A 287069-nucleotide genomic window follows, 5' to 3' on the forward strand; every position below is an offset into this window, starting at 1 on the left:
GACAATGTAGCATTGATGAAAAATTTTTTACAATCGGTTAAGGAGTGTGACGAAAAAAAATGACAGATTTTCATACGCCATTCAAAGAACTCACCCGTAGAGTTTCAGATCTCTACGATCAACGGTTTAGGCTGTGCCGTGATCCGTCAGTCAGTCATTCATTGAGGATAAAACATTTTATATGTATAGATGAGTCTAAAAACAATGGATGTGTATGTTGATGTTGTTGGAACAACAGATTGTTTATCGAAGATGTGAGTAGTTATTCAAAACGCTTGATAGAGTATCTTTTTGCTGTATCGAATGTAGAGATAAGGAACACAATCTCTAAAATAAAATTAATTAAGATGGCATTGGGGTTCTAGAGGACCATACATACATATAAATACAGTTCATACATATACACATACACTTACACTCCGCTACACGATCGCCATTATAGCCCCTTCATTAAATGCTATTTTGTGGACACTTTTTGATTAAAACAGCCACATAAGATTGTGCTACTTCCTTCTACCCTCCATTGTTTGGATATATTTGTTGCTTCATCACGCCAAAACACAGAGAATTCATGAAGAGTGAAATCTAATTACCTCCTCCTCTCCTCTAGGGATGTAACCATTATGGATTATGGAGAGTTTCATTATAGTTATAATCGAAAACCTTGAACGTGCTCAGCTTTCAATATGATGGAAAAAATTGTAATGTTTGAAGCTGAGGTTATATTTTTTCTAAAAAATTAAAACAACTTATTCAGTTTCATATTTATGACCTTTGAAAAGTCTCTCACTTACGCAGGTTCTGAAACACCTTTTACTACATGTAAAAACTAATCCACCCTTAAAGTGTGAATCACACCCGAGCGATGAGCGATAGAAGTAGATAGTGAAAGATTTTACGGATCAAAATAATGGAACTTTGCAATTGTTCCATTATTTTAATTCATATTCATTGAGTTTTCCGATTAATCACTTACACAAACACTTGTCGATTTCCTAGATAAGGCTTTATGAGTTACTAATAAAATAATGTATAAAGCAAAAATCTACTTAAAATAAATCCAAAACTTACCTTTTATGAATAATTCGAAATGATTTCCAGTCACCATTAAAAGAAATAGTGTCAAAGTCACAATTTTATTGTAATAAAATGAACAATGCAGAATAATGCATTCAAATTGTTTTTTTTTTTTTAACTATTTTCAAATAAAAATTTTTTCATCACATTTTGTGTACAATTTTAACAACAGTTAAATCAAATTCTCACAATTAAATTTGTACATTTTTAGAAAACTTTATGCAAAAAATTAATTTGCTCACTATGCAGGCGTCTGCTTTCAGTCGTTTTAAACAAATTCAAATATAAATGAAAAATTATAAGACGGTAGGCCTAAGAAAATATTTTTACGGATCTAATCATGACCATGGAAATTAGAAAAAGAAATGGATGAACTGACAATGCGTTGTATGATTTTTAACAAGATCTGATCTCATTGTGCTTCTTTTACTATTCATTCTAAAATTTTTAAGTCAGTCCTAGTCCTATTGCAAAAGAAGACACCATTTATTTGAAAGAGACGATTTCTTTTAAACTCTCATTTCCATGACCATGACGTATGACCCATTCATGCACTATAACTTTCTGCACATTCTAAATGTTATTTTTTTTTTAATATAATTGTGTGCAGGTCAATTTTTTTAAAGAGCAAATGTTCGTGTTTCGTTAAAATTTATAAAATATTTTATAATAATTATACAAAATATAATTTAATCAGGTACATGTAAACACAAAATATTCCATAATTTATTTAACTTTTGAACACTTACCCATAAAATTTAGCGAATATTTATTTTTTCATTATGATTTGTATTTGCAAAAATTGCAAACATCCTGTGCTTCGTATTTCGTTTACAGAATAGATAATTATTTTAAATGCTTTTTTTTGTGAGAAAATAGATAATTTTTCTCATTAAAAACAAATTGTAAAATTAATAATTTTGACGTAATTTATGAATATTCGATGTTTATAAAATTACTGCCACTTAACTAGTTTGCAGTTAAGTGTAGATTTTGTTAATTATTTTCGATCAATCTTAAAATTGTCAAAACTTTGAAAATTTTACAAAACAAAATAGTAATTTATAGATATTTTCCTAACCAAAAGAAAATTTTGGTTCTTTTTAACAAGAACAAATATATATAAAAACATACATTTTTTTAGTAATTACAAAATAATCTTTATAAGGGCTTTAATCAAAATTATAAAGCATAAAAAAAATATGGGATTGATGAGATAATTTTCGACGTATTTTTTTTTCAAAGTCAACAGCGAAGAAAAAATTATAAATAATGAAAATACATAACACAAAAATATTTCTTTCCATTTACGAAGAAAACACATTAAAAATACAGTGTGGTCGGGGAAAATTCAACGGATAATATAGACCTTATCAAACTTAATAATAAATCTATACGTGAAACGTTTATCGGAGCTTATTAAAATCGAATTTCTATCTTAAATCAAACATACAACAATAATTTTCAAACACAACACACACATTGGTGATATTTAGCAGTTCACACGCACATTAACGTCTAGGTAAGTTTTGTACAGAAGCAGAGAGGTGGATTATAGTCTATACGTCTAGCAAAGTGGCGATAATTATTATTTAAAAAAATGGTAAGTTAGAAAACGTTATTTTTCTCCTCTCCGGGCAGAAAGTGTCAACTTTCCACCTACTGTGCTAAGCGAAGTTACCGCTTTCCGTCGAGCAGGAAAATAGTATACACACCACGAAAGTAAGTAAAGAATATGTCAGGTGAGACATTCTATACTTTTGTTCCCTAGATGTGTAATATTAATATACTATTTAAGAAATTTAAGTTTTTCTTCTGGAACATTATGGAAAGGCATATGGCCCGCTTCTGAAGTGAGCCTTACCCAACACTTAAGCACAAGCGCGTAATTGCGCGAGTGATCTACTAGACAACCACATTATCTTTAAACGCATTACACAATTCAATTCATTCATTCATTAGTAAAATAAATTATAACCTTTTAACCATCACAATAAATACGCTTTTCCCTGATAAATTTTACATTCATTTTCAAGGAAAATTTTCGTTATTTGTAGGGTGTAATATTTCAAAGTTAATGTCTTTGTACACGTGAATATTTTGGTTTTTTATTTTTCTATTTTTCATGACACTTCTTAAGATATTTCTATTGGAGTGAGAGCGAGTAAAGGGGTCTCTAAATAGTTGTATTCGTGCAATCTGTCAACGCTACATACTTTTATATATTGCTCACCTAACTTTGTTGGCACAGTTGCTTTCTGTAGCAAAAACTCGAACTAAAAATGTACAAAAACGTCTTCTAAATAGTACGGATTTCTATCCTTTATATGTTAAATATAAACAACTTTGAAATTTTATAGCAGTTAACAGACACGGTCAATGCTTCTACAATTTTTTTTTGTACAACTGTATGTCGCTGAAAACTATCTCTTAGGAATATTTTGTTAGAAATACCTTAAGACTCAACACACCGATAAAGCAAAATGTCTTTAAACAAAAAAATGTATCGCATTGGAGAACATTTTAACGCACATTGATAAAACAAAACATTTTATCAGACATTGATTAGATATTTTTTAATAAAATAATTCATTTTATATGGAATTTTAAAACTAAGAAAGGCTATCTAGCGACAGAAAACTAAAGAACTATAGGTGTTAGCTAGCATAGACATATAATATTTAACGGAAATGTCATTTACAATCTTGTATATTGCATACCATAATACATTATTAAAAAAATAAAGACTAGAAAAGCAAATATGGCACAGCACATTCAAATATATAATAAAGTATCTTTTCTCTTTTCATTCAATGAAAAAATCAGCTGAGTCTAACAAATACGGTTAACATTTTTTACTCGTAGCGCTAACATCTTAGCCTTAAAATTCCATAACATCTGCTTGGATGCAATCATTTGTTTCATCAGTGTGTTAACAACTAACAAAAACTAACAACGTTCTCGCTTGATTAGTGTGTATTGCCCATTTCTATTTTAACGACAACACAAAATGTCACGTGCAACAAAAGCCGTTGAAGTTACAAATTATAAATTGTTCAAGTTTGATGAGTTCTATCACCAATATATTTATATTTAGGAGTAAGCCCCTAACTTTTTTCTTGTAAATAAGTAAAATATTTCGCTAAAATTTATATTTTTTAAGTTGAAATGTATGCAAATAAGTAAATTCATTTATTTAGAATAATACAAACAAATAGGAACATATAAATAAAAACCCTATTTACGAAGGCAGTGAGTGCTACGATGAGATTAAGGCTGAGGCATAAATGCAAGCGACCAAGCATGGATGCTAACATTAAATTTTAGTTGGCGATATAGAAATGTCCAATAAACTGTAAGAAATTAAGAATTTTTTTCATGCAGTTCATTGAACATTCCTGTATCACACAGTTAAAAAAAAGTAGAATCAATGCTTGATCGCTTGCTTTTAAAGCTTCAATTAAAGACTTAAAAAAAAATAATAATAAAGTCACAACAGTATTTTTTTTAAATGGTAAATATCACAGATTCGTTTCAATTTTTGTTGTTTTTTTTTTTTTCAAATATTCAATTATAAAATTAAATTAAAACATAGAATTATAAAAAATTTATAATAAGAACAGTAGTTGTAGTTTAAAAAAACAAATAAAATTCGGTCGTTTTTTTTTACAATAAAAATAAAAAAATTTAAAAAAACAGGTTGTAAGACATAATTTATATATAAATAAAATACTGAAATGTTGGTTTTTTGCAACTTGGTTTTAATATAATTATTACAATCTTCTTTCATCTTCTTTCTTCTGTCAGATTTCAAGCTGCGGGATTACAAATAAATGTTTTTTTTTCTCTTGTTTATAATATAATAATGCATGACAATTTTTGATTTGTTTAAAGGTGATTCCACAAAATCTAAATTAATCGCACATATATCAAAATAAGTAAAAATTTTTAGTGTCGGCATAATTTTAGGTATGACCTTTGTCAGTTACACCTCTACGATTGTAGATGCTTGAAGTTGTAGGATCATCAAACAACCCTTTCATTTGATATATTTAATAACATAGTTTTTTTAAATCAGAATATTTTATATCTCTCAAAATATTTCAAAACTCTTAATCCGCCTCTACCAGTACATATATCTTGTGGTTACTCTGTGATGACAAACGCTAAAACTATCGTTGGAAGTTAAATTTAGATGATGATAACAATCATTGTCTAAACTATGCCTCTAACGATAGCGAAAAATCATCACAAAATAGTTACACAGTAGGTACTAAGATGAATAGTAAATGGTCTGCGTCGATCTTAAAAACTTGAAAAATGATAAAGATAAGCTTGCTTCGGTTTCCAATATAAATCAGTTTTTCGGTTTTATCAGGTTTTTCCTGGATTTAAAACTTCAATATTACTGAATTAATTTTTCGTAGTTTAATACCATCTTTTTAATAACTCTCGAGAAACATTACATCTGACCGATCCCTTAAATCTTAATACTTTTTTTACTTTTAAAATTGCAATTAAATAATATCAAAATCCAAGCAGGCAAGGCTAGTTTTCTAACATTTCTAAAAGTTCGAACATTAAAGGGTGTGAAGTACGTTTTAAGTTTAGATATCTGTTGAAAAGGCTATTATTCAACATGATCCAAATTTATATTAACTGACTAGGCCCTGGAAATGTTTTCATTTAATCTCTTCTCAAGTATCAGTCCCTACTAAAGCTAGGTGTTAAAAATGAAGATAATAAAATAAAATCAAAATTATGTGTGTTTAAAAAAACAAAAAATATGTCAAGTTAAAAGTTACAGACTAAGCATGCTCTCAGTGTAAACCTAAAGTTTTGCCCTTGACTGGTATCGATAAATTTTATCGACTTTAAAAAACGACCTAATAAAAAAATCTTATTTTGATAAATGCACAAGGGTCTAAATACAAATACAATATATTATTTATATAATACGCATGATCAAATCAGCTAAGTCCTACAAATAAAATTTGTGAAGTATATTTTTCATCGAAGAAAAAATGAAAAACAAATGGAAATGTTTATACATAGTTAAGAATCAAATATATGTATATGAATGAAAATTAGAACACTCAAAAGATAAAACCTATCGAGGGGGGAAAGTATTTTGAAAATTTTCATTTGGAAAAATGAAAACAAATGCAATTATTTTCTATTAATAGAAAATTCATTAACGAATTTTAATGACGGGAACGATGTGTATCCCTCTCTCGATCACGTTCTCTATCACGATCTGATTCTCTTCGTGTGCCAGCATCTCGATCACGTTCTCGTTCGCGTTCCCGATCACCACGTTCACGATAACGTTCTTCGTAATAATTTCGTGATTTTGATGGAGGTGCTTCTGCTGGTACTTCCGGTGTTTCTGGTGGTGATTTGTTTCTTGGGCGTACGGCTCTTTAAAAGAATTGATTTTTAAATTAGATCTTTAAATTATATTAAGCCAAAATTTAGAAGAAAACTTTAAAGTTATTGCTTATAAAAAACCAAACATCTTTCGTTCGAAGCATTCCTTTCGCGAATCAAAAAAACTTCAGCATAAATTCAACGCAAAAATAGAAGAGTTTCGCTATTGATAACTGGGAGGTGCAACTCGCCAACTGGCGATAATAATTCGTACTAATTAAAATCAGAAGAAGACCCGAATCCAGTAGTTACAATTTCGACAACCAAAAATACTTATAAAGAATGGCTTTTTTTCTTAAATTGCAAAATAAGAAAATTTACAAGTATAGTTACCTCTATCCGAGGACACACTATATGTATGGATTTAGTTATGACCACTAAATAAACAGGGTATGAAGTTCACTGGAAGTACATGACTTTCATTTTATTTTGTAAACTAGGGTAATTTTTCAAAATAAAAATGACTTAATAAACCCACAACTACTGGAGGTAATAAAAATATCACAATTTCTGGATGGTTCCTTTAAAAAAAATAAAGACATCTTACCTATCTTCAGGGCTTCTGTCTCTATAATCACGTTCTCTTTCTCGTTCACCACGGCTGCGTGATCTTTCTCTAGGTTCTCGACCTTCTCGATTATAACTTTCACCATAATAACGTTCACGATCACGATCACGTTCTCGTTCACGATCTCTACTACGCTCTCGATACCTCGAAGCAGATCGTTCACGTCGATCACGTCGACGATGTGAGCGATCACGTGACCTGGACCTATCACGTCGCCCAGAACCATAACTTTTCGCTTCCACGCCATGCAATGTATCTTGTAAGGAGCTAATCAATATTTTACAGCGATCGTCGTTAGCTACTTTCGATTGTTTGATTAGTGATATAGCGGTGACAAGTGTTTCTATCGCGCCGGCATAATCTCCCGCAGCGGCATCGGACACTGCACGTGCTATTGCTGAACTGGAAACTGTTCTATTACGTCCCATAATATCCTCGAATTCTTGTTCAGAAACCGTTGTTGTTTCACCACGATGTTCGGGACCAGTGGGTGCTCCGTAAGGAGATTGCTGGAAGTAAGAAATAATGGTTTATTATTTTGATATGAATTGCCAAACAGTTTAAAATTCGGAATTATTAAGGTTGTACTGATATCTGATACATCACAATAATTCCCGGGTAAAAATATATAATTACCCCAGTTGGAGGTCCGTATCCATGTGGAGGTCCGTGTGGTGGTCCATTTGTAGCTCCATGTGGAATTCCAATTGGAGGACCATGAGGTGGTCCCAATGGCGGCCCATGTTGTTGTGGGGCTCCTGGATGTTGCATTCCTTGTTGATGCGGTGGCCCTCCACCTAAAATAAATTATTTCAATAAAAGTTACATTCATTGTCATAAAAATATGTTCCAAATACTGTTCTGTATCCCAAATAGTAACAACTTGTAAACCGGGTGTAACAAATGCTGAAGCAAAAATATTAAAAACAAAATATGGGTTCAGAAAGGGGCATTCTATGATAGCTACTTTGTTAAAATTATTTTCTACAATTTTTGTTAATCCTAGAAATTTCAATTTTATGTACATTTATTGAAAAATACTCGAATATAATTTCAAAATTAGCGAAAGTCTATCTCGGCACAGAATATTTGATCTTAAAAAAATTACCTGGTTGGAAGAATGCTGGATTAACATGCGGTGCTGGAGCAACATGAGGTCCTTGAGGTGGGCCTTGTGGTGGTCCATGAGGTACCGGTGGAGGACCACCCATTGGTGGTCCACGTGGTGGACCTCCCATTGGAGGACCTCGAGGTGGTCCTTGCATATGTGGTGGAGCTTGTCCATGAGGTGGAAATTGATGCATCGGTGGACGATTCCATTCCGGACGCGGTCTTGAATTAAGGTGAATAGTCAAATTTGTTCCCTGAAGATTTCCCTGGAAAGGCTATTAATAACAATTTAATAAAAATAGAATATTAAGGTCGGATATTTTCAGAAGGTTCTTGTAAGGAAATAGCAGGATCTGTAAAATGGAAAATTGAAAATATACGACCTTAAGGAAATCGAAGATTACATACCATTCCTGGACGATGTTGAGGTGGACCTTGTGGTGGACCCTGAGGCGGACCCGGTGGTCTTGGTGGACCATTTGGTCGAGGACCATTAGGATTCCATTGTTGTTGTGGAAATCTTGGAGGTCCTTGATTCGGTGGCATAATTTGTCCTGGAGGAGGTCCTTGCATTGGCGGCCCTTGCATTCTTGGTGGTGGTCCACCCATTCCTCCTGGTGGCATACCAGGTGGTGGAACTGGACCTCGTACATCTTGTGGTGGTCCCATCATCATCCGCTGGGCATTCGGGTTTTGTTGGTGAGGACCTGGAGGAATATTAGGATTTTGGTGAGTTGGAACGGCCCCGGGGTGTGGACCCCTGGGGCCGGGATTAGGGGTAGAAAGTCGAGTTTTAGACTGACTTTCAAATTGATTTAATGCTTGTTTTGTAGGTAAGGTTACAACAGGAATTTGTCCGTGGAGTTCTTTCTTTGGTAAGTGTTCCATACATAATCGCATACTTGGTTCAGATCCCAAAGATATTACACAAAAACCCTTAGACTGACCATTAGCACGATTTTCAAAAAATTTTACCTCCATAAAATCAGTGACACCAATTTCGGCAACGGCGTCTGTTATTTCTTGATCGGTTGTCCACTGAAATTTTAGCATTAATTAAAATGTGTACAATAAAATTTCAAGAACGTCGTAAATTTTTTAATAAACATCTTATCTTACTAAAAAAAATTATTTTAACAAAAAAATTAAATATTTTGGACATACCCACGATAAATTTCCAATGTATAATTGATACCTTCGACCAATCGTATTTGGTTGTATATTGTTACCAAGTTGATGGTATGGTGGAGCGCCATTTGTATCTTCACCACCGGCCGGTGGTGGACCAGAATGTGGATGATTTGCTTCTACACCATCATCTTGACCTCCACTAGGAGTTGCAGCTATCACATCATCGTATAAGTCAACATCTTCGCCAGTGAATTCATCCTAATATACAAAAATAAAAGATAAAATCAATAATATGTACATAGTGAACTTTCATGGCATTACGAGATACTATGTACACAAAATGCCGGTCATGGAATCTAATTGATTTCATATATGCAAATATTTATGAAAATTTAAAACGTATTCCTTGTACAGAATTATTTATTTGTAAATTGTACATACCTGAGCAAAATCTTGTTCAATATCGTCAGCGTATAAGTCAATATCAGGCCCATCCGCCATTTTCATAACTGTTGCTGTTTTAATAATTTTATAACATGGGGCAGCAAAGCGTCAGTTTTTACGAAACCATAGACATATTTATGAATATTTGTTGTAGTCGCCACATAGAGGGCACACGGTAAGAACATTATTAACTAAAGGCTTCCTCACACTAAAAATTTGTATCCACTTAACGTAAGATTCGAATCTAGAACGTGAAATGAAAAAATATTTTTTAGAATGTTTTACATCCAATATTATATCTGAAGTTTTTAAAAATTATGAAACACAAACCAAATTAAAATGATTTCAAAATCGTGTAGATCAAAATTTTGTTCGTAGCATCAATATTTTTAAGCGTTACAAACTTGGGACTAAACTTAATATACTATGTATATTTCATATACATGGTATAAAAAATACCTAATTTACAGAAGTCCAAAAGGAAAATAAATATTCCAAAAGTCTTAAGTTTCTGAAATTTTATTGAACTTAACAGGAATCTTAGCAAGTAGTTCATTTTTTTGTATAGCTGTAGAAGCTTTACTGTCTTGAATGACGAGAAAAACAAAGCTTTCCAGCTTTCGACAACTCACAACTTTAAATTATTTGCTTTAATTATAAAGCATAAATATAAAAGTGTAAAGAAAGTTGGGAAAACTTGTTCAAGTAGTATTCAATTATTGATAAAGTATAATCGGTCAATTAAACTTGAATTATGAGAACGGGCCTTAAGAACTGCGTTTAGTACAGAAACCGATTGATCTTAGTCTATAGAGATATAAACTCTGGATTTGATATAAGTCTGTTAGAATATCTTCCTGCTTATTTCCCGAATTTTCCCAATTCCTTATTCTTTTTTGGATTAGATGATCCTATTAAGCTATCTTTTTCTATGCTATAAACTATGCGATTGTTGACAGAAGTCACGTGTTGTAGTTGACTTTTAATTTCAATATTACGAAAAATTATAAAAAATGTTACGACAATCGCGAATATGGCAACTAAGAAAAAATTTCAGTACACTTTCCGACGAATATATTATGAATGTATTCGATCGGAAAGCAAAATATTTACAGCGTGAAAGAGCTGCTCAAGCTGACAATGTAGAATTGTACGATTATTTAAAAGATGAGGTTGGTTTTCGTTTAGCCGATCGAGTTTCAGATATTAAACGATTGTTTAAAACCGCTGCAGATATTGGTACAATATTCTTAATTTCCGTCATTTTTATAAACTTCTTCAATTAATTAATTTTGATGTTAATTAGGATGTAATCGAGGTTTTATTTCGAAACATTTGTTACCTGATTCTGTTGAGAAATTAATTTTATGTGATATGAGCCATACAAATTTAAAAATTGCTAGCAATTTCAAAGAAAATGTTACGGAAATTAAAGAACAGGTTTTAGATGAAGAATTTATTGAAGTAAGAGAGTTTTTATTTTCGTTTCATTCTTCGGCTTATTAATCAGGTTTAAACAAATTTTTAGTTTGAAGAAAATTCATTAGACTTAGTAATATCAAATCTTAGTTTACATTGGGTTAACAATTTACCACAAGCGTTTCACAATATTTTAAGAGCTTTAAAAAATGATGGTGTTTTCATGGCGGCTGTATTTGGCGGGGACACTTTATTTGAATTACGGTATGAAAAATACGAGATCAGATGATTTCTGAGGCGCTAATATATCAATAATATGGATAATGCTAAAGTGGCGGATTTAAGGAAAAAGACCCAGTGAGCAAAATCTATAAATATTGACGTGTTTTTTTAGCCTTCGTTAATAAACTTGATACCTCCTTTGTAGTCCCCTTTCCTAAAAATTTGTCTCCCCCCTTTTTTTAGTCTTCCTTTATGAACTTCGTGTCCTTTTATACAAATTGTGTGCCCTACTTCGAGAACCCAGTGGACAATCGCTCCTTCGCCACCCCCTAAATTCGCCACTAATAATGCATTAATTTCACTTTTCCATATGAAGTATGATTTCGATGATTTTACGTATTCCATTAAATAAAATCATTTAACGCCTAGAATATCACAATCTTGTAAAAATGAACTATGTAATGTAATAAATTTTAGCTCATCACTACAGTTAGCAGAGCTAGAACGAAAAGGAGGAATATCTGCTCATATTTCGCCGTTCACAGAAATTCGAGATATAGGTCGATTATTACAAAAGGCTGGTTTTACAATGCTCACAATTGATGTAGACGAAATCGTTGTACATTATCCAAGTATTTTTGAGCTGATGTGGGATTTGAAAGGTAACTGAAATTTTATAGAATGTTACGGAAGTGAGCCAAGCATTGAAAAACATAATAAATAATTTTTACTCCACTTTTAACGTTAAGTCGTTACAGCAAATATTTGTTACTAAAAAGCTTGAAAATTTGTTTATAGGTATGGGAGAAAATAATGCAGCTAGAAATCGAACATTACATCTAAGTAGGGATACGCAATTAGCCGCGGCAGCGATTTATCAACAGTTGTATGGTATTAAAAGCCCCGAAACAACGGATATCAAAGTTCCTGCAACATTTCAAGTAATTTTTATTTTTCAATTTTGTTTCAAAAAAATCAGGATTAGATTTTTGAAAACACAATCGATTCTCGCAAACGACGATGAGTCGATTAGTCGATAACACGCGTTAGCCACATGTAACGCACTTCGGAATTTCACACGGGTCGAATTAGTTTCTACTATTATTTTTGTACTAAGTTTGCAATTTTATTTTTGTTTTAGATAATTTATATGTTAGGCTGGAAACCAGACGCATCACAGCCGAAACCTTTAGAACGTGGTACTGGAAAAATTTCATTAAAAGATCTACATCGATTGGATGAAATAATTAAGGAGAAAAAAAATTTAGAAATTGATTTAAACGATAATAAAAAATAAAATATTTATATAAATTTTTTATAGACATAATTTAAAAAATAAAAATATTTTCAAGTTATGATTTCTTTTCATCTTTTTCTTTATATGTGATAACTCCTTTTTCAATTAAATCGGGTATTTCTACTGCTAACCAAGGACCCAGCTGTAATACAAAAAATTTCATTTAATTTATTATTTTTTAAACCGTTGATTACGATAAATATTTACCCCTAAGGCAAGAGCATGTGCAATACCAAATTTGGGAACATTCCTTGCCCATAATGGTTTAAAATGATCTGTTAAACAAATTTTTCCTCCGCGATACATTTTCGCTGTTTTACCATCTAATTCTGGTAATGCTAATTCAGGGGCAGTGACTGGATACATGACTGGAATCTGTCAAACAAAGTAAAGTTATATTACAAGCATGGAAGCTAAAGATAAGGAAAACTATCTCTGTATATGAAAAGTTAAGTATATTCTTACCTCAAATTCGATATCGAATTCGTATTTTAACAATTCATGAATATACCAACATTTACCAAACCATCTCGTACCTTCTTTATTCGATTCCAAACGAAACCAATCATTATCAGCTGCTTTATTACTTTGTACGTACTAAAAATTTTAGGGTCTTGTATAGTTAAGAGTTATCTTAAATACAAAAATTGCATATCTTACTGCTATTAACGATTGATATTCTTCTTTAAGACGTTGTACCCATAAATCTTTATCCCTAGGCCCAGCTTTTGTCTTTAATAATGGAATTTTACTTAATGTAGAACGTGTACTATCGTCAACCATTGCGTCGACTTAAAAATTTAAACTAATTTAATATTTACCATATGGTAGGTTATTTTAAGATTGATTAAGATATTAAGAATTATTTTTAATTGTTTTACCTATTAATTGTCTTAATTACTTATATATTGGAACTTAACTAATTTGTGGTATTTATTTTATTATTATTAAATAAATATAAGAAAATTTGACGTTTTTCCTTACTAATTGCATGTCAAATTCACGGTTTTATAACATATTTTAAGTTGGTACACTTTGTAATTTCGTGGCTACTATACCATAGACTTGTATTAAATACAGACTGATAGAACAAATCATTGCGCTAAAATCATTAAAAAATTGCACATCAATTAGCGTTAACTATCATTGGTTTGGCTTATCTGCCGCCTGTTGTTCCATCCATTTCCTGTTCATATTTTTTTCCACTAAGCTATTAAGGGCAGAAGTGGTCTATTTTGTCGTATCAAGGTGAAATATTTTGCTCTCATTAAATTCTCGAGTGTTTCGCGCATTTGAGAACTAGAGTCGAAGTCGACAAGTCATACTACCCCCTTATTCGAAATTCGGGACAAAATGTTATTTGTGGTCAAGTCTTTCGTATACGATTATTGATAATTTATCGCGTTTTTGACATTATTCGATCACAATAATTACTTCTTGTGTTCGCTATACGTACAAAATCTAAGCAGGCAAACTTACGCTTTAGCCATCTTAACTCACGTAAATGAAGTCCGCACTTATAAATGAAAGGATCGTATTTCACTTTTTAATAAAACAAATTTATTTCAATTTGTAGTATTTACATAAAATATTTTTTTAAACAAAATTGTTGTTTTGTCGTACATAATTGTTTTATACATAATTAAATTGTTTGCACTGCATTATTTTATTCATCATTACAAAATTATAAATAAGCAATGTTTTTTTTTTATTTTTAAATTTTTTTCACGAGATTTACGAAAATCTTTTTTACTGAATCATATCATTTTTTATTTTAATTTTTTTAAATATAAAAACGTATTATAAAATTAAATTAAAAACTAACGTTATTGTTTTTTTTTTGTTTTGTTTTGTAAGAGTTTTTTTTTTTTTGTTTATTACAATCATTTTCAAAAAATCTAAAAAAATATCACTTGAAAAAATAAATATTTTTTGCAAAAATTAAAAAATTTTCTTCAAATTTTCACATCATTTTGTTTTCAATATACAATCATTAAATTAAAAGGGTTATGACTATTAAAGCCATCCACAAAGACTCAATATTTTTGTTCCTGTTCCAGAGAGACTTTCAAGAACAATAGTCAGAAGAGGACCTGCTAGAAAACTGCCTAAATTTGGAAAAAATACAAAATCCTAACGCTACTTCAAAATGTTTTCCCACAATAATTTACGCGATATCACAAAAGCTCTAAGCAAATCGTTAAATGCATTTGATTTTTATAATTTGTAAGTTTATATTTCCTTATTTTTATTTGAAGAAAATTTCAAAAAATCGGGAAACATTTTTTGTCTCTAATTTCGGTAAAACTCAGTACATAAAGTAATTATCATCCATAAAATAAAAAAATCGGGTCCTCTTGACGATCAGATGAGTAGTTTCGGATTTTTTTAAGTAAACATTTTCCAAAAAGATTTCAAAATCCGCGTTTGTGCTTGGTAATTTAAACATTTAACAGGAACAAAAACATTGAATGCTTATGGATCACAAAAAAATAAAAAGGGCATAAAATAAAGCTAAATGGCAGGCACAATACTTATTAAAATATTATCAAACAAATAACTAAATTAATTTTATTGAGCCATTTCTTTTTCCATTTTTATTTAGAAGCGTATGACGACGATAATACATTTAAAAATATAATATGAAAATTTTTGTAACCAAAATTACCCTAGCGACATAAAGTTTCTATGTCCGTAAAATTTTTGAGAAAAATTTTCATAAAATGTACAAATAATATCCCTAATTTAAACATTTACATCACGAACTGTTTTTTTTTTTCTAACGATGCATAAAGATTTCCCACACATATTTGTTAATCAAATCACAATAAAGTTCTTTAATAATGAAAAACTAGCGCCTCATATCTACATCATTTAATGAAAATATAATTTGTATCCATAAACCGGACATCAAGCATTCAACTTTCCATATATTTAAACTGAAAGTGAAATTTACAAAATTTAAAACACCACCGCCCCATCCCCAGATTTCTTGGTAACATAGATCATAGCACTCTGTCAAGGTACCTTTCAACCCAAAAACAAAGAATCAAAATCTTATAAAACATCTCTTTTTGCGTCAAGGGTTGTAGCAGCTGAACCGATTTTGATAAAAACCATCACTAGAAATCCTGCTTTAAAAATAAAAACGCATTTAAAACGGTTCACCCGTTTAAACGGTGCGACAGACAGGAACACAGAGCGGTCAAACTTATAACATTCCTCTGTTGGTCTCGGGGGTTAAAACAGGAAATTATTAACAAACCACACTTATAAAAACAGCGTAGGTATGGCAGCTGATAACAGGCGCCATTGAAATAAAATTATAAAGGGGGAACCGAAACACCGGAGACAATTTTTGTATTATTTTATCTCTGTTTTTGGTTGTTTTCACGATAATTGAGGATTATTGCGGGCACGTGCTTCTCTTGCAAACACACACTTTCCTCCTCCCTGAATAGTTTCGAATTTCATTAGCCAAATGACTCATCACAAGACTTTGTTTAGTTAAGGATGTGATTTTTAAACTTAATTCATCATACGAGCAGACAGTACCAGCATATTTAAATTTCAGACTATATTTTTTTTGTAATATCTGTCGATTAAAACCGGTTCTACCTTTTCTAGAATAAGTTCGTACTTGAGGAAGATGTTATATTTTTGACATTCTATTGGGGCAAAGCGGCTCTGGTTAACACCAATGAAATTTTCAACTTTTCTTACTGCTTGACCGTAAAATATCGGATTCTTTCAATCCTGATTCTTGACTTTCTTAACGAAGTATTAAAAGTAGACAAACAGATATTTCCTTAAACTTATATTACATTATTATCCCTTATTTAACTCATATTCGTTTGAAAGTTTTTTTAATTTCCAAATTTGTATACTTTTTTTTATTAAATCCTTCAAAAATATAACGAAAATTTTATTACCAAATTAACAACAAACATTCACTAATTTTTTTTTAAAAAATAAAACTAAATCGAAAACAGTTTAACAATATTAATATAATATTTTACAAAATTTAATTGGCTATAAGGAACGAAACAAAAGGTTTATTCTTTTTAAGCCACATTTTACGCACCAGTTCGCTTTATAAATTAAAAATGGCGAATTGTTAAAATTAACCTATTTAAAAAATGCATTAATTCTCCATTTTTTTACACAAACAGTTAATTGGTTAGTATTTAAAATAGTGTAGCTAAAAAGAACAAACATAATTTTGATTAACTAAAATTTCTCTTTACATTCTTTGATTCCATATTTAACAAAAAAAAGTCCCTTTCTCTAATTTTCAAGAGTTTGCTCGAGAAGTTAATGTTTAAACTAGGAGGTCGAACAAATTTAAACTAAAACTTCATTACGACTCCAATAAAATTAATACTTCAAGCAATATGGGATCGATATTTAATCGATTCATTAATATCTTAGAATTTTGCAAAGAAGTAATTTTTCTACTATCGCAATGAAGCTTTAGCTTCATCCAAGATTTATTTTATGCAAATTTTGTAAAGTGAGCATTTAATTTTAAAATACGTATTGTAATATTGGCCGCACAAAGCTCAAATTTCTAATCATTGAATAAGAAATATTAAATGTAAAAATAATTTATTCAATTCAGTTAACAAAAATTACAAAATAGAAAAAATTATTTTAAAATAAAAAGTTTTTTTCGAATTTCGAACGTCAATTATTATTTTTATACAAATACAAGGAGTGAAGTCACTAAGCATAAACGACTCTCAAAAAAACGAATGTACTCTAAAATGTAAAATTGAAATGAGAAAAAAGAGTGGAGACATGCGCGCATAGCTTTCTCAAAAAGGATAATATTTTTTTACAAATTTTTTTCTATCTATTGCAAGTCTTTTTTTACAAATAGCTTCTTTCTTACTTAAAAAACAATAATAACAAAACAAAAAAGGATCAAAAAAATAAAGGACAAATCTAAATATACAAAAAAAAAAAAAAATGGTATCAAAACCATTCTGTTGTGGGGCTGTTTTTGAATGTTGTTATTTCTAAGCAGTATGTTTAATACAAAACACGTTTAAAAATATAGAATATTGATCTGGTGCAATAATTCGTGAACGTTTTAAATGTGTTTCCATAACACAATTCTCTAATGGTTGCATTGGCATATCCATTTTGAGTTCAACACTTTGGATGACCTTTGATATTAATGATAAAAAATGATACCATTGATGATACTGTTCCATTGCTTCGTTTACTTGTAATGTGGCAAATAATGTTTCGCTACGTTCTATTAACTTTGTAATACATGATATACCAAACTGTGGAAGTAGAAATTTTACGAATTAATGGTGTTGGTGCATTTTATTTTGAATTATTTTATGTCAATTCATCATTTTAACTTATTATGAAATTTCGAATTAATCTAAGAAAAATATTGATAAGATAATACGCAAAAATCGTATTTAAAATTTAAATCCATTAATGATTTTAAATGACAAAATATAAATACGATAGAGTCAAGATGAAACGATGTTAAAGAGAATGAAGCAGTGGATTCGTTGGCACCAGATTGGTCGTCTCAACCACCCCTTTCACCTGACTCATTCATCCCCAAAGCTACATGCTCCGCAATTTACCGAATCAAGGAATGGCTACGAGAAGTCCATCTTATTACTGGGACTTTGCGTAAGGCATGTGATAGGCCAAACTGTGTATAACCAGTACTAGGCCATTCGACTGTGCTCACCTGAAACTCACTAAAGCACAGTTAAGAAGAGTGGTGGGAGGCACCCATTAGCGGTACCCCTCTTATGTATTATTATAATTATTAAACATGCAAATTTTGCGTTAGTTAAAAAATAATGGATCAATTCACTTGAAACCTTCTACATTCTCTTTTAGGTGTACCGTTTGAAGAACCTTCAGAAAATCTAACCATTATGGGAATTACAACCGTATTGAATTGGTATAGAATAACTCTTTTGTAAAACTTTATTTAATTATTACCTTATTACACAGTACTAAACCAAGTGAACTTTTTTCGGGCGATATAAGACGAGCATTTTCTTCTTTTATTATATCAGTTAAAACTGATGTTAATTTTAATATACTGTCCATATTTAATTGATCTACGAACCTGAAATATAAAATTTATTTTAGACTAATTATGGAAAGGCCGTTTAAGCTAAGAAATAAAGCCGGATAAAGTCTAAAAGGTTGCAATTCTAAAGAAAAATATGATTTTTTTGTGTGTAGAATAAAATCATATACCAAGCACACTTTCTTTTTAGATGTTCGTCCAAGTCAATTCTGCTAAAAAATTATGAAATTTAAGAAAGCGCATTCTCATTTGAGAATAGCAACCTTAAATGCTTTATTCCCTACAGTAGTTTCAATAATGATTGTTCAAATTCTTCGTAGAAGAGACAAATTTATCTTATCTTCTTATTTTCCAGTTAATCGAAAATATAAAGAAAAAATATTTAAGTAAATAATTAGACTTACCTATCAAAAAAATGAAAAAATTGGGGAAGAATATTATCTGTAAGTTGATCTTTTTTACCAGCAACTGGAATTGATGCCAGTAATTTCATCCATATTTCTAAATACTTATCAGCGTAATTCTTGCATAAATGCGGCAAAAGTCGTAATAACAATACCTTAAAAAGAAATTCACATATAATTTTTAAAATTCAATAAAAAAAAAAAAAATACTGGGTAGAGTCCAACGGTTAACATCCATACTAATCTAGGGATGTCTAATAATAATCATGATGTCATACTAATCTGTGATTCTGCACCTCTTGCCAACTAACCTCTTTGGAAAGAAATGCGAACCAGATGCGGCTCTCAGACTAAATCTGGCCTTATACTGAACTGAGACGCATTAAGGTCATGCATTTATCTTACGAAGGTATTCACTTCCAAGATCCGTCGACGTTCTACCCCCTTCTAACTTCGGGAACAAGTTCTCAGTAAAGATAAACACCAGTTAGGAATGGAATGAAAACTTGGTTAAGCCAAAAGTTGTGGTATTTAATACCGACGGATCTAAGTTAGTAATACCGACGGATCTTAAGTCTATTTATGTCCCACCTAGGATAGCCACTCTAATCCAACTTAATAATAGCAAATAACTAATTTTCCCGATCTAGAGTGCATTTAAAGATTGTCATTAACTTACCTTTCCTTTTCTAACACCAACATAACCACTAAATTTATCATCATTTAAAACACCATTAAATATTTTATTTAATAAATCTTCTTTATTATCATTTTTAACTAATGAATCGTCTTGTAATTGTTTTAAAATTTCCTCCTTCTCTTCAACGGTAGCTGTCTCTAATTGTTGTATCTTTTGTTTCTCTTTGATTTCTCTTAGCTTTAATGTATTGGCAATGGCTAATGGATTATTTAAATCTTCTAATCGTAGCACAAGGCCAAATAATGTTTCCAATTCTAGTAATGTTTGTTTGGTTTTTCGTACATCACGTTGCATGCTTAAAGATAATTGATTTGATTCTGTTTCTTTATCGTGTGATACTACATCCATATCGATTATTTTTCTAGGTGCTGTCACCGAGCCACACTGAAAACAAATTTTTTGTTACAGACACTATCAAAGGTTTACCATATTCATGTCCTAAAGGTCAATAATCGGCTTGTGGTGGTTAAAAACGGTGTACTAATTAGGTGGATTTTATGAAAATCTATACCAAAATATAGTGAGTAGTAATTCATATACACAGGGTATAAAAAAAAATGATATAATAAAAATAAACAGGAGAATTTAAAAAGAAAAACATTGTACTTACTTGTAATTTTCCTAATGAATTTTCAAACTGCAGCGGCGTGTATGTTCTGTGTATTTGAGTCGGATTATTATCTCGATCTCGATGGTTTCGATCATCTTTATTATAATCTAAAGGGAAAAAGACATATAATTTAATTACATGTGTTGGGGCAGTTTTCCTAGAATAATAAATAAAAATAATATTTACCATCTTTTCGATGGTTTTGATGTCGATTATGATTTTGATAACGATTATTTTTCGAATGTTGATCTTGTTTTGTTGTAGGTCTGTTTTCTTTTTCTAATTTATTTTGACGATCCACAAATACCTAGAAATTCGAAATAAATTATTTAACTATCCAATCTAATTGGAGATTAACCAAGGTAAATGATGTCTTCTGAATGTGCAGAAGAACATTTGGACAGTCTTGAAGAATCCAAAATATAAAATATGTGAAGTAAGAAAAGTTTTTATGGGCGTTCTTATTTATAAAACAAAGAAGGCATGTGTACTGTGTGTTATGGTTAGGCTACTGTGTATGATTGGCTACTGCGAAGAACTTCAAGTGATGAGTCTGCCTGGCTGGATTCATGTATACAATCTCTCTTTGTTTTATACATAAGGTCCGTAAGAACACTTCTTCCTTCATATACTTCATAAATGGCTAACGATATGGCTTACAAATTGTATATTACTATTATTATTATTATTCAATCCAATAATTAAAATGATACTAACAGTGTAATAGAAATCATCAAAATAAGGTGTGCCCGTATTTAATTGCAATAGCTGTATATTAATCAACCATTGTTTTTCACGATTTGTCATCAAACCAGCATATTCATCTTTATTCTCTGGTTCCCCTCTTTGATTCTGTTGCTGTTGCATTTGTTGTTGATGTGGATTATTATGTTGCGGATAATTATTGTTACGGTTATTTGCATTCAAACCACCAGGACGCTGACCTTGTTGATGGCCTGCATTTTGTTGAAGGAATGCAGCATTGTTTTCTTGATGAAATGGTGGTCGTATATGATTGTATGGTTGAAAACTTTGTGTGTGAAAATCCGGTCGAAAATTTTTAAAATTTGTATTCGGTAACTGCAAAAGATACAAATTTCAAAAATATATTAAGATGATGTATTTTGTAAAAGATATCTTAAAACCAATGCATCTATCGTTAATTACAAACGGTTTTTATTATTATTATTTTCGCAATACTTTTTTATTAATTTTAATTTAAGAAGGGATTGTTTTTCCCGAAATTATAAAAAATAATTATTTTTTCGGCAGTTACAAATATTTGTTCCATCGAAACTAGACTAAAATGAAGTGATTAAATAACTTTCTATTTCATTTATTTTGACTCAAATTCCAGTTTTTTTTTTATCAACAAGAAAAATACACGTTGAAAAATCAAAAGCATAATAATATAAAATTCTAACGTTTTTGTATTTTAATTGTGAAAAGTTCAACATTCCAGCAAAGAATGAAACAATAGAATCGCTAGTGTGGAAGTTGGCTTACATGCGCCTATATTATTAGTCTTCAATTTTAATATATATATATATATATATATAAATGGAAGGTGACTGGTCTTTTTTTGCAATTTCTTTAAATTTAAAAATCGAGAAAATAGCAAAAAAAATTTTTGTTTTGGAATTTGATGAAACTCGGTGGATGGGGTAATTTTGGTCCAAAAAGTATAAAAATCAGGTTAATTTAATGATTGGATGCAGAGTTTTTGAGATATCGTGATATTTAGATCGATTTTAGTCCGTATCTCAAAAATTATTCGACCAATCATCAAATGCACCCGATTTTTGTACTTTTTGGGTCAAAATTACCTTATATACTGAGTTTTATCGAAATTGGAGATAAAAAAATTTCTCGATTTTTTGCAATTTTTTTAAGGGGTACCCATTTGAAAAAATCGAGAAAATCGCAAAAAAATTTTTGTTTTGGAATTTGATGAAACTCGGTGGATGGGGTAATTTTGGCCCGAAAAGTATAAAAATCAAGTTAATTTAATGATTGGATCTTTAGAAAGTTATAATGTCAGCGAGTATCTTGGACAAAACTTCATTTTCAATAAAATCCATAAAATTGTGTACAAAAAGGAGGATAAGTGAGGGCTTTAACGTTATAGTCTTTGTTTTTAAAGCAGGGATTGCCCAGAAATGTGGGCGAGTATCAGCTAGTGTAGGTATATAATTTGATCAGAAAAAGTCTGCGGGTGTCACTCTTACAGAATATTTGATTATAGAAATTTTAGACTCATCCGCCATTGAAAAGATTTGGGCATATTTGTCGCTTATTCGTAACTAGGTATCTTTTAAGGTTTATTCTAGTTTTATGGTCAAGGAAATCATTAAGCTTGAGGATCTCAATTGAACGGATATGATTAAGCTTTAAATTTTTAAAACAATAAGAAATGTAAAAAATAATAAACGTGTGCTCCATGCGCTTCAGCATTTTTTTAATTTTTGAGATAATTTTATATGGTGAAGGCTGTCAAGAGGACATTCAACAAAATTATATATAAAGATTAAATAATAAAATGCGATCAAGTCGTTTCTTGCCAACATCTCAATCAAAACATATTTTTTAACAATTTAGTGTGAAATACTCTGTCTCAACAGTCTCTATCTTATATATTTAAACGAGCAATTCTTGTATATATATATATATCAACGATCTTGGAAATGGCTCCAACGATTTTCATGAAAATGAGTATGTAGGGGTTTTTTGGGGCGATAAGTCGATCTAACAAGGTTTCATTTAAAAAAAACGTCGTTTTATCCGTCTTTTCATGAAAAACTGAAACCGGCAATGCAAATTATAACTCTTCCTGACATCTATTGGTGTATATCGTAGTTAATGAAATAGAATACATTACCGGGACATTCAAATTGGTATTTGTGTGGAGATATTTAAAACGGTCTTCTATTAATGATAAAATTTGTGTCTTTTTAAGAATACCGAGCAAAGCTCGGTCATCCAGATAAAATACATTTAAATAAAAAAAACTTTAAACAAAAAGAAAACCGACTTCAAAAGAAAAATTTTTCCAAAACAAATTAAAATGCACTAAAAAGTAAAAAAATAACGATAATATAAATAAACATCACTGTTTATCCATCAAGCTCAAAAAAGACCTAAGGTATGTTGCCAATTCCTATTGAGGTACCGATGCCTAATTATACCCATGTCAGTTATTTAAAAAGGTCATTTACCTCAAGAAATTATCAATTCGACGATAATAATAATAATAATAATAAAAACTTACAGGAAAATTTCTATTTGGAAGAAGAGTATTTTTTTGATGTATTCCTCCCATATTTGGTCGAATATTAATACTAGGTCTTGGAACACCGGTTGACATATTGTGTGCGGAAGATGATACTCCATGTTGCATTAATAATGGATGTGGAGTTACAAAACGAAATATATTTGGCGAATGTTGTGCTCCTAAACCAGGCGGCGGCATATACGGTGGATTTAATAACATTGAATTTAATCCAGGTGGAAATCGCGGTGGGGGTTGCATTTGATGATTAGGCTACGAAAAATATCATAATTTTTAATCTATTTCCATTTGTTTTTATTTTTATTTATATTAATACCGGCATGAAATTAGGCAGAAATGATGGCTTTGGTGGTACTTCATTATTACGATTTGTCAGCAAACCTCGTTCTAATTCTTCAACTGTACAAACGTTTTTTGGCAAAGTCAGTCCATTTGTTAAACCTCCTAGAATTGAATTTGAAATAAATTAGTAAAAATTTTGGAGCAAATAATAGGAGCAAATATTCATGAAATTTATTCAAGGGTAATTAGTTAAAAATATTATATTTGTAATTAATTTCTATTTAAAAAAAAATACATTTTTTTCTTTAGGGTAAAAGATTTTTCGCTCGGACCAATCTACAACATACGTAGAATTCGTTATCCATTTAAATTTTCCCGCAATTGAGAGTGCGAACAGCCGCAGCCAATCAAAAGCAGGCATATTGCTTGAGGTACAATCTAAATCCATGGATATAGAAATATTAAAATCTAAAACACACGAAATAGTATCGTTCTATTTGAATTTCTCGCAAATGAGAGCCGTAGCCAATCAAAAGTAGGCACATTGCTTTTCCCCCGGGGTGATACACCCCTCTCGTCTAAAGTAGGACTTTATACCACATCCCTACTATAATTACTAGATCCGTGGGTTAACCACATGTAAAACACTAAACTAACGGATAATAATAATACAAAAAAAGGTCTGAAAAAGTATGATTTTCTAAAAACTTATATCACGAAAAAATAAAAACTGATCAATTTCATTTTCCTGAAAATATTATCTAAAATCCAATTATTAATAATTACATAATCTGTCATTTCAATTTTTAACTTAAATAATTTCTTTCTTACATAAAAAAAAAATGAAAACATTTTATTTGCACACTAAAGTTCAAATTAAAAAAGACAAATTTACCATTTTTCTGTTGATTGAAAACCGAATTTATATGATTTTCGGGTAGAGATTTGATTAACATAGACGCACTATTGGACAAGTCTTTATTTCGAGAACTTGTATGTGGTGTGGATGTTTGCGTCACATCTGGAGGTTTTACAATATTTGCCCAAATATCCACATTATTTTGATTCGACGATGCATTTATTAAGTCATCATCAACTAATTTATTTAAGGATTCTTCTAAAAAACAAAAACAAAAAATAGTGTAAACTTGTTTACAATTGGAAATGCTGTCCATGGAAGATGAATTGGTAATTTCCATACCTAGAGTGTGATTTTTTTTCGAACTTTCTGCTATTTCGGCCAATTGTTCATGTTGTGCTTCCCAATCATCCAACGGACCTGCACTAGTTTCATTATCATCACCAAATGTCTCATCATTTAAAGCATCATACTCTTGTTCATCATGATCTAAATCTTCTAGATCACCGGGACATTCTTCATCACGCTATAAATCAGTTTTTTAATTTATAATAAATTGTTTTTGATTTTTTTTAGAACACGTCAGTAAAGTTCATGCAAAGTGTCATTCGTTGGCTATTTATAAAATTTATTTGATTTGATTGATTGAAAAACTTACACTCAAAGAGGTATCAAACCCGAAAAATGAATCTGCCATTTGAAAATTAAAAGTAATGTTTCAAACGAAAAAATGTTCATGTCAATATTTCAGTTTTTTGTTAAATTATAAGGTAGACATATGCAAGTTTACGCATAAAAGTGTGTACCATAGATAAGAATTATTTTTGCTGAGTGTATCGAACCTACATTCACATCATATTTATTATTTAAATTGAACTTGACTTTATGACCTTAGAATACCGAAAATTTTTATTATTTTCTTCTTGTTTTCGGATTAATCATCTAGGCCGTTAGCCAATCAATTAATTTATGAATCATAATTTTCAGATTTAAAACTCTTGATACATCTATTGAAATGAAAATAAAAATTTTTAAAAATTATCCCCACTTATACCCGAAAATGGCTCACTGGCTATACATTACGGTCATTAGACCCATACTATTCTATGGGTCACTAGTTTGGTGGACAGTACTAGAAAAGGGAATCCACCAATAGGTACTAGGTAAAGTCCAACGGTTAGCATGCATGCTATAATCTCGGGATGCCTACGGACAACTCCATCTAAAGCACTGGGGGTAATTCTGCACTTGCTGCCAACGGACTTCTTCGGAGAGAAATGTGCAGCAGGTGCAGCTCTAAGGCTAAATCTGGGGTAAGATCTTTTGTAGTGCAACCAGTTTTGATTTATTGTAGCTCCTTCTCTTCAAAGGTCTCCCTTGCTCACACTTTCCAGTCGCTTGAACACCAGTTTTACTTTCATTCTGCGGACAAAAAGACGACCTTCGACCTCTTGACTCCCAATACATAAGTTTAGAATGAATAATGCTTTAATATATTAAGTATTGTAAGAAAATGTGCTACTATCTTTATATCTACGGTCACCGTTATCGTACAGAGACAAATAGGCCTGTATCATCAAATCATCAATCTATGCAGTTTCATCAAAACCCATCCAATAGTTTTTGCGTCAAAGCGTAAACAATATTCATCTATACATCTTCATAAACTTTCATGTGTAGGATTATATAAATAAGATAATCTCTACCAATGTTTTACCAGGCATTTCAAAATGAAACAATTCACAGGGAATTATTACATTTGTAATAATTCTGTGATCATTGATCGATTAGTTTACTGAATATAATGACAACTTAATTACAATGCAGAGGAGGGCACTTAACCCATATCTTCCCAAGGCAAAAAATTCAGAAATAATTGTTATTTTTATTATGTATATCAAAGAAGTAGATCTTAAATTAGACAAAAATATGAGTTTTATTTTTTTGCGTTTTACTGAAACTGAATTTCAGGACCGCACCTTAAATGGAGCGTTGGGAAAATATGCCCATGGACTATGTGTAGAGAAATAATAGACATGATGTTTCATTGGAGCTCTTTTATTTATGAAATGAAAATACACAAAATTATTTTAACAAAATCAAGAAACAAACAAATGAAAAAAGGAACCAATCAGAGAAAAAAATTATTTGATTGTGTGGAAAGATTGAGAGCAATGTTGATGTAAACCCACCCCACATTTGCTGCAACGAAACTTAGTATTCTTGTGGCATTCACGACACCGAATTTGAGTTTCATTTCGGATTGTATAGTGATTCTTTCCATCGAGCCTTATCGAATCAGGCAGTTTATTCTTGACTGGCATAGATGACTTAGTTCCAATCGATTTTGAAAGAGATGATGATGCTTTGCCAAGAATTAGGTAACTTTGTACGATGTATCTTGTAAATGACAAAAAATCGTGGGAATCTTTAGCTTGACCTGCTGGTGAGAGTCGGTACAATTGGTATGCGTTATTTGCACACACATTTATGGGGAACATCTTCATTTGCCAATACCATCTCTTTAGCCTTATACCAATTCTATATTTACCAACATTTTGGTCAAGTCTGTCGACTCCACCCATGAACTTGTTGTATATTTGGTAACAGTGTGGTTGATCTACGTCAACTCTTTTATTGTTGCACCACCTTTTTACCTTTCCAATTGGCTGATTCAGATGTAGAGTGTTCCTTCTCAGGTTTTGCTGTTATATCCGTCTGCTTCCACTTCCTCTTGAATATAGTCCTAGCTTTCTTTGCAGGATGTTAAACGCCTTGGGATGTGGATGGCTGTTCCTCTTCTCCTTTCTGATTTATATCATCAATATCTTCTACCGTTTCTAGAACTCCTTCTGATGATAGAACCGTACGTCGAACCTCAGCTTCAGCCAACAACTGGCGACGCGATAGATTACTAATCTCCACTACATCCTCGCTTCCACTATCTTCATCACTCAAATCATCATTTCCAGGTGGCGTGATAAAAATGTCAGCAGAAATTGTAAGACTATCGTCTTCCAAGATCGATATAATTTCATGAACATTCAACCTGTAGCAAGCAAACAAGAGCACAATAACTCCAAATGTATAAAAACTACGTTTAAATAAAAATAATGCAACAAACTATCATGGTGCCTCCCATTCCCAACGCACCTCAAATGGGGCGTTCAATTTAACCGAACAAAAGTCACGTATAAAAATAAAATATCACCATGTTCATGATATTACCCGATAGTAGAACTAATAACTTACTAAAATACCGTTACACTAAAATTTTAAATAATAAATATAAAACTTATCACTTACCCTTTCCGGGAACTCATATTGGTTGAAATTCACAAAACTCGATGGCTTATAAAAATTTAATGAATAACCACAATCACTGTCAAACACTATTAAAGTAACTGCGAAGATGTCTAGTATAACATAAAACTATAAAACCTGTCGAACCTTGTTAATATTTTGTTTTGTCACATAAAATGTAAGTGCACCTTAAATGGTACAGTGGGAAGATATGGGTTAAAAAAGGTTTGATATTAAAATAAAATCTTAATACAATTGTAGTTAATTTTTATTAAAGGTTTGATTTTGAGTTACACAGTGAATATTACAAAAAAAGAATGATGTTAACACAATTAGTTGAGGAAAACGTAAACAAAAAAAACTTACTTTCTAAAAAGATAATAATAATATAATTCAAAATATCAATTTTATATGAAAAAATCGTCCTATAAGTTTTACAAATTAAATATATTTTACATTAATTTGATCCAATTAAGATCATTTTTATGTTTTAACTTACATTTAATATTGATTTTACTTCTCTTCCATTTTATTTCAAATATCAAAAATTTATTTTATTTTTTTTTTTTAAGTTTTTGTAATAAATTTAAAATAAAGTTTGGTTTGTGTGTGGCAATAAAAAACTTATATAATTTTTAAGACTTAATATTATATCATTAATATGTAAAATGAAAAAACATTTTCATATTAGGATGAAGTTTAATCACCATTACGGTCAGCCTCAGCATTGTCGGCTGAATGACTTCGGCTTCGACTCCGACTTCGAGATTTACTATGATCTCGACTGCCTGAACGTGATCTTGAATGAGATCTATCACTGTAAACAAAAATTTATGAAATCAATATTTATAATCGCTATAAGCATGCAGTTTTTTTAATGAGAAAAATATAGTGTGTCCCCGGATAGAGGTAACTATACTTGTAAATTTCCTTATTTTGCATTTTAAGAAAGAAAAACTTCTTATAAATAATGACTATACTTGTAAATTTTCTTATTTTGCATTTTAAGAAAAAAAGTCATTATTTATAAGAAGTTTTTCTTTCTTAAAATGCAAAATAAGAAAATTTACAAGTATAGTTATCTCTATCCGGGGACACACTGTATATGAAAAACATTAATTTTATAGAAAACTTAAAAGAAGTTAAATTAATATATTAACTTAATGTTCATGAAAGATTTTTTGAAATTATTATTGAGACGGCCAAACAAGTGGTCGACATCTCCGATTCTGCTTTTCGGATTGAGGTCAACTTAGACTTAAAATTTCCTCCTTCTGAGTCAAGAGATTCAATTTATTTGTCTTTTATTTTCTGAGCGATGGGAAGGTGGTTTAAAATAATATTTTTTTTAGATAGACCTTATGCAGTTTTATTTCTTACTAATATTTATGCTCATTCAAAGTGGGAAGTTCAAAAACTGCCACAGACAGTCGCAAATCTCTTATAAACAATTTAATTAATTTACTTAAACAATTGCAAAATACGTGAGATATAATAACGTATCTAGTACGTACTTTAGTCGGATTTTAATTATTTGTTAATCCTATTTTCACGTCAAAATGACCTCGAATTAACGAGATTTTTGTGCACAGAGTTGAATTAAAACAATATACTTACTTGGATTCTTCTTTAGCTTTTGAAACTGATCGTGACTTGGAACGTTTTGATTCTGAACGAGGGCGGGATCGTGAACGTGACTTACTCTTTGAACGATCACGTGATTTTGAACGACTACGTCGAGAACCGCTACGGCTAGAAGAATGAGGACTAAAAATTATTTCAATACAAAATACAAATTAAAAATGCTAATTTTCAATTTTACTTACCTTCTGGATCGTGAACGACGATGTGAACGCGATCGAGATCTTGATCGACTATCGGAAGAACGTGAACGACGTCCACCAGAGAACTTATCTTCGATTACACGAATTCTACGTCCATTTATTTCGGTGTTGTCCAATTTATCAATTGCTTTTTTCATGTCCGAGTATGTAGCGAATTCAACAAGTCTATAAAAGAAAATAAAAAACAAAATTAACTTTTATTTTTTAAATTTAAAACTTTGCGATTAATATTTGGTTTACTAAAAACACTTATTTGGCCTGGAAATAATAAAGAATCATCACAGTAGCTTTTGAGGGGGATTTCTCAAAATGATCCGTTATTTGGAAATGATTCAATTCAGGTTCTTTTTTTCTAAAGACTAGAGTAACTGAGTAAAATAAAAAAATAAATTCGGATTATTTACCCTTCATTCTTGCGTTTATGCGCATCTGCATATGTAACTTCTCCAGCTTGACGCATGTAGTCCTTAAGATCCTGCACAGAGAATTATATTAGCAGTGGTATCAAGTTACTTTAAAAATAAAAATAATAAAAAATAAAATGAAATAAATGATTTTTTTTAAATATAAACTACATATAAATATAAAAATATCACGCCACACAGAATAAATATTTATATAAGTAATAAGAAATATAATTACTTTGGCGCGAATCAAATAATGAATTCGAGACAACAATAAATAACAAATACAGTAAAAAAAATATATTTTTTTAACATAAAAGGCGATTTATCTCCCTTCGATTCACCTGCTAACCACTAACTTAATTGTTAACATTAGTTTGATTTCATTCATTTGATTATTTTGTATTTTTTATAGAAACATTTTTTTGTATTAAGGTGTTTCGATAAGGAAAAACATTAAGTATACATCTAATGGACATCGTAATAAACACTTAACACAAAATTGGACGTCATAATTATGTATAGCCAACTTGACTACATCTACGCTACGGTTCAGCGTAGCATTAATCATTCATTTCAGAACGACTAGAAATTTGAGAGACTATTGTGAAAATCGTGTTAATTTTTTATCTACGCAAACATGGTGTACCACAAGTTGAATTAATTTTAAATATGCCCTGAAAGATAAGAGCCCGGTCTATTACAGCTAACGTTCCTCATTTTAACATAAAATGGTTCGGTTGTTGTCAGATGAGAAAGGTGACTTTGGTAGACGACGCTCCTTGCAAACATCTAGCACCCCATATTAACTATGACCGCGTTCTAAATGTTTGCAAAGCACGTAGCCCCCAGTTTCAATAAAATTTGAAGCGTATGAAGTAACCAAGGCAAATATTTACGTTAGATTAAAATCCATGACATTATTAAACAATTGTAAAATAGACCCAAGTGCCGACGCTTTTTTTAAAGTCTTAGACAGTTTGCACACGCTAAATAAAACGCATAGTATTACGTAACCCCTTCCAATAACATATATTTTATTGTAAACGCGATCAGGGGCGAACTAGCACGAAACGGACCACCGGGAACTTATACCAAATTCGTCTTGCAAAAAATTAATCGGATACGCACTTTAATCTTTGGCAGACATATGTTATCTCTTTCTTAACTCTGAAATGAGCTTTTATACACAATTCAATGAAATTTGAATTCAATATTGGACTATTTAAATTACTTGGAGTGTAAAACATATTTATAATTGAAAATTTAATATTCGGACATTTTGAACCGACATTTTCTCGTTTTTTGATCATCGGTCTACCGGGAATTTTCTCAAACTCCCACATGGCTAGTCCGCCCCCGAATGTATCACTAATAATGGAAGCCGTTTTTGAATCACATTTGTCCTAAATTTTTAAAGTTAAAAAAAAATCGTGAATCATATGAGTTAACTAAAGGCAAATCTAAAATTTGTAGGAGAGTTATGAACATTGAAATGAAAAAAATATTTAAAAGTTTCGTAAAAGTACTAAGAGGGGGAAGGTATCCCCTATGCAAGACGATACCCTTTAATGTATGGCTTTTCTTTTTCGGATATATATTTTTTAAATATTTTACATTTTCGGTTATGATTTAGTTAGCTCCAATGAATTTCTGGAGATTGTCTCAAGACATTCCATCTAAAATAGATTGTATTCAGGTTAATAATTTAGATTTGCCTTTAAAATGCATCGAATTCCACCTTAATACATATAATAAATACAAGTACGAAACATAATTGTTTAAAGTGGCTAAAAATGTTTAAATAATTTAAATTTTATAATTTTAAAACTTTTGTTTTTAGAAATTGTAAGTTTTTTTTTGTCCGGAAATCACTGTTTTCTAAATTTTTCATTTTCTTTTCAGATAAGTTTAACGTCTATAACAATATACTGCCATTTCTTGATATTGGAATCCTATCTCGTTTAACCCATGAATTTTCTTGATATTGGAGACTTAATTTTAGATAATTTTTTAAATCGAATATAATTTTTTAGGTATTGGAAGCTTCTTTTTTAAATTTATTTCGTAGTTGAATAAGATAATAAAATAGTTATTCACATTTTTTTTTAATTATGTTTCATTCTGAATTAATGATTTACTATTTCATGACTTGCAATTTCTATTCAAAACTTGCGTGACTTTCATTTTTCGTCAAAATTTCCATGATTTTTAATTTTTCTTCAACAATTGCATGACACTGCATCAGCACTTTTTTATATTAGAGGTCAGATTTTTGTCTTCATTTTGGAATATAAATTTTCATACTCGATAGATCTTGTTTTTCTTGCTACAATTTTTTTTATCGTATTAATAAAACAGAATATTTTTCAATGAAACAAATGCTTTTTCTCTTCTTAATTACATTTGTTTTTTTTTTATCAAAATTGACGTCCAGGTGAGATTTATATCTTAGAAAATTTCATTTTTCTCTGAATTTTCAATATTTTTTCTTTGTAAAACGGAAATTTTAATATCTTCTTAATTTATACACATTTCTTGATATCAATATTTTCAAATTATTTTTCTTTACATAATATAAAAAAATTCGACCTTAAATTGATTTACTTTTTGTAAAAAAATTCATGAACATGATTTTTTGAGATTTATAATCTCATATTTATCATTTTGTCTAACTACAATTCGATTGCTATTGTCTTTAACAATTCGGGCTACTATGTTTCATTTTCTCTAATATCAGTACGGCTCATTTTCTTCAATACATGGCAACGGAGGATCTATAAAAGTCTTAATGCAGACTTTCTTTTAATTGCTAAGTTCTTGGATATGTTTTATTCAGAATCAAATCGATAAACTTATTTCGAATACATCAACAGGTAATCACATAAAAAATGATTATCAAAATTTGTAAGTAGGCACTGGCAGCTGTGTAAAATATAAAAGCATCCAAAAAAAACTTTTGGGGCTCAACAAATTTTAGTTTCGAAATATATGTTTTTAAATTTTAGACCTTCCAGCAATAATAAAAACACTTGAATTGTTTTGAAATTTATCGTTATTGTTTAAACAAAGAATATATGCTGATTGCCACCTCTTCAGATTTGACCGGGAGATTCCAGAAATTGTATATTTTCCGACTCCCGATATCAACATAAATCCTCCAGAGTTCAATAAATAAAGAGATTTTTTGTTAATTTTATTATTCATGAAAATTCGAAAGATTTGAGCAGCTTTGATTTTAAATTATTTGAAGGATATTTATTTAAATTTTTAATTGTAATCAGATTAATTTCACCATCTCCCTACTTACTAGAACTTGGGAGGTGGCAGCCTTAAATAGGAATTAATATTTTACTCTTCGAAAAAAATATTCTTGGTTTAAATCGCAGTAAATTAAACAATATTGGCACCAGAAAGGCAAATAATTGGATCATTCTAAGAACAAATGCGATAATCGTAAAGCAGATCGATATATGAGAATATTTCACCAAACTTGATACATCCAGCCCATTTAGATAAGTTGGAAGTTATTCGATTTAAAAACATTAATTTTATTCGTATTGAAATAGTTTACTTCTGTTTTTATTCGAATACAAAAGAGTTTTTGGAGTTTACTCCTAAAGAGCCCATTTTCATTTAGGGCGTTCGATATGAAAAAACAATGAAGAGTAAAATCTAGTGATCCAATGATCATGTTACGTTTTTGGTGCGAAAATAATCGTGCGCACCTTTCACTTTATAGCAATGCGTGTGTATAACTTGTATACTTGTGTGCTATCGATAAAGCATCTATTGTTTGAAACTGACAATAATCTGACGAACACAGCATACTATACAACACTTAAGGAGTAAACTCTAGTCGTGCTTCGGAGCTGATACACACAATTTTTTTTTTCGACGTTTCATATTCTAGTATACTTGGCTAGTGAAGAGAAATCTAGCGAATTCGAATTTGACCGAAAATAATCAAAGCAACAATTTCTACAAATCTTTTTTTTTTAATTCACTTAAATTTGGATTCTTATCTTTCAATTTATCTCTTTGAGAGTAGTCTAAAAAGCCTCCGTGATCTAACCATGGAGACGGGTCCCCGTTTTGCAAGTTATGCATTAATAATCAAATTATTGGCCTTTCTGACAAATGCACATGTGAAAAACTAATGTTATTAATTGAAGCTAATGGTAAATTATTTAGAATAAATTTCGATACCCAGATAGCATGAATATAATTAGCAACAATGCAATTTTAATAAAAATTAGGCAAATGAAGGGAGATAAATTTAAAAAATAGCCGATAGAATTGTTATCACTTAAACATAATTTTTTGTTTTATATATTTTTTGAAAAATAAATACGTGTTTAAAAAAAAATTAAATTAATAAATTAAAAATGCATGCTTAGAAAAAAGTGGGTAGTCTGTGTGCGCTTGGCAATTCCATTTAATTACCTGTCGACGGTAAACTAGTCTGTCTGAAAGGCCGTTGAAAACATCGGCAATGGGAATTTGATACTAGATTCGACTCTGGACCCAACATATAATCGTGTTTGGGATGTGAATACATGTGTTCCAACCACCTTTGACTTTTTGGATTGAATTGTAGAGTAGTAGAGTAGTCTTGTCTCATAATTCCTTCATTTCGAATTCGGATAAACCTCTCATAATTCATCTTTGTGTGCAAATTTGATCAAAACCTCATTTCAATTGGGGTGGAACGTTGATGTGAATCATTTTGTATTGATTTGATTTGATTGATTGATTTGTCGATCGAGTCGATAACGTGGTTGTGAACCTTACTCTCCGAATTGGGACGCACGCGTGTTATTGATTGAACAAGTGACAAGGGTTGATCCGACCTCAGACCAGACCTCGGATATCAATTAGACTACCTTGTAACCTTGGCACTGGGTTGACCATGAAGCGGACCAACCTTTAGCCAATATGGAACTGCATCAATATGGAATTGGATTGGACTGTTATGAAAATTATTTTTTTTAATAATATATTTCATAGGTAATTAAATATATAAATAAAATTTTGAAAAAATAAAATATTAAATAGATTAACAAAAAAAAAGCCCAGAGTTTAATTATGAAAGTGACGTCCATATGTTGCATTTGTTCCCACTGGAATATTCACACGATGTTCCCTTCAACTGTCACATCACCACAAATTCAGCATTCTTTTTAAGTGTTAGAAGCGTTTTTGGATTCGATAAAGCGTTGGTAATAGGTCTTAAATAATTCTTCAAAATTCTTGGGTCTTGAAATTACCACACTTTCAAATTAAACAAGGGCTAGAGCTATTTTCATTAAAATTTTTTGCTTTTTGTTTAATATTTGAAAAATTTTTGTATTTAACGACAGAAATAATCATTCTAAAGAATTTTTACGTTTTAAACGAAATTTGTTAAATTGCTTACCTGCCAACTGACCCTGCTTGATAAATTTTCTACAATCACTCTGTATTCAGTTCGAGTTGGTGGACCATATCTGGAAACATAAATAAATAATAATTTTTTTCAATTATCTTGTTTTATTTTTATAAGGTTCCAAATGCGGAATCCGGATATTGCAGTCAAAATTTTCAACGCGAAAGCCCCGGATTCAACTAAGCACCGTTGATACGAAAAGATCTTTATTTACCTTGAATCCATCCTGAAAAAAAGAAATAATATTTTAGAATAATTGATGGATATAATTTTATTTAAAAATTAAATTATTAAAAAGCTGCATCGAAATTTTTTGTGCACTGGTGGGTATTATTATGTGAAACAGATCTAGAGCTAAGTAAACTTAATAATCTCAAGCATCCTCTATTAAATAGTTTTAAAAAATTTCGAGAATCAATTAAATAAAATTTATCATCTATGTTAATACTTCTGGTTTAAAAAATTGAGGTTCATTGACACATACCTTTCACGACTACGCATTCTTGGTGGTGGATCATATGACCGACCACCACCGCCTCCGCCACCACCCCCACGCCAGCGATCACTACCTCTGGGTGTTCCACGAGCACGTTCAACGGATACTCTAGAAAAAAAAATTTATTTAAAATAAAGCAAATTAAAAAAAAAATCAAATTAAAAAATACTAACCTTTCACCCAATAGTTCACGACCGTTTAATTCATAAACCGCATCTTCAGCATCTCTGTAGTCATCAAACTCCTAAAGAAAATAATAAATTTTATCAAAAAATTGTTAAAACACGTAATTAATCCAAAATTTACATACCACGAAAGCAAAACCATTTTTAATTGCAATCTCCTTTATTCTACCATATTTACGAAAAAACTTTTCTAAGTCTCGTTCTCGAACGCGGTACGTTAAACCGCCGACGAAAACACGAGAGCTCATACTGTAAAGCGACAAAAAAAATCATTAATTTTTTTTTTTTGGGAAAAACACGCCATTGTGAAAAATGCGTAGGTTGGAAAATGCTAACATATTTTTTATGATTTTATTAATTGAAAAGAGTAAATTACATTGATTTTAAGTGATAAATTAAAATTATAACTTACTCCATGATGAACAATTAAAAATTCGACGCTTCAGATGTATAAAATTAAAAACAGCCAAAACACGACGGCACTTTCAAACAGCCTTTTTAATAAACAACCGAAAACTAACTAAAAAATTTTTTTTTAAATTATAGATTTATGTATAACAACTATAAATTAAACACTTTGAGTAAAAAAAATTACCAAATAAACAATCTAATTCGTAAATAAATACAAATTTACTTCGAATGCTTTAATGGCGTCTATACTTATATCAAACACTCTCACAATAAAATGGCACTAGTCATATCATTAGCCACATCCCACGTAAGTAATACAAGGAAGTGTGTACCGCATATAATGCGTCTAATGCCGCTATTCGGATCTAATCGGTCATGTTCGTGAAAAGAATTATGTCGACATGAAGATTTACAGCCACAAAAATGATTTTGAAATGCGAAAGTTGAAATAAGAAATATCGCCTAATATGGAAAACATATCAATTTTTTTTAAATATGTGAAAGTTTTTTAGGCGTTTGAATTCGATCCTTTTTAAACCACCACTTTATTAGTCTAGCTAAAATATAATAATGTTACAACCAAAAAAATATATTTTATTCAAATGTTGAAATCAGAGTCCGTGAGATGTTTTTTAATAAAAACAAGAGATAAAGAAAAATTGACTGAGTTAATTGTTAAAATACCCTGGATAGAAAGTGTTGAATATCAGTTATGGCGCCTTTTCGGCATCCATTTATTTGGTTTTCGAAAATCATTGCATTTATATACTTAACTAGCAGATACCCACTCGCTTTGCTGGCCAAATTCTCCTTTAAAAACAAAGTCTTTCACGTTATAGGTCTCACTTATCCTCCTTTTTGTTCACAATTTTATGAATTTTAATTTAGTTTTAAGTTCACATTTTTATTTATGATATATTCTTTAGGTAATTAGTCGGTCATAGGAATATTAAAGGTATATTCCTTCATCCAAGGGTAATTAGTTAAAATATTATACTTGTAATTAGGGCAAAAGATTTTACTTTAAATAGAAAGATTTTTTGCTCGGACCAATCTACAACACACGCAGAATTCACTACCCATTTAAATTTTCCCGCAATTGAGAGTGTGAACAGCCGCAGCCAATCAAAAGCAGGCATATTGCTTGAGGCAATCTAAAACCATGGATATAGAAATATTAATATCTAAAACACACGAAGTGTTATCATTCTATTTGAATTTCCCGCAAATGAGAGCCGCTGCCAATCAAAACTGGGCACATTGATTCTCCCCCTGAGTGATACACCCCCCCTCGTCCAAAGTAGGACTTTATACTAGATCCCTACTATAATTACTAGATCCGTGATTTGTAGGATTTAGTCAAGACTTTTGTTATACTGACAAACTATTGCATGTGTAGCAGGCTTTATATTTTGAAGGTGCTATTCGTAATGTTTTAAATTTTAATGAAGTTGGTATCATTGAGTTTTGATGTATGTTATGAAAACATTTCAAAAGAAAATCTGTGTTAATTTTCGTTTTTTTGAATATGGCAGCATTATTTTCTCGTAACGGTTGTTCCACATCCAGTGAAAATGATGATTGGGATGATACCGAATTAATAAAAGCATACGACATAGCAATAAGTAGTTCGAAGCAAAAAATAAAAGAACGTTTAAACGCACAAAGTGAAAACAAAAGTGAAAAACAATCTTTGAAAACGATTCCAGCTAGAGTTGGAGCACCATGTAGAGCTATATACGATGCAGACAACATCGAATATGAAGCGACTATTATAAATATTGAAAACGAACATGAAGTTACTGTACAATATATAGGCTACGGTAATACACAAAAAGTGCCTATAAAAAGATTACGACCTTCACATGGATCACAAGCGCGTATCGACCAAGAACAGGCGGCAAACGAATTACAGAATATGGATACGGAGGTTGGTGATAGCATACCACCTAAACGAACATCAGAGGGCCCTAGAAATCCGTCAGCGAATAAAATGTCACGTTTATCTGCGCCACCGCCACTGATTGAAATGAATATGTTTGGTGAAATGTCATTTCCTCCACCTCCTCCATTTCCACCTAGTTTTGCGAAAAATATGAAATCCGAAGAACATGAAGCCTTAAATTCTATGCTTATGTCATGGTATATGAGTGGTTATTATACGGGTTATTATCAGGGACTCAAGGAATCTAAGAAATAAATACATTTAGGGCTGCCATCTCTCAAGATTTGGTCGATTGTATTATGGATTCGGTGGTGTAATTTCATGAATTTCACTCTTTATCGACTTTTACTTGTTTATCTCCCAATTTCCCGGAACTTTGGAGTGGCATCCCTAAATTAATTTTTAAGTGAATTAAATAGTTTAAAACTTGAATATTGACTGTAATAAATAAATATCGATTTTTTGTTTTAATTTAAGGTTGAAGTTTTCTTTCCATTAGATTCAAATTTTGTATACCGGGTGGTTTTTAGCCCGACATTTGCAAAAAAATAAATACAAAAAATTGTTTTAAACAAAAGTATCACCATTTGAAAGTCTCTATCAATTCCAAACGCATGTTTATTTTTATGTTAATATTTCTAGGGCCTAGGCCATCTAGACTAAACGGTGGTCAACTACATTTTTTAACTCCCGAACTAAAAAAAGGGTTATTATAAGTTTGATCGCTATATGTGTGTGTCTCTCTGTGGCATCATAGCACCTAAACGGATGAACCGATTTCGATTTTTTTTTTATTCGTTTGATAGGTAATTTAATGAAAAGTGTTCTTAACTATGTTTCAAGTGCGAGTGTAGGTTTCCATACTCGAAAAAACTAAAAAATTGGCGATGATCTTCAAAATCGGTTCAGTTTGGAAAAGCCTTTAAGGGTAAAGGTTATTTAATGGAGAGTGTTCTTAGATATGTTTCAAATTTAACTTGTTCAAATGAAACCGCATATTTTTTGTAGATGATTCTTATTTTATAGGGGAAAAGATAAAAGATATTTTCATTGCTTTCTTGTGCGAGAACTATTATTTTTTAAGCAAATTCTAAGAATCTAAGAACACAAAATCCTTGAAAATTTTTTCAAATTATTGTCATACATTTTTTTATTTTTGCAAATGTCGAGTTAAAAAAACACCCCGAAAATTGGGTGCGAAATAATGAAGAAATAAAATACACGTATTTATCCATTTTTAATCTATTGCTATATTTGTAGTGTCTTATTAATAAAAGTTTCAGTTATGCTTTGAATAATTATAGACGAAGTCATACGAAACTTGATTCCGCTCAAATGATATACCCTTTTGGAATTAAAACCCAATGAAATTATGTAATAAATCATATTTCTGTTATAAACTTAAATTATGTATTCATAAAAAAAATAAATGACTCCACATTACTTTATTAATATAATTGTATGAATGGACTTATAAGTCTATGGATTGTTTTTATATATATGGTTTTTAATACGATTTTCTGACAAATTTAAATAGGTAATTACCATTAGAGTGATTCAAGAGGAAGGTTTTTATGTTTAATAAATTCATAATATAGTAAACACTTATAATTTTAGAGGTTAATGTAATGTTGACGAAATTGTGAACAAAAGGAGGGTAAGTGACGGCAAATGAAGTGAAGGTTATCTTTGTATTCGAGGCGAAGCGGGTAGTTCAGTAATAAATAAACGAAAAGTTTTGCTTTATATTTATAAAATATATTTTAAAAATTGAACACTATGATATACAAAACAATTATTTGGTAATTATTTAATTAATACTCATAATGATTAAAATATAATAATAATAATAGACAACTGGCAAGCGCATTTGGATGAAATGTCTTTTTACGATATCATACAGCTGAAAATATTCCAAATGTTTGTAATCATTGAAGAAAAAATATTAAATAAAGAAGAATTTACACGGGGTATCAATAAATGAATCATAATTAGAAAATTTATAAATTTTTAACTCCTAGGTAAGGTCATATACCTAGTCTATTACCTAGAAAATTTGCATGCAGCGATAATTAAACCACAGATTATAGTTTTTAATTTAAAACAGATCTGCAACTCCCTGTATTTTTACTATTTTCGTTCTCTGAAGGTGCTTTTCTCCAGGAGGCTCTACACGTTATATTCGTGTAGTTAAATTTCTTCGATCACATTTATTTTCATTTAATGTGATTGTAAATCTTTTGGGATTATATTGCCAGCTTAAAAACCTCTTATATTGTCTATTATTGGCCGTGGTTACCCAATTCGACGCGTTTTTTTAAAGACGACATTTTTCTAGAGAGTTAGCACCTCATATAAATTTTTCCTTTAATAATTACGATGTATGAACTCCGAAATATAAAACAGACGGAGCCGATCGCTAAAAAAGTGGGTCGTATTGGATAACCGTGGTCATTTTTAGTATTAATATATTTTTTTTATAAAAATAAAAAAATTAGGTTAAAATTAATTACAAAATTAAAAATATATGGAAGCGATACTTCCAAAATATATACGCGTAATTTATTGTGGCGTAAAATCAAGAGGTATATTATCTTGTCAATCGAATTTATATGTTCATTTCGTTTTGTATTCAATAGATTAAATTTTTCGGTAATAAATTTTACGCCTGCGTAAAATAAAGCATGATGGGGAGGACCTTTTTTATTTATCGACTTGATATAATTCAACCAATCAAATACTAAAGAAATACGATTGAAAATTGATACTGACAGGAAAGTATGTTTTATATTTCTTTTAAGTACTTCGATTTGATTTATGTATTTATTGGAAGTTCTGATTATTGTTGTAATTGTACATAATTTGCTGGGAATAGTCCATATCTTCCACGGCATAAACCTCGCCACCAACCTTCGTCAATCTAGGGAAAAAATTATTATTGTGATTTACAGTAAACTTAACATAATGTGTTCTTTAAATAGGCGTCGTTAAACATAACGTGGCTTGTAATTGTCGGATTCGAAAAACTACTTACCATTTCAATATGTGTAATGATATCTTCTGGATCAAATGATATTTCATCATCCGCAGCGGATTGATAATCATATAATGCGATTGCTACTAAGCCTGTATCTTCTAATTCAGTAATTTCATCAGCCGCAGCTTCATTTGTTTCTGGATTCGCTTGAATATCTATAGGTTCAATTGGTACCTACATATAAAAAAAAGTTATAAGGAAAATAGCAATTTATTAAGAGATCAATAAAAAAAGTGTCTTGAGCAAGAGGACGGCGAAAGATTTAAAGTATATAAAGCATCATTTTTTATTTGAACAAAGCTCTAATTATAAAAAAAAAACGTAAGAAAGAAAATAGTAATAAATCAATTAACATGTACTATTTGAGAGTGTAATTTTTTGTGGATTAGGCTAGAAAATTAAAAAGAAAATTTATTTTCTCTGATAAACATTCACTAAGAATGGAATTGTCAAAGTTGGAAAGATCTTCTTGATATTTTGTATGGAGTCATAATTGTTAATTTCGAGTAATTTTTTTTAGTAACATTTTGTCAACTTTTAAAAACGAAGGGTAGTTTACCCCAAAAAAAAATAGTGATACCAAATTTTTGGCTACCCTGTACATTATTAAGAAGTTTTAAATATACCTACATACTTTTCAGAATAAGCAAAACTTCTTATAAAGAATGACTTTTTTTCTTAAAATGCAAAATAAGAAAATTTACAAGTATAGTTACCTCTATCGGGGGGACACTGTATATTAAATAAGTAAACACTTTTATAAATTATGAAATAATTACCTCGGGAACTGAACTTGGGTCGTCTTTAACTACCGAATTTGGTGTTTCCTGTAAATTAAAAATTTTAAAATAAGGAAAATGTCCAATAACTGTTTTCAAAAATTTGGTATCTTACGTACATTTACTACAGGTTGCTCGGCTAATTTTTCGTCTGTTTTACTACTTTCAATAATCTTTTCAACATTTTTAGTACTTTCAACAACATTCGATGTAACTTGCTCACTAGTTTTCTCAATAATCGTTTGTTTCTTTATAGTCTCCGTTTTCTCAACGTTCGTTGTAGAGTTTTTATTCAAAAACATACTTGTTTTCGACGCATCTAATTGTTTTACAGCCTTCTTTTCAGGACTTTTTGAATTAGTAGTTTCTGAAGAATCAGAACGGCTCATATTTTCAAATTTTGCACGAAGATCAGACGGCTTTGCCCCACCTATATCAGGTTTTGTTTTTGTATATGTCGTTCCTACTTTGGTTGGTTCGTCCGTAAATGTTGCAGCTGATTTATCCATACGATCTGTTTGTATACCAAATTTACCACCAAAACCTTTTTTGTGATCGACTTGACTCTCGTGTTTGTGTAAGTTTTCATGATGATCCCATCCAACCGCACTTTTATCTTGTCGATCGGATTGTACACCAAATTGACCTCCAAAACCAGTTTTATAATCTTTTTGTGATTCATGTTTACCGACTTGTTCAACGTGATCCCATCCCACTGCGGATTTATCTTGACGATCGGCTTGAACACCGAATTTTCCACCAAAACCGGCACTATAATCTTTTTGAGAGGCATGTTTTTCAATTTTTTCCTTGTAATCCCAATTAACAGCGCTCTATGGAAAAATTAAAAACATACATGCTCAAATTTTGGAAAAAAATTAAAATCTTAAGAAAATTTGTCCTTACTTTATCAATTCTATCGGTTTGTACTCCAAATTTCCCACCAAATCCAGCACTATAATCTTTTTGTGATACATGTTTCTCAACTTTTGCAACATAATCATGTCCTACAGCCGACTGATCCATTCTATCAGCTTCAACACCAAATTTACCACCATAGCCAAAAGAAGGATTTGGTCCTTCTTCCAACTCTTTACGTTTTCGTTCAGCTTCGGCTTGTTCAGTTTCTTGTCGCAATTTTGCCATACTAAAAATTATTTTTATCAATTAGCCAATTAATGAATATTTTTATAAATTAAGTTTACTTACTCAATTGCCCCAACTTGCCGTCCAGATCCTTCGATTGTTTTGGACCCCCATCGTTGTTCTTGTTCGTCAACATCATTTATAAAATCTGGATCAGTTTCCCAATCGTCGTCTTCAGCGGGTTTTATATCCACATTATTCGCTATACTTGCTTTCCACATTTTATTGTATTATCTTTTTAAAATAAAAAATGTTAATAAGTTGATTTTAGAAAGCCGACACCCGTTTGACTCACCTAGATTACCAACGTTAAAAAAATGTTTTTGTTTATAAATAATTAAAATTTATTTCATTAAAATCATATAAAAAAACTTAAAATAATAAATAAAGTATTTAAAATTAGATAAAATAAGTTATTTAAATTAAATTAGTCATTAAAAGTTTTGGGAAAATTCGTCTATTAATGATATGACATTCAGGTTTGACGTTTATCATAATGCAAACATACAACGTTTGTTGGATAGATGGAGACATATTTGTTCCGGGCTTTATAAAATTGTTGCTTTTTGGAATATACAAACTTTTCCCGCTTTGATGCAATTTTCTTAGGATTTTCGTATTCTTTTTGGAAAATTTGAGACATTTACTACATAAATGTTTGTTTGTGAATTTGATTGAACGTGTTAGTAGGGTAATTTTGACCCAAACAATAAAAAAATGCGATTTATTTAAAAATTGTGCGAAAAGCTTTTATTTCAAAGCGATCATGGACATATGAACGATCTTGGAAATTGCCCCAACGATTTCATGAAAATGAGTCTGTAGGATTTTTTGGGGCGAAAAGTCGATCTAGCTAGGTTTCATTTCTAAAAAACGTCGTTTTATCCACCTTTTCATGAAAAACTGAAACATACACTGCAAAATATGACTCTTCCTGACATCTATTGGTATATCGTAGTTAATGAAATAAAGTACATTACCGGGACATTCAAATTGGTTTTTATGTGGAGTTTTAAACTGTTATTATATTAGTGATAAAATATGTGTTTTTTTAACTAAAAAAATACCGAGCAAAGCTCGGTCATCCAGGTACTTTAAATATTATACAGACATAAAAATCTAGTAACTTTACCATTAAACGATGGTACCAGCCGATGATACCTCTCGTTTACGACTTAAGCCAGTATCTCAGGAACTAGAAAATTACTGTGAATCGAACACGAGCCAAGTTTAATAAAACACACAAAAAGCACAAACCAAATAAATATACTTAGTTTAGTTTACATGAATTGAATATAAACAATTTAATAATGGATGAATTCTCAATAATTTATAAAAAGAATTTTTATATAATTTTAAAAATATTTCATAATTTTCAATACCGTTAACGTTTGATATGATTAAGTTTAGTATGCTTTAACTAACTCAACAATCAACAATTAAACATATAAATTCACAAGAATTAATAATTATTATATCTATTAATTAATTGAATTAAAATATGTGATGACTTTGTATGAGAAGATTCATAAATATATAATTCTCTTATCTACAAGGTTGATATAAAATTGTACCTATTTTATATTTTAATCATATTTATATTAAATAGACTGGTCTTTAGCTCTAAAGATGGACCGGGACTCTGATCCTGATGTTACCCACATTAATTGAAAGAATCTCTAATTAAAATATTTATGTAGCCTACTCCGAGAATTCTCATTCACGTTTACGTTCCCAAAAAAATGAGGGTATGAAATATTTGAGATTTACTTTTCAAATTTTCGGGGTGGATTCTGTTAGAACTTGGCAAAATTAGACGAAAAATTAAGAGTAAAATTTTTCGATGTATATCATACGTTTGGAAATATTGATGCCTAAAGATTTAGAGAAAATATCACTTATAGAAGACATATTTATTTTCTTAACACAAATGCCATTAATTTCATCTCGTTCAAAGTATTTTATGGAAAAACGAGTGCCGCTTGTTATAAATTTCTTGCCACTAGATACGCGCCTGCTTTGCCTTACGGATAATTCTCCACTGCCTGATTAGTTTGTGATAATCCATGTGAAAAACAGGTAAACGGGCTATCCATATCTTCTGATCTTCTTGCGAGACTCTACAGGGTTAGGATCTTTACTACTTACTTCTTCAATTTCGAATTTCTGATCTTTTGCTTTATTTAATGAGTTTTGGAAGGAAATTTGATGTGCTAGAAGAAACTTAATAAAGAATTTTTTTTGCAGAACTGTGTTACCCATTAATTTAATATTAATTTATAATCGATCTGTATTACATAATTAATAAGAAATATTCTGTGAGATTTTTAGTTCAAGATGAGAAGGTAGGACGTATAGGAATAGAAGACTGAAATCAATATAACTGTTTTAAAGTAAAGTAAACTAATCACATCAATTATGTTATGATCAATAATTTTAATTATTGTTAATATATAATTAATAATTATCTACCTATACGTTTTCTTACATACTAATATTGTTGGTATACCCGAAGTTGGAGAAAAGAGGAGAGAGAGATAGAAAGTATTTTTCTAGTCTATTTTATTTATTATATATCTAAAATCCCTTAAAAAATTTATAGGATAATTTTGACCTAGACCTAAACAAATACAAAAAAACGGATTTATTTAACGATTAGGTGAACAGTTTTTGAGATATCATCTTAAAATCTTGTACGAAAAACTTTTATTTCGGAGCTATTCTTAGTATGTATATCTCGAAAATTATTAATCTTACCGAAGCACCCGATTTTTGTATTTTTTGGGTCAAAATATAGGTACTTTAGAAAATGTTTTTTATACAGTTGTTACCTGTTGAGGTATTACAGCGTTCATACTAGATATTTTTTAACCCCAACTTAATCCTTGGAATCTAAGAAATCAATAAAAAAATTTCTCAATCAGATATTTAATTTCTTTGAAATGATGATTTTATAATAAAATCAAAATAATAATTAATAAAGTCTCTTAAAAATATCAAACGATTTATTGATTTGATTTTTTGGAAATCATTTAATAAAAATAAATTCATTTTTCTACGAAAACAGTAATAGGTTAGCACAATGTAATATCGATATTAATAATAATATCATATCGATAATAAATCAATAATTGATATTAGGGGTTGTTGTTATTGATGACTATTGTAAATTCACACCTATAATATAGTGGTTGGTGCCTGAATAAAGTTGAATATTGATTCTTAGAAGGTCATTCAAACGTTTATCATTTTATTGAAGAGTGTTACATTAAACATCATAGGTATAAATTAAATTATTTAAATCTGAAGTAAATTGTACATTTAATTAAATTTACCCTAGATAATGAGATCAAACAATAATATAGGAGGTATTAGTGGATAAAAAAGCGAAATATAGAATTTCATAATAGAGAGCCGTTTGGGGGAAATTGTCTAAACTTTGAAATGAGATAAAATTGTGTATCTCAATCAAAATCTTAAGATATCGAGACATTTGGAAAAATTCGATAATTCAAATATATAGGTATTTTCTAAATATATCATTTATGAAACACAATATGTTCCTCGAAGCCCCATATTTAATTACTGTTTCATTCGACTTCTTCACTAATAATTTCTGATTCTGAACTGTAGCAACTTCTGATTATTGTTCATAGATGGCTTTTGATACAAAATTTGAAAAACATCTTATGTTTTTCGATTACTATAAACAATATCTAATTAAAACAAAATTATTCTGATCTTTGCTAATTTACCGCTAAAATGAAAAAAATACTCTTCCGTAAAATAAATTTAGTATCTAAATTTACTACAAATTTTACAATAAATAATTTTATAATAACAATTAATGAAAAAATGTCTTTGAAGTTTTCTGTCAAAGTATGAAGTTTGATAAACGAAAATGCTTTCCTAAAATGAACGGAAATTATTGATAAACAGAAAAAATAAGCACTAGTGTGTAATAGGTACTGATTTGAGTGTTTTATTAGATAAATTATATAAAAAAAATTTATATTTAGAATATTTCTATATTTAATTTTTAAATAATTATAATCGTTTTTAATTCACACGTAATAAATAAAAATATTCTCGGTTAAACATGAAATTATAAAACTACTAGGTTCTGAACTTGTAATACTTGTAATGAGTTTTGATTCTATACAAGTTTTTAACTATCTAAATACTTACTGTCTAATTAATTTTCGAAATTATCGGATTCATAGATTGATATTTAGAAACAATTAGCGATCAGATCCGGCTTCGCACTTAGGTTGTAATAAATAACCGATAGTTGCACATTCAAAAATTAACCATAGCACCTGCTAGAGATTCACCCTGGTGACTCACAGGCAACAGTTTATTGAGATTATCGTATAAAAATATCATCAAAATTTCTGACTCTTTCCGGTGAATTTTCCAAAAATTTTCTCTCATACAAACCTTGTTCATAAAATTACAAGCATAACAAAAAATTAGTCAAGCCGTTCTCAAGAATTGATTGATATGGTGTAAATGTTGGTGTTGGCGCAGGGTAGTTATAAAAATCGAAAGTACCACGAGTTTGCAGTTTCTATAAGAATACACCTTGAATTGTAGAAACGAGTCTAATTTGTGATATTTTGAAATTTCTGTTATACTCAGCAGTCATTTCCATGCTCTAGCAATAGGAATTCATAATTTTTTTTGCTTTAATAAAAGTTAATTCATGTAACAAACAGCAGAAAAAAGTTATTTTTCAATTAACTATAAAAACAATCAAGATAAAAGCCATCAAAGATTTGTCTGCATCTCTTTCTAGCAAAACAGAATTTAGCATAAAGTTCTTATGGCAAACATTGTACATGACGTCAAATAATATGTCCGATCTCTCTGTCTAATATCTGTCAAATATTAGTAGTTTAAAATGCATATATAATTCGTATTTCTTGACCGATTTTAATTTTAATTTCACTTTTTGTCATCTCTTTTACGGTATTTTCATACTTTGTTAAGAAATGCGAAAAAACATTCAGGAATATACTCCATTCTGTTTCATTTGGTCTTAGTATGGTTCAATAATAACAACTTTACTCTTCTAAATGATTGTTTTATTATAAGAATGGTTATTTTATATTTAATTTTTGGTTTTGAGAACTTAAATGATTTAAGGAATTCAAGGAAATGGAAAATGCCACTTTTAATCTTTCAATAAATATGTCATAGGCTCTGTGCAACCTCCGTAAATGGGTAGATCAAGATTTTATCAATCTGTGATACGGAATGCTTAAGAAATAGACCATAATTTAATTTACTTCAAATAATTCGAATGAATGTCAGTGAATAAAAATAATTAGTTAGTGACGAAGAAGACGGTTGAAAGCATCGTCATTAGTATCTAGTTAGTTAAAAGATAAGATATTTTATCATTACATACATATTTTACCTACAAGGAAATTATGTTACTTCTTGTAAAACATACTGCTAATATGTTGTTAAATAATTACAGCTATATGTAATATGTAATATGCAGTAGCTATTTGTTAACGAACAAATTGATCAAAATTATCTGGACTACAGTTATCTTGTTAACTAACATATCATAGATAAAAATATAATCATTGTCAACTATGTGAAATATTTATTTAGTCTACTAGTATGTAAGAGCCTAGAATAACGTCACGAAAAAGTTGATTTCAAGATGACTCGATTTTGGATTTTATTAACATTTATGCGCCTGTAATCTCTTTAGCGGTCGCAATTTAAGTCCGATTTAAATAAAATTTGGTATCAAGAAGGGTTTTGGTATTTGCTATTTGGTAAAGCTCAAGTTAATGAGAAAAATCGACAGATAAACAAGGAGTGGGGGTTTTGCAAAGTACAAAATTTTGAATTTTTTCAAAGTAAAAAATATTTTTGTATTTTTTGATCAGTTTTAAGCTGAAAAGTATTCTTGTGATTTTTTTTCTAAGCATTAGTTTTCGAAATAAAATGGCTTGAAAAATTAAAAATGAAATATTCAATTTTTTTAAGAAAATATGTTTTTTTTCCATCTCTGAGGAAATTTGCTTAGCTAATGCAGCTCCTATTCTACGAATTTTTTTCCTTATAGAAATTAGGTAAAGATGAAATCCGTTTGGTATTTACTAGTGTGTATTTCCGAAAAAAGCTTCGAAAATTACTGATTATTACAAGTTTTTATTTACCTTGCAATGTTTGTATGCATATGTATGTAAGGGTCAAATCTTGACACAGAAAATAGTCGGTTTAATTTTGATTTAAAAAAAAAATCAAATAAAAGAATTAGTTCTGTAGCAGATAGTCCCGTCGGATGTGATTGATAGTTTAAATATGATTATTTCGAATGATTTTATTTATATTCATGGATCGAAAGCATTTAAGAAATAAATTTTGATGACTTTAGAATATGATTATGAGCTTTTAGACCATGTACATACAATATGTATAAAAAGAGAAGCTTTGGATAAATATATTCATCAATTTTAGAAAATAACATTTTTAAGTTATAACTTAATCTTTTGATGCGACGGATCACAAAAAGAACCATACAGAATAGAACATACACTTTTCAGATACTTTTTAATAAAAATTTTAGAAAATTTCAAACTTTTATTAATAGAAATATTTTAAAATATATACAAGAAAAAAATGTATATTTTACTTTATTTTGAGTACACTTTAATGCCATAAATTTCATATAGATACGTCTGTTATTAATAATATTTTATGCTTTTTTTTTTTTGAAATACCGAATACCCTGTATATATGAAATATATAACAAGGTATACTAATTTTAGTCTCAAGTTTGTAACGCGTAGCTAGAAATATTTATGAAATGCTCAAAACTTTAGTATAGGTGTTCATAAAATCACCTAATTAGTTTATTCCCGTTTGTCAATAAGTCTATTCGTCTGGAAACACTCAAAAACGAAAATATATATATCGAGCTGACATTTTTATAGCGTACTCAGAACGTAAAATGCGAGGTTGAGTTCGTAAATGAGCAATATAGATCAATTGGATCTTGTAAACCTTAAGAGATAGAACAAAAATTTAAGTGTAAAAAATATTACTTATATAAAAAAATAAACAACTTTTGACTGATACATTTTTTTCGTATAAATCTTTGTTTATCCAAATTACGGTAGAACTTAAGTTTTCATTATTTCCAAAACTAAACAAGATAAAGATGAAAAATTGTACGTAGCGTCAAATATTTAGTCTATTGATTTTGAAGATTATACCAAACCTGTCGCATATATAAAAAGGGTTCAGATAGAACATTTTTCGAAATTTCGGAATGGCGGCCAAGGTTCTTCAATTTATTTAACATAAATGATTTTGTATTTTTAAAATCTAATTAATAAAACAATATTATCATACAAGATCTGACATTCAACACTGTCCACATCGATATTTCCACAATTAACTCAGTCAATTTTTTATTTTCACTTGTTTTTTTAATGAATTGATTGACTGATAAATATAGACAAAAACCATTAGAAATTCTTATTTTCTAGAAAAAATTGCTTTATAAAAATTGACGATAAGTTCAATTTCAAATTATATGTACGATTTTTGTCACTTTTTAGTTTGATTAAAACGATTTAGTTCTGCTTGAATGTAACTTCATTGTAAATTTAATTGAATATTTAATGCAATTATATTTTTATGTTGGATAAAATATTCAATTTTAAATGTAAATGCTATTTAAGACGGTTATCTATTTTATGTTTAGAAATGTTTATATGTAATAAAGTTTTCAACAAATTGGTAAGAATATATCAAGAAACGGCTTTAAAAATCAAATATGACTATTTTATTTATTCTTAAAATAATTTTATCTATTCTTAAAATCACTTTCCTTAAAAATTTGATGAAAATATAGCCCAATAACAGTGGGCTAACAAATGTTTAGAAAAATTTTGAACTCTTTTTCTCTGATAAAATCAACTATCATCAGTGACAACTATCTTCAAATTTTTGCAAGAAATTAATTAGAAAATGCTTAAAATTAAATTCTAAAAGTGTCTTTCTTGGAAATTTATTCAATTTTATTAGCTTTCAAGAAAAAAGGCACGTTTTCTTAAGATCATCTTTAAATCGTGTAAATGTAAATTGTGTTAAATTATAGATTTGAACTGTTAAAGTTTGCGTTTTTAATATGTAAATCCTATATTGAAGTGTTTTTAAAGGTATATACTTTATTTTAAAGATAGCAAAACTTATTTTCTTAAGATTAATTTGGAAAACTAATATTCATTAGTTCAAAGAATTTGCGTTAAGTATTTTTTCTATTCGTTGTGTGCGTAGCCATGGTAGGGACAATAAAATCGATGCTAGCGCTTCCAGTGAAAAATTTTGGCTATAAAGGAGGCTGTAATGACTAATTTGCAATATTTTACATGTTAATGTTATAGAAAATGTCAAATTAAAATTATTGAAAAACACGAATTAATTAAACTTATTATTAAACAAATATTAGTTTTCAAATGTAAATTATCATAATTATTTATTTAAATTTGTGAGACAATAATATTAAATTTTCAAGGAAAGTCATAAATGCAATCCATACAATTATATATGCATCCATACAATTCTATAATTAAAGTAATGTATCGTTACCATGGAAACGTCTCCAAAAAAACTCACGCACGGTGCGAATAAATGATTTTCTATAAATCTTTAGGCATCAATATTTCAAAAACTATATCGAAAAATTTTACTATTAATTTTCGTCTAATTTTCCCAAGTTGTAAAAATAATCCACCCTCAAAATTTGAAACGTAAGACTCAAATATTTGTATACACTCATTTTATTGGGAACATCGTTAACGAAAATATGATTAAGTTATTTTTGTCTAGGTTTCAAGGATATGCGATTTCAATGGTGGAAGCGCAATGAACACAAAAAGATATGTATATCTATAATGCTAAAATTTAAATTGGTGAATTTTATGCGCTTCCACCATAAAAATGTAAATTTATGATGCAAATGGGTCTGCATTTACATTAGACGCACAAATAAACTACAAAATTTCGTAATAATTTTCTTAAAGAAAATATTAGCTTTCGTGCAGTTAATAATTCAAGTGATTTACATGTATCATCAATTTCAAAACTATAGTTCATCATTTCAATTTGTATAAATAACTTTTTTTATATTTTTTTATAGATATTTAGATACATTTCACCACGTCCATGATATTACTAATAAACTTAAAATTAATTCGATGAAACATGATTATTATGAATCCAGGATTCTGAATATACATTCAGAAAATATACGTTGACTTAATGACTTTAATTTTAATTTGGTATACGAAATTTGTTCATTTCAAATCAAGAATTTAAATACATGTCCGAAAAAAGAAGGAAAATTGATTGGATCAAGGTTTTTTTTAACAAACTAAAACAATTACGATAAATCGAGATCATTATATTGAACGAGACCAAGATCATAATCATCTGGTTCTTGGTCTTCCATTATTATTTTTAGTCTTGGTCTAGCAAAAATAATCTTATAGTTTTGATCTTGATCAATCGAGTCTTGCCTCGATTTAGTCATATTATATTATAATCATAGTCTATCACTCAAACTGTGTTATACAGAAAGTTAGTAGATTAGTTATTGTTTTTTTCGTTATTTCTCTGGTTTTACTTAAAAAATTTTCTCAGGTATAATAAAAAAGCACCTGGCTAAGAGGTTCATTAATTATTTTCAACAATAAGTTTGGTAAAAGTTTTGTAATGAGCCTTGGTACATTGGTCTTGCAGAGTTAGGTCTTGATCATAATTCATGTAAATAGCGTCTTAGTATTGGTCTTGTCAAAGTAGTAGGTACTATATTTGTCTTCGTCTTGAAAAATTTTAAGGCGCGAATAAGACTATCCGCCAGAAATATTGTGATATGGCCAACCTGCGTATAGGTCTGATGCTCATACCCCATTGACTCGTCCGCCATAACTATTGCCAAAGTTACTATTCCCGTATGACGTTCATATCCATACTAACAAAGTGATATCCACAAAAACCAGGCATTGTAACGGAAAGAAACTTGTGGAACCAAGTAAGTTAGATGTTTAGAATGGCCAGACTCGGGATATATATTCTGGATTCCAAAAATTTCCAAAGAATCTCTTATTTTTCGAATTTTATCAGGTTAAAATACACCTCATGACGCATATAAGTCCAGAAATGTTTTAGATAATTCAAATATGTAACGGAACCATAACAAAATATATGATAATATTATATTTCATGTTTCGTGATTAAAAAACAAAATAAAAATAAATAAAAAACTCTTCGATATACAAGAAAATAATTGGTTTTCTGTATACCATAACAGCATGTTAATGATGGCGAACATTTAATAAGCCAATCAGCATATTGTTAACGTTATTTCACAATACAATACACACAAAAAATACAAAAATACAAAAAAGAAAAAGAACAAAGTATTACCCATATAAAAACAATTGGATCGAATTTGATTGGCTGCTGTACGTATCAATAAAGAATATGTACCCTGATCTCTTTTTTATCTCTTTTTTTTTTTTTTAAATTGTTTTTGGATGTTCATGTAATAAAAACTTAAGGTAGAAGATTCTATATGAAACACCTTCTGACGTGTTCAAGTTTCGCTTGCTGTGAAATTATCTAGGTATACTAATTAATAGTAGAAAAACAAAATTCAATTATTTTTTTATACGTAGAATGTTCTGTAATATAAACCTTTCGAACGTGTTCAAGTTTTGTCTGTGTAAAATTATCTTCCGACAGTTTTAACATATATAAAGATTTTTATGAAAAATAATATAAAAATTAGAAAATAGAAAAAAAAAGAAGAAGTTATTTTTGTGATATCATGCAAGTGAATCAATAATTCCGTGAAAAATGTTTTCTCGTTAAATGAAAAGTGTACTTTTAATTGAAAAGTAAGAATATGGTGATTTGATTAAATGTGTGAGATTGTTGAAGTTTAATTTTATTCAGGGAATGTTTTCAGTTTAGGATTTTGAAAAATTATTGTATTTTTAAATTAAAACAACAAATGTTATATTGAATTTTTGTTATTAAAATTAGGTTAGGATGAAGTACGTTTGGCATTCGAGAGCGATTAGGTTGATTCCCTTTACATACTTACAAAATTCGATAAAATTTGGATGTGATAGAGCAACATTAAATTTTTTGGATTCTGATGACGTCATAAAGTTCAAAATTCGATTTTTTTGATAACATAGACAAATTTGATCCGATTTTATTGGAATTTTTCAAATCCACTAATTTTGGGTCATTCTTTTCATCTGTGATACCAGTTTTTTGCTAGCTATCACTAATGTGCTTCATTCCAGGACCAGGCTCCACATTCTTGAAACCCATTAGAGTTAGGTTAATTTTTACCACAAATTTGAAAAGTATGACCCAAATTTAGTTGGATTACATACTTGGTTTATCAAAATTGGATAAAATTTGGATGTGATAGAGCAACATTAAATTTTTTGGATTCTGATGACGTCATAAAGTTCAAAATTCGATTTTTTTGATAACACAGCCAAATTTAATCCGATCTTATTGGAATTTTTTTTGAAACCCACTAACTTTGGGTCATTCTTTTCAGCTGTGATGTCAGGTTTTCGCTAGATATCACTTGGCTGCTTCCTTCCGGGACCAGGACTCCGCATTCTTGAAACCTATTATAGCTAGGTTAATTTTTATGACAAATTTGAAAAGTATGACCCAAATTAAGTAGCATTACATACTTGGTTTACCAATTTTGGATAAAATTTGAATGTGATAGAGCAAAATTAAATTTTTTGGAGTTTAAAATTTCTAATAAAATTATATACTTTAATTTACGAATGTATTTTTTCTCTGTTACAGCTGAAGGTCCGGCGTGTTAAATTGTTTATTTTAGTTTATAATTTAGGCTGTTAATTATTTCATGCATAATATCATATATAAAATTTTCGTGCTAATTTACGATTCATGAAAATTATATTTTAAATAGAATTAATTTATGATTTGATGAAAATTCTTGATGTAATGTTTTCATCGGGTAATAAAGATCTTTTTGTTTATTTGTTAATAATGAAATAATTAATAATAATTACTGGAAAAACACATCTGTCTTATATCAATTGATATAATGAAAAAATTCATTGCTTTAAAAAATGTACTACATATTTCCAAGATCAGAGAAATAGATTTTTCAACAAAAATTAAAATAAATTTTAAAGATTTTATCGGAAATTCCTATAATAGTTTTTTAGTATATTGTGTAACAAGAGCGAGATATTGTCAATTTCAGGATAAGTTTTTGCATTATCTTTTGAGCAATGAGAAAAATAGACAATGAGCCTTTGTCGTAAAATTTTTTTATTGCTTCAAAAGACGTTCATTATCGAACCAAAACTCATTTGAAATTAATTTTTGATAACATCAATAACTAAACGATAATATGACGGATTAAAATGTACAAATAGAAAGATAAGAAAATAACACAATTGGTCATAACCCGCAATTGTCATAGAGACTACATCAAAGTTGTTTTGCAAGAATAAGATAGAAAAAATTATTTAATTTCTTATATCTTTCATGTTTATTAATCGATTTTAATTTTGATTTCAGATCTTGTCATCTATTCCCGCAAATGTTCAAATTTTAACGAAAAATATATTGAAATGGACATCTTGACAAAGTCCTATTGCCCAATCCGGATGGCAAGTAAATTGTGGTACGGAAAACAGTGCGAAGAGATAGGTCTTATTTTGTATTAGATAAATTATTTATTATTTTTCAGAATAATTCAAAACGTATGAGTTTGATTCGAGCTTTAAAGGTCCCGTATGTAAGTGTAGGTTCAGTAAATTTTATATACCAATTTTTGTAAATTTTGACATGATGAATAAATATTTAGTCCATTCATTGCTAAATGAAAGAAACAGCTCGCATAATACTAAAACCTCATGGAATGTGTTTCTTAGGTGTCAAATATCATTAGCAACGCATAAGTTAAATGTTTCTATTTGTTAATAAACAACAAATTTCTAATTCAATGAAACGATCAATGTTAATGTTAACTTAAAAAATTAGTAATTAGGCAACTTGTATGACGTAAATGTTGAGTGTTTGTCAAATAATCGAAAACTATTATACATGTATAACGTATACGTAATGCAAGTAGCCTATTTATTAACTTTGTAAGCCAATTTTAACATTAATCGTTCCACTGAATTAACAATTTATTGTTTATTAACAAATAGAAATATTTGCATCACTAACTCATCGTTACTAATGAAATTTGACACCTAAGAAATACATTCCATGAGGTTTTAGCAAAGTGCGAGCGGTTTCTTATATTTTCCTTTATTTGTAACATCTTAAAATTTTTATAGCATTGCTAATTTAGGTGTTCCTGAAATGATGCAGGTTCTACTTCTTTGTTTTTTGTATATGGTTTGTATGATTTCAAATCAATCCGTGTTATCTGGTATAGTATATTGGTAGGTAAAGTTAAGCGTAATCAATTATTATAAGGAAAAGGAGGAAATGCTTTATTAATTTTTGATTTTTATTATTATTAAAAATCATTGATATTCAACAAAATAAGTTTATTCAGGTTCATAGTTCAGTTAATATTTTATGAATCATTTGGGCATTAAAATAAATGAATAAAAAAATATAGATAACAGATGAATTTATTAAAACTTTTTAGATAAACTATTTTAATTAATTTTATGCAATATTATACTAAAAATTCTATTTTACAGTGTATTCCTTATAAATTGTCAACTTTGTCATATTTATTCCCTTCAATAGCTTCAGATGAAGGTGATTGTTGAGAATGTTGGGAAAATAGGGCGATCGTTGATGATATAATAATTCGTTACTGATTAATATATCTTTTTTGATTTTAGACAGTGTTTTGGAAAACGCTCGCGAAATCGTCAAATCAATATGATTGGTTATTGATTATTCCATACTATTTTTTACATAGAAAATTCAGCTTCTTAAATGTTTCAAAATCATTCACAGAGCTTCTATTAAAAAGCTCTTATGTAAGATATATAATACTTATCTCATCAGCGTCGAACGGTCGAAATTATGAAAGATACAACGGGTGTGCTCATTTACCTTTTGCATTCAGCTTGATAACAGGAATGAATAAAAACCAAGATATGAATATTCCTATAAAATAAACTAGATAAGGTCAAAACTTTATAGCCTTTAAATTACTTGATATTTAATTCGTAGCTATACTAATAGCATGATTTTGGAAAACGGTACACAGGTGAAGTAAAAATTGATAAAAAGAAGGTGTTTAAAATGTTGGTCCTTCGAGCCGGATAGAATGATATAAAAGTTAGAAATTTCAACATTGAACATTTGATAATACATGTACTACGTTTTTAAAATCTATCTGAGTTATAATGTTTTGAAATTTCAACCATACCCATTATAACTTTGGTACGGAATCTTAAATGCTAATAATTAATATGCGTACAATTATTTTTATAATAAAATCAAGTTGGCGGTATCTATGGAATGAGTTGAGTATGAGGCGCCCACAATAATAAATAAATACTATTCACAATATGTCCGTCCCCACCAAATAAAAAAAAAAAAACTTATAAAAATTTTACCGCCGACGACTATACACACACACACACACACACACACAATTATACATTTTTCTGAGTGAGTCTACACAATACTCTCAAAGCACATAATATTTTAATTCATATGTAGAATTGTATTTAGTAATAATTACGGTTTGGTACTGCTAATACACACATAATTGTGCTAATTAAAAAAAAAAAATTTTAAATACGTGCTTTTAAAAATAAATTTTACCATTTGTATATAAAGTTAACGCAAGATTACACAACATTCTGTCGATTGTCAGTACCTAAATATCGCGATTATTAATTTTTTTTTGTATTTAAATATCGCGCTTGTCTCCAATTGTTTCTTATTTTAAAATACGGAGTTCAATTGTTTTTTTTTTTTTTTTCTAAATATTTGACATTTTGTCGTAACCGTTTGTCAATTGTTTTTATTTAATTTGACATTTGGTCGTACGCGTTTGTTAATTGTTTTAGTGCGTTTATTGTGTAAAATTAAATTCCGAGAGTTAAAAACACACATACTTTGTAGGTCAGGGTACCAAGGTATCAAAGGATTATAATACATACTATATCAATTTAAACCATTGACGTTAGAGTTACATAGACTTAGTGTCAATTGATTGTAAGCGTGCCAATATCTGAGGTAATTGCTTAGGTAAAATCCATTGTAGATTCGTAAGAAAAATTGTGATACCGTGATAAGTATTTTTTTTAAGTCAAGAAGCGAAAAAGTTCAGGGAAATCACAATATTTTATGTAAAAACATTTTTGATATGAAAATTTAACATTCAATGTATGTTTTCTTTTGATAATTGTCCCTATTTTGAATGTATACTTTTTTAATAAATGTATTGTTTTGATAAATATCCCTAGCTGACCTAAGCAATTACCTCAGATGTTGGTACGTTTCTCACTGTACGGAAAGATAGGCTATTCTTAGTCTATGTATAACTATAAAGTCAATGATTTAAACTCACAGATTCGATTGTCAATTGTTTCTATTTAAATTGACATTCTGGTCGTAATTTAAAAAAAAAAAAGTTTTTTATGTTTTTTTTTTAATACACCGTGTGAATTCCAAATATAAATTTTATATTTAAAAAAAACTAGTTTTTTAAGTTTAGCTACACTAGAATAGTAGAAAAAAATACCCAACAACTTAGCGTGTGTATATTATATTACCTATACAACCATAATACGCTGTCAGTGTCTAAATATCGCGACTGTCAATTGTTTCTATTACATAAGAAAAACGAAATTCATTTTGTCATTGAGTTTAAAACATTTAGTCGTTAATTATTATTAAAGTGTGTTATTAAAGTATTTTTCGAGATTAATTTTTGTTTAAAAAAACTAGTTTTGTTCTAGAAATAAAAGTTATATTTATTTAGAGAGTTTTTTAAAATTACCTTTTGTATTTGTATAGTTGATACACCTATCAAGGTATTTTATAATATCTGTGTGTTGTTATAAAACGTCATTGTAAAGTGACTCCAATAATACGAAGGTAGATAGATATACCACACGGCACAACATAAGCGGCGATACCATATATTTTTGTTGCGTTCACGGTCATATTTTTTTTATGTATTGTGTATTGTAGCGGAGAAATATTATTAACAGCAGCAACTATATACACGGTGTTAAGGTAAGAATTGATTCTTTTTATCTAATTAGTATTATTGATTTTATTTTATAAGGTTATTTTCGTTGAGTTTGTTAATAAAATACGTATTTTGTATACTGTCTCGACTAGAAAACATCTTTATAACTAACAAAGGTCTAAATCAAGCTAAGAAAAGGAATGTTATAGTTCCTACCGGGTACTATATGTGGTCTTTAAAATATGAGAATATATTTACAGCCGAAATAGCTCAGTTGGGAGAGCGTTAGACTGAAGATCTAAAGGTCCCTGGTTCGATCCCTGGTTTCGGCATATAACTTTTTTTATTATTTATTTTTTCGCTTTAAATGGTAAGAAATGTATTACGTTTACTACATTGCTGGTATAGTATAGAGACGGGTTTTTGACTGAGGTTTTGATAAACAAATATGATTCGATACCAAAGTCTTTGATGGTAAGCCCTAACGATGAATACAAAATCATTTTTGGTGATACCAGATTTTAGTTTTCTACTAACTCTAAAATTTTCCATTTGCTGAAAAATAAGGAAAGAATGCGCAGTAAAACTAAGGAAAAGAGGAAAATTAGTTGTTTGTTCATGCAACATTTCTGGTATGAAAATTTATTATCTTATTTGTCTGAAGCCTCTCATATTATTGACGTCAGTCTAAATGAATAAATTACAAGGTCCTAGTCACCACAATATTTTGGAGGAGGATGACGTAATAATAAAAATCATTTAAATATTAGCTAAAAACCGTTTAAAGAATTAATTAAACCCACACGTTTAAAATTTAAAAATTAGTTTTACCAATGAATTCATCAAAAAATTTATTTTGACTATAATTTAAAAATCCAAGACATTTTTTACGGTCTCTTGTATTCTCTTGTGTTGGATAAATATAAGAAAAATACCTTATATCTAAGAAAATACAAGAAAATTCTTGGAATTTCCTTTTAAACAGGAAATCTTAAAGTTAAGTGTTTGATTAAAAAGTCATTGTATAATATAAATTGATCTTTGAACCCGGCAATGATTTTTGTATTTATTAATGATGCAAAATTATTTGATTAGCATATCGTGCTCAGAACAAACAAAAAATTTATGCATATTTTTAAGAATTTATCAAAAATATTGGTAAGAATGAATCAGGATTCATTACTAACATTACTAAGCGTTTTGATACTTATAAGCATTCTTTTTGTAGGTAAAGTATTTATACGGTTTAAAATGTTCTAGAAAACTTCGAAACTTTATTTTCGATTAGTTGAAACTCCCTATGTAAGATAATCTGATGACCCAAAGAAACGCGAAAATCGTTTAGTAATTAGATTAATTGTTTTCGGGATTTACCCTTTACGTTTACGATTTCATTTCAAAGGTCCCATATTATCAACATATATCGAGAGATCTGATGCCCAAATCATCAAACCAATGCAATTTATGAATTTTTTGGGTTACAAATACGTTGTACAGCGAGTTTTACTCAGATCAATGATTTTTGAAAAATAGCTCATGATTTTTTCGATTTTTTGAAAAAATAATTTTTCTTATCTCCGTGCAGATAGGGTTAACTTTCTGCTCACTATGCAAAACGAAGTGGCCGCTTTCTTTCTACGTCGGGGAGATAAATAGTATAGGTACATATATCACGGGCTCAAGTAAAGAATGTCTGAGATCTTATGTTTGTCAATGACCTTGAACATGAGATAGAAGACTTTCTTTACTTTTGCTCCTTAGGTGTGTAATATACTATTATTCCCGATTATGTTGAAATTCAGTATATGGTAAATTTGACCCAAAAAAATCGTTTTGTGATTAAACAAATTATTTTCGAGATGTATTTTCATCGTGTAGGTACAAGTTGATTTCTAGAGACCCTATGACGACTTTCCTTTGACGAGGCGATATATTCTTACAGAAAATGGTGGATCATCAGGCTACGGCATCATAAAAAGTGATTAATATTTAATTTGTCATACATCATTATTGAGTATATATACATGATTTGGCTAATTTTCAATTATTAGTTCCAAATAGCCGGAGGCTTCTTCTCAAACAAACAAAATCTAAAAAATTTCTTAATCAAACATTAATTACATAAATTTTTCAAGGATCTGTTTGTTTTCATTCCATTAATTTATTTTATACAAATGTAATAATCCAGTATAGATCGGTGCATTTACTTTAAGAAGAAAACAATTTTTTCTTATTAAAACAATAACCAAATTAATCTTTGTATCAGTGAAATAAACTGTAAATATGGCCATAGGTGATATCGAAATTACAGTCAATAAGTATATTTCGAAACACCAATACCGTCTTATACTAGGCTATAACGTTTAAGGTATTTCGATACCAAAAAAATGAAAATGATAAAAAAGAAAGAAAGTGGATTTCAAAAAAAATTAAAATAAAATTCGATCAAATTTGACTGTGTTATCAAAAAAAAAATCAAATTTTTTAACTTTGTGACATCAGAATAAAAAAATTTTAATTTTGCTCTATCATATCCAAATCTTATCAAATTTTGATAAACCAAGTATGTAATCCTACTAAATTTGGGTCGTACTTTTCAAATTTGTGATTTAAATTAACCTAGCTATAATACGTTTCCAGAATGCGGAGTCCTGGTACCGGAATGAAGCACATAAATGATAGCTAGCGAAAAACTGACATCACGGCTGAAAAGAATGACCCAAAATTATTGATTAAAAAACCAACATTTATTACGACTTCTTCATATACCAACATGTACAAAAGGCTGTTTTTAATAATTAATTTATCGTAAACCGTACAGAGAATCGACTTGAGATTTATACAGAAAGCGTTTTGAAATTTCAACATAAAAATTCAATTATAAAATAAACGACACTCATTGGACTAAATTTTGCCAAGTTGCTTCAAATAATTGAGTATACATTCATTTGAATAACTTTTCGCCTTCTTTTGTGCAGTCGGTTAACAAATAAAATTGTTTTAAATTGATTTTTTTATAAAAAATTAAAAAAAAAAACATTAATCTCTGCTTTGTGTGTGTGTGTTTATGTCAACACTTGACATTAATTAACCTTATGTGAAAATATAATTAAAAGTAATTTATATATCTCAAGGACAAATTTATTATTAAATATATTTTTTAATTATTTTAAATAATATGTGCAATTTTTTTGAAATTAATTTAGTTTAATTCATTGAGAAACATGCTTTTTTCTCGAATATAAAGCCTTTAACCATTTTAGTAACTTACTTTTAAAGTACTTACTTTTGAATACATAATTTCATTTACATTCGTTGATTAATTAAATTATGCACTTACTTTGAGTAAACAGGATATTTAAGAAATATAAATAAAAAGAAAATTATTTATCACTACATAATATTTTTTTATTTAATGAATGCACTTAAGTTAAAATATTTAAGTTACCAGAAATTCCAACATTCCATGTCCTGTAAGGTCTGTCGATGTCCTTGTGTTAGATATGTACATTAGTCCTATTAAGAAAGTATATAATATGTTTACCCGCATTTTTATTTTTTACGACCGGTTAAGGTTCCTGGTAAGAGTATTGCCGAAAAAAATTTTTATGTTGATTTATTGTATTACGATCCTGGACCAAAGAAAAAGGGAAAACTTTCCATGTAATCTTACTAAATTTGGGTCATTCTTTTCAAATATGTGATTAAAATTAACCTAACTATAATAGGTTTCAAGAATGTGGAGTCCTGGTCCCGGAATTAAGCACATAAGTAATAGCTAGCAAAAAACTGACACCACGGCTGAAAAAAATGACCCAAAATTAGTGGATTTCAAAAAAAATTCCAATAAGATCGGATTAAATTTGGTTGTGTTATCAAAAAAATCGAATTTTTAAACTTGTTGACGTCATCAGAATCCAAAAAATTTAATTTTGCTCTATCACATCCAAATTTTATCCAATTTTGATAAGCGAAGTATGTAATCCTACTAAATTTGGGCCATACTTTTCAAATTTGTCATCAAAATTAACCTAGCTATAATAGGTTTCAAGAATGTGGAGTCCTGGTACCGGAATGAAGCACATAAATGATAGCTAGCGAAAAACTGACATCACGGCTGAAAAGAATGATCCAAAATTAGTGGATTTCAAAAAAAATTCCAATAAGATCGTATTAAATTTGGCTGTGTTATCAAAAAAATCGAATTTTTAAACTTGATGACGTCATCAGAATCCAAAAAATTTAATTTTGCTATATCACATTCAAATTTTATCCAATTTTGATAAACGAAGTATGTAATCCTACTAAATTTGGGCCATACTTTTCAAATTTGTCATCAAAATTAACTTAGCTATAATAGATTTCAAGAATGTGGAGTCCTGGTTCCTTAATTAAACACATAAGTGATAGATAGTTAAAAATTGACAGCTGAAAAGAAAAACCAAAAAAGCTTTTACAAGCTTTATTGGAACAAGAATAACATTACCATTAACAATGATTGGCTGTTCAATTCTAATTCAATAAAAGGCTCTAATCAATAATTCATAAATAGATAAGGAAATAGTTTATTTTGTTAATTAAATCCCGTTTAAAATTAAACATTTCTAGTAAATTCTTTTTACGCTTTTCTATATACAAAACGATTAATAAGTGTCTTTCATTTATTGAAACAAATAGGTGATAAGCGCTTTAATATGCAAATTTTCCAAAGTAAAATACTGTAGGTATTATCTTAACATTTGTCCTTGTAAAACATATAATATTTATTTAACATATATATGTAATACTTACATTGTAATATTAATTACCGTAATCACTAGAGAATGGATTAAATACGCTTTTATTTTTAATTTTAAGTCGCTATTAAATAAACCGCTGCAAATGATTTTAAACAGTTTTATTTTTTTACATTAAAATTGTTACAAAAGCTTAAAAGATAATAACTTTATTGGCTTGGCTAAAAATAACTTTATTTGTTCTTAACCAATGAAAATTTAATATAAAGTTTTAAGCGAGATCTGTTGTGGACACCCGGTACAAAGAATGTCCTTTTCGCTATAATTTTTATACCATGTATATATGAAATATACATAGTATATTAAGTTTAGTCCCAAGTTTGTAACGCTTAAAAATAATGATGCTAGGAAAAAAATTTTGTCATAGGTGTTCATAAAATCACCTAATTAGTCCATTTCCGGTTGTCCGTCCGTCCGTCCGTCTGTGGACACGATAACTCAAAAACGAAAAAAAATATCGAGCTGAAATTTTTACAGCGTACTCAGGACGTAAAAAGTGAGGTCAAGTTCGTGAATGAGCATCATAGAGATAGAACAAAAGTTTAAATGTAAAAAATGTTCCTTATTTTACAAAAATTTAACAACTTTTGTTTGAAACAATTTTTCGTAAACATCACTGTTTACCCGTGAGGGCTCCAATTAGGCGGAAATTTTATAATATGTACTATACTTGATTATCAGTTATGTATGTGTCACATGTTTGTATGTGTAATGTGATAAAGAAATCAACACTGACTATATCACGCAGCAACACTGACTATGCATGGTATTTCAACAATTAACTCAGTCAATTGTTTGTTTTCATTTGTTTGTTTTCAATTTAAAAAAAATTTTAAAATTGAAGGGAATGGGTTACGGCCTTATGCACGGTGTGAATATAAATTCTTTGATTTTTTTCTCTGAGTTTTAATGACGTCACAAAGGTAAATCAAGAACTCTTGATTAACTCGAACACAAATTTTTCCGACTAGATTTTCATTATTAAATATTACGTAAGAATAGGCATTAAACTTCCCTCCCCCACGAGATAAGGGCGTGTAAAGATTTGTTTGACCCTTTCGCCCTCGGGATCCTTAAAAGGATAGTTAATTACTTAATTAATGGAAAAGGGTACTTAATTAACGAACTTTTTTGAATTTATGTTGGTACTTTGGTTGAATTTTAAATAATAAGTTTGTAAATTGATTACATCGATTAAAATCATCCTCTCAGCAGTATGAATATGAAATCGAGTAATAAAGTAATAGATCTTAAAAAAGTTTTAGAAATTGTCATGTGAGTTATAAGCTAATCATTTTTTTTTAAATAAGTCCACATTCCGCTATATTTTCAAATTCTCAGGGTCAATGACATTACATATTCAGACATGTTCTTAAAGAAATAAATATAATCAATATAGGTATATTTATTACAGTGAATGTCAAACAATTTATAATTTTCAAAGTTTAGATAAGGAAATTTTTGAAAATCTAACGTTGATTGAATTGCGAAGTATTAAAATTCATATATAATTGATATGGGTAAAGTTTGTCTAGACACAATATTTGGTTACTTCGATGGATGACAATGTTGTCTCAAAAGTCACATTCGGTCACGTGTGCGCATTCTTAGATATTCAAGGTCAAAGGACACAAAAATTAGTTTTTTGAGATTATTTCGTTAAATTCGCTTTCAATCGTATTTACGTTTATTATAAAAGTTTTAGAGGATAAAATTATCTAGAAATTTTGTCTGAATATTACACTAGTGGCACTAATTTTATATATGTACTAAAATAGTATAAGTTTTTTTGTCTTAAACTTCATCTAGTTACTTTATAATCACACTATTTATAATACAAGTTTAAAATTAAATAAATACTTCGAATCGAATAAATTAATTTAGTACCTACCTTGAGTTAAAATAGTTAAATAGCTAATAAAGTAAGTTCATTCTGAAAATTTATTAAAATACACTTTTCATAATAAAATAATATTTATAGGTCAAATGTATGCACGCATTGTACTATGTCCGTATACAGGATGGTCGAAGATATAAACAGCAGGACTTCAATCAAATGATAAGATTAAAATAGTGACAATTTCTTAGAGCATTATGATATAACAGCTATTTTATATTTACCAAATTTTTTGTGCCTGGACCATTTTTATCGAATTCATTTGAGTTATAGACCGAGGAACAAGACAGTTTTTTTTTTTAATGATAAATACAAACTTGTAATATTGTGAGTGGCTTCCTTTTGACGAGTCTACCAAACTTTCCTCTACAATTTCTTTCGAAAAGTCTGCGTTTTCAAATGAGCATGATGACGTCAAATTTGAGTTATCAGTCTGAAAAAACGCATTAATAATTATTAAATAATAAAATATTTTGTTCAACAAAAATACTACACTGATGAGCTTGTATACCACCTCGAGCATGCTGTACTTAATTATTTTTTGTTTTTGAGTACGTATATGGTTCACTTTTTCTGCTTGCTCGACTATAAGTGTTTTAAGAAATTATCTTGGATGACCCTGTATACTGAAAATAAATTAGAAGGAATTCTATTACGTGGGTTTGAAATTAATTTTGTGGGTATTTGTAGAGTCGTGATTGAATGAATACACATTTTATTCGGACTTATTCATCTACATTTTACAAGAGTCTGGGGCTATTTTTATTTACAATAATATTCAATGTCTAATAGACCACTAGCCCATGCTGAAACTTTTCAGGTGAAATGACCCATCATTGAACATGTTGAAAAAGTTGCTAAAAGTAAGTTTAAGCATCTTGGAGTCAGCTTTGGGCGATACAGGTAAGTAAAGGTGAGAATATGGATGTCATACCTCTTGGTATCTCACCCCTGCACCAGTATTCGAACCCCTGCATAATTATTCGAAGCGAATAATAATAATGCCGTACAGAAATAAACACGTAACGTTTCGGAAATTGAAGAGAGATCAAATGCTTTTTAATTTCCGCTATCGAAATTACCGGATTTATTTCTGTACGGCATTTATTTAATTCGCTTTAAATATCTATACGTGGTTAGTATCCGCCAATGCCGCACATATTTGCTGGTGCAGGGGTGAAACACCAAGGGGTGTGACATATATATTCTCACCTGTACCGCACAAAACTAACGCCATGTTGGTTAAACATACTTCTACATATAGGAGCATCTTTTTCAACATCATTCCTGGTGGGTTATTTCACCCGAAAAATTTAAACAAGGGCTTTTGGTCTATAAATTGAACGAATAGTATCGATATTTTTAGAGGTATGATTCGACCAGATGTTTTATTTTGTCTGGCGCTAGACTGTTTTATTTGGCTCTGGTATATAAAATTTAAAATTATGATTAATTTTCAATTTTCACCCACCATAAAGTTATTCAATGTGTTAATCATTTAATTGCTTCATACTGGGAAATTTCCAACTAATTATACAGTCAAGTTTACTTTTTAAGATCGGGAAATAAAAATAAAAAATACTACTAAAAAGTAGAAAATAATTTTTACTATGACTCTTATTCATACTTGAGTATTGTTAAAAGCTGAGGGATCCCAATTTAAAATATCAAGAGAGCGCTACAAGCTTTAACAAAATAGTAGCAGTATATTTTTAACAACATTTTGAGAAAGTTTGTCTTGAATAATTTCTAATACGAATATTACTTATATCAAAAACATTGTATAAAACGCAAGTAAGTTTCAATTCATATTTTTAAAATGTTTAAAAAATAAAATAAACTTTAAAAAATCTTGACGAAGTAATTACTGAAACAATTTTTTTTTGTTTACAAAAAAATGATGTTTTTAAATTATTATACAGAATAATATAATTCTTTTTTTCTTTCATTTCTTCAATATTATGTAACTAAACACACATCTCTATATATTATAAATGCGAAAGTATGCATGTTTGTTTGTTTGATTTTTTTAGCTTTTTTTAGCTTTCACGCTAAAACTAGCGAATGATTTTTAATGAAACTGTACAGCAATATAGTTGATATATCAGAATAACACATAAGATATAATTTATAAAGATATATTAATACAAAAACAAGTGAAAACAAACAATTGACTGAGTTAATTGTTGAAATACCATGTATAGTCATTGCAGATTTCTGTAAAAATAGTCAATATAAAATATTTCAAGGCCATCTTCTCTGATATACTCAATGAATAATTACTATTATACATTTAAAAAAATAGAAAACCATACTTATATTTTATCTGTGTAAAACAATCCGTACCATTATTTCGAGTGTTTCGAGAAAGGGGATAAGCGAGAGCAACCTTTCCTTTATACCCAGCGAAGCGGGTGGGTATCACTCTAGTAGCCATCCATATTGATAAACTAAAAAAAAATACATTAATCACTTTTGTTGTGTGCTATAAGACCCTGAAGGGCTCTCTGTTTAAAAAATAATAATACAAATTTAAAAATAATTTGAAAATAATCAGTTTGTATTATATACGTACAAATATTATTTATTAAGTGAGAATAACAATTAAGTTCTTGACTAAATTATTTGAATTATTTAGAGTATGTCTCAGGAAATTAAATCACACGGGTCTATCCCCGTCATTTCTCTTTCATAAAAGGAATAATTAGAAACAAACGATGAGAAACCTTGAATTATAGGCCACCGGTGAAAAATTGAATCTCGCCTATAAAAATTTGCTTAAAAAACTGAAGTAAGAATGCGTACGATTAAGATAGTATCAGAATTAGGTCCGTTAATTTATATTTAATCCCTTTTCGAGTCATTCCTGGCAAAATTTATTACCTCCTTTCCATTTTCCATTCTGCTTTTGATACCCTGTATATATGAAATATTTATCAAGGTACACTGATTTTAGTCCAATGTTTGTAACGCTTGGAAATATCGATGAACAAAATTTCTTTACCGAAGCCAAACTTGGGAAGTTAAAAGTGTGTTTTCGAGCATAATTGTACAATTTATTTGATTCGGATTTATATTTCTGCTAAATATAAGTTATTATAAAGCATAAATAAAAGGTCGAACCGCTTAAACTAAACTATATGCTTTAGGGAAGGTACTTTATTTTTTTCAAGGTTGGACCCGTTTAAATAACTTAAGCATAATTAGTCCATTTTCTTCGCTGTCTGTCCGTGAAGCTATTATTCTCAAAAACGAAAAACAAAATCAAGCTGAAACATTTATAGCGAGCTAAGAAAGTAAAAGGTAAGTTTGAGTTCGTAAATGAGCAACGTAGGTGAGTTGGGTCTTGTAAACCATTAGGGTAATCTGTTTTAAACCGATAAATGTTCCTTACAAAAGAAAAAACTTTTCTTTGATACATTTTTCGTAAACATCATTGCTACCGTGAATGCGCAAATTAGGACAAAAAGCAACTTCAACTACTGTTCTCGTGAAAGATTATATAAACAAAAAATATTCTAGAAAATTCTTTTCGAAAAAATTTTCAATTGAACAGAGACACAACACTTTCTAAACAGAGTATTTCAACAATTAACTCAGTCAATTGTTTGTTTTCACTTGTTTTCAATAGAATAGAACGCGGTTTGTATTCAATCCTTTGGGATCTACCTCTTTTGGACATGTACTTCAACTGTACAGTTTTCCTTGCGGTTTCTATTTCAAAATCTTTCTACAGGCTTTATTCAGCTTTATCATCAGTTCTGAATTATACCGTTTTTCCATTCAAGTGGCAATATATTATCTGCTGTTCACGAAAAAAGAACCTTTTCTCATATTCAAGAAAATAGCCCCACTTTTGTGTTCACTTTGGCAATCCATCACACTCAATGCACAAACTACTATTAAGCTTGTAAATGTTTTGAATTGCTATTAGATTTACTACTATCAATTCGTTTGAATCATCCAGTAAATCATGGTATTCCTCAGACTTGAGTGTATATGAAAAGCTATTAAATAATGAATATGTATTTTTTCAAGTACCACAAAAAACTACACAAAGTTAATTCACTTTTTTTTCTTCATCTTTTTAAATATTTATTTTTAATTTTTTTATATGTTGTTAATCTTCATCTAACAACACATAGCGTCATCATTGATGTATCTGAGAAAAAAATTCTTGTTCACGTATAAAATTTACTAATTTTAAATTAATTAATGGACAATAGATTTCATATTTGAGGAAAAAAAAATTCATTTTTAACTAAAAAAAAAAAGAATTTATTTTTATATGATATAAGTTTGTCTGGGAATTATTTGATATTTAACAAGAATTTCATGTATTTCTCTACGAACAAATCTTTACTTTCTTAGAATTCTTCTAGAGTTCTTTTTTACTATCATTTTTACACTTTTTATAGAAAAATATAAAAAAGTGTTTTATCTCTAAAATTTTAACGAATTAATCTGTTTAGAAATTGAATTAGGTGCAGCGTAATTCTTATGTGTAATTAATTTAAAAAAATGGGTATTTGTAGTTTTGAGCTATTGATTGAATAAATTGCTTAGGGATTCAAAAACTATTCGTTCACTCGTCAAAGATTAATTTAATGATTGGATGCAGAGATATTCGACCCGTCATCAAATGCACCCGATTTTTGAACTGTTTGGGTCAAAATTACCTTATATACCGAGTTTTATCGAAATTGGAGATCATTAAAATTTCTCGATTTTTTGCAATTTTTTTAAGGGTTACCCCTTTAAAATAATCGAGAAAATCGCAAAAATAATTTTTGTTTAGGAATTTGATGAAACTTGGTGGATGGGTTAATTTTGATCCAAAAAGTATAAAAATCAGGTTAATTTGACGATTTGGATCGATTTTAGCCCGTATCACAAAAACTATAATCGTTAAATGAGCTAGATTTTTATATTATTAGGTTCCTAACTGCTCTTAATAATCTAAAGCCACCAAAAATTTATCGAATAAATATTTTTAAATATCTATTTCAAAAAAAAAAAAAAAAATTATTTTTAAAACTCCCCATAAAAATTCATTCGCTCGAAAATATTTTAATTAGAAATTAAAATCATTAAAATTTATTAGAATTGTTGATAGACAACGATGAGTTTATATTTATATATATGTTTCCTACAGTTTTTTGACTGTTTCTATTTTTATAATTTTCAATGTAAGTTATATTGATATATCAAAAATATAACATAAATGCTTGGAATTCGTAGAAAATAGTTAAGTTAAAAATAAAAGTTTTCATGAAAAAGAGCTTGATGTGTTATACTGTTAGACCATAAATAATGAAAATGTTTTATTTAATTTTCAACTGAATCAGTTATTGTAGAGGAAATGTGGAAATTTAAACTGTGAACTATTTTTCTAATACTCTTTTTCTTAAGGTAGTCGCTACGCGATTGAAATTTACAGGGTGGACCATTTTAATCTATTAATCCTAATAATTATTTGTAGTTATTCAATCAAAAAATTACTTAAACACAAGTTGCAGAATTTGATAAGGTATATCATGTTCTGACATTAGATTGAACCTAGTTTTCCAGATTGTATAGTCAATTTAGATCCTAAATGGTAAGAAATAGAATTACACTTTAAATTAGAAACTTGATCTTCATAAAAAAGAAACATCTTTTACCTAAAATATTTATTCGATAATCCTTAGCTTTCGAAGGAAATGCGACTTAAAAATATGTCATTATTAGTAATGTAATTTTTAAACAAAAGTTACTAAGGATAACAAAGGTGATTCGCTTATGTTAATAAACTTTTAAGTCCAGGTAAAGTTTCAAAATCATTTGAAGATCAAAGTCAAATGACCTTGAAACTACAACTTCAGGTCTAAGTCATGGACACAGGCGAATGTCCTCTTTTACCCTAAACAACTTTTGGCACAAGCATTTTTCTGTAGGTGGCATGTTTTCGTTCGATTAAATGCAATGATGACATACATTTAAGTCGCACTTCCTTCGAAAGCTAACGATTTTCTAAAAAATGTTTTAAATAGAGATTGCTGGTGAAGATTGGTTGGGGAATTTCCTTAACGTCATCCAGCTCTCTCTATACTCTATATCTCCTCAAGTTACGAGTTTATTTCGAGTCACATCTTTCAACAAAAACATAGTACAGTTGTTTTTCGATTATCTGAAAATCGTTTACCTACGTTTAAATCCAAGCCCCGGTGATATTTGGAACGTAGATGAAACAGGGCTGACAATGGTGCACGTTCCTAATAGAGTAATAACTCGCCGTGGCATCAAAACCTTGGGAAAGTGATTTCCACTGAACGAGGTTTGCTGGTGAAAGTCGCAGTTGCTATCTCGGCGCTCGACAACATGGTCCCTCCGTTCTTCGTTTTCCCACCCGCCCACTATAAATACCATTTTATAAGGCTCTAATGGTGATGGTAATTCTTCTGAGTGCATGAAGGAGGATAATTTTTTAGTGTTTCTAATCCGATTTAACTTACCCCAGGTACGGGGTAGATTGACTCGTTTTTCCCATTCTATGAAATCGAGCTTGTAAACTATATTGTAATTAGTAGGGAGAAAATTGGCATTTTTTTTTTTCAAAGTTTAATAGTGTCACTATCAATAGAATTGCTATTTATAAAAATAAATACTAAAGCAATAAAAATACAAACGTTTAAACTGAAAATTGGTCAAGCATCCACGGTTTCCCCTACATCATACTAAAATAAACATATTTATCAGTGTGTATAATAGTTTAGTAGTAAAAAGAATAATAAATTATTAACTTAATATCAGATAAAAATTTCTTAGAAACATTATTTTCATATTGCATGTTGCTATATTTTCCGTTCTAAACCTACATACAATGTTTTGAAAAAGGATGAATGAAGAAAGTTAACAATTTTTATATAGAAAATATATTTTATGTATGTATATAAATAGATTACTATATTTATGTTCACAGAACATAACTAATAATATGTGTTTGATTCGTGTTCTAAAGGAATTCTATTTCCTTAAAAATAAACTATAAACTTCATTCGACCATTAGTTGCGGCTAAACAAGCATTACATATCGTTGTCGAAAATCGAAAATTATTGTGTTCTAAAGTTTAACTCCAAAAATTAGTTTTATTTTTTAATGTTTGTTAAATATTTGTTATTGATTTTATTGAAAAAAAAATATAAGTGTTGTTTGTTTTTAAGTTTTTTTAAAAGTGTTAAATTTTAATTTAGAAGCCTTAATATTTACAGGCTTTTTTAATTGATGTTTTAATGAAAATTATCGTTTAGTTTAATTCAAGATTATAGGTAAGTTATTGTTACTTCTTGGTAGTATTTGTATAGCGAAAATTTGACAATAAATTGGGTGAAAATGAATAGTGCTAGTTGCCTAAATCTCTTAGGAATCTGAAGCTTTGTAATGAATATCGATGACCCAAGTATAAAAAGTATCAAACAACGTTTAATTTGGATATATTGTGTAATATGAAGTGTAATCGGATGCGGACTAAGATCACATTCTGTGCTAATAGGGGTGGACTGACCATATGGGAGTTTGGAAGAATTCCCAATTAGTTGACGTTAGAAAAACGAAAAAAGAGCCGGTCGGTCCAAAATATCCGAAATGCATTTGAATTTTAAATTATAAATATGTTTTACACTTTTATAAGATCCAAGTAATTTAAGTACTCGAGTATTGAATTCCCAATTCAAATTTCATTAAATTGCGTATAAAAACTCACTTTCAGAGCCAGTTCAAAAAAAGTGTAATAAATACGGTTGACAAAGATTGAAGTACTTGGCCGCTTAATTCTTTGCTAAAAGAATTTGTTTCCCTTTTTTTGCACTCTGGACTGAATGAATTCCCGATGGGTTGTTTCCTGCCAGTGTGCCCCTCTGAGCTAGGCTCATTTTAGCCCATTCTTTAAATCAAGAATACAATGGTTAAATTTTTTTAAATTTTGATTATCTTTCTGATGGTTTTGAGATAAACTTTTGGTTAAAAATAAAACACGCACTGTTTTAACGGAAATTGTAATTGACCCTAATCATTAATATTTGTGGGTTATTTTTGGAACAATTTAAGAGTAATTCTTTAGGTCAAACTGATCTGGATCGAAATGCGTTGAATCGAGAACAGGTTTTTGATATTGCTGAGTTTGGTATTAACGGTTTCGCAGGTATTTAGCTTATATTTAAATTAATGTTCATTTAATTTGTACAATGTTTCAAAAATTATTGTATCTTTTTCAAATGCTTAGAAAAAACGTTATAGACAATAAGTTTCAAATCTTTACTATTGCCTCTACCAAAGTGGAAATGATAATCGTTGAATGCCATATTTATTGTAGAAAGGGTCTAGCCGTATAAGCATATGAAAACTGCACCAGCGCCTGATGAAGAGTTCTTGCCTTGTTTTTATTGTTTTTCATCTAAAATAGCCATACACTTGATCTCACACTCCTAACCCCCATAGTAAGGGAGTAATAGGGGTAACAACCCTTAACGAAAAAGTTTTTTTTCTCAGTACCTATTGAAGATATCTTCATGAAATTGAAACTGTACATGACTATAGACAAACTAAATATTATATATTTTTTTTAGAATTTTTGCATCATTATAAACTGTAAAAAACGAGAAGTATATTTTTTGGGGGTGGATTTTTATAACAACCCCCAGAGTGACACCTACCAAAAAAATATATTTTATTTGTTAGTTAGTTGGCTATTACATGCTCAAGTTACAAAAGGATCGAATTGGTGGAACATGGTTAAAAAAAATAAAAATTAATTACAGATGCATGCATATATGCACATATTATAAATCAATTTTTACCATAAATATGTAAACGTCTTTGCACTGTTTCAATTTTTTGCATTTGTTTCTTTGCATTTGTTTGGGCGATTTTCGAACAGCGTGTTATAGACTCGTTACAATGTTATATTGAACTATAATTATACATAGTGAAATAGTGAACATGTATTGATTTCTTCATTTTCATGCAAGTTTTGTCAAGCTATAAGAAGTTAACTAGTGAGTCAAAACATAAGTGGCAAGCGACGTATAAGTATATTTAGGCAAAAGAAAATTGTTTTTTGTTAGGTATTTTGCGAGAGTTTTAAATATCAATTGTGTATTAAGTGCGTTTCAGTTTTTCATGATAACAATTGTGAGCAGAAATAATGGAGAAAACAATTGAACTTAATAAAGATGACTAATATGCTAATTGTAAACTAAGCATCAGAAAAGGCAGTCAAAAATTAAAACGTATTATTATAAATGAGGATTTAGATCGATATCAACCTTATTGTAAAAATACTTTACATATTGGATCCGTATTTTGTTGCAAATGTAGGCTGATAATATATAGAGTTGCGAAACCGACTACGTCTACTAACAGTGGTGATCGTGATGAAAATGAAAGTTACGGCAGTGTTTTGGATGATCCAAACTTTCAAGTGTTTTGACGCAGTAGTTCACGTCAAGAAGAATATTCAGAGTTTCAAATCAAAAGAGTTAAAACAACACATATTTACTGTAAAGCAGGATTCGAGGATATATATCAGTGGATATATATCATGATATATATCCGATATATATCAAATGATTATTTATGATATATATCAATACAAACAAGATTTAAAAATCCCCAAATGTAAATGGAGTTCGAGTAGAGTTAAAACATATTCCCTAATATGTTCTAATCCATAAATGGCAACACTTCTGCCGGCATTAATGGCGTCAGTCGTGTAACTTGTAATTATAGAATATAACCGTTTATTCTATAAATGTAAATATCAAACTTTTGATATATATCGGATATATATCATAAATATCCGATATTTTGATATTTATAATAAATATCGGATATTTTCGAACCCTACTGTAAAGTATGTGAATCTAAAAAGAATCTTACTAGTGTGCCTTTAGATGCTCGCCTGCAAGCATTTATTAAACGAAGAATTTTTTTTCCAAAAGGAAACAGATGTTGCCAAAACCATTTGATAAAAAAACGGTTTTTTGACGATGATTTACACTTGTTACGAGTTTATTCTTACCATAATTAATTAGAAAAAGGCGAAGTTTCCCAACTTTTAATATTTTAGCTAATAATGATGGTTTAACACTACTCAATAGAGTTGACGGATTTGGTGTTTCTGAAGAAGAAATATTTACATGCACAGGTCTTGAATGGGGAAATATTATTCGATTAAAGGGAATGCTTCCTAGAATGAGAGATAGTGATGAACGAACGGCATTGCAAGCATTGGTAGTCTTTTTAGTTAAATTCAGAACTGGTACTATATCATATAACTACATATATGTAATTGATTTTTATTTTTTTTAACCATGTTCCACCAATTCGATCCTTTTGTAACTTTAGCATGTAATAGCTAACTAACTAACAAATAAAATATATTTTTTTGGTAGGTGTCACTTTGGGGGTTGTTATAAAAATCCACCCCCAAAAAATATACTTCTCGTTTTTTACAGTTTATAATGACGCAAAAATTCTAAAAAAAATATATAATATTTAGTTTGTCTATAGTCATGTACAGTTTCAATTTCATGAAGATATCTTCAATAGGTACTGAGAAAAAAAACTTTTTCGTTAAGGGTTGTTACCCCTATTACTCCCTTACTATGGGGGTTAGGAGTGTGAGATCAAGTGTATGGCTATTTTAGATGATAAACAATAAAAACAAGACAAGAACTCTTCATCAGGCGCTGGTGCAGTTTTCATATGCTTATACGGCTAGACCCTTTACTTCTGGCTCAGTTTTACCTAAAAAAAGGTGAAAAATTACTTAAAAAATGTTACACTAAATCACCACAGTTTTATTTAAAGTTTCATTTGAAAATTTGTTTTTATTCTCTTAACGTATTCAATTCCAATCAAATTTTCAAGAAAAGTACGTTGATCTTACTCCTTAAGAAGTTCATGATCTTATTTTAATATATATAAATGGCATTTAAGAAATTATGTTACGTCAAACAAAAAATAATATAAAATAAACAAATGTATTTGGCAGGTGTATATCAACGAAAAATTTATTATCGCGTAATTGAGGAAAATGACTTTGACAATATTACAAGAAATACCAATTTTGATAAATGAACTCAATTATATCAACCAGTTTTCTTGACATTTTTTATGTCTCCTTAATAGGGTATTATCGTTAGTCAAAAATAAATCATGAAATTTGAAAAAAGTTAAAATTTATATAAAAATATACTTAATGATTTCGAGTCATAAAAGCACATTTTTCTTTTAAAATATTAAAATTATAAATCGTAATTTTTAAACTTTATATCACGTGATATCTACTGTGATGTCATAGCGGCATGAGTCATAGACCATCAGCTAGTTCAGTGTAGACAGCTGGGTATAATATATACATAGATAATAAGTATTTATATTTATTATAATCAGATGTCAAATTTATTTGTGTTACTTCGTATAATGATACCGATATTACGTCATCAAATTGGATGCTCGCGTTTTTGACAGTTTAAAATTTAATTTAAGTTTTTGGCAAGATAGCGTGTGTATTTTTCCGAAATAAATTTTTGGTGGCTTTTTATTAGTAATTTTTCAAAAATAGTGGAATACCCAATTAAAATTAAAATTTTAATAAAAAGGGAACTTTTGACGAAAATTAAGAGTAAAATTTTTCGATATGTATTACAGTTTTTAAAATATTAATGACTAAACATTTAGAGAAAATCACTTATAGAAGAAATAACGCTCAAATGTATACAGTTTCATCAATTTAAATGTCTTTTATGGAAAAACGAATGCCGCTTGTTATAATTTTCTCTATTGGAAAATATTTTTCATGCTTTTAACCAATGAATATCAGTTTTCCAAATTAATCTTAAGAAAATTAGCCTTGTTGCATAATAAAGCATACATTGAAAAACATTTCAATATAGGATTAATATGTTTCAAAACATTTCAATATAGGATGAATAAGCTCAAATCTAAAAATTTAGCAACGGAAGGGATATTAAAAAATTGATCTGCTTATAAAAGACATTAATGGGAATTTGAGAATAACATATACACGATTTATAAATGGTCCCAAGAAAACGTGAAACGTAATATTTTGGTCCTGTCCATCGAACGTCCTTAGTTTAGGTTAGGTTAGAGTTGCTGTCTTGGAGTGGGACACATTTAGACCATAGGGTCCGTTGTGATACCGAAAAAGGGTTGGCCCATCCCCGGCCACTACTCTATGAACCATTTGGAGCTGTTTAAGAACAGCAGGAGAGCTTTGACGTCGACGGACTTCAGGTTGGGGAGATCGTCAAAGAGAGACTGACTCAAGTAAGTCCATCTCCTCATGACAGGAGCTGAGCAGTGACAGAGAAGATGAGACATTGTCTCCTTCTCCTCACCACTGTGACAGCTCCTGCAGTAGTTGTGATACACTACCAGGCCCTGGCGTTCAGAATGCCTGCCGCCCAACCAGTGTCCTGTAATAGCCGCAACGTCCTTAAAAATATTCTATAATATTTAAGATTATTATGTTTTCCAAATCGCTGTTCTGTACGAATCAAAATCACTATTAACCCTTGAAGATGTGACAATACAGTCGCAATGTATTATTGTTAGTAAATATTCAGTATTTGCATATGCATAAATGTATTTTAACATATAATGTAGGCTTTATATAATTCATCTAAACAATTAGCTAAATTTTATGTCAACTTTGCATTAAATAAGACTTACGTAATGCGAAGATAAGTAACAAGACAGTATGAGGTTTCGTACATCACTTTCTTAACTTTTACTAAATTTCTTGTGGGGAAAATGAAATATTAGAAAAAATGAGCCAAAATTTCCCTACCAGTTTTAATGCCAATATACGTACGTGAATCAATCATTGAAAAATCTGTCAATTCAATCATTGTTACAAATGAAAAGTCACTAATTGTTTGATTTTTGAAATATCTGTGATAACGCTATTAAACTTCTTAATTAGCGGGAGCTTTCTAGACTGATTTTTGTTTCATAATTAGTCTTATTTTAATTGTCCATTTCAGAGATGTTTATACCCCCGATACCCGTCGGAGTACCTATGTCAGGCATGGGCAAACGTGGCTTAGAGAAGTCCCTCAGACTTCTGTATCTAAAATACGAGTAAGACAGTGACAACCTAACCAGTGACAACCAAAAACAAGAGTAAGACAGAGAGACAACATTTTTTTTCTACCTATCTCATTACTATAAGTTACTATAAGAGAAACTGAGATAGGTAAAAGATTCGTATAGCCGTCTCGCTGCCTCCTCTATGAGCAATGCGGACTTGGATAAAGAGACACACAATAAAGTTTATGGCACACAATAAAGTTATAACGATGGTGACTTCGACTTAAAATAACTCGCCCATGCCTGATTTATGTTATCTAAAAGTTAGTAATCTTCTTCCATATCTAGCAATGCTCTTTGGCTTGAATCATTACGAAAGAAATATTCTCGATAGCTTTTATCAAAATGATTTCTCTTAAATAAGCATTATTATTTATAGTAAGCTTATGGTATATTTAATACGGACCATAAATATGCTAGCTAGATCAATAAAAAGATAGACATTCGGCGCCAGAAATATGTTATATGTGTTTTCATATCAGTTATCTGTAAAGGTTTCGCTTCGTAATGTGATTCGTGAAGTTATTCTAATTAAGTGTATCGTTCAAGTTATAAAATTATAATTGGATATAAGTGTTCTAAAAAAGCTTCAAAATTTGTAATTTTGTAAGTGATTTTTTATTAACTTTATAAGTGAAAATTATTGGCTTTTTTTATGTTTTTTTTTTTTGGAATTGAAAATTCAAAATGTGTTGTATTTTGAATTTGAAAATGTTGAAAACTGTGTTAAAAAAACTTTTTGAAATATTGTTAATATCTATTCACACGCTAGCGTGAGATTCTAGCTTTATTAATGAGTGTTGCAGAGTTCTCACAAGTAGCTAAGTTTTTAATAATATTATATCAAAAGTGTTTTGTATTTGAAAATCAGTCCAGGGTAATACATATGATTTTTTGTTGTTGGGAAAATGTGTTTGAATCGATTTTCCAAAATACGTAAAAACGCTTAAGGAATTGAATCTGGCACTACTTTTTCAAGTTGTGATGCCTAAAATAATTGCTTTTTTTAGAATATTCTTTAGTTTGTAGGTGGAGCATTGTTGAAGCTTAGTTTCAATTATTTAATTATTTAATAATTGACTTCAATATTATTGAAGTGAGATTTTCTACAAAACATAATGGGTAGAATTTTTTCTAATGCGTGTGAGAAATGTTTAAAATCCTTGCTAGCGTGTGTTTAGTCCGTTTTAAGAATGTAAATTTATTCATTTTTAATAATAGTATGAGCAAAATAATTGATTAAATGTAAAGTAAGTTGCATAAACACTACAACAACAAAAGGTAATTTGAATTTTTGTTAATGTCTCTTTTCTCTTTAACTTAATTTGAACATTATTTTAATAACTCTCCGTAAATCGATTTTAGAGATGAAATAAAAATTTGTTAAAAAGTTTGTTGTAAACTTTAAAAAGTTAATGATTTATTTAGACATTTAGACGATAAAACAGATTTCGTGAATATATTATAGGCTAATTTGCATATATAGTGAAGAAACGAACAACTGAATTATCATATTATATGTTCAGTGTAGTCATTTACATATAGATGGCAACAGTATATTCAAAATATTGTATTGAATATTTGACCTCGAAAACTGACGGTGGGAAATACTAAATGCTACTCATAATATTATCAGAATTAATAATTTAAAATTAATAACTTCATCACATTTGTTTATTTACATTTCAAAATCTAAACATTTTCTTTTGTGCTAACTTTCCTTCAAAAAATTATAAAATAATATGCTCTGAAAATAATTTAATTACGCTTCCTATTGTGTGTAGTTTTTATCCCTTTTAGAATTTTGAATTTTTTACGGAGCTTTTAGCCATTTCCGGACGTCTACATGAGATCTCAACATTTCGATTATATTTTACGATTTAATAAGTTTGCCTATTAAGAATCGATTTTCATACAAGGAGTAGGATATTAAAAAAATATAAAGAGTGAAATCTAGTGTTCGAATGATTTCGTTACTTTTTTGCTCGAAAGGTTGTGCTCCTTTCACTTTTTATGGGTGTGTTTAGCTTGTATACTTGTGTGCTGTTGACAAAGCATATGGTTTGAAACTGACAATAACCTGACGGGCATAGCTCATGTGCAGTACACTACAGTCGTGAGGAGCTGATACACACAACTTTTTGTTACATACCGTCACATTCCATGATCAATGAGCTATTTGATATTGCACAGAAAATAGTGCAGAAAGAAACATCTAATCCCAGATTTGTAAAGAAAATAATGTGTAGAACCCTCTTGTCCACTCTCACGTTGTTCGTGTTTTCGAATTTAAATCGTGGGTGTAATTAGCTTGTTGTCCAAAATATACTGTCCTCAAACATTGAATCCATTGACCTTTTACTCGTTCACTTACTGGGACTAACTTTTTAGGTCTTTAACCCTATTAAATTTTAACTCGCATTTTCTTTTCGTATTATAGAATCTTGCTAAATTTCATTCATTTATATAAAAAAGACTTGACGCATGTGCAGAACGCGACTAAAGATTACCGAACAGTTGGTGCGAGTGCTAACATGTTAAAGACGGCACTGTTTATAAAAAATAACTTTTACCTGAAGCCGTGCCTGAATCTCTTTTTATTCGTAAATCCAATGAGAGTTACATAACACTTTGTAAGCTGTTCTATTTCTTATTTAATCAGGACATTGTCCGCTTCTTTCAATAAAGAAAATTATTTATCCGTTATCCAGAAAGTAGAAACGTGTTTAAAAGCACGTGTATATACATAAAATAAACAATGACGTACAACTTCACTTACATAGTCTAAGTGCCGACTACATCAATAAATGCACGTTAACCAATTTGGTGTGTTTTTGATTTTCAATTTAATTACTATTTAATATTCTCCGCTTGTTAAGATTAATCATATTTACAACCTATTAACTCACTAATTAAATGTCTTTGCGGTTGTACAACGTTTAAGAGGAGACACATCCTTCTTGATTGACGCAACAAGAGTGCCATCATCAAAACTTAGAATTTGTAATGACAAAATATAAAATTTTTAATAATAAAATGTGAAAGAAATGTGTGATTATAAATAAATAAAAATTTTACAACAGAAGATTCACACACAATGAATGAAATTGAAGAAGAAATAAATTTTTGAATTAAAACAATATGATCAGAATAATTAATTTTTATTTAATAAATTTGTAATAATTAATTAATAATTCAAGTGGTAGTTCCGTTTGATAAATAATCGCACTTCCTTCCAATTCTTACAACTTACAAAATATGTTTTTATGGGTCTGTTTTATCTTTTTGTTTCAAATACTTTTTTGTTTTATTTTAATACTAGCTGTACTCGGCATGCGTTGCAATGCCACATAAAGTGCTTGACTGTATTTCCTATTTGTTGAAAAGCTTTTTGATACATAATATTTTTGGTTTTTCCGCCTTGGCGTACACAAATAATTCAGACATTTATTCTGGAAGTGGTAGAAAGTTTCTAACATTTATGTCGAGGAACACTTAAGGGCTATCTCCTATCACAACTGCGAGTGAGTGGCAGTGGGGAAAAGCCAGAGCCTACAGGAAAACCTCTTAGGAAAGTACCTATAGCAGTGAACGTTGATTTTCACTGATTTTCGATTTAGTATAATGTAAAAACACAAAAATTAAATTTTGTTGAAGCGAAAGGAAAACTGATTATCAGGTCTGTAACTAAGGCGTGGCAAAGGAACCACCCGCCAATGTAATAGGCGCTTATTAATTTACATAAAGTCATAAACCCACTTTTGAGTCATTTTTATCAGCTGTGATGCTTGTTTTTCACTAGCTTTCATTTATGTGCTTAATTTCAGGACCAGGACTCCACATTCTTGAAACCAATTAGAGCTAGGTTAATTTTGAATACAAATTTGAAAAGTGTGACCCAAATTTTGTAGGATTACATACTGGGTTTATTAAGATAGGATAAAATTTAAATGTGATTATTAAATTTGCAAAATTAAATTTTTTGGATTCTGATGACGTCATAAAGTTAAAAATTTCTATTTTTTTGATAACACAGGCAAATTTGATCCGATCTTATTGGAATTTTTTTTTGAAACCCACTAATTTTGTATCATTCTTTTCATCTGTGATGCCAGTTTTTCGCTAGTTATCACTTATGTTCAGAATTCCGGAACCAGGATTCTACATTCGTGAAACCTGTTTGAGCTAGGTTAATTTTGATCACAAATTTGAAAAGTATGACCCAAATTAAGTAGAATTACACACTTGGTTTATCAAAATTGCCAATATGGTACTTTTTGATACTTTTGATAATCCAATTTTGAGAATTTTTAACGATCATGGTATCTGAATTTTTAGTTGAAAGATAAAACAGACCTTTTAAGACTGTAGTATTATTTATTCGTTGATAATTTCATTAACAAATCATCAATATCATTGCTCTATGATTTTAATGTTCAATTCATCAGAGGAACTATAGTATATAATATACCGGATGTCTCATATAAAATATTTTACATATTTTTAAGATAACTTCACGCATAAATACATTTTGCGTGAGGTATTGATTGAATACATTTAGAACTTAGCAAAGAATAATGCGGTTGAGTTTTTATTTCTTTTTAAGACGTCTTTTCAATTTAAAAAGAAAAACGCTATTTTTTCGCTTTTTAACCCTCGAATTAAAAAAAAAGGGTGTTATAAGTTTGACCGCTATGTGTGTGTGTCTGTGTGTTTGTCTGCCTGTGGCATCGTAGCACCTAAACGGATGAATCGATTTTTCAGTTTGGAAAAGGCGTGACGTATAATTTTAACATATAAATAATTAGGTAATTCAAAACAATAATTCAAAAGAACAAACTAAACTCAAATATTTCAATTTCCATAAAAATATTTCCAAAAATTTGTCTCAAAAAATGATAGCTCTCTAAGTATCCTTTTCATCTCATCTGATGTCCTTGACCATCACTTTGATAATGATTTAAGAAGGAGTATTATAAGTTTAAAGTGTTTATCTGTGTGTTTCTCAGTGACATTGTAGCCCCTAAACGGTCGAACCGCCTTGATTGAGAACATTTTATAGCTAAGTTTCCAAAAATAGGTTTACAAGGAATAAATCGAATTTGTCGGGTTTTTTTTTTTATTTTGTAAATTTCATTTGTTTGTATTATTAAATGTGTTTAGACTACACAAATTAAAAAGCAAAATTTGTATTATTTTTGAAGTTTATTAGTACAAAACAAAAATTACCAATTTTGAGTGTGTTTTTTTACTCTCGTAAAAAGATCAGCAACTTACTTAGGAATAGGAAGAAGCATTTGAGGGATTTTTTAGCTTATTATGTGGTCCAGAAATCGCTTAAAAAACTGTAAAACGTAAAACCAGATAACTTTTTGACCTATCGACTTAAATCTTTGTTAAATTGTTCAAAATAACTCCAGCTCTCAAATATTGAAAATCTGCCAAAAAGATAAAACGGCAATCAAAAACAGATTATTATCTTTTTTTAGCAATTATTGACCAAAAAAATCCTTTTTTTTGTTTGTTTCACAAAATCTTTGTATAATTTTTTTCGTTTTTTGCGTCGCTGGCGCAAGAGAGGTGTAGATTGTACTTTTCAGGGAGAATACTAAATATTATCGCTAATTAAAAATAATTAGCCTCATTAATGTGCATCACACTGTAACTCAAAATATTAAAGTAAAAACAAAAAAACCAAAGAAATTAACTTGTCTCGGACTTATCAACATGCGTTTTTATATACCTACCTTTATGCATTTGTGTAATGAATTTAAGAGACTAAGTAAGATAATATGAGATTAAACGCACGTAGAGTCGTTTAATTACTATTGTTTATTTGCTGAATGTAATTATTATTAAGGCTTTTAGCGTTTGTTGTTGGTTAATACCTAAATCAGTACTCAGAGTATGGTGAATGAGTGGTATGATTTCTCTTTAAATCCGGTTCATCAAAATCAGCTTACGATTGCTGGTTAATATTTAAATTCTATGAATATTTTAAAATATTTGTATTACGTACGCATTAAACGAAAAAAAAAAAAATACCGCCAATATACAATTAATAAAATATTTGTTAATATTGCATTTAAATAAGTTAAGTGTTGAAGTGAACTTGAAATACGCAAAGAAATAGGGTTCAGTAGTGATTTTTTATTCATCTAATATATTGATATGATATTAGAACAAGTGAAAACAAACAATTTTTGAAATAGTGATGTTCACGAAAAAATGTTTCAAACAAAATATGTTTATTTTTTTATAAGGAATATTTTTCATATTTAAACTTTTGTTCTATCTCTAACGGCTGACAAGATAGGTCTTACGGACCCAAGACTCAACTGACCGATCTTGCTCATTTACGAACTCGACCTAATTTATTACGTCTAAACACGCTCTAAAATTTTCAGCTTGATATCTCTTTTTGTTTTTGAGTTATCGTGCTTACGGCAGGCAGACGGACGTACAACCGGAAATCGACTAATTTGGTGATTTTATGAATACCTACAGCGGAATTTTAATCGTAGCATCAACATTTTTAAGTGTTAGAAACTTGGGACTAAACTAGCATACCTTGGCATATTTCATACATATACATGGTATAAAAATGCAGATACTTATTTCTAAATAAGTATAACAGAGTACTAACTCGACCAGTGAGGAAATCCGCAGTGTGGTACCCGTGGCTAAAAACAGGCTATGGAAACTGTACTATCAACAGTAATTTACTTTCTTTTTATTTATAGGCAAATTTATAACAGATATGATATATAAAAAACATAATGAACAAAATTAAATGTAAATAGTATTTCTCTAGCTTGTTTTCCAAAGAAGTAAATTTTTAAAACGTGAGAAATTTTTCGTCAGTAGGAAGCTGATAAGCTTGAAAATTAGTAACAGACTAATAACCAGGCATTTTTATACAAAAATTGAGACTATAAAGATTTAAATTTTTTGCTAGGGGTCCCTTAAAAATAATTTTCCGTCTTGTTCCGTTACTTATTTATTCATAATTTAGTTACCTATGTTGTCCACTATTATTAGATAGTTTTGTGTATAAATCAATGATGAAATATCTTTAAAATTGCACGTAATCAATTCGACACACTTATGATAGGTATCTGTAAATTCAAAACTAGTCAGATTGCACGTAACCCACAACAGAACTATTTCCTCGATTCGATTCCTTTTTTATCAAATTTTTTAAATTTTGATAAATAAAACCTTGTTTTTTCAAATATAGCTATAAGTACCGATCGTAAGCTATCTCGTTAGTCATATAAAATATATATGAAGTAAGAAGAATTTTTATGGATGTTCTTATGTATAAAACAAAGAGGGGGTGTGTACTGTGTGTTATTGGTATTGTATGTGTACAACTTCAAGTGATGAGCCTGACCGGCTGGTTTTATATATACACATATACGATCCCTTTTTGTTTTATATATAAGAACTTCCGTAAGGACTCTTTTTAATTCACATAATATATATGGCTAACGATATGATTCACAGGCAGTATATACATCAATGTTTACTTTGTGGAGATTTGCTTTTAGATATTATCGAATCATTCACATCAAATTGCAGCAGGTGTACAAATTGTTGAGATGGCATTTTCTCTTACTATTTATTTCGTCTCAAATATAAGTACGTATTATTTGTTTTTAAGATGATTTAATTACGTTTGCATTTATTTTACTCATAGTAGATTCTATTATTTAAATGTGTAAGAATCTTAAAGCAGGCATAGAAAAAGAAGCGATCCTGTGGGATATGAAACCTTTTCCTTGAAAACCCTAAATACCTACTTACAAGTCTTAAGGAATAAAAAATTATGCTGGCATTACTTCACATTTTCATTTTGTACAAAGTGCAAGCAGTGTAAGTAAAAGGTTTCATATATCAAGTTGAAAAAATGTATCAAGTTGTTATTTTTATAGCGTGCTCAGGACGTAAAAAGTGAGTTCGTAAATGAGCAACATTGGTCAATTGGGTCTTGGGTCCGTAGGACCTATCTTCTAAACCGTTAGAGATAGAACAAAAGTTTAAATGTAAAAAATGTTCCTTATAAAAAAAAAAAAACAACTTTTGTGTGAAACATTTTTTCGTAAACATAACTGTTTACCCGTGAGGGCGCAAATTAGGCGCAAATTGTATATAGTATGTATTATATGGAAATATCAATTATGTATGTGTAATGTGACAGTGTAATAATCAACACTGTCTATACATGGTATTGCACAATTAACTCAGTCAATTGTATGCTTTCACTTGTTTTTATTTACGTTACGTTTAATGCATAAACACAAATTTCAGTCGAAGTATAATAAAACATTAAGTCGATTTTTTTTACTTAAAACTGCTGCAGTTGTACTCACCTTCAATCTAATTACTAATTCATTCAATGTACAATATTATTTACCTGTAATGACTTACTAAAAACATAAGAAAAAAAAAAAAAACAGATTTACATTTGTTATGATTCAGTAAATCTTCTCTTAAATTCAACAATAAAATGGAATTCCCTTACCTGATTGTTAGACCGTATAAACTATTTTAATTAATATGCATTACATCATATGAATTGTTTTTATTATATTTTATTTTTTTTGAGGTTCCGAGTAAAATTTATTTTTCAAGTGCAAGAAATCAATAAATGTATGTATTGACAGTTACAAGTGCGTTTTTATGACTAAAATTTTGAAATATTTTTGACATATTCATGATAATTCAATGCGTTGGTGGTAATTCCATGTCCTTTGAAGATGATTTTATCTTTAACAAATGTCTATTTAATTTTAAGGTACACGGTAATTAATTCATGGCGTTTGCTACAATGCTGGTATGGTATAGGGACGGATAAATTAGTATCTATGTTAGCATAAGTAATATTACAGTATTGAATAAAGCTATCCACCAGAAGTATTGTGGGGTATGGCCAACCAATATGGACTTGACGCCCATACTGTATTGATTCGTCCGCCATAGCTATTGCTAATGTTATTCTCTCAACAGTATGGCGTTCCAAACGAAAAAATATGGCGTTCACACCGATACTGACATAGTTATATCCAAAAAAAATTCTTACCGTGTATTACTATTGGAGTGAGACAGAAAGCGATGTCTTAGAAAGAGAGAAAATTACTTCCCTATAGAGTAGTTGAATTAGTGCAGTAAATCTGGCAACGCTGCAATTTTTTACTATACAGGAATAAATGTAGAATCAACCATAGAACAATATTAAGGTATTACCAGCATGGTATTTGCAGTTTCTATGTTAAAGCAATGGTACAATTTTTTTTTCGACAGAATTTAACGAAAAATTAAATTTAAGAATTTAATAATGCTTACTATTAATTCCCAAAGTTTCAGAAATTTTGACCGTTTAAAATGGGAAATAATTATGCCAACGTCCCAATTTCGATCAATTTACGTCAAAATTAATATCTCGAAAGTGAAAATTAATTTCTAAATTTTTTTTTTAGAATTTTATTGTATAAACATTTTTTTCTACTTTTTCTTCAATATATAATAATATCATAAAAAATAGTTGGAGAGACCGGACATTTTACATGCTTTAAATGGGACATGACCCTCAAAATCGCGAACTTTGTCTTTAAATATCTCGCGATCTAAACGGTCAAAAATTATGAAATTTTAGGAATTCATAAATAAAGCTATTATAAACCCGAGAAAAAAAATTCGGCCAAATCTGTCGAAAAGTGATTTCATGCTGGTACTACCTTAAAACTAAAACCATTGACGCTTTTGAGTCAAATGTAATGTCGGTCTCATATCATCCATTTTCATGGTAAATTACAGCTTACTTAGGCTCAAAGCATGCCTAATTTGTAGAAGCACCCAAATCTGCTACTATCTAAAAATGTGCTATTAAGCCATGACCTTGTCACTGTTTTTTGACTCTACCCAACTTTTTTTTTATATGTAGCGTTCATGAAGCTTTCCTGTATTTATTTAAATTATAACTCCTGACATTTGTTTGAGAAAAAGAAGAAAAATTGTATGTTTTGTGCAAAATTTTGTTGAAATATTCATTGAAGAAAGTAATCATCCAAGAATCATTTCGTAAATTTTCACAATTTCCTGAAAAACATCTCCAGTTAATCAATCCTTAAGTCAAAAATATTTCCAGTCATATTTATTTTACTACAATTTTAAGAAATTAAAAATCTTATAAAACTTCGTCATTTCCGTTTATCAATCTTAATAATAATAACTGGTTAGTTTCAGTTTTAGTAATTACAATCTTAAATGAAATTGTATTTACTACCATTTAATTTATCTGTGAATCAAAGTTTAAAATTAAATTTTATTAAAACAATTAATATAATGATTCTATGTTTTGGTGACTAAATCATTGATTTTAATTGAAACAGGAACTAATTTGGTGCTAGTTAATGCTTGGTACTAAAGTATTCACAAGTGTTCAAAATACTATATCTATGATGAATAATACGCCCACTAAATTGTAAATTAGCATAATAATATCATCTTTTAAAGAAAATTGCTAAAAATTCAATTTATACAGAAAACAATTGTGGGTCATTAGTAGATATACAGTTGTATAAGGCATTAATATCTTTATTATAATAAATAACAAGTGAAAACAAACAGTTGACTGAGTTAATTGTTGAAATACCATGTACCATGCTGTATAATTACGCATTCGTTAGTTTTTTAACGTCATATAAGTAAAAAAATAAAGCCACTGTATATCCATTTACACCTCACTCTGCATTAATATTATTTTGCTAATTGGTCTGTTTGTTGGTCTCATCTATGTGGTTAGATAAGTTTAAAGGTATGTTTCCAATGAGGCAAAAACGAGCATCATTTAGCTGGCTATTTTATCGCAAGTCGAATGACGCCTAAATATCTGTTGTCACACAAACAGAACTTTTACTCTCATATTACGATATCAGTTCAAATTCTACGTCTAACCATGATAAAATGTAAGCTACTATTATCGATTTAGGGAAAAAATTTTAATTTTGGATTTTAGATTTAAAAGCACGTAAATTTTGAAGATTTATGTCCGCTGTACTTTGTTCTGTATACCGAATTATTTGTGGCATGGACTTCTACATGAAAAATAACTCAATTTGGGCGTTTAAATTAGTCTTAGATACTGCTCAATTTTATGGCAACTAAATCCTACATTTTGAAGGAGTATTACTGCAAAAATTAATGGGTCGTAATGGTAAAAACTGTTCATCATATTTGTACCATTCTCAAGATTTCTTTATTTTGTGGTTTTAACAAGTTTGATGATGCAAATAAATTCCCGATTTAGATAAGATCTCACCGCGAATTATATAAACCAAAGGAAATTAAATGACCTTTATTTGATGAGTATCTATGAGCATCCCGGATTTTAAAAATATGAATGAATTACTATGAAAGTAACTTGACTCATGGCTTTTAGGAACTCGAGTTCTATGACCTAAAAAAAACGACATAATACTTATTATATTATTTAACACCGTTATCGAATACCAGTAATTATCGGATACATAATTATATTAATAATTCGATTATCGTGTAAACTGTGGTTTCTGTAAAATCGATGAATAATCAAAAAATGTTCTAATTTAACAGGTTGTTTTAATATTAAATAGACAATAATTTTTTTTTCACTTACTCATACAAAATTGTAACCTTACATGTTATACACTGATTTCTCTATTGAACTTAGATACAACCGCATCATCTATGTATCGCAATAATTGCATCGATTTTAACCCGTATCTCAAAAACTATTTGAACAGTCATCAAATTCATCCGATTTTTGTAATTTTTGGGTCAAAATTATCTTATAAACTGAGTTTCATCAAAATTGGAGATAAAAAAAATTTCTCGATTTCTTGGAAATTCGAGAAAATCGCAAAAAGAATTTTTGTTTTGGAATTTGATGAAACTCGGTTTATTGTCCCTAAAATTATAAAAATCAGGTTAATTTGATGATTGGATGCAGAGTTTCTGAGATATGGCAATATTTGCATCGATTTTAGCCCGTCTCTCAAAAACTATTCGACCAGTCATCAAATGCACCCGATTTTTGTAATTTATGGGTCAAAATTACCTTATAAACTGAGTTTCATCGAAATTGGAGATAAAACAAATTCTTCGATTTTTTGCAATTTTTTTAACCCTTTGAAAAAATCGAGAAAATCGCAAAAAAAATTTTGTGTTGGAATTTGATGAAACTCGGTTTATGGGGTATTTTTGACCCAAAAATTATAAAAATCAGGTTAATTTAACGATTGGACTTATAGAAAGTTACAATATCAGGGAGTATCAAGGTCAAATATTCGTTTTCAAAAAATAGTTCCCCACCAAAAAATTAAAATCCATCAAATTGTGAATAAAAGGAAGGCTAAGTGGCAAAATGCCTTTATATATTGAAGAGAATCGTATCAAAAAGTTTAGATGGGGAATAGTTGTTTCTACTCAAGCGCCGATTCGTACTGTACTAAAAAAGATTTATAAAAATACTTGACTACACAAAGGTTGGACATTTAGTTTTAATATAAACATCTTTGTTATTCTATAACAAACATTAATAAATCCTGTAAAATAATAACATAATTTTAATATAAAACATGTAATTTATATTTTGTAAATGCATATAATTATATGTAAATATCAATTTCATCTTGTAAAGACATACTTAATATTCCTAGGAATCGTGATTAGGACTATTTAGAGGTTATTGAATTCTTAATGATGACTACGATGTGGGGGGTGTGTTTCATGTTTAAATTAATTGGAGGTTTGTGAATAAGACCAAACCTTTTCTTACCAAAAGGCAGGACTTATGAACTATTATCGAAATTTATGACTAATCCATGATTGAATCAAGTTTTTAATCATTAGGGACAATGCATTTTGTTAAAATATATCCCCTTCAGGACTCACAATAAAAATATTCAGCTAGATTACAAAATTATTTTTAATTAGTTAAATTATATGCCGATACCAGGGATCGAACCGGGGACCTTTAGAACTTCAGTTTAACGCTCTCCCAATTGGGCTATTACGGCTGGTTAATAATAATTTTAATAATACTAACATAATAAAGCCCACAGAAATGCCCATCTTAATTTGAATAATTAGGGACAATGTTTAATTGAGTCAAACATTTATTCACTTTTAATAATTTTCAATTTTTAAATAATTCCTATTATCACGAATTTTGAAAGGTTTGTTTTCAAGAAAACAGCCATGAAATAATAGTGAAAATTTTTTTCTAGCTCTAATTTTATCATCTGCTTGTTTATCAATTAAGACAAATCTATTATGAATACCATTTTTGAACCAGACCAGATTATACTAGCCTAAAAGACAGAATAAGGTCGATCTTCACCCATCTGACACATATTTTTTATGAAATTTTGTTGATTATAAACACTCCTATCATAATTTTTCTATCAAAAAATGATCATGGCTATTTTTAATTAAATTAAATTTAATCATTGTTTCCATGAACGATTTTTTGCAGGCAAGCCTATACCAATTTTTTTTTTAAATTAAGTAATCTCTCCTTTGATTCCAATTTCGATTGGTTAACAGATCGGTGTAGTCACCTATATTGGCTTACCTGTTCATATAGTATGAACAGATTTACACAGATCTGTTAACTAATCGAAATTCGTATCAGAAGAAAGATGATTTAATTAAGAAAATAATGATATACTCTTGCCTGCAAAAAACCATAAAATATGGGTCTCATCTGGTTATCAGATGAGTGAAGTTCAACATTATACCTTCTTCTGTACTATACTAGATTGTTTTTTTTAAAATTTTTTTATCAGGAACAATTTTTATTGAAATCAAACTTAAATTCGTTGTTGACTTTAAATCTAAATTAATTATTCATCTGAAGAAGCTTTCGAAGACTTAAATTCAAGCTAAATCAAACTTAAATACAATGTTGACTTCAAATCTAAATTAATTATATATCTAAAGAAGCTTTCAATTAGAATTATTCTATTAATAATCATTTTATCTCTCTTTTTAAATTTTCGGTATAGAACTTCACAAAAGTCTAGATATTTTTGCAATTATAAAAGTTGTAAATAAATACATTGGGCATTCGTATTAATATTGAAATATTTATTTATTCTTTACAGGTAAATCATAATTTTCCCCATTTTTAGAGGAAAAACATCTATTAACTTTTTACAACTAAAAACTAAATTTTGATGAGTTATGAAAGAGTAATTTAACATATCTATTGTGTAATGTTTTGAGACAATACAAATTACCAATTAAAGGAAATATTTCCTGCTATGAACGTCAATGCAAATAAGTTCGGGTATTTTATTTTTCTGAACGAAAGGAAAAAATTTTGCTCTTATTTTCATTTTTTTTACCTTAGTGGAAATTTATGGGATCTGAATCACTTTTCAATAATACAAGTACATTAAAAAACTAAAAATTCAATTTAAATTAGTTTTCTCCATTTTTTAAACTTTCCTCCATCATAACTCGAAAACGAAAACTTTTTTCGTAACGAAAAGAGATCATGACATTTAAATTTTTTTTCAGCAGTTTGCCAAAAATCTAATTTCAACTGATTCTAGTTCATTTCATGAATTTGGACTTCTAGATTAAAATGCCGATTTTTTTCTTGCAAATAAGCTAATCAGTCGAAATCGTGGAAGTAGTTAGCGTCCTACATAATCTTAAAATAATAAGAAATAAATGATAAAAACCTCAAAGTAATATACAGTCAAACCTGGATAAGCGAGAGATCAAGGGAGCACAGTCTCATTCTCGCTAACCCGAGTTTCTTGATAATGCAAGCACATGGGTAGCGTTTCTCTCTTATAGAGGTACGCAGCAATAAAAAGTCACAGCAAGTACGAATGTAGTAAATATGTAATATGATATAATGACTGTCGCTTATTGAGACTCGGCTGTCTCTTATAGAGGTATAGATAAGTAGCAGTCTCACTTACGGAGGTCCACGAGGGAAAAACGACTCTCTTTTACAGAGGTTTCTGTTTCTCGCTAATAGCGGTTTTTTGAGCTTAACATGACGGGTCCTGGCTATTACTCTCATTTATAGAGTTTTCTCATTTATCCAGATCTCACCCAGGTTTGACTGTATTTTCATTTTACGTCAAAAATAGTTCCCAAAAATTCATAAAAATGAGTCGTCACACAAGGGGACCCCCTAAATTTCTTAATATTCGATCAACCTTAAAGCCACAAAAAAATTGCAATTATGAAATACTTGCTAATAAGTCTTAACGTTACTTACTATCCACGATATTGACTCATAAAACAAATATTAAATCCGTTTTTTTGAAAATTTCCCCAATTGTATACATTATGCAGAAAAATCATTCATCTTCTACAGAAACAATAAAATTTATTAAAACAATTGCTCACAAGTATTAAATTGCTAGGTAACGTATAGATAGATATAGATACCAGCTTTTATTAAAATGTTGGAATTAATATCTAAAGTCGTGAATCACTTAAATATTAATATTATTGTTATTTTTTTGCATGTAGGTGAGGTTTCCGGTTAATTTTTTTTCGTGTATATTTGACTTAGTGACGTCAATTCGTCAATCACAAATATTATTTTATACCATGTACAGTCAAACCTGGGTAAATGAGAACTGGCTAAGTGAGAAAACTCTATAAGTGAGAGTAATAGCCAGGACCCGTCATTTTAAGCTCCGAAAACCTCTATTAGCGAGAAACAGAAACCTCTGTAAGAGAGAGTCGTTTTTGGACCTGCGTAAGTGAGTCTTCTACTTATCCATACCTCTATAAGCGACAGTCGAGCTTTATTTATTTATATTATTTAGGAGGAACTATAGCTACAATATAATTCATTCGTACTTGCTGTGATTTGTTATTGCTGCGTACCTCTATCAGAGAGAAACGCTACCCATGTAACTGCATTAGCAAGAAATTCGGTTTAGTGAGAAACCTCTATAAGCGAGAATGGGATTATGCTCCCTTGAACTCTCGCTTATCCAGGTTTGACTGTATGTTTATATACTTTGATTTTGTTTAACAATAAAAATTAACTTACCACGAATTATGATTTTAGCAAATTTTACACATCTTAATAGATTTTATTACTTAAGTTATAAAAATTAAATTTAGAATTCGTTAGAAAATTATGAGTAAAATGGTTAAAACCAGACGCGGTACTGGACTTTGAATTCCATAAAAGGATTGGAATTATTTTGCTGCAAGTTTCATATGCAAAAATATTATTGCCAATCAAATTTAAAGAAAAAATTAATTATATAAAATATTTCTGAAATTGCAGTTTTATTGAATTTATGAAAAAATATTTCAGAAATACGTACAATTATTTTTGAAAAATAAATAATTTAAAAAAAATCAAAAACCGAGTGCGTTTAACAAAATCTGAAAAGAAGGAAACTAGTCCAATAGTTTATATAACGATTTTAACAGTCGGAGTTCATTAAAATCTCCGGCTCTAATCTTCCCAGTAATGGTTCCCGATTGTTAAAGCGATATGTAAACTACTGGACTTGTTTGTTTCTTTTCAGATTTACGCAGTCGGGTTTTTAATTTTATTAATTATTTATTTTTCAAAAATTTTATTTTCGAAACCATTTCCTACCGTGTTTCTTCCAATACTGAATAATACAGCAACTTGAAAAGCAAGGAATTTTACTATCCAAAATATTCGCTTTTATAGCTTTTATGTGTCCTAAATTGGAAACAGTGTTACAGTCACAGGAAATGGTACGAATTCTATATGGTCTACTTGTAATTGTTCTTAATTGAATTATAAAACACAAAAAAAACTAAGAAAAAGGTTATTTTAATTTTATATTACTAAAATTTTGATGAACAAACATAAAATCAATTTTTTGTTATTGAAATCTCTCATCAATAAAAGATCACAATTTGCTAATTATTAATTTTTTATTTAAATTATATTGTTTTTATTATTTATTTATTAAGTAATCTAATTATATTTTTTGCATCATAATATAATTTTTATTTTTCTATTACTAAATCAATAAATTTTTTTAAACGTTGTCAATTAAACATTTAGGTTTTTTATAATTATTTTATTTTAAAAGTAGTTTTTCTAAAGTAATCGAAATTTAGCTTTACTAAAGCGATTGAGGAGTATGGAATTTCCAAAAAGCTGTATCAATAATTTCCTAGTTTTGGATAAAAATTACCCCCTTCTAAGAGTTTTTTATGAAATATTAAGGATTATATTATTTTCAGTGTTATAACGAAAATTTTACGATATGATTTTCTTTTCTATTATAATTTTCTTAAAAAAATATTTTTTATGAAAAATGGACTTGGGTGATTTCATATGTGACTGACATTAGATTTGATTCTACATTTATCTCGCTGTAGTAAAAAATGTGCTCTTAAAACTTTATGAAATATGATTTATTTAACAAAAGACAAATGTGACTGACACTACATGCAAAAGAAAATCGCATTCGAGAGTGTTTTTAAACTTAGAAAATCTTTCTTTATGCAGGATTTATGGTTTTAAATTGTAACTGGGGACAAATTACAGTGGAAAACGCTAAAATAAAAACCTTGGAATTTAAGAATCAAATTTATTAGAAAAACAAGTGAAAACAAACAATTGACTGAGTTAATTGTTGAAATACCATGCATAGTCAGTGTTGATTTCATTACACATACAAACATGTGACACATACATAACTGTTAATCAAGTATAGTACATATTATGAAAACTTCCGCCTAATTGACGCCCTCGCGGGTAAACAGTGATGTTTACGAAAAAATGTTTCAAACAAAAGTTGTTTAATTTTTGATAAGAAACATTTTTTATATTTAAACTTTTGTTCTATCTCTAACGGTTTACAAGATGGGTCCTACGGACCCAAGACCCAATTGACCTACGATGCTCATTTACGAACTTGACCTCACTTTTTACGTCCTGAGTACGCTGTAAAAATTTCAGCTCGATATCTTTTTTCGTTTTTGAGTTATCGTGTCCACAGACGAACGGACGGACAACCGGAAATGGACTAATTAGGTGATTTTATGAACACCTATGACAAAATTTTTTTCCTAGCATCATTATTTTTAGACTTTACAAACTTGGGACTAAACTTAATATACTATGTATATTTTATATATACATGGTATAATAAATCGAGGCCGAAACTACAGAACAAAACGTGACTGACCCTACCGTCACTTTAGATTGCAATATAGTTGTATTTTGAGTTTTATTTTAAAAGAAACCTTAGAAATTAATATTACAGGACGGACACAAGCTAGGAACAATATTTTTTTTCCAAATGTATTAGATTTTGACAGGCATATGAATTTTTTCCAATTTGAATCAATTTTTTGAAGCACGTATCTCATAGCTGATGAATTTTAATGAAATTCATTACTATATTTTAAAAAATAAAACAAGTTTTCCATGTGTACGCGCAATTTTTAATTTTCCGCTTTAGTAACAAATATATTTAAAAAAAAAAACTCATTTGCGTAGATCAATTGTGTAATTTTCTAAAAATAGATTTTCATTGATTTGTCTGCTATATGAAATTTCTTTAAATAAAACAAATTGTTGACTCATAATTATTATTGTTTAAATTAATTTATTTTAATTTTTTTTTCCAGTTGGTGATCAGCGCATCAAGCGTCATTTTTAATTAAGGACTATTTTAGCAACGTAAGTACAATATTATTATTTATTTAATTAAGAAGGAGTATTAATAATGTCCATTTATCACTCCCCAAAATAAGACGAATCATTTTGAAATGATTCTGGCTTTTGAATGTTTTTAAATGAACAATATTAAAAAGTATCTATGTTTTAAGAGGGGGCGAAAATTAAACGATATTTATCGATACTCATCCTTTATAAAAAAAAATTTAATAGAAAACAATAATTAAGAGCTACGAATTTTTCACATTTCTAATAAAAAGGTGTGGATTTTTTGTCTAAATTTTTCAATCTTAAAAAAATTAATTTGTTATCTAAATTAATTTCAAGAAAAATAAATTTTTGAACTACAGAAAGTTTTGAGCTCGAAAAGAATCTATGATGATTATCTCTCAACTAGGAAACTATTTCTTTCATTTATCGGAAATTATTTTCCATAGCAATGCGGGTTCGTATCCCCAGTCAAAAATAATCAACATATATATTTTAATTTGATTTATAACCCAAAATATTTTTTTTGAAATATTTAATATTGCCGAAAATAAGCTTTTTGGGTGGTGGTAGACTGTTTTTTGATTGAAATCTAACCGAATTATTATCTTGAATTGTAGATATATCTAAAATCGCAAAATTTTATATTCAAAGTGAATATACCGACCGGAAATTCAATAGTAAATGCAGTTATATATTCTTAGAAAATTTTTCTTGTTCTAATCATAATTAAAACCGCTATATATTTTGTTTCAATATTAGAAAAAAAAAATGATTTGTATTATGTACTGAATGATTCATTTCAGTTAGATAAAACTATATTTTGAGAATGAGTTAAATTTTATTACTAAAAAGCAAATTTTCTTACGATTCTTCAATGTGTTCTTACTCCATACCTTTCGAATTTCTTTTGAGTAGGGGTACTACGTCTTTTATATGGGATTTTCGAGTTATCTTCCTCTTCGAACATATTTTCGAAATTAGCCTCATTTTAAAGCTTAACTTTATAAGTTATCTTGTATTTTATGATGCCTCCAGGATGATGAAGTATATAAGACTTACTCCGTGAAAGGCTTTGTTAAATGCATGATTTGGTTCAGGATGATGAAAATTTTCGACCTTTCCAATTAATGCTTCCGATTTGATTGCGTTTAGGTTTCGCCAGAAGAGATCTTTACCAAGTCTCTTTTCAGACGTACTTCGTAGAATCATTCCTACAAAGAATCAAAAATGCTATTTTTACTTATGTACTCGATTTTTCTACAGGAATTAATTTTGTGTGTAAAAAAATAAAGCAGCACAAAAGCAAAGAGTGTTCTTTCATGGATTCACATCTTTGAGTTGGCAATAAAACCAGTTTCATTGATATTAAAAATATATTAATTAATTTTAAAAAAACCATCCTATGAATAAACTAGAAGAAATCATCTTGTAGCTTTTACTTGGATTGATATAACCTTGAAATGTCAGATTTATCAAATATTTCATTAGATAACAATGATTATATAACTAAAAATATGTAACAATGTATTATTTTAATATTATAAAAACATCTTTAATCAATGCAGCATAAAGAATTTATATAATATTGGATAAAGTTTGTTTCTACGCAGCTTCTTAAAAGTGGGTCCGTAGTAAAATATATCTTCCTGTAAAATTCTTTTTAAATTTATATTATTCCAAAAGCGTGATATTAGACGTTGGTACTTATAGTTTCTTCCATCGCGAAAATATCTACAAATGTGTATACAAGATATAACATATGTTGGGTAAGAAAACTACAAGATACTAAATACATTGGAGATTTTCTGTGAAAAATTTAACTCTTGCGGATTTGGTTATAAAATAATGATGCGCTTAGAGATTTTCTCATTCAAAGATAATATTAACAGCTCTCTGGAGAGATAAATCATCTTGTACATTACGCAGACATTTTATTAAAATTTGTTTAATGGATCATAGTCTAAAAATGTCCATATATGTTCACACATAATTTTAAAATATAATATTTTTATGGTGGTATTTTGTGGTCAAGTCTTACTCCATCAGATATTGATTGAATAATATATTAACAATATACCGTATGTCCAAAAATTCTTGGCTAAATGCAGATAGCCGTATTGTACTCATTTAACTAATCAAAAAAATTATAAAAAATTTGATCCAAAAGGATTCCCTTCAGAGTTCTTGAAGTAAGGCTGTTCTATACACATTTTTGATTGGGGTGAAATCATTCTTTGATTCGTGTGAAACTTCATAATTTTTTTTATAAAGAAAAGCGGTTTTCCAGATAGGAAAAGTTAAAGTTACGATTTAATTTCAAGCAATTCGATTCTACCCTTTACTCTATCAATTTGAAGTTTGGATATATTATAGCAATTTATATTCATCCTGCCCTGGGCACTTTTATTCTATCGAAAATCCTGTTAATTTTCCCAATACTATCGGGTTAAATAATTAATTTACAGAATAAAACGATAAACTCTCTTAATCGTCATTTTTGCTGCTTTTACTTGAGACCGCACTGTAGGCAAAAGGAATTGGTATAATACAAATATCGTCACAAATTTAGGAGAATTTTCTACTGAATTTATTGCCCCCTTCTGCATATATTGCTAAAATTTTGAATGTTAAGAGACTTATTTGAAACATTGTTAGATGTTTATATGTAATTATTTTTATTCTGTCTGCAATTTGAATATGATAAGTACTGCAGTTTTTGTTACACCCTGTATATTTACATGTATTTAAGTAGTGTAAACTTCACACAATTTATGTAAAAATCTGATTCATCAGTCAAAATCGGAGTCAATGGAGAAATGATTCACCATGATATGGATTTCATTAATAATAACGTATGGCGCGCGCGGCAAGACGACGCTATCAATCGTAAAAAAAAAACATACACACTCACACACGAAGTCGGCATTTATTCCTATTATCGGTGGTAATAAAAACGGTGATTAAACATGAGATATCAAAATAGATAAAACGTTTAAAAAACCGCAGAAAAAAAATGTAAAAATGTATAACATAAGTTTTTACCAATAAAAAATCGTTAAAAATATGTTTAGCTTAGTCATATTATGTAAATTAAAAGTAATTCCTGGATAAAACCTACACAAGGTGCAGCAAAAGAGTCCGAAAAGAAATTTATTTTCGGAATTTAGACCGGTAATGGAAGAAACGAATTTGGAAGACCCTTGGAGGTATTATTAGAAGAAGAGATGCAATTACGTTCACTAAAACAGCCTCTCCTTCTTTATATTACCTTCATGGAAAGACTAAAGTGCTTTAAGATTAATAATAATTTTTTTTTACGGTATAGAAGTGCTATAAGAAATAGCATATTTTAAAAATTACAAACATGTTATTTAACTTTTCCCAGCGCTACCACAATCATATCATTCACCCAGTCCATTTAATAATTAGGATAAAACAGTTTATTTTCCACAAGTAAGGAAGATGTCATTTAAATCAGTCTTGAAATAAAGATCGCATTCAAATCGGGCTAACCGTTTAGAAGATGTTAGGTACTGGGGAACAGTAAAATTAACACACTTCTCAAAAGCGTGTATTCTTGGCATCGCGAAAGTAATATAATATTTTTTAAATTGATATAAGAGTTTTGCAACGATACAAAGTATCGTTGGTTATAGGTTTGCCAGATATTATGTGGCATAGTTTTGTAATTTTAATTTTCCAGACTGAAATTTAGGTTTTTTATTGGGTATATTTTATGGAGGCCATACATTTACAATGCCGTATTGCCAATGTTTTAGAAAAATAAAATTTGCATCTTGAATTGATAATAAATCAAAGATTCCAACAGGAGGGGTTCTAAAGAAGCTGGAATTGAACCACGTAATCTACACTCTTATAGGAGCAAAATTAGAAAAATATAACTGCTTACATGTGACATTACATTTTTATATTAGTTTTTTTAATAATATTTTTGTTATACTATGTGTGTTTGTACCACCTAGGCATATACATATCTGTAGTATGACAGAATACATCCGTTTAGTAATGCATCTAAGCGAGAGGTATTATATGTATGTGTTGTAAGACTGCAGATACGATAACACAGATCTTCTGTTGTATGCATGCAGAGAGTTGGAGTTTTGATGAACTTACTAGTTATCTGTAACTAAAAAACTCCCACTCTCCTAAAGTCTTCCAACTAATGTTCAATACATGTATATAATACCTCTCGCTTAGATGCATTACTAAACGGATGTATTCTGTCATACTACAGATATGTATATGCCTAGATGGTACAAACACACATGGTATAGTCCCTTCTTACGAGCTGCTGGTTTTAGATTACTTTCCATTATCATTCGTTGAGGTAGTAAAACATGCTTATTTATGAGATTCAGCTTCTATTTCAAAGATTATCGAATATAAACATTGTTTTAATTCTTATTTTTCTTCGAATATACATTTTCTTGCCACACAAAAATGAACTCTCAATGACAGAACCTATAAAAAATTTTTTATTTATTTATTTATTAACACACTTTTCTGGCAACAAAATGTCAAATGTCAAAAATTTCTATTAGATATGGATCAAAATTTTACACAAACAATCAAATTTTCTTTTATTTTTAATAAATTTATTTTTATAAAATTTGAAACGTTGCCACTAGAATATATTATTATTAATATATTTTATATACACAAAATTTTTAGAAGAGATTTGTCCGAAACCAAAAAACTAAAACAAATAACTTAGAATTAATACTAATATATTGTAGAAAAGTTAAAACTAACAAGCGCGAATATTGTGGGAAACTCGAAAACCAACAACTCAAGGAAATACTAGAAAAAAAATTATTTAAAAAACAAAAAACAAAAATATTATAATATTAATAACAATTTTTATAATTTTATAATTTTAATATTAAGGTTTTTACGATTTATCATTTTCTGGTTGGGAAATGTCAAAAAATTTTCACTAAATTTATGGTTTTAAAATATAAACAATATTTAAGTGAACGCGAAGCGGAATTTATTTTAACAGTATGAAATTATTTATTTGTTAAGGTTTTTTTTGTAAATTTTTTAAAAATTGTGTTTGTTTTTCAATCATGTTTTTCATAAAATTTTTACCATTTTCTTGTGTCCTTTGTCGAATCGTACAAAATTTATACATATAATATGTATTGTAGTTTTAAATAATTTTGTGTTGTCTCGCGTCCTTGTGTTGTTTCTCGTGTATTGTGTTTTTGTACAATAAAAATTTCATTTGTGTTCCCGTTTTTTTTGAAATGTGTTGTTTTTGCCACATAAAAATATGACTTATGTTCATGATAAAGCCATCGTTCGTAAAAGGTAAATGAAATATTATTAGTTTTACTTACATTTTTAATTAATTAATTTAAATATTTAATTTAATTATGGTTTTAATTTCATTTTTACTACTTGTTCAATGATTATTTTAACGTCCTTACGTTATTTACTAACAAGAACAAACGGTTACTATTAAGCCTACTTAGCAAATTTACAGCACTTAAGGTTTTATACATAGATATTTATTATCTCGACTTAGATTGCTAGACTTAAGTCGCAGATTTTTTAAGATATTATACTTCAGTACTTATCGAAATAAACTCGCTTCGCCTGTTTTTGAATATGACGTCATTATAAATTCAATATGGCCAAACATGATATCAAATCAGGGTTTGCTGAGAAAAAACGGTGACATATCCAAAAGTTTGAGGCGTTTTAAATCATCTTTGATATCCCCGATTACTCATTGAATTGCCGAAAAAGTGCTTTATTATATGCAATCGCATAATTTGTGCCTGAAACGATGACAAGAATAAATTGATTTCTGCCAGAGTTATTCATATGAGGCTACCAAACATTCTCAAAGTATCTCTTAGTTTTGGACACTTTCGGTTGCTCAAATTCAATTACTCAAAACTGTAGGAATGTTAGGTAACTACATCTGAAGCCCGTTCATTTCCGTCATCGTTTCTGGCATAAATTATTCGGCACCTCTTGAACGGCACATTGGCATGACATAGAAAATTGCGAAAACGGGACATTGACGAGATTTGTGCCCATTGAGACATTCGTTCGGAATGACAAGAAGAATATTATACCAAATTTGATAGAAAGCCAGTTTCCTACACAGTGATTCGAGTACCCTTCAAATCTAAAGAGTTTCAAAATAATGCAAGTTTATAATACTTTCGTGCGGTGATTGACCAGAACAACTTAAGTAGGTACCGGTAGAGTCTCTCAGTAACAAATAATTGAAATTGATTGAGCATGTCTCACATGATATATTGAATGAGACATTAATTATGATTGGTTAATAAAAAAAAAAAAAAAAAAAAAAAAAAAAAACAGAGTGAAGAACAATGACTTTATTTAGTTTTATAAAAAAGGAATTCATAACATTTCCCGAAAAGTCTGTTGAACGGATCAATCAAGTTGAATGAATGCAGTTTTTGAAGTTTGATTGAGCTCACGTCCAGTAATAATCATAAATGCAATTTAACTATTGTATACAATTCACATGTTTGCTTCTGCATACTTGCATACAATAATCATACAAAAGTTGTGTATGAGATGATTATTTAAGTTTAATATTATTTTATACAAGGTGTTTTCTATAAAGGACAACACTCAAAATTTTATAGGAAATGACAACCGCAGATAAATCTGAATTTTTTGATATGTTGTAGTTAGAAGTTTTCTGAATAACTGTCTCAATAGGTACACGGTATGAAATGTATGACGTTTACTTCAATGCTGGATGATATAGAGACACAGGAGACACAGATACTATAGTACCTATGTTAGCATAAGTAATTGTACAGTATTGAATAGGATTATCCACCAGAAGTATTGTGGATAACGCCAACCAGAATGGGTCTGACGCCCATGCTATTATTGTCTATATTATTTCACAATTTCTAATGCAAAAGTTTAATTCTTATTTCTAATTTGACATTATCTGAACCATTTACATGTAAACAATTAAAAATTAGTCATAACTTAGCCTACCTTATCGACAAAATTTTTCACTGGAAGCACTAGTGTCGATCAGATTCTGCCTACCATGACTACTCACAGAGTAAAAAGCAATATTTCATTCTTATTTCAATGTAGTTAGTGATGATATTTTATTATATAACTATGGAAATAATATTGTAAGACAATCAGAAAAACTGTTTTGTTTCGAAATTTGATTAAATTGACGTGAGTAGTTTTTGAGATATTATATAAAATTCTCGTACAAAAAGCTTCGTTTATTTCTTTATTTCGATGCGATTCTGCAGATATTTAGAATTATACTCATCTAATTGTCCAATTTATAATCTTGAAAACCAGCTGGCATATAATAGTTAGTACCGTTATGTTAGAAACTTCTCTGAGATATCGGTTTTTGTATACTATTTTAGGTAAGATCTCAGAAATTACATGCCCAATTGTTAAATGGATTCGATTTTTGAATTTTCTTGCTCAAAATTATTCTAGAAAATAATTTATATCAAAGTCATGGACAAAAAAATTTTCCGAGATTCTTTATTATCTTCTATAAATATATAGGAGACTTTCTATAGATATAGATAGTCACTCATCACGATATCTCTGGAACTATAAGACCTAGAGACTTGAAATTTGGCAGGAATATTCCTTTTGCCAAGTAGAGGTCAGCTAAGAACGGATTTTACGAAATTCCACCCACAAGGGGGGTTGCGGGGGTGTTCATGAATAAAAAATTCATATTTTTCAATTATGGCTTTTAATAGTTCAAAACTTGGTCAGAATGTTTTAAATTACATTTAGAAATTTTTTTAACCTTCGGAGGGTAGAAAGGTGTAGCGAGAAAGTGGGAAGGAAATATCGAATATTTACAAATATACCTAAGTGGGGTATCAAATAAAAGAGCATGACGTGTACATTACAAAACTGTTATCCAACGCAAGGAAATGTGGAGGGAGGGGTGCAAGTGGGGATGTTGCTCAGCAAAGCGGGTAGTTCTTAGCTAGTTCTTTATAAAATCGAGAAAAAAAATTTTTTATTTCTGAATTTGATAAGGTAATTTTAGCACAAAAAATACAAAAATCTACTTTGTTTATCGACCAAGTGAGTAATTTGTAGAAATATCGTCTAAAATTCTTGTACGAAAAGCTTTTACTTCGGAGAGATTCTGAATAAATCGCGAAAAAAACTCATTGAATCGTCAAATGAATTAGAATTTGGTTTTCTGAATCTTAATTACCCTAAATAATTGAAACATATGAAAACATGGTTTATCTTGAGAGTGAAAGTGGAGGTTCTCGCAATTGATTCGATTACCTTTCACTGAATCCAGGCAGATGAAAAAATCGATTTCTATTTTCCCATTTTTATCCTTTCTATGGAAAGGAAGTTTTTTTTTGAAGCATGCTGTATAATAAAATATTTTTCTACAGACATTCAACATTTTTCAATGTACACAAAACCACACCGATCATATAAAAGTTATTAAGTATTTTTGTCCTCTTAAATATAAAAATTACTTTATAGACAATGCAATGCATTGGTAGAGGTAAATATTTAATTATATCATTAACGGGTCCGAAACATCAACTACTGCACTGCGTTCTTAATAAGAACATTATGGCAAACTTAATAGTACAGTAGAACTTTGTTAACTTTTCAAAACATTATGCCAATATTCTTAAGGTTGATGAATTATCACTGTAAGTTAATCGGCTTTATGTGATTATTTAATTAATAAAAATAATAAATACTCGTCTTTTGACTCACCATCTTAGCGAATGAAAATTTGCAAAATTGTTTATCTTTTTTAATTAAGATATTTACAAAACCCTTCGTCAAACAATTTTTTTTAAAATTTTAATATAATGTAAGAGATTTAATTCATAAAAGTACGAATTTTTAACTTTTAAATCTGTAGAAGGTGGAAAAACATTAACGAAAATGTATGCGTTTATTCAACATTTGCTATTTACAAAATGTTAAAATGCCAATTTTTAAGGATTAATTACATGAAAACTCTTCTTCAGATTATCTATACATGGCCTGAATATTAACCTCTCTATCGATTAACCTAAAATGTAGGAAATTGCTACATTTTCTTAAAAAACAGATCTTTATTTCTAACTTTTCGATACAATTATTATGCCTTTCGTTTTACGCTATGTTTGGCAAATGGGAAAACCTTTATTCTGTTATTTTGCTATCAATCTGGTGAAAACTCATATTTTTTTTTTCATCTTTAACGAAGTTATACTGTATTGGATCAAATGACTTCTTTATATTAATTAATTTTTATTTCATAACAATTTGTTTGAGAACCAGATATGACTTAAAAAAAATTTGTATTAGTGACGTAATAAATAACTTTCGAAAAGTCATTATCGAATATGAATTCCAATTTTAATCTGACTTTGGACTTAAATCAAAATAAAATAGACTTATGTGCCATGTATCAAACGGGATTAATATTGGTGGAAGCGTTGGGAAACATGAAGCCGTAAATTTAAAAGTTAAAGCCTAAAAAATAATCATATTTTCAAATTTGTAAATTAATGCATGAAAATAAATTTGTCATCATTAATATTATATTATATAACTTTTAATATTATAGTATTTTTAAGTCTATTATTTATTTATTATATCAATTGTTTATCGCTTAATGTTTTATACTAAGCTTGAAAAAGATACAAAAAAATATTGAAACGTTGTGCAAATTAAATGAACGTTAATTTAAATATTCGCTAATTATCCCTGCGAAATCAATTCTCTTACAAATATTTTGGTTAATTAAGTAGAAAACTTTTACTATAGCAACAGTGACAAAAATTTCTCTGGTGTTACAAAAATAACGGTTTATAAAAATTATTCAAAACATTTTTGAACTTTTTAAAAAACACAAAAAAAATTGGTTTTATTTTCTACTAAAAAGTTTTTTGTGTACGTTTTGGATTCATAGAATAGACGGGTTCATTAATACTGATCATGTGTTTTTGTCTGACCGTGGTATTTATTTACTAGTATTTCGTAGAAATTTACCTAAAATTCGATTTATTTAACGTCAATTTCATCAATGAGATACAGATTTTGAACAGAAGTTGTCTTTTATACTTCATCTTTCTCAAATCTTTTCTTTCTATATTTCAATTCTGAAAACTGTTGCAATAAAAACTATACCTGTAGTAAAATCGTCGAAGATTTTCATTTTTTATTTTATCAGAGCTGGACTATTTCACTATAACCATATTTGCTTTTTTTTCTATAATAATTTTCTTCCCAATCATCACAAAAATCAATAGGATTTGATTAATTCTTGTATGCCCAACCAATACAGGATTTGTATTATAGCTAAAAGAACAATCTCGCCTACAATATCTAGGATAGGCGTAAGGTTTGGGGCTACGAATTTCGTGTGTAATGATAAATTCATTGCAGCTATTACATTCTCGAATATTTTTGCCCAGCTCTAATAATTAAATACACATAATAAAGGTATAAAATAAGTCAAGAAATAAATGATACAAATGGAATTTCGACAATGTCTCTCTTCCATATAATACACTGCACATAATTAGACCAGTCTGGGGTTCTCTCTCAGTGTTCATTTAGACCACATGGGACGACAAATGACTTTGGGCATCGTGCATCATGCATTTTCTAATATATACAGGGAGTATCAGAAATAAGAGTCAATAAATTAGGGGAATATAGGGGAAACATGTGTCCCGAAATGGTCCTCTTCAGAGGTGTAAGTGTTTGGGTCAAATTTCTGCCGATGGTGTTGGATTTATGAAAAACTGTTACGAAGAAGTTGTGGATATTCCATAAATCATATTGCCCGATCAAGAGGGGAAGTTAATTAGTTCATAAGTTATGCTGAGCTACGCCAGGGAAGGATCTTTCGGAGGGGAGGGGTCATAGTTGTCTGAAAAACGTTTTTGTTATTTGACGTTTTTCTCCACCAAAAAATTTTAAATGCCATAAGTTCTTATTGAAAATTACTAACAACTTTTATGGGAAACATATTTTGCGAAAACCCAACAGTTTCGGCAGAAATTCAACACGGTATAAAAAGTTCCTAACGCCTGGAGCTCCAAAGTGGAACGTTTCCAGGCCCATATACTTTATTCTAAAATTCTTGTTTCATTATACCATAACGCCCCGTTTATTCTGATATACCCGGTATATATTATGACTTGTTTTCAGTGAGTTTTATTCAATTTTTTTTTTATTGACAGAGAGATTAACTTGTTTGCTATATAAATCTCATGGGAGGTACAATTTAGTGTCTTTTTTTTGTACAATCGGCATTTTATTATAAGTTAATTGGTAACACGGCATATGTTGTCGGCATTTTTTGAAATGTAGCAGTTTTTAAACTAGACGATAATCATGCATAAATTTTCATAAATCCTCTTAAATAAAATAATTAAATGCGATTTATAATTGAATCGTTCGAATGATTTGGAAGTGATAATGTACTTTACATATTTAGCATATAGGTAGCAATAGCTACGAATTGAACGTTTTTAATCATTCAATTTTCGTTTCATTAGAGATTCTTTCAATAATATTGTTCTAAAAGCGTAGAATTAAATTTGTATTTGTTGTGCAAAGCTCAAAGACGGGATAGGATACTGATATGGATGTTGTACATTCTATCATCAATTGTTAAAGTTCGTTCTAATTTCTGGCCGAGAAATTGACTGAGTTAATTGTTGAAATACCATGTACAATGCTGATTACTCACACATTACTGATCACATTACGCATACATACATGTCACACATACATAACTGATATTCCCATATAATACATACTATACAATTAGCGCCCTCATGGGTAAACAGTGATGTTTACGAAAAAATGTTTCAAACAAAAGTTTTTCAGTTAAACTTTTGTTCTATCTCTAACAGTTTACAAAATTGGTCCTACGGACCCAAGGCCCAGTTGACCTTTGGTGCTCATTTACGAAGTCGACCTTACTTTTTATTTCTTGAGCACGCTGTAAAAATTTCAGCTTGATATCCCTTTTCGGTTTTGAGTTATCGTGTTGAAAGACAGAGAGCTAGACAGCCAGACGGACAGACGGACAGACATCCGAAAATCAATAAGGTGATTTTATGAACATCTAAACCAAAATTTTGTTCGTAACATCAATATTTTTAGGCCTTACAAACTTGAGACTCAATTATAAATGTAAAATTATAAATATGTATATAAAAAAAGAAAAAAAGAAAAACGAAAACAATGGTATAAAAATAGTTTAGAAAACTCGAAGAATAAAAACATTATTATTAAGAAACAAAATAAATGTGCCCTTAATACAAAAACAATTAATACAAAAATAACCTAAAGAAAATTTTATTGCGTTGGTTGTGTGTTTGTAAAATAAGAATATGATGTCTTGGCTATTAATTATTATTATAAACAAAAAATATTTTTATGACGTCAAATGAAAATGTACTTATACTTACTTACAAATTATTCTTGAAGACTATTCTGAAGATTATTCAGATGACTGTAATTCGAGTGGATCTGTTATCTTGTGTTTTAACTTTGGTTCATCTAACTTGTCATAAACATATTACAATGTATACCGATATTATTGAAAGTTGAGTCGTATCGACTGTGGTGGTTAAGATATTTCTTAAGACATTGGCTGTTAGGTTATATTCTTGGACTTCTGTAACTAATATACGAGTGAAACAGTGGCAACCTAACCATTGACAACCAAAAATACAAGTAAGACAGAGAGACAATGTTTTTTTTTTTACCTATCTCATTACCATTAGAGAAACTGAGATAGGTAGAAGAGTCGCATATCCGTCTCGCTTTCTCTTAAATGAGCAATGCGGACTTGGATAAAGAGACACACAATAAAGTTATAACAATGGTGACTTCGAAAATAACTCGCCCATGCCTGGTATAAAAAGATATAGGGATTATAATAATAATTTATGCAATCAGAAAGTCGTTAGTCTGGCTCTTAAAGACCAGTATACCACAATAAAAGTGGATTTTTCCAAAAGAGACAAGAATTTAATGTTATATTTTTGCGTCAAGCGTTGAACATAATCCTTTAAAATATATATAAAAAAAAAAAAAAAAACTAAGATAATTCGACCTACAATATTTTAAAAAGCTTCCTGTAATTATATTTCTTGAAATAAATAAATTGAAACATTATTAATGAGAAATTGACATATTGTCAGTATAACCTGTTTAATACAAGACGTTGGCAGTTGTTCTATATGAAGCTTGTTAAAAAATCAACGAGAATTCTTATCACTTAGATACTCGATTTTATTAAGACTATGTTATAAAATATAATCAAAAAACTAAAAAACTATAACAACTCGTATGAGTGTTACCTTTCGGAGCCAGATCACTAGCTTTTTGAATTAGTAAATTATTGTTTATACAATTATAATAAAAGAACTTTGATTATAATTTTTCTCAAAGAAAATAATTGCAAATTTTGTATATATACATAGGAATTATAAGTATATTCCTGTTGGATATGAATTTTATAATAAGACATCCGATATAGGATCTTGGACATTCATGCCAATTTAAATTGTCAGCAACAGATATCTTAATTTAAACGTAGTAGGTATAAGAAAATTGGGGTCGTTGAACAATTATTAGGTTATATTGCATTATTATGTAAAAACAATAAATATTATGTGCAATTTTAATTACTACCTACTAAAGCTGAGCTTATATTACCGAATTATGGCACACTAGCTGTAAACTATCGCTTTACTGGGCAATGTCAGCTTACAGACGTTAAAATTAAAGCGTATACAAAGCGGCTTAAGAGAGAAAGTATAAAAAAGTTTTTGGAAATTGTTCCTCAAAAGTTCTAATAGTATTAGCCTAAGTAGTAGTTAGTAAGAGTCCTAATCTTATATAGTATTTGCTTACATCTGTGAACATTGTGAGTATTCTTAAGAAGGAATTCGCTGGGTATATTCATTCCACTTCTGTGATTTTTTTAAAGTACATTTCGTAACAAAGCTATTTATTTATTTTATGACGAGTACATCAATTGAAAACATTTCTTATCCACAATAATAAATTTCGCTGTTGCATCAATTCTATTTTTAGTGCTAAGCTTTTTACGATAATGATGACAAATACTAAGATTACTAATTATGAAAATTCTTCACACCGTTTGATAATTACTATTGAGCTAGTTTTTCTCGGAAAATTCTCAATTTTGTGTTTCAAATGTTTTGCTCATTGAAATGTCATATTAATAGACATATTCATGTAAAAAAATTATTGATTTAAGGTATTTTGATACAAAAAAATTAAAATGATCCAAAAAGTTTGAAATTTTATTTATTCATTAATCATCATTTTATACTTTTTTCGAGAAAAATTCATAGCGATTCTTTGAACGGTTTAGGAGACATTACCTAAAAAAGGACACATTTCTCATAAACCAGTTCTTTGGTATGATTTTAAAGCTTAAAACTTGAAGAATATTGATTAAAATTTCTTATGTAAATGGTAAAACTTTTTTATGAGCATTTATTGACTAAAAAATCAACAATTTTAACGACTTCTTCGTATACCACCATGTAAAAAGGGCTGTTTTCGATTCGACTTGAAATTTATACAGAAGGCGTATTTAATATTCATTAATTGACACACAAATTTTCACACTTTGTTTTAGGTATCGAAACATCTTACTATATATAAAAAATGCAGGAGTCCCACAATTTTTGATTACATTCTGACCTTACTAAATACTGATCTTGATACACTCAAATAGGTCCTAGAATGAAACTATGTAGGTGTCCACACACACACACACACACACACACACACACACACATTTAAATATCAATGAAAGGGCGCCTGAGATGAAACCATGCGAGATTCCTTCGTGTAATCTATATCCCTATTTCAATGAATGCGTGAACGAGCCCCATTATTACTAATTTATTATTAAAATATGATTTATTTTTATTGATGATACAAAATAAATAAATTACAGTTCTTATTTCTATTTATTTACATTTTACAAATCTTGATATTTACAAAATAAAAAATTCAATTGCAATGTAATTAATAAACTGAGGCTGTTATTTTTAAACTTTGATCGATTAATTATTAATATCAATCATTACGGGGAATCCATTACCGATGGGCGTGTGGTGGAGGTAGGTGAGTAAAGTATCTCTTATTAATTGAAATGTCTTTGATTTTTATAAAATGTTATTATTTACATACAATTTTGTTTTAAATCCGGGGATGATGCCATCAAGTGACGTTTTTTTAATTACGTATTTTAAAACATGCCTTTTTCTCAAGAATTTGATCCAATTGAAATATTGATCAAGCTGCCAAGCTGCTTTTTAAGTCGCAGTCTGGTAGATTCAGTGTTGTAACAAGTTTTACTTTTTATAAATCTTGCCTTAACTCAAGAATTCGATAAAAAGAAATATTACTAAAGTCTCCAGGTTACTTTTCTCAGTCGAAAGGGGATACCAAAGTTTTATATGTCTTAATTTTGTAAAATTTGTCCAAAAATGGTTATAAGTAATTTTAATTAATAATTTAGAAATTTTAACTACTTGTTTTGGGTTTTTGAGTCCATTTAAGGATGTATGAGCATGGTAGTGGGGGCACAAATTTAAAAATAGATATTTTCAATTTTGATGATAAATTTATATTATTACTTGACGATATAAGACGAAAAGTAATAATAAAACTTTTCGATATCTGGCTTAATTTTCAAAATATTGAAAATTGAAAATTTTGTTTAATTATTTAGCTTTCGATATTTTGAAAACCAAGACACATATCGAAAAATTTTATTCTTATTTTTCGTCTACATTCATGAAGTTATAACAAAATTCATCATCAAAGTTGAAAATAAGATAAAAATAATTTCAACCCTTAATCTACCCTGCTCTTACATCCCTTATATGGACGGTGACACTTAGTTTTTTTCTTTTCTAATTCATTGCTAATATGTTTACTTTCTATTAAAAAGTTTTTTTTAAAATTTGTTTTCATTCATTCCAAATGAAAATTATCAAAAACTTCCAAAATATGTCGTTTTTTGAGATTCCTTCATAAGAGCCAATGTATTTTAAATCGATTTTAATGACTTTTTTCTTAAAAATTTGCACGGATACCTAAGCTGAAATTTTAACCACATATTCTTTGAGTAAAAGACTACCTACAAACAAATTTTGAGCCTTTAAATCAAACATTGTTGTCATGCTCATACATCCTTAATAAAAAGCTTCAGTCAGAAAAGAAGTTAGCAAATTCTGTAAATTTATAAATAACGACATCATCTGTGATTACTCTTCTGGTTAAAGACTTTTGTATCACAATCGTAATCTGAATTTGCACTGCCAAGCGAAGCTACGCATTACATATGTCTAGTAATATTCATTGCACAAATTACCATAAACAAGTCTTATAAAATTTAATAAAATTTTTTATGATATCTCAAACACAAGTTGCTTAATTTAATTTTTACCATAAGTTATTGATGAGGCTATTATAGCCTATAGATAATATGACCGACGATTTGACCTTTCAAGATTGTTTTAAAGGTTAATTGACAGGGATTCCCCAATTTTTTAATAGCAAATTTGGTTTAATTCGTAAAATATACAAAATTTTTAGCTTAAACATTTTTTGCTGAGATTTTAAATTTTTGAAGTTTTAAAATAAATAAAACAAGTAAATAAAATTATGAGCTTAAGTATTCATGACTATAACTCTTCCATAAGACAGATGATTTTTGTCAGAAAAAGATGCGGGATTTGGTGTTGTTAACAATATAGACACTCTCCGTTTTTTTTCATGTCTACGATTTTGGACGTGCGAAGTAATGGCAATTGTTTGTGCATTGAACGCCATCAAGTATGCGTTCAATGCACAAACACGTTAAATCAATCGTCGATGAAATCGACGTTCATCATTTTTCACGTTCGTGTGCTTGTTGATTTTACCTTGAACAATGAAAATTATCTTCATTTAAAAATCATTTAAAGTATTTAATTTCTAGGTTATCGCATGACTGATAAAATATTAAGGGTTATTAACATTGATTTAATACAGTGATGGGAAAAAGTTCAGCAACCCTTAAATTAGCATTTAATAGTTCAATAGAACTATAATACTTACGGATTTTAACGATAACATGAGGAGGCAAAGGGAAGTTTTTTTTCTGAACAAAAGTAGTCGGTTTCTGTAATTTTTTGTTAAGCCTCCTTCACACTCGCGAAGTAACAGGCAGTCGGGCGAGGAACGTAAATGCGGGGGTGATCTCTGTGGTCCTCGACTCTCCTTGTCCGACTTCGCTACAAAGGTGGTTTTTTGTATCCGAGTCGAAGGCAACACATCCACGCGAATACAGGCGAGTATCATCTTCAAATTACCTTTGATTATTTGTGTAATTCAGTTCATTTTTGTTATAAAGTACAGAGAGCTACCGTTGCAGCTGCTGCCACTTCGATGCCAGCCATAACAATCATGGTGAGTTTCACTTCGGCTAATTTTGGCGAGTATTTTTGACGAGGATACTCCACTAGATTGTGGATGGGGAGGAGGTTAAATCACGCCCAAAAAAGCACATTCATCAGAAGGAATTTAGAGTGTATAAATAACAATGATTTCTGGAACCTTTTAAAAGTAACTTAAGTATTTCCGAACTTTTGCCCATCACTGTATGTTAGTAAATCGGAGAAAGTACATTTTGTAATACTAAAAACTTTTTATAATTTCTTGAAAATCAATATTGACTGGAATTCCTCATATTTTACTTCGACTTACACCGACCGCATCATATGGGTAATTGGTGATGAAATTGAAATGAATGAAACGATATATTTTATAATCACGCAAATTTCAATTTCAATTCATAGAAATTTTTCCGTATATTGTGTATGTTTAAATAATTACAGTGTGTAACAGGGTTAAAGTCTAATATTTTTTTCATTGTTTAACATTAAACATCCTTACAAAAGATTGTATCGTGATTTTTATCAATTAATTCTATCAGGCATTTATTCAATTGACTTTTATTCGTTAATCGAAGATATTGTATATCAATTGACTGGCTACGATAGACTTTATAGTGGAGGGATTGGGAAATTGAAGTATTTTCCGAGCATGGAAACTAATAGGTCAGTCCGTACCCTGAATAGTGGCTTCGGCTCTGATCTAGACGTCGCTTAGCGTTTGAATTCCTACAAAAAAAAAAAAACGTTTCTAGCCTGGGAAGCATTCAAAAAATACACGTGACCCGATCAAGAGCAGTTAGGGGATTAGCTAAGCTGAAAAATAATTTTCTATTTAAGTTGCGGTACATGGATATTTAATTTTAAACATTGGGTATTTTTTTATGAACGCGACACTGACGTCATACCAGTGTTTCAGAAAATACTAAATGTTTTCTGTTCTGTGTAATAAAAAATTACGTTCTATCCGGAGGGGGGATCATTGTAAAGGCTCAAAATTAAAAACGTAAGTCTAAAATATTTTCATACATTCATAATTTTGGGAACGTCCGTTATAGTCTGTTCGGTCTTTTGAATTTGTAAAAATCCCGACGCCATTTATTTGTCTTGTTTAATTTTTGCATTTTTTATCGATAATATAAACAACGTCAGGATCCAATTTGCAATAAAAAAAATCGTGAACACGTTATTTTTACGAGTGAATGTGATTAGGATTTCTCGGAGTAAACTAGAAATGATTTTTCAAGACCAAGGATTAGTCAAGTATGACAAGTTAATAAAGAATTGCTATATCAAGTCCTTGAAGACGTTGTAAATATAGCAAGTTGAAAATTGATCTTGACCTAATAAAATGAATATATTATTACTGGTATATAAATTTTGTTAAATAACAATCATCGTTCTTTCATAAGTCATTCATAAAATGATTTTTAATATTACTTACTTTTATTTTAATTGTTTATAGGAATTTGATGAAAATTTTTAGAATTTCATTTAATTATTTTAATATAATAGAATGATTTATAGGATTTCCTTTTTATATCAAAAATTAAATAACACACTATATTATGATTGTATTATCTAATTTATCACAATATGTAGATTAAAACAGTTAACAAATACTGAGTAAAATAACGAAAATTCATTGAAAATAAGTGTTGAGTAATTGTATGTTATTTATTTATTGATATATAACTAGGAATTTATGATTTGTCGAATGATTTTGATATAACGTTAAGTATTTTGTTGATTACAATAGCCGAATTTATACAAATTGATCGAGATTTTTACCCAGAACGTATCGAATACGATTTTTATTAAGCATACAGTACCCGCGTTCCGCTTGTTATAATTTTCTTTATAGGAAAATATGTGTCCTGCTTTTTACTAATGATAATAGATTTCTAAATTAATCTTAAGAAAATAAGCCTTGTAACATAACAAAGCATACCTTTGAAAACACTTCAATACATAGGATTTATATGTTAACAAGTGAAAACAAACAATTGACTGAGATAATTGTTGAAATACCATGTATAGACAGTATTGATTACTCTGTCACATTACACATACATAACTGATATTCCTATATAATACAAACTATACAATTTTTAAGCGTTACAAACTTGGGACTAAACTTAGTATACTTTGTTTATTACATATATACATGGTATAAAAACTTAAAAGTATAAATCTACAAAAAAACCGTAAAGGGTACTAAAAAAAAATTTATCTGCTTATAAAAGGCATTCATGCGAATGCGTATACGCGGTTGAAAGATGATCATAAGAAAGTGTGATTTTCGGGAACGTCTTTAAAATGGTTCTAACAATCTTTGAGTTGTGGGTAAAAATATTCAAAGTGAAATAATTCGGCCTATGGCCATCAACATTTATGTGAGTTTTTACGTATAAAATTGTCTATGTCAAGGATACTTTAATACTCACTAATGAAACATTACAATGCACAATTTATTTCTTAGTTTAATTATTAAAAAAAGTTTTTTTAGGTGGAATTATTTACTTTTATTGAATCACTAAAAATTTGTTTGTATTATGCATGCTATCATCTGGGTATTTTTTAGTTAATAGATGCTAATTTTATTCCAAACAATGAAATACAATTGTAAATCCACGTAGTCTTTTGAAAATTTATAACCAACAAAATCTCCGGTTTTTACAATAAATTCCCACCAACGTAAACACTTTTGAAAATAGGGAATATTTTGCTCTATCATATCCAAATTTTATCCAATTTTGATTAACCAAGCATGTAATCCTACTAAATTTGGGTCATAATTTTCAAATTTGAGATCAAAATTAACCTAGATCTAATTGGTTTCAAGAATGTGGAGTCCTGGTCCCGGAATTCAGCACATTAGAGATAACTATCGAAAAACTGACATCGCAGCTGAAAAGAATGACCCAAAATTAGTAAGTTTAAAAAAAAATTCCAATACGAACGGATCAAATTTGCCAGTGTTATCAAATAAATCGAATTTTTTAACTTTATGACGTCATAAAAATCCAAAAAAATTAATTTTGCTCTCTCACATCCAAATTTTATCCAATTTTAATAAACCAAGAATGTAATCCTACTAAATTTGGGCCATAATTTTCAAATTTATGATCAAAATTTACCTAGCTATAATAGGTTTCAAGAATGTGGAGTCCTGCTCCCGGAATAAAGCACATAAGTGATAGCTAGCGAAAAATTGACAACAAAACTGAAAAGAATGACCCAAAATTAGTGGGTTTCAAAAAAATTCCAATAATATCGGATCAAATTTGGCTGTGTTATCAAAAAAGTTGAATTTTTTAACTTTATGACTTTATTTATGTAAATTAATGAGCGCCTTTTACATAATTCTCTTCTAACTTTTTGTTTTACGTTTATAAAACATATCTTTTTTTTTTCAATGTTTACGATTTTTAAGATCAATTCTTAATAGATTGATTCATTGTAGTTGATTTTTAAGTAAATCAATTATCTGATAAGCCGATTATTTTGAAAGAATCACCCATTTCTAGACCCGATTATCGAAATTCTACTGTATTCAATGGAATATCGGAATGAAAGTGTTTTAAATAATAATTGTCATTTATCTACAAAGTCAGATTCACACACACACATACTAACTACACACATATTAATGAAAAGACCTTGTAAGGTCACTCGACCGATTATTATGTTATAAATGACTCAGTGCACAAATATACACAACAGCATAGCATACACAACATTTAAAACGATGATTATTCAATAAATGGAAGGTGTCAAATACCTGTAATATTATTATTTTTATTATTGTTGTATAATATGATTATTATTAATATATTTATTAACTTTCTTGGACTTTAATATTTAAAAAAAAAAAAGCGAGTTTATATATTTGGGGGTACTCATCATTATGATTGGATTATGGTTTATAATTAAACGATTATCTAATATTATTTAACTGGACTTTTTTTTAAAAGATTACTCACTGATTAGTGATAATGATAATGCAAAATTTTTGTAAATGACCTTGATATTTGATCAAAGATTGCATCATTCGATCTTTTTGGTAGTAAAATCAATAATCAGCATATTCATTTCGGTCATGGTTCGAAAATTGCGGTTTTTAAATTTTTTTTTTTAAAACTATTTTCATAATTTTGCATGTCCTAGTAATATAAATTATAATTACTAGACAGTTTTGTGGTTTGCTGCTGACACTGTGCCTGAAAGCGTTATTTATAAGTTCATAAATATTAATTTTAGATGGGCCAGTCATTTTAAGTCGAAGTCACGATTGTTATATCTTTATTGTGTGCCATAAACTTTATTGTGTGTCTCTTTATCCAAGTCCGCATTGCTCATAGAGGAGGAAGCAAGATGGGTATACGGCTCTTCTAAATATCTCAGTTTCTCTAATAGTAATGAGATAGGTAGAAAAAAAATGTTGTCTCCCTGTCTTACTCGTTGCCGACTTGTCTAACAATATTAAGCCACTTTTCCCATGCCTGTTGTAGGGTATAATTAAAAGTTAAGTTATTAGCAATTTATTGTTTATACGATTATTTAAAGAGGTATCGGTCAAAAAGTAAATAAATAAATCGTAATAGTCGTATAAGTCGTAAACGGTAAGTTGTACAAAAAAACATTAGGGTACAAAAAAAATTGGAAATTTAATTATATTTAATAAATACATCATTTCGGACATAGAGGCTAAACGACTGAAACGTTTTCTCGAAATGATGGCACTTCTGCCATTCAAATTTTTAAGGATTTTGCCATGCCATTCAAATTTTTAAGCATTTTCATTCAGTACGTTATACTGAATAAAAAAAAAAATAAAAGTACTCCTGTAATTTAGTGCATTATGGGACAAGAAGGAAGGGTTTCACTTATACCTGCACTTATATAGGATTGCCAAATGTTATGCAACTAAATTTTTTATTGGTAGAAACTCTACAAATAATAATGGAGTAATAACCTTTTAAAAATTTGTGAAAGACCTTGAGGTTAATCAAATTCTTCTTTTATAAAATATTGATCAAATTTTTAATTTTTAATAGTTGTATTGTTTTTCTGATGACGTCATCATACAGAAAATGATTTTTATTACAAATAATTTTTTTCTAGTTTTTCCGCTTTTTCAAGAAAGTGGTAAACAAATTGTATATCGATTTTGGTAAAAACTGTTTTCAGGGTAGATTTAAGTTAACAAAAATTTCTATCCATTTTGTGAAATAATATAACATCATTTTCAAGAAATGCCAACAAGGCTTGTCAAACAAATTTTCAAAATAATGGATATTCAATTTCCATTCCTAATAAAATAATTTCCTGAGGATTTAAGGAAAAAGGATGAATCAATCAACAATTTTTAAGGGGAATAACTTATTGCCTGCTTTTTCCTTTATTGTGGTCATAGAAATCTGTAGTACCAGGTACGGTGAAATTAAGAAAATATTACTCATCAATTCGGGGACATCCTATTAAATAAATGTAATATACAAAGTTCAAAGTCCAAAGATCTTGCAAGTATTTACTAATTATATCCGTAATTTAATAATAATTAACGGAAATTGGTAAAAAACCAATAATGATTAAGCACTTTACTAATCTAAAATTGTTTAAATTATTAATATTACTTGAAATAAATGTACAAAAAATAAATTTCCATCACTATCATTTACCACGATTAAAGAAAAATTTCTACGGAATTGATTCTATCACAAAGTGTGGAAAGTTTTTCCATATTTGTACCTCCATATTAAATGCATAGTTATTGGTGGCATACTCAATACATGCACTTGTAATATAGGTTGTGCGAGCACCATAGTTTTAAAACGAATCGAACCCCTTTGAAAAAATCGAGAAAATTGCAAAAAAAATTGTTTTTGGGAATTTGATTAAACTCGGTTTATGGGGTAATTTCGACCCAAAAAGTATAAAAATCAGGTTAATTAAATGATTGGAAGATATCGCAATATTTGGATCGATTTTTGCTCGTATCTCAAAAACTATTCGACCAGTCATAAAATAAACCCGATTTTTGTAGTTTTTGGGTTAAAATTACCTTATTAACTCAGTTTTATCGAAATTGGAGATAAAAGAAATTTCTTGATTTTTTGCAATTTTCTTAAGGGATACCCCTTTGAAAAAATTGAGAAAATAGCAAAAGAAATTTTTGTTTTTGAATTTAATGAAACGCGATGAATGGGGTAATTTTGATCCAAAAAGTATGAAAATCAGGTTAATTTAATGATTGGACCTATAGCAAGTTACAATGTCAGCGAATATCATGGGCAAAACTTCATTCTCAAAAATGGTAAAAAAAAGGCGTGTCGGTTAAACCTTAAATTTTTTTCGAACTTTATTGATATAAAAATGCACTGAATACAATTTCATCAGATTGATCTTGAATCGATGACACGATTCATAAATCAGATTGACGTATTCCATCATTATTTTAATATGTTAGTTATGATAATTAGGATCATGTCAAAGTACAGTTACCAAGGTACAAACAATAAACTAAGTATTTGAATGAATAATTCACTAAACAAATGAAAACGTATTATTACCTTACTGAATTATGAATAATCACCTTTGAAATTTCCCAAAAACAAAAAAAAATTTTCATTTTAGTTGATTTTTAATGTAAAATTAATAATTCATATGATAATAATAATAGACTACAAGCCCATGCTTAAATTTTTGGTGAAATGACCCAGCAGGAATCAAATGGCCCAATAGGAATGTCATCGTTGATGTCTCACCCTCACACCACCAAATATGTACGGCGTTTGAATACTTATGCAAAGCTAGTATCCAGCAACGCCATATATGTTTGTGGTGCTGGTGGTCACCTGTATCCCACAAAACTGACTCCATGGTGATTAAACTTATTTTTACATACAGGAGCATCTTTTTCAACATCATTCCTAGTGGGTCATTTTACCCGATAAATTTTAGCATGAGCTTGTAGTGTATAACAAGAATAATGGATTTTCCAAAAAATTTACTGAACTTTTCAAATCAGAGAATTTTGTTAAGTTATAAAATCAACTTTTACCAGAGTTTAGCTGCTATTCTTCTGGAATATTCGAACGAAAACCTTTGTTTTGTGAATCTAAGCAAAATAAAACGATCTGTTTTTGATATTTTAATAAATTAAGTACGTAATTAAAATTACCAATTATAAAATTCATGTCATGACTTTTAAATAGAAAAATTTATTTATTATATCATGAAGACGGATAGTTTACTACAAAAACCCTTTAATGTCAAGGTCGTTGTGGTTATAAAGATGTGATTCTTGATCAAAATCAGAGGTGGATTATACTATATATTAAGTATATAGCATTCAAATGAAAAATGTTGTCAGCCAAGTGGCCACTTCTGAACCTTCTGCTGCGTTTAATCCGCCTCTGGTCAAATTAAAAGTTCAAAATTTGGCTTCACGAAACTTCATCAGACATTAACAAAAAAAAATTCGAAAAAACCCCAAATTAAAATAATTCATGATAATATTTTTAACTGTCAAGTTAAAAATGATACCAGATGACACTGGTTTCACAGGTTGTGTAAGTAAATGTTACGAAATTTACAGTTCGTTTTAACTATTCCATATTCGCTATCAATACTGCTGAGCAGAATGGGAAGTTTCTAATTCTAATTTCTAGCGAAGAAACATTTTCTGCCATAACTGTTACAGGATTTCCACTTAGTAAGATGCGATTTTTATTGGAAGAACCAAGTATGTACGTACTTTGGTGGTGGGTGCATTATTTTTAAGTGAAATGTAAATTAAAAATAATTGTTAAGGCTATTTTCTCGTTAGTGCAATAGACAGAAACTTCTAAATTTGCTTAAACTCATTAAGGATGCTATAATCCAATTATCATCTAAATTTGAAATCGATTGACCGTTTCTAATTCGAGAGAAACTTAATTAAAGTTCGGACACATTCGTAGGAAATAGTACCTAAAAATAAGTCATTATTGCATTTATTCGAAAGAAAATGCTACAGAAAATCGCTTTATTCAAAAGTTTGACCTTGATGATCAAATGATCTCGAAAATTTACCTTATTAACATAGATGAATGACTTTCAGTGTACTTCATAGCTCTTGCCCAACAAATTTATTTAAACCTAGCGTATTTTGATTCGATTAAATTAAAAGTGTTATCCTGTTTCTCACCTTTTAGAATCTAAATTGACTCGGAAAACTAGCTTTAATCAAATGTCAGAACATGATGTCCCCCATCAAACTCTGTAACTTTTATAAGATTAAAATGGTCCACTCTCTGTTTTTATACCATGCATATATGATATATACATAGTATATTAAGTTTAGTCCCAAGTTTGTAACGCTTAAAAATAATGATGCTAGGAAAAAAATTTTGTCATAGGTGTTCATAGAATCACCTAATTAGCCCATTTCCGGTTGTCCGTCCGTCCGTCCGTCCGTCCGTCTGTGGTCACGATAACTCAAAAACGAAAAAAGATATCGAGCTGAAATTTTTACAGCGTACTCAGGACGTAAAAAGTGAGGTCAAGTTCGTAAATGAGCATCATAGGACAATTGGGTCTTGTAAACCGTTAGAGATAGAACAAAAGTTTAAATGTAAAAAATGTTCCTTATCAAAAATTAAACAACTTTTGTTTGAAACATTTTTTCGTAAACATCACTGTTTACCCGTGAGGGTGCCAATTAGGCGGAAATTTTATAATATGTGTACAAACTATACACTAAATGTCGGTCGGTAATGCAGAAACCTATAAAGTCATTTACATATGTACTATACTTTATTAGTTATGTATGTGTCACATGTTTGTATGTGTTATGTGATAAAGAAATCAACACTGACTATGCATGGTATTTCAACCATTAACTCAGTCAATTGTTTGTTTTCACTTGTTTATCTTACATTTTAAGTGGAGCTTCGTCCAGTATCGACTCCATGGAAATAAAATTTATTATTTAATGTCAGCGACCTTCACCGTATGTCTAACATAAATTTTGGGTAATAAAACTTGTTCTTAACTTTTGGTTTTTCCAAATAGTAAAGTTGTGATTATGTAAATTTTATTAAAAATTAAAAGGTGCATCTTTTGCAGTTTTTTTCCAAAATATAAATATTTTGTTTTTTCAATATACCTATTTTCAAAATATAAATATAACGGGATCCGGATTATGATTATAATTGTACTAAAATAAATAATCCGGAAGTGAAGGCTGTACAATATAAATAAAAAAAAGTAAAAAGGTACCTATGGGTTTCTCCCGGATTTAAAAGAATCTTATGAAATTAAATATTACATATTATTTACCTATTGATACCTTGTATTACATCTGTTACTTAATTAAGTCCGTGTAATAATTATATTTAATTTTATAGGAGAGAGTGTAGTACCAAAATATACATTTTTGTGTTTCTGAAGATATTACTTACGAGGTGAGATCAAAAGCAGTTTTGCACGAAATTGAGTAAAGAGGTAGTTTTTCGATGACTTAAAGTTTGTAGATGTCATTTAAGAAAGAAGTTTTCGAAATTAATCTTACAAAGGAGTGAAATAAGGGTGAAGTTAGTATGAAAATCCATTATTTTTGACACTAACAATTTTTTGACTTACAGAATGTCAGATTATCAGCAAGTACCGTGGGTTTATTCTCAAAATAATTAGGGTCCTGCACCAAAAAATGGAATATAATCTATAAGTTGTGAACAGAAAGGGAGTTAACTAAGGAAAGGGGAAGTGAAGGCGTTTTAATGCGTTTTTAAAATTGAAATACCCAGCGACTTGGGCTTTATTTATAAACCTTGTGACAATTACAGTACAATAACCTACTTGTAAACAACTGAGGAAAAATTATATTTTTTATTGCTCATTCCGCGCTATGAACGAATACGGAAAAAAGTGCTCAAAATGAAAACCACGGTGTTTTTATGTTGAAATTCTCAGGCGTTGTATCAAACTATGTACGCTATAAACTAAATATTTTTAATACAACATTCTTAATCATTTAATCATCGATAATTCATCACAAGGTACACAATACATATATAAAAACATATTCAGACTAACATACCAATCCATGATTCATTTTTAATTTTTCATAATTTTTGTGTATATTTTTAAGATCAACACATTTTTGTCAATATTCATAAAATAATTTACATCTTTGTAAAACATAGTTAAAACTGTTTCTTTTTACACCTATTAAAAAAACTATTTGGCAAGAATATCGATGCTAGCGCTAACAGTGGAAAATTTTGGCGATAACGAACACATGTTAATGTTATAGAAAATGTCAAATTAAAATTATTGAAAAATACTAATTAATTAAACTTAATGCATTAAAAATTGTGAAAATAAGAAATTAAATTACACAAATATTATTTTTCAAATGTAAATTATCATAATTATTTATTTAAATTTGTGAGACAATAATATTAAATTTTCAATGTAAGTCATAAATGCATTCCATGCAATTATATATGCGTCCATACAATTCTATAATTAAAGTAGTTTATCGTTACCATGGAAACGCATTAAATAAAACTCACGCCCGGTGCCAATATGATAATAACGAGAGAAACAAACTCTGGGCAAACGTGTTGTTGGTGTATTTCATTTTAATCGCGGAAGCAAAATACAAATGTTCTTGAAAATATCGAATAATTTCCCACGCTGCCTGCCGTTTACACAAGAGATGTTTATAGAAAGTGTGAATGTCGAAAATTTTTGCCCGTGTGAACATTGAAATCAGTTTTGGGCACCCAATCTTGAAACTAGGTTATCATTCTGTACTAATAAAAGACTGCTATTGGTCTCCAATCATGACTCGACAATCTCCACTCAAACTTGAACCAATGTGAGCATGGTTGTTACTCCTTTTATGGGAAATAAAAATCTTGGAAACAGGTCAAACATAACGTAATTTTTCTTAAAATATCGGTGCTACAATATCTTCTAACAAAACTATAATCCATTATATCAAATTAGACACACACGCGCCGAAATGATTATGAAACCAAAAAATTTTTACGTCACTTACAACAGTTACCTACAATTAACGTAAATAAAATTACATAATAGTTTTTTTTTATAAATTAAAAAGAAATAAATTTCTCTGAAATGGATGCATAATACCATAAGAGATAATAACTATTACAAGATACCCGGCTATAGACAGACATTGCGGATTTAAACTTTTTTTTTATTGGGTTATTTTATTCAGGAAACAAAACTGAAAGGTAACCAAACCATATGCAATAATGAATTTTATATTTAAAAATTTGGTGTAGTAATTATTTATTTATTAATTTCTTGTGATATTGAAAATAAAAATTATATCTGACATTCATATAAAAAATATTTTTTAATATCACTTTCTTTGAAACCGGTTTCATAAGTGTAAAGATATTTAGATTTTATTATTGATTAATTTATTATTTTTGTTTTTATTGTTTACAGTGTCTTTCATTTAAAAAGTAACATTTTATTTTTATACCATGCATATATGTAATATGCAAGGTATACTAAGTTTAGTCCCAAGTTTGTAACTCTTAAAAATATTGATGCTACGAACAAAATTTTGGTATACGATAATACGGTTTGGTATTTGGTACAATAACTCAAAAATGAAAAAATATATCGAGCTGAAATTTTTACAGCGTACTAAATAGGTCAATTAAGTCTTGGGTCCGTAGAACCCATTTTGTAAATCGTTAGAGATAGAACAAAAGTTTAAATGTAAAAAATATTCCTTATTAAAAAATAACCAACTTTTGTTTGAAAGATTTTTTCGTACACATCACTGTTTACCCGTGGAGGCGCAAATTAGGCGTAAATTGTATAGTATGTATTATATGGGAATATCAGCTATGTACGTGTGACATGTATGTATGTGTATTGTGATAGAGTAATCAACACTGTCTATGTATAGTATTTCAACAATTAACTCAGTCAATTGTTTGTTCTCATTTCAAATTATTAATTGTTTTTATACAAGCCTTTCGCTCCCCTACCTATTCAATGCTTTTTTCAACACGTTACTGTTACCCTCTAAAGAACAGCAGCATAGAATCTATGCGAAGCATCCAGAATATTCAGGACGGTATTCAAATAAGAAGATAAGTAATTCAATTTAAAAAAAAGTGCAAAAATCATTTGACTCAACAGAGGAGTTTTTGTTTTCTGAACAGTTCTTTCAAGGAGCTAACGCCTAAACTTGTCACAAGCTTTTTATGTTAAGCAAATATATTTCATTTTTTTTTCATTTCAATAATAATTATTACAAATTTTACGAATTCGAAAGTATCTAAAATAAATCATATGGTTTGAAACACTTTTTAAAATTTAATTCGTAATAATTATAGAACTAAATCTTGCATACGGTGAATTAAAAAAGAAATTTGTAGGGCAGGATCTGCGTTAGCTTAACAAATTCCTTCAGAGATTTTTAGTTATTCAAAAATTTTTATTACGTAAAAAAGCGTCTAGAGGGAAAATCACAAGTGTACTTTTTTTTTTAAAACTGATTTTTTTTGCTTGGCGTTCATATATATGACGTTTAGGTGTTGCCGGTCTATTAACTTATTAGTAAAACTATAGTTTTTTTCCCAACTTTTGGGTTTAAAAATTATTTTGTTCGTACTATTCAGTATTTTTGTGTAAATACTGTTTAATAACTGCTTATTAATTATTGTGGAAGACCCTGTAAAAATAAAAACAGATGTTTAATTTTATTAATAAACTTTATGATATTATATTAAATATAAATTAACTGAAAAATCAGTTAAATATATATTTTGTGAAAAAGATATCTTTATGATTCACTTATTAAACAATGCGGACGGAAATAAATATTTTTATTATCGAAAATATTTTTAATCATATTCATAATTTTTAGGCGTCACTTTTCTTTATGATAATTTCACACTTTAATATTACAAATCGGATTTTCAACAGATTTAGACTATTATTTATCAATCAAATTAATACTGATTATAAAATTATTATTCATATAAACGGCTTCAGTTGAGTAACATTTATCAATACGTAATCAACGTTTCAGCCGGAAATTTCTTAATTGTCAGTTAGTCAATTCAACTATATAAAGGAAAGCGTAAAATTGTCATGGTTTCATCCTTATTAATTGCATATTACGGCATATTACGGGAATATATCATATGCAATTAAAAAAGGCAGGAACACATTTAAAAAGGACAGAAACTTATGTGTACTACACATAAGATTCTGAATATATTATGTTGTCTTACATTGGATATTGACTTTCATGATAGCTTTAACTTTAATTAGGGTTCATAGTTGATAGAGAGAGGAATACTTTATGTCAGGGCTTCTTAAACTTTTGTAATTCACGACCCCATTTATAATTGCGAGTTTCTTGACGACCCCATACAAATAAAAAGAAAAATAAATTAATATTTTTTGATGATTTATTTATTAGGTAACAATATACATATACATATGAAAATATATAAGTTTAGAATTCGTTTTGAAACATACAAAAATCTAAAATTAAAAATTGCACAAAAAATTATAAAATTGTATTTATTATAGTTTCAAAAATAAAAGTGGATTCTGACCGTCTTAATTCTCTCGAATATATTTCAAGTAGTTGCGTGGTAAGTATTAAAATTAAAGTATAAGTTAAAAATTTAATGAGATGGATGTGCCTGTTTTTTGTTGCATACCAAATCAAATCTTGGTGGAATGTTTAAAACTGCTGGACGTAAGACCTCTTCAACATTTTTTATCGCTGAACGATATTGGGATTTAATATGTGTTAAAGCTGTTTCTTTAGCAATAATACCTAGAAATTTTGTTGATAATTATTTCTCGGGATTATTTTGGCTTTTAGAGATTGACAAAAATAAATGTATATTTTTTATTAATTCCAATAACATTTCATAATTCATAGTAAATGTTATTCAAGTTATTATAATATTCTTAATAGAAATGCAGGTACAAACAATCTTTCCGAACTAGAAGATTTTATGATATATTTATCTACGATAATTGTTATTTTATCTTTATAACAATAATTTTACAAGTTAAAAAACATTTTCTGTTAAATTGTATTTTTACCTCTCGCGACCCCAGTATTTTGCTACGCGACCCCAAATGGGGTCGCGACCCATAGTTTAAGAAGCCCTGCTTTATGTTATAGTTCGCTGCACAGCACCCTTTTTGATAAATGATCAATACATACTTGAAACTACGGGATTGGCTTTTTTGGGCATGTCTACCAAACTTTCTTTCCACGATTTTTTTCGAAAAAGCTGCGTTTTTAAATGCTATTGTCATATTTAAGCTAACGGTCAGAAATAATGCTAACTATAATAAAAATTTTAATAAAAACTAAAGAGAACTACATTAACAGATTTAAACTGGGTTTCAACGAAACAACAACCTTAACGTCATAAGTAATTTTCCCAATAGCTATACATCATGGCTTCAATCAATGAATCTGATCTCTGATTAAATTTACTAGAAAAAATAAAGTTTTTACCCGATACCCGGAGAGCATATATTACCTATTGTTTGAAAGTGAGTCATTGAAACCAAATAGTTTTAGTATACCACACAAACCTTGGGTTTCTATTAATTCATAAAATTTCCATGCACCAACAAATTGTTCTCATTTCTTATAAGATTCGGACCAATTATATAGCCAAATGAATCATTCATTTACATGGTTACCCGATTCCGCTGAACACAATTAGTAGAATATAAACCTTGGGTTTGTATAAAAATGGAATTTCTTTATAAAATTTCCATGCATAGTTTTATTAAGCCAATATTTATGAGCCAATTTCTAATGATTTATTTCTAATGATTTATTATATTACTTAATATAAGAGTAATAAAATCATGCCACTTAAAAGATACCCAATGGAAAAATAGACAGTGACTTGCAACAATTCAATCAAGATGTGAAAAAAAATATTTTTTAATATATAAATAAATAATTAATAAATTGTTGACTTATTAAATAAAAACCAGTTTTTTCAAAGAATATTATCATACTTAATTTGTACTTTGAACTTAAAGAGAATACCTTTACTGTATACATAGTCTAGAATAAAACCGCATAGGTTAATTTTTTTCTAAGGTAAAGTGTTGAAAAAATTAGGAAAATTTAAAAAAAAAGAAGAGGAAAAAAAAAGAATGCAGGCGTGAGACCCCCGTTAGGAACGAAGTTCCCTACGAAACTTGCACAAAAACAGTAGCTAGTAGTAGCTAACAGAATAGTAAAGGATTTGCTTCATTTCAAGTTGGTGAACATATAAGATTTATGTTTTCAAAAATATTTCTACAATTCCGAAGGTCGAAGGCCGATGGATTATAATTTTGTTCTAAAATTAATAAGAGAATTATAAATTAAAGAGAATTTAATGTCAACAAATTGTAGAATTAAATTGGAGTAGATTTATTTAAAAATAGAAATATTTTGAGGTATAAATCTTATATAGTAGAATTATTTCGTGGCGAAAAATATTTTTTTTTTAAAATTTGGTAAAAAATAATTACTTTGAAGTACATTTTAAGTAAAATTAAGTAGAAACTTTCTTCTACTTTTCGGAATAAACAAAGTTTTGAGAAAATATTGTTTGTGTAACATAACCTTCAAACACTGTCCTATCTCAATAATTTGAGAAGTTGGTACCGTTTTATACCAAACTAAATTATATTGCCCAATATTTACATATTTAATTATTATAGCTGAGCAATTTCTCAAAAGAGATGTATGTTTACATATTTTTGTATGACGTCAAGGAAGATTATTTTGTGGGACGCCCTTAGGGGAACAAATTTCTGTCGATTCATTGATAAAATTATTCTCTTATGACTTTATTCAATATTAGTTTGTAATCATTTCTTTTACTGAGAACTCTTTTGGGTTTATTGCCTCTTTATGTTTTACAAGGCTTATTATGTGTAAAAGATTTTACAACGCCTACATTGTTCAATCTTTGAGCCATGACAAATGCACATAAGTGAATTTTCGATAATTTTCGTCTCTGATACAATCGATCTCTCAAGTGTTTCTCAAGAAAGGTGTGTTTATATATTTTTCTATGACGTCATGGAAGATTACTTTGTAAGACGCCCTAGGGAGAACTAATTTATAAAAATTTCAATCGATCGATTTACTAAAAAAAGATTATTTTATTTTCTCTGTTTTAGTTTGTAATAATTTCATTCAACTATAAGTTTTTATAAATATGCAAATATAAAAATCTTTACTGTTTGACGGTTAGATGAGTATTTTTGAGATATCTCCTGAATATGGGGAACATTTTTTTTTGCCTCCAATTTGGATAAACAAATTTTTTAGATATCTACTAAAATCGTATCCAATGGTTGGTATCCAGGTACAGTTTCTCCAGTTAAAACTTTTTTCGGTTTCCGATTTGGATAAAAACATTTTCTCAAGTAACTTTGATCCAAAAAATACAAAAATCCTCGGATGTATTTGATGGCTAGGCGAGTAGTTTTTGAGATATCGACTAAAATCGTATCCAAAAGGTGATCTCCCGGAGTCTCTTCAGTCGCATGTTCAAAATCAAACAGGTTTTCAATGTTCAATATCATTTGACTATAAAAATCTTTTCAAGATACTTAGAATAGAATGGAATCGATCCGAAATACAGGATTTCGACAATATCTTAAAAACTACTCCTAAAATCGCAATTAGTGAAAGTACACTATTCAAAAAATGATCAAGAAAAGTTTAATTTTATGTGCTCAGCTTGATTTAGTTATAAAATGAATTTTATATTTCATGTAACTGTACATATTAAAATTGTATTGATCATAGATTTATTTCGAACAAATGGTTGTTTTTATAAACCTAATAATAAAATCATTATACACTAAAATCAGACTATATTAAATTTAGTCCCAATTCAAGTTTGTAGAGACTGAACGCTAAGAAATATTGGTGCTAGAAACAAAAGTAGCTTCAAATATTGAGTCTATTAATTCTAATTTCATACTTAATCCATCCGATAACAAAAAGAGGATTTATTGGGTCAATTTTCGCGAAAAAACTTATCTATATAAAAGAAACTGATTGACTGACTGACGGATCGATCAACACACAGCTGAAACCACTGGGTCTAGAAGCATGAAATAGGTGACGTAATTCTGCACTAAGAAGGGAATTTTGGAATTTAATTCCCTACAAGGTTTAAATGAGGGTTGAAAGTTTGTATAAAACTTATTCCGAAATTCTGAAATTTTTCGCGTAAAATGAAACACCAGGAATCAAGTTGAAAAAGATGCTCCTATATGTAAAAATAAGTTTAAGAACCATGGCATCATTTTTGGCTGACTTTAAAAAAATGCATTCTGAAAGCGGATAAAATAAGAGTTGAAAGTTTGTATGAAACTCCGTCATTTTATAAGTACTTTAATAAAAATAATACAAATACAGATATGTTCTATAAAGGGTATTTCAACAATTGGCTCATTTAATTGTTTATTTTCACTTGTTTTTAATATAAAAATTATAAAATTACTTTCACTTGAAAAAGAAATTTACCAAAAACATTTCTATGCTGTGTATAGGTATATTTAATGAATATTATAATACCTTGATATGTTCACTCTAAATACATGTTGTATGAGTCATCGCGTCATCACCTTACTTAGCTAGTTTGTAAGGTGGTTTTACGTACGTCATAACTGTTACTGAACAACATATGTATACTAAATAATATTTAATACAGGTTAAACAAAAATGATGCAAGTTATTACATACATTTGTAATTTATTAAAAAATATTCTTTTAACTTTTGTAATTCGATTTTTTTCCTGATAATACCTTCGTTCCTTGGTTACATATTTGTTTACAGGATATCCATTTTATAACAGCAGGTTATCGAATGGTTGATAACGTAAATATAATGCTTTTAAATCGCACGTGAGCAAAATGCTCAAAATGCCAGTGCGGACGGTCTTGATACAAAGCATTCAAAATAAAGATTACCAGACTTTCTGTTAGATCTAAACTCCAATGAAATTATTCGAACTTATATTATATATTATATTAATTCAGTTTAGATAGGAAAAATAGAAATTGTGACGGTAAGAAATTGAGGTTATGGAATTGATTGTGGTTGGGTTTTTGATGAATGTTGTTTATATGTTGTGAAGGAAACTTTACGAAACTACGAAGGGAATAAAAATGCTATTGGTATAAGAGCGTCAAAAAAAACTTGAAATATGGTACGGATTTTCGAAAAGAAGTTAGGAGAAATAGCGATTTTAAAATTTGTAGTGATAGAAAATACTTTTGACTGTTTTGCTCTTTCTAAAATTGACCTTGAAAATTTTTTAATTTGTATGCAAAATATTTTAAATTTATGGAAAATTTTTGTAAATGTTAAGGTATGATCTTCTGTTTTACAGAGGTCATTAACTTCTGTATTACACCTGTGCCGTTATGCCTAATAGTTAACATGGCTATAATGGAAAGTTTCAATTTAACTCTTGAAACAATAAATTAAATACGGTTCTTCGTAACCGTATGAAAAAATTATTGACAATTTGTACAATCATTATTTTTACGGAGAAAATTAATTATTTACGATTGTAGGAGTCTTATTTGTATTTTATAAATGTCCGAACCGGTTTATTCAAAAAAATAATAATTAAATTTTAAGAAATTGACGCATATTTGAATAATAATCGTTTTTGGTTTTTACAAAGTATAAAAGTGCATTACGGTATAATAAGGAAATTTTAATACAATTGGAAAAAGTATTCTAAATTTTCTTGTTAAAAAAAGATAATTTCTCGTTAATAATCAAGAAACTCTTTAATTTCCTCTCCATGTCGAGTATTACTTTCAATTGTTTTGACTAAGAAGCGGTAAAAATGGATTTTCCAATAGTTTCGTGATTGATCTTAATTCCAATTTTCCTTATAAATTGACAAAGAGGCACGATTTTTTTTGATTTTTAATTCTTTTACATAATATTTTGAAATGATAGTGGGTGTGTAGAGATAAATAAAAGTTTTTAAGGAAAAATTTATCTTCAATTGTTTTAAATTGTATTTTCCGTTTTCTGAAATTTATGATTTCTGCCTTGATTCTTATTAAAAAGTGTCATTAATTATTAAAACTTGATTTTACAAGTTTTTAAACAAATTAATTTTAATTGTTTTTTTCTAGTTTTTTAATAAATTTAATTGAAGAATTTCAAATTTTACTTTTCATTATTATGTCATTTTTCTTGTTATTGAAGCACAAAGCTTGATCAACTTCTATTTTGGGGGATCGAATCTTTTCTCCCACTATTCTCGACCTGTTTCAATCAACAAATGGGTTTTACACTATGTGAAAACAATGAATGAAAAGTAATGGAAAGGAGTAGGTTTCTGACCACTATAATTTATTTTAAAAACATTCTTTTCGATAAAATACCGAGTAAATTTGGAAAAAATTCTATTCATAATTACAAAATTCAATTTTCATTTAATAAATTTATATATCATTGACCTAAAAAAAACCACGTAAATATTTAAGAAATTTTCTGAGAAATTATTCGATTTTATGTTCCACACACAATTCCAGAGAAATATTTTCGATTTAATAATAACAAATTATTTATTTAAAATTATTATTTTTGATGTCAATTTTCTATTTTTAGGATACATTTTATTATATTTATTATAATATATTTTTTTTCAATAAAAATATTTACACTCTGTGTTCAGATATTTAAATGATAATTGGAAGTAAATCGAGCACTTATTACGTTTCAAGATTTGTAAAAAAAGGTAGACTTTTTATTCGAACAATCAAAGGTTTTTTGATCCGAAGCACATTAAGTAGAAAAATCAAGGCCATGAAGTACGCGCCTGACACCTTAATTGATTTCATTCCCAAAGAAAGCTGCAAAAACTGTTGATTTTATAATCATTTTAATACTTAAAAAAATCATTTTTCATATCCTTTTAGCAATATAAATTATTGTTGCCAGACAATTTGGCAATTTAACCTAACACTGGGCCAGAAAAGAACGCGTTCAAATTATTTAATATGATTTAACTTAAATAAAGAAATTTTAATTTACCAGAAACTTGGTTACTTTACTTCCACAAAAATTAACAAATTTAAAAAAAAAAAAAGAAATATCCAATTCAGCAGTCTTTAAATAAACTCTTGAAAACGGTGCCAGGTCTTGTACCATCCATTCACTTATAAAAGATTGAAAAAATTTAGCCCGCCAGCACTCCCGTCAATCGTTCGATCTTTAACCCAATTAGAGAGATTTACTCTCGCGTTCTGAACAAGCGTTAAATATTTCAAGATATAAATTTTCTTTAATTTACTGAGTACAAATTTCAATAAATGAATAATTTTAGAACACAAATCAATATAATCATAATCATATTCATTAATTATACAGTAAATATTGATTGAATTAATTCTATGCATATTAAAAATGATGATTTTATATAGAAAATAAATATACTTATAAGTTATGTACCAGTAAGAATGCTTTCAATAAAAATTATAATATAAATGTTTTAAATCGAGCGTGATTACGAGAGTGCTTAAGGATTAAAAAAGACAAACTATAGAAAGTGATGGTGTACAATTTACTTGCGACTATTTAACATTCACTAAAATTAATATCTTATAATCCCAAAAGTAAATAAATAATACAGTAAAAATATGTTTGCACAATTAAACGTATGTAGATTCATACTTCATCGTTAAAAAATTTCATTCATCCGTATAATGTGTTTTTCATATTATTATTATTATTATTATTATATGTTTAAATTTTTTTAGTGAATGAAAATAAAACTAATTACATCATTTTATGCAAAATATGTGGTTAATCATCGATATTTTAAATCCTATTTCCGATTCTCTAAAATGATTAGTTTTGATTATTCATATGGTGCAGCAAATAATAATTGGCGCCTCATTATCATGGCGCCGCTATTTTAAGAAAACGGATATTATTTTTAAAATATCTTTATACAACAACATTGCCAATTTTGTTAATAAACAAAATTTTATTATCGTGACATTTTATAATTTCTAAAAATGAAAATATTTTTGTACAAGAAATTTCAGGATATAAATTTTTTAAATATTTGATCTTGAACATATCTCTATAATATATAATATATAATAGAATAAGTTTTTATTCCATTCTTAGAGATACATCCTTTTATCAATCAACGAAGGGTGTTGTGTTTAACTTTCAAATTACAGAAAGGATTTGATTTGTTGAAAAACCATTAAGCCGACTACAGATTCTAGTGAGGTAGCACGAAGTCGACTAAGGTACGAGAATGCGGACGCAATAATTGCGGTCCTCCACCTTTCTCTTAGTAGAAGACATCACGAGGCACCCAGACGAATGTAGGCGAACATTCGTTCGAGAGCATTTATGTTCTGTAAATTGTTATTCAAAAGATTTTGTTATTTTTTCCATAAAGAAAATAATTAATACTGTTTTAATTTTAGCAAAATTATTAATATTTTTCTTGTAATAAACATGGTGAGATAGTTGTACTAGCTATGAGTACAATTATCTTAAACTGAGTGTTTGATTTCGGCTAAGGGGTAAGTCTTGTCTCAAGATAATATTTTTGGAATTAAATTACTATTCACTTGCTGTTTTGTGACGTCTCATATTCTAGGACATTTGGCTTGTCTTTATTACTTTATCTTACAATAATTCAAGAAATATAATTCATCTAGCTGTTTGAACATTACGTGAAAATAAAAAAGACTTCGAAAAATAAAACCTATTTTTTGAGATAGGGTAAAAACGCCGCCAAAAAAAAAAACTCCCAAGTGTTTTATTCCATTTTAAAATTAAATTGGCTTTTGGCTCACTCTGTATCTACAGTGTGTCGCAGTTAAGATAAAGACCTCCTCAGATTTTTCGTTATTTATAGGAATATCGATTTGAAATTTAGCACGGACACACAGAGTGGTGGGTCACATTTAAAAAAATACTTAACCGAAATCTGAAACTTTAAACTCAGTGTTCTACAATTTGACAAATAGGGTCGATGCTATATATATTTTTTTAGTGTCACAGATGGTTAGAGATATCTCATAAAATTATTGGAAAAATTAGCTTAGAAAATCCGTAAATGGGTATAAAAAAATATTCCAACCAAGTTTTTCTTATAGTTTATTCGATATCTTTAACCATCTCTGACTCTTGGCAAAATATTAAGAATCGACTCTATTTGTCAATTTGTATAGTAGGCTGAGTTTAAAGTACAAAGAGTAAAGATTTCAGTTAAGTATCTTAACTGTGCAAAATTTCAAATCGATATTCCTATAAATAACGAAAATCTGACGATGTCTTTAACTTAACTGTGACACACTGTATACTATATATCAGTTGAGAAAATTAATTATAGGTAAAATAAACAAAAACCATCAGGATATGACATTATTAGAACATCAACAAGATGACTTGCATTCGAAAGAAGTTTTTAATATTGTAAAATAGAAAACTTTGTTTTTTTCAATCTTATGATTATCTTGTTGTGATAATAGGATGAGGTATGGTCAACGTGATCGCTGCAAAAACACCATTTAAATTGCATTCTTTTTTAGTCCTTTCTTAAACAAACCATTGTACAGAAAATGTGATGCTTATGAGATTAGCCAAATGCATTTATTTAGCTGTCTTCATAACATACTATTTTAATCCTTAGCAGATAATTTAGAAAACCATAAGCAATTATAAACATATCTGATATACCGGATGTTTTTTTTTTTTTTAACTTGACATTAGCAAAAAATACGACAGAAATTTTTTGATGATGTTCGTATATGAGTTCTTTGCTTGAAAAAAGCAAAACAGGTCATATATGAACATATATGGCCTAAAACAAGGTAACTTAAGTTATCTGAACCATTTCATCAAACCCTAGTAAAATTTATAGTTAAATTTTTTGTTTATTATTTGCTATTTTTTGTTAACGCGATTTCTAAGCAACGCGTGGCTAGCTAGCCTAACTCCTAAGCCAGCCACCTCAATAAAACTAACAAAATTTATCGTAAAATAAGAAAAAGGTACGTGAATTTTTTGCTAGTTGAGTCTTGCCAAAGGAGCGTAGGTAGAAAATCGCAACAGGGATTTCACTTTTCAGAGACTACATCATCAAAAAAAAAAAAAAAAACCAAACTAGGGCCATCAGAGTAGAAATAAAGGTATGGCCGAAATTTTTGAGGTTTTTGCTGGCAGAAATGTCTTAAAGAATTAGGAAAATAAGAAAGGAAAAGTCGATAAATTAATTATTTTACATAAATTATTAATTTAAGATTTTGTTGTTTTGTTTCTATGGTATTAAAGCTTAAAACTTGAGATATTGATAAAAGTTTTTTTTTTATATAAATGGTAACATTTTTAAAAGCACTCATGGACTAAAAAACCAACATTTATTATAACTTCTTCATATACCACCATGTAAAAAGTTCTATTTTCAGTAATTAATTTTGCGATTTCGGGATAACACTTTCGTTTTAGTATCGAAACGCCTTAAATCAAGTGAATTCGTAAAAAGGATTTACTTGGCCAAACGCAATTAATTTTCGAAAGCAAATTTTAATTAAAAACCCCAATAATTGATAACTGTAAATACAGAGTATTTAAATAAATAACTTTTGCGTTTGGTATTTTGTAATTTTCACCTGTTTAATTGTCGCTTTCTATATAACCTTATTTAAACTATTATGCAAAAGGATTTTATTTTGATTCATAACTGACAAGTTTATATAAACTATGTAAACTCAGTTGAAGTTGATTGGAATAACGGAAATTGTTTATACCTGGAAATAGCACGTGACTGAAACGGACGTACACGACTGATTGCATTCGTATATTCAATAATGTAAAAGATCACATGCATTTTATGCTAGCCTCTTTTTTTTTGCATTTTACGTAACAAAGTTTATGTAACAGAAAATCATATAAAATGCAATGTACATAGTCCGATCATTATAGGCTTTGAAGTGAAATTTCTAGGTATTCTTTTCGTGTGCTATTTGGAGGATCGTTAGATTAGTTATAAAGAAAAATGAGATTTAAAAGAATATTGTGCGTTTTTTTTTTTTTTTTTTTAACTTTCATGACTGTACATAATACTTTAGTGGAGAACCGTAAGATTTATACCTCGGAATCCAAGATAAGTCAGTGAAACTTTATAAAAACTGTGCGACTGCATTGTTTAAAGCTTACTTAAAGAAGTTGAAAACAAAAAATTTGTGCGATATTGTTCAGGGGATGGGAGCCACCCTTTCTTAGAAATCGAAAAATTTATGCTAAAAATGACAACGGGTAAAGAATCGATAAAGGGATGAATTCGAAGCAAAAAATGTCATTGAAACATATTTCGAAAACTCAATACTTTCTGAGTTATTGGCGATTGAAATTCGGAGTATTTAACATCAAATAATAGTAAAATTTGACGTTTTTTTGAAAAAAAGGATATCACACACTTTTTAAATTACTATAAAAAACCTTGAAAATGAAAAAAGCTTCAAGTCATTTGCATAAAAATTGACGGAGCTATAATGAAAACAAAGTTTATCGGATGTTTCTTTTTATGTTTTATTCAGCACAAAAACTGATGAATTTACCACAAAAACTAAAATTAATGCTTGCCGCTTTCCAATTAATTTTATTTAGGTACTGGCAACAGGCTCAATTAGTTCTCTCAATCATAGGCCGGGTTGCAAATAAAATATCATATTATTTTTACCACGAAAATTCAATACAGTTCAGTTTTCTTTGTTTTTTGCCTGAGTAGTTTCATGAAAAATTAATAACTCCTGACATTTTCATCCATTCTTACATTTTATCCGGCTACAAATATTTTTTGTGAAAGAAAACTTCTGTAAGATGTTCTTATGGAAGTAAGATATACCAATATGGGTTAACAGCTTTATGAACTGGACTAATAAGAAAATTAGAATATTCATTAATTGTAAGATACGCTACTGTTTATTTTTTCTTGTCAATATCGACAGTTTTGGAAAATAATGACTGCCAATTCACATTACAATTGAAAAACCTTCATTAAAAATATATGTCAATGGCAGTTAATTGATTTGAATTGACGAGTATGCATTTTGCAGTGCAAGTTCTTAATGTAAACATTCAAATGTTGTTGCGTTTCTTTTAGAAACTTTTATAAATTATGGGACCTCATGCTGATATATTTTATTATGCAATAAATAGCAGTATAATATACTGATATCTGTTTTATCGAATGTAAGTATATCAAATCTTTCTGTTTTATCAAAAAAAACAACGGATATCATAAATTTTCCGTGAAACTCTGTGCTATTGACCATTTTTTTTATTTCGGAATTCATCAAGCTTTAAAGTACTCTTTAGGTCATAGACTTTCATTTTTCACTTTCTCTTTGTAGGATTCGATTCTAAATTTTTCCAACTAATTGTACGGAAAAAATGGTTAGATCACCAGATATATTTTCTTTACTGTTTATCTGAAAAGTGAAAACGTTATGAATAATCCAAAATCCAAAAAAAACCTTTAAATAGAAATAAAATTCAGAGCATAGAAAATAAAACTTCAAATGCAGGCTTTATAATAATAAAACCACCTCTCTTTTTCAATAAAGCTTCGTACTTCTCTCACTTGAAAATCTCTCCATTTTCTCTCTCTCACTTTAAAAAATCTCGTTAGTTTTATTTTGAATTTAACTCAACAGAACAGGCGGCTCACCCTATATTCAAATATTGTTTAGCTTAACGTTATACGGCTACTACAATCATTGTTTATTAAATAAGCAAGCACTGTAAGTTAAAATGTTTGCATGTTAAAATGTTTGAAAGTGCTTATAAGAAACGGTATAAGGTCGACCTTCACCCATCTGATAACCAGATGAAATATATTTTTTGATGAAATTTTATTGATTGATAAACACGTCTAAATTAGCTTGTCTATCGAAAAGTGTTTATGGCTATTTTTTTACATAACGGTTTTTTGCAGATAAGCCTATACCTTTAATTTCGTAAATAAATTATTTTTCTTCCGATACCCTTATCGGTTAATAGATCGGTGTAGTGACCTACGGTATAACAGGTTAGTCAATACAGGTCTAATTACATCCACCTGTTAACTAATCGAAATGGCTATCAGAAGAAAGATAATTTTCTTACGAAAATAATGTATTTTAAATTAATTGTTAAACTTTATCGTTTTAAAAAACATAATTGTATAAATAAAAACAAAATATTATTGTTTTAATTATTACAACATTTATAAAAATATATAAATAAAATAATATAAATTTTTTCCCCAATATTTACACATGAGTCTCCATAGAGAGTCATCCACGCGAGTACTTAAATAATAAATACTACTTGGTGTGATGATTCAATGGTTATAAATTTTTGCTGTTTTAAATAATTTTTAGATTATTAATCTTCCGTATATACATATATTTCTACAGGATGAAATTCTTTTTTAATAGTACACGAGGAAAACTTGAAAAAAAAAGAAATAAATATTTCTTCAAAAGTGGTTTTAGCAAAAATGAGCCCAGTTAAAGTACTTTCAAGGTTCTAAAAATCAACTGGCTTTTTAACCGATAAGTCATATATTTTTTATTTAAAAGTTGTTGCTTATAAAATAACAACTTTTGTGCATTTTTTCGAAAATTTTATCATGTTTGGTTTCGACGGAATCTAGTCGACTTTCGTTAAAATATAAGTTGCATGTATCCGTAAAAGTCCTTCATACATAATATTTTTATAGCTTTTTCCATATTAACACTTTATACCATTTACCATACGAGGTCGAGATTGTAAACTCAAATGAACTAACATTTAAACTTTAAGCGGGGACAGGAAATATATTTGTTCGTTGCATTCTATTTGTTTAAATGTAAATACGAAAGGTGCGTTAATCAATTCAAGAGTACAGTCTCGAATTTATATGTTATGAGGTATAATGAGTTAACACAGCAAAAGATATTAAAAATATCATGCATACGGGATTTGTGTAAAAGTACACAAGTTTGTATCACGAACATATGCGAACATAGACAAGAAACAAAGATGTTATACCAAAAATTGAGTTACTTAAGTGTTACAAAAGTGACGGAGTTGGCTTCGTTCCAGGCCAGGTATCTAGACGAGCCGGGTTCGTGTCCCGATTACTTTTTATTTAAAAATTCACCGTATATGATACTAATATTTACTTAAATATAAATGTACCAATATTAAAAATAAAATAATTGTAATATTATTCATTTAAAATAAAGTATTTTTAAAATAAATATTATTTATTATAATAATATGTATCTGCTGTTGTAAAGGTAATTAAAAATGCATAAATAATATTTAATTAACAAGACAATCGGTCTAGGAACAGTTGTAGTATTGGACCAATAATTGAAAACCGCCGCGCCTGTTAATTAGAGAGACTTTTGTCAAAAACGTGCCTTAAACATTTTGCTTTACAAAATTGACCAAAGCCGAGGTCATTTCTTACATGGGGGTTGGAAACTTTTATGACATGTCCGGTTTATTAATATTTGTTTGGATAATATTGAAAGTGCACTGAAATAACGAAAGCCTTTCGAAATTTCTTTTTCAAGCTCTATTAATTTGCCTTTAATTAGATTAATATAATTGTAATTGATTCATTATTCCAGAGCTTCATAAAGAATTAATAAAATTCGAAACGTTGTTTATTATATTGTTCTGGCATTCTGAAAGGACTCTCAAATACCACGTTTGAACCTGAACCTAAAATTAAACGGTTGTATGTCTTATTGTGAATATTATTTAAATAATACTCACTGAATTTACAAGGCATATTAGAGGAATTAAATCATCGTTTTTCTTATTATGCAAATTATATTTTTATTTATACAATTGATTTAAAATTTTTCTTCTTTTTATTAAAGATTATTCATCAAATGATCTAATTTTAGTCCATTTTTTCAAATTTATTTGTCCGAATGCTTTTTATGCTTAACGGTAAAGCTGGTCACTAATTAATATCTAAAGAGACAAAAAATCATAGCTGCCTTTTTTATAGTAAAGTCTTTCGTCTAAAAGTTCGTTATGCTATCCAAAAATTCTTTATGCTAAAAAATTACAAATGATAAGTTTCATAAGTGGAAAAGGCTTCGTAGACGAGAAAAATCACTCTTGCTTAGGCCATAGAAGCCTTTTTCTTAAACCATGTAAGAAAGAAGAAATTTCACAAGAAATTCTAGTTTGTTTTACGACTTGCTTAACACATTTTTTCACCTGATATGTTATAAATCCTTGATATCCGATTTCATTTGTCAATCTCAAACTATATAAGCATAAAACATACGCTTTGGAAATTAAAAGTATCGTTTAAGAGCTTCTGACCTAATCACTATCGAATTTAAATCACTATTGCTTGGTATGCTTATATCAATTTAGTCAATCAATTTAAGGCACCCAGTTGTAAAGTTTTCATTGATTTAACACTTATTTTTAATTGATTTTCTATTTATTGTAATAATTTTTATTGCATTTTAATAGACATTTATGGAATCCCCTAATGGCTACAAAATTTTCCCAATGAAAGTAATAAAACTTTTATTATTTTTTATTATTTACATAAAGTAAATACTTGCATAAGAAATATTGAAATCATGTTTTGATTTTTATTCTGAAACAAATTTTTTCCGATATTTTTTATTTTGTAAAAAATATATCCTTTTCAAAATCTAAAATGAAACGTTTTTATTGTGGGTAAAGCAAAGATAAATTTAGATTCCACAGAAAACGTACTATCATCCGACTATTTATCGTTTAAGTACAACTAGTATTTGTTTCTAACTTTGCAACTTTGTGAATTTTATTCAATTTATGTACTGTACATTGTCCTGACCATGAAAAGTCAAAATATTCTTAAAAGTTCAATTTGGGCTTGCGAACCGATTACAAGAACTTCTTTTACTAGTAAGTTAAAAATTACAACTCTTTTATACCTGACAATAAAGGCATACACACTTTTATAGAATCAGTACATAAATGGTGGAAACGCAGATAAATTATGTAGTATATCCTTTTGTACTATGTACAATGTATTTATTTGCGCTTCCACCAGAATTTTAGAGGCACACATTTTGCTAAACTCAAATTTTTACAAAAATTTCATTAATATTTAAAGCTGAATTTTTTTGAATGAAGAATTGTACGAGAAAGGACATTATGCTACCGATAGCAATGAGGGAAATCAGCCTTGGTCTTGATCTCGCGATAAATCTGTGTAGATTTGTAGTGATAACATGGTTTTTCAATTCTCTTTAAGATTAACTTGACAAGATATTTATCTTTATAGTTTTTTCACTGTATCATGGCAAAAATCAATAATAATCGAAAGATTTTGACGTTTAAATTTGTATACAAAATTTAGTAAACAAACATAAAATAATAAATGATAACTAAGTGTTTCAAAGTAATTTTACGATTATTATTAAATTTATTAATAAATCAACATATTTGCTATGAAAACTTTATCATTTTAAATGAAAATGTTACACATAATGATTTCCATAAAATTTACAACAAAAATAAAGCTAATTATCATGAATTTAATTAATAACTAAGAGAGGTTTATAATTAGATATTATTAAAATATTTACGTTACAAATTCAATAAAAATATTTTTAAAATAAAATTATTACATTCGTATATACTTTTCAATTGAATTTTAAGAAGATAAATAATAGATTCATAATAGTTCATTTTAAATTAAATCGTATATATTCATACATGAAATATTTTTATAAACAATGAATAATTGTGACGTGAAAATAGAAACGATTAATAAGCTTATTAATCAATAACTGACCTAGGTGAACATTGTGTGTACAGCATGTAAGAAAAATGATATATGAGCATGGTTCGCTACGAAAGTTTCCTGTATTACTATTTTCAAAAAAATTCATTTTTCAAGGGGGTGATGTCTTTGCAAAAATCGAGAAAAATTCAAAAAAAATTTTTGTTTTGGAATTTGATGAAACTTGGTTTATGGGGTAATTTTGACTCGAAAAGTATAAAAATCGGGTTAATTTAATGATTGGATGCGGAGTTTCTGAGATTTTAGTCCGTATCTCAAAAACTATTTGACCAGTCATCAAATGCACCCGATTTTTGTATTTTTTAGGTCAAAATTACCTTATAAACTGAGTTTAATCAAAATTGGAGATAAAAAGAATGAAAAATCGAAAAAATCGCAAAAAAATTTTTGTTTCGGAATTTGATGAAACTCGGTTGCTGGGGTAATTTTGATCCAAAAAGTATAAAAATCAGGTTTATTTAATGATTGGAGCTATAGAAAGTTAGAATCCATAAAATTCTGTTGATTTTCCCAACAAAAAAATAAATCCATATAATTGTGACCAAAGGGAAGATAAGCGAGGGCTATAACGTGATAGTCTTTATTTTTAAAGGAGAAATTACCCAGCAAAGCGTTCGGGTATCTTCTAGTACACTCATAAAATTATTCAATTGAAAAATGCTCCAAGCAAGAAAAATTTAAATAATATATTGCATTGAAATTCTATAACTGCAACTAAAATTATTATGCCAAACATTTTTGGTAAATCTTGTACACATTATGATCATTTTCATTAAAATAATATAATAATAATATATTCATTCTATAAATATTATGTGATAATAATTCACAAAGTTAATGAAGAATGAATTTAATGAAAATAAGATAAATAATAGAATGTATTAAATATACTTAGATTTAAAAAAATGATTAGCATGTTCCTGGAAAACAGGAATAACTGGATAAATTCTGCATATAGTCTAAGAGACGACAAATCAAAAAACCATTGAATGCAATTCTAAATTTGGTTGAAAGATACCCTTAATTTTAAGGAAATAATCAGAAACCATCTTCCATCGGTTTTTTTTTTGCCTTTACTACGAAATTTCATTTTTTTTATAGCTATACCTATGGAATCCCATCGGTTTTTTAGAATTTTTGTTCAAATCTCTCAGCCAAAATTAGACTAGGTTTCCTGGAGCTGTTCACGTGAGACTAAGGTCAAAGACTACTTTAGGATACAAAGGGATCGTCCCACGAGTACTCCCTGTTCCCTGAACTCTTTAGAGCAATTTAAGGACATCCGAAAATTTATCGACCAATTTTATCTTCCAGAGACTGTCAAAGACTAGAGATAGCTTATATCTTCTTATACCAAGAACTGAGCAGTGATAGAAAAGGTGAGTGATCGTTTCTGCCTAATCTCCACAGTTCCTGCGGTAAACGTGGCGTATCGTCAGACCTTGCATGCTTGCCTCTCTGAAATAGAGCTGTAATAAATGCTTTTCTAGTGCGAATAAAGATCGTTGGGAGAGAGATGATCATTTTGAAACGTTTCCGATTGCAGTCTGGTCATATCTGCCTTACAGTACCACAATCGTTTAATTTAATAATCTTATTAATGAAAATTAATATAATTATAGTGGAAAAATACACAAATTGTTTGATACGTTCTGAACATGATTGAATCACTTACACGCGTACAATTTTAAAATATAGTTTTTTCTGCCATCCTAAGAAAAAGATAATTGTATAACAATTGCAAATATAGTTCTGTATAACATGTGCAATAACACTGAATATTCGAAAAAATACCCTTGATTTCGTTAATTAAAAGCTAGTTCTTAAAAATATTTTAATAAAAATTTCACTGACTATATTAAAAATTGTGACTTTTTTGAGATATTGCAATACACTTTTTAAATTTCAGAGTGCAAATTCTGAAGTCTTTTAAGAGATTATGTTTAAGAAGCCTTGTAGATTTGGCGCAAGATATTGTTGAACACCTCGAAAAAAGGAGAGAAATCACTCATTTTCAATCATACAACGAACGTTTTTTTATACTTGGATGACTCCTGTAAACGACTGTTAAGGAAAAGTTTGAACACGTCAATTTTTCATGATTTTCATGCTCAGTGCCTCGTTTTTACTCTGTATACGTGTGTTTTAGCTATTATATGATTTTAATATCATGTCCTAAAATAACATTGTTTTGGTTTGTTTATCAAATACCAGATATGTTTACATAACGAAAGATTGACGTAAGACAAAAAAAATTCTTTCTTCGTCTAGATATAATTGTGTAGGTGAAAAAATATATTTTTCTTATGAAATGCCTACATTTTATTTTGTTTTACCTACGGTTTTATTAATAGACACAAAACTTTATTTCTACCTAATTAGATCCTTCTATTAAACGTCGTTCGCCCTTCTATATTAGGTAGCCGGTCAAAATTTTCCCAGAATATGTGTAGGTGGGTAACCTAAAAATAAATGTTTTTGGGTTATGTCTTTAAACGATATGTTTTAAATTATAACAATGAAAAGAATCCCTCCTTATTACATTAATAGTCTTTTACCCAGAGTATTTTTATATTAAGCCGTGGTACAAGTTCCAAATGTACCATGGATCACATTCTGATCTATCTTGAATCACCTCCAATGATCTATTCTGAAGACAATCATGTAGTTTTCAATAAATTAAACAAATCTTTTCTTGATATCCTCTTTTCTGAGCTTCCAGTAACTATTGCAATGCTTATTTAGTGCGTCTCTAGTGATTTTGTATTATTGACGCACGTGCGTCTCTTTTCAAGCTTTACCTCCTCAACATTTTACGTTATATAAACTAAAAATTATATCAATACACATCATATATTATTTGGGTGTAACGTAATTTAAAACTCACAGAAAATGGTCCACCTGTAAATTCAAAAAAAACAGTACACGGTAGAAATCTTGCCGATATCAGATATCATATTTACATGTCCATGTCTATATCCACAATACTTCTGGGGAATAGTACTATTTAGCACTCTAATGTCACTGATGCTACTAATGGCAAACCAGGAATATTTATTAAAATGACAAACAGGTTAAAAATAATATAGTGGCGAGCAGTGTGACAACAAACATAGCGTTTACACCTATACTGAATAGGATCGTAGTTCAATAATGTGTACTCATATACGCGCCAGAAATCATAGCGGTAAAAACAAGTAGCATTGCGAGATCTGTAATGTAGTATTGTACTCATGGCGATACTGTTTACTAGAATGTAAGTGGCGTCAAAGTTTTTATACCATACAGTATTGTAAATAACGCCATAGTTATGTATCTCATAGCAATATTGTATAAAGTATAATCAGATACTTGTTGAGTATCTGTCCCTAATATGGTAATAAACGCCATGAATAACTTACCGTGTAAAAATAGAATTTTTAACGATTTCGATTGTCTGCACTGATTTGTTACTATTTCATAGGTAACAAAAATCATTGAAAAAAATCTGTAGGGTGCTCAAATGTTTTCCAAGACGCAGGGTCCAAAACTTTACCCAACAATAAAAAATCACAGCCATATAGTTAATAAACTCAAAATCATTTTCTTCTTAAAAAATAACGATAAATAAAAACTAGTATTATTCAGTTTATAGTTTTAAAGAAACTTCTTTAAAATGATTCAAACAGTAACAATTAAATAAATTAGATCTGCATCATGGAATAAACAATAATATAATAAATCACAAGAAGTATAATTACAATTTAATTTACAATTAATTTATTTGGAGTAAAAAAAAAACGGAAGAATAAAAATAAATTCGTGGAAATTGATGACGATATCGGGAGTTTCTTTTTTAGTGAAAAACTGTGTTACAAGTTGTAACTGGTATATAATATATGTTTAATATAAGCTACTAGAATTCGTGTGTAGGCACAGCTATGGAGAAAACATCGATTTGAACTATTACATTACAAATTTATATAAAATTGTCTTGAATATCCGATGTTTGATATTAAAAAATGTATAAAATTTGAGAAGTGATTTTTCATCTATACGTTGGGTCCGTTAGTTGGTGGAGGATACAAATGAATCGATCGCAGTGATGTTTTCTTATAAAATTTACAGTAAATCATACCCACTAGTGACGTCATACGTGGGTATCGCTATTAATATTATATTTAAAGCTTTGTTTTGATAAAAGGAAATGGGAAACCTTTGAACGCAATCTTCGATTGCTTATAACTTCTTCGTTTTTTAATCAATTTAAACTTCTTTTTCAAATTTTGGCATGTTATATCAAGTCTAGTTTTACACTTTTATGGGTAATATGATCAATTGACATTAGGATTACCCCTTATTATGGCAGCCTTACGACCGTACAGTTTATCAGAGTAGACTATTAATATTTTATAAAGTCTAACCATCGATATGACTGACTTCCAACTCATTTTTCGGGCTAGGAACCAAAATGGATTATATGAATTTATCCATTAGACAAATTGTTCGAATATTCAATTTTTAAGAATTAATTATTGTAAGATTCAATTCAAGATTCAATCCTTGAGTTTTTACACTTTAAAGTGTATTTGGCTCTAGCATTAATTTCAAAAAATTTCTAGTTCAAAAAGTTCTACCAGTAATCAATGGGTTGAAGTAGAATGTCCCCTAGAGTCAAGGTAATAAAAGTATACTCATATTTTTCACGTAAATTATTGTTCAGATCTTATGTGTTATTGTACTTAATACTTAGACATCGTATGTAAACATGTACAAATTATATACACAAAGCTCTATATTTACAAATTTTTTTTGTATTTATCTGTTTAACAAGATAGACAAGAACCTTTCTCTTGGTACGAAATTCATCATAAATTAAATTGTTATCGGACAATATCTGTAAAAATGTAAGTAAAGGTTCAAATTTTAGTAAACTGGTACATTTAATCCATGCAAAACTTTTGAAATTACAAATTCTCAAATGTGTTATTGCAAATAATCTACCTAAACAGGTTTTCCGCGTCTCATAAAAAATAAATGATTATTATTGAATGACTAATCATCATATATCAGTAGTAATGTTCTGTGTACAGTATACCCTAATGTTAAATGCATTGTTATACTGTTAAAGGTCTCCAATATTATTATTATTATTATTTTATTTTGTATAGTAATGATTCAACTGACTCTGATATGACTGTGATGATGTATGGGATCAATTACTTACTATACTGTTCAAGTCCACGCTACTACTCATATATTATATTTATAATACATGCACATATATGAAAATCTGTACGATCTAGCATATTATCATATAGAGTTTTTATAATATTGATAGTCTAAAAATTTATTTTTTTCGTATTTTTGATATTAATCATTTAACAGACATTTCAGGCTAAATATTCTTGTGATATCGCTGAGATAATAATAATATTTCTGAGATGTTGCAATATTTGGATCGATTTTAGTCCGTATTTCAAAAACTATTCGACCAGTCATCAAATGTGCCCGATTTTTATACTTTTTGGGTCAAAATTACCTTATATATAAGGTATGTATAATATAATATAACTTAATATAACTTTTTTTGCAATTTTTTTAAGGGGTAACCCTTTGAAAAAATCGAGAAAATCGCAAAAAAAAATTTGTTTTGGAATTTGATGAAACTCGGTGGATAGGATAATTTTGCTCCAAAAAGTATAAAAATCAGGTTAATTTAATGATTGGATGCAGAGTTACTGAGATATCGCAATATTTGGATCGATTTTAGTCTGTATCTCAAAAATTATTCGACCAGACATCAAATGCAAGAGTTTTCTCGAAATTGGAGATTAAAAAAATTTCTTGATTTTAATAATGATGATAATTTCTCACATTTTATGAGAAATTACTCCGATTTCATTAATTAAAATATTTGTTAAGCTGAGATTATGAATATTTTTCAAACTCTTTTTGTATGGAGAGATACAATTACTAATGTAATATGTTTCAAATGTTGTATTCGTTTTAATTCAAATTAAATACTACAAATCATTAAAATAATTTTTTTTACACATATCATAATTGTTATGATATTATTTATTAGTTAAAAATGTTGTGTGTGTGGGAGGGTAATTAATAATAAATTCTCTAAATTTTTATTCGCACGCGACTATTACCACATTTCATATTTATGGTTCAGTAGATCGAAATAGATACAGACTATTTCTCATCTGTTATTTTGTTCTTCAATTTAGAACACTCAACTTGTATGTGAGTCGCCGTGGAATTTAGTGAGAAGTTGCTCTTTTAATGAATATAATTTTGGTAATTAATTCTATGATCCTCTTAAATCAATATAATTTCTTCAAATGTCTAAATGTAAATTAAAAATTTTTAAATTTCCATACTGTGGCATCGAAAGAAAAAGGAAGGGAATGGTTTTATGCAAAACGGGTTTTGTCTGAAAAAACCAAAATATATGTACAGTATGTGCCAGATTTCACTACTCTGCCGTAAAAAACAAATGCAGTGACATTGTTTATATACACGCACGCGCACGCGCTTGGATTAGTCCGAAAACGACATTAATAATTGGTGGCTATCTCGATTAAATTAACAAAATTAAAATTTTGCTTTTTACGTATATTACTGAATTTCACGATCTTGGATATTTCGAATATGTTTGTAATGAATCGGTATAGTTACTTCTAGAAAAAAGTGTTTAAACAATCAATCTAGATATACATATCTGTTATTGAACCCTTTTTATTGCGTGGGTCTGGAATTCACTTAACAAAATTCAATAATAAATCAAAATTGATTTTTAAAAATAATAAATAATATTTTAATTTGTAATTAAAATTGATTTTTCAAAATGGCACACTTTTTTGGGGGATCAATTCATCAAATTTTTATAGTACGTGAAATATTACATATTAGCATGTTTTTTTACACGCCAATACACATGCATACTTTTATTACGTAATAACAAATACAGTCTTCGTGTGCCCACGCAGAAATTAAAGAGTTTAACATTTATGCTGAAAAAACAACTTTAAAATTCCGTATCAATTACTTTATTTTCTTATAAATTTTGAGAATTGTTTTTCATGTAATATAGAATTGTTTTAACCTTTCAAATACCAAAAAAAAAAAAATTATTTTGATCAATTAATTTATTTTCTTATAAATTTTTAGAATTATTTTTCACGTAATATAGAATTGTTTTAACCTTTGAAAATACAAAAACAAATTTTTTTTAGTGAGACAAATTAGCTGGAGAGTTAATGGTAGAAATATCCTGTAATTAAAATAAATGAATTATTTTGTTTAAAATAATTAATTGTACATTTTGTTTAAATTTACAATCACTCGCCCTTTATTAACAAAAAAAAGATTTCTAGTTCGAAAGATTTAAAAAAAAAATTAAAAATCCATCTTGATAGCTTTAGCCGTTTTCTAGTGATGAGGGTAAACGAGAAAACATTGACTGTATTAAAGCTTACTATGGTTGTTTTACCAAAACCTGGGATTACCATCGAATTACAGGCTTTAAAGGTAAAAGGTAAAGGATATCAAGTCCAGAATGTTCAGAAATTCAGAAGTTACGACCCCTTTGGGAAGTGGCTCTTATTATCCAAAGGGGTAGTTATTGACTTTAACATAATCTTGTATTTTTTTTCGATTCAAGACGAAGAATTGTGCTAATGGTCCCTTTTCCCCCTTGTGCTAATGGTCCCCTTTTGTATCTACGGTGATATTATTTTCAGGACGAATATGACGAATAATACAGTAGAGTATCGATAATCAGGGCTCAATAAAAACCAGGGCTCAATAAAAACCAATAAAGTATTATACAAAACAGCATTGGACTGTATATATTTAAGAGAGACTGTACACACAGCATTAAACATATGTTATTTTGATGCTATTGTGCTTTTAGAATTATTACAATGAATCCATTTTCGATGTATATACAAACAAACAATATAATTTTTAAGTGATGAAAATATTATCCTGTTTATCGAGACTCAACTGTATTATTGCCGACTCTTGGTCTAGCATCCAGTGTTTTTTTTTTTTTGTAAATTTATATTTTCAAAACAGATAAAATATTGAGGTCATTCATCACAATATTTTGAAATGAATTCTACAAATTATTCAAGTTTAATAAAAACAAAAATAACAAATATTTATGTTTTATATAATATCAGATGCTTATTGTATGTTTTGTTTGCCACACGAGCTGAGTAGAGCCAATAGATGAAAGTTTATCAAATTAATTTACAAATTTTATAAACAAAAATAATATTATTATTGTTAATTAATTGACTGATTAATAAAAATGATTTGATTAAAAACATAATATTTAGTATTTTGTGCGCACTTTGTATGTGATGTGGGAAATCCATAGATAAAGTAAAAGTGTGGTCTGTCTGTTAAAAGGAGGTCAATATTAAACAATCACAACTCAAGTAGTATTATGAAATTTTATTTAATAAGATGAATTTTTTTTTTAAATAGACAGATTGGAGTTTAAATATGAAATATTTTTGAAAATCCAATCTATTAAATAACGGCAACATTATGGAAAGAGATCCCATGATGCTAAATACGCTAAATAGGGCACGCTAATGGAACCCTAACGAAGTTCCTAAGCCTTAGACAATTTGGGGTTAATATAAGCTAATGGCGGATTTTTTGTATGAAATAATGACATAACTTTATTGCATTTAATGGAAAGAAAATAAGCTTATCGATAATTGTAGGTCAAAGTCATAGACACAGGCAAATGTTCTCTATTGCCCTTAACTTTTGGCTAAAGCATTTTTCCGTGGTTTTATTTTCGATTAAATGCAATAATGACATATTATTAAGTCGGATTTCCACCGATACTCCATTTTTTTATGAGAATCAAGTTTCTAATTTAAAATCTCTTACCGTTTAAGATCTACATTGGCTATGAAAGGAACCCGAAGAACTAGGTGCAATCTGATATCAGAACATAATGTCCCTCATCACACTCTATAACTTTTATTTAAGTTATGTTTTGATTGGCTAACTACAAATCGTGATATTTAGGTGTATAGATTAAAATGACCCACCCTCGTATATTGTACATAGTTTTAAGGTCAAGTGCACTGACACCGAACCGGTAATGGACTAAGTAGATTTATTTAAGTTCCTTATAATAAAATCGCAGTAATTATCTAATTTATTGGTGGAAGCGCGGTGAACAATATTAAATTCATATACGAAACACTTTATAAATTAGTAAGGCTAAAAAAATGGAAAAGTATTATAACGGAAGAAGAATATGTTACATAAAATGATAAATGTTACATTAGATAAATAATACATAAATAGATAAATAATATGTTAGAAAGTGCTATGAGATTGAGTTCATTCTACATGAATCTCTAAAAAATGAAAAAGAGAAATAGATATGTATATGAAAAAAACCTGATATGATTTGAGCTAGGAATTTTTATCAATATTGTTGACTAATGGGTTAAAGGGTAAGCGAGAAAAATTTCTTATCAAAAGTTAAGTCCGTCTAACTGTAGTGTTTCTATACCATGGACATAGAAAATCATCTAAAGAGTCTATTACCCATTGTCTGTCTGTCCGTCATCACATTAACTCAAAAACGAAAAGATATATCAACTTTTTTTTAGCGTGCTTAGGACAGGTCAGTTGGGTCTTGGTCCATAGGACCTACCTCGTAAATCGTTAGTGATAGAACAAAAGTTAAAATATAAAAAATGTTCCAGATAAAAAAATTAACAACTTTTGTTTGAAACATTTTTTCGTAAAGATCACTTTTTACTCTTGAGGGCGCCAATTAGGTTTGAACTTTATATACTAGATAGGAATATCAGTTATATATGTGTGACACCACATAAGTGTTATATACACACACGATTGTGGACATTTAAGAGTGGCTATCTTTCTTTGCTTACATGAGGTAATGAAAAAAAAACGATTGCGTAATCAGCACTATCTGTACATGGTATTTCAACAGTTAACTCAGTCAATTGTTTGTTTTCACTTGTTTTTTTTTTTGAAAGTTTAAGTGGTAGTTTTCAAGTAGAGTTTTTGTCCTCATAGGATATTCAATTTTGAACAACTAGATTTTCTTATGAATCTTAACTTCCTAGAACTTTTAACATGATGACTCACATTTAAAAAGATATTATGATATTAAGATACAATAATTTTGTATGAAGTTAAAACAAACCTTTCTAAAACAGTATTTTTAATATATAATAACAAAGTCAATGTACAAAATTTTTGTTATGAGTGAAAAAAATTGATTTACTATATTATTGAGGTCAAGGTTATTACAATAGACTGACTTGACTTGACTCTATAATACATACATACATACATACATACATACATATGAAATGATTTGTCATTATTAAAAAACATATGTTGAATTCTAAGAAATATTGTTTTGAATGTGTTGACTATAGTGAAATTTTTTTTATTGATTACAAGCTGATGCCCGTGATTTTGTGTACAAATCACAAAAAAAGCCGTGCAGAAAGTAGTCTCAGTCTTGTATGTTTATGCTATTTAACAGATAAATTTTCATACCACGCATATATGAGATATATTAAGGTATATTAAGTTTAGTCCCAAGTTTCTAACGCTTAAAAATATTGATGCTATGAACAAAATTTTTTTATAGGGGTTCATAAAATCCATTTTCGGTTGTTCTTTCGTCTGTCCATCCATCTGTCTGTCTGTCTGACAACAGGATAACTTAAAAATGAAAAAAGATATCAAGCTAAAATTTTTATAGCGTGCTCAGGACATAAAAAGTAAGGTTGAGTTCGTAAATGAGCAACATAGGTCAATTGGGCCTTGGATTTGTAAATCGTCAGAGATAGAATAAAAGTTTAAATATAACAAATGTTCTTTATAAAAAAATAAACAACTTTTGTTTGAAACATTTTTTCGTAATCATCACTGTTTACCAGTGAGAGCGCAAATTATATAGTATGTATTATATGGGAATATCAGTTATGTTTTCATGATATTATGTATGTATATGTGGCTTTCTAAGAGTGGCTATCTTTTTTTTACTTACATGACGTAAAGAAATAAATGATTGCGTAACCAACACTTTCAATGCATGGTATTTTAACAATTAACTCAGTCAATTGTTTGTTTTCACTTGTTTTACTTTAAATTTCACAGATTACTGGAGAATCCTATTTAAATAAAATTATATATTCAAAATCAATGAACTATTCTATCTTGATAATTTTATCATTTCCCAGTGACCAATGGTTCTAGTAAAAACAGTGATCATATAATTGAATTTTTTTTTAAATTTACAGTGACTTGACATTTCTTATCAAAAAAAGGACTTTTAGATTAGTGTTAGATTTACGAATACAAAAAAATCCATCTGGCTAACTTTTTCAGTTTTTCAGTGATGATCGCACATGCGTAAACACTCTATAATTTGATTATAGAATTTTATAAATTGAAAGTAAACATATTTTAATAAATAATTCTTAAATAATAAACATGTAATGTCGGTTTACCTTTAAAATACCTGATAAAATAATATGTAATATTGGTTTACCTTTAAAAATACTTAGATTGTAATTCTTTATTTTGCGTCATGTGGTGCAATAATTGACACATATTTTTGCAACACATTTTGTAGTATCTTTACAGACAAGTTCAGACAAATATTCATTCATTCATATTTAAAAGTAAAATCTTCCGTATTCTGTGAATCGTTTTTTGTTTTAACTGTAATTGAAATGAATCGCATAAAATAAACTCTTAATCGATTTTAATCGATTAAGTGAATTATAGTAACAGATATGTGATATTTTATATTGTTAGATTATTAAAAAACTTTTTAAATTTTTATATTTATTTTTTCATTTTCTTTTTCTCTGTCTGTCTTTTTAACCAGTTTATAAAAAGGTAATAATATTATTCAATTTGGACCAAAAAAATTAAATAATAATTTCTATTTCAATATGAGTAATGAACTAATTAATTATGTTATTTGTCATATTATTTTTTGTATATTATCTCTAGTTAAATTGAAAATAAATTAATCGGATAATTTAAAAAAAAAAAAAATTGATATCTCATAGAGATTATTGAAAATTCTCTTCCATTTCAAGTGATTTAATTTTCATTTAAGAAAACTATTTCTTATTTGATAATATCTATTTTTATAAGGGGTAGTAACCGGATGAAATTTGACTTTGTTTTAAAGACCAAGGTTTTTTTTCTGTCAAAGTTTATATTTAAACTAACTTACGTAAATAAATATTTGTATCCTGAATAAATTTGATTAAAAAATTTTTTGATCTCATCTGGTATATCCAAGTATTTGAATCCTGGTTTACTAGATTTACCAAACTTGAATTTCTTCTAGAATATTGAAGTATTATTAAATTATCAATAACGCCATGAGTTTTTGTATCATAATATTACCAATAACGTCATAAGCTTTTGTACATTGATGGTGGAGGGAACGGGAAATCGTATATAAAAATATATTTGATACATTCAAAAGTGAAAAAGAAAGGATATTAAGCAGGTTTTCTTCCAATTTGGTAATGTGGTTAAATTTCTAGACATTATACAGAATTTCTAGGTCGAAAATTCGAGAGTTGATATATATTGAAAGAAAATTTTGCAATCGTCAAGTTTTTTTTTTTTTTTTTTTTTTAAAGGCTGATGAAATTTCAAACCATTGTTGTGAAATTCTAATAGCAATTCTTGCTAAAATTCTTAATTACATAAATAAAAGAATAATTCATCTAAAGTATATTTGAGTAATTTAGTTTTTAAATTAATAATTCCATTTTTTTATTAATTATAAATAAAAAATAGTTTGATATCCGTTTAAGGTGGAAGGCAAACGGAATCATGCTAAACTCACATTTTTCGACTTGTTTCCATATAAAATTATGTTATAATATATTGAAAACAAGCTGAGAGACAAACCATTTATCATCTTACATGTTTGATCATTTTCTGTGTGTGGCGGCGTTAATTAAGTGATATGTTGACATCACTGAAATTGAATTTACAGTTTAGAAAAACCATTTTCAATAATAACAATCAATTTTTTTTTAATTTTACATTTTCTTAGTAGCTTTCGAAAAAAACTTAAAATTAAAAAACATATAACTTTTATATTATCTATGTACTGAACAATGAACGTTAAATCAAATAAAAATTCATTCAATAAATCAGATCAGACGATTTTTTTTTTTTTAAATCCGAAGGTAAGGAAATCCTTAATGGGGGTGTGCCAGTGTTATTAAATACACAATAAAACACACAATATTATTATTTCACCTTGAATAAATTTCTTTCTATATCATAACAGACCTACCTAACAAACAAGTCTTTACTAATAATAATAATAATAATATGTGCACACGCTTTCATGTCTCCTAGATAAATGATATAACCTGCAGTAAGTCTCTCTCATATCAAAACAATAAACTCTTGGTGCTCTGCTCTGAGAGGTATAAGCGCCGTTCGCGTTCGTAGTTCGCCGTGGCGCGCCGGTCATATACACAAATCAACAGGTGGAAATAAACAATATTGTAAATATATATAAGTTGAAAAACAGATCTTTCAACCGGAGTGCACAGCACTCCACACACTATGTGTAATAAGAAACAGAGTTTATAAAGCATACTATCAAGAGAGTATATGAATGAAATAGTGTATGTTTTTTTTTTTTTTTCGTTGCCCCTCCTTCAATGTCATAACAAATCCCACCCAGTATTATACTATTGGTTCATGCGGGAATTCCCGTATAAATTCGTCATCGATCCCTCTTCTTTTTTACTCACCGGTACCACGTGTTTCAAAACACACATACATATTTATATACAATATGTATATCAAAGGTATATATCAGTCTTAAAACATTACACAGTGTGTAACTTCATGTGTGTAGGAGTACTAATAACTATACTCACGGGGTGACGTAGAGGGGGTACTTTGATGATTTTTTTTTAAACATTGCGTTTATAACATCAGCCCTTTATAATATGTATGGTAGTGTTTAGATGTCTTCATCTTCAGTTGACAATAAACTTTGTATCTTCAATGATCCATCATTAACTTGGAATCAGTCCTCGAGTGTGGATTTACTACACAAAATCAATTTCGTGCTGCAATCAATTGGTGTTTTGTGTTTATTAGTGAAGTGAGACAAATAAGTGCTGATTATGACAATCTTTTTTATATTTTAAAAAAATCAGCAAAAAAAATTTATCTTCCGTATTTAATAGAAAAAAAAAATTAAATAAATAAATAAAAACATTTTTTCCGTGTTTTCATTGATCAAAAAAAAATTTGAGATCATGTTTAACGAAAATTTAACTATTGACGGACATATAATTGGTATGTTACATCGTGATTTACGTACAATGAAAACATATCAACGAACCGAGAAAAATTGTTGTAAAAGTTGTAATACGGTTTTGTCGTCGTCGATGTCAACGAAACAACATCGAAAAATGTTTATGGTGCAAAAAAATACATCAAATAATTTATTAGTGTGTAATTATTGTAGTTTGAATTTTAATAAATTAGTAAAAATATTTTTTACATCAACACGAATATTTTCCAGACTATGTTATCGTAAGTACCATATAGAATTTTCTAACTTATTTTCTTTTATATTCGAATGTGCAACAAGTGGTCTAATTAACCTTTCTACCCTTTAGTATTACATATATCGATACGGCCACTTTTCATGACTGCCATTCTGAATGGTATTTCGCGGTATGTGTTTTGTTATACAATGTTTGCGATAACTCATATTTGAGTATTACTCATAATTTTGTAGGTGGTGTTTGTGTAATGGGTTATGCGTTAATATTTCTGAGAATTTATGAACAATTTCTTGTTATATATTAAATAATTTTTATTTCATAATCAATAGAATTATTATTTATTATATTTCGTAATTCATTTTTGAATTTTAAACTATACTCGCTATGTTTTTCATTTTTTTTGAATCAATCTTTCGAGATTCGAGATTACTTTTAGTTACTTTATGGTAGTTATTTCGAGAAATTATTTTGCGAGTTTCCTTATAGAATTTAAGAATAAATATTGATTTTTATCTCCTTTTTAAGCTTAGGTACTTTTAATAAAGGAGCCTTTTTGAAATTTTTCTATTTTTATTTAAGATTCCAGGTTGAACTACTGAGTTTCCAATTTGTCTTAGTACTTTAAATATAGTTCTTTCGGGAATATTATTGTTTTTTTTTTTTGCAATTTTATGAAATTAGTTTCCATTCTTTTCAGTCAATTTCCTAAAATCTTAAAACATTTGCTTAATCGTAATGAATGATTTTTATCGATTTTTTGCTATTCCTTCGAAGGAAAGTAATGTATTTTACTTGCATTTCGAATAGAAGTCAAGTTTGAATGTCTCCAAACAAGTAGCTTTTCAAATAAGAAGCTTTTTTGATGTTATACCTAATTTATTATTTTTTAAGCCTTGAAATTTTTTAAATATTTCGGTTTTTCCTTTTTTATTACAATGCTATTCAAATTATTTAATCTGTGAATCTTAAGTTTTGCTAATGATTCTCAAGCTGTCTTCGCCTTCAGTTGGTCCTTCGGAATGAATCCAAAAAGATTATCGAATTTTTTTTTCTATTTGCCAGATATCCAAGAAAGGATTTGACCTTCAAAGCTACAAATGCTCTTACTATCTAGCTAATTAATGGCTTTTCTTGAATTAAGCAATGGCAAAATATTTTCTTGATAGTTTTATTAGTTTTAGATATTTGGGATCGAAATTAATTTGAATGGACGAATTTTACAATACTGTCTTTAATAATTAAAATTACTAATTTTTGTAATCTTTTTTTCTGATTAAATGTGATGACAAATCTAAAAAATATCTCTGGATTATTTTTTTGTGTACATAATTCACGTAACACGATGATTTTCGTCACGGTAAGAATATTTTATAATAATAATGATGATTACAATTTTGTTCACTTTTTTTGTGTAAATAATACGGAAATATACGAATGATTCATAACATTGTTACGACAATAAGATTTGTGTACTAAACCTTTATAAATGGTTTTTCCCAATACCTAATTATACACTGTTGAATTTAATTTAATTTTTTTTTTTACTATTTACTACGAATTAAACTTAGATTTCTTATAATTTAGTTTTACGGAGGAAAAAAAATTCCATGCTTCTGAATTTGTTTGTGTTATATAATACCAAAGGTTTTATGATTCACTTGTACTTTATAATTTTATAATATAATTAATTTTTTTTTTTTTTTTTTTTACAATTTAAGTAAATAGTTTGTTTTAGTTCAATGGATATTAAATATTATATTATTTTAATTATTTTAACTCGAAAATTATCAATATTAGTTGTTAGTGTAAATATAACCAGAATACAAACACATTCCTTTTTATTATTTTAGTTTGTGTACTAAATTAGTAATTTTGTTAGTTAATATAAATATTGAAATGGAGTCATAATTAAACATTATCCTTAAGGGAGAAAAGCGTAAATAAAATTATTCGGGAAGCGTGTACTAAGTATTTTCTTAAAATACTATTTTTTGTCAAAATTGTATATTCTTCTATGGCTGGCTGTATTTCGTTGATAAATCTCTCAATTTTATTCCATAAGGCTTTGGTGGTTGGGGGTTTGTTTACATAAGCCCTAGATTTACAAAGTTAAAAATCTAATATTTTTGGGCTGGCAATTTTTATTTTGCTTTATCTTTTCACATTTACTGAAATTAAATCGCTGTACGGAAAACTTGTGCGAAAATTTCAAGTGAATAGTGAAAATTTTAAATCTTATGCTGATTTCAGAACATAATTAAATATTTTAATTAAATTTAATATGTTTAAGTTCAGTGGATTTAAAATTGTACTACATATTTTTTTATTATATTTATATTTTTATTTAATTTTATTTATAATTTCTATGAATTTCGTATGATGAATAAATTCGACAATTATTATTAATATGACACAAACAATATGACTGGTTTTAAAATTTATAATACGTGTTTTTAAATTATTTGCATTTTTATCAGAAATTTAGTTTTTTTTTTTTTTCATATGAAAAGTCAATAATCTCCCGCGGTTTTATAATTTTGGGAAATTTTTTAAAAATATTTTAGCTAAAAATATAATTGAAATGAAATTAAAATTTTCTTTAAATTATATGTTTATTTTTAAATAAGTAATTTTTGTATAATTCCTATGCCCTCTCATTCGTATTCGTAAATCAAGTAATACGATGTTATGACGTCATATTCATATGTTTGTATACCCTGTAGACCTTTATGGAATGACGAAAAAAAATGGAATGTTATCGGTTTTTATACTTTTACGTCCTTAGGAACTGAACGTTTTAGATTTTTATATTTAAAATTATCCGTAAGCAAATATTTCGTTTCGTTTTCGTTTCGACCGTCAAGAAAATAAAAAGTTTCGATTAGAAGAGCTGAATGATTTAAGATATTTTAACTTGATGATTTCGATAATCGAGTATGTTTCCACAAACGTTTTCTTTAATTTGTTGTTTATAAAAATATTGTAATCAAAATAAGGAAGATATTATATTTTTTAATGTGTGTCTGTGTACTTTAATAATTTTTACGATTGACCGGAAATACTATCAGGTGTACGAATTTCTTTAACAGTCATATGTACAGAGGAACATGACATAAAAACATTTGCTTCCAAAGTAAACTTTATGATTTAATAATTAATAAAAACATAGTTAAAAACAATATCCTTTTCTTATTTGTTATTTTTTGTTGAAAAGTAATTTAAACTTAAAAATATTTATCAAGTGGACGTTGTTCACCTAATAATGCTGCACCGTGTAAACCGCCGTGTACAAATAAAGTGTTTGCTTCGCAAAGATTCATTTTTTTAAGATAAGTCGATGAACTCTCAAATGAAAATTAATTTTAAAAGCTTAAATGGTATTGAACTTCGAAATTTATTGAGTCTTGATTAAATATCAAAATTATTTTTATAGAAGAAACCACATTTTAAAAGCTTTCATCGTCGAAGTCCAAACTTTCGTGTTTATGAAGCCTAAACTTCCAGGTTACGGTATTTTAAATACCAAATTAGATTGTAAATTTAATTTTGATCAGATTCAAATTGTGGACTTTAGAATAAACATAAACATATTTGAAGGAATTCTAGGAACTAGCTCAACCCGTGAGGAATTACGTAGTGCGATATCCGTGGCTAAAGAAATAGTATATAAGTGAGTAATTTACTCAATTTTTATTTATAGTCAATTTTATTACATATATGATATACAAATTACATAATGAAAATAATTAAATCTTAATATCATTTGTCTAGCCTGTTTTTTTCTGTCCACGCGAGATCTTCCCTATATTTTTCCTGTCAACACGAGATACCTATTCCTTATTATTTTATCAAATTCCATGATTTAATTCTCATTTTAAATCTTGTCGTGTTGGCTAATAAGAGAAATAATGTTCAGTTTTAATTTTGCTCTTTATGTAATTTGTACTTATATCACATCTGTAATAAAATTGCCTGTAAATAAAAATAAACTTATATATAATTTCTCTAATGCCCTATTATGTCAATAACTCCAATTGCTTAACACTAATTATTATTTAGTGTAATTCTTTAAAAATGATGTTTGTTTTTCATCTACTTTTAATTGATGAAAACGTGTGTAATATATAGAAAAATATTTTTATATTTTATACAATATGTACATTGTACACACAATCGTTCAGATATCTTCTAAGAGTGAACCGGATTATAGATATAATTACGAAATAGTTCGTTTTACAAAAAAAAACTTCAATATATATATATAAAAAAAAAACAAATTGTGTACTTAACTAACTCTAAGCCGATGTGTGTTTTACCTATCTATCATACAAGTGAACTTAAAACTTAACTAAGTATTGAACGAACGAAGGTATTTTATTGTTACATTAAAAATATCTGTCTAAAAAGAGTTAACTAATTTTTTTTTTTATAAAAAAAATAAATTATTTTCTATTTTACTTGTAAATATTTTTTAGGAATATTTTTATAATTTCTTTAAAAAAAAAACAAGAATTCACCCAACATTCTGTTCATACTACGCGCTTTTTTAAAGTACACGCTCACTCAATCTTAATTTTACACCCGCTACGTATTTTTTCTTTAAGGTAAAATGTAATTATCGATTCGCGGGGCTGGATTTGTTATTAATTGACGACGGTAGAATTATAGTGATACAAGTATACTTAAAAAAGATTTTGGCATGCAAAAAAATGCAATTCTTCATAATTTTCCATACCACAACCACCCAAAGTGCATACCTCATCATTTTTCATTAGAAATTCTAATCTTTTACTTCATAGATAATTAATTTAATTTTGTATTGTGTAACAGCGCTAATTTAGAAGATTATTGTTTTAATATTCAATATGTCAATATATAACTCCATTCAAATTTTCTTTACTCTCGACAAATTATAAAAATTCTTACTTGAATTACTATGGTTCTACCGTCTCTAATTAAATATACTGAAAGTACTTCACCCCAATCTGAAAATTTCTACAGAAATCAGGAAAAAGTTGATTATATACATTTATAGGAGTTATCTCCTTTTAACGGGAACCAATTCCGTCCACGTATGATTAGGGTAGCAGGTTCGATTCCCGCCGTTGTAACAAAATTAATTTAATTAATTGTTGTGATGGGCTGGTGTACTGCATTGTATATACATGAAGGAGATGTCTTCAGCCTCGGAAATTGAGGAGCTGATAAATGAACTTATCAGCGGAAAGGTGGTAAAACACATATATGGTATCACTCTATAGCCTAAGTTTGTACTTCGTGGACAATCAATATAACCTAACCTAACATAACCTATTACCAGAAATCATTTAAGCTTATTCCACTGTTCATGATAGAGATTAGAATTTAGAATTATTCCATTGTGTTTGCATCTTAAAAAAAGATCATATACCAAAAATTCAAGCGTGTTGGCTAAAATCACGTGTTGGAATCAATTACAAGGACATTTAAAATTTTCATCACACAAAAAATATAAACTCTAATCCAATTATTTTAAATAAACAACAAACTCAGACGACAAAAAAAAAATTAAAGAATTTTTTCTTGAATATAAAAACCATGAGAAAAAAATTCAAAAATAATTAAAAAATTATTATTACCCAAATTACTATTAAAAAAAAAAAATGAAATAGAATTCACTACTCAGTAAAGAAGAAGAATACCATCCATCTAACTCTTATTTGGTAATATGTTGATGATATTTTTGTGTCTTGGACTCGAATGGTTTTTTTTGATTGAAAAGAGGCCCGACACAGGCTGACTTTGTGGCAAGATGATTACAAGGAGAGCGCAACTAACACTCTAATATAGCATTATTCATTTATAAAATAATAATATAACTTAAAAAAAAAAAACAGTGCAGTCATCGACTTTATTTAAATAAACTAATCTTTTTCTAAACAATATAAAGATACCTTTTTACAAACGGGACGGTGTTGAGTTGAGATAGAATGTTGTATACCTTATAATCATATTGTTTACATCGGTTTAAGAGGTCTCAACTAATTTTTTTACTGACATTAATTAGTAATAAAATTTTAAGGGTTTGCCGACATATTAAATTACACTACAATTTTTGAAAAATAATAATATAAATTTTTTTAATTTTATTAGTTTTAACTTCTATTTAATATATTTATACTAAAAACAGTTTTAAAAAAATCATTATTGGAAGAATTGATAGTATTGGATTTTTATACCATGTATATTAAATATATCAAGGTATATTAAGTTTTGTCCCAAGTTTGTGATGCTTGAAAATATTGATGCTAACAATAAAGTTTTGATATAGCCGTTCATAAAATCACTTAATTAGTCCCTTTTTGATTGTCTGTCCGTCTGTCTAACCGTCTGCCTTTCTGTTGTCCGTCTGTCTGTCAACACGATAACTCAAAAACGAAAAGAGATATCAAGTTAAAATTTTTAAAGCGTGCTTGGACGTAAAAAGTAAGGTGTAAAATGAGCAACATAGGTCAATTGGGTTATCTTGTATACCGTTAGAGATAGAACAAAAGTTTAATTATAAAAAATTTTCTTTATAATAAAATAAACAACTTTTGTTTGCAACATTTTTTCGTAAACATCACTGTTTATCCGCGATGGCGCAAATTAGTTGCAAATGTTTTAGTAAGTATTATATGGATATACCAGTTACATGTGGATATCTTTCCTTATTTACATGAAGTAAAAAATAAACGATTGGGTCATCAACACTGTCTATACATGGTATTTCACCAATTAACTCTGTCAATTGTTTGTTTTCACTTGGTTTATGCAATTTTTGATGTCATGTTAGAAAAACTCAGAATATTAAACTTTGAAGAGAGAAACATTAATTTTAGCACTTTTTTTTCAAACCTGTAATTTTTTTGTAATTTTATACTCATATGTCTCATGATTTTCTTCACTTAAAACTTCGGTTAAAATGCTTTTACCGGTTTTAAGAATTTTCTATTTATAGTAATATATTAATTAAACTTGGATTTTACTAGAATGATTCGCCAGAGCCCCCAAATAAAGTTTTTGAATTATTTCTGTTTATTACGACAGTAGTAGGTAACATAGTAATTGTGAGAGACGTAAAACCATACTCTAATCTTTTAAATATTGTCCAATAATGTGAATGTTTACGAACACAAAAATTCAATTATGCAACAAGAACTCCAATATTCGAACTAAGAAATATTATCTAATAATTTTGTCACTTATATAATAAAACCATATGAATTTCCTGTCAATATTAATAAAATAAAACAAACTGTAAAACAAATCGTTTTTAGAGAATCTTTTACAAACACACACACAAATTATAAAATAATTTTCATATTTGCTAGTTTGTACAAATCATTAAAAGTAATTAATAAAAACAACGTTAATGAAAGAAGAAGAAAAAAAATAAAATAAACAAGCTAATAATGAGCCAAAGCCACACACAGACAATCCGCAACAAATAATAATTTGCTCTATAAATTATTAATCGTTTGTGGAATGTTTTGATAACTACACGAAAAAAAAAATGTAATGTTAATAACAATTTTCTTTAATAATAATAATAATAATTTTTTTTTTATATACAACAGTAAATCAAACCTGCACTCTCAATGCTGGTTGCTTGGCTATTTGTTGCGTTCACATCAGAACGATTTGAAATAGAGTTACGTTTTTGTCATTATTTAATATTTTTCTAATTTAGTTAATTCTGTTTTTTTGCTATTTGATGCAAACGTTCAAACAACGAACGAAGAAGTAAAAATATGTGGTAAATAACTATATGGAATGATGCATTAACGCACATATTAACTGGCCAATTATAGGCTATTATTATTGCGGTAGGTCTAGCCTGTTATAATAGGTGTACTTACACCAAGGTATATATGTTTTTTTTTTTTTTTTTAAAATAATATTAATCTACCGTAGATGTGACGATCTGAACATTGTGTACCGTGTGTCGAACTTTAATCGCGATTAGAAAGACACTTAGTCTTCAAGCAGCCCTCTTTCCTCAAACTGTTCTGCCTTGAGAAAAATTTCTTTATATCGTCATCATGAAATTTACATATATCGGTTTCTTTCTGTTTTGGTAAAGTTTAAAAATTCGCAAAGGTGAAAAAGCTCGTAAATCACTTAAAAGGTATGGAGGAATTAGCATTTCCCGTTATTCCCTTAATAACTGGCTCATGTATGCCAATATGTGATTAGGGCTTCTTAAGAACACCAGGCATTTTCTTACAATGTTCCTAAATAGATATGGTTGTTCTCGAAGAAAAAGCGAGCTATATCTCAAATTTTTCCAAATTTTTTTGTATACAGGGCAATCACTTTGTAAAAGAAATTTTCCAAAATCAATAAACTAATAAAAGATTTATTCTTGTTCTCAAGATAAATAAATTTGTTCCACACTCGGTAAAAAAAAACATCGATTGTTCGCCGCAACGCAATAAACATAAGATTTACCGATGCTATAATAATACAGAAAGATTCTTAAGAAATGTAGTTTGAATGGTATAAAGTCTTGAACGACCATAGATTTATACAATACGATGACATTATTATAATTTTTCCAAGTCTTTCATCTCGTCTTGTCAACCTTTGTAGCTCAGTTGGTTAAGGTGTAATCAATTTCCTTTCGCGGTATGCCTAAGGTAGCTAGTTCGATTGCCGTCTTCACAACAAAAATCAATTTAATTAACTATTGTGATGGGCTGGTGTAGCGTATGGTATATGCATGAAGGAGGTACACTCAGGCTCTGAAAAAAATTGAGGAGCTGATAAATGAAATTATCAGCGGAAAGGTAGAAAAACACATATATGGTACCTATCATAATGGGCTCTATCTTTCGTGGACAGCCAATATAATCTAATCTAATCTTCATCTCGTCTTAAATTTTGATGCAATTATATTCTTGAAAATGAAGATGAAGACGTTTTGATTTTTTCACCATCTTTCAAGGAAAATTTGATATCGCTTGTAGACGGAATTTGAATTTTACAAGTATGAATGGAAATTAAGAAAGAGTTTGTTACATAATGTATATGTTCTCTTAATGAATATACTTCTTTCAATTAAGTCACTGTTAGTTAAACAGGTTATTCTACCTTGAACATTATATGAACTCTTTTTACAACAATATTATACCTCCTATAATGTTATGTGTCGTTATTATGATGACTTGGTGTGGTCAACATGGTGTTTGTTGTTTTATATAAGTTAACTTTAACTCTTTTAAGCTTTAACTCTTAAAGCAAGCTAAAGAGATGTTTGTTAAATGTTTTATATACTCTTAAAGATACCTACGATTTACTGCATACATCAAATGAATAATGCCGTCAAATTGATCTTCTCATCATTTTAAAACTAAACATTGTTGTTCAAATTACACAAACTCATTTGTTCTTTGCATTTTTTTATTTCTTTTTTTTTTTTTTTTTAAAAAAGATGCTATGTGGGTCTGTTGGATAAAAACAAGCAATATCCTTTTTTATAAATATTTGTAAGGATCTACTAAGTTTGTTTTATTTATTTTTTCTAGGATTAGGGGAGGTTTTTGTGCTTGGTGCGTGTTTATTAAGCGTATTACGAATACCAACAGTTTTAACAGCACCAGTGGGCCAATCAGCTATGGAACTAAATGGAAAACCAAGATGGATAAATCCATGTGAAATAGATCCAGCAACATTAGTAATGAATGAAGATAATATCACACAGCATGCACAACTTAAAACGGTATTGTTACAAACGGAAAATGCATTAAATCATGCAAGAAAATTCCGAAATGAATATGTAAGTACGCAAGATTTATTTTCAATTTTTAGTCCCGGCCAATTAATCAAATTAGTCAATAAACTTATGGTTAAACATTAAAGGTTTATGTATCAGTAAGAAAGCTTTCAATAAAAATTATAATATAAACGAATCATAAAATAAGTTACTCTTTAGAAAATTGCAAAAAAATTTTTTTTGCCTTCGAAATCGACAAAATTCATTATATAGGATAATTTTGACCCAAAAAATCCAAAAATCGGGTTTATTTAATGATTGGATGCGTGGCTTTTGAGATATATTCCAAAATTGGACATACCGATTTTCTCAGAAACTATGCATCCAATCGATACATAAACCCGATTTTCGTATTTTTTGGATCAAAATTACCTTATATACAGAGTTTTATCGAAATCGGAAACACAAATTTTTTTCCCGATTTTTTCTGAGTTTACAAGCGTTATTGCATTGTATAGAAAAATATTAATTATTGAAAAAAAAAAAAAAAAAATTAATAAAAATAATATTTATTCTCTTATCAAAAAATCTGTTAAATAAAACTAATAATTTGTATAGGCGCCAATTCTTTCCGTGCATATTAAATAAAGAAATATTATGTAAAATAAATTTATTTTTATTAATTAAAAAAATTGTAGGTATTTATGTATATTTAAACGTTCAATTGATATTTTTTTAAAGATAATACTTAAAAAATAAAAAGAAGAATCTTCTCTGCGTCTGTACATAATTGAACGTGGATATATTTATAAAATTTTTTGTCAACGGAACAAAATAATACTTCAATAATTTTATTTCAATATTTTTAATAATCTTTTGTATTGAATAACGTACATAAAACTTGAGTATAGGATATTTATTTGTACACGATTGGAAATTAAAAAGTGCATCAAAATTTTAAGTTAAAAATTGGCACATTAAAGGCACATTATTGGCACTTATAAGGAGAGAACTGAAAACTTAGAAGTTTTAGTATAAAAATGTGAAATTTCATAATATTTGAATTAAAATTATCAACATCAATCTGGTTTTCACATCTATTGACACTCCGAGCTACAATTATATGCATATTTATATGGTTTTTTATTATTTAAATATATTACGGGCTGTACAAGATTATGAAAAAATATAAATACACTTCAATTGAAATAACAATTAATATACAATCATATGATTTGTGGATAGTATTTGTATTTACATAAATTTCAATGCACTTGTTATATACCCAGCACTAATGTTACACAATTCGTCAGATGTATAGCTACAGATATACTACTATAAGCACGAACAGCATGTCGGTAACGCGAACCCATAACATTTTCCACTATCAAAAAGTGCCTAACGTCGCTAAAGAAGTTTTCACTTTAAAAATATAGTGTGTAAATGAAACGTGTTCCATTTTTAAAGTTATTTTTAAATATGTTTACATTCTTTTTCAAAATTATTATAACTACGACAAAACTTTTCCGATTTAAAAGATGTGTCTATCGTATCTTCCCGGACAGTTCTAGAATTTTTAACATATTTAACCGTCCAAAGTTTTTACAAGTAACTGATTGATTTTCAATCCGGTATAAATAATACTAATATCACATGAACTATAGAAGCAAGTGTTGTTATATACTACATGTCTAACTCAAAGTGTACATATAAGTATTATTACCCATGCATTTGGTGACTGGACTGATAATGTATATGCACAATTCTTACACCTATACTATTAAAATAAAGTATGTATAATACCTTATGCATTTGTGTTCGTTTTTAATAGTAGTAAAATTCATTCATAAAAATGCATTCATACTTATATTTATTATAATTTTATGCATATTAATAATTTACACACATATTCAAATTAAAAATATGAAATATCTAAAGATGTCTGTACCTCGTTACTAAACTAATTTTACGATTTATAATTTTGCCGCAAATAACGACATTGATTCATAGATATCTGTAAAAAATCACTTTTCGGTAGATAAATATAATATACAATTAGCAAAAGTTATTATTTCTAATTATTTAGAGCAAATTTTTGATAAATGTAATGATAATTAATATTAATAACGATTAATAGAAAATATTTGGGAGTGATGATGACATAGCAGACAGAAAAATTGGAGTATTCAAACTTTCATATTAACGGTAATTTAAACTTTTTTTGGAAATTAAAATACTATGTCGTTCTTGACTTAATTGAATATAAGTAATATTTGAGATTCGAGTATTTAAAAAAAAAAATCGAAAAGAAATGTATTAAAAAAATATTGAATAGACAGTAAAATGTTTAAAATTTTTTATTATTGCACAGAAAAAAATATATATATAAAAAAATAAACAGCAACGCATGTCTATTACCGACGAAAACAATTGAATGTGTCCGGACGTAGCTATAAAATATAATACAGAGAGGTATTTACTTGAAAGATGATTTTACAAATAATTATTAACTTCTCTGAGATTTCTACATTAAAAAAAATAACGAATAAAAAAAAATCGTAAAATTTCAGTTGATAAAGTATGAAGAAAACTACATCTCGAACAACGCACGTTTAACTTCTTTGGGTGTCTCGAAAGTGTGAATTGGCACAAAAAAAGCAAGAAAAATTGTATAAATTTTGGATTCCTTTTTAAGAAACTTTAATTAATTTATTTGAAAAAAACCCTATAATTTTTCCCAAGATTATTTAAATGTTAGAAAGTAATAAACCTTTACTGAAGGTTCAAATCAATATGTAATTTATTTTCCAAAGTTAGAATGAATGTTTTGAAAGGAAAATGATACGTCTCTGATTGGTATTGTATTTATACAAATCAATAATCATTGTGATTATGTTAAAAAAAAATACAACACAACATACCTTAAGAGTCTGGCAATCGGTTGGAGCTTCCGCTTAACATATAGGCGCGTAAACATATTTATATTTAATATTTTATAGTATTTATTATAATATTCACTTATTATTATTGCATATTATATACAGTGCTGTACCTTTATTAAAGATGTCGGAAAACCCATCACCAGACAAACACGTTTTCACCGGATATAATAAGGATAGAGCTATATTATTTATAATAATCATAATTATATTTTTATTCTTTTTTGAAATAAATAAAGAAATAATTTCATTAATCATTTTTAAATAATTTCAATTATAAAAATATTGTTTTTAATTTCTTTTAACTTATAATATTTTTTTACCGAAAGTTGAATGTTTCATTTGAACGGTCTCAAAATTTATACCTAGATCCAACTCAAAATCGGCTCATTTTTACGTTACAGATAGTTTGATATATGTGTATTTTTTGTACAGACGCTGTATTATATTAGTAGAAAATAGTAAATTTTGGTGTATGTTTCGGAAAATGCCACCTCTTTGTCATGGATATTCTTTTGGATATCCACAACTTTTAATAAAAATAAAACAAATAAAATATTAATTATAAGCCAATAATATTTGCGTATCCCTAGTATTCAACTGTCTTTGGTTTATTTTACATATCCTTAAATTGATAACAGTGCCATTTATTGAAATTATAAAAAAATTATTTCATATACTTTCATAAAGATAATTCATAAAAATAAGAATTTTCAACATTTTCCAAGCGTTTCTCTGTCGTGAGCTATCAATCTCAAAAAAAAAACAGCCTCTTTTAACTACAATAAATGGAAGTGTATTAATCCGTCTGTCTGTTTCTAATCGCTATGTATGCTTAGATCTTTAAAACTACGCAACGGATTTTGATGCGGTTTTCTCTAATATTGTTTCAAGATAAATGTATAATACATGCATGTAATAGTAGAGTAAGGGGTTGAAATAGGAGTCGAAAGGGATGTGCTTTAAAAACTTAAAAAGTCTGCATCGATTAAGGTCAAATATTGACAAGATAATAAACCATCTTCGAGGATTGTTTGTGTCTATTTTAAACCTTCACGGGGTGGAAAGGTGGAGCGAGAAAATGGGGATGTGTAATCGAATATTTTCCAATGTAAAGTGTGATATCAAATAAAAGAGCATGACTTGTACATTACAAACCTGTAACTCCTACGAAAAGAGATATGCTGGAGGAGGTAAAAGTGGGGATGTTGCTCAGAAAGCGGGTAGTTCACAGCTAGCTATTAATAAGTTACTCTCCCAATTGGTTATTCCAACCGGTTTTAACCGTTTCAACTTTCAACCTAACATGATTAAACCCATAATTTTGCACGTCATGGTTATCTAGCTTCGGATCTTGATGCACTTTAATTTCACATACTCCATACGATCGAAAGGATTCATATCAGAACGTCTTACTTCATAGTAAATTATTTGTTTCATTTTTAAACCACCAAAATATCCTCAAAAAGTTTTGTAGATTAACGGGAAACTTCTTTGATTACCTATTAATGATGGAAGAATCCGCTGAATATTTAAAACAGTATATCTATATAATAAATTAATTCAATTCTGCGTAATTTATTAAAAATAAATATAAAAAAATAATATCTACTTAGTGTTAATTCTTTATCATGAAATTAGAGATCATACTAATAAGCCATCATCTCATTTACTTACACAGTTAAGTATATGAACCAGGTGTGTGTCTAAGCTATATGTATATGTAAGTATATATATTATATGAATGTATGTATACGAAGTTTGTTCGCACAACGGCGACATACAGTCTGTGAATGTTATGGCCTTAGAGATAAAAATATAAAATATGTTTATTATAAATTTATAAATGATTAAAAACTCCCACACTTTCACTGCAATACTGGTGGTATATACAGCAACAACATACAACTATAAAATATTTATAATCTTTATATTTAATTTGGGTCGGTTTTAACTTATAGAACATAGCTGGGCAGGCTTTGACTTTGGTTTACTCTTTATGGCTTTTAACAAGAAAGGCACATTCCAAATTGTTTAAAATAGTTTAAGTACAGAGTGTTACCTGTTTAGAATCTAAACCAGGCTTGTGCAAACGTGGCTTAGAGAAGTCCCTCAGACTTCTGTATCTAAAATACGTGTAAGAAGAATATTTTGGGGATTTTCGGGAATTGGTTCATCTCTGAATTTCTTCGAGTGTTACTTTGAATTGAAAAAGTAAAAAGTAAGTTTTATTTTGTTATGGTTTTTAATAATGGAAAAGACCATTACTTTTCAGTCTATAAAAAGAATTAAACTTATATTACATTATTATATTTTTTCCCAGATAAATGTTTTAATTTAAAAAAAAAAATAATTTGTAGGATATTCTGTACTTAAACTGAGTGAGTCTCACCTCAGAGAATACCTATCTTGTTTACTTTCATTGAAGAATACGAAAATTACCTGGAGAGCTTACTGAGTAAAAAGAGTAACCCGTGCCCACAAGTATTTTAGAATTGTTCAAGGTATTTCTATCGACATGCGATATTTTAGAAAGAGTAAAATTTGGTTATCTAAATAGTTGTATTACTTCAGTAAATCAGTATGTGTAAACAATATTATGGTGGAAGTGCCGTGAACTAAAAAGAAGTAAATGAGATTGGTACCCTTGTTGCGTGGTATACTTACCGATGTCTTCGTTTTGTGTAACCTCTTCACCAAAAATACTTGAATATTTCCAGTAAGTTAAAACAGACTTATTAACTAAGCCGTTAATAAGATGTTGTTTTTATAATCTTATAAACACTTCCAGTATATTTGTTTAGATAGATTGAAGTTTTGCCTCTTCTTACTACTCAACTCAGTCATTATGAATATGATTGAATCATTCGTCATCGGAGATCATCATCATAGCTAATAACTAATACGTATAAATATATGTATCTTCTGTGTGTCTATCAAATGTATATTTATTTTTAATAAATGTTGATAGTAGGATATTAAATTTATTTTATTTTCAATAAGCATTATTAATCGCAACTCAATTGTAAGGTATATGTGCTAGTTTGGGGTATTTTTCGAAAATCTTTTTTGTTTAATTTGATTTTTTAAATTTTTTTTATATTTTTTATCATTGCGCTATTTTTACTTCTTTTTTGTTAATCTTGCAACCGATGGTTGCAACATTAAACGCGTTATATATATTCATAAATATGAATTTTAGAAGAAAATTTGTAAAGTAAATGTTTTAGGAAATTTTTAAATTTAAAAGTTAAGTTATTATCATTTTTTTGCTTAAACAAATATTAGAAGTCATACCGGTCAAATAGTCAATAAGTATACCGTCATAGTCCTAAACGGTTTGTGATTAAAAAAAAAAATTAATTTACAAAAAAAGTAGGTAATTTAATTATCTACAATAAAGCTTATTACCATTTTTGGTCTGCACAGTTATGGAGATGTAGTCTAAACCGACTTTTCTTAAAATGGATGCACTTCCTCCGCCTATTTTTGTAAACATTTTGTGAATTAACATTCAGTACGTGATATATTGAACTTAATTTAAATAATAAAATAACTCTTGTAATTTAGTGCATTTTGGACACGAGTAACTAGCTTCTTTATAACCTGTAATATAAACAAACATTCGATTATATCTTTTATACAACTTTACCCTAAAGTTTGGTTTCTTTCATCACATATCTCAGCTCCGGGTGGTGTGGTATTGTCAGTAAGCTGATTAAGCATTTATTTATTAGTTAGTTCACTGTTTATTTTTAATATTATTATACAATTTATTATATTAATAAATATCATTTTTAATGATATTCATTTTATATTAATTACATAATAATTATTAATTATTAATAAATTTATGAATAGATTTGACTTTTATTCAAGATGAAAACATTTTAATTTAAAAATAATTCTATTAGACGATTGAATTATCTGTCTGAGCATAAATTAATTTGTCTGAATTATTCACAGAAATAAAAAAAAAATGAATTTATGAAAATATTTCAGATTTACATTTTACATTTTGAAGGTCGATTCTGTAAGACTTTGGGAAAATTAGACGAAAATTAACAGTAAAATACACCGTAAAAGGTATCAAAAATTTACCTGCTTAAAAATGGAGTTAATGAGGATATGTATATACCCGATTTAAAGATAATCCTAAGAAAAAGTGAGTTTTCGGGAACGTCTATAGAATGTGTGAAAATATATTTAAGGTGAAGTAAGATTTTATTATCATTAAAATTAAAACATAACTCAATCGTTAACTCGTCTCTTAAAAAATTTATCATATCCTGATCACAGAAAGTCTCCGATTTAGAAATAATAACGATTTTTCATATAAAAAAAATTGTTGATTAAGTACCTTTTACTTATTATAAATTGGACCACCAATGGACATATTGAATACAATTAAAATTCAATAGATACGTCGAATTTACGTGAACTTGATTTATCGATATAACATTTCGAAAAGTATACATTCGAACAGGGCGGTCAATATTTGTCTTTTTGAAAATTAAACACCGACATTAGATCGTTGATAGTATATTGTTTCTAAAACGTGCGTTAAAAAAACTGTTTACAAAAAAAAAAAAATTTTTTTCAAAATTATAAAAATTTTATTGCACTCAAAATAGAAAATATTTAGGCTGTCAGTTTTAAAGTTTTGTGGAAATTGAAAAACGCCAGTTTCTATTTCATGTATATATGAAATATTAGGTTTAGTTCCAAGTTTGTAACGCTTGAAAATATTGATGTTACGAACAAAATTTTGGTAAACGTGTTCATAAAATCACCTAATTAGTACATTTCCTGTTGTCCGTCTGTAATCACGATAACTAAAAAATGAAAAGAGATATCAAGCTCAAATTTTTATAGCGTGCTTAGGACGTAAAAAGTGAGTTCGAGTTTGTAAATGAGCAACATAGATCATTTGGATTTTAGATCCGTATGACTCATCTTGTAAACCGTTAGAGGTAGAGCAAAAGTTTAAATGTAAAAAATGTTTCTTATAAAAAAAATAACAACTTTTGTTCGAAATTTTTTTTTGTATACATGCCTGTTTACCCGTAGGGCGCAAATTAGGCGTAAAATGTATATTATGTATTATATGGGAATATCAGTTATGTATGTGTGACATGTATGTATGTATAATGTAACAGTGCAATCTATATATATTTTTACTTTTTTTTTTAGTTTAGTTTTACCGTTTTAGTTTAGTCACACCGCTTACAAAAATTGACATCCAGGTATGAGCAATTTGTTCCGAGTAGTCAATTAATTTTACCCATATAATTTCGTGGAATACAATAACATATTTTGGACTTCATTTCCGTAATTGAAACCAAAATAACATACACACATATAGTATTCTAGTTCTCATTCAAAGCAAAGAATTTGCAAAGGGGAATTTTGCTTAAAATAAAAACATTTTATACTTTGTTTATTATTTTACAAATATGTTATGTCATCAGAAATAATCTTTTAAACTTCTGAATGAATGAAATCGTTAAACTACGTTCCTCTCCATATGTTTAAAAAAAAAATCTTTTGAATGACATTACTAAATGGAATGTGTCAAATTAGCAACTTAGCAAAAAAAAAATTAAAAAAACTGTTTGGTCGATATATATTATGTGGTATCAAATTTTATTTCTTGACCATTTTGTAACACCTGACAAAAATATTTTTTATCTGGTAGTAACTTTTTTTGAAACGGGTTTGTATCATCACATTCTAGCATGAAATCATGCGATTATGTTGTACCTTTAAAAACAAAACAATTTCATGCGAATTATTATTTAATAATAATCCCACATATTTTCCATAGAGTTTTATTTACTAGAGCTGGTGCAGTACCTTTGCAGTATATATTGTTTTCGAAAATTGATAACTAATCTTTCATTGTTTTTTTCTAATTGTCCACACATTTAAACCAGACAAGGGCAAACGGTACTTACAAGATCCCTCAAACTTCTTACCTAAAATACGAGTTAGACAATAACAACCTAACCAGTGACAACCTAAATTTTTCTCCTACCTATCTCATTACTATTATAGAAGCTGAGACAGTTAGAAAAGTCGTATACTCATCTCGCTTCCTATATGAGCAAAGTGGACTTGGATAAAGAGACTCGCAATAAAGCTTAGGTCACACAATAAAGCTATAACAATGGTGACTTCGACTTAAAATAGCTCGCCCAAGCCTGATTTAAACATCGAATTTTGGAAAGTTTAACCCGTTAATACTTGCGTTATGAGATAAATAGCTTTTATTTTTCAAATGGTATGCATATGAGCTTGCAACTTTTTCTGTCTTCATATACTTTTATCTATTTTCGAATTACAGATTTTGTCAACTTATCTGCAGTTTTTAAAAATCAATTTTTTTTCCAAGTCTTCCAGAATTTGTGAGAATTTCTCTCATCACGAGAATAAAGATGTAAGAAAAAAATATTAACTTCGGAAATTTTCGGACCTGTTCGTGTACTTTCGTTAATTTAAAATTAGTTAAAATGAATTTAATTATTTAGATTATTTCTCTGCTCCAATGTTTTCACTCTCAAACATCATTCAATAATCACGTAATCACATTAATTATGTAGAGGTTGTGATTTACAAAGTTAAAGAATATTTGACGCATGTGCCGAACACGTGAGTCAATTTCTCATCGTGCGACTATAGATTGTCGAACGGTTAACACTAGATGTGATAATCTCTTACTATTTTATTAAACATTATTTAAAAATCTTCAAAAGTACAAAAAATACGTGATCTCTCTCTCTGTACATTCTGTAAAAATTACCAAACATATTTTTCCCGTGGTACGAAAAAGATAAACAAATAGTAACTAAATTTGTCGTCAAGATGGATTTCTATATTGTTGTGTATGTCGAATATTTAAATATTATCTTCCTTTTCCGAGAAAATACAATTCGTAGTCTATTCTTGTCTTTTACAGGACCAATAATTTTTTTCATATGAAATAAAATTTTTGTCTAATAATTCATTTTCCACTATATCAGATATTATTTTAATTACCTTTCAAAAACATAATTTCTTCGATGACACGTAGACCTCTGAACAAGTCATTAATAAATTTTTACAATATTACTAGACAGATAATTTAGTCTAGCTGACGAAGGAAAACCCCCTAGATATTTTTATTAGATGTCGGGAGTTTTAATCAAAACTGGTGGAATGTTACAACAGCCAATTTTGATCCAAGTTATTTATTGATTGCGTCATTACGGATTTATATCGAATCTTTCGTATTTTGTTTTAAAAAGCAACTTCTTTTGGAAACATTATTTCGAAAAACGAACACAGACAGAATATTTTTTTGAAACTTATTTTTATTAATCACATAGATTTTAATTTTTGGTGGCTTGGACCACCTCCTTACTCTGTTCAACCTCCAGGGGGAGAAAGCGCACCTCTCTTATCACTTCGACGTGTAATTATAAATTCTAGGATTTCGTCGTCTTCCTGCTTCATTAGCTATACTAAATATAAAAACGTCATTGTGTTATTTCTTAGAATTCTGTCTGGTGGCTGTCACTCGGTGGGATGACTTTATGGCAGTGGCTTTATTAGTAAGAAAATGTTTTTGAATAATTTTCTTGATTATAAATACTTCTATTTCTAACGGCTTATTATAGATACGCAGGCTAAGTATTCTGTTGCGCAGTGTTTCTCATGGAATTAAAAACTAAATTTTCTCTACTGTCTAGCTTAAGGACGTTCCTAGAATGTCTTTATATACAAAAAATGTGCTTATTTACGAAATCATATTAGAAACGTCTCAAATTATCAGTGTTTCTCTACTATATGATGCATGTATTATACATATAAACCTTTCTCTTGAGTCACTCTATCTATTAAAAAATATCTCATCTAAATCCGTTGCGTAGTTTTAAATATTTAAGCATACATAGGGACAAATTGCGTGAAACAACTTTATTTTATAATACTATGTAGTGATAGTGCTTTTAAGATGTAATAATGAGCTTTGATGGGAATTTTTAGGTTAAAAATAATATTGTAGTTTTATATTTCATGAGTACCTATAGTGTATCAGTGAGTTTAGTGCAGATCGTTGACTCATCCATTTCTAGAGCAAAATGCTTGTCAACAAACCACAATATTAATACTAGGAAGGCATTAACAAATTTTTATAAATATGACCATCAAATTTATACTAGGTTTATTGTTATGTGTATATCAATTATTCAAATGAATCGTGCGGTTTATTTTAGTATAATTGCGTTCAATGTTTATGCTTATCATATGTTTTATATTAAGTCATAATTATTTTGGTTTGAATCTATGATTAAGAAATTAGGTTTGTGTATCTACTAGATCATAATAAAATATTCACAACTTCTTTTCTCTAAAAAATTTATTTCAAATTTATATTTTTTATATTTTTATGGTGGAAACGCAGTGAAATAATAACTTATAAATATATTCATCTCAATCTTCCCTGTACCTCCACCATTTTTATCAATCGTCTATCGAATCTTTTTGTAATAAAAAATAGTTCAATCAGTTTTTAATCAATTTATTAGATGTTTTTGATGGTCTCTCTAATTTCTGGAAATTGTAAATTAAATTAAAAGCTAATTTATCCTAGAATTGAAATTTGATTCGTGACATTCTAAGAATTTTCAAATATCTTTAAAAAATATTATTGAAAATCAATATAATAAATAAATAAATAATAATAATAATTGAACATCGTTTTAAAGGATATACCGATTTTAAAAACACAAATAAATCGGTATCCTTTAATCACGGTGTGGCAATAGATTTTGTTATTTGTTTATATTTTTGTGTGATATTGAGAAATATTTTTGTTCTATAAAAAAAAAAAGTTAATAATAGGTTGTTGCACGGTGTAAACAATTTAAACAACATAACAAAAATGATTTAATTTATTAAAATTTAATTTTATTATAATAAATTGGTTGTATCGCGGTCGGTATTTTAAAGATGCGGCTTTTTTTCTATATTAAAAATCTTTTTTATTAGGTGTTAATTATATATATTGAATATTAAAAAAAAAATAAGAATACGGTTTATATAGAAAAAAACGGATGTTATTATAGATATTATTCGTTTCAGTGATTATTTCTTTTGTTTCTAGTTCACTTCGTCCAGTTTTTGGCTTGAAATAATTTTTATACCATGTATATATGAAATATTAGATTTAATTCCAAGTTTGTAACGCTTAAAAATATTGATGCTACGACCAAAATCTTGGTATAGGTGTTCATAAAATCACCTAATTAGTCCATTTCCGGTTGTCTGCCTGTCTGTCTGTCCGTTTGTCATCACGATAACTCAAAAACGAAAAGAGATATCCAGCTGAATTAAAATGAGATCGATTTCGTAAATGAGCAACATAGGTCAATTGGGCCATCTTGTAAACCGTTAGAGATAGAATAAAAGTTTAATTACAAAAAAATGTTCCGTATAAAAAAATAAACAACTTTTTGTTTGAAACATTTTTTCGTAAACATCATTGTTTACCCGTGAGAGTGCAAATTATGCGCAAATGGTATATATGGAAATGTCAGTTATATACGTGTGACATGTTTGTATGTGTAATGGGACAGAGTAATCAACACTGTCTATACATGGTATTTCAATAATTAACTCAGTCAATTGTTTGCGTTTACTTGTAAATTTGCATTCACGTTTTTTAAATCTGTAGTAATAGAAATTCATCAAATTAGTAACTTGGCTTTGGGTCAAATTAACTATTTTTCGAAATCATTCCACTGGCTCTAAATTTATTTTAAAAACAGTTGAAAACATGTAAACAATGTGAGTTACTTTTTATTCCATAAAATTAATAATATTTTACTACGAAAACATTAAAGCATAATTCGAATAGAATAAAAAAAAATTATGATGATTCATTTAAGAAGATGGGAAAACTACTAACTAAATAATTATTTAATTGGATATATTATATTCTCTGCTTGGTGTTCCTACCTACTGCGATGAATTCTCATGATTTGTAAACACAGCAACGCAACGGTCAAAACATTATATTAAAACAAATTACAAATTGTAACTTTATACTGAAGCACACTAATTAATTCAAAATGCAATTATAAAATCATTTTTCAAATGAATTTATTAACATTGTTTTTTTTTTTTTTTTATAATTCTCTGTAATATTTTAACGTACGTTATTTTAGTTGTAAGGTTGTTGTTGAGAGGCACGCGTAATAGTTTTAATATTATGATAATTTGATGTTTTTATTATTTCAAAGAATTTAATTAATATTTTTTTTTTTAATATTTATATTAATAAAATAGATCAATTAATTATGATAATATGTAAATTAATGTTTGGATTTTTTCTTGTACACAAACATTAACTAGCCAGCACTCCTGTTATGAGCATTTTCGTATAATTTTATCTACTTTTAATAAACTTTTTTCAAGTCCTTCAGAAATTGTGAGATTCCCCCTCATCAAGAGAGTAAACGCGCAAGAAAAAAAAATTACTTCGTGGCGAAATTTTTCGGGCCTGTTCGTGTACTTTCGCTAGTTTAATATAAGTCGTACTCAGAAAATTAAATTATTAAAAACTTGTGTTAGAAATATGAAATTAGTTAAACTGAATTTAATTATTTGGATTATTTCCTTGCTCTAATATTTTCACTCTCAAATATCATTCAATAATCACGTAATCAAACTATTTTTAATTAGCTGAGTGCTTTAATAAATAAATTTATATAAAATTATGTAGAGGTTATGATTTACAAAGCTAAAAAATGTTTAACGCATCAGTAAGTGTCTCGTCACGAGACCAAGGATTATCCAACGGTTGATGCGAGTACTGACGGGTTAAATACGATTTTATACGATTTTACATCGTATTTGTGTGAGTACTCACACTGAGTTCATGTGAAATTCACTAAACGATAAGTGTGAGAATATAATACAAATCGAGGGTTCGATTGAATGTTCCATTAATTAACTGTAAGGACGTTGTAACATTTTACTGGTTTGTGTATGATTTTTTTATTACACGAACTATTCGTAACACTACATTGTTTGTTCTATGTAAATAAAAGTGTATAAGTCATGATTATCGGAAAAGTTCAATAATTGAAACTCTTCACCCGCCCGAACGCAACGATCTCTTACCTCCAATTACTAAAAAAACTAAAAAATTATCTCTTACTTATTTTCACATTTGTTCATAAATTAAAAATAACACGGGGCCCATTTTACTTGCTAATAATGTAAATTTCTATAGGTGAAAGAATTCATAGAATCGGTCCAGTAGTTTTTGAGCTTATCCATTCCAAACAAACAAAAAATCAATATCTATTTATATATTTAATGTAGATTATGAGTTCCGATTATCGAATTGGACATTCACCATAAGATTCATAATATCTATTACAAATAAGGTTCTTGTATTATTACCTACAGAGTTGAAATAGTGAAAATAATAAATAATAATATTAGTATTAATTTATAAGTTAAATAACCTTGCTTGTCTATCAGATCAAATATTAAAAATTTAATAAAATGTTTAAACCACAAATTGTTGCTGAAATTGTAACATAGATACAAAATGTTATAATTTTAAATTAAATAATTACCATATATTTAAAACTAAACTTAACTGTTAACGATTATTTAAAAAGCATGTGATTCTGGTTTTGTTTATTACTACATTGTTTATATTTTTACTAGGTATTTTGCTATTATTAAACACGAAAAGAGCATTTAAGCGCCAATTTAATAATTAAATGTTTAAATTATTATAAACATTGCTTTTTCTTGTCCAATATTTTTTATATATATATAATTATTCATACACTCTCAAATAATGTAAACAGATAATTTTAGCCTAATTTGATTTTTTTAATTTAATGAAATAAAGTGGAAAAGACAACTGGGTACTGTATAGTTTATAATTTTCTATAAGCATGAGTTTATTGATTAATTTGAGATTAATTGAGCATTTATTTTCCATTCTATTCAAAGACCGAATAGATTTTAAGATGATTAGTAAATAGGCATTTATAATAAAAATCCTTTTTTGTTTGTTTCAGGTAAAACATACATTTCATGTTGACTTTAATGATCATCATAATGCATGGAAAACATCAATCAATTATGAAAATTGGCTACCAAAAATCGACAAAAGTTTAGGTGAAGGTACACCCGAAGAACATCTTGCAAATCTTGAGGTGAGTTTTCTATATATACTTTAACAAGTGAAATTCACAAAATTTAAAAAAACCCCAACAAATTCGATTTATTCCTTGTAAACCGATTATTGGAAACTTAGCTATAAAATGTTCTCAAACAAGTTGGTTCGACCGTTTAGGGGCTACGATGCCACTGAGAAACACACAGACGCACAGATAAACACTTTAAACTTACAGTACTCCTTCTTAAATCAATATCAAAGTGATGGTCATCAAGAACATCAGATGAGATGAAAAGGATACTTAGAGAGCTATCATTTTTTGAGACAAATTTTTGACAATCTGAAATTGAAATACTTGAGTTGACTTTGTTCTTTTGAATTATTGTTTATTACCTAATTATTTTACCATTTTACTTTTCGAAATGAATTGAGCCAGGTTTAATTGACCATTCATTTCTATAGTAACTATTTATATTTTAAAATTGTATGTCAGGGCTTTTTCAAATTGAATAAATTTTGAAGATCATTGCCAAATTTTTAGTTTTTTCGGGTACGAAACCTTAATCTCGCAATTGAAACATAGCTAAGAACACTTTCCGTTAAATTACCTTTCGAATGAAAAAAAAATGTATTCACATAGCAGTCAAACTTATATACCCCTATTTTTAATTCGGGGGTTCAAAATAAATCTGAATGCTAGAAACCTGATGAAATACAAGTCTGTTTTTCTAATAGTATTTAAATAACAGTTTTTGTTGTTGTATAGTTAATTATTTAAAATAAAAGCTACAATATATTTTGTGTTTGACTGATAAAAAAAAATACTGTCTTGGAGTGCGGTGTTATTACTTCGTTATCATCCAAATTCAATAATTATTATTAGTCTTTACAAAAAAAAAGTTGAACCATACCAATGTTATGAATCACATGTAAAGCAAGAAGTACCTCTATGTGATATTTATAGTGAAATAGACCAGTCGATAAGGGAATTGATAATTGGAAATCACACCAGAAATCGTTTCTGTTGGATATATTTAAAATCTTATTAATATGGAAATTCTGAATAATTAAGGCTACTGGAAGTTCACATAATATTGTATTTTTCAAAACTTTTCACTGCTTATATAGTGGCCAAATAAGATTTGAGTAAAGCGAATTTACTTGGTAGCAAGTAAAAATGTGTAATATTCTAAAAAATCCATGAATTCTAATTTTCTCTCGTAAATAAGTTCCTTAGTCAATGTGGAGCCTTTTCTCTCATTGGACATATGTATGGCAGAGCGGCCATTTTCGTGATAGAGTAGAAGGGGGGAAATGAAATGAGTAAAAATTGAAATATGTTTCTACTCCTTGCCAAATTTGTTTCCTAATGACCAAACAAATGTTACGTAATGCTAGCAGACATAGAAAATGCTCCAAATCTACTTAGGAGCTTATTTACTACGCAACAGAAAGTTAGGATTCATGTATTTTTCAACATGCCATACTTATTTTTCTTGAATTAAATATTGAGATCATTGACTCAAAAAATATTTACTTGTTATATCATCAACAACCTGCCGCGGCACTTCCCCCAATTGACTGGTCTAGAATTGAAACTTGAATACTCAAATATTTTTTTATCACACGGTGAAGTTGGTTAAGAAAAATAACGTTCTTTTTTAGCGCGGTATTGGTAATATAATGATGACAACACTACTAGACATGTTGTTTTGGGTGGTCTGTTTTTTTATTTGGCTGTTTTAAAAAAACACAAATACAAAAAACACAACAGTGATTTGTAAAACACTTTTTCTCTTATGTTTTACATACAATAAAAATTAGTAATAAAAATTTTTATAACCATTTTGGCGTTTTTAAAATAAAAATAGTTTTTGTAGTGTCATTAATTCTCTCCTTTTTTCTACTTTATATCTTAATTTAATGGGTAATTTAAATTAGGTTACATTTTTTATACAAAAATATTTCTTAATTTATATTTCTGAATGTTTCTTTTGTCTCGTGATAGAGCAACAACCCCCTTTTAACAATAACTTTTGCGATTCAACTTATGAAGCCCAAATTAAGGTTGATGGGGTAGCAGACTTTATTTAAATTTAAATAGAATTTAACAAGGATAGTAATCGAATTTATATAATTATTTTATTACTCACAATTATAAATAATCGTCTTTTGACTCTGTCCGTCTTAGCAGAAGAAAATTATCGTGAATCTTTCAACTAATAACAAAATTTATCGTCAGACTATAATTAAAAAGTTTGAACGTTTCTACGAGAATCTGTAAAAGATTGATCGACATTGTCGAAAATATATGCGTTCATTCTACATTTTTGGTTGGGTTTTGAAGGGAAAAAAACTGCCGAAAATCGCTAGGAATTATTTTGCCCAGCTTAAAACTCATTTTCTTGAGTAAATCGATATCTAAAAAAATCATTTCTTTAACATGACGGATGGACGCCAATTTTAGTACCATTTTTGTGCTTCTTGGGTTCAATTGATCAAAAAAAATGAAATTTTTTTATCGAAATGCAAGATTAGATATCTTAATGATCTTTTGAAAGGACTCTTTCTAACATAAAATTGTAAGATATCGAAAATAAAAATATCCATTTTTGAAGTTTTTGTGATGAAACATTTTGCAAAATGAAGCGGATCCAAAAAAACAAATTTATGATTAAAATTTGATACAGTGAATGTATATATTTCATTTTCAAAGGTTTAAAAAACCCCCTAAATGATGACGTATAAGACATATATTGCGCAATTTCTAATAAATGTCTATTCTGAATATAAAAATTAATGGTGTTTCTCTTTTTTTTGTTACAGTTTGACACATCACTCAAAGACATTTACAAATTCTTACAAGTATTCGCTGTTGCATTGGAACAACTCATCTACGATATGAAAGTGGAAAATGAACCATTTTCACAATACTTCGAAGAAGCATTCGGCTTTGTAAACGCCGCCCTTTGTGAATATCAATTCGTAATGTTGGAACGTGGTGTTACACCACATCCAGATGTAACACGTGAAATCATGAGCGATGATCTACGCAAAATTGCATCATCTACTGAACGTAATTTACGTGATTGGGTTATCTTTCGTGATTACATGAATACACTTGAATATGCTGTCGAAGTACTCAATCATTTAAAAAGTAAATCACTTGAAGCTAATTGAAGTGATTGAAGTTGTGAAGTTAAAAAGTGTGTCATATCTCATTGTTGTACTTTTTATGTTATGGAAAGGGAGTGTATTGTGTGACTCCTTGGACAGTCTCGTTATATAGTGCCGTTAAAGATTATCCTGCCTAATTCGTGTCTCAATTTTTTAAAAAGCTTTATTTGTTTTTATTAATCGTACCGTTATCCCATTTATCCCTAATTCCCATATCATCAATTTTTTAATTTAAAAAAAAAAAAACTTTTATTTATATACTTAAAGTAAAAATTTTATACACAAAGATATTAATCCTTCATTTTTTTCTCATCCATAAAAACAATTCCTTCCCCAACCCATTGTCTCCTTCAAAATATTTATATATTTAAAAATATTATTATTAATTGTTAGCATATTTTAAAGAAATGAAAAAAAAAAAAAAACTGAGAAAGCACAAGAAGAAAAGCTAAAACGGAAACAGATTTAATCATTTTTTTAATAATTTGTGTATTTAATTTATTTAAACAAAAAAATAAGGTAAAAAAATGCAAAAAAAAATATATATATTTGTAAATATTCCTACATATTAATTATACAATCTTCTGTAAAAAAAAAACTTTTATTGTTCTAGAAAAAAACGTACAACTACTCCCCCCGTCATGATTTAAGCTAGAATAACACCCCCACCCCCCTAAATTATTTATTTATTTTAAAATTTTTTTAAAAACTATGTTCAGTATTTCCTTGAATAATTTTATTTGTAAACTATTTACTTTTTAATAATAATTTATTTAAAAAAAAAAAAAGAAAAAAAGTCTCTCCCTATCAAATTTTGTTTGAAATTGTAAATTTCTTCAGCGCATGATCTAAATAACTTTATTTTCATTATGAAAAAGGGAGGGAAGTTTAATTTTTTGCTTGCCTGTGATATTACACTATATATAATATTAATATATATATATATATATATGTATGTATTTAATTTTTATTGTTAAAATAAAAAACAAAAAATATTCAGTTTTTTTTTGGAAAGGGTGAAACCATGTTCCTTAAATTTTTGTTTTTTTTTTTTTTTTTGAAATAATACAATGAGAGCCATTACAGTATTAAAAATTTTTTTTGTTTTTTGGAAAAAAACTAGAAATTTTTAAAATAATAGAAGCTTTTAAAATGATGTCATATATATAGATGGAACACAGTTGTAAAAATAAGTGGTTATATTTTTTATTAGTGAAACATGAAAATTAAAATAAAAAAAATTTAAAAAAAGAAACGAAAAACAAAAAAATATTAATGTTTGTGTGCTATTGTCGTCTCCTGTTATATCATTGTCTTTGTTTATTTTAAAAAAATATTGTATTTATTTAAAAAAAATATTATTATACAAGACTTGGGTTTTAGTTTAAACCAAAGATCTAAATTAATATAAAAAATAATAATTGTTTTTATTAATTCATTCCTTAAAACTATAACTCCTTCCTATTTTATCATTTAAATATCATCCAGGATACATGAATATATTCCTTGAAAAAATGGTAAGTATTAAGGTAAGTATCATAGATAATAAATATTTATATTATACTATAGATATAGCATCTCTATCATTACCAAGGAAACTTGCAGATTTAGTTCTCACTCGACTCACGAGGTAGCGCTTCAATCAATTGACCGCCTTATAATTTATTGTCTATGGTAAGTATAATCATTAATTGTTATTTAAAGTTTATCCGACTGTAAATCAAGTAGTGTCTTTAGTCTGTAGCTCCCCGAGTCAAAGTGCAGACTATTGCATTGCTCTTTTAGTAAGGATTGCTATTTAAAAAAAACCTCCAGGAGTATATCACCATTCCACGGAACTAATCATCAACATATTCAAAGTGATTTAATTTTATTTTTCGGTAATAATATTTTTTAAGTCTTTAAAATGGGAAAAGTTATCTTATTTAACTTTACGCGGTTTCATAACGTGAAATTAAATTTATTATTTTAATTTCCAAAATTGAAGGCATAATTTTTTATACCAAAGGTACAGAATAGCAGTTTTTATTGCAATACTACTTCGCAAAATTGTGAGAAATATGTGGAATTATTAGGAGAACCATAAAATCCTTAATAGATAGTTTCATGCTTTTTTTAACACTAGAAACATATATTGCTTCTTGTACTTTTAAACTAAATTTTCGTATAGCGTTTGTCTTTTGACCAATATATTTTTGGTCAATTTTGAGCCATAACATAAAATTAATATTATTACTTAATTAATCATTTAATTTTGAAATTTCAATTGAAAATTTTTCGAAGCAATTCAACATAATGCTTCTTAAAAATAGAGCAAAATGATTGTTTCTACGTTTTAATTTTAAATTCATGTTAATTTACACCTAATAATATTATTAAGTGATGAAAAAGTTATTAAAATTGACAATGAATAAAATAAAAACAAGTGAAAACAAATAATCGACTGAGTTAATTGATGAAATATCCTGTATAGAAAGTGTTGAATGTCAGCGCTAGTGTTTTTAATATGTTAGATTAGTTTAAAAATCCAAGACATTTTGATCGACATTTGTTTTAGTTTTCGATAATTTTCGAAACTTTTTTGTTTTGTTTTTGGAGAATCTTTCACAAGACCCTACTAGTTGAAGCTTCTGGGAAATTTTTAACTCTCTATCTTTTATAATTTTGGAGAACAAGGAAATCAAAATTTTGGCCAAAGACCTAATTCACTTATGTTGCTCAATTTACGTACTCAAACTAACTTTTTACGTGTTGAGTGCAGTATAAAATATATGTATTTCTTCTTGATTTCTCTTCTCGTTTTTTAGTTATCTTGATCACGGACGGACAGACGGACAAACGGAAATGAACTACTTTGGTGATTTTATTAACAACTCTATATCAAAATTTTTCAATATTTTTAGGCGTTTCAAATTTGGGACTAAAATTACTATACCTTGATATTTTTTTATTATATTATATAAATTATATATATTAATTATATAATTTAATAAGTATACTTTTATAATAATATTAATATTTAGTAGCTAATGAAATATATGAGTTGTAATATCCGGTGGTCATATTCATTTTTTTAACGCTACATACAGTTAGTTTATTTTAATGGTTTGTCAATACTTAGGTACTTACTTATTTTAAAACAATTGGATTATTAGAGAATATAATATTTATTAGTTTTTTTTACACTTCCTTGTACAATGACAAAGGAAGTACTATACAAAAATTAGAATGTAAAGCACCTGCAGAATTAATGGCCCTCCTAAACTAACAATCTAATTAGAATTAGGGAGACAAAATATAGTTTCTTATATATGTTGAATATACAATCACTCTGATTAGTCTTCAGAGATAATAAAGAATTCAGAAAAACTCTTAATAACTTCCTGGAAAATTTTTATTTTCCTTCAGAGAAGCGTTCAATATGATAAAAGTAAAACCTACAGTAATTAATTTTACGAAAATGTGAAATGTTTTAAATTTTATTGATTAATTCTGAAAAAGTCAGAAAAAGTCAGTCGTGCTCTTACTTTATTTAGCTAACTTAATTTTCATAAATTTTCTGATTAATTCTGAAAAACTCTTCGAGGAAAACTTTTCCGCAAGAGTCTCAATCTATTACTATTTTCTATCATTAAATGATTGATTAATAATTTATTTGATATTTTCAGACTTTTTCTGACTTTTTCAGAGATAGTTTTACTTCACATTTTCTTTTTCTGTATTTCAAACAAAGTATTCTGAGTTTCAAAACAGATTTATTTCTACAAGGGCATGCTGGAAACAACGAAAGTCTACCAAACTTTCTCTCTACGCCTCTTTTTTTTTTAAAGTGATGCGTTTTCAAATGAACATGGTAAAATCATATTTAAGCTATAAGTCTGGAAAACGTAGCAGAAAAATTTGTCGGATTGGTCCGAATTTTCGAGATAGAAACCGGCATACTAATTTTAGCGTGCTTAAGTACAAATTTGAATGAATTTACGGACAATAAACTACGTAACATTTAGCTGCCACCTCCATTTTGAACAAATCCGCTTTTTCTTAGTTGGTGAGTGTACAAGGAAATCATATGGCGTTCACGTCAAATTTTTATTAAATAGTAAGTTATTGATGATGAGTCATTCACTTTTGTTAAATCAATTTGTTTAGTGTTGTTTGAAATGATATTGATTGATAAACAGGGTTAAACAATATCTACGGAAAATGAGGATATCAATAAATTCCATAAATAAGTTTTTTATCGTTTTTTATCACTTTCAGGACGTTTTATTTCGACGTTATCACCAAAGTATGGGTAGGTAAAACCCACTTCTACATTTGTAACTCCTTACCAACGTTTTTTTCGATCTACCAGACCGGAACATTTTGTGTTGCGAAAATTGGGGCTATACAAAACTAAAATAAATCCAACTATTTCAAGTGCTCAAAACTTCCCAATTATTTTCGGAATTTTTTCAGTTAGAAAATCAAGGGTAATTTTACAACAAATTCAAATTTTTTATATGAATTTAACTTTATTTTATAAAAGTGAGTAAAACAAAGGTCTACTTCAGAGTCTCGATAAAGTTTTCAATACTAAATACGTAATCTGCTTGTAAATGTATTTTTATATTGGTGGGTTGGAAAAGTCCCTCTAGTAGCAAAACGGGGAAATTTATCTGGTAGTGACACGATATCTTCTATCGATGTCTATACAAAGGACACAAATATACAAATAACTTTTCCTCGAAAGCTAAGTCTAATAAAATAATAATGAATGAGACATCATTAGTATTTTATCCGCCCACGACCTATGATAGTAAATGCTAATAATAGAAATACCTGTTATACAAAACTCGAGAACCTCTTTCTAAAGCAAAAATTGTTACATGATCGAATGTTTTGAAATATTCGACTTAATATGGCAAGCATAATCGTGAAGTGGATGAATTAAAATAATTTAGCTTAAATGTCCAGGAATTAGAATGAAACCTCTTTTTTAACAAGTTTTTGCAATGTTTATATGTATGTATGTGTGATAGTTATAATATTTCTTTTGCACTCCCGTGATATGGATATCAAATGAATGAGTTTGCTGAGGAGAATATGAATAACATATGTAAATCAAACAAATATGATTTTGAGGATCATGACCTATTTAGTTGTTCCGGGTATGGAACCCTAAACGCGAACTTGAAACATAGGTAAGAACACTCTTCCTAAAATTACCTTTCAAACGAATAAAAAAAAAATCCAAATCGATTCATTCGTTTAGGCACTACGACGCCACAGACAGGCAGATTGACACACACACATAGCGGTCAAACTTATAACACCCCTTTTTTTCTACATTAATAAAATAAGAAAATAAAACATTGATTAAAAAAACCGCCTTCAATGAGAGAAATATATATAAATAGAATTATTTCTATTTCTAAATATCGATTACTATTTATTAAATAGTAAATAGGTAAAAAAATTTATTTTGACTAATAACATTTTGTTTTATCAATGGGTTAGTAGGGTAGTTTCAAAAAATATTAGTATCGGAGTCGTGTTAGAAAGACTGGTCAAAAGTATTTTTCGACAGACATAAGATTTCTACTAAAATACGCACCCTATATTCTAGTCATTTAGAAACCATAGATAACACTTTGATAGCGGTTTCAGAAGATGTACACATCTATCTCCATGGTGTAAATAAGCAAACGAAACTGGAACTGAAAGATCAGCATACGAAAAATGTCTTGGGAACTACCTTAGATGATATGGTACAATACTCTTTTTTATTTCATTTATATATTAAAACAAATATAAAACAAACTAACAAAATATTTAAAAAAAACTAAACGATAATGGCTGTGACAACCACACAAAAGAAAAAACAAACGTTAAGAAGCATTAATATATCAAAAAAACAACACAAAACAAGTTATTTTTTGGGAGCATATATTATTATTATTATTATTAATTTCCTAATAGAGCATTATTGAACACATTTCGAAAATCGAAATAAAAAAGTATGGTATTTGAGGTGTCTACTGTGTTTAAAAACCATTGTTTTAAACCATTATGCCTGTGGGTCTGTAATTTCATTTTTTGCACGCAATTCATGACTAGTGTGTAACGGAAACTTTGAACATGATTTTGATCGCTTTCAAGACGTCGGATTAACTCGAAATTGGGAATGATTATCCAGGACCGATGACAATACAATAATTTTATAAGTTTATTTGATTATCCTGATCAAAATTTTCAGGATTAACGATTTCCAAATCTTAAAATATATCCATTTATTTGCGCTCCCACCATATTTATAATGAATTTTTAATAAATAAATAATAGTCTAAAAAACTAAAAAACACAAAATAAATAATAGTTAAAAAAAAAAAAAAAAAAAAAATATCTAAGTAAATGTCTAAAAACTTTTACAATTTTCTAATAACATTCTGATTCAGTAAATTATTGTGATATTTGATAAGTTCAATTATAACTTGTGTAATAAATAATTCTGTTTTACTAGCACTAGTGAATTTACCAACAATAGGGTATTTCACTATTTTTGAAAAAAGTACTTCAAAATGTTGACTTTACTAATAAAAAGTCAACAAAAATTTATTTCGGAAAAATACACACGCTTTCTTGCCAAAAACTTAAATTAAATTTTAAACCTTTTTTAAACTGTCAAAAACGCGGGCATCCAATTTGATGACGTAATATGGGTATCACTATACGAAATAACACAAATAAGCTTGACAAATATATTCATAGACATCTGATTATAATAAATATAAATACTTATTATCTATGTATACATTATACCCAGCTTTCTACACTGAACTAACTGATGGTCTAGGACTCATACCGCTATGACATCACAGCAGGGCTTACCCGCGTTTTAGGTCACGTGATATACAGTTTAAAAATTAGGATTTTTAATTTAAATATTTTAGAAGAAAAATGTGCTTTTATGACTCGAAATCAGAATATATAAGCATATTTTTACATAAATTTTTTTGTCTTAAAAGTTAGTTAAAGTCCAAAAAATGTTATCTAAGCTATCGAAACTGTTTTTTGAATTGTTTTAATTTGAATATTATATAATATTATATTATAGGAATCATTTTTTCTGTCCCTAAAATCGACTGGACGTGTTTTTGGTACATCGAAAAATTTACTGGAAGTGTCTATTTACTGAATCAGAATGTTACTGATCTAATCTCTAGTGGCCATACTTACCACCGCTTGTTATTATTATTATTATTGTTATACACTAATCATCATAATAAGAGAGAAATACCTACACTATACCAAAACATAAAAATATATTTAAAAAAAAAAAAACTAATACAAACCGTAGAGGTATATAATATGATGACAGTTTCATAGAAAATGTCGCTGGGTTCGTGAGAACCGAACATCACATTCGCAGAATATATAAGAGGTAAAAAAAAAGTATATACATATTATACAAATGATTCTTGTATTTATATATGCGTTTGTGTGTATTTAATTTATAGAGGGTGTCCTCATAATCATCGTATTCAGATAATTTAGAGGTATAAGAAAAATTATATCAAACAAGTGAAATTTACAAAATTTAAAAAAACCCTCACAAATGCGATTTATTCCTTGTAAACCGATTTTTGGAAACTTAGCTATAGAATGTTCTCAATCAAGTAGGTTCGACCGTTTAGGGGCTACGATGCCACTGAGAAACAAACAAACAGTGGCGGATTAAGTATTTTGCCGCCCTTTTTAAAAGATGAAATTTTATTTTTTTGAATCCGTTTATATTATTTAGATATAATATTTATTTCATAAAAATACAATTGTTGAACAATACAAATAAATATTAACAACATAAACAACAGTCAGTTTTCTTAAAATATAATGTATAACTTAATTTTTAAATATCTTCTTTCTTGCTTTCGTCTGAGCAAAATCATCAACTATGTCGTTGTAATCAATTTCATAGTTGAGCTTCAATTGACAGTAAAGCGTTTTTACTCTTTTCAAGGTGGAAAAAGATCTTTCTCCTGAACAGTTCGTAGCCGGAATACTCAAAAAATACGTAGAGCAATGTCTACATTTGGATAAACATCTTGAAGATTTTGAGAATGCAAAAAATTGTATATTCCATGCGCGGAACGAATATCTTTCGTGTCCATTACAGAATCTTTGAGTTGACAGTGCAAATGAATACATTCATTCGCGAAAGTCTCTTCCAAGTCATCAGGATACTTAGTAACTAATTCATCTGCGCAAATTTTTAATTCATTGGTATCTATTTCATATAAATTGTCAAAAAAATTAAATTTTTCGTAGAGATTATGATAAGCACTTTTACGTCCTGTCAATTGTACACTTAAAGTATCTAAAATTGGATAGTAAACGTTGGTTCGAAAATTTTCTTCTTCAGATAAAGCAGTTCTTTCATTTTCCCGTGACTCGTCAGCCTGAAGTTTTCGGGTTTTTTTACGACGGCTGTCATAGTGGTAATAATTTTGAACTCCAGATAGTTCTTTGGCTTTTTTTCATAGTCAGAAAATTGTTTATCTCTCATATCTTGTAGAAATAATGCCAAAGAACTATATATTTTTATCACAGATGATAAATCAGCTTGAGAATCCTGAAGCTTCTTACTCGCAGCATTTAATCGATCCAAAATTGCATTCCAAACAATGACTAGAATAGCTATTTCTAGATGTTGTAATTTTTTCCATTCTATTTCATAGAAATTTATTTGTAAATTTATATAAAAAAAATTCGAATAGATCCTTAAAATGTATTGTCGTTACATTATATCAGATTTAAAATTTTGACATTCTGAAAAATTTTCCGCCCCCCAAATTGTGCCGCCCTAGGCCCGGGCCTCACGGGCCTAGGCGGTAATCCATCACTGCAAACAAACGTACAGATAAACACTTTGAACTTATAACACTCCTTCTTAAATCAATATCAAATATGGTCATATTTCAATGAATATTTCAATGAATGTTTCAATTTTATTGAATTCTTAAGAAAAGCCATTTCATGAGTGAGCTACCATATTTTTGATATTTGTGGAATCAGTGAACTTTTAAACGCTCTTAAAGTTAGTCACTGCATATTTCTTTAAAACCTACGCCCTTTGTATTCAACAATCTTAATATATAATTAAAGAGAAATGAAAAAAGTACACAAATATCGGGTTTCGAACCCGGGTCTATTAAATTCACGCCAAGCTCCATATCCAACTGGACCATATGTGCTCTAGGCATATTGTACAATTATTTCAATTCAACGAATATTTATAGTATTTAATTGTAAGCAAAAATAAAAAAATTAAAATTATGTGGGAATGAATTGAAACCTAGTGCGTAGGATGATTTTGAGCCAAAAAAATTCCAAAATTAAGTACACGATTCAGTGATTAAGTTTTTAGATTTTGTCTAAAATCTCGCAAGATAGATTTTGAAAGTATCTCGACAAAAATCTAAATAATCATCAAATAAGTTTCTCAGAGTTATCACCAAAATTTGGTTACATACAAAATTTTAATTTCCTGACGAATTACCGACGTAGACAGGTTAAAATGAGACACCCGGAATACCTATCATAATATAAACATACATGTATTTGTATATAGAGGTAGAATATGTTTAAACACACTAACATGTTAGCACTCTTGATGACTTTATGTTTGGTTTAAGAGTGTTGATGAAGATACCCACCTTAGAAACAAACCATCAACATGAGAAATTATGGTTTAGTCAAAGTACGAAATTTCAGATTGTTTTCCGATTAAATGACTGTTTTCTTCTGATATAACGACTGAAACAATTATGACTCGTGTATGATTTTAGTTGATACCTCTAAAATTATTCGGCCAATCATCAAAGGAATTAGGTTTTTGTAATTTTAAAATTACTTGTATCCAATTCCTAGGACATCGGCAATTTTATTATTTTTTTATCATTAAAAGTTGGCTGAAAAAATGATGAATCATAATCTTGTAGTTTATAATAAGACCATAAAAATATATTGTTGTCGATGATATAAAAACAAATTTTTAATTTAATTATGAGTTCATCGAAGATCCATTATATGATGAGACGACTATAGTTAGAGTATAGTTGATTGAAGAGCGATATCGATATTATCAAATTTATAAGCATCACTTGCACATGATATATTAAATATTTTTGTAGTTGCGTGGTATCGCTAAGCCAAAAATAACTCATTACTTGACTACAAAGCATGTATTTGGTTTATATGTATGTGCCGTGCAATAAACCAAAACTTTTTTACAATACTGTAGGTTTACAATCACCTTAAATTACTTGTACATACGTCAAAAAGACACATAAAGAAACACACGAAATGGTTGACTTTGATGGTAGCTACTAAAATAATGTTGTCATCTACAAAACCATTATAAATGCCTTTCTTATCTTGAAACAAACCACATATATCTATATACAACATTATTATAATAAAGGTTCGCTCACGTCACAATCACAAGCCTCAATAATAATTATTCATTTATTAATTAGCTGTCTGTTTGTTTGTCCTTCCAAAAATGAAATTTTGTATTTTTTTTTGTTTAATTTTTCTTTCCTATTTCCATTGCCTGAAGATTATAAAGTTTCGTTTTACATTTCAATGATTAAGTTCTCGATAGAAGAATTTTACTACTCTAATTTAGGTTTTTTAGATTCAAGTACTGAAATAGAAATGTGTTTTCGAGAAACAAAACATAAGGATGCAAAAGACTGGGCAATAATTGTTGATAAAAATAAAGAACTCAAACTGATTTTGATCTTCATTTAGAAAATACCTTGCATTACTCAAAGCATTTTTTTGAAATATTATTATTTTGAAAATTTCGTTGGAAGAGCTTACTAAACGATAGAAATTTCATAAAAACTTTTGCTATTTAAAAAATAAATTTCTTGGATATTAAAAAGCTTTTATATTGTAATGGCACGGTCATCTATTCTCTTATTACACTTTCATTCAACAAAGCTAAACATAATTTGGATTGAATTAGTTTTGTAATAATGTTAGCAAACACTTATCAAGTTCAGAATATCCTGATAAACGTGCACGTTTTAGTTTTCCTTGCCCTTCAGAATATTGTGATTGAATTTTATCTTTATTCTGAATTATTCGGCAAAGAGAGAGCTTTTGGCACATTAAATTTGGCACAGCCTTCATAGCATGGCTTCCCACTTTCATAAACAGTATTGATAACGATTTAAGCATTCGTTTTGGAATTTTTAAAATGAACATCTGTATAATAATAAAGCAAAACTAAAACTGAAGGTCATTGAGGCTCAAAATTAGTTAAGTGCAGAATTTCCGAATAGAATAAGTAAGTAAACAAACAAAACGATGTTATCTCAGTTCTCAGTTACAGAGGTTAATGCATATAACATTCACTAACTGTCTCAGTTATAGAGGTAACAATGACGATAAAATCGAACGAATCCCAGATAAAGAGGTTTGCTTCCTCCCACTAACAGAGGTATTTCAGTGCCAAGGTATCGGGACCTCAGCATGAGTTCCAGTTGTGGTGGTTTCTCACTTATCCAGGTCCCATTTAACCAAATTCCACTGTATAACTTCATCTATTTCTGAAGAAAGGTTGAAAGAAAACAAGGTGCGAATGGTATGTATTTCGAATTATGAACTTAGCTACAGAAATGTTAGTTAGACTTTAGAATATACTGAAGGTACAAAATTAACTTCGACGTTAAACTTAACACAGACAATGTAAAGTTATAAACTAAACTTTCCTTACTTGTTTGCAGTTTAAAAAAATTAATGATTTAAAAATAAAAATTAATACTTTTTTTGTCTTGAGTGTGTGTGTGTTTTTTTTTTCAAAACATCATCTTCTTTTTCTTTCATAAGTTCGTTCATTTTGTTTCGTTGTGCTAATATTGACGTTTCTTTATCACCTTAAACAAAACAGAATTATTAAATACATAATAAATATATAAATAAATACTATAAATATTAAAAATAAATACTTATTATTTATAGTGTTTTTAATACTTAATACTTAAATAACAGGTACAATATTATATTAGTATACTTGTATAATAAATATACAAACGTATGAAATTTACTGTTTAATAAAATATTAATACTGTGGACTTTTTCAATACTTCTTGGATAGAATCAATACTTATCATATAGCACAACAGTGCGTTAGCGTAGATAAGTAAAATGGAAAATTGAAAGGGTAATGTATGATGATGAATGTTGATGTATATGTGAAATGTCAATGTTTTTGTTGTGACTATATATACAGGACATAAAATAGCCCTTTTTCACACCCTTATATCTCAGAAACTACTTGAGCTATAATGTTGCGCTTTTCAACTTAAGTAGATATATACCCTGGGACGCCGTAAATCAAAGCTCACGTTCACGGCTCTCATCGTTTCCGAGCAATAACGCGTCAAAAAACGGCCACGCCCCGAAATTTTGTCACTGACTGATATAAATTCACAGCAAAACTGAGAAATGGTATAAAGATGCGGTTTTCATTAAAATAAATTAGAGAAAAATCATACCCCAGAAAAAATACCAAATATCAAAATTTTTAACGGGAAATGGGAAATTTCGCTAATTTAAGGTGCATTTTTTCCCTATTTAAAAATACATGGGAAAATATGAACCAATCACAAGGCTAGTTTTTTTTCCTATACAATTTGTATGGTAAAACTTAAATACGCTTAAAAATTTGTTATTTATATAATTTTAATTAAATATTGATTAAATTTGAATAAATATTATATAAATATTCAAAAATTAATTGTGTATTTCAATATTTCCAACTTAAAATATTATAAAAATTAAATAAAATATATCTTATTACTAAGACCCTATGAAATTCAAAGTACCATGTAGAAAACATATTAAAATTATTATGTTACATTAATTAGGAAAATTTTAATTTGCTTTTATAGCGAAAACTGTAAGAGATAGAACAAAAGTTTAAATGCAAAAAATGTTCCTTGCATAAAATTAAACAATTCTGTATGAAAAATTTTGTTGTAAAGGTAATTGTTTTCCCGTGAAAAGCAAATAAAGTAAAAAATTAAATTGCAATTTTCGAAAAAACGGTAAGAGATAGAACAAAAGTTTAAATGTAAAAAATGTTCCTTACATAAAAATAAACAACTTTTGTTTGAAACATTTTTTCGAAAAAACAATCATTTTCCCTCGAGAAAGTAAATAACCACTCCTGTTTTTTTCGTTAATGCAAAATCCAACTATTTTTGTCCTTAAATAAAAAAAATGTATAAATATAATTTCACAAGAAGTTTTAAACCATTTTGCTTATTTGTCTTGTAGTGTTTACTACTAATTGTTGCAATGACAACGAATTTTATTTTCTTAAAAACAATGGTATTGTTATGTTCAACAATAAATAATCTTGCAACCCAATTTTGAAGCCGACACCCTCAATCGATTACGTTGAAATTTTGTAAGCACGCTGACTTTGAATTTTTATGGTTGACTTGATCGAATTTTCTCGTTGCTTCCGCCATATTTTGTTAAATGGGGGGGGGGGGGGGAATCTTATTACTCAATTTTAAAGCAGATATCTTCAACCGATTGAGTTGAAATTTTGTATACACGTTTAGATTTGATAACAAAACATGGTAAGGTTAGTGGCGTTATTATTTTTCCATCACTTCCACTATAATTGATTTATCTATAAATGATTCAGCTATACCGATTCTAAGGGACTTCTAAATTATAGAAAGATGCGATTTTGGACATTCGACAGAGACTTGCTTGAATTGAGGGTCAACCCATGCGCAGTACTATTACATGTAATCCTCGTGTGCGCACTAGCAATTTTTAAGGCCTACATGTGCGCAGTAACAAAATATAAATTTAGCGTATGCGCAGTTGCAAGATTCAGGATAAATTCATTCGCACAACTATAATTATTGATTAATCTGTGGGCACTTCCCGGATATAATACCCAAATATGCGCACTAACAAAATATAAAGTCCCTGTATGCGCAGTTGTAATATTCAGGATCATCCCATGCGCAGTACTATTACATCTAATCCACATGTGCGCACTAGCAATATATAAGGCCTACATATGCGCAGTAGCAAAATATTAGCTAAGCTAATGCGCAGTTCTAAGATTCAGGTAAAATGCATGCGCAGAACTATAATTTGAGATTAATTTATGCGCATTTTCAATATTTAAGGACCAAATATGCCCATTTACAAAATATAGGGTTCCCGTTTGCGCAGTTGTAATATTTAGAATCAACCCATGCGCATTACTATTTCATGTAATCCACATGCGTGTACTAGCCATATTTGAGGCCTACATGTGCGCAGTAACAAAATATAAATTTAGCGTATGCGCAGTTGCAAGATTCAGGATAAATGCATGCGCACAACTATAATTATTGATTAATCTGTGCGTACTTCCCGGATATAATACCCAAATATGCGCACTAACAAAATATAAAGTCCCTGTATACGCAGTTGTAATATTCAGGATCAACCCATGCGCAGTACTATTACATCTAATCCACATGTGCGCACTAGCAATATATAAGGCCTACATATGCGCAGTAGCAAAATATTAGCTAAGCTAATGCGCAGTTCTAAGATTCAGGTAAAATGCATGCGCAGAACTATAATTTGAGATTAATTTATGCGCATTTTCAATATTTAAGGACCAAATATGCCCATTTACAAAATATATGGTCCCTGTTTGCGCAGTTGTAATATTTAGAATCAACCCATGCGCAGTAACATTTCATGTAATCCACATGCGTGCACTAGCAATATATTAGGCCTACATACGCGCAGTAACAAAATATAAATTCAGCGTATGCGTAGTTGTAAGATTTAGGATAAATGCATGGGCCGAACTATAATTTGTGATTAATCTGTATGTACTTCCAATATATAAGACCCAAATATGCACACTTACAAAATTTAAGGTCAATGTGTGCGCAGTTGTTATATTCCAGATTATCCCATGAGCAGAACAATTATATGGGATCAAAGTGTGCGCAATACCAATATATAAGACCCAAATATGCGCACTTACAAAATATAAGGCCCCTGTATGAGCCGTTGTAATATTCAGGATCAATTCATGTGCAGAACTATCATATGAAATCAAGCTGTGCGTATTACCCTTAAATAAGGCCTAAATATTTGCAGTTACATAATATTTGTCTGTCCGTTTGCACATCTGTCTGCCAACACGATAACTCAAAAACGAAAAGAGATATTAAGATGAAATTTTTAATGCGTACTCAGGACGTAAAAAGTGAGGTCAAGTTCGTAAATTATCATTATACGTCAATTGATTCCTAGGTCTGTGGAACCCATCTTGTAAACCGTTAGAGACATAACAAAAATTTTAATGTAAAAAATATTCCTTATAAAGAAATAACCAACTTTTGCATAAAACATTTTTTCGAAAACATGACTGTTTACCCATGAGGACGCAAATTAGGCGTAAATTATATAGAATGTATTATATAATAATCAATATCAGTTATATGAAAATGAAATTTTCCTTATAATATTTATAAATAACACAATTTTGATGACATCTTGTTCGGCATATTTCTTGACGTACGAGGCTCAGTATTCAACAGTAATTCAATGTATGCATAATGGTGAGTTAAAATTGTTACAAACACTTTCAACTTAAATACTATTGCCTGGCAAAAAGAAGTGATATCCCACCAAAAACATAAATGTGTAGAAAGGCGTAGATGAATTCCAATAAACTCAATTACGTCAGCCCAAAAAAGTTGTGAAATCCCGTAGAGAAAAAAATTCTTCGAAAAAAAATTATAAAAATGGCATAAATTTATTGCGTAACTTTTCCGTAAAGAAACATTAAAGTATTACATTAGTAACTTTTCGGTGACTTCATACCTACACGCACCTGTATAGGAGAACAAAAGATAATCGTTAACCCCCTACTATCTCCCTCCTCCCCTCTAATGTTATGACGTAATAATTTTTTCACAACTTTTATGAAACATCAAAATTTAAATTTAAACAATCAAAGTATTCTTTAGATTAAAGTCAAGCACCTACTTAACAAAGGCCTAATTTTTTTTACTAAAGTAAGAAAATTATTGGTTTAAATTTCTTGTCAAGTTTCTCCTTAGTACGTATTTATTTAATATTTTACTTCGCAAGTTTTTTATTTTTAGATTCGTTTTTATATTCCGAAAACTTGCGAAGTAAAATATTAAATAAATACGTACTAAGGAGAAACTTGACAAGAAATTTAAACCAATAATTTTCTTACTTTAGTAAAAAAAATTAGGCCTTTGTTAAGTAGGTGCTTGACTTTAATCTAAAGAATACTTTGATTGTTTAAATTTAAATTTTGATGTTTCATAAAAGTTGTGAAAAAATTATTACGTCATAACATTAGAGGGGAGGAGGGAGATAGTAGGGGGTTAACGATTATCTTTTGTTCTCCTATACAGGTGCGTGTAGGTATGAAGTCACCGAAAAGTTACTAATGTAATACTTTAATGTTTCTTTACGGAAAAGTTACGCAATAAATTTATGCCATTTTTATAATTTTTTTTCGAAGAATTTTTTTCTCTACGGGATTTCACAACTTTTTTGGGCTGACGTAATTGAGTTTATTGGAATTCATCTACGCCTTTCTACACATTTATGTTTTTGGTGGGATATGATGGACAAATGAGAAGCCGGATGGAATAATAACGTACTTTTTGCTCTGATTGATTTTGAAGTGGAAATTGGTTATCTTTCATCGTCACACAATAGGGAATATTCCTGTATTATTTTAATATTTTTATTTCATTGTTTACACCGTTATAACACAGTAAAAATGTAAATACTATTTAAAAATGCTGTAATTAAGTGTAAAAGGGTCCTTTTGGCGCTCTCTGTTGATGAAATATTAATATGTGACCTGTCAATTGGTAACAGTTCAATGTACTGTTTACTACAGGAGTCATACCCACATATGTTGTAATTATAGTATATATCCATGGTAATACCATACAAAATTTAAGTAATTAATACCATACAGTATGTCAACAAGTATGACAAGCCACATACTATAACGTCACGCCTGTTTTAAAATTTGAATTTCCCTTTTTATAAGTTTGAATTTCTCTCACAAAATTTGTACTTTTATTAATTAACTTTAAATATTAATTACTAAAATAATGGTCTAGTGCAAATGTCTAGCCAATAAAGTTAAGGAAAAAATATGTTTGAACAAATTTCAATTTTATGAATATTCTTTATTGGCTTTTTTGGAAGTAATGATAATATATCTTGAAATGTTCTAAATATCATCTCAATATTTAGTACCAAATTATTTCAACAACTGGACTTTGTCAAAGTTGATGACAAAGCAGATTGATTTTCATTTATTTATAATTAAAAGTTGAATAGCTCAAGTATATTTGAATTAATTACTGTCCTACGGTAAATGTAAAATACATTGAGGTAGTACGGTAGAAAAGAATTTTATTGAAAATTAAAAACAATAGTACAATAAATTTCATTTACTCGATAAAAAATTTGTAAAATTATTCAGAATTGAAACATTTTAAAAATCAAAATAATAAAAACTAACAGTTTTCACAAAACGAAATATTAAAAATGATTAATTTGACAATAATTTAAATAATTTTTAAATATAGAAATATTTTTGATGATTTATATTTTTTGATGACATTTTATTTATATGGATTACAATGAATATATTAATAATTATTTGCCTAATAATATTCTTATTTTTATTACAAAATTTTGTTATTAGTTTGTTGAGGCCCATTTAAAGGTTAATCAAATATGAAAATGAAATATTTCTGTATTATTTAGATTAAGAAGATATGTCAGGGTTCCCACCGGTGAAATTCTTCAATCCCGGAGCGTCTGGCTCAAAAAAAAAATTGATTCAGGTATTTGATAATTTTTTTTACCAAAAAACATGTTAACCTATTTTCTTCCTCTTTCTTAAAATGTTAGGATTGCCGAATTATATTGAAAGAAAATAGAACATTCAAGGAGATTCAATATGAAATAAGATTCATTATGAAATAGGCCCCTTGTTGTAGCCGTTTGAATAAATAAAGCCACAAAAATAAATTTTCTAAACTGAGTTTGGCGGTGTTATGACACCGAAAATTCTTGTGAAGTACTTACATAAATCAAATACAAAAAATTATTTTTAAATTATTTGCTTTGAAAAGTATAATTTTTCGGATTTTCGGGGTTATTTTAAATAAATATTTTATTAAATTGTCATGTTCCGGGTTTAATGTTAAAAAATTATAAAATTTTTGTAACAAAACCAAAGTTAAAAATGTTTAAATGAACTTTTAACATTTTTAACAGAATCTAAGAGCTAGTGTAGATTGATTATTGCATTTTAAGCTTTAATTTAATTCCAAAATTGCTCTTTAGATAAGAAGTATTTTTGATTATTCGCTTAAATTCCAAGAATTTATACCTACGTTCATAGACCGCAAACTCTCGCCCAAAACTGAAGAGGTGGCAACCCTAACGTATTTTGTTCAATTTTTTTATATAAGTATTAATTTTTTTAATGTAAATATTAGATAAATATTAATGCCTTCAATCAAAATATTGATCCATTTTTTATCAAAAAAAATTCCGTAGTATTTAAAAAAATAAATTAAATAAAAATATTGAACTTATTGCGCCTTATTTTCAATGACATACAATTTATATAAAAATAGTTAAAAACTCCGCCCCCATTCTAATAAAAAATGGTTTGCAGTCGAACTTTCTGATAATTTTGGTAAAACCAATTTAGAATTTAGCATTTTTGATTAAAAAATGCTAAATTTTTTTCTTTTCTAAAATATTTTTTTTAGAATTTTTTATTCTAAAATATTCAGCGGAGTACATGTAGTAGGATTGCCAACTCTCCAGATTTGATTGGGAGACTCCAGAAATCAGGAAACTCCCCAATTCCCCGATAAATAGATTTTTTGTTTCATATTAAGGTAAATTCGGCAGCTATGACCAGCGTTTATTTTAAATTATTTGGAGTATATTTATTTAGATTAATTTCATTGACTTCTCGGAACTGTTAGGTGGCAGTCCCATTTAAATACAATTTCAAAAATGCTAACCGATAGCCCACCCTAAAATAAATGGAAAGTTATAACGCTAAACAAAAAGGTAATCACTACTGTCCAGTAGAAACATGTTTACAAAGTTTCATTTTTTGTTTTGTATAATTGTTTTATTTGTATAAATTTTAGAAAACTGTCAACTTTATTATATTTTGCCTAAAATATCCCATAAAAATGAACAGAACAATTCATAAATTTATAAATAATATACATAATATATATATTATTTATAACTGTTTATTACCTCAAAAAAATATTAAGGTAGAACACACAATAGGCAAAGTTATATCCTTTAAACAAGGATACCAAATATTGGCTTTACTTCCATTATGTTTACATCTTTTTAAATTGATTCTACGTTTGTTAATAAATTTTCAAATTAAAACGGAAATTTTTAAGTACTTATAAATCTCAAAAAATTATAGTAGAGAAAAGTAGTTTATTGAGCTCCAGTTACTAAATTGTACCGGAAGGTTTTCTCATAACTAGAGAAGATGATTTAACTCAGAAACTAAATGATAAATGGCAATTTTATATGGTTAAATGTATCAAAAAATGGCGTCCCAAACAGATTAGTTTGTTATAATATTTTCTGATTTTTATGCCATGTATACGAAATATAGTATACCAAGGAATACTAAGTTTAGTCCCAAGTTTGTAACGCTTAAAAATACTGATGCTATGAAAAAAATTTTGGTATAGGTGTTCATAAAATCATCTAATTAGTTCATTCCCGCCCTGTCCGTGAAATTTAAAATTTTTGCTCGGAAACGTATATAGGCAAATCAATACTATATCAATTGATTCAACAAATTTCCAAAAAAGTCAGGTCAAAAAGTTCAAAAACTTTGTTAGCTGGACATTTGAACTAAACCATTATTTTGATAATTAATATATTTTTAATTACTAAACATTTATTAATATTAAGTACAAATTCAGTGAGAGAAATTCAAATTTCTTAAAAGGACGTGACGTCATACTATGTGACTTGTCAGATTTTTTGACATACTGTATGGTATTACCATGGATATATACTATAATTGCTACATCCATAGGTATTACACCTGTCGTAAACAGTACATGAACTGTCCCCAACTAACACTTAATTACAGCATTTTTAAACAGTATTTATATTTTTTACTATGTTATAACGGTGTAAACAATGAATTAAAAATATTTAAAAAAAAAGAAGAATATTCCCTATTACATAAGTGACTGAATTGGCTACGTCCTCGGCTGGATATCTAAGGGTTCAAGTCACAGTTTTTGTGTATTTCTTTAGTATCTCTGTATTTGTTTGAATACAAGTATTCAGTCTGATGTTTAATGTGGCTAATTTAGTATCAACCATCTATCCAATTATGGAAGTTAATGGATAATTTTACACTTATTTTAACTAACTAATCGTTGAGTTAGTTATTTTTTCACTCTTTTCAAAAAACACCTCTTGAAATAAATAAATAAATAAATATATATATATTATGAACAATACTAAGATATTGTTGTACATTTTTGACATCCTGATATGTACACATACACAACATAAATAGATAGCTTTTAGAAAAATTATCTTACATCTTTATCTTGTCATAAAACTTACCGAAAATATTATAAATAAGTTTATGTTAAGATGACATGATTTATGATTTTATTGGTATGAATTGTTTTGTGTGTGTGTGCTCAGAAACGACACCGCCTTCACAAATTTAAACAATAATCATTCTCTCCAAAAAAAAAAAAAAAAAATGTATAATAAAATAAATTTTTTGTTGTTAAATATATGATTATGTGATTGTGTTTGAGTTATAGATAATTTTTTGTGTAAAAATATTTGTCATTTTAAGTCATATTTTAATTACTTACGTGCAAAATAGCATTCCTGCGTAAGTGCTGCCTCTACAAGGAAAAGTATGAAATTTTAAGCGTTAAGTGGTTCTAGTTTTTGGTATAATTGGTATATTTTGCGTTCAAAGAAAATCATATTTACATAGTTTTTTCAATTATCTTTAGCTTTAGAAATCAACTGATGATGTCGTTAGTTTTTCTTAATGTTCTTAACAGCCCGAAAAATGGGTACCCTGATCTTGTTGTTTCATTTGTTTTCATTGTTTCATTTCCGTTTGCTTCGAAATAAAAGTTTACTGAAAGTGCTTAGTAAATAACAAAAATTGGAATTTTAGAATTTTGTGAATGAACCCATACATTTTCGATAAAATTGCTCCACTTTTCCTAGAATAAAAAGTAACAAGCCGCTGGTGGGGTCTGATCGTGTGAACCCTTGGGGTCCACATTAGGGCAGGTAAAAGACTTAAGCCTATAACATCTTTGACACATTTTTCTCGAAAAACTCATGCGATTGTAAGTGGATTACTAAAAAGATGATACAGTCAAAAATTATAATGATTCGAACTCAATACCACATTACGCTATTAAATTCTTTATCCCTGGAGATAGAACTTCAACTCCTTCCAATTTTATTGAAAGACTCTAGAAATTGTAGTTTCTCCCGACTCCCGATATCAACATAAATCCTCCAGAGTTCAGTAAATAAGAAGATTATTTGATTATTTTTTTTCAAATTCTGGTAAATTTCACAATTACGACCAGATTTTATTTATAATAATTTAAAGATTAATTATTTACTATCAAAAATATCGTACAGTATTATGATTGGTGATATAATTAGATTAATTTCACTATCTCCTGACTTTCTGGTTTATTGCCCAACTTCCCAGAACTTTGGCCACCTTAGCCCGAGAAAAGATTATTCTCTTTTTTCCCACTTCAGTAGTTTTTCCACTCGTTAACGACATTGAAATGTTAATTATACAATATCGACAAGGTCGAATCCCAAATCGTTTTTTATAAACAAATCTTTGATCTAAACATAAAATAAATATTTTTTTGTTCATCCAAAAAGAATTTCATTCATATCATTAGACAGATAAAAATCCGTGTAAGTTAACTGATTCCACTAGCCACTTATTTAAAGGAAGCTTATATTTTATTCATATTCAAAAATATTCGTTCAATATATATCTCACAAAAAGCCTATATTTTGGTCAAATGTTTTTTTTTCAAATTTTAAGGAATATTTTATGTAGGTAAATTCTAATTTTTTAAATGAAATATGGTTATGGTTAACTTCATGGTACAATTATTAAAACAAACAATATTTATAAACGAAACACGATGATTCATGTTGAAACTTGCAAAACTGTTATGTTTAATATGTCCAGACATGTTTTAAATACCAAAAACTTTATATACAAATAAAATATGCTCCTCAATCTTCTTAAGTAATATTTTGATTTAAAGAAATCCGATTACTATGCCAAATGTTATGTTATTATTCAAATTAATAGGTTTCTGTTATGAAGGACCTTGTACAAGGACATACTATTGTCTATGAATGAAACGTCTGTTTAGATATTTATGAATAAAAAAAATGTATTTAGAAGAACGTACGCTTTAAACAAGGTGAGGTCAAGTAGAGGGTGATTTTGAAAACGATATAAAAAAAAATCTTTTTCAAAATTATTATTTTATCATTTTAAACTTCTTAAGGTTGGTAGAAAAGTACATTGCAATTTTCGATGCATTCTAATTAGCTGATTTAAAATCGATTAAAATAGATTTTTAATGTTCTCTTAGATTAAGGTTCATCAGCTTTATCCTAATTATTTGGTGGAAGCGCATATAAGTGCTCTCAAAACTATATATACTAATCGCTCCAACCTTAATTATTCTCAAAGTTTTTTGCTGAAATTATGGAAAACAATGTGTTAATAGGAAGTTATTTCTGTTTGAAAAACGGACTTTGCTGCATTGTGGAAATGATCTGATTAAATTATTTAAAAAAAATTCCCAAAATGGTTTTCTACAATTAACATTCCTCTTCGATAGAAACTTGGCACTATCCTCAAAACTGTCTTCTAAATTATAGGTTTATGTAGGAAATATAAAAGCAAAGACTTTTTACACTCTGTGAATTGCTTTAATAGTAATTTAAGTAATATTGCCAAGAATATAATAAGAAAGTTTCATGAAAAAATAGAATAGAATAGGTAATATTAAACTTTATATCGATAGTCTAGTTTGACCTTATGTAACGGGAAGATTGACCTAATATAATAAGAAATTTGAAAAGCATTTATTGATAAGACATTTTTATGGGCTTGTTTTTAATTTCTAGAAAGGTAATTTAAATTTGAAATATGATCTGAATGTATAGAAAAACGATTTAATTAAAACATCTAATTATATTATTTATTTAAAAACAGTTAGATTTAATGGAAATCCGTATATTTAATATAATTGACGCCGTATCGCGTCGCCGTTCTGAAAACATAATAATAATTTCACTATAATTTTGTCTTTTTAGGTTAAACCGCAAAGTAATAAAATTATTCAAAACATGTTAACATTCAGCAGTGAAGTCAATTTTTTATTTTCACAAATCTTTGATCATAAACAGGACCGTAATTATCATCAGACATTTTCATAAATAAATCCTTTACATGCCTCAACAAGTGCCAGCAGAATTTTCTGTACTTTGATCCAAGATCTACGCCATAAAAAATCGGCTTTTAAAATTATAATTTTAATTTTCACAACACCTCCAACATTCAAACTAAGCCTAAGTACCTTTTTTATATTCAAAATTCATTTCCGATTGTACATTCAGTTGCATACGAGATTGGATAATTGTAAGGAAAGATAATTGTTCCATATTAATAGGAATGATTGATGATTAATTCGATTTGCTGTGCCAGTCCGGATCTGAATATGTCCTTAAATAAGTAAGAAATTAATTAGATTTCTGTTAAATACAACAAATGATTTGAAACACTCATATAACCTTCAGGTACAAAAATTTCAGTAGGTATATCACAAATTTTTTTATTTAGCCTTAAAAATTAAAATTAATCCAAACAAGGACAGTAATAAACAGCAAATAAAAATTTGATTTATTTCCTTTCTCAATGTTAGGAGTGGGGAATGTTTGATCAATTTGAAAATTATAGGTTGGTAAATTAGCTAATAATGCAGCAAAATTTACGAGGATGAGATGTGCAGAAGTCAACGAAGCCGAGGAGTTTACATGCAACTTATTTCCATTAATAGCTGCAGTCGATGATATAATTTTAATGCATTAGCTACCATTCTATTCAAATAGGCAACGATCTATCAAGCAATTATCACAGCTTACAAGGCATCTGTAGAGACAAGACATAGATGAATAACTTTTGAAACAACTGTAATCCGAAAGCCTTCTCGTTAGAAAATATTATTATATTAATGTTAGCAAAATATTTGAAGCATGAGCAGAACACGTAACCAAATTTCTCGTCACGCGACTAAAGATTGCCGAACGATTCATGCGAGTGTCCACGGGTTAAATTTTTACTTACATTTGCACTATTCTTATCCTACTTTTCGTATCTTTAAAGCTCAACAATATCACAAAATGACACAAACGCTTTTTATACCTCTTCTCACGCATGTGAAGCTTCACAAAAAGTACAAACTACAAATTAGAAAATTACAAATTAGTAAACAAGTGCATGTTAAAAAACATTTATTCAACAAACAAAAATAAATAAAAAAAGATTATCATTTCAAAAAATCAATGATAATTTTTTTTTCAATTCACTCTGGCAACATTCACATATGACCTAAATCCTAGCTGTAAATGTCCGTATGCAATAATAAAATGTATATAAAAATGATTATCATGTTAAGTGACGGTACACACACGGTGTGTATTTGTGTATCCAATATAAGTCGGGCGTGCCTTCGCGCCGGAAATACTACAAATGTTCTACAAGACGATTCATCACATCATATGTTATATTACAGTAGAATCTCGATAAGTTAAACCTCGGTAACATAAAAACCTTAGTTACTTCAAAAAATACTACGTTCCCTTCCCATCAGAGCCCAAAACCTCTATAGCTTAAAATACGCAACCTCTATAACTTAAATAAATAATTTCTGTTAGGCCCTCAGTAACTAAAAGAAATGTTTCCACAACCTCTATAACATAAAATTGTGTGAATGAGTCATTTTGAAAGAGTGTCAAAACAACTGTACGATCATTTATAGAGCAGTGTAGCAACATAGAAGATAATGTATTCTCCTCTCTATTTGTCATTGAAAATCAAATCGATTTATAAACAGTGAATTTTTTAAAACAAAAGAAAATCACAGATTTTTATAAGTAGACTAAACCTTTAGTTGTTGTTTTATTTTTATGTAATGTAAGTAATGTGAATAAATATGATTACATATGTATTTTATTTTCAGTATTTTATTGAACCCATCCTTCTGATGCATTCAATAACATAGACCCTTGATAACTAAAAACCTCTATAACTTAAAATATTTTTTGTTTCCCTTGGACTTTAACTTATCGAGATTCTACTGTATATTATATGTATGGTTATATACACAACTTAATATTCAATTTATATTCCAGAGCTGGGCAGAATTGTTTGATCGATCGATTTTGATTCAAGAGAAACTTTCAATTCATTCCTATATTAGTCTACAGTACATAGGAAGGTATGATTTCGTGACTCACGAAATTTCGTGAGTGGGTTCATTTCAATGTAACCTACAACATTTTTATGTACGAAAACTTTGGAATTGAGGCGTTAAAATAATAAAACTTATAGTTAAACTGACATGTTTAAGGCGTAGGTCTGAGAAAATGGCTCATGAAATATGTAGGTAAGTATGTAAATTTAATTTAACTTATATATATTAAACAGTTTAGTAAAAATTAGCCGGTTGTTCATAAATTTTCATACCCCCGTTTTTCCGACATGTTGGGGGGTGGAGGTCACACCAAACGGCCTAGTAGTTTTGTAGGCCACTATTATGCTCTCTAATTATATTCATACATCTTGCATTCTTATTTTGTAAATTAAGGCTCAGATCGAAAAAGAGTTTTTTCTTTCGTCTTTATAACCTTATTTAGGAAGTCGAGAGTTCTACAGTCAATTGTAGAACATCTTATATAGGTCAAAGTCCCCCATACATATTACATTTAATAGCTTTTTCCATATTAACACACTATACCATATAAAAATCTTTTTTTAATTAAAGTGGCTCAGAGTTGTAGAATTTACCTGAATATAGAACAAAAAATATCTTTTTTCACTGAACTCTGAAGGATTTATGTTTATATCTGGAGTGGGAAGAAACTGCACGATTTCTGAAGTCTCCAATCAAATCTGAAGCGCTAGCAATCCTATTACTATCCTAAGTTTTATATGAATGTTATTTTTAAAGTTTTGTTGTTGCATTTTTTTTATATAAATTTCAAATTGAAATATTTTGCCCTGCTCTAATTGATTATACATTACACTTTACATAATTTTACAAACAATTTATATATGTTTACAAAAAAATTACATAATCGATTTAACAACAAGATCATCATCGTTGCCGGTAAAAGAATGTCGGTGAAGAATATGATTTTACAATTTTAAGTTTTTAATAGTATTTTTAATAAAAATATTTTATAATTATATTTGATAATACTTTTAAATAAATTGAATCTTTGATGCAAATACATTATTCAAAAAAACATAGATGTTTGAACCTTTAAAGATTTCATAAACTGATTTTAATTTAATAGAGCTTGAACTTTGTATTATATTACAATTTTCTTTAAGGACGTTCAAAATCACGAAGAACAAAAAATCACGTTCTCTTAGGAACATCTTTAAATCGTGCATATGCATTTTCATTGTAAGAATGTCCATTATAAGAAGGTAAACTTTTTCGTCTAATTTTTCTAAATTCGAACAGATTCCACTCTGAAAACTTGAAACAGAAAAAAAGTATCCCTGAAAAGTAAGAATACAAAAAAGTGCTTTGTCATGTGATAAAAATAGTATAATAGGTATAAATTAAAATAGGGTTGTTTTACTTACTAGCATTGAAGTCTCCTAGCTTGTATAGGTAAGGTATATACGTGTATTTAATGTAGCGATTACTACGATATGTGAAATTTGGTTTCATAGAAGTTTATAATAAATTTATGAAATCTACATAGAAAAATGTTCGCTGTTTCTGCTAATTGTTTGTTTTTGTAAATATTTTTATATATATCTTAAAAATTTCAAATTAATTTAATTATCCAAAAAATTTTGTATAATGATTTATTAAAGTTTAGACCTTAAGTCTATAATGAAGAGAAATTTCTGAGATGAATCTTTTTGTCTGCCATTTGGAGGAATGATGAGGGATAGTTTTGGGTTTCAACTTTCGTATTTGATATTTTTATGCTTGCCATCAAAAGTCATTTACAATATAATACGTAGAAAGAGAGGTCAGAAAATTGGCAAATGGCACCGCCTATCCTGTGACACCTCGTTTGAAAAGACATAAAATTCTCTCTCTAACCATGATAAAAAATGAAGTAAATCTATTGGTTCTTAAGATAGACTACACAGAAGACAGAAGGCATGAATTCCACCGTAAATGTACAAATTTGAAGATGCATCAAAATTTCGCTCAAATACTAATACTATAATTTCAAAAATCCAAAAATCATGAACAACCTGAATTGAAATAAAAAGGAAAAATATGACTTAATCAATAGAGAAAATGCTTCATAGTTCTAAAATTATTCATAATTTTTTTATATCAATTAATACACTTATTCAGACTGCTTAGAACTAAAAAATATCCAAGATTAAGACACAGCTGGGAGCAATTATGGTCTATTCTACATTATCAATAAACAAAAACATTAAATTTGAGAAATTTAATAACTAAAACATATTATGAAATTATAATATTTAATTAGTAATAAACTAATTTTCCATTAATTTTAATAAAAACAAACAAATTATTTTTATATCAAAACAAAATTAGTCCCACCTTAATACAAAATAAAAATATTGCTAAACAAATCATTTTTATGGGTTTTTGATTTACAAGTATGTTTATTTATTTATTTATTTATTTTTTTTTATGGATCTTAATCCGAAAAATTCTCTAGAAAATTTCATATAATCCCCATTAAATGTACCATATCGAATTGTACAAAATTGAGTAGCTAAAGTATTTCAATTATTTGTGTGACTTGTTGAGAATGTATTTAAAACTATTTATTTATATTTGTTAAAAATAACATAAATTTTTGCTTCCTAATATCCATAATAAAATCATGCTGATTTTTTTGACATGTTAATTTATGAACAAAATGCCCATAATATTATAACAGAAACTACCTTTTTTTTCGGTTATTATTATTACTGTATATGACTTCTATAATTGTATTGAATTTATGTGGATTCAATAGGTTTTTATTATTCGTTGAGGGTCCCACAAGGTTTTATAACCACAGGAATTTCTTGTATACTTTTTAAGTAGTGAAAATTTCTTCAGGTATTATCAAAACTGATTTGTATAATGAAAATCGGAAAATTTCGATACCACTACGTAAAATATAATACAAATGGAGAGATGCTATTGCCTAAAATTTATTTTTTTGTAATTATATAAACATATGAAGACATTACAAGGATTTTCAGGACTGAAAAATATAGTTTTTCAAGGACACTTTTTTAATTTAAAAGAAAAATTTACTAATTTATTTAAATTTACACTTCTAAGGAAAGGCATTTATTTTATTTTTATTTTCAACTTCGTTTATCAAACTTGTATTCTTTTCTCTTACACTTCAAGTTTCTCTAGTTTCCCTGTCGCTCTCTTTAGATTTACCTTTTCTTTGGCAATCTTTGACTTTTTTTAATCCAATTCCTCTTTTCTATTTTTTTGAGAATTCAAAAACCCATTGATCATCTCATTCGTGATTTTCTTGTTTTCGACAATTTGTCTAACACTGCCAGTTGCACATACAGTATCATGAATGGTTCTTAAAGCAACCAATTGCCTTAAAGCTACCAAAGCTACCTCATTTTTAAAGATACGAAAAATATTAAGGACCTTTACAGGTTTTACAGGACCAAATAATTGAACTTTGAACTTTTTGCATGGTCCGAGTGTACCCGTAGACTAAAACCAACAAATTTTGAATCGTTTATTAAAAATTTTTCTACAGAGTTTGTTTGAAAGCAACTTTATAATCCTTTTTTTTATGAAGAATTTTTTTTAGTATCAAGAAAAGGTTCTTTCCCGTCGTGCTAAAAGATATACAAAAACAATGCGGCTATGTGTGAATAATTTGTATATGTATACATACGTTCTATAAGTATTATGTACAGTTACACGAGCAATTTTTTATGAGCCTGGGTATAACGGACATTCTGCCTTAAGAATGTTCTCTTAGCTATAAACAATCAATATTAAAATATTATATTTTTACGGTGGTAACAAGATGTTTTCAAAATTCGTTAGCAATTTCAAAATTTTTTTTTGGTTCATCATCGTTGAGTACAATAAAAAGGACCTCTTTATAACACCTACAATGTTTGAGAGAGTTTTTAGCGTGTGCGTGAGGTCTCTTTTTTGAATGAATCTCTCCACACACACAAAAAAGGAGAATATTTCACATAAAAAGAACTTCAAACATTGAATAACGAGAGACTAGACTCCCATGAGGAAAAAAAATATGTTATGTTTGTGTAAAAATGTTGCCGAAATACATACTTATAACCAAGCAACATGAATGAATGAATTAAGTTGTCAAAGAAAAGAGAAGAATCTTACAATAACAATAGATTTTGATGTAAATATTTCACCTTTCAGTAGGGAACTAACTATTTAACTAAGGTAGGTGTATTATTGATAAATAGGCTTTAAAATGTTTTGCATTGGGGTAGGTAATATTTTAACAACTTCATTATATTTAATTTCATTACTACGTCATATCTTTTAAAGCAAATAAACAAATTTCTAATAGATCTGAAATCTGAAAGACTGTCCGTCCAAAACCATACACAACTTAGCGATAATATTAATATTTTAAAAACAATAGTTCCTGAAATTTTCTTTCAGAATTAGCTTATTGGAAAAAAGTACACTGTTTTTGAAAAAAATGCTAATAGAAAAAAAATGCATGGAAAATGTCTATTTTGGCATCCTTAAAAACATATTTTAATGTTAACATTTTTGAGGCATGACTTACAAAATGTGCGGACCCAAAACGGTTACGTTTATCGGTTTTTCTTATTTATCTCGAAAACAAGCATTTTTTTCAATCCAAAAGTCTTATTTCCATAGGTTATTAACAAATAAGCCAGATAAGTGACAGTTGTTTGCGCTTCTGAATACGGATATACAAAGTACCCTAGGTCATGTCAAAAGCGGGGTTTCTAGTAAATTTTAAAAATAATTCAGGAACACCAGCTATACAAGTTTTTTTTTCATAATTAAAAAAAGAATAATCCACTTGTAGTGCAATTTTAGCGCTAATCTAAGTCAAGTATAGACCAATTGAGCAAAAATCAAATTTAAATTAAATTTTTTTTTTGTTATTTCCAACGGTGGTTGTGGTGGGCTTGGTAGAGTGTTGGACTTCTAATCCATAGGTTTAGGGTTCAAAGCTCATGCAAGTCGGTCACTTTCAATTGTTCAATCAATACACAACGTGATCTGGAAGTGGTTATCTGAGGAACGCATTACTAAGGGCATTGATGGCACAGTTCCGATTCGTCTCGACGGTAGTACAAGTACGCTAAGAATAACCCGCATCAGATCATTCTGTGGCCAAAGTGAACAGCTGAATTGAAGAACAATTGACGAGCCGTTTAAGCGACTGCCTGATGTTGATAACCTCACCATCACATACAGTTTTTTTTTAAATTTTTTGAAAAAATTTAACAAATGAGCCAGATAGGTGTCAGTATGGCACGCCATTTTACTATTTAATAGGCTAATTTTTATCGAGAAAAAAATTAAATAATTATTTTTTTTCAATCAGAAATTTTATATTTTATATTTTGTAAAATAAATCTTAGTAAAAGAGAGATTGGTATAAGATAAGATGAGAAAAGAGAGATGAGAATTAAAATTATGATGATAACATAATAAAAATGTATTATTATTATTATGTATCATCATAATAATAATGTATTATTATTATGATGATACATAATAATAAATCAGTTAATTTTATTTGTATTAGATTAAAAAAAATGATTGAATTAAAATTATGTACATAATGGAAATAGAGAATTAAAATTATGTACATAATTAAAATGATTGAATTAAAATTATGTACATAATGGAAATAGAGAATTAAAATTATGTACATAATAAAAATGATTGAATTAAAATTATGTATATAATGGAAATATATGGCACGCCGTTTTACTATTTAATATGAATTAAAATTATGTACATAATAAAAATGATTGAATTAAAATTATGTACATAATAAAAATGTTATAATTAAAATTATGTACATAATGAAAATGATTATTATTATGATGATAACATAATAATAATGTATTATTATTACGATCATTTTTTTCCGGACATTATATAGTAAAATGGCGTGCCATATGTCAGTTATTTGCGCTTCGAACTGAAAAATAAAAGTTATTTATGTTTTAAATAAAGCGAGTGCAAAATGCTCATAACAGGAATACTGACAGGTTAATAGAAACTTTAAAGTTGTGCTTGTTACAAGCTTACAGCTTGTGACGTACATATCAAATTTAACAAAACTATTTGTATAATATTAAATTTCAGCATATCAATAGTGTCGCCACTAAGTCGCCTAAGTTTTTTTTACATTTCCATTCTTCACAATATTATGCTATATGGTACCTTTGTATGTATATGTGAGTGTTTTTGATCTCTCATTTAAATTGGTAAAAATAAGGTTTTTATTTATATGTATGTGTGTGGACAAGAGAACACTTTAAGGTATCTCCCAAAAAGCCGCATTCAATACAATTAAATCTTTTGTTAATTTAACAGAAGATATATATAAGAGAAGAAAAAGCAAAAAATCTTTCTATTATAATTTTTTTGTATAATATTTATTATTTATGCATTATTTCACAAAATAGAAAAAGAACAATATGAATAATTGTTAAATATTTAAAAAGACTACCAGAACAAACTTGCTTTTTTTTTTTTTGCTAATAAAAAGCCAACAAAAATCGATTATCAAATATAAACGAAAATAAGACTTTTATGTTATATACCTCCTTAAAATCGATGTATTTTTCCGGTGTTAATGTGAGCATTTTAAAATATTTTTTTTGTCGTTAACTTATTTGCAATTTTATCGCTTTATATGTGAATCGAATTTTTGATGTTTGTATGTGTATTTTTTTCCCAGAGAGATTATAATCCAAGCAAATTAGCAATGAATTACTATTGTATTTTCTTTAAATTTTGAAACTATCAGTTTGTCAGCATAAAGTTTTAAGTTATACAGTTTTATAAAAATTAAAGCAACTGTGAACATTTATAGATTATATTTAACATAATTGTGTACAAAAAATTGCCTATATTTAAAAACTTTTTCGATAGAAAAATTTTCTTTATATATTCAAAATTTATAGGCCTTGTTTGCGAATTAGGAATTTAATTTAATTACTTGGTGTAATTATATCTTCCTCTTTGTTTAATTAATAATTTTAAACGTTCATATTTTGCGTACTTTTAAAGATTTTCAAAAATGTACTTCTCTTTTCTGCCCGTAAAGTGAGAATTGTTCACCTGAAGTGATAAAAAAATTTAGTAAATATGCCTAATGTGCTTCTTTTGATTTGATTTTTTATCAAAACTATCCACAAAGTTAAATATTTTTCGGTTTAGCATCCCATGATACTTGATTCGACATTGATGTGATTTAAGCCATCAAAAAAGCGAATTTCTTAAATTATTTCTTCTGAGTGGTCTATTTAATTTCTTTCATTTTAATGCTTTCCAAAACTTAGTTAAATATATCAAAAAATTAAACACCAAATTTACAAATTTCAAATTAGTTAACCAGTTCCAGTATAGTTCTGGCTAAAAATCAACCCAAATCACTAAAATTCGTATAAACTTATATTTATTCTCCTTAACAATTTTACCTTATTTCTTCTCGTCGACATATTTTTTAGGTTTCCAAAATTTATGTAAGAATTCGCACAAATATTACAAAGTATGTTTTCGGAAAATTGAGAGATTGCACAGAAATAACAATAAAGTAATCAAGCTTTGAAAATGACAGACCAAATTCGTTGTAAATGATTTATATACGTTTAAAACTAAAAGTGTACCTTATTTCGTACCTTTACATTTTGAAAATTGAAGTAAAACAACCGTAATTGTAGCATAATATTTGGGGTCTTTAAAATATTGACAAATAAATCAATTTTAAAAGTTTCCTAATTCCCATTGAAAATTAAATAAACTATTAAATTAAAAATTTATTAAAAGATTTTTCTTTGGTCAATTACAAAACAAATACTATCCAATACCACCCTCAACCAAAAAAAAAAAAAACAGTTTCAATAGCCAAAAAGTGAAGGTAATAAACTTTTAAATAAAAAATTAACAGTGGGCGGTCTAATATTGACATGTTACTAAATATTTTGTAAGCCTTAGCCCTCAAATATAATAAGAAGATAGGTATATTGAAATATACTATAGGTTGTGCATTTCTTTGGAGTTAAAAACCGTTATAGCTATGACCCATACAACACAAACCAATAATTTCTTGTTTAAATAAACTTTTGTTTTCCTTGAAAAAAAAAATCGTGGGAAACTTTCTCTTCTATAATTTGAAAATTATAAACATTTTCATTTAATAAATTATAAGTTCGTGATTACCTCTGCAAATATCAAACTTCATTAAATCTTACTTTTAAAACTTTAAAAAATATAAAATATACTTGTCTCATTTTACTATATCTTCTTAAAGTATTAATTAAACTAATTTAATAAATGCTTTTATTTTCTTATATTTTAATTTTTATTGAAAGCATTCTTACTCGTACATAACCTTAGATGTAATTGTATTTTCGATAAAAATCGTCATTTTCAATATGCAAAATAGCTAGAACTTCATAAAACTCAATAAAAAATTGCAAAAATCAGAAATACAACTGCAAATTGTAAAGAATTGATAACACTGTCTCGGAGAGATGAGAGAACCACGTGGATAATGTAAATAGTTTCTCAAAATAGCAATGAATGATTGATTATATTATCAAACTTTGGGAAGCAGCTGGTATGTTGCAATTGACAAAAAAACGTGTTTTTGTAAGAAATTTTACGTATGTCAGATAGCCAATATTTAAGATCTCGATTCAGAAGCAACCAAACAGTACGACGTAATCTGTTATCATTCTGGGATTTTACTAAGATATCATAAAAAAAGTTCATTTTCAATTTTCAGGGTGAATACCATTACTTTGTAGCAGATGATAAAAAAAGTACTGAAATGCGGCAATCAACTTGTTTTTCAGCAATTAGTGTTGACACGTTGTATTTACAGACTGTAAATTCTTTTTTATTTACAATCTCATCTATATATATTGATTCTTTTACACTTCCGTTGATTTTTATGTGTTTTATTTTTTACAACCCTCTTCAGAAATTTGTTAAAACCGTACTTTTTTTTTTAGTTTTTAGTATATATATAAAATAAAGTCAATTAAGTTTATCTTTTTTTTGAGGCTATAATAAAACAATTAAAAAGTTAAATTAGAAAATAATTAATGGGGGTATAGTTTTCAAAAGTTAAAAAAAAGATCGTAAAAATTAACCATATCTTGGCGCATTATTAATTCGTTTTTAATATATGAAAAATTTTCGAGTAAAAATGCTTTTCTGGATCAAAGGAAAGATGCTGTTTCAGTAGTCAGCTAAAGTCTGCTTGATAGTCAAATAGTATTCGAATTTTTTTAAAATTATGATAGAATCGTAGAGAAAAAGTACCTATACTTTATTAACATTACTGTTTAAAATACATTAATTTATTTCCAGAGAGATAAACCAGGATGAAGGGCCATAGACTGCCCTTAAAAATGTTAATATTTTGTAATGTCAGAATAATATTTCGATAGTTTCGATCGATAGGTAGGGAACAATTATTCAACCAGGTCTTATTTTCAACCAGAATTTACATTCCGACATTAGAAAAGCAGTGTTACGGCAATTTTATGGCTGGTATCTAAAATATCTTCTAAAATTTTGAAATAGTTAGAAACATAGCTATTGTAAAACTTCATAAGTTTTTGCTCAACAACTTTAATTTCCATTACTTTGCATTTATCGGAGTGGCCAATATTGGGATCTGTGCAAAATTATTTAAATACTATTTATTTTACAGTTATGATCGTATAATTAATTGCTAATATGTTATTGTACCTTTAATAGCTGTGTTATTTTTTACAAATTGGTGATTCGTGAAGAGAGGTTATATATATTGCACTAGTCTGGAGAGGGAAAAATGTATTTACAAAAGGAAAAAAAAAACTATAATAAAAAATAAAATAAATAAATTTAAAAAAAATTATAAATAATTTTCTGTGTGAATTTTTGAATGGTTAACTTTTTAATGTTATTATGACGTTGTAGTCGATACCATAAAAAGTGAGACCCCCACACACACAAAACAAACTCGATCACTTATTTCGATCTTTTAGAGAGTTCAGTCAAATTTAATTTTAGAGTTGTACAAATATTCGAGTACACCGGACCCTAGTAGGACCAATCGTTCAGCGTGACAGCCAACTGTCAGTGCCCTGTAATAGTTGTGATTTTGCTTATAGAGGTCCTTTGAAGTGACCTACAAACCTGAAGTGATAAGATCTAGGCAGCGTTTACGATTGTATTATGGCCATATCTGTTTGCAGCACCAGAAAGGCGTTTCTCCATCCTTCCTTAAAGTATTTTCATTCAGGAGAATTTGGAGCAGTAAAATTATCATTAAAACGTTAGTAAATGCCATGTCTGGTTTTGTGCAAACTTTTTGAAAGTCGAAAAAGATATAAATAGGGATGTACCGACTATGCCTTTGACCGACTAGCCAAAAAGCTGATTAGTCGGTTGCATAAAGGTCGATGACTATTCGGACAAGTCGATCAATGGTTTGAGATATTCGAAAATCTCCGTGGCGGTTCGTATACAGCTTATCACACGCAAAGATCAGAGTAGTCTGTTTTTTGTGTAACAAAAATTAAGACATTAGTACAATACTGTTATTGTTCCTTATAAAAGTTTATTTTACCTATTTTTAATACAGGAACATACGTTTCGAGTTTAAGACATTGGGGGACTTGCCCTTACAAATAGTAATTGTATTGGGCGTTTACTATATAAATATACAAGAAGAATTCACCATATAGTAAATAAGGTATATTATACATATATATGTAATAAATTTATTAGTAGATGAGTGTTTTGTGGTGTTATATAGAGCCTATACACAGGTATACTCACAAAGTGTTGAGACTGTGACGAAACACGAGCCAACTTTATTATTAATAATTTTTTTTAGCTGTGCATGCGTCGTTGAAAAGTGCATTTTATTATCAGGACATTTCATTCATAGTCACGTTTTAGTTTCAAACCATCACTATAAGAATGAAAGTCTAACCAACGCGGAACATATTTTATTATTTAAATTGACATTACACTCACAAAAAAAAAAGAATAAATTTTATTTTTGTACAATATTAAAAGATTCGTTACGCAGGAAACGCGTAAATTAAACGAATTCCTTCCTAAACATAAACAAAAATAAATAATTTTAACTAACCTGTTTTAATCATTGATGGATATTTTAAGTCAGAGAAAATTCAAAACAAAGAGTGAGAGATCTGATTGGAATCATATTTTTTTTAATTTGTAAGAAATTGTTGGACATTTTTTGCAAAATTAATCGGTACAAAAGCAATAGCTAATATTCCAGAAAAAGGAATCTGCTAAAAAAAGAACAAAAACATATAATAATGTGAAATTTAAACGAATTTTTTTTCATTTGTACTTTTTATATAGTTTTTTTTCACACAAAACTGAGTGCTGGGAACGTAAATGAGTCGAAACAAAATTATTTACTACAATGAGTAACAGTTGCTTTTATTAGATGGTTATTTGCCAGTTTCATAGAATATTGTTTGAACATGCATCCTGTATTTTTGATTAAAACAACGTCATGTACTAGTGATCAATCAACATAGGCAGTTATCAGCTAAATACTTGTAAGAAGAAAATTTGTTACCCACGAAAATTCACTATTATTTAATTTAATGTATTATTAATAATAGTTATTTAAAGAAAGATTTGTAATAATATATATCGTGTATTTTTGATTAAAACAACGTCTTGTACCTATGATCAATCAATATGAGCATTTATCAACTAAAAAACTTGTAAGAAGAAATTTTGTTGCCCATGAAAGTCACAAATTTTGTATTTAATGTATTATTAATAATAATTATTTAAACAAAGATTTGTAATAATATACATTCTTTTAAATAACAAAATATCCATATTTATTTTATGGTTTAACACCGTTTAAACAAAAAGTTACAGAATATTGTACATGAAAATATTATATATATATTTAAATAAAGAATATTGTTATATTTGAATTCCACAATGTCACACATATAAATACAACAATGTGTGTTCATTCGGGTCTGTTCGTAACGTGTCCCCGTCAATAATGGCACTTAATTGAATTTATTTGTTTTCATTTTTAAAAAGACTGATTCGAAAATATATTCAAAAAGTATGAAGATAAAAAACTTTTTTTTAGAATTGGTTTAATCTTTTGATTTTTTCTCTTAAAAATTTGATAAGTTTAATCTATAATTAAAAAATGAATCGCTGAATGTGTTGCTAAGCGCAAATCTTGAGAGCAGCTGAATCGATTTCGCTAATTCTTTTTTTATAATATTCCTTGAAGTACGAGGATGGTTTTTATGGAGACAAAAATTTTAAAAATTGACTAAAAAGTCTAAACTTAAACTAACACTTTTCTATATTCCCATACAGACGATTCGCAATAATAATTAAAAGTCAATTTGAACTTTAATACCATACCATAAAGTTTAAGTGTTAGAAGAGGGGTTTCGGGAAAGCAAACCAATTGAATGACGTTAGTATCGTACAAAAAAAATATCGAATTTTAGGCGGTACGAAGTTCGCCGGGTCAGCTAGTTTATTCTAATAATTATTATAATTTCTATGGATTGAGAATTCTAAAAATGTCTATTTAATGAAAATTACTGTAGTTAAAGCTAATTTTCAGATTTTAACTAGTCGGCTGCTTTTATTCACTTCCCAGTATAGTATTTTTTTCCTCAAAATAGCGATCTCGGATTTGTGTAATAACATTAAGATGTGTTGTAAACACTTCCAAAAGTGACGCGTAGAAATTTGAGTGAAAGTGATTTTCTCAAGGTCAGGCATCGATCCCAGTACCTTTTACATAGGAAGGGCTCATGTAACCTTTAAGCTACATATCTCAAAGTTCATGAAAGCTTCAAAGTTCATGAAAGCATTTGGATACATAATAATGCACATAACTGCTAAACTATTGGGTTTTGGACAAAAGTACATAAGGTTCTTTCGACTTAAAATTGTACAAAGAATACGCTCTGAAGCTATTTCCATCGAGTCACGGGACACCCTGTATATTATGTCCTAACAACTTAGGTCACATTATTCTTACAAGTCATCAAAATAATTGTTTAGTCCAAATTTCAAGCTAATTTCTGGTAAATCATTTTTGCTCAGATCTAAACCTACATCTTTGCGTGATTGCTATTCATCAGAATAGTTTATGTAGATTATTATCAGAGATGATTGGTGACAATCAGCGTTTCTATAATTTGAACAATTTTTTACAAAATTAATAAAAATTATTCTATTTTATGAAAAACCAAAAAAAAAAAATTATCATAACGCCACATCAAATATGAAAAAAGAAAAAATGAACAATTATGTATGCATAACTTGTAACACATATTTATAAAATTTTGATAAAAATCTGTTGAACAAAAAAAAAGTGACAACACAACTCATCATTTTTTCGAGTGTCTCTTTTGGTGTTCTTTATTTTATCCACAAAAAAAAAACCTGTATAATATATCCCATAATAATAATATTATTACTTCAAAGTTTCACATGCCAACAAAATTAATGAAATATTACTATATTCAATTTTGTTAAGTTTTTATAACAAAATAAAAGAACAAAAAAAAAACAATCTTTTTTAATATCCAAAAAAATTAAATAAAATAAATTATTGTGAACGAACTCCACCAAAAAAACAAATACATCTTTTTAATTGGCATCATATATAAATTTAAATAAAAAAAGTAAAAGCTTTAACATTCTTGTGAGGTTCTTGTAAAGAAGTATAATTGTTATAAGTTTAAGAAATAAAATTTAATAGATTTTAAATATAGAAATGGTTTTTAAAATAGCTTGTGTTGTTGTTTAATGGGTCATTTATGTCCAATAAAAATTTTATTTTTATTAATTTTTTAATTAATAATATAGCACCCTTTTTTTTTAAGAAGCCTCCTCAGAACATCTTGGAAAGTAAAGTTCAAATAATTATCTAAACTCACTTATTGGACCTATGTTTCTTATCGCGTGTTCGGCGGATGGGGGCAGAACAAAAGTGTCTGACACCGACCGACACTTTTTAAAGCTTATTATCCTAAAATATTAATATTATTCTCAATGAGGTCGTGGTATTGTGGTAACAATGCCCGCTCTTCATGAGAACCGTCGATGCCTATCTACTCCAACCAATTTTTTAAAACATAAATTATAGAAAATAGGATATAGTTCCTGCCAGGTGCCATACGTATGCAATCTTCAGGCATATGGGATAATTTTTACAATTAAAATTTTGTTCTATTTCGAACGGTTTACAAGATACGACCTACGGACCCAAGACTCAATTGATCTATGTTGCTTATTTACCTTTTTCAGAATGATATATTTTTTCGTTTTTGAGTTATCGTGTCGACAGATTAAAATTTTGTTCGTAGCATCAATATTTTGAAGCATCACAAACTTGGGACTAAGCTTAGTATATCTTGATATATTTCATATGGTATAAAAATAAATTTAGATGGTGTAACTGGAGAAAATCGTAGTAAAACACGAAAATAGCCGATTTTTTCCGATCTCATTTAATGTTATCTTGAGTCAGGATTAAAATGTAAAATTTTTGTTTACCAAACTTTATCTATATTCTAAATGATGACAAAATTGTGTAAGAGTAAGAAAGAATCATGGAAATTTTTTAGTAAGTATAAAATTAATAGCTTTAAAGTTTTTTAAGTAAGTACAAAATTAATAAATGGATTGGAAAATTCAAAAATTAAGAATTCAAAGTTAAAACTAACTGCTAAGTTAAATATTTACGGTAGATCTTCATGCTTTAATAATGTGATTAAAAGTGACTCTTTGTTTTTTAATCGAAAAAATACTCAGGTTACTTTTTTTTGAGAGAAAAAAAATCATATATACTTATATTTAATAATGTTGTCTGGGTATGTGTTAAAATGTAACAAATAGCAGTTAACAAGGTGTGTAGCAAGTAGTATCATATCAAATTGGTACAACAAGGAGTTAAACAAGCCACTTTGTAGAGTTAAACAACAAGCGGTTCACAGTCACTATATACAGTCACTGCTAGTGACTATATGAACTGTATAGAGTGTCACTCAGTTTTGGATACTAAGGCTCTTAAAGATTTGATGTTGGAAACGTATGCATTCCAATTCTTCGAAAATAGTTTGCAGTTGCAGAATTTATTCGTGTTTCTTCATAATGAAATTTGCAAGTATAGAATGTATCTGTTTCTTTGAATGCTGATTCTCATATTTTGAAGAAGGGAAGTACAAAATGGAAATGCTTCTAGATCAAGCTGCTAAAGACTAAGCATTTTTCAATGCCTAAATTAAATTCTTGTTTTATTTCACAATATGTTTCTCCCTCAAATTCAAGTAATGCACCTCTTTATATATCAGTTTTGCTTGTTTCTTCGATCAGTCAACATTTTTTGATTCTTCAGAACTTCATTATGTAATCCAAGTGAATTTATATCCAATAAAGAGGGAAATAACTGCACAAATCGACAGCCTAGAGGGAGCATTCCTTTCGTCAATAACTTTAATACACTAGACTTTCTAATTGATTACTACAAGTTTGTCAAGGTCCATTAAGCGTCTGTTAGCCAGCACCTGATTGGTGGCTTTTTTGAACTATGCCTCAAAATGAACAAAAATAAATCATAAAACCAGGCTAGAGAAATAGTGCATAAGGTCAAGGTAAACTATTTTCTGGTTATGGTAAAGAAAAAAAATTAAGGAATATAAGGAAAATGATTGGCGAAGCCTAGCAAGCTTCCAAGTTATTCGGAATGGTCACCCGATATGATAATATAAATCTATACAGAAATATAGAACTGCATGGGTCCGTCGGTATGTTTTTTTATAAATTCTTTTTTTCTTTCTTTTTTTTTTTGTTTAGTGTGGACACAAGACCACCCGATGGAAAAGGTTGACAAGGGACTTGTAGTAATGAATCTTGAAGTTTGAATATATATAGATCTCACGAGATTTTATGTGTGTGTTTTGGTTATGTGCTAATCAACATATTATATACACTTAGTATATGTATACATATAACGCGTTTCCGGTCACAAATTAGGTTTTTTTGTTTTTGGATTGGATTGGACTGTTTTTTGTTTTAAAAAAGTGATCTACAACCAATCTTCAATGGTGAAGTTATTTCTGTTAATTAAGATTTTATACATTGTTTTAGATATACATAGCATTGACATTGTTCCTAATAAAATTTTCATTTTGTTATTTGTAATGGTTGAGTTACCACAATTACTCCAGAATTAAGCAGAGAACTCAAGTCGTGCACTTTCTCCTGACTCCCGATATCAACATTAATTCTAAACTAAAAAATATATTATTAACACGCTTTTATTAGCCTTTTTCCTATGAAGATTAAAAAACGATCCTCTAGATGGCAGGATATATTTGTACCCCCCCCCCCTCTAGTGTTGCCATCTAGCGGATCTTTTTTAATCTTCAGAGGAAAAAGGCTAATTAGGCTGGTATGTATCTATATATTTTTGTATCTATGTAATGAAATCTTTTAACGTGATTTTCATCCACTTCAATACGTCGAATTTATCAGACACTTATTAAGAAAAATCTTTGATGGTGGAAGCGCAGATATTATTCACTATTAAAAATAACAATAGTTAATATAATAATAAAAAATATAAAATAAAAAAATTAAAAAACACGCTTTTGTAATTATCTAAACTAAAAAGTAAAATATAATAATATAAGCGGAAAATAAATTTACTATTATTTAGTTTTTTTGCCTGGATAGCACAAGTAGTGAAGTTCAAACCCGATATTACTACCCAACTTATATCTAATTAGCTCATTAAACAGAAAAGGATATTAGAAGAGTGGCCAAATTTAAATCACTTCTACGAAATTTAACACTAAATTAGCTACAAATATGAACAGATATATTATTCATTCATATATTAAATAAAATATCACATTTTAAAAGCTAATTTGTCAAAATTACCACCAATGAAATTTAATATGACTTCAAATAGAAAATAAAAACTAAAGTGTGATTGTGTTTGAATGAAAAGACAACTAGACGCCATCCATTTGAAAGATATTTATTTATTTTTTTGAAGTCAGTGTTGTTTTAGGGATGAAATCAATTAATTTTGTTAACACATAAAATATTATTTTTGAAATATTTTTATTTAATACATACCTACACAATTTAACGCTTCGAAATAATAAAATGGATGATTAAGTATTTTTTGTATTAATTTCATTCTTTATTCCAAGGGTCTGTAGATAAAAACAAGTGACGTTAGATATATTTTTATTATGAAATCAATTGTACATTTTTTTTTTATAAGTTCACCGTGTTTTTGAAAGGTTTGCCTTCAAGAAATTTACACAGAATCCGGGACTCGAATCCGAATTCTCTAGATATTCGGTCTAGGACGTAACCAAATCCGTCAAACAAGTTCACATTGTTCATATAAGTGATATTCTTTTCCTTTTCCTTTTCCGAGCTTCCTGAAATAACTAGAGAATTTTTGATAAGGTATTCGGTAACCAAAGCCCTGAAGTGTTTATACTATATTATATAATAAGTATTAAGGGTGTTACCTGCAACAACGGGAATTTGGAAGAAAAATCGAAAAGTTGGGAGAAGAAAAAGTCATAATTCTTTACGATATTTTTGATGTTTTGCATAGCCAGTAAAAATTTAAATATCCATTAATAATTCAAAATAAAAGCGGCTCAGAACTGTCAAATTTACAGGAATATGAAACGAACAATCGAAAAATCTGGTTATTGATTGAACTATGAAGCATTTATGTTGATATTGGGAGTCAGGGGAAACTACATAATCTCTGGCGTATCACGATAGAATCTGGAGAGGTGGTAATCAAAAGATATACAATTGCTTAATTGATTAGTTACACGGTTTATCATAAATAATTATCATATTTTTAACTTTTGGACCTCGATTTGAATAAAGTATTTTTTTAGATTTATGAAATAACGATGAAAAAAGCCTTCATGATTCATGGTTCATGGTTCCACATTCCATAAAGCCTAGAAATAAAGTAAAATCATTGGAGCAAGAAAGAGAGAATAGGTTAACGTTGCGATGAACTTTATACCAAGATAGATGATGATTATTAAAAGAAAATATCTCACGCAAAGTCTCGATATTTATGAAAATCGAGATTTTTGTTACCGTAGAAAAGGTAACTAAATTTCTGCTCAGCCCGGAAGATCATTTTTCATACATTACTCAGCTTTATATCATTAAATCTCACATATAATGTAACATCTCTAAAATATTTTGGAATATATTTTTTTTCATAAATTGTGTGTTTCTTTTCAAACTTGTCTGTGAAAAAAAAGAAATGATTTAATATTTGTTTATTTAATAAAAATAAAGTCACAAAATAACTATATATGTAAGTATTCATTTTTACATTTAATAAGTTAGACAAAGTACACAAGATATACCTACAAAGGGCATATTCATTATATTGTCACTACTGGGCCAGCCATTTATTTATATGGCTAACTATATGCCTAGTTTTTTGGAGTTCACATATCATTATGATATTATATATTGTACAGGAGTAAAAATATTATGATACATAATAAGTTGTAAAGGCTTTAATACTATTTTTGTATTCATAGATGATAAGATAATCGAAAACACTGCCTCTGAAACGAGAAGCCTATATACGCCTATGAAACTGCTATGAATCATTTGGATCAAAAAATGTATATTGATTTATTTTTGTTTTCCCAAAAACTGGCCTTAATATTGAAACCAAAAATCAATTCACCAATTTCATCAAATTGTTTTAACGGAATCCTCAAGCAAGTTGGTTGAAGTCCAGAAAGAGATAATTATACCTAAGTTCCCAATTTTGACCTATTTACGTCAAAATTAATAAGTATCTCGAAAAGAAAACGACGTAATGCTATTTTTTTTAAATTTTGTTATTCAACAACATTCCTTTTAATTCTACTGTTTTTCATTACTGTCAAAAGAATTTTTGAATATCTTAAAAAATAGCTGGGAAGATAGTGCATGCTTTGAATGGAGAAATGGCGAATTTTGCAGCTGATTATCTCGCGATCTAAACGGCCGAAAATTTTGCATTCCTCGGAATCTCGGAGTATGAGTAATAAATGGACGAAATTTGTCGGCAAGTGCGTTCATGCTGGAAATATTTTAAATACAAATAAGGCATTGAAATGAAAGGGCTTGCAAATAGAATTTCACAAGCTTAGCTGGGTAGACATTAATTTAAAGTTGGTGATGTTTTCCTGGCAAGCCCGTCCCATTATAATATCTAATAATATTTACAGGAGTCCAGTACATATGATATAAGGTAAATAATATTTATTGTCTTATTGAAATGAACTCTCAAAAAAAAAAAAAAGAACTATACCATACAGCTATGTGGTATGCCCTATTGACATTCGTAACAAGATATTTACTTATTTTTTTTGTGAGTTCTGTATGGAAGATACACTTCTACAAATATTATAACAACATACACACATAAACGAACAACAAATGTAAATAAATAAATAAATAAAATAAAAAATAAAAAAAAGTTTAACATCAAACATCACAGAACGAAAAGTTCTCAATGAATTTTAGTATGTATATAAAAATGGTTTGTACTCTTTTTATCAAAGTATGGTTAAATATATAATCTTTATATTTTTATTCACTCTGTTATATATTAAATTTTTATGTAGTTTATATACCTATTCTTTTGTAGGTACATAAGAAAAAGGTATTTTTTTTGTTACTTAAAAAATTTAACATTTGTTATATAGTTTAATTTTATTAATTGGAATGCTACAATTTTTTATCATTGGAGTATCCAAGTGGGCAAACTTGTTTATCTTTTTAGAAAATAAAAATTTGTAATAGTTATTATAGATTCTTCCTTAATCTTGGCATCGTACGCTGTGAAACGAGTAGAATTCACCATCACTTCGAAAATCCTCGGTTCTGTAACTGCTTGATATGTTCTTACGGATAGGTACGTGTGTTTCTTTTTTCTTCGATCATCTGGATTGAAGACGAAAACAAAAGGTTTAATCATCGTTGTTCAACATGTTGTGATACCTATTCTTAAAAACAGACGCTCTTAGGCTCCGTTTGGATTATAGAGGGTATTAAGTTCAGACACAGAAATGGACTTCTACATAATTTATTCATGGAGAAATCGAGTTTGATATCAAGAACGAGAAAATTTCTACCTAATGAAATTTATCATTCACAGCTACCATTGTTTCCGTTTCTAAACCTGATTAAAACCTTAAAAACGACTATCTACGCAATTGTGAATTTCTTATAATTTGAATCTCATTGCAAATAAACTAAAATATTACCGGAATTTTTAATGTTGGAAACTAAGCTTAATTGGACATTCAATAGAGAATCCAATGGAGGCTAGTTATATCTTAAAAACAAGTGAAAGCAAACAATTTCTGAGTAATTTGTTGAAATACCCTGTATAGATAGTTTTGAATGTCGGGCTTGCATTATTTTCAATTATTTAGAAAATTTTAAATAAATTATGGGGGTCTTTCGGCCTTCATTTGTTTTGGTTTTCGAAAACTTCGAAAATTTTCGAAAGTGTTTTCTAGATTTCTTTCGTTTTTTGAGAATCTTTTACAAGACCACTAGTTAAAGCTACCATGAAAATTTTGTTTGTTTTGGAGTAAATGAACACCAAAGCGTTGTCCTAATTCGCACCCTAGTGGGTAAACAATTACGTTTACAAAAAAATGTTTCAAGAAAAGTTGTTAGTTTTTTACAAGAAACATTTTTTACAAACTTTTATTCTATCTCTAACGATTTACTCACTTTGTAAGGTTTATTAGTCTATAAAGGAAAATTAAAAAAATTTTGAAAATGTCAAGTTAAAAAAGAAGCGCTCGGTATGTAAAGAGTATAACAAGGACGTGAATATAAAATCTGTTGGTATTATGAAAAAGAATTTTGATTCGAATTTCAACAAATTCACCCTTAGGTAATTGAAGTAACCATCAGGACGAAACCGTTAAATTATTTGATACAAAATACAAAAATAAATATATATTTTGTGAATGTCGTAGAGAATTTCAACACCATGGTGGTGGTTTAGTTCACACAGTGGACAGACCGTCGGCGCCATATCACTCCTCAACATCTCTGCAGGGCAGGATCATACACACACAGCCCCATACGCAGATGAGTTAATCTTCTCTCGGGGATGGTTGAAGGAATGTGAAAGGTGGAAATATTTCACTCGGCGGCTAAAGTCGGTTCAAAATAAGGACCAATTTTTTTATACATATAGTTTGTTGAAAAAAAAAATACAAACTCCCACTGTGCCAATGGTGTGAATAGAATTCAATAATAATGTCGACATATGTAAGCATATCTTAAGTTCTTATATTCTAAAGGTCTATGAATTTTTTGGTCAAAAAGAAGGCGCCGGAAACTCACAAAACATTTTATTTTTTTCTGATTTTTGTATATTAAATTCGTGGGAATAAGTAATAATGGCGATTTATTATTTTTCATTCAATACAGACCGCCCAGTTTGTAAAAATATTTTTGGTTAAATATTTTTAATTGATATTTTTAGGTCCAAAATGATAATAATTTTTGCTAAAAATTTAATGATTTATACTTTTTCGGTATTGTCTGTGTAAATTGAGAATTTTTATTTTTTTGAAATTTTTGTATGTTTTGTCAAAATCGATTATGTATGTCTTTCAACAATATTGAAATAAAATCTTGAAAAAAAATTTGACGCCAGATTATTAATCAAATTTTTCATCAATTGTATAAAACTGGTTTTTTTTAAAATTCAAAATTTGAGAACTTGTTTCTAAAATTAATTTAATTTAAAATTTTTAAAATTCCAAATAAGAATTAAATAAATAAATTTTATTAAAAATGTTCATGTCACTTTATATTTCGTAAATTGGAAAATCATGCCCCTGCTATTTGGAAAACTGAAAAATTAGAAAGAAGAAAATTAGATATAAGAAATTAACGCCATTTTATTAGCATTGCTACAGTTTTGTTTATTTCTCAAATATCAATGCAAAAAAAATTTTCCTGTGATACTTTTTCAACAATTTTAATCTATTTCAATTTACTTTTCCTATAAAATCGATTCTGTAAATATTTTATATACAACTTTATAACCACATGTGTCTAAGCAGTTGTCTATAGTTTAAAACAATGGAATACAATTTTAATCTATATATAACGTTATATTAAGGTTGTTCGATATACTTACAAAATACTTCGATGATTTGGAACAATTTCAAAATTATATTTGAATAAAACAAGTAAAATTTTATCATTTTTAAATTTAAAAAAATTATACTTGGTTTCTAAAATCGATTTGTTGATATTTTATAAGAAATTCTAAAAGTGGTTATGTTTTTCGCACGTATCTTGTATGTATGTTTATTTTCTTTATTACCTCGTATTTTACAATCGGCTCAATGGATTTAATTTCCTTTTTCAGTTCATTTTGACGGACAAACAAGCAGGTGACTAAATGAAATGGACAAATCAGGATATTCTATGAACATTAGAACAAAAAAATAAAAATCTTAGGATGTTTTTAATAATCTCCTACAGTCTACACTTAATATACTTCTGAATGCCCAAAACGATTTTATTGACAAGAATTCAAATTATGTCTTTTACGAAAAATTATAAAGTTTCAGGTCAAGATTTGAAACGTTTCAGAAATAAATAGAATTTTAATTAATTAAAATAATTAAACTTAATATAAATTTTAAAATGTTTTAAAATAATTATTTTTTTACTAAGAATATACAGAATAACTATAATTTGCATAGATATAAATATTTTGAATAAATTGAATAATTCTCAACTTCTTATAAATATTGATTAGTAATTAATTGGTGTAATAAAATCTGATTCATTAACTCTGATAACAAAAAAAAATTTTAATGTTGAAAGGTAATTAATTAAAATATCAATCATTTTCCTGTGAATTAATTAATATTTTTCATAAAAATGTTATTTTTATGTCAAAACGTGTAGATAATCAATTACTGAATAGGAAAAATTATAATATTTCTCAAACTAAAATAACAGAATGCTTACTCAAAACTATTAATAGATTGGAAATAACTTCCTATACCAACACGTTGGACAATTCATTAACTACGAAATTGGTAATTTCACTTAAACATATTCTTTACAGGCCTAAAATTCAGCTCTTTATAAAAGAAAATATATATTTTTTGGCCTAATTTTTGATAAAAGTGGAAATTTGTATTTTAATTGAAAAACCAAAATATTTTTGGTATAATTTCAGAAAATCGGTTACCTTTTTCGATGGTGTGTATTTTATAATAAATGCTTTTAATTAGAAAATACTCAGTTGGGACTAAACTTTTCTAAAAGCGAAAGATTTCTCTACAAATTTAGCACCCCCCCCCCCTATAATGATAACGGGTTTTTACAGGGAGAGCGTTTACTTGAAATTTATTTATGTGTCAGCCGTAATATAAAATAAATGGTGGAAGCTCAAGTTACAATAGTATACATAGCTGTTTTGTTTCAAACTGGAATACTTATACTAGCGTTCACGATTGAATCGTTTTATATTAATTGCTTTTAATCTTTAATTTTTAAGCCGTCAAATACTTATATTCTTGAATTAAGTATGTAGAATGTTGGCTGAATGGCTGAAGAAATATTTACTAGTTATAAGAACATCAAAAATTTAAACACATTTACTTCAATCCTATAATATTTTTCAAAAAAATCAGAAAATAGAGAGTGACGGTTGTCATTAACAACATTTTGAATCCCTTGACTTTTAACTGACTTCGACAAAGAAGGAGGTTCTATGATCAACTGTATGTATGTTAATAATAATTTCTTCGAAAATAGTGGACTGATTTTGAAAATTTTTTGTTTGAATGGATATACTGTCGAGGTGGCCCTATAATTATTTCATCAATATTGGTTCACTGCTTTTTATGACATGAACTAATACGACATATACTCAATAAAAAGTTCAAAATAAATTTTTTTTAAAAAGGACTAAAGTAAGTTAAAAATAATTTTAAATACTCTAGGCAATAATACAAGGAAGTTATTGATCGGGATATTTACAAACTTTTTTGGAGTCGGTTCTAGTTTTTACAAAAAAAAATTAAGAGTTATTTTAAAATTTTTTAAATAAAGTTTGCTTGAGAAATTTTTATATTTTATGCCTATAAATATACATAATATATATAATATAATATACAAGAAGTTAGGAGTTTATTTTTATTATTTTTCATAATTTATTTTTACTCATAAAACTATAAAGCAAAAGAATCGCGTCAGCTTTTGCACACACAAAATGTATGGTCGCCGCGAACTTACAAATCGTTCATCTGCTGACATAGATATATTATTATGATTGTGTTTATAATATACAAAAAAGTTTTTACAATGTATTTCAAAAAAAAAAAATTTTGAAAAAAAACTTTGAAGAAGACAAAATTTTTTATTTATTTATGTTTTAGGTAGTTCCTCCGCGACAGTCCAGTCAAAAAGTTTTGGACTAATACTATCATTCTGTGCATTAACTGTGCTATGACTATTATACATATACCATATATTATTTTCACAAGACTGTAGTTACTCACTATTAAATCTCCTATACGTATACACACACACACTATGATATATACCTTTACCATTAGTCTTTATATCCTATCCACAAAAAATAATCGCTAAAACGAGTTATTTATTTAAGTTTTTTATCGAAACTATATGGTAAAGAATTTTTATTTTTTTTATATATTTTCTAAATATAGTATTCTACATTATATTAGTTTTTCATAGAGATGGTGAACGTCATTCATTGATAAATAAATATAATATTGGTAAATTTGTGTATTTTTATACGCTTCTCCCATGTACACGTACAAATTGCGTCACTTTTAATTGCTAATATCTCATGTATGACATGGTAAATCATCTTCTAATTTTAACAGCATGTGTATTATGAATTAAATATTTTATATTCTGAGTTTTGAGAAATTCTTGAAATATCACTTTCGTGTAGGTACTACCTTAAAGTGTCAGTGTAGAAATAAAATATAGAAAATTAAAAGTTTTGTATTAGAAATTAAAGGACGTTTTTACGATTCTTATAAAGTTTAAGTTACTGCTTTAGTGAAGATTTTTAAATGAGAGACTTTGGCTATTAACAGAGAACCGTAAGGTATAAATATCTAAAAATTTCGGAATCCAGGGAAAGTTGGTTTATAATTAATTAACTCGAAAAAAAAAAACAAAGTTACAAAAAAATTTTTTCCTCCGAAACTTTTTTCTGTAACTATATTATTTTTCGAGTTATTTAACGATAAAGACATTTTTTTGTATTTTCAATAGAATTTTTTGCATTTAAGTAGCAATATTTCAAAAACCATTAATGCGAAACTGCTAGAACTTCTTGAGCCTGTTACCAGTACCTAAATAAAGTTAATTGGAAAGCGGCAAGCATTAATTTTAGTTTCGTATCACTTACTTGTTGTCTATACAATAACAAGGAAATTATTAATCCATGTAAAATTTATGCGTGTTTTTGTATTATTTGGGGATATCATGAATGCTGTGCCAAATTTTGTGACACACAGCAATTGTTGAAATTCGAAATATTCCGTTTATCATTGTGGTAAAAATGTTTTGGATTTTTATTTCGAATATACACACATATGGTATGTATGATATACCTTACCTATATAGTGATAGTAGGTATGTATTATGTTCACATAAATACTTATATGAAATGTGATTAAAATTTAAGATATTATAATAATAAAAGTTGCTTCATATTATGTTGTACATATTATGTATATGTATACAATATGAATATTTACTTATTAATACTTCTATTATTGCTATAGAAATGTTATGGAAGTTTTGAAACATAAAACTGTGAATTCTACGCACCATAACAGTGAAACAAGTGAAATGTACAAAATTTAAAAAACCCCCGACAAATGCAATTTATTTCTTGAAAACCAATTTTTACTATAAAATGTTCTCGATCAAGTCGGTTCCGAAACTTAGCGATAAAATGTATTCAATCGAGTCGGTTCGACCGTTTATAGGGGTTAAGATGTCACTGAACAACGCACGGACGCACAGATAAACACTTTAAACTTATAACATTCCTTCTTTAATCAATATCAAAGTGATGGTCAAGGACATCAGATGAGATGAAAAGTTAGAGAGCTATCAAGTTTTGGAACAAATTTTTGGAAATATTTTAATTGAATTTGAAATATTTGAGTTGAGTTTGTTCATTTGAATTATTGTTTTGAATAACCTAATTATTTTACCATTTCACTTTTCGAAATAAATTGAGCCATGTTTATTTTACCATTCATTTCCATAGTAATTATTTATATGTTAAAATTATACGTCATGCCTTTTCCAAACTGAATCGATTTTGAAGATCATTTTTAGTTTTGTCGGGTACAAAACTCTAAGCTCTAAGACAACACTCTCCGTTAAATTACCTTTCAAATGAAACCAAAAAAATTAAAATCGGTCCATCCGTTTAGGCGCCACTGATAGACAACAAGCAGACATACACACTTAGAGGTCAAACTTATCAAACATCCCTTTTTTTAGTTCGGGGGTTAAAAATAGCGTTTTTTTACTTCAAAATTATGTGACAAGTCTGTGACATCTTCTTTTGAATACAGTATTGCATGTCCATTAAAGATCTAAGGGCCCAGTATTGCATGAATTTGTGATTGGAAAGTAACTATATTTCAGTAATGCCTTTTTATTTTAATGCTGATGGCAACACTATATTATCATTTACTATTTAGAGATTTTATTAAGTTCAAAACTTTTTTTTAAAGGTTGCAAGTCGAAAAATGATTTAAAACAAGTGAAAACAAACAATTGACTGAGTTAATTGTTAAAATACCATGCATAAATAGTGTTGATTACTCTGTGATATTGCACATACATCTACAATTTATACAATGCATACTATGCAATTTACGCCTAATTTACGCCCTCGCGGGTAAGCAGTGATGTTTACGAAAAAATGTTTCAAACAAAAGTTGTTTATTTTTTGATAAGAAACATTTTTTACGTATAAACTTTTGTTCTATCTCTAACGGTTTACAAGATGGGTCCTACGAACCCATAGGTCACGACCCAATTGACCTATGTTGCTCATTTACGAACTCGACCTCACTTTTTACGTCCTGAGTACGCTGTAAAAATATCTTCAGCTCGATATCTTTTTTCGTTTTTGAGTTATCGTGCCCACAGACGGACGGACAACCAGAAATGAACTAATTAGGTGATTTTATGAACACCTACACTAAAATTTTGTTCATAGCATCAATATTTTTAAGCGTTACAAACTTGGGACTAAACTTAGTATTATTACATATATGCATGGTATAAAAAGTTTTTTTTAATATATTAAGAAATAAGATATCAATATACATTTGGACAATTAAAAAGGTTGCAGGTTATAATACAACTTTTTTCTTTTACAATAATCAAAGTAATATGATGTATTGAAGCCAATTTTTGTGTGTATAATAATGCATAAAAAGCGCATCTTTAACAAAAGTACAATATTGTATATATGCAATACAAGAATGAAACAAGCAAGCAACTCTAACAATCATTTGGGATCATCGGGATGCATAAATAAACAGGCATAAACCAACAACAGTCACAATTTTTTTTTGTCTTTTTTTTAATGTTTTTTAGTTTTGTCAACAGCATTATGTGTGTAAAATATTTGTGGAATCTTTTTTCAGTAATATTTAGTCTTGTAAAGTAGACATTTTTCATAAAATTTTCTCTATCAATCAGAATATTTTTCATTAGATAGTCTAAAAGAATATCTCTTTTTTTAAGGTAATCACAATTTACGACCCGTAAAAAAGTTACTATTTTAGAAAATTTTACATCGAAATGATAATTTTCTCAACATGAAAAAAATATTCGATTTTCATCCAATTTCCTGAAATATCGACAGACATGAAACTCTGAAAATTATATCAATTAAATAATAGATGGGGTATTGTGTTATGTTAATTATGGGCCATTTATGAATATTTCGTATCCCAATCCCTTAAAAAGTTGAGTTTACATTTACGAAACAAATGGCCTCAGCACATCACGCGCTGTTAACAATTTAAGTCGACATCTCAGAAACTAATAGACCAATTATTAAAGGGTCTAGATTTTGGAAATGTTTGTATCAAAATTACTAAGGAAATATTATTATCAAAATCAGGAAAATGACAAGAAAATTTTGTTTCTATGCTTGGTAAAACTTGGTAAATAGAGTAATTTTGACCGAAAAAATAATTTCTTTAATTTCAAAGTGTTTCTAAAATGTTAGCTAGAGAAATATCGCTAAGAAATGATTTTGCGTGATGATGCAAATGCTGATGACTAGCAAAATGAAGCTTAGAAATCCCGCAAAATTGATTAAACAGAAAAAAGAATTGTTTCAACGTCTTTATCCTAATTAGATGGTTTCCGCATGCCATAATGTCTGAAGATACACGATAACTTGATAACTTGGCGGTTTGTGGCTATAGTTCTTCAAATGCATACCACAGACAGAAAAATCATCAGAAACGCGAAGAGCCTTGATGGCTCACACAGATTACAAAAAAAATTGAAATAAATATAAATTTAGTCACGAAAACTGTGTAATGAATCATCATCATAATTCCATCTCTCAACATTATAAAATTATCTGTTTGTAACTGTAATAAATAAAAAGAATTCAGAAAATTTTCAAGGTTGAATACAGTTTAAGGTTAAGTCTAAGTTTAAGTGCGTCAGGTAAGTTTTGTATACTCAATGAATAATTAGCTAGGTATTTATTTGCTGTTGTAGTAAGTAAACTTGGAAAAATTATTTTACATTAAATTTGTTGGAACTTCTTTAAGAACGTTCCCATAAAATTAAATTTTCTCAAGATCATCTTTATATTGTGTACATGCATTCCCATTAATGTCCTTTATAAGCAGATAAACTTTCTAATAACCCTTACAGCATTAAATTTATAAATTTGAGCTGTTACAGTTTGCGTTTTCAACATAGAAATCTTATATTGAAGAGCTATTAAAAGTATGCTTTATTATGTAACAAGGATCATTTTCTTAAGATTAACTTGCAAAATAAATATTCCTTTTTTAAAAGCATAAAAAATATCAGAACAAGTGGCATTCGTTTTTCGATAAAGTACATCTAAAGTTATGAAATGAATGGCATTAATGTATTATTTCTTCTATAAGAGATTTCTTTCTTTAAAGCTTTAAGCATCAATATTTCAATAAATTTTCCCAAGATTTAACATGATCCATCCTCAAACTTTAAACGTAAGTGTTAAATATTTTTATACACTCATTTTCTTGAGAACTTAAATTATATATTACCATGGATACAATATGTACCTCACGTCATTCATTATTGAAACATATTCCGTGTTTGGTGCTCAGTTCTGGTCAGTTTGATAATCGCTACTTTTCTGATACTTTCTACATTTTTCATGACAATAAGATAAAATTATTCCACTTTCACTGTTTTCGAAAAACTATTTATGAAAATAATCCATAAAATATATATTTATTTAAAAAAAATTAAAATAAATAAAAATAAGAAATGACTAATTATTTCCTTACATTAAATTAACTAATAACTACTATAATAAAAAATAAAATATTACATTTTTGATATGTTAATTAATTTAATAAGATAAAATTTTATTTATATTTATTTATATAATATTTAATAAATAATTATTTATTTATTTGTTTATTATAATATATAATTTTATTTTGATTGATATAATTGTTTTTTGTTTGTATATATTATTACTAGCAGTGATTCGCCTACTTCGCTAAATTCCTCAAAAATAATTTTTAAAATAATTCATACCGTGAGCTTTATTTCAGAGTGTTTCCATAGTATTTTTTTGTAATGTAAATCGGATGACAACGCATTTTTGAGGTAAGCATGATCTGATTTTCCCAACGCTTCCACCATTTTTAATATGCATATGTTTTTTAGTTTTAAATTAAAAACTTAAATGAGCCTTTGTCGTACTAAAAAAATAGAAAATAATTAAAATAATTATTTCTATGAGCCAATCATTCATGGTTATTTGTAAAAACTGGATGCGCTTCGAAATTCTTACTTACAATTTCTACTTTTTAGTACGATGAAGGCTTATTTAAAACTTTTAACTTAAAAATAAAAAAGGTATATATGTCAAATATGATGGGAGCGTTGGGAAAATCAGATGCAATCATTCGATTTTCATATATTATTCATATCCTTCCCAGCAAACTTTTTTATTTGATATCCATATCATGAGAGTGCTTAAAAAGACACTAGTCCACCATATTGAATTTAAAATGACGTCAGTTAGCTAACTAAATAATCTAATTTAAACTAAACGTGTATGCAAAATTTCAACTCAATCGGTAGGAAAATAACTGTTTTGAAATTCAGTTGCAAATTTGAGCCGAACAAATATTCATACAATCATTTCAACTTTCGCATTTATAATATTAGTAAGGGATATTATTATTATTATTTTATTTTATTTTATTATACATAATGACATTGAAAATAATAATTGGAGTGACATCTATGATAATTGCTACTTATTAATTATTTATAACTACTTTGTATGATGTGTGTATTTGTGGATATGTGAGTATGTGTGCCTTTAAGATATTGTATGATATGTCTTGTTTGTTCTTGTTTATTGTGGTCGAGTTCAAAATATTTTTATTTAAAGCCAGTGCTCAGTAAGTTGACTCTTTAGAACTAATCATGAGAGCTCATCGTTATCAGTGACGAAAACAACCCTTTGAGAGAATCGTTACAATTTGAGGAACAACATTTAAAAACAGTTTTATTAATAATGGGGTTTAACCTCCGTTTCTCTGACATATACGCCTTTAACAGAGGCCACCCACATCATTATTTGTGAATCTTTATTTATTTAATTACAAATTATATTTACAATTACATTTTTGATGTGGGTGGAGTCGGTTACTACGTTCTTATCCAAGCGACGACAATGTGATCAATTCTGCACTCCCATTAATTATAATTGTTCACACTGCCGCTGCCTGGATTCGAACCCGCAACCTAAGTCTAAGTAAACTAACGGTCTATAACTAATGCATTAAAAACAGTTTTAATGAAATATTGTTTTAGACTAACTTGGACACAGCAAATACGATGCAGTTGGTTAAAATGTGATACGAAATATAATTTTCTAGATATCAGCCCCACAAAACTAAAATTCACAAAGTTTTAATTGAAATTTATAGATTTGGGAATACCACAGGAGTCCATCGTAGGTCCTTTATTTTTTTTATATTTATTTAAGACATATATTTTGCTATGTAAAGATATTCGTTATTTAGCAAATATGGTAGTTGGCGAGCTTTCACTCGCCGAAGGTCCATTGTAATTTGCGCACACTCTAGACCCTCTTGTTAGGGTCCATAACATTTATATTATTAACAAGACTACAACAAGAAAACAACAAGGTATTATAAGAAAGGTATCTACACTTTAAGATAGATAAATAAGATGAACATAACATTCACAAAGGCGATGATGGGTGGTCATGTGATATGTTTAAAAAGAATGTTTTGTTGTATTCGTTTCTTTTTTTTGTCTTTTATATTTTTTAAGAGAGAACCGAGTAAGATAAAACAGTAAGAGAGAAAAACGACTAATATGTATGTTATGATAAAATAATAATATTATTAAAAAAACACACAGAAACATTTATATATGTGATATGATGTTAAGTGTGAACGTATCTGTGTTGATTGAAGGTTCTGATTGGTGCAAAGCTGGGCAATATTTGAAGTGCAAGAAATAAAAAACAGTCTCATATTAGGGTGTTATTCATGTTATTCATCATTTATATTTATTTATTATCATTTATTCATGTTAGGGTCTCTACTCACAGGTGTTCTTCTTTCTTTGAGAAAACAACGGGAAAATTTTGCAAGCTATTATGAAAGAAACCCATTTGTATGTCCGCTAACGTATACACAATGCTTTGGCGTTGAGAAGCAAATTACAGGGTCAAAATACAGGCTCCACGTTAAAAAGATTTTTGCGTAAAAATGCGAAACCGATCGGTTTGTTCGTTTCGGAGAAATCTTGCTCACCGACTTTGAAAATAATGTTTCGAACAAAACGCGTTTAAAGATTCAAACGACGTTTGCACTCAGTTAAAATTTTCTTTTTTGATGCGTTTATCTTCGTAAATATTTATCGGATCAATTTGAAATTTTCAGAAAATATACTTACTTATCGGTGAATTCAGGAAATTTAAATAAAAATAGTCAAAGAATAAGAAAAGAATAGAAAGAGGATACGGAAGAGAAAGCTCACAGCAGATGAATCAGTCGAACATATTTCTTCTTCATTATCTGGCCGGGAAACATTCAGAGTCACAGAGACAGTACAAGTTATTATAGACAGACTTGTGGTGGTTTTTTAGCAATTTGGCAGGCTTATTTAGCAAGCTTTACCTGAAAATGAGTAAAATCTTTCTAACTATGATAAGACATCCTGATATATAGATGGGAATCGTCATTTATTAATGATACATTGAAATACATATAAATAAATAAAGACAGATATAGATTTGTCACATTTTTAGATGTGATTGCGTGACAGTAAATACTGTGTTCTGTTGCTCTCAAAATGATTAAAAATAATAACTTACATAAAATAATATTTATGAACTGAATATTATATGAAAATTTAGTATGAATATAAAATTCTATGTCAAAATTTTAATGCACACACTTAATTAAAAAACCGATTCTTAGCCACCATTTCTAAATGGTGGCTTTTGTTTTATCTTTGTACTTTTGTTTTAATATATCCTTTAATCCACGTCACTCTGAAAGTCAATATCACCCACCGGAGCCAATTTATCAGATTGTACCTATGACTTAAAAATCACCTGTGAATGTATATTACATATATATAAAAAAATTAAATAAAGAAATAATAATAAATATTTAAGAAAATATAAATATAATGAATGAATTCTTAAATTCTTCATCACACATATTATCATATTCTTGTAGTATCTTATTTACTTATCTACCCAAGATATCGGTTGTAAGATTTATCTGGCCAGAATTACATGAGAATAAATTTTGATATAATCGATTGATATCTGTTATCAAAATAGACGACCAAGCTCGAAAACTCTTGTTGTTTATGCAATCAATACATTGAAGTTAAAGTTTGTAAAATCCTCTACATAGAATTTTTATCAAAAGTTTGTTTTTCATAATGGTTTTTTTTTCAGGAGTATGACGGGTGGATTTTGCTTTTCTTATTGAAATTAGATAAGGACTTTCTTATTAAAATAAAAAGTTCTCCTATAAGTAATTTTTTCTAAATCTTTAGGAACCGATACCTCAAAAGCTGTGGTATATATCAAAAAATTTTACGCTTAATATTCGTCTAAGTTGTAACGGAGTCCAACTTAAGTTTCAAATATTTTTATACTCTCATTTTTGGGAAACGTTTTTAAGAATAAGTTTAATGAATGAATTCTTTAATATATCATCTTCTTGACTAAACTCTCTTGATATTCGTATATGTTTAATTTACTTATTATTTCATAACTACCTGCAAGATAATGTACCTATAATCCACCTACCTTGGTTATGAAGTGATACAGTAACTATCGTATCATTCATTATGATTGAATTGGTTTCGATATATAACAGAGTATCCAACGCGAAGAAGAGTATAACGGATGTTTTTTTTAAAGCCTTACTTCTTTAAATAAAAATAAAACAAAGGAAAGTACTTTTGCTTTATGAAATTTGCTTTATTGGACAGATAATTTTACGCGGTCATGTGTCGATTTGCACTTTTCACAAACACAATTATGGGTGGTATTTCGAAAATCGTACTTTCCGAATGTTGTATTCCAAGTGTTCAACGGCGTATAGTTTACATATCCCCAAAGAAAACAACTTAAAGATGTGAACCTCTAAACAAAACATCCTATACATAAACTTTGGTGGTAACTGGTAACCACTGTTGCACCGTAGCGTAGCGGTGTGATTTAACAATAATTCAACTTACATGGATGGCGGTATAAGTTTTTATAATATACTTATAATAATGATATGTGTATTTTATAATATAAATATATGTTTACAAATCTAATGTACCTTTTTATTCTTACATCTTTACTTTCTGTTTATTTGTACAGTAAACAAAACGACTTAATGGTTAATGAGGGATAAAATAAACAATTTAATATTTTTATATATTTGAATGTACTTTTATAATTAATCATATCTTATTTAAAGCCGGGCATAACTATAGAGAGACACGAAACAATATGAGACAAAGGCAACGAGCCAATAGTTTACGAATACTGATTTTGATAATTATTCTGTGGTGTTAACAATCCGTTCACACACATACTATCTTAAAAACAAGTGTAATCTAGACAATTCTAAAAAGAAATAAACTATAGCGTTTTATATTACGTAAACAAAGATAGGAAACATATGTAAGAAATATATATGATATATATGCAATGGAACATATGTAACAGTTCTAGAATTTGATAGACTGTTGATTGTAGCTATAAAAACAGCAGTGTGCGATACCGTCAAGTCAGATTACAATCGACGAGATTACAATACAGAAGAGATTACAACGAGTGAAGTGAAGACCTTATATATCAGAATAACATTAAAATAGTATAAAGTGTTGTGAATTATATTATATTTGTATGTAGTAGAAAAGATTAACAATAAAAATTAATATAATTATTTAAGTATAGACAGTTCTTTTTTTATTACACACATTTAATTACGTTAAGTCCGCTACAATTTGATAAACAGGTATTAGATTTTCGCGAGATAATTGATAAATAATCGATAGATAGATAAATAACTCAATATAGTATTTTGTGTATCTCATAGAAATATAGAAAAACAAAAAAATTAAAAATTTTTTTATTTAAATAATATTAATTATAATGCATAGATATATTTAACGAATCATATAGTATCTTTATATATATATAATTTATAGTTTTGATATAATTATTAGTTATTATATTATTTATATCCGACAAATTATTGTAATATTATGAACACTATTTGCTTGTTCAAATTATATATCTTTATAATATATAACTGGTATTTTCAGTTTTAGTACCTACATTAATTAATGAAAATATAATATTAGCAAATTTTCATTTTAATGGAGATGTATATGAAAATCAAGAATCTTTAAAAGAATTCCTGTGTAACTGATTGATCGATTAACGCACGGCTGAAACTGCTGGGTCTAGACGCCTGAAATTTTATACACACATTCCATAAGTAACGTAAGTGAGCACTAAGAGGGGATTTTTGGAAATTCATCCAAAATAGCCCCCTAAGGGGCTCAAAAGCGGATGTGAGATATCGCAATATTTGGATCGATTTTAGTCCGTATCTCAAAAACTACTCGACCAATCATCAAACACACCCGATTTTTGTACTTTTTGGGTCGAAATTACCTTATATACTGAGTTTTATCGAAATTGGAGACAACAGAAATTTCTCGATTTTTTGAAATTTCTTTAAGGGGTCCTTTGAAAAAATCGAGAAAATCGCAAAATATGTTTGTTTTGGAATTGGAGGAAACTTGGTGGATGGGGTAATTTTGATCCAAAAAGTATAAAAATCAGGTTAATTTAATGATTGGATGCAGAGTTTCGGAGATATCACAATATTTGGATCGATTTTTGCCCGTATCTCAATAACTATTCGACTGGTTATGAAATGCACCCGATTTTTGTACTTTTTGGGTCAAAATTACCTTATATACTGAGTTTTATCAAAATTGGAAATCACAAAAATGTCTCAATTTTTTTAAGGGGTATTATTATTTTCCCTTTGAAAAAATCGCAAAAAAAAAATGTTTATTTTGGAATTTGAGGAAACTCAGTGGATGGGGTAAAAATCAGGTTAATTTATTGATTGGACCTATAGAAAGTTATAATGTTAGTGAGTTTCATGGGTTCTTCACCAAAAATTTAAAATCCATAAAACTGTCCACCACATTTTCCGAATCTTGTGAAACGTGATTTGATCACATGCTTGGTAAAATTTTTTTCTCTATATTTATAACTAATTATAAAATTTTTATTTTAATTAGCCAATAATAATTTTTCTTTTATTAATTAGTTTAATTTTCACTTTTTACCATTTAGCAGTTTTATATATATATTTAACAGGTACATAACCTGTTATACTATACGTATGCAAAAAGAAAATCTTGAATTTAATTGCGATAAATTTTTGAAAAAAAAAATATTTTCCTATTTGCAAGCTTTGATGATTTTTTTTAAATCTTGATGGTTCCAAAATTTTTCCGTAAATATCAATAATTTGAAGCAAGTGCATTATAAAATATTCACATTATTATGCCAAGTTTAGTCCCAACGCTTAAAAATGTTGATGCTACTTGCCAAACTTTGATATAGATGTTCATAAAGTCACTTAATTAGTCCATTTCCCACTGCCTGTCTTTCGACACGATAACTCAAAAACGAAAAGAGATATCAAGCTGAAACAAGGTGTAAATTTTGTAAATTTCTTAATATATTGCGATCGAGGAGAAACTACCTTAAATTCAAAAATATATTTTTATGCAGAAAAAATGCAGAATTTTATAGAAATAAAAAAATTATAAAAAATATTCAAATTTTTGTTACGAAATATTTAGTTACAGAGCAACCAAAAAAAAAAACGACATTCTAATTTTGCAGTAGGATCACATACACAAAAGAAGTAAAGAAAGGGTGGCCTCCTAAATCACTATATTATTTATTTATATAAATAAATAATATATAAAAAAAATACATGGTATTATGAATTTTAAAGATATAAATAAAACCACAAAAATGTATATAATTTAATTTAAGAGCGGCCTGACTCTATGTTTTCATTCAAAATATTATATTATATGATGATTATATCTATTGTGACGTATGCCCTATAACAACTATAAAAACATTTTGGATTTTTGGTCATAGAGTCAAATATATTACCTATGTAGGAACCCCCAATACAAATAACTCTTCTTACAGTAACATTCAAAAGTTTGGCTCTTAAATTAAAATAACTTTTTTTGTCCACGGTTTAGTTTATAGGTGGGGTGCATAAAAAATGATGATTATGCTTATTTACGGGCATACTCTTCACTTATCAATAACCGAGAACTGAATCGAACGGAATACAAATAGTCCAAATAATCCTTGAAAAATGACAAGCATTCTTAGAAAATGATAGGGATTCTAGGAATGTTGGTTGCGTTTTCTATGGTTTCAAAAACAACTTTGACGGACTTTGTCAGCAAGGAACTGCTTTAGGATAGGAAGAAAAAAGCCAAGGCTGGGAAACAATATTTTCTCTCAATACCATCTAATTTGATAATAATTATTAATGGTTAAAAATAAAATAAATAAAAAAGCCGTTTAATTCCATATTTCTAAGATACATTTCAAATGTTATTATTAAATTTACTTTTCTTTTGTTGGAATATGGAAACCTTTTTGGGTAAAGGCCACCTCGAACTTTTTCCACAAATCCCCATCCTTGCCTGTTGCCATTTGCCCAGCCGTTCCCTGATACCTGGATAATATCATCATCTCAATTTAAAGTTTGTCATGAGTTATTAAGAAAACCAGAACATTAAAACGTTAATATAGTAACTTGTTATTAGTTATGATTTTAACAGTAATTTGATAGTGGAAATAAACTTTTTATCCTACGCAATGAGTGGAGTGGGATAAATAATTCTCATGTCACAGGTTTTGATAAAATTGATTTCTCATAAATGTCAGAGATATAGGATTCAAAAAAAAAAATAAATTTTTAATTACTCAATTCTTGATTATTTCCTGATTACAATTCCAACTATGCTTTTGAGAAACTTTTGAAAATCATTGTAAAATTGTTTCTCAACATTGTGTCTAGACTAAAAATGACTGCTGTGTTTATATATACAGTTGTGTCAGTGTGTGATATTGACAGGGTTACCTTACAACCAAAAAAGAATTATTTTTTGCATTAATTTGGGATCTTAAGTTACACACACACACACATATATAACATACTTATAACTAGATAGCCTTGCTTGTTTTTTTTTTTTTTAATATTTTGGTATAGGTAAAGGATCTATTTAAAATAGGGGATACCACATACATGACATCAAATCAATTTGGTATCACTACAAATCACAGTGAGAAGAAGAGATGCATCGCTTACTAGCCATATACATAACTAGTGCAATCGTTAACAATACACACAATCATACCGCGCTGCGCCACTTATAGTAGGTGATATAATCGTAGTAAACCCTCCCAGATAACATTCCAGTTCATTTTTATTGTATCTTTATATACTTAATAAAATTTAATTCGATTTATATTGTTTAAATAATAGACACAAAGTCTATCAAGTAGGTACTTAAAATTGATATATCATAAGATGATTAACTATGAGTTTGTTGACACAATAACATTGCGAAATAAATACAGATTAATTCAATTTCCAACAAAATATTAAAGTTTCATACTTTGTTAATTTTTGCATAGTTTTTACAGTACTTAAAATAGCAAAGACACAATCACCAAATAAGACAAAAATCAAAAAAGGTCAGCTTTGCAACGTGTACTTGTCTATACCATTCACACTGCAATATTTCAAAATTTTTCAGTTTCTACAAGACAAACAAAAATCAAAATCAATATAACGTCAACTATTGCGGTTTCTGAGATACAGCACGCTGATTGGATGTACGAATAGTAGAGTTTTAGTTATGGGATGCCCTATGGTTGATAAAATTTTTCTTAATTTAAATTTTTACCACAACTGTTAGAGCAGACAGTAAAAAACAATGCTAGCCAGTCATGGGAACTGTTGATAGAAGCGAAAACTTAAAACCTTACAGTTTTTAAAACCATATTTTTTCAAGTCTTTCAGAAATTCTGAGAATTTCTCTCATCACGAGAGTAAAGGTGTAAGGAAAAATTATACGGAAATGTTTAGGCCTGTCGGTGTACTTTCGTTCGTGTACTATAAATGGCTAAATTAATTAAAATGAATTTAGTTATTTAGATTATTGCTCTGCTCTAATATATTCATTCTCAAATATCATTCAATAATTAATCATGTAATGAAACTATTTTCAATTAGATAGTGAAACTATTTTCAATTAGTTTTTACTTTAACGCCCGAAATATTTGACGTGCAGAACGCATGAGTAAATCTCTCGTCACGTTACTAAAGATTTCTAAACGGGATCATTAAAATTGTATAATTGAAAATTATAAACGTGCAGCATGAACATCACTGATCCACCAGGCAGTTTCGATCGACATTCCATTCATTTCGACGGTCAAAAAATTGACTAGTATTACAAGAGAGGGTTTACTACGATCGGCTCATGGACATAGTCACACCGCAATGCGCCACATAAATGAATGGCGCGGTATATTCTACCAGAAAACAACGGATGGACGGCATATATATATATATATATATATATATATATTATATATATATATATATATATATATATATATATATATATATATACATATATATATATATATATATATATAGGCGGCAAACAAAACATTAACCAAATAAGAGATTTTTAACACACAAAGTGATTCACATTATATTATAAAAGATGATGAGATGCGATCAGGAGGCTCCTCTATTATATTGCCTTTAGGCTTCTTGTATCGTTCGTTGTTTGTCCGTTTGTTGTGTTTAGTTTTTAAAGATGAATTATTATATTGTTAAGTATGTGTGTGTGTTATAACTTAAGTATTATAATATAATATGCGCTGCGCTGATTCTTGCTTATTCATTAAGATCCATAGCGCGCTGTGTTGGATTCTGTGTGTTGTATGTCGGGTTCAACTACAACAGCGATCATTCATTTATAAAAACTGTATATTTATAATAACAATTCAAACCCCAAATAGTCAACACCAATAATTTTTGTTTTTAAATTATTAATGTTTATTATACAGGATGATTCAAAATGTTGATCAAACATGATATCACACTCGATGAAAACTTATATAATTGAAACCCTGTACATTCTGGTTAGATATTCCGTAACAAACAATTACTCTTAACGGTGTGAATTACTTGGTTGCCATTCGTTTCCATAAAGTGCTAATTCATTGTAAAGTATATTATCACAAGCAGCTTCCCTATGAAATTTCACTTTTATGGCAAGGACTACTATGTAATTATAGCTTTATTTCCTTGCTCCCACTTATCGCCCCTTTTTTCACGATGTCATGGGTTTGAATTTTATAATGCGGCACCCAAATTTTTTGAAAAAAAAATTTAGTCCATGTTACGTGCTGATCATGTGGCTTTATCTATGGTAATTAAGTACTCAAAAATGGCAGATTTGCATACAAACTTTCATTCTCTTTTTCACCATCTTAAGAGTTAAATTTCCTAAAATCCATCCTCAGTGTTTACCTACAGTGTTTAAGATACGAACATGCAATGATTCTAGCCTCAGGAGTTTGGCTGTTCGTTTTAATGCCCTCGATAAATGTTGTCGACAAAAAAATTAAGAGTCTCTTTTCTAAATTGTTAATGTAGATCGCACATGCCTAATTGGGCCCTTCTATAATAATGCCTTTTGTCGTCGGGGATCTGTTACCATATATTGTTTATTTTTGAATCAAGCAAACTCCTTTTGGTGATTTACAAAAATCAAGTTTGTAAGTTGAAATCTATTGAAAAAACGGCGACTTTTGAACAAACCATTAATAATGTAGCTCATTGACTTTGAAAACGTTTGCAAAACTCTCAAATATGCAGGATAATGACCAAATTTTTTAGCAAACCTAAATTATTTAATTATGAGTTTGCTGATTTCAAGTAAGTAAATGAAAACTGAATCCGATAACTGAAGTTGCTATTTAAAATAGATTTCAGAAAGATAAATGTAACAGACATAGATCTATGAGTACATTAAGCTTTTATCATTTTAGTAGAAAGACTTGGAAAACATCAAAGGACCACGCAATATAAGATAGAAAAATGGCCTTCTGTGAAACTTTTTCTAACCAACCTTGAAATGTTAGAATCATTCTGATTAAAAGCTCTCACGGTCACAAAAATTTTTAACGAGTAATATTCGTGTTTCACTGATAATGTTTACAAGTCATATAGGTACTAAAACTTTTATATAGTCGTAGCTTTAATCACCCATAGCTGATTACCCCTTAGGCCGTGACATAAAATAAGACATTTACCAAAATTTTAGCTCAAAATATATAACTTAGTATATACATAGTGTTTCAACAGTTAACTCTGTAATTCTTCTTCTATTAGTTTAGCTTCTAGTTCTGAGCTTCTTTTATTAATTTAGATTCACCTGTATATAAATATTTGCCTGTAAGTTTTTATATACATAGTTTTTTTGGTTAAATTATTTTATTTGAAATAGTTATAGGTATAAAAAAAAATTGTTGGTTTAACTTGTTGGTGCCGACATTAATTATATTATTATTATTTATTTTCTTTAACAAAAAAATATAATATAAAAGGATTAACTTAATCAAATATTGACGGCGGTCATAATATGCTTAACACACATAGTATATGTACCTATGGGTGCAGCGGTCAAACATAATAAAACAAAAAATATTTAAAAAAACTTGCTAACAATGTTAATTAAAATATCCGTTTAAAAATAATTTGTAATTTAGTGTACAAACCTATCCCTAAATAAATATCATATGAAATTTGCAGTGGATAAGAAAATTTACCTTCCAAATCATATACTTTTTACAATCATCGTCTAAGCACAGAAAAGAACAAATTGCATTGCTGGAATTATGCTTGTTAATTTAAGTTGTTAAAATTTAAATTTTTAAAAAAGGCTTCCCAACTTGACCCTGTCGATATGGATGTTTTATTGTTACAAAACTAAAACAGACAAAAACTAAAGCCCCTCCCAAATGATTTTAATATCAGAAAATTTTCGTAGTTTTTTTCAGGAGCACGCGTTAGCAAACCGCTCTCAGGTACCAGACTTTGTTTTAATTATACTGTTCATAATAATCAAAACAAAATATATTTTTCAAATTTAGTTAATGTCAAAAGCCGTCTATGAACAGAACTCAGAAGGTACCAAAAATCACAATCAGAAGTTATTTAGCCAAGATTAATTAAAAAAAAAGTGAAAACAAACAATTGACTGAGTTAATTCTTGAAGTACCATGTATAGACAGTGTTGATTACGGAATCGTTTGTTTTTTCACCTGAGTAAAAAGAGATAGCCACTCTTAGAAAGCCCGGCATACATACATGTCAAACACACATAATTTGCAAATGTTGACAGAAAATTTGTTTATTTTTTATAAAGAAAAGTTCATTTTTTCCATTTAAACTTTTGTTCTATCTCTAACGGTTTACAAGGTGAGTCCTACGGAAATAAGACCAAATTGACCTATGTTGACCTCATTTACGAACTCGATCTCACATGATAACTCTTTTGGTTTTTGAGTTATCGTGCTTACAGACAGACAGACAAACAGACAACCAACCAAGAATGGACTAATTTGGCTCGTGGCATCAATATTTTTAGTATTCAATATATTAACTAAGTATACCTTGATATATTTCATATATACATGGTATAAAAATTTAGTGACGCGGATTGATTTTGAATGGACGACCTTCTGCATGAGGAATTTAATTAACATCACAAGATAATAGTCTATAAAAAACACCTCTCATTACTCCTCTTTTTCGCTGCGCTGTCGGGTAAGAAAATGTTGGTTGGACGGTCGGCAATATTCAAAATCAAACTGTCGTTAATTCGTTCTTTTTCTAGATATGGCCAGCTCTTATTCCAACGGTAAAGACTTAAAATTGTGGTATTTATGCAAACAATGACTTACACATCTCACATGCTATGATTTAACGTGATTCAACCAATAATTGGTACTCTCTATAATAACTATTTGTAAAAGAATTTTACAATAGCAATACACATTTTTTTGGATATTAGTCACAAGAAGAGCCACCAGATATTTTTACTACAGTAAAAACATTAGCCTATGTGTATATAATAACCCAAAGAAGATATAGTTTTGTTTTTAGCCTCAATGATTTAATGCCATTCATAAAATCAGTATTATAAGGCATATAATATGTGTGCTTACAGTGGGAATATTTTTATTAGATTTTATTTCAAATAAACTGGACTAAAAAGTAACGCAGCTCAAAATAATTTTTCATCTGAGTCACTCATACATGATTATTTGTAAAAGGTGGAGGTCCTCAATTTGATATATCAAGTATGAATCGGGGCGCCTGAAGCATTTATGAGTAACTCATAGTAAAAAATATTGCTGCTTATTAATTTTATAATATAGATATCTCTCTTCAAGCGTCAATACTCTAACATGACTCTAACTATAGTCGTCCCGTTCTTGAATGAACTCATGGATAAAATGATGGATCTATGATGAACACATAATTAAATTAAAATTTTGTTTTTATATCTCGGCAACCTTATATTTTTATGGTATTATTATAAACTACAAGATTGTCTAAATATTTTAGATAGTTTTTTATCACACTCTCTCGATTTTTTGATATAGAAATATCCCATTGAAAAGCATAAACTAAATGATTCATCATTTTTTCAGCGAACTTTGATCGATAAAATAATAATAAAAAGCCCAATGACCTAGGAATTTTATGTAATTTTTGGAAACTTTGTTAATCAAAAAATGTATTTATGGAGTTTTATTGAAATCGCTAGTATTATTCAATCCTTGCATAGCTCCTTAAAACAATTTTTATTTTACGCCACCAGATGCTTTGATAAAAGTGGACAATTATCAATACTGGGAAGTTCATAAAAATGATTAATATATTATTTCGAATAATTTGGTTCATATTATTTGAGATAAAAGATATAGTTGTTTTAAATACTGAAATCTTCTATATTATACTAGTATTATAAATACCGTATAGATACATGTTGCTTCATCTGTATCTGTAGTAATATCTCACTTTTTTCTTCTTTTTTTTTTGTGATATTTTTTTTTCTGGTTTGTTATTTCGCTGTTGTCTTGTTCTTATATCACAGGGTGTTTTTTCCCACAGATCATGTATTATAATACACAACACAACTGAATTCAGTCATCAATTTTTTAAGCTTTCTTGAATCTCGCTCGATTCTTGAAGTTTGAGATCGGATATTAGTTATGCTAATCGAGACCTGCAAACTTTCGTTGTGCATTCAACTTCTTGAACTTGATTGACTTTGCTAGCAACGATATCATTTGTTTTAAGAAATACGATTGACTTAAGAAACGAAATTCTTATTCCTTGCAAAATTATTGAGAATGGGAATACACAGGAATCTACGGGCGAAATTAGATGAACGATTTTCACTTTAGAGAAATTAGTTGTGCAAAAATGGATTCTGCTAGCGTTCTTAATTATTGATACACGGATATCATCGACAGTTTGAAGGAACAAGATCGTAGTATGTTGATGATGCACGAAGACAATGAATTTATCTTTATACTTAAAATACACATATTACTCAAAATCTACTGAAGATATTGAGGTGAGTTTTTCCTATAGAGTCTTGTAACTACTCATCGAACCAAGCGAGCTTATATTAATTTGAACCAATCATTCAAATCCCTATTCGAAAATTTTCGCACATAATTTTCAAGCATCCTGTACATGTATTATAAAGAAGAATTAAATGTATATTTATATTATTTGGTATTTGAATGAGAAAGTGTGTAGGTGTCCAATTCCATAGAGATGGTAAACCGATTGGTGTGCCTCGTTTTGCCGAGAGTTAACAAAAATAAATATTACATATATTTTTTGTTTGTTTTTGTTTTACTTTCTGATAAAAAGTAATTGTTTTCATTCTGAAAAACGTAGTTAAACCATTTATGATATCCTTACGTTTTGAAAAAATAATTTAAAGTTTGTACTGACGCTACATTTCTTGCAGAGAATATTGGTATAAATGTAAATTTTATCCCCTGATATTGCACTCAGTAATACAAATTTACTGTAATTGATAAAGATATACATAGTTTATTATATCCGAAATACAATTACCTCACTTCCGCAAAATCATTGCAGCCAGAACGGAACAATGTCTCATTTAATTCGTCACTAACCATCTCATGAGGTGATGGACTCCCTTGAGACAAGCTTTCTTTGATAACCTATGCGATCTGACGTCTAAGTTTGAATTAAAAGCAAATAATGAAAAATTAATTGTGATATTTTAAAAATTGGCTTTATAAACCGCATAAATGTAAATGTTCCATGATATTACACTCAGTAATACAAATTTTACTGTAATTAATGAATGTATACAATAGTTTATTATATCCGAAATACAAAAGTTTATTATCTCACTTCCGCAAAATCGTTGCAACTAAGAGGGGACGATGTTTAATTTTATCCGAAACTATCAATCTCTTGCCATAAGGAGATGGACTCACTTAAGAAAGGCTTTCTTTGATAACCTCTGCGATCTGAAGTCTGCTGACATCAAACCACTCTTGTTGTTCTTATACAGCTCCAAATGGTTCGTGAAGTAGTGGCTGATGGAGGGCTAACCCACATTTTGGTATCAAAACAGACCTATGGTCTACGCTTGTCTCACCTCAAATAGCCTAACCTATGTAACCTATGTCTGAAATCTATTGATCTGTCTACTTAAAGGTCATACCCACATAGTTTGTTATACTTGTGCATAGATACAATATACTCTTCTTTCTGTAGTAATCAATCTGTATACGTTAATAATACCAACATTAATATCCTATAAATATAATATTATAAATCTATTATTTACCGATTGTTTTTATTACTATTTTTGTATTTTGGTTATCCATTTTTATTTTAGTCATCCGATTGGAAATAACATATCAAGTTTTTCCACGTGTTTAACTTTTTCCTCAATCGTGAATCCCGTATATTATATTACACAATAGTTTCGGAACTTTCGGTAAGAAGAAGTAATGATTTTTCAAAAATGAGAAATTTTGTTACATTTTACAATCTTAATTTGTTTTTCTAAATTTTCGACTCTTATTGTTTGTATATTTTCAATGTTTTGTATATAATTTTATCTATTTTTAACTTCCCACAGGAAGTTAATGTAATGAGGCCGATTTCGATCCAGTTTTACATGTTCGAAGAATAATCTATGAAGGCTTACAAGACCTTTTTTATAATGTTTTTCCCCCTCTGGGAAGTTAGTCGTTGGTAGGTACTACAGAGTTTGCACTCACACGACTTTAGTCCCATACCGACTATGTACTGCCAATTTTTGAAATATTAATTTTTTCTGCCGTTTTTCTACATTTTCTACTTTTTTATATATAGTTTTTTAAGTCCTTCATAAGTTGGGAGAATTTCTTTCACCACAAAAATAAAAGTGTAAGTCTGATCGTGTACTTTCTCAAAAATCACGTAATCTAACTGTTTTTAATTAGCTAGTGCATTAAAAAATAAATTTATATAAAATTATGTACAGATTTATGTTTTACAAACTTAACGAATATATAACGCGCGAAATATTTAACACATGTGCAGAAACCGTGAGCAAATCTCTCGTGAGCAAATCACGCGACAAAATATTACCAAACGGTTGACACGCGTGCTGACGGGTTAAAGATCACGCCATTTGTTTTCAATGTAGGCTTACAGACTTAATATGCAACTGATGGTAGTGCTGGGAATGTTTATAAAGAAAATCGTAATTATGAAAAATAAATAAAATTCTAATCTATGTAAAAAATGAATAAAATTCGATAGTAGCTAAAATATAAGGTTAAATTATCCTATTAAACAATATTTATCGATGCTTAACTTAATAAGCACATACCACTGTGTTGTCGATTTGTGATCCCAAAAAAATTAAAAAAAAAACAATGGAAATAACAAAATCTTAAAAACTGAAACCGTAGTAGGTAACCCTATAATAAATATTAAACTAAATTAATTGTGAATGGACTATAAAAAAAATACAAGAAAATAATATGAATGAGGTAGAAAAAGACTGTAATATAGGACTAGTAGAACACTACCTATCACGTATAGGTACATAAAGTCTAGTTAACAAGATAGGTTTACAGGCTTGTTCTTGTTTGTGGTGTCTTCACGGTTGTTGTTGTTGTTGTTGTTCTTGTTAAGAAACAAACACATTGTTTTATCACTTTTACAAGATACCTTAAATCAGTAAAAACCACTAACCAAACCACTGTTGTACATCATTCAAGATTTGTTTATTTTTTGTGTTAAATCTTTTACAAGAGGGATCAAAAGTATTAAGGAATATTCGTGAAATTTAAATTTGATACAAATATTTTTTTCCTTAACTTTATTGGCTGGACATTCAAACTAAACCATTATTTTATTAATTAATATATTTTTAATTACTTAAAATTAATTTATCAAAGTACAAATTCAGTGAGAGAAATTAACATTTCTAAAACGAACGTGACGTCATAGTGTGTGGCTTTTCAGACTTGTTGGCATACTGTATGGTATTAATTACTTATATTTTGTATGGTATTACCATGGATATATACTATAATTACTACATACGTGGGTATTCCATCCGAGGAGATGAATTAAAGAGGGTGGATTGAGTCATATAGTTTATGGGCGCTCGTAAATAATGATTGTTTAGGTAGGTTTTCATATTCTACATATATTCAGCCGTGCTTTGTTAGAAATCACTGTAATTTTGGGTCGTGGAGTATGAACTTTATTGTACATAATACATCACTATTCCTTACTTGCGAAACTGATACGTCATAAATTTATTGGCCAAAATTATTCTATTCTGAAACAATTAGCCCTTAAACGATAATTACTTTTTATGAAAACGGAATAGTTTCTCAGATACAATTACGCAATTCTGACGGATGGATCGTTTTTAAAAGGTAATACAAAAATTTACCCTATTCGAATGGTTTTGCAGGTTTCTTTATAAGCATATGCTTTTCTCATAAAAAATCGAACCATTTGTATCTTTCCATCGAAATTATTTATTTTATAATGGATTTATTACTTTTGAGTTACTTTGTAGTTTTATGGACATTTATTATCCTACCTTCTAAGTTTCCTAATTTGCATGAATAACATTTATAAGATATTTTATACCAAAAAAAAAAAAATCGTTTTGTTTTTTGGATACTTATTATCATTGTTTTTGAATTTTTAACCTGATTTTTGAATGGAATTTACATTGGAATTTTGAATTTATACAAAAGTGAAATTATTCATTTTTATTTGCGGCGCCGGACCATTCTGCATCGCATTCCAATCTAAAGGGCATGCATTCCAAACAAATTCTACATCACGACATGAATAAAAACTCAAAAGCATTCTTAATTTATGCAATTTTGGAAATTAATGCAAGGCAATCTTACTATTACTTGAATTTTCTTTATTTTTTCTTTTACCAGTGTATAAGTTTAAAAACAGAAAAATCCGTGTTTTATGTATGGCTTAACTAATAACTTTTTTCTACAAGTATCGATGAAGTAGTTCTTCGTTTTGTGTCTGATTAAGACTTTAAATAACGAGAGAAATCTTACTGTGTTAATAACAATTTGTTATATTTTTTGACGCGAAGATCGTGAAAACAATAATGTCTTAATGCGAAAATGTTTTTCATTTCTTAAGAATCTTATCGATCTCACATTGATTTCTTCTCGTATACGAAAGGAAAAAGAAATCAGAATGCTCAAAGAGTTTAGACAGTAGGAAAGCTGTATTCTTCCAGGCGAGACTTTTCCCACGAGACAGGCCTAATAAAATGTTTCTAAATAACGCATCGTCGGATGTGCTTAAACGAAACTTAGCTATCGAGAGTTCATGGGATAAGAGAATTGTTTACGTTGATATAGTTATGCTTAACCAGATTTTTGACTTGGCTTCTTTGATGCAAAGATGGCTTCTAACATTTTGTGGGATAAAATTAAAAAGAACAAATTTAGAGGAGTAAGGCGATGAGTAGCTCCTTAGTTACGGAAATGTCAGTTGTAAGTCCATTTAGGCTTTAGCAGTGTATATAGAGTCTTTCCACATTCTAATAATGAATAATATTAATAAGGAGGTTTAGCCTCCGTTTTTCTGATATCCGCCTATAACAAAGGCCACTCACAGCATTATTTGTTAATCTTTATTTATTAAATTACATTCATATTTTACAATTACATGTATGATGTGGGTGGAATCGGTTACTTCGTTCTTATCCAAGCGACCACAATGTGATGAATTACCGCCCCCATTAATTATAATTGTTCACATTGTCGCTGCCTGGATTCGAACCCGCAACCTAAGTCTAAGCAGAAAAACGGTCAAAGAAAACTTAGGTTCTTAAGCTTTAAGTCGATTTAGGATTTAGCAATATTTTTATAATTTTCTGGCCTTTGCGGAGTTCTACTTGAAATCTATTATTATCTGATGCCTTTTAGAATCAATGAGAATAATAATTTTCTGTTTATAAATTCGTCATTAATCTTCTAGACATGAAACTAACAGTCCTATCAACAACCTTGTTCATCTCTCAACACATTCGTTCGTATTCGCAGTGTTGTAACAACACAAAGGCAAAAAACAACAACAACAACAAAAAAGAAGCATCTGAAAATGATTATTTCAATTAATTTTAACACGCAAACATATTTTTGAACTAATTATTGATGTTTTATTTTATATATTTGTTAAAATATTTTTACATTGCATATTTATTATTAAAAAAAACATATACAGAAATACCAACAACATTTAAAAAAAAACCATAAACTGAAAAAAATACCTACAAAAATTATCTTTTTATTTTATTTTTCTTTTAATGTTTTTTTATTCAAAAATTAATTTAATTTTACAACGGGATTATAAATAAAAACGTATTCCATTGAATTTATTTTTATTTTTTTCATTATATTTTTCAGTATACTCAAAATTGTAAAATTGTTAAAGAACATAGTTTAGACAAGTGGCGATTAGGAGAGAGAAGTAATTGTAAAATCAATTGTAAGTCTATAGATCAATCAGAGTAAAAAGGGCGTAAAAATAAAAAATTAAGACCGTGTGACGTTTTAATGAATTTGTTTCGACATATCTCCAGATCACGACAAAATATAAGCTTTTCATTCATGATTTTCGAAAAATTATTCACCCAATCGTTAATTGAACACGATTTTTTTATTTTTTCGGCCAAAAGTTACAATAAATTCCGAAACTGATTTTCGCAATTTTCCAAAGTTGATAATTTTGGATAATAGAAAAAAATTTTATTAAGGATCTCGCACGACTAGTCTGGATAAGGACCTGTGAAACTTTTTTTCAAACCGCTCCCAAAATGTTTTTCAGATCGTTTTGATAAAAAGTTGTCACTAACACAAAATTGTTTATCTATTAGTTTTCGAGTTAAAGCTATACAAACATTATTGTTATAGTATATGACTACCGTCTTAATAATGATACATCTTATACAATACACCAATTAACAAAAAAATACAACATAAAACAACTATACACAAGTGGATCAATTTTGCGATCTGGCACGTAGTTTATGGCATATCGATTAAAATATATTCAAAGAGCGATATTCCGGAGCAATTTCTTCGTATTACGACAGAAATTATCGGTTAGTTCCAAAATTAATTAGATTCATCTGATCTGTTTGAGATACTTAATTAAAATATACTTAGCTTTCTCAAAATTTTCTCTGTATAAAGGCAATGGCAATGAATTTTTAGGATTTGCTAGTGACTCATAGGCTTAGAAATATTAGATGAAATTATGAAAAAAAAATTATTTTCTGCAATATATTTACTTAATTATCTTAAAATATATTCAAGGTAGAATTTAAAAGCTAAAAATACCTTTCAAAATGCAATTTCATGCTGACTTTGTTGAAAAAAATTTTGTTACTAAACGGTCTAAAATTGTAAATTTGATTTTAATGAGATATTTTTACTTATTAATTTATTTTTAATTAAATTTATTTCAAATTAATAAAATAAATTGAATAAAAAAAATTTTTTTAATTGGTTTTTAATTGAAATGTTAATAGAATTAACAAAATTAACTTTGCGCATAACAATTGTGCGTTTATTGAAAATAACTTTTAAGAAAAAAAATAACTACTATTTTCATTGATAGGTATCTTTTTGAGACGTTTAATTATAAATTCCAAAAAATAAATGTTACTATTTCAAATATTCGATCTTTTTATGATAGCATGTGGCCGAGAAATTATTTGGAGAAAAGTTCCGTGAGAAATAATCTGTATTTTCACGAAAATAAAATTTATAGTAAAATTTTTGCGGAAATGAAGTATTTCCATTTAAAGACATCAACCAACGTCTATTAAATTTTTCCAACCAACGCAAACTAATTTACGTCATTATTGATACTTTTTATTATGCAAATAAAATGAGTCAAAAATAAATTTTATTTAGATATCCGGAATTCCTGCAAAAGAAATTTCATAACGTACGATTCGACAGGCATACAAATCTATCTATTAATAAACTGAGTGATCAATATATTATTTATTATTTGTTTATCGATTAACAATGATTGATAGATGCCTACTAACATAATAAAAGCAAGTTTTAACGATCCAATTCAATGATCAACATAAGATTCAATCAAACGACATCGTTAATCATACAATCGTGGATTCACGGAAGTTCGAAATAAAGATTATCGTAGAATATTTTAGGGAATATTTCAAATTGAATAATGCTCCTGATTTAAGCCAGTAAACCAATTTCATAGAATTTCGAAATTGAAATTTTGTGTCTTTTGCAATTTTAAACTTAAGAAATTCGTAAAAAATCAGGGAAAATTCGTTTATCTCTGACTTGGATAAAAATCATTAAGATCATTAAGAAGCTTAGGAATCCGCCCTTCGCAAACGCAAAATCATGCAGATTATCGTTGTTTTTTATAAAGAAAATCATTAGTCCAGTATCAGTAGTGAACGAAATAAACTAAAAAGTAAGAGTATAAAAAGTTTTATATTTCTCGCTCCAAAAGATTTTCTGGAATTTCATCGTGTTCTGTAAAATTCGCAATTGATGATGATTTCGTTATAAATACTAGGATATAATTATGTAAGTTTTATTACATATAAATTATATTTTTCAAAAACATTATACACTTTTGTTTGAAATATTGTGATATTTATCTGTCATCTAAATAAGTATATGTCCTAGCAGTTAACAAAATTCATTATAAACTTTTTTTAAATGGTCTAATTAGATCCGCAACCTTGATTTGATAAACCAACTAAAAATTAAATCATTTAAACCCACCTTAATAAATTTTATCAATGCATAGTAATATAATAATAATTCATTCATTTTTAAAATATCTCAATAAAATATTTTGATTATCTTTTTATCGTTTTTTAAACGTAGGAGAAATGATATTTCTTCTTATAATAAGAAATATTTATTATTACACATTGCAACGTATAGAGTGTTGCAAAGATGTGTGCGATTTCGAAAATGCCAAAAATAAAATCCACTTTTTAAAAATTATTTGTTGAATAATTGTACTTTTAAACAAATTGTAGAGTTTGTTTTTTTAATCAACATTGCGATTTAGGTAAATTTTATTGGAAATCAATTGATCATGTTTTCTTTTATCTTACCACGTTTTTCCTATTATGCTAACGTTGTAGAAGCGTTTTAGCAAAACATTATTGAAACAGGAAGAAATTGGAAATGTCTACGCCTCGAAGACCTTCCTCTTATTGGAGTTCTTCATCTTTGGCATAAAATTAGGTCTGATCGATTCGTTTGTGACATCATAGCTCTAAAACGGATGAATCAATTTTTATTTTTCTAAGTAATTGTATCGAGTGTTCTATCTTTCGTATAAATGAGTAGAGTTTCAAGAAAATTTTCTCATCAGTTTGAAGATCATCACCTCTTTACTAGTTGCTATCGAGTAAGGAGCTCAGAACTCCTCTGAAACATAGGTAAGAACTAACTCGATCAAAATATATTTAAAAAATACAAAAAATAAATCCGGTTAGGAGCTACAATGTCACAAACAAATACACAGATACGATAAACTTATAGCATCCCCGTTTTTAGCCGGGAGTTAAAAATAACATACAATTTGTATAAAGACACAATTAATTTTCTTCAATTCTAAATTTTCGTAAATACTTTTTTATGACGCAGTTCAAGGCAAAGAAATTAAGAAAAACAAGTGAAAACAAACAATTGACTGAGTTAATTGTTGAAATACCATGCATAGTCAGTGTTGATTTCTTTATCACATTACACATACAAACATGTGACACATACATAACTAATAAAGTATAGTACATATGTAAATGACTTTATAGGTTTCTGCATTACCGACCGACATTTAGTGTATAGTTTGTACACATATTATAAAATTTCCGCCTAATTGGCGCCCTCACGGGTAAACAGTGATGTTTACGAAAAAATGTTTCAAACAAAAGTTGTTTAATTTTTGATAAGGAACATTTTTTACATTTAAACTTTTGTTCTATCTCCAACGGTTTATAAGATGGGTCCTCCGGACCCAAGACCCAATTGACCTATGATGCTCATTTACGAACTTGACCTCACTTTTTACGTTCTGAGTACGCTGTAAAAATTTCAGCTCGATATCTTTTTTCGTTTTTAAACATCATTATTTTTAAGCGTTACAAACTTGGGACTAAACTTAATATACTATGTATATTTCATATATGCATGGTATAATTAATTGGATTTCTGTTACAGCGTTTTCAAAATCGCACACTTCTGTGCTCCACTCTGTATTTTATTAATGATTTCATGTACATAGGTTTTATGACGTAAATTGGGCTTGTTTTATTTGTATAAAATTAATAATAGTGCTAATAATAATAATAATTGTAAATAAACATGCAAAAAAAGTGAAAATTTTCTATTTAATGTTGTATTTATTAAAATGGTAATATGGAATCCCCCTCAATATGAAACGGAACACAATATTTATGACGTATTCTAATTTGTTTGATTGTTTGATCATTTTTACACCTAAAATATTCTTGGAATTCATTGTATGACGAATGTAAAGTATATTTCCGTGTGAAAATATTTGAATCTTTTTTAGCGTTATTTTATTATCGGAATTTCATACATTGTTAATAGATCTTATAACTCTTTCCACCAATTCGAAAAGATAGAATAAATTTCCATGAATAAATGCTTGCCAAATGCTAGAAAATAAACGACAGTTCGCTGTTTATCCATAAAAAATCAAAACCTAATTCTGCCATAGAGGTGTAGCAAAAATTAAAATATCAGTATCCTATTAAGTTACCACGGCAGTATTGCTGATTTTGTAAAGGAATGTACGAAAAAGCGACAAAATCGACATATCCAAAGCTATTCAATTGCTTATATATTTACCTTTTCCTTACGTTAATTGCCTACGTGATAAATTTTCTAAGCAAAATTATGATTACTCATAAAATAATATTAAAAAAATTGAAATAAATTGTAAAAATAAAATTTATAGAAAAAATCATAATAAACAAGTTCGAATGACGATAATTAGACAAAAAACTAAATTAATAAAATTAAATAATTTATTCAAAAAAAAAAATTAAATTGACGCTTTTAATAATGTTCAGATTATTATAAACAATTCTAAAAACATATGTGAATAATTAAAAACAAAAAAAAGCAGTAAGCAGCAAAGGTCCATCATTGCAGTCATATTTTCTTCACATTAGATTAGCTTTATTGAAATTTTGAATTTTGCCTTTTCAGATTTTAATAAATGATATATTTGTTATGTGCGTAGTCATGGTAGGGAAAATAAAATCTATGCCAGCGCTTCCAGTGAAAAATTTTGGCGTTAAAGGAGGCTGTTATGACTAATTTGCAATGCTATAGTGAATGTCAAATTTAAATTATTGAAAAACACTAATTATTTAAACTTAATGCATAAAAAATTGTGAAAATAAGAAATCAAATTGCACAAATACTATTTTTCAAATTATAAGTCATAAATGCAATTCATACAATTATATATGCATCCATACAATTCTTTAATTAACGTAGTGTATCGTTACCATATCGTCCACGCCTCCAATAAAGCTCACACACGGTGCAAATATAGAAATAATTGACACTATCAAAAGGAATTTCCTCAACGTTATCTCAATTCATATTCAAATTTTGAACTCAAATTGGAAGGGCTGTAAGAACATAAAATTTTTTCCTTGGGAATCACAAATTTCTGAAATCAAAACCCATTTTGTATTTAGAGAGAATTTCAGCTACTTTAAACTAAAGAGGAAACCGTTATTCCCAAAATATCACAATAATGAAGTAATGTGCGTTTGCCACTGAAGTGTACATAATCATCCATATATGTTAATTGGTATAATGTGTTGAGATAGAAAAAGCTAATTTAGAACATACTACTAGCACACCTCGATCCCGTTGATTTTAGGTACGTTGGACATAGGTTTATATTTTCGAAGAAACTATGTCTAAACTTCGTGGTGTTTTAAATCATTAAATAATAAATTTTACCATAAAAATTAAATTAATTAAAGATGCGATAAAAGACGTCATTATATGTTTTTTTTTTTTTTTTAAATGATTCACAACGACTTTAAATCCAAATTCAATCTATTTTAAATAAATTACTTAATCTAAAAGAAAATTTAGTGATTAATGGTCATCACCTGTTGGATATAATAGTTTTCAGAATTGTTTAAAAATTTTGTAGAAAGATTATCATATTATGAAAAAAAATTACGATTTATCACCAGCGTGTTTCAAGAAAATTAATATATGGTTATGGAAATTAAAACTGAGTTTAAATTTTTAATAAAATAATCGATTTCTTTTATAATTTTCAATTTATTTTGTTTATACATAAAGCAAAGTTAACCGTAGCTTATCTGTCCGTGCATGAGCGTAATTTCAGGGAGTTATCATAAAAACGACTTCTTTATTAATGTAATTGTATGGGTGAACATATAAGTCTGTGGATTGTATATATGGTACACTTATGATTCTCACTTATTCAGGTCCCACTTAACCAAGTTCCACTGTATAATAAATTTGACTGAGTAGCATATAAAATATTTTCCTATGACCGTTATAAAACTATGCAAATTATTACAAACTTTCAGGTCAAAAGTTTTTGTCTTCTTCACTTTTCAATGAATTTTTGTGTAGTCGGATTCTTATTTTTGTTTTGCTTGTAAAAAAAACCTATGTTGTATTTAAAACGTGACTTATTACTTATTAAATATTCTTTATAGGTAAAATAACAACTTTCATTTAAAAATATTATCTTTATTTTAATATAAATCTTTTTCAATCGTTTTAAGTTACCGAGTCAATTAATTTAATTTGTCAAAACCTACAATCATTCTTATTTTTGTATTAGTTTAAGTGTATTGCTGCTATTTAATATATGGGAAATCGTTAATCAAAACATCTAAATTTAATACGAATTATGGTGGAAGCGACTTGAAGAATATAATTTTATAAAAAGTAATGGAATATGGCGGAGGCTTGGGAAATGAAATTGGTTTTATTTTTCGACGAATGCAAAATGTATGTGTTTCACATATCTGTAGCTATTTTTTAAGCTGTTGAAATCGTAGAGATGGCGACAATCAGCCCTAAATTTTTTTATTACAGAAGAAATTTCCGTGGTCTGTCCTTACATGGTAGGTATACGGGGTGTTCCAAACCACCCGTCCAGGCTGATTATTCTGAATAGTTTTCAAAAAAAATTGAAACGAAAAAACACGTATCAAATATTTTTTGAAACTCTATCTAACCATACCAAAAACACCCTCCACCCTCAACCCCTGTTAGGGGTAGGGGGTGTAACTTGAAAAAATCAAATGGAAACCCCTATTTTTTTCTGCAGATTTGGATTCTTCAGAAGAAAAGACAAACATTTTGTCTAAGAAATTTTTCCCGATTTTCGGTAGATCACGCTACAATCGACAAAAATCGTTCTTTTAGATTTGGCATTAAAATTGCAGTTCAGTGAAGGCGAGAAAAGTTTTTTGAGTCGAGAATAGTTATTTTCAATTTTGTTTTTGTTTTTTTGAAGAAAAGACTATTCTGTTTTTGTTTTTCATATTTTATTATGATTTAGAAAAATTATTTTTGTAAAAATGTTTTTTTTTATTTTGGAAAGTCTGAAAAAAAATTAAATCTAAAATGATTCATATCTAATTCTTTCTAAGAGCTTTATTTAGCATCCTCCCAATTGTCTAGTGGTTTACCTCAATTACCGCAATTCGACATTTTCGCTTCTCTTTTATTTTCGTTGAATTTCTAACTTTTGTGTTGCTTTTGTTTTGTTTTTGTTTTGGTTCTGTGTGTTTGTGTTTTTATTTTTTTTTTTACTTTTTCGTTTTGATTTTTGTCATTGAACGGCGCAATTCTTATGCCAAATCTAAAAGAACGATTTTTGTCGATTGTAGCGCGATCTACCGAAAATCGGGAAAAATTTCTTAGACAAAATGTTTGTCTTTTCTTCTGAAGAATCCAAATCTGCAGAAAAAAATAGGGGTTTCCATTTGATTTTTTCAAGTTACACCCCCTACCCCTAACAGGGGTTGAGGGTGGAGGGTGTTTTTGGTATGGTTAGATAGAGTTTCAAAAAATATTTGATACGTGTTTTTTCGTTTCAATTTTTTTTAAAAACTATTCAGAATAATCAGCCTGGACGGGTGGTTTGGAACACCCAGTATATCTAAAGAATGAAGTAAAATTAGAAATATGGCAATATTCCTCTTAACATGAGATAAATTATTCCTAAAAAATCGAATACTGTAGATATGACGCCTCGATGTACCACTGTCACGACATTTCGCTGACCGCCCCAGACATTTTAATCGACTTCAACAAGTGAGGTGTCGATAGAACCATGGAGATAGCCCGAATAACATCGGTTAAAAAATAGTATCTTTTTGAGGTACGAAGAATGTATTGAATGATTCAAGTTATTAAGATCCCGTTATAGTCCTGACAGCAGTTTATGAAATTTTCAGCAGTTTAATATCATATGAAAGCATTAAAATATTGATTTTTGTCTCTTAATTTTATACGCTTGTATGAAAAACAATAGTTAATCAAATAAACATTATATTTCATACAAAAGTTGTTTATTTTGAGGTAAATATTATTAAAACATTTAAACAAATACTTATTATAAATTATAAACAATTTTAAGGAGAGTCAGTTGATGAAAACTCAATCAGGTAAGTAATTTGATTAAAAAAATTTAATAGATATCATTTAGCTTTGGGGTATTTTCAGTTAAATTTGAATCGATTTAATTTTAGAATTTATTTAAAATAGTATTTTTAACACCGGCGAAAGTGTCATGATTTAGACTTTTTTTTACCATCGGCATTCTCTCAGTCGTTTCAACTGCATAGATGCTCATTAGACAATCAATGATCTTGTACAGAGTTTGTTATTAATTGATTGAACAATATTGAACAGAAGTCGAAAATCGAGCCATATATTTTTTATTACTTCTCTAATTTTTTCAAAAATAACCATACCTTGATTTTCTTTATATTTTGCTAAAATTGTTGTTAACCGACAAAATCAGAATATAATTAAAAGTAACGTAAAAATTGTATTGCTTCAAATAATTTATATACTGCATTCCAGATTCTCCTTAAAAAACACCTAAGTGAAAACAAGACAATTTGAAGTATTTTATAGGAAGCATTAAATAAATAAATAAATAATAATTTTTGTCTTTTTATTTATTTATTTTTTTTATACCAATAATCCTCTATGTAAATTTAAAGAACAATATAACTTTCATGTAAAAGTCACAATGATTTATTTTATTCAACTGCAAATGCAAATAATAAATATATTTAATAAAATAATATTAAATCAATAAATTTTAAAATCTAACTAGCTAACGAAGAACGGAACGGGGGATAGCAGAACAACGATAAACGATTCGGGGGGGGGGGGGGGCATGTGAAGAACAGGGAGACATAGATGAGTATTTATTTTAGTAAATATCTTAAAGTTTTGAAAACGATGTATATTGTGTCTACGTGTGATTTTACATTGTGTTGTTAAAAGTTGTTATTATACCATGCATATATGTAATATGCAAGGTATACTAAGTTTAGTTCCAAGTTTGTAACGCTTAAAAATATTGATGCAACAAAATTTTGGTATAAGTGTTCATAAAATCAATTTCCGGTTGTCAGTCCGTCTGTTAGCTCGATAACTCAAAAACTGAAAAAGATAATAAGCTGAAATTTTTACAGCTTACTCAGGACGTGAAAAGTGAGGTCGAGTTTGTAAATGAACAACATAGGTCAATTGGGTCTTGAACTATGGGTCCTTTGGACCCATCTTGTAACCCGTTAGAGATAGAACAAAAGTTAAAATGTTAAAAATGTTCCTTATCAAAAAATAAACAAATTTGAAACTTTTTTTCGTAAACAACACTGTTTACCCGTGACGCCGCGAATTAGGCGTAAATTGTATAGCATCTATTATATAAATTCTATATGTATGTGCAATGTGATAGAGTAATCAACACTATTTATGCATGGTATTTCAACAATAAACTCAGTCAATTGTTTGTTTTCACTTGTATTATATTGAAAACAGTCTAAATGACTTTCACTGATTGTATAATTTTAATTTTGAATTTTAATTACTTAATTTTGTATGAAGAATTCCTTACCAAAATAGAATATTATTTGAGATAAGTTATTAATTCCGATGACCCAGCCAAAAGTTTGAAAAGTTTGCCTTAGTTTGCAGTAAGTTTATTCGGTGGATCTTTGTCCTATAGGGTTTCTTTAACCCTCCCCCCTTATAAGAAAGATGAGATTGGAAGTGTGGGACAAATGGACTATATTATGTCGTGATAGGTTAGGTTAGGTTAGGTTATATTGACTGTCCATGAAGGACACACTTAGGCTATAGAGCCCATTGTGATCCCATATATACAGCGGAAAGTGTTTTACCACCTTTCCGCTGATAATTTCATTTATTTCATTTTTCAGCTCCTCAATTTTAGAGGCTGAGTGCACCTCCTTCATGCATATACCAAGCACTACATCAGCCCATCACAACTATTAATTATATTAATTTTGGGGCGACAGCGGGAATCGAACTCTAAGCATACCGCGGACTGAATTGTGTCGTGATACTTGTATAAATAATAACGATCTTAATTTGAAGATTGTGAGACATGATAGCCAAAATCGATGTAATTTTTAATTACTTTTTCAAACCCGTTGTAGTACGGTTTTGTTCTTGCTTCAGTAATTAAAATTAATAGATTTGTTTTATAAAAATTAAATCGTTTTTCACTTTTATTTAATCATTTTATTGTTAAGTAAAATTTATTAATTAATTAAAAATTCGCAAATACATATTACAAATGAACCACTTAAAATGCTTTCAAAAACAAAATACATTTAGTTTTGCACGTACGATATATAAGATTGACTCCATCAAAGAGACAATATTTTTATTATGGTGTTATTTTGTATATATAACGGTATAAACTTTTTTTTTTTAAAATAATTAATGAGTATGACATAAAACTATATTATGTGTATGTACACTTATATATTATGTTACTTTACAAACGGATATGAAAACTATGACGTAGAAATGTTTTTTGTATAATTGTGTAATAATAATATTTATAAATATGAGATTTTTTAATAATTTTTTGTTTTTTGTTAAGATTCTATGTTTATTTTGAATTTATTTAATTAAATTTAGAAATATTCGTCATAAAAATATTTATTATTTTTGTGTCCATAAAAGGCAATTTATTATTATTAAAAATAATTCAATGTCATTATATCCAAATTATTTTCTATTTATTTTTGAAGCTTCTGTTTCGAAAATTGTTAGACAAAAATTACGAGTTATTTAAGATGGGACAGGAAGTACTGATATGAAAAGTTTAAATTAAAATACCATCTTTTTTACGGCAAGTTTGTTCTCCACCAAACCCTTTGGTGTCTAAAGGAAAGGCTCAAGTGGACTATATTGTGTCGAGATACTTGTATGAATAATAACGATAATAAATTTGAAGATTGTGAGACATAATAGACAGACAGAAAATTTTTCGAAAACTTATATTCATTTCGAAAGCCTATATGCGGACTATATTCGTTTCGATAGTTCATACAATAACAAAGAATTTCTTGAAGTGAATTTCGATTGCAGAATAGTCATACTAATTATTAAGAGCGGTAATAGTTTGTTATAAGATGCTGTCAACTGACTGAATTCTCAGAAAATTGTCTGGATGAATGAGAAAAGTTAATATTTACTAAATAGTTCATTTAAAAAAATAGCATAACTTTTAAGACACTTTTGAATGAAACGTATTATTTTAGCAAACAAAATCGCCAGAAATATATTAGACACAACACAAAAAATGAATTGAAACAAGTTATAACTTGAAATTTTAAACAGCTGGACTCATACAGGTGATAAGATTGGCAAAATCGGATGATTAATAAACATATTATCAGGAACTCATTCTTCCAAGAACTAATGATTTTTGTATTTATTGGAAAATGTTAATAACAGATAATAAAAATTGCTATTTACAAAAAATAAATCAAAGTATTAATTCTACGGAAATTAAATTTTTTTTCATAGCCAAACAGGTGGATCTTCCTAAAATTGGAATATAATTGTCAAGTTATCAAAATTAATTGTTTTTAATTTTTAACCCGTCAGCACTCGCGCTATGAGTATTGAACTCACGTTTGATTTAAAACATAAATAACATTTATTTGTCAAATGGTTTATGTGGTTGGAATTTTTTCTATCTTCATTTTATCTCTTTTCTAAATAAGAATTTTTTAGATTTTTTCTGACTATCCAGTCTTTTTTTAAATGTATTTTTTTCAAGTCCTGTCAGAAATTGTGAAAATTTCTCTGATCACAAGAGTTAAGGTGTAAACAAAAAATTTAAACTTTGGAAATATTGAGGCTTGTTGGTGTGCTTTCGTTAGTTTAATATAAGTCGTACTCGTAAATTAAAAAACTTGCAATATGGTGAAATAAGTTAAAATGAATTTAATTATTTAAATAATTTCTCTGCTGTAATATTTTCACTCTCAAACATCATTCAATAATCACGTAATCAAACTATTTTTAATTTGCTAGTATATTAAAAATTAAATTTATATAAAATTATGTAGAGATTATGATTTACAAAGTTATATGATATTTAAGGCGTGAAATATTTGAAGCGTGTGCAGACTGCTTGAGCCAGTGTCTCCTTACACAACTAATGGTTCATTACCGAACGGTTGACGCGAGTGCTGACGGGATAAATAAACGTTTAAGTTTTTATCATTTGCAATAAAATATATCGCACACAGGTGGACCTTTCAAAAATTGGAATATAAATGGAAAAAAATATCAAAATAAATCAATAATAATTCTTTGTTTTTGTATGAAACAAAAAATTACTGTTTACAAAAATAAATAAAAATTAAAAAAATTATCAAGATAAATCAATTCACTAATTCTCAGGAAATTAAATTTTTTTATCATAAGCACACAGGTGGATCTTCCTAAAAATTGGAATATAATTGTAAAATTATCAAAATTAATGGATTTTAATTCTAATAATAACGTTTAAGTTTTTATCATTTCCAATAAAATATATCACACACAGGTGGATCTTTAAAAATTTGAATATAAGTGGAAAAATATCTCAAAATAAATCATTAATAATTCTTTGAAAAACGGTAAGATTTTTATCATTTGCACACAAGTGGGTGAACTCTTCCAAAATGGATCTGTAGTACTTTTATATAGCCCGTCAGCACTCGCATCAACAGTTCGGTATTCTTGAGAAGCGTAATGAGAGTAATTTGGTCAAGCGTTTTGCATATTCGTCAAATATTTCGTTTGCTCATTACGTGAGTGCTGGCGAGTTAATGATTAAATAATGAATTTCGAGTAAATCGCGGAAGTTATTGAGTCAAGTAGTTGGCTTTAAAAAGGTACTATTATTAAAGTGAGATGACCCCAAGCATATGTTGAAAGAAAACAAGTGGGAAATAAAAGCCCGCTAGAAGCAAGTGGTAGTTCCACACCAGTCGCTATCCAACCGGTTTATACAGCTACTCGGATGATACCATAACAATACAATGATAATAGATAACCTGAGCCAAGATCAGTCCAAGTAACGTGAGTTTTTCAGAACTTTAAATTAAAGTGAAACAAAGAACACTATTTATAATATAAATGAAACTGACTTCATTGGAAAGATAATTATGGCGTTAATGTTTGAATTTGATATATGAATAATGAATATTCAATTTTAATATAATTTTCCCACCAATTACGGTGGTATTTCACCAATAACTCGCCAAGTATTGTATTCTAATTTTTCAACTGTCTCTGGTTTACTGGTATAGACAAGTAACTTTTCATAATCCCAAAGAAAATAATATAATGAGTTTAAATCGCACGAACTTGGAGGCCAATGCATAGGCCTATTAGGTGAGTTAATAAAAGAATTTTACCATTTTTCGTAAAAATAAAAATTTCATCCATTTGCATTCGTTGCTCTAGCGTGAGCCTATGCTTTATGTAATGGTAAACCAACCTTCCTGCTTTCAAATAAAATAATGGTGCCAACTCAAAGCTGAGTTCCTGTAAAAAAACTTTACATAACTGTTTATGTAACGAACTCTTATTGGACACAAACTCAAACTTATCCACAAAATGAGAATTTCGGCATTAACAGACAAAGCATACGGAATCCTAAGCTAAGTATACACTTAATATATGTAAATTTGTAATAGTCGCCATAATGTCTGGTTTTACAATCATATGAATATTTATTAGTTAAGTCATGATTAAAATAAAAATAAAAAAAATCAACATTTACATCTACAACACATTAATACATTAACAAAACGAAAAAAAAATGAATGAATTAACCCGGAAGGTATATTCGTACAAATAAAAATTGAAGCCTATAAAATATACATATACTGTAGTTTTTTATGGCTATAGTAATGAATTTAGAAGGTTACGTTATCATATATATAATATTATAGAACGTCCGATGTGCATTAACAGCTAAACATTCCAAAAAAAGGTAGTCAGTCATGTGGACTGTCGACGGAAGTGAAAACTTTGGAATAACTGTGTTTTTAATTAATTATTGTATAGGTTATTTTAGGTTAGGTTATATTGGCTGTCCACAAAGGACACACTTAGGCTATAGAGACCATTCTGATACCATATATGTGTTTTACCAGCTTTCCGCTGATAATTTCATTTATCAGCTCCTCAATTTCAGAGGCTGAGTGCACCTCCTTCATGAATATACCATGCACTAAATCAGCCTATGACAATTATTAATTAATTTTGTTGCGCCGCCGGGAATCGAACCCGTTACCATAATCATACCGCGAACGGAATTGGTTAGGTTAGGCTAGTATTTTCTAGAATTTTTCTAGTATTTTTCTAGAATTGTTCTATCTCTAAAAGTTTACAAGATGGGTTCTACGGAACCAAAGTCCTTGACCTATAGTAGGTACTCATATAAGAGCTCAACCTTACTTTTACCCCCCTGAATACTTTTCGTTTTTGAGTTATCGTGTTCACATACAGATGGATAGACAGACGAAGGATAGAATTGGTAATGGACTAATTATGTGAGTTTTTGAAAAACTATACCAAAATTTTGTTCGTAGCATAGATATTTTTAAGCGTTACAAATTGGGGTTATAATATTAGTATACTTTGACATATAGGTTTGATAATTTAAGTTGACATCGGGAATCGGGAGTGCCTAGAATAAATTTTTCATTGATTTTTTAACTAGGTTTCTCTTCTTTTTTTATTAAACACATGTTTTATTTTGCATACAATTAATAAATTTATAATATTATATTGATGAACTACTTAATAACACATATAAAAACTAAATATCTATATAAGATATATTGCCAATTATTTAGGGTGTGTCTCCGTTCCATACGTATGTGTTCGATCAAACGTATAGCAAAAAAAATAGTAAAACTATTCCATTTCAATAATTTTTATATTTCCTTATGTATAATGACTATTAAGTACAATTGTAGTTCTAATGCCATTTTTTTGTAGAGGTCTGTTTGCATTCGAAACTTGTTGGTAAAAGACGTTGGAAAATTCAAAAATTCATTCGATAACTGGTAATTTTCGTGACATAAAGGGTCAGGCATATTTTATTTCGTTTGTATAATGTACACTAAATAAAAATCCAACACAATTTTTCTAATATGGTTAGTATATTTTCATTCAAATAATTATCTCGATTGAATACGCAGTAGTCAATTCAAATGCTGGTTTTCCACTGAACGTACAAACAAACTAAAACTCGAGTCAAAAAAAAAAACAAAACTGTAACTTTTTCAAACTTTTTGAAGACTGGCAATGTATTACCTAATGGCTATTACAGTTTCAGTATTGTTTTTGTTACAGTTTGAGTTTTGTTTTTTTTTTGTTTGTTCGTTTAGTGGAAAACCGGCATAACAATCTAATTTTCAGTAAATTTTGGTTGAGCCTCTGTTAAGTTTCAGTTTTAGTTATGACTTTAATTGCATCCCTCAAAGCGGTAATTTTCTGTGGATGATGAACCTAATTTTTGTACTTGATACAATGTAAATAATAAATCGGCGTATTATCAGTTTTCAATGTTGCGTTTTAAATATTTTGATAAAGTTTTGTTGGTGCGTTTATATCAATAACAAGTTTTAAATATTTCCCAATACCAATTGAGTGTACATCAACTCATACCATTCACCAGCAATGTAATACAGAATTTCTTTCACCGCGGGGGTAACCGCGGTCCTTTCTTTGCGGGGGTAACCGCAGTAAATAAAATTTGTAACACTTTTTTTGATTTGCCATATTTTTTAGCAATTTTTGAAGGAAATGGAGCTTTTGCTTTTATACTAATGATGAAACTTAAAAAAAATTATAATCGCTGGAAAGTTTAAGCCCATATTCGATTTAAGGTATTTGTGGTAATTGAGTTTTCCTTTCTTCACGATTTCTAGAAATTAATAAAACACTTTTGGCAATATTATAAAAACTATACTCATATGCATTAATTAATCAATAGACGAATACGCCTACATTCTAAATCGACTATTTTTTATTGAATAAAAAAACTTATTGTGAATAAGAAACACATATATCCTAACTAATATGCGAAAGTTACAATGTCTGCATGTCTATTTGCATGAATTTCACAGCTTCACGACTAAAGCGATTTTGTTGTACTTTGACATGAAGATACCTTGAGCCTTGGAGATGAACATAAAGGTAAATTTCTTGTTCGATAATCTCTAAAGGATTGATTATCAAAGGCTAATTAATTATGAAGAATTTTTTGGAATCAAAAGTGATGCGTGGTCCCGAGGTAGATTAAGTTGGTTGTCAAGACCAACAACGGGAATTTAGGATCAAGGGGTTGGTAGATTAAAGATTTGTCTCTCTAAAGTATATTAAAGATCTTGAATATTGTAAATAGAGGGCGAATGAAAGAGGTAAAGTTTATTTATTATGTAGTTTTGTATATCCAATATATATAGATTTTTTAAGGGGAACCCTTTGAAAAAATAAAGAAAAACGCAAAAAAAAAATTTTTGTTTTGGAATTTGATGTAACTCGGTGAATGGGAAACTGGGGTAATTTCAATCCAAAACGTATTAAAATCAGATTGATTTATTGATTAGATGCAAAGTTTCTGAGATATCGCAATATTTGGATGGATTTTAGTCCATATCTCAAAAACTGTTTGACCAGTCACAAATGCACCAGATTTTTGTATTTTTTGGGTCAAAATTACCTTATATACTGAGTTTTATCGAAGTTTTTTCATTCTTACATTGAAATTATCAAACAAAGCTGGCGGATAATAGCTTGTTTTAAATAAATGAATATTTAATATAAATAAATAACACAAAGATTGTGATATTAATTTGAATTAATTATTACATAAATGATTCATGACACCTGATCTAGGACAGGTAGGTTCTCTTTCAGATCAGTACCGTAATGACGTAACACATTTGATTTTTTTTTTACTTCGTTAGTTAACCTTGTTAATTATTAATGGGATGATGGGCAGTACCGACTCTACTCTAAGGCCTACACTTTTACTATAACGTATACTTTTTTTTTCCATTTAGTAATTTTTATAAAATGTTGATACAAAATTTATTGTCTACGTGAGATTATGAACACCTGTTTTTTTGCAATATGATATTGCAATTTTGTAAATAACCTCATAAAAATTTAGATTGAATTTTAGAGAAGGTGTATTTGATTCATGAATCAAAACAAAACTTTAGTTTATTCACTAAGGTATCTGAGCAAGAAAGACAGCGAAAGTTCATTTTCCTACCTGTTCCCGTACGACACGTAACTACTTGCCCATTTCGAGCGATCTAACGATCTAATAAGAAAGAGCTGGCAATCGATTTAATTTTCTATATTAACAATTATAAATTGTGGCAGAAACCGGGACTCCTTTATCCTCTGAGCACACTGGGCGCTTGTCCAAGGCCCCGAGATCGACGAGGTCCTCGACCTCTCCTAAAACACAATCAATAATTGATTGGCAATGCTATTTTCGAAGTCTCCAGCACCAAACTTTTCATGTACTAGTATTATGTTTATTTTCTGAGTTTTATAATATTATAAGGTTCAATTTTCCAACTATCAAAATACGTAGATATAGACATAGAGAATAGAGATTGTTTTCGATCTAGCTGTCACGGCCTCCAAAAAGTTAAAGGCGGGCTTCCAGAATTAATTTATAATGATTTTAAACTCCCTATTAGGTTGGCAATCCAATAGAATAAAAACATGATTTTTTTTTTCTTATCGTAAACATTTATGATACCGAATTTTTGTAGGCCCAGATTCCTAATCGCTACAAATTACAACTCAAGTTCTAGTATATGATATATGTAGACATATTGATGGTATAACATTCAAACAAGTGAATACAAACAATCGACAGAGTTAACCTATATTGCTCATTTACGAACTCAAACTTCCTTTTTAAGTCCTAGGCACGCTATATCAGGCTGAATTACAGCTTGATATCTCTTTTCATTTTTAAGTTATCCTATTGACGGACGAACAACCGGAATTGGAAGCACCTACACCAAAATTTTGTGGTTATCATCAATATTTCTCAGCATTACAAACTTGGGACTAAAATAAGTATACCAAAATATATAGTTCATATATACAGAGTATCAAAAGACCATCTTGAACATTGACAAAATTTCCGAAGGTCATACTTTCTTTTAATTTAAATGTGTTTATACGTATTATATTCCGTAAGAAATTTTTACTACAAGCAGTGAACATCTGATTTTGATGGCAGAAGTTGTAAATTATATCCTACAATATTAAGTGCCTACTTTTTAACAAAATTTTTATACACAGGTGTTTTTGTGACTAATATTTTATAAAATGTTGATGAACTTATTTTTTTGTGTCTTTTGAAACTCATGTAATCAATAAAAATATACTCACAGGCTTAGCAAATGGGTCATTAATGATCTATGAACTATGGAAACTTTGCTATACATTAATGTTTAATACAAAGGTACGTCTATTGTGTTAGTTAGATATATGAGCTCATGGTTTGAGACAAAAGTTTTTTTGACATTTTTCATAAAAATTCATTCTTTAAAAGGGTTAAATTGGGGATGAAAATTTATATGAAACTCTGTAATTCTGGTGGTGAAAAGGGGATGATAGTTTATATGAAAAATCGTTATTTTTGAATTAATTACTTAACCAATTTTAAAAATTATTTCATCTATAATAAGTTACAATGCAGAGTTTCTGAAATATCGCAATTTTTGGATGGATTTCAGTCCGTATCTCAAAAACTATTTGACCAGTCATCAAATACGCCCGATTTTTGTACTTTTTGGGTCAAAATTACCTTATTTACCGAGTTTTATTGAAATTGGAGATAAGAAAAATTTATCCATTTTTGCAATTTTTTTAAGGGGTACCCCTTTGAAAAAATCGAGAAAAAAGCTAAAAAACTTTTGTTTTGGATTTTTTTGAAACTCGATGGATGGGGTAATTTTGATAATAAAAGTATACAAATCAGGTTAAATTGATGATTGCACCAAATAGAAAGCTACAATGTCAGCGAGTATCATGGGAAAAACTTCATTTTCAAAAAAGTTAGAATCCATATAATTGTGAACAAAAGGGAGGATATGTGAGGACTATAACGTGATAGTCTTTGTTTTTAAAGAAGAAATGCCCCAGCAAAGCGGGTGGGTATCTGCTAGTATGTATATATGTAGGTTTTCATGTGATCCTATGACTTTAATTTTGACTTGGTAATTCGATTTCTGTGTCGATCAGTGTATATAATAAACATATTTCTTAGCCGTATAATTAGTATAATATATACCTATATTTTATATAATAGTAACGTTTTGCAAATTCATTTTCCTGATTCATCCATACAATTAAATATATCAAGTTCCAATAGAAACTTGACTTAAGATTTTGTTATCCAATCAGGAACTATATGTGAATCATCTTCAACATCACCTGAGTGGAATCTTAGAATGAGCGTAACCGCGCCGATTAAGAGCTCAAGCATTGAAATGATATCACAATTTTCTCTGGGTAACAAATTTTGGATTCTGGAAGAGATTAAACAAGCTTGAAGAAAAACATTGGCTGTCGGCTCATAGTTTTCTAAAAAGACGTATACTTTAAAAAAAGTGAAATGAAATAGTATTTATAAAGTAGTTTTATTTATCAACAATTTTTCTATGGAATTCTGGTAATCTTTTTCCAGTCTACAGCAGAGCCTTGATATTGGAAACTCCATAAAAACCATGGGTGGTACGAATACTGTATTTCAGAAGTACTTCCGGTTTTATTGAGTACCGATTATCTAGCCTATGTTGCAAATTATTCGTTGATATTTGGTATATACTTATTATATCTGCATTGAGAAGTCCAACTCTTATTGAGTGATTTCAGAACTACTTACAAATTCTTGTTGATACGAATCATCGTTCAACATAATGAATTTCATAGGTTGACTGAAGACTCATGCTGTAGAAATCAACTCGTTTGTATAAACACCTAGACTTTAGCAATCTGTATCCATAGCGATAAAAAACGAAATGGTAAAAAATTCATGCAAAAATTTTTTGCTACCTTAAAAATAAAATTTTATATCTCGATAGAGACGCGATTTATAAATAATAAATATATCAATATAAATTAAAATTGATATATTATATATCGTGTTTTAATCGATAGACCAGTTAAAAAAAATACTACTGAGTCTAAGTTTGTGTGTGAAACAGCGAGTGGGACTGGACCACACGTGGTGTTTAAAAAATATTATAATACGGTAACACGGTCTAAGTCATCAACAAACAACTTAAGTTTGGTCACAAAAAAATGTATTTCATATCCGATTTCTGGTTGTATTGTATCATCTAGACACACGGCTTAAGATACACTTACATGTTTAAAAAAAAATTATTAATCACGAACTTGTACATGATTTTACAGCTGAGCAGTGTTGAGTTGGCTACAAACGTGACAAATTTTCCAAGACGGCTAATTGAGAACAAAAATCTATGTTGTTCATTCAAGTTGGTAGGTTTTCTCTAACATAAAGAGTTTTTTGCGTTTTTCTCGATTTTTTCGAAGGGGTACACTCCTTAAAAAAATTGTAAAAAATCGAGAAATTTTTTTCTCTCTAATTTCGATAAAACTCAGTATATAAGGTAATTTTGACCCAAAAAGTACAAGAATCGGGTGAATTTGATGACTGGTCGAATAGTTTTTGAGATACGGACTAAAATCGATCTAAATATTGAAATTCCAAATCAATAATTTTTTTTTTCGTTTTTCTCGATTTGTTCAAAGGAGTACAAAAAATTAAAATTGCAAGGAATCGAGACATTTTTTATCTCCAATTAAGACAAAAATCAGAATATAAGGTAATTTTGACCCAAAAAGTACAAAAATCGGGTGTATTTGATGATTGATCGAATGGTTTTTTAGATACGGACTAAAAAAAGGCAACAAATTGTAAAAATTTTCATTCTTCTAGACCCAGCGGTTTCAGCTGTGCGTTGATCGATCAGTAAGCTTCCATTCTTATATATATATATATATACAGATAGAAGAATATCACAACTTTGTGACCGATCTTAAATGTTTTGAATTAAATAAAGAGTAGAAATATGTTTTTGCCCAGCTCCATTAGAAACAAAAGAAATAAATATACAAAAACTTGTTGTCGATTTCAATCAATTTTTATTTGCATATAATATTATGATTTATTTATTACTAATTAGCCTTTTGGCTAATTAATAATTTATTAATTTAACAAAAAATTAAACAACCATCATTAATAATTAATATCAAAAATATTAAAAAATGATCTATTAAAACTTTTTATTTTGACTTTTATTTTATGTAAATTACGTCATCCAAAAAAATAAAAAATTGATCTTTGTATCAGACCGTCTTGTCGTTCTTTAAAGTTTATTAATTTTTATTGTGGAAACAGTGGAAAAAAATTATATATCGATTTAGAAAATACAATCTCCAATTACTCCCAGCGAATGAATTTTATCCAACGCTTGGCTTTAATACAGATAAATAATTACTGAAATATTTCTTAACTACCGTAACATTCTTTCCGAGTATTAATTTTCCTACAATGAATCATTTTACTTTTTTGACTATCCAAAACTTATTTTAATAAAAATAATTTTTGTATACACGCCAAGCGGTATAGCGCTTTGATTAAATAAAAACGGACGTGACTATTAAAAAACCAAAAACTGAATCTAAATCTAAAATATATTTTGAACTAAATTTTATCAATGAATTGCAATCTATAGTATTTCCGATTAAAAACACGATCGCACATACTGCAGTTGTTTATGGGAAATATTCATTGGAAACCAATAATATTTATTGGCGTCTATTGATCTTTGATCTATAAATCAATGAATGAATTCGTAGCATACAAATCAATACTGTCTGAAAAGGAGAAATGAAAAAATTCTTATGCCTTAGAGGATTTTGTGAATCGACTGTCTGGTTAGTAGCAATTTAGCGTTAACTAGATATGAATGTGTTTTCGGCGAAAGCCAAATAGCTTAGTCTATCGATGCAAGAAATAACTTGTATATAAGTCACAGTCGTGAAATTGAATTCAATGACCTATATTTCTGAGTAGAGATAATGTACGTCTTGCACCCAAGAGCGGTTGGGTTAACGAACATGGGAGTCGCGCTAGTAAAGCAGCCGAATTTTTAAACTAGACTGTTCTCATTTTTCCGGCCTAATTTTTATTCTGTCCAAAATTTAATTTAAGTTTAATTTTTTTTTCATTGCATTGGTTGCAATAGCTCG

General features: G+C 28.5%; 8 protein-coding genes and 1 non-coding gene across 16 annotated transcripts; 4 read left to right on the forward strand and 5 right to left on the reverse strand.

The window, feature by feature from the left end:
• Positions 1-4786: 4786 nt before the first annotated feature.
• On the reverse strand, positions 4787-9887 carry LOC123298508 (cleavage and polyadenylation specificity factor subunit 6). 2 transcript variants are annotated; one of them, XM_044880537.1, is made up of 7 exons: positions 9758-9887; positions 9350-9574; positions 8594-9223; positions 8184-8451; positions 7712-7872; positions 7055-7584; positions 4787-6498 (listed from the first exon to the last, which is right to left on the reverse strand). In XM_044880537.1, exons 1-7 carry the CDS (start codon positions 9821-9823, stop codon positions 6282-6284), a joined length of 2097 nt encoding a protein of 698 aa, XP_044736472.1. In that variant the 5' UTR covers positions 9824-9887; the 3' UTR covers positions 4787-6281. The 2 variants fall into 2 exon arrangements, with proteins under 2 accessions (XP_044736472.1, XP_044736471.1); XM_044880536.1 differs by having other exon boundaries at positions 4792-6498; positions 8184-8460.
• An 832-nt stretch (positions 9888-10719) lies between these two features.
• LOC123298521 (arginine-hydroxylase NDUFAF5, mitochondrial) lies at positions 10720-12677 on the forward strand (the record flags this gene model as incomplete). The annotated part of the gene is made up of 6 exons (XM_044880550.1): positions 10720-10999; positions 11067-11224; positions 11289-11443; positions 11879-12063; positions 12200-12342; positions 12543-12677. Coding segments are annotated over exons 1-6 (1002 nt in total), but the record flags the coding sequence as incomplete, so codon positions are not given.
• A 53-nt stretch (positions 12678-12730) lies between these two features.
• On the reverse strand, positions 12731-13611 carry LOC123298535 (ubiquitin-fold modifier-conjugating enzyme 1). The gene is made up of 5 exons (XM_044880565.1): positions 13580-13611; positions 13359-13489; positions 13164-13295; positions 12906-13073; positions 12731-12840 (listed from the first exon to the last, which is right to left on the reverse strand). Exons 2-5 carry the CDS (start codon positions 13479-13481, stop codon positions 12754-12756), a joined length of 510 nt encoding a protein of 169 aa, XP_044736500.1. The 5' UTR covers positions 13482-13489; positions 13580-13611; the 3' UTR covers positions 12731-12753.
• Positions 13612-17607: 3996 nt separating this feature from the next.
• On the reverse strand, positions 17608-25713 carry LOC123298506 (protein PAT1 homolog 1). Its single transcript, XM_044880534.1, has 12 exons — positions 25577-25713; positions 25261-25444; positions 24955-25176; positions 24094-24221; positions 23757-24029; positions 21206-21568; positions 20675-20795; positions 20489-20595; positions 19858-20262; positions 19179-19333; positions 18681-18810; positions 17608-17992 (listed from the first exon to the last, which is right to left on the reverse strand). Exons 1-12 carry the CDS (start codon positions 25613-25615, stop codon positions 17720-17722), a joined length of 2400 nt encoding a protein of 799 aa, XP_044736469.1. The 5' UTR covers positions 25616-25713; the 3' UTR covers positions 17608-17719.
• Positions 25714-28804: 3091 nt separating this feature from the next.
• Positions 28805-37299, reverse strand: LOC123298522 (serine-arginine protein 55). Of its 2 annotated transcripts, none has more exons than XM_044880551.1 (11): positions 37174-37299; positions 36991-37098; positions 36704-36827; positions 36567-36637; positions 36382-36501; positions 36112-36123; positions 35889-35958; positions 30470-30540; positions 30048-30230; positions 29839-29988; positions 28805-29038 (listed from the first exon to the last, which is right to left on the reverse strand). In XM_044880551.1, the coding sequence occupies exons 2-11, from the start codon at positions 36993-36995 to the stop codon at positions 28921-28923; spliced, it is 924 nt and encodes a 307-aa protein (XP_044736486.1). In that variant the 5' UTR covers positions 36996-37098; positions 37174-37299; the 3' UTR covers positions 28805-28920. The 2 variants fall into 2 exon arrangements, with proteins under 2 accessions (XP_044736486.1, XP_044736487.1); XM_044880552.1 differs by having other exon boundaries at positions 28806-29038; positions 29839-29973; positions 37174-37296.
• Positions 37300-38465: 1166 nt separating this feature from the next.
• LOC123298292 (survival motor neuron protein) lies at positions 38466-39339 on the forward strand. The gene has a single exon (XM_044880251.1). The coding sequence runs from the start codon at positions 38518-38520 to the stop codon at positions 39187-39189; it is 672 nt and encodes a 223-aa protein (XP_044736186.1). The 5' UTR covers positions 38466-38517; the 3' UTR covers positions 39190-39339.
• Positions 39340-40770: 1431 nt separating this feature from the next.
• Positions 40771-44243, reverse strand: LOC123297329 (src substrate cortactin). Its single transcript, XM_044878941.1, has 7 exons — positions 44192-44243; positions 43960-44130; positions 43657-43897; positions 42870-43583; positions 42751-42798; positions 41969-42145; positions 40771-41854 (listed from the first exon to the last, which is right to left on the reverse strand). Exons 2-7 carry the CDS (start codon positions 44115-44117, stop codon positions 41774-41776), a joined length of 1419 nt encoding a protein of 472 aa, XP_044734876.1. The 5' UTR covers positions 44118-44130; positions 44192-44243; the 3' UTR covers positions 40771-41773.
• Positions 44244-58924: 14681 nt separating this feature from the next.
• LOC123298325 lies at positions 58925-189060 on the forward strand. Of its 6 annotated transcripts, XM_044880296.1 has the most exons (6): positions 58925-59066; positions 59950-60171; positions 98634-98685; positions 170227-170477; positions 185440-185577; positions 188367-189060. In XM_044880296.1, exons 4-6 carry the CDS (start codon positions 170316-170318, stop codon positions 188718-188720), a joined length of 654 nt encoding a protein of 217 aa, XP_044736231.1. In that variant the 5' UTR covers positions 58925-59066; positions 59950-60171; positions 98634-98685; positions 170227-170315; the 3' UTR covers positions 188721-189060. The 6 variants fall into 6 exon arrangements, with proteins under 6 accessions (XP_044736231.1, XP_044736232.1, XP_044736233.1 ...); XM_044880297.1 differs by lacking the exons at positions 58925-59066; positions 59950-60171 and adding an exon at positions 74021-74128; XM_044880298.1 differs by lacking the exons at positions 58925-59066; positions 59950-60171 and adding an exon at positions 74983-75000.
• Positions 60387-60459, forward strand: Trnaf-gaa. Its single transcript has one exon. It is a non-coding gene; the product is annotated as a tRNA-Phe (tRNA).
• Positions 189061-287069: the final 98009 nt, after the last annotated feature.

The sequence above is a fragment of the Chrysoperla carnea genome, chromosome 4 (genome assembly GCF_905475395.1).
Source record: "Chrysoperla carnea chromosome 4, inChrCarn1.1, whole genome shotgun sequence".
Taxonomy (NCBI): Eukaryota; Metazoa; Arthropoda; class Insecta; order Neuroptera; family Chrysopidae; genus Chrysoperla; species Chrysoperla carnea.

Bases quoted from the DNA above. Each gene is read 5' to 3' on its own strand.
- LOC123298508 (XM_044880536.1), bottom strand. From the start codon at position 9,823: ATGAAAATGGCGGATGGGCCTGATATTGACTTATACGCTGACGATATT. The intron at 9,224-9,349 runs GTATGTCCAAAA...CTAAAATTTCAG, and splicing joins ACATTGGAAATTTATCGTGG to TGGACAACCGATCAAGAAAT. The intron at 6,499-7,054 runs GTAAGATGTCTT...ATTCTTTTAAAG, and splicing joins GACAGAAGCCCTGAAGATAG to AGCCGTACGCCCAAGAAACA.
- LOC123298535 (XM_044880565.1), bottom strand. From the start codon at position 13,481: ATGGTTGACGATAGTACACGTTCTACATTAAGTAAAATTCCATTATTA. The intron at 13,074-13,163 runs GTAAGAATATAC...TTTGTTTGACAG, and splicing joins AATTCGATATCGAATTTGAG to ATTCCAGTCATGTATCCAGT. The intron at 12,841-12,905 runs GTAAATATTTAT...TTTGTATTACAG, and splicing joins CACATGCTCTTGCCTTAGGG to CTGGGTCCTTGGTTAGCAGT.
- LOC123298506 (XM_044880534.1), bottom strand. From the start codon at position 25,615: ATGGCAGATTCATTTTTCGGGTTTGATACCTCTTTGAGT. The intron at 19,334-19,857 runs GTAAGTTAATGA...TTTCTTTTTAAG, and splicing joins TTGGTGTTAGAAAAGGAAAG to GTATTGTTATTACGACTTTT. The intron at 17,993-18,680 runs GTAATAATTAAA...CTACTTCCACAG, and splicing joins GTTTAGTACTGTGTAATAAG to TTTGGTATATCATGTATTAC.
- LOC123298522 (XM_044880551.1), bottom strand. The intron at 36,502-36,566 runs GTTAGTATTTTT...TTTTTTTTCTAG, and splicing joins CGTGAACTATTGGGTGAAAG to AGTATCCGTTGAACGTGCTC. The intron at 30,231-30,469 runs GTAAATAATCCG...TTTCTTTTATAG, and splicing joins CATAAACGCAAGAATGAAGG to ACTTGTTGAATTCGCTACAT.
- LOC123298292 (XM_044880251.1), top strand. From the start codon at position 38,518: ATGGCAGCATTATTTTCTCGTAACGGTTGTTCCACATCCAGTGAAAAT.
- LOC123297329 (XM_044878941.1), bottom strand. From the start codon at position 44,117: ATGTGGAAAGCAAGTATAGCGAATAATGTGGATATAAAACCCGCTGAA. The intron at 43,898-43,959 runs GTAAGTAAACTT...AATAATTTTTAG, and splicing joins CGGCAAGTTGGGGCAATTGA to TATGGCAAAATTGCGACAAG. The intron at 42,146-42,750 runs GTAATTATTTCA...TTTTATATGTAG, and splicing joins ACCCAAGTTCAGTTCCCGAG to GTACCAATTGAACCTATAGA.
- LOC123298325 (XM_044880294.1), top strand. From the start codon at position 160,580: ATGTTTATGGTGCAAAAAAATACATCAAATAATTTATTAGTGTGTAAT. The intron at 160,704-170,226 runs GTAAGTACCATA...TATTTTTTCTAG, and splicing joins ATTTTCCAGACTATGTTATC to GATTAGGGGAGGTTTTTGTG. The intron at 170,478-185,439 runs GTAAGTACGCAA...TGTTTGTTTCAG, and splicing joins GAAAATTCCGAAATGAATAT to GTAAAACATACATTTCATGT.